This window comes from Ischnura elegans, chromosome 10 (genome assembly GCF_921293095.1).
Source record: "Ischnura elegans chromosome 10, ioIscEleg1.1, whole genome shotgun sequence".
NCBI lineage: Eukaryota > Metazoa > Arthropoda > Insecta > Odonata > Coenagrionidae > Ischnura > Ischnura elegans.
Genome location: NC_060255.1, coordinates 27,034,012 through 27,304,735, shown reverse-complemented (window position 1 = coordinate 27,304,735; position 270,724 = coordinate 27,034,012). Strand labels below are relative to the sequence as shown.

General features: G+C 37.3%; 7 protein-coding genes and 2 long non-coding RNA genes across 20 annotated transcripts; 6 read left to right on the top strand and 3 right to left on the bottom strand.

Moving 5' to 3' along the window:
* The first annotated feature begins 10,197 nt into the window (after window positions 1–10,197).
* LOC124166761 (glycerol kinase-like) lies at window positions 10,198–60,980 on the top strand. Of its 6 annotated transcripts, none has more exons than XM_046544438.1 (12): window positions 10,198–10,286; window positions 31,259–31,348; window positions 35,504–35,762; window positions 38,815–39,032; window positions 39,159–39,268; window positions 42,579–42,681; window positions 42,769–42,879; window positions 45,838–46,094; window positions 46,470–46,675; window positions 50,172–50,318; window positions 51,362–51,448; window positions 59,978–60,980. In XM_046544438.1, the coding sequence occupies exons 2-12, from the start codon at window positions 31,265–31,267 to the stop codon at window positions 60,079–60,081; spliced, it is 1,686 nt and encodes a 561-aa protein (XP_046400394.1). In that variant the 5' UTR covers window positions 10,198–10,286; window positions 31,259–31,264; the 3' UTR covers window positions 60,082–60,980. The 6 variants fall into 6 exon arrangements, with proteins under 6 accessions (XP_046400394.1, XP_046400391.1, XP_046400395.1 ...); XM_046544435.1 differs by lacking the exon at window positions 10,198–10,286 and adding an exon at window positions 13,599–14,078; XM_046544439.1 differs by lacking the exon at window positions 10,198–10,286 and adding an exon at window positions 29,653–29,728.
* Window positions 60,981–72,544: 11,564 nt separating this feature from the next.
* On the bottom strand, window positions 72,545–80,218 carry LOC124167190 (fas apoptotic inhibitory molecule 1). The gene is made up of 4 exons (XM_046545023.1): window positions 79,971–80,218; window positions 79,534–79,756; window positions 75,181–75,230; window positions 72,545–72,891 (listed from the first exon to the last, which is right to left on the bottom strand). The coding sequence occupies exons 1-4, from the start codon at window positions 80,082–80,084 to the stop codon at window positions 72,742–72,744; spliced, it is 537 nt and encodes a 178-aa protein (XP_046400979.1). The 5' UTR covers window positions 80,085–80,218; the 3' UTR covers window positions 72,545–72,741.
* A 9,534-nt stretch (window positions 80,219–89,752) lies between these two features.
* Window positions 89,753–96,747, top strand: LOC124166710. Its single transcript, XR_006866485.1, has 2 exons — window positions 89,753–90,207; window positions 96,326–96,747. It is a non-coding gene; the product is annotated as an uncharacterized LOC124166710 (long non-coding RNA).
* A 318-nt stretch (window positions 96,748–97,065) lies between these two features.
* LOC124166709 lies at window positions 97,066–123,772 on the top strand. Its single transcript, XM_046544363.1, has 4 exons — window positions 97,066–97,365; window positions 114,841–114,934; window positions 117,877–117,985; window positions 123,593–123,772. Exons 1-4 carry the CDS (start codon window positions 97,342–97,344, stop codon window positions 123,681–123,683), a joined length of 318 nt encoding a protein of 105 aa, XP_046400319.1. The 5' UTR covers window positions 97,066–97,341; the 3' UTR covers window positions 123,684–123,772.
* A 17,671-nt stretch (window positions 123,773–141,443) lies between these two features.
* On the top strand, window positions 141,444–169,179 carry LOC124167332 (putative RNA-binding protein EEED8.10). 4 transcript variants are annotated; one of them, XM_046545319.1, is made up of 11 exons: window positions 141,444–141,702; window positions 141,806–141,890; window positions 143,088–143,152; window positions 143,246–143,385; window positions 148,990–149,276; window positions 149,350–149,544; window positions 150,804–151,370; window positions 158,839–159,031; window positions 161,682–161,818; window positions 161,895–162,041; window positions 162,135–162,275. In XM_046545319.1, the coding sequence occupies exons 1-11, from the start codon at window positions 141,691–141,693 to the stop codon at window positions 162,152–162,154; spliced, it is 1,848 nt and encodes a 615-aa protein (XP_046401275.1). In that variant the 5' UTR covers window positions 141,444–141,690; the 3' UTR covers window positions 162,155–162,275. The 4 variants fall into 4 exon arrangements, with proteins under 4 accessions (XP_046401275.1, XP_046401274.1, XP_046401276.1 ...); XM_046545318.1 differs by lacking the exon at window positions 162,135–162,275 and adding an exon at window positions 168,032–169,179 and having other exon boundaries at window positions 141,445–141,693; XM_046545320.1 differs by lacking the exon at window positions 162,135–162,275 and adding an exon at window positions 168,032–169,179 and having other exon boundaries at window positions 141,445–141,702; window positions 148,990–149,192.
* A 3,861-nt stretch (window positions 169,180–173,040) lies between these two features.
* On the bottom strand, window positions 173,041–203,890 carry LOC124167329 (alpha-L-fucosidase-like). Of its 3 annotated transcripts, none has more exons than XM_046545313.1 (10): window positions 203,425–203,890; window positions 196,161–196,299; window positions 195,699–195,805; window positions 195,107–195,264; window positions 193,043–193,244; window positions 189,520–189,660; window positions 189,165–189,327; window positions 188,554–188,692; window positions 186,203–186,389; window positions 173,041–174,680 (listed from the first exon to the last, which is right to left on the bottom strand). In XM_046545313.1, the coding sequence occupies exons 1-9, from the start codon at window positions 203,636–203,638 to the stop codon at window positions 186,225–186,227; spliced, it is 1,428 nt and encodes a 475-aa protein (XP_046401269.1). In that variant the 5' UTR covers window positions 203,639–203,890; the 3' UTR covers window positions 173,041–174,680; window positions 186,203–186,224. The 3 variants fall into 3 exon arrangements, with proteins under 3 accessions (XP_046401269.1, XP_046401270.1, XP_046401268.1); XM_046545314.1 differs by lacking the exon at window positions 173,041–174,680 and adding an exon at window positions 196,402–196,522 and having other exon boundaries at window positions 184,563–186,389; window positions 203,425–203,507; XM_046545312.1 differs by lacking the exon at window positions 173,041–174,680 and having other exon boundaries at window positions 184,563–186,389; window positions 203,425–203,889.
* On the top strand, window positions 176,076–180,516 carry LOC124167331. Its single transcript, XR_006866660.1, has 2 exons — window positions 176,076–176,117; window positions 179,365–180,516. It is a non-coding gene; the product is annotated as an uncharacterized LOC124167331 (long non-coding RNA).
* Window positions 203,891–203,939: 49 nt separating the features above from the next.
* On the top strand, window positions 203,940–245,867 carry LOC124167327 (valine--tRNA ligase). 2 transcript variants are annotated; one of them, XM_046545311.1, is made up of 20 exons: window positions 203,940–204,271; window positions 204,385–204,558; window positions 204,798–204,925; window positions 205,052–205,216; window positions 205,300–205,501; window positions 208,289–208,580; window positions 209,102–209,226; window positions 210,151–210,296; window positions 215,545–215,661; window positions 216,388–216,478; window positions 217,046–217,222; window positions 224,471–224,592; window positions 224,686–224,794; window positions 227,639–227,786; window positions 231,335–231,462; window positions 232,147–232,302; window positions 232,465–232,677; window positions 242,018–242,132; window positions 244,779–244,963; window positions 245,560–245,867. In XM_046545311.1, exons 1-20 carry the CDS (start codon window positions 204,095–204,097, stop codon window positions 245,782–245,784), a joined length of 3,195 nt encoding a protein of 1,064 aa, XP_046401267.1. In that variant the 5' UTR covers window positions 203,940–204,094; the 3' UTR covers window positions 245,785–245,867. The 2 variants fall into 2 exon arrangements, with proteins under 2 accessions (XP_046401267.1, XP_046401266.1); XM_046545310.1 differs by having other exon boundaries at window positions 231,335–231,852.
* Window positions 245,868–249,629: 3,762 nt separating this feature from the next.
* LOC124167330 (brachyurin-like) lies at window positions 249,630–255,649 on the bottom strand. The gene is made up of 7 exons (XM_046545315.1): window positions 255,543–255,649; window positions 254,190–254,295; window positions 253,741–253,891; window positions 252,953–253,119; window positions 252,581–252,667; window positions 250,846–250,979; window positions 249,630–249,857 (listed from the first exon to the last, which is right to left on the bottom strand). Exons 1-7 carry the CDS (start codon window positions 255,639–255,641, stop codon window positions 249,714–249,716), a joined length of 888 nt encoding a protein of 295 aa, XP_046401271.1. The 5' UTR covers window positions 255,642–255,649; the 3' UTR covers window positions 249,630–249,713.
* Between the last annotated feature and the right edge of the window lie 15,075 nt (window positions 255,650–270,724).

The window sequence follows — 270,724 nt, the reverse complement described above, 5'->3', positions numbered from 1 at the left end:
AAGCAACTCGAATGTTGGGACTGGCAATCCGATCGGATTCTCAGTCTCAACATTCAATACCGTGGTGAAAAATCGCGATGCCATTGTGAAATATGCAAACCAGTGCGGCCATTTATCAAAAATGAGAATATATGTGAAGAATTCCAGGTAAGAAGAAATAGAACGAATTGTAAAAGAGTAGTTTTTAGGTGCAAGATCATCAAATGTCCCTGCAAATGGTGTCACCTAAAGGCCTGTTTACATAGTATATTAACCCATACAAGTTAATGTCTAAATTATGAACACGAAAATGCACCGTGTATTCACCCAACTTGTGCGTATGCATGAACAGAAAATAGAACCTGTTCAAATTTGGTTCATGCATTCGTAGTCGGATTTAGGGGCAGGGGACGTGCCCCCCCACCCCCAGATGCTTAAGAAAAATTGACAAAATTAGAATACGGTTATCATAGGAGGATCTATGGGGGGGCACGTGCCCCCCCAGACACTTAAAAAATATGCAAGATTTTTAATACGATCCGGTTATCATTGCGTTCCTTTTGTATAACGTGGTATCATTGTGCCCCCTCCCCTCCAGAACAAAATCCTGGATACGGCATTGCTTGCGCCCCCCAGAAAGAAATCCTGGATCCGCCCCTGATGGTCATCATTACGTTCGCTTTGTTTTGTGTATTACTAAAGGAGGCTTAATCATTTAATTCAATAAGAATAACTTTGATATAAAAATAAAGAGAATTTTTTAAAGTCATTGTTATATCTTGTTTTTAATCTCAATTAAGACAAGATCTTTTGCCTGTCAGGCCCTCTGTGCCCCTCCCAGAAAAAAATTCTGGATCTGCCCCTGCCTACATTCGTGCATGTCCCGTTCTGGTCCACAAAAATCATTCATGCAAGTAGAAATTAACTCGTACGTGTTAATGTATCGTGTAAACAGGCCCAAAGGCCCTTGAGAAAAAGTATGTCCCCACAAGATTGGGAATTGAAGATTCCACGGCATCTATAATGGTTGGTTGGATAGATTAAAAAATAGGTACAGTCTTGTATATAAGATGGTGAGTGGTGAAAGCAAAGATGCTAACATAGAGACAGCAACTCAGTGGAAAGAATCTGAATATATTAGAGTTCTGGAAGGGTTACAGCCCAGAAGATGTTTTCAATGCGGACAAAACAGGATTATTTTTTAATTTTTGCTCCCAGCAAAAACACTGTGCTTCTGAGGGAAACAATGTTATGGAATAATGCTTAGTGAACAATTAAAAAATTAACATTTCCAAAGCCAGTGTATGAATAAAAGTGAAAATTCTCTATTTCCCGCTATTTGCATTTTCCCGCAATTTACACTTTTTTTCTTGGGTCCCTAGAAAAGTGCAAATAAGGGGTTTTACTGTAATTTATTTATCACCGTTGGCAAAATACAAATGCATGGCTATGTCAAGATTTGCATACAAAAAAAGATGCAATATAAAAAAACAAAGACATTAGGAGATGCGTTTACCATAAGCATATATATACAATAAAAATACAGAAAAGGGAAAAAACCGTACAATAATACATTTCAATATCACATGTCTTTATGAGAGTCTTCGAGGTATTCAGAGACACTGTAGTAGCACTTTCTGAATAGAAAATTTTTTACCCTCCATTTAAACCCGGCAGGTGAAGAGAGGGATTTAATTTCCTCAGGGATGTGATTATAAATTGTAGAGGCAGAGTGGTAGGGGCCTTTCAGGCAGAGAGAACTTGAGTACTGTTGGGCGTGTATATTATTTCTAGAGCGGGTAGAGTAATTGTGGTAAGAGGCATTAGCAGGAAATTTGTCCCGGTTGGAGTGTATGAAGCAAGCACATGTCAAGATATATAAAGAAGGGAGTGTGAGGATTTTGGCATTGGAAAAAAGAAGTTTACCTGGGGTACGTATAGAGACTTGAAACATTGCCTTGATGGCTTGCTTTTGTGCAGAGAAGGCTTTACTTGAGGTAGCTGAATTTCCCCAGAACAAAATGCCATAAGATAAGTGGGTGTGTATTTTGGCGAAATACAGCTTTTTCAAAGTATCAAGAGACACAACTGGTGCTAACATCCTGATCATGAAGGTGCCTACAGATACTTTGCTGATTGTTGCTTGAATATGAATTGACCAATCTAGGGTCTCGGAAATGATAAGTCCAAGGAACTTAGAGGTACTTATGCTGTTTCCGTGTGGATTTTTATTATTACTTGGGAAGAGATCTACCTTATTGGATCTCTTATGCAGAAATTGAAGGAAGACTGTTTTTTCTTCATTGAGCATGAGGTTATTTTTGCTGCACCATTGTTGCATTTCGTTGACAGTAATATTCCTGAGATGGATTAGGTTTTGGGGACTGTCGGCTGTGATGATAGCAGATGTATCGTCTGCATAGAGAATTAATTTGCCATGGGATAGGTGGTTTGGAAGGTCATTGATGAACAATAGGAATAGGAGCGGTCCCAGGAGAGACCCTTGGGGTACCCCACAGGAGAGTTTCATTGCACTGGATTTAACAGTAGAGTGACTGATGGAGTAGCAGACAACTTGCATCCTTTCACTCAGATAGGACATGATCCATTTAAGGGGCAAACCAACGATGCCGAACGCACAGAGCTTATTTTTTAGAATGTTGTGGTCAATGAGATCGAAAGCCTTACTTAGGTCAAAGAAGATTCCAAGGGTTAGTAGCTTGTCGTTTAGGCCTAGTAGTATTTCGTTTATGAGCTCAAAGGAGGCTGTTGTAGTGGATTTACCAGTCCGAAAACCATGTTGGTTGTCATGGAGTAGCTTCATTGAAGACAAATATTCATACATACGTGTGAAGAACAATTTTTCCATTAGTTTCGAAAAAACAGAAAGGATGGATATAGGTCTGTAGTTATCTGCATTTTCGCGAGAACCTTTTTTGTGAACAGGTATCACTCGGGAAGATTTGAGATTTGTAGGGAAGCACCCAGAGGAGAAAGATGAGTTTATGATATCAGCCAAGGGTAGTGCAATGGTGTGTGCAACAGCTTTCAACACTGGCATAGGGATGTCATCCAGGCCAGTAGAAAATTTATTACCAAAAGAGTTGATAGTTTTTATAATTTCTGCCTTAGTTGTGGGAAAAAGGAACATAGCTTGATGGAAGTGCTTTTGTGGGGGATTCGGTGTGTTTGCCTTTTTGAGGAGTTTTGTGGCAACATTACAGAAGTGAGTGTTAAACAAGTCAGCAATCGTTTCAGGCTCCGAGACACTGATGCCTCCAAAGTTCATAGAGGGAGGATTTTTGATTTCGACATTTGAGGCAGTGGTAAGATGTTTAATGACATTCCATGTCGATTTAATAATATTGTTTGAGTTATTAATAGTTTGTTCAATTTTATATTTCCTGCTGTTGTTTATGAGGGTTCGGAATTCCTTATGGGCTGATTGGTATGTTTTTCTGAGATTAGGATCAGTGAATTTACTCTTAAGATGAAGTTCCCGGATATTTTTAGATAGAGCAACAATTTCAGGTGAGATAATCTTAAAGTTTCTATTTGCCATACCCAGTTTAACTTTTTTGTGGGGAAAGGAGGCATTGAAATACATGATAAAAACATTGAAAAAAGCACTAAATTTGTCATCACAGTTTGCAGCCGAGATAACATCCTCCCAAGATTCCTGCTCCAGTGAGGTAGCAAAATCCATCATGGAGTTCTTACAGAAAATTCTCTTAGCAACAAGACGATTGGGAGGCTTGGGGATAAGAGTGTCATTATCAACATGCACACAGAGGCCAAAGTGGTCAGACAGGCCAGTATTGATAGTTTCTAATTTTAGCTTAGAGGCTGGGATGTTCGTGATAAAATAATCAAGGAGGGACTGGCAATTTGCAGTAACTCTAGTGGGTTCTGAATTTACAACCTGCAACCCAAAGGAGGAAAGCAAATTCATGAGGTCACTCTTCATAGTGGAATCTTTTAGAAAATCAACATTTAAATCACCGAATATTATTATACCATTCAGTCTTCTGGCCATTAGAGACACAAGAACATCATTTAAAATATTTAAAAAAATGCTAAAATTGCCTCCAGGAGGCCGATAAATGGATAAAATTGCAAGAGTTTGGTTTCTCACTTTAAGTATAGCACCAGAGCACTCACAAATTGATTCCACTGAACAGTCCAAGTTCAGACAGATCATATTTATCTTTGGTTGACAATACAATGCAACACCACCACATTTGTGCTGTTGTCTACAGTAAGAGGAGATTAGGTTTAGACCTTCGATGGCAAATGAAGATATTTCATCCTGGCGTAACCAGTGTTCAGCTAGTGCCAAAACATCAATCCCTAGCTCACTCATCAGTAATTCTAGTTCAAGGTATTTATTCCTAATACACTGAATGTTGACGAAGAAAAACTTCACAGTTCCATATATCTCCCTACATTCACTGTAACCTTTGTGACGACACTTGTTTAGGTCAGAAACTCCTAGTCAGGAGCTGACTGGTGTAGCAGTCAAGTCCTCAGAGGAGTCAGTTTGATTGCTATCACAGCCTGGAAGAAATTGCTCCCCATCTGGTAGAAAATATTGTTTCGCTCATGCCCATGCAAGGTGAACTGGGTGATGTGCATTGGACAGCACTACCTCTCATGCTGGTGGGATATTTTCATTGCTCAAACTAACTTAGTGAGGAACACTATGTAGCTGGAACAGTTAGGTCCACTGGCAATGATCTCTATTGAGAAGAAGATGTATCTGGCTATATAGAAGACTATAGTCTTCACAACTTACAGATTCAATATGTACTAGGATGATTGGTAAACTTTGTAGCAGGAAAGAGCAATGGATGGACTTTATTTTTTTCCTAATGAGTTAGTTGATTCTACAATTCCACATATTTCATCGCGGGGACAAGGAGTGGAGGGCGTAGAGTAGAGAGCAGAGGATGGAAGGGGGGTACATAGATACTGCTGATCTCCTGCCCCAGCCGTCACTGAATGTCAAGTGCATTATGCTTGGGAATTTGTTGCCTTTCCCCCAAAATTTGTTGCAAGGAATCGGAGGTACTGAACTCTTTGCTGCACCATGATTTTGCATTGTGAAGCACTCCACTCTCATATCAGACATTTTTCTTGTCTGTTATTTGTCCATTTTGCCCTTACCATATGCCATAACTTAATTAAAATTTGCTCGTTTTTATGGATTTACATATATCACCTTCCTCCCCTGTTTTCTCCTAGTTTAGCAACAGTTTCATTAGTCTGCCTCCAGACCCACCAAGAGAGAGGAATATGCGGCCAAATTACTCGTAGGGAATGGGCCCTGGGGATTTTTGAAAAACATAGGTTGCACACTGCCCATAGAGTCCACTTTTTACCGACCTGTTGAGAGCCTGTATGTATGCAGGTAATTTGACCCAAAGCTTGCCTTCATTCTCAATAGGCCAGGTAACTTCACACCTAGGGGCCTGGACTGAAAAAAATATTAAAATCAGCATGACATTTTTATTGTATTTCATAAACAACTTAAGTTTCATAACTTGTTCTGTCCCTTTCTGCCCCTTCCTGTCTCGCTGTTCACTCCTTTGAATCCATTCTACCATCTACCTAATTCTAACTCACTCTGACTAGAAATATAGTTGCTGGGGCAAGTTATGTTATTTCGTAGCCTACGTTATATACATATATGAATAACGTAGGCTACGGTTATTTCAATTCAAAATTTTCATTATCTCAGTCATTATGGTGAGCTGAGTGGATTCCTGTAATGCTGTAAAGCATTGGACTTGGCATTAGGGAACAAAAAAACTGCAAATATGTTTGCATTTGAAATTCATTATCTGAGCAACCTCTGCCTTCCCAAGTAATGAAGCATAAGTGGTTTATGAAATTCAATAAAATGTAATATTGATTTTACAGTTTTTTTTCAGTCCAGGCCTCTAAGTGCAAGCTTATCTGGCGTATCTTTAAATCCTCTCCTCGATGGAGCGCTTACCAATGATGACTTCCTAAACTTAAACCTTGTTTGGCTAATTGGAGGTGACAATCAACTGAGGTAATGTGCACCATTAAGCGCTGGTTAGTAGATTGGTACATAAGAGATTGCGGGAAACTTGAATGGGGCGAGCCCTATTGTACGAGCTAGACTATTCTTAACACTTTCAGTGCGGGTGTAAATTTGGAGTTCATGTTCAATGGCGAATCTATTATTTCGCTAATTTCATGTTTATAAGAATTAATACCGTGCAATTATGTTATATAATCATATTTCTATGAAAAAAATTCATAAAAAAATTTCTTGACTTCTTAAGCAGTCATTCGCTATAGCTTATATGAGTGCTTAGGCAACCCGCAGTACAAATAGTTTAGTATTCCATTAGATGTCTTGCTCTAAAGATATTTTTCGCGAAACATTATCGATATCGATCACAAAAAAGTATTTGAGAGCAGCCAATAAATGTTTTTAGGCCAAATTTAATTAAAATAGACTCTAAAGAAAATTTTAGATTTAATAACGAACTTTTATTAAGAGTGTTTCTTGAATGAAAAAATACTCGCAAAATTAAAATTGAAAAACGGAGTATTTAGGAGCCCATTGAAAATTGCAGGGAAATGTTTCCTTAAAAATTTTTAAGCATTAAAAAAGAAGTGATGGATCCGACAACTACTGCTTCCTTAACGAAGCTTGGGGTTCAATTAATGACGACGCGACGGGCCGAAAAGAGAACCCTACGTAGCAGCAAAACGGTGGGGGAATCGAAAGAACCGTCATAGGTCTCGTGACTGTATAAGCAGTCATGAGGCCTATCGTGTAGCAGTCATCATGCGAGCAAAAATAGAACATGTTCTAATTTTCATTGAATGGTCATGCGCATGACGGTTCATTCGCGAATTTTTCCATTATACCCGGCGAATTGCTTTCATTCGCATCATCATTTACCGTGTATAGCGGCCATGAGGTCTTATGTTGTACTTATGAGGAAAGTGCAGTATGGAGATCGAAGGGATATAGGTTTGCAATTTTCATTGTGAACCTACCATAGATTTGACTGTCTAGCAGCACAGCGAGGGAGTAGGGTTCAGTGACGGATTAATGCTTAATCACGGCCGCTTGCCCCCCTCCTAATATCTGGAAATGTCATTGAGAAGATGGTATTCTATAATGTGTCTCTCATATGAAAGTTTGTATTCCTCCATATTAAAAAACTGCGTTTTTAATAAATGATGAATATCCAAAAGCCACTTGTTTACGCATATCGAACCTCAGAAACATGATAGCTGAGATGTATTGCATACCACCAAGGCGCAGAGGAAATTTATGACCCTCCCCGTATGCAACGACCCTTAATCCGCCCGTGGTGGGGTGGTCCGTACCCTAGCCTTCCCTATCTGCTTATGCCCTTCAATTTCATTTTTTTCTACTTTACCCGGCGAAAAGTATAGACTGTAAATATGTTCTCTATTTTCATAGCACCTACGGTGGATATGCGCACGGAATACCTTCCGGACTCTCCAAAATGTTGCTACGCTACAGGGGTGAAACTTTGAGAACTTTGAAGTAATCAATTCTGTACGCTCGGTAGGAGGTTCAACTGTGTAGCTTTACTCTCTTTTAGAATTCTTAAATGATGAATAATTTTCCCTAACTTCTAATTTCCTTTAGAGGACGCATTACTCTCAGGACCTGTCTTTTTTGGACACGCATTAATTGATTAAATCGTATACTATCATCTTGAAAAACTCAGGGTACGTATAATACGTCCTTATCAACAATTTCCTGTAGTTCAATTTCCTTTCTCCGATTTAAAATTGTTATATTTGAGAAACAGGCGAATATTGACGAAGAACTATTTTGTTTTCCCTGAAAGTTTCAATATTATAAAGTAAGTTTTAAACAAGTGATATGTCAACAAAAAATGAGAAAATTCGACCGGTTAAAGGGATTGATCCTATCTTTGCTATCATTATCGTAGGAATGCAGTATATTTTTACCCGTCATCTTGGAAATGGCTACTGATTTTAATACATAATATTGGTTGGAAATGATGAGTATTTTGGTCGGGAGAAGAGAAATGCATTTCCAGAACTGTCTTTTCAACAAATTTTCGCCAAATTATTGATATTTTATTTATGTCAATAGTTTTTGCTGTGCTAGCTGGCTTGATAAGTCCTCTTCAGTGTGCCATTATCGTTCGTTCAGAATTCATTCTTGATATCGGAAATGAATTAATTTTCTCCAATGCTTGGAAATTGTCAAACGCTCGCATTTCACCCACTCCATCTTATTATTTCTAGTACTTCCCCCCTTTACTCGCTTGCTCTTTATATTTTTCGTTATTTCTCGTTTCCCTCTCTCCGCTCCGCCCTCCCGAGCGGATGTAGTACAAAGGTCAAAATAAAAAAAAGGGCATCTCTTCCTTACAGATTTGTGATTCTTTGCCCCGGTACATGATCATAAATTGTTGCGCTAACTTGAAATTTGGATGTGGTCAAGGGCCAACAGAGTGTCGCAGATAGCATTGTCGTAGCCAAATCCTCGTTTGCTCCAGTTTCTCGGCAGACGCGTGGTATTTATCAGGCACTAATGTGATGAATACGCATGGAGCTGTCATGGATACTTAAGCCAAATATTTTCATTACTCTGATTACCGCTTGGTCGTATTGCAGATTGGGGTGATGAGTTTAGTACACCATTGAATTTTGTGTTCTCGTGCGACCGTAATGATTTCAATACTGGGGGTTACGGTTTTTTCTATAGTTACGTTAATACCCACTTGCTTCTCCAATTTTACACTGTTCTCCATTGCCGCCAACATTCTAGGAACATGACAGGGTTGCTAGAAGGTCAGAAGGTGATTTTTTAATGTTTCTATAAATACCCCACCGAAGTAGACAAGGGAAAAAATGTTTTAATTCTCGGTGTGTGGAATTATCCGTGAAAACTTACTGAAGGCTCAATAATAGTAAGTTCTCCCGTGAATAGCAAGTTCTTCAGGTAGAAGTCGCAACTTTCACATCACAAAAAAATATTTTCTCTCGTACAATTAGAAATAAATTCAAATCGAAAGAAAGAAAGGAAAATATTGTGTCTGTTGATTTTCAGGAATTGGAGGTGTCAATGGGGAAATTTCCACACCCTTTAAACCCCTTCTTGAGCCAGAAAATAAAACATGGGGGTCTTTCGTCCGCCTCAAGCCCCTCCTCCTGCATGGCTTCCTATCAGAAATAACGAAATACAGGTGGAGATATCAAATTTTAGACGTAAAAATAATAGCATTCTCACCGTCGTTGTCTTATTTCTTGGACTTCATAATAATGCTACTGAGTAGGTATTTTTACGAAAATATTAATTTTGATTTTTCCGAATCTATATCGACGCTTAGATAGTATGTCGATTAGGAAAAAAACACTCAAAACACAATCAATAATTAGAATATATTTGAAGTTCTTTAATCTCGGTTGAGAATTTCTTATATCAGTGACAGCTAGTGCAATTATAAGCCACGCACTGACCTCGAATACATTAAGAAATATTAAACTTCTCTATTACTTCTGGAAAAATATATATTATGTGTCAGGAAAAAACTTAGCTGTTCGATTGTTGTGTAAAGCTTATCAGGACATATATAGTGTTATTTTACTTAAAAATTCAATTTCGCTTTGATATTTTTTTTCTCGATATTCTGGCTTGGGGTCATTACTTCCCTAAGGATGGAACATTTGAAAGGAAAAGCGAAAAAAGGCCGCATATAAAATATTTTCATTTTCATATTTTCATTAAATTATTGATTCTTACGATGTATATTTTAATATTTTTTCTTGTTGTGCAATTACCTTGTTTCTCATCCCCATGCACAGCCCCCTTCTTGTGGACAATATTTTAAGGACACCAAGAGAACTAGAACTAGATTTAGCTCATATAGATGCTCATCAGATGAACGGAAAAGGTTTATCAATACTGAGGCGCCGAAGAAAGAGAAGCCACGAAGATACTCCCATCTAGTTCGCATGAAATTCCTCCACGAATTTTTGTGAATGGAAATGCGGCGGTTGAGCCCAATCATTCACATCGCGCAGGCGACCAGCAAGATCCGAGCCAGCGGGATTAACGGTGACGAAAAACTGGCTCGACGACTCCGACCGTAAGTCTCCCTGTCATCTTTCGACGCGAGGTCAAAGATACGGAAAAGATGAGATAATGACTACACCATACTCCGGCGGCGGCGTGTATCACGGAGAGTTCCTGTTGGGTCGGCGAGCTAACCGGATACTGCGGTACCTCCATTCTTGAATCAGCCACTTAGGTGAGTGAAAGTATACATTCCAAGCATCAAATGCCTGCTTCGCATTCAGGAGGAAATTCCTTCAATGAATCACTCTGCGGAGCAAAACAAAATAGGGGAGGTAGGGGTGGGAAATGACAGGAAAAAGCCCATTTTCTATCGAATCACGTGGTGGCGGGTTTAACTCCTCGCCGACCAACCTGAAGGTAGCTGATTCGACTCCCACTTGGTCGAGGGGCCTTTATTGAGGTATGGGTGTTTATGGTCGTAATTTTGTTTCATTCTGGTAAACCCTATTGAAAGTTTTTGTGGTATTGTAGAGTTAAGCTATTCCATGGCAATTTCAGCTATTTAAACATCGAATTGGTGGGTAATATGGTATATAAACGTGTATCAATATTACTCTCTCACTAGTTAGATGTTAATGAATAGAAAAAAGAAATTTACACAGGAAAGAATTGTAGCAATGCAATGGTAGGCTGGCGCGTAGTGAAGCTGTTTAACCTATTGAAATTCTCTAAAAATTTGTATGAGCGAGATAGAAAGAGTATGCGTGGAGTAGCATAGGAATTTATGACTAAATTAATGAATAGTTTTGATTTCGGTTAACTTCAAATTGTTCAATTCATAAATATTTTTATTATCTTTTGGCTCATTTTATTCGTAATATTTTATTGGTAATATAATTTCATATTATTCTGAAAATTTGTGAAAAGTAAAAAGAGTGCTTGAGAAACCAATGAGAAGTAAAAAAGGTCATTAAGTCGCTGTGAGTGGCGTAATCACGGTTACTCAACGAATTTGCGGAAGGCGAAGAGGTGTATGCGCGTTCTTGCGATGGATGCAAACAGACTCGTAATCGGGGAGGTCGAGTCATGTCTTAGTCATACTCACAATTAGCACCCATGGGGTGAAAATAGTACATCTTCCCCATAAAACGTTAAATTTCACATTAATATCATTATTTTATCAATCGTATGGTAGGATTTAGGTACCAACGAATTATGTCCTTCGAGTTAAGATAAATGAATGAAAAGGCAAAGAATGTATTTGACTTGAGGATTATTTGTAGGTCTCCGCTAACTCTGATAATATTTGCATGATTGAGTAATTGTATTATTATTGGAGGAATTTTTTTGCCAACAACAGAATTCCTTAAAAAGAAGTGCGTGAATGTGGCAGGGTTGAAATTGGGACAGTGGGGTGGGTATAATTGAAACCGCTCGTTTCCTTGGCCCAGCGCCAGTAATTAGTTTTTTCTTCGCCGTGTTTTCCGTGTAAAATGGAGTGGTCACGCACATCTGTTACTATTACTCGTAGTTGTGAAGGTATTCTTATGGATTAATAACTCAAAATAATTGGTGAACTGTCAGATGGCCGCATATTTCTTTTTATTACTTGCATAGAACTCTAGCACGGAGCTAACCTTCACATATTTAGGATTATGTGTTCATACCTTCGACCTCAGCGACAGAGAAACAACATTTTTTAATTATCCATGAGTGTCATTCCTATCGTGGACTAGGAGAGGGCGCCTTTTCATTATTTAGTTCTTTGATGGTGTCTCCTTCCCAATATCTCGATTGTCTATCCCAAAATGAATTGAAGCTGACGACAGACTTGAATCTATCATTGCTTGCACTCATCGTTATTTAATTCCTAACGGAAGGCTTGAAATTAAATTGAAAATTGAGTGACATAAAAATGTTCATAATTTTTCTTTAATTACTCGTGATGAAGATATGTTTCAACATAATCGTAGACTTAGAACGTAGAACTTTTTACAACCTTTTCTCCAGTAAATTTCATATTCGATGATAAAGACAATTTTTCCTATATCTCTACGGAATCCATTTGGTGGACTCCATCTCCCAGCATCGTATCATCGTGTCTTCAGGTGCAGAAAAACCGTTGCGAGCGACTGGGGTCAGGGGGTCGTACTACCTTAAAATTCTTTGAAAATATGATTTAAAGGGTACCCCCTCCAAGTGAAGCCTCCTCGCGACATGTACCATCTATTCTAAATTTCTCCCTTCGTCAATTTTTTTCATTCTACTCCCCTAAGGAGGGATTATATATCTAATACAATCAGTGGCGCCGACTCCATGGGGCTTGAGGGGGCCCGAGTCCCCTCAATAATTCATTATGGGTGTGAGGAAAAAATGTGTCAGGCTTGTCGATTTTGCCCGGAGTGTCCAGATATCGAGATTCGAGTTATCAGGGTTCTAATGTTGATCATACGACTCTTCTAAAATGCTTAAAAAAACTTAAAACTCACTACTTATAAAGTTTCCCGGGGCTAGATCCCCGGTTTGGCTCCCCCCCAATATTTTTGTAAGTCGGCATCCCTGAATACAATGGTAATCTAGATGTATATATGACAGTTATTCAATACGATTCAAATATTTAAATTCAAACGTTGATGCTCTTTTTGCCATGTAAAAAAGAATATTTTACTCCCCATAGTAATCGCGGCCCATGCCCCAAGGGGTTAAATGCGTTGTTTAAAATTAAGCGGTTTTACTGTATGTACCTATCTATCATATCTTTTGCAGTTTAAAGTTCATTTTATTACAGAAAGGAGATTGTAGAGTAATTTTAGCTGAAAGTCTTATCGTTTGCGAGATGGAACCCAGATTTTTTTGTTGAAGATAAGAAAAAATCAAAGTTGTTTGGAAGGTCGCCCGGATTGGCACGCGAAAAATAGATAAGAATAAAAAATAGCCTATCATTTTTCTCGTTTTGGGGAAGAAATGAGTCTAAGGATGAGTCTAATGAAGTTTCCAACGTGATTCCCATTGATGGTGAATCCCTCCTCATTTTTCTTCATTGCTGTTAGTGACCGCACTATTATGATAATTTCCGTTCTTCTGTGGATATTCCTGCCATAGGAGAACTCAAAATTCACTCGTGTACTTAACTCGTCAACCCATTCTCCATTAATGCATGACCCCACCATTATTACCAGCAGGGAGGGATCCAGGATTTCTTTGTGGGGGGGGGGGGGGCACAAGCAAAGCCGTATCCAGGATTTTGTTCTGGGGAGCACAAGGATAACTCGTAATACAAAATAAACGCAATGATAGCGGGGCCGTATTGAAAATCTTGCATATTTTTTAAGGGTCTTGGGGGGCACGTGCCCCCTCCCCTCTAGATCCGGCTATGATTACCAGGCTAAATCTTCGCTGAAAGAGCGCCAGGAATTGGCATCTCCTACGTTGGGGGCGAGCACGTGTCCACCAGCCGTCTCAAAATTGCAAAGAATATCTGTGACGACTGCCACCATCGATGTCATAATTCTCAGCTAGAGTCGACGCTGCCGCTAGACATGAAAGAAACACTTGGCCAGTCATTCCCGTCTCTTAAGGCATCATAAGCACATGATGGCTTTCTTTTCCATTCAAAATAAGCCCGTGCGTGAAGCCTTACAACCGCCGGAAGATAAACATTTCGTCATTAAGCCCAGCAACCTCGTGTTTCCGCTGATTTCCGAGTAAACAAGGCGGAATTTGCCCGTTGCGTAACTAAAATAGTAATCCCCCATCCTCTTAGCTTGATTACCGTTCGCAATACTGGCGAACGGCGCCATACAAGGAAGTGCTTCCCTCGGCGGGCCTAACCCGTGGTGCTTTCCGCCTTCGATAGCCTCCCACCGCGTTTCTGAATGGTGGAAATGCCCGAGGAAAAACCTCGCGCGTGCGGCCAAAGCTCAGGTGACGGATTTCGACCTAAGGAAATGCATATATACAAGTGCCAATCGAGGAGTCACGAGAAGCTCATTCCCCCTCGACACAACCACCAGGCAAGAGACACGTAAGTCAATATCCTCTCATTTTTCCCCTTATTGTTATAATATTAGCGTGCAATTAGAGGCCGTAGACTAAAGGATTTTTCAAATGATCCAGCCACATGAATGAATTTCATGTTATTATTACGCATTCTCAGGCTTTTTTGTAGAACCACATCACTATATTTGGAAATATCTAATTGACACGTTGAGATATCAGCTTCATGGTACTTACTGGTTATAACACTTTAGCTACATTCTCTTCGATAGAGCTTATTCCTTTCCTTATATATTATTCCGACTCTTGATTTAGATCCAAGTGCAGCTACTTCTGTCATTTTATGCTTTAGGGAAGGGGAAAACACCATCCTCAAGTAAAGGATCTCTTACCAGTGTTCCACAGTAAGTTTTTAATTCACCTAACAAGTTTTCAACCCACTACGATTTATACTCAAGGCTCATATTATTGTTATTGAGTAAATATTTTTCTGATTATTGCCTTGCATTAAGATTGTCCGTAATTTCACTTGTGATTCGTGACGAAATACTACCGAAGGAGCACGACTTTGAGATTTTTTTCATTTTTCGTTCTCCGTTGACCGTGTTATTGCTTGTGAAGAGCTTTAACCTAAGTCGTTATATTAAAAGCTTTTTGTGGAACATTATTGAGTGAAATTGTTTCCAGAAATAATCCTTTGTTTTCAGAAGGATATCTCCAAGGTAGTTCTCCGATCCTCATTACTGAGTCTGTTGTTCCGGAGCATGGTTGCGATAGCGGCGAAGGACGTTTTGATTACTCCTATCTACTTTACTTTGCGCTTGAAAGAATATTGTTAGTGGAAGGTGTTCAAATATTTACTCAGTGTCCCCGTGGGCTAAACCGCTATCATCATCGCGTCAATCTTCTTTGTATTTCATTTTGTGATAATGGACGTGAAAACGGAACAGAATTACTGGCGAATGGCGGCTTTTCTCGGGTTGTCATGACGCTGAAATCTACTCAGTCTCAAAAACCCAAACATTGGTTGAGTGACGATGTTAGGCGGTATTTTAAAAAATCGTCTCGTCAGACTTTCGCTAATTAATGGACATTTCTTCTTATCTTGGTTCATTTTTGCGTGAAAAATATATAGAGATATCAGTATATTATCAATAAAAGACACGTTGAGATATCAGCTTCATGGTACCTACTGGCTATAATATTTTAGCTACATTCTCATCGATAGAGCTTATTCTTTTCCTTACATATTATTCCGACTTTTGATTCAGATCCAAATGCGGCTACTTCCGTCATTTTATGCTTTATGGAAGGGGAAAATACCATCCTCAAGTAAACTTCATTAAAAGTTCATAAAAGAGGCATTTTCCATTTGAAAAATGCTTGATAATATGATAATTAATTGTGATTGGGATTCAGGTAAAATTGTCATCTCTGCATTTTGTCACAGTCACAATAACAGTTTATTACGTTATTATCCGGTGATACATCGACTAATTATGTTTCTTATTTTGTACAATATGAAAGTCCGCAAGTATTTATCCACCGTCCAATAAATACGAAAAATATTTGGATACGTCTATATCTTCGTGAGTCTATCAGAATGTCTGAGGCTCCCTGAGAAATTCTGTTCCGTAAAAGTGCTTGTAGAGTATGACAGGGTGAATTTAAATCGACAATCCCTCTATCGGATGACAGCGCGATTGAAGAATTACGTAACGTTTGTGAATCCTAACTTCTTCGGTTTTAATTTTCGGTCCTCCAATGGAATTATTGATTCATTCTACAGAAAGGCGATAATGAGAATTGCTATTGCGGAAATTATTATTTTAAAATATTTTTTGTCATGCGATTATATTTTTCTGGGACTTGGTATCTATCCATATTTTTCTGTAGCGGACTGAATTGTGGTCATTTCTATTAAAGCTTGATTTCGGAAAAAATAGTAATTTTCGTTGTGGTCACTAATAACTTATATGGCGTGTCTTCCAATTCCTTAATGATATCTCACAAATAACGTAAAATGTTTTATTTTTCAGATTACATGTTGAGATATGTCCTGAATTCAGAAATACATTTGTCACTGTATTCCTGTCAATGGCGCTGCACTGAAAAGGCTACGGTAGATTTTTAACTTCAATTAAGCCTCAATTAAGCCTCAATTTAGCACTTAGCGAGTCAATAAATATTTTACTGATAAGTATCTTTCATCACGATTGCTGGTAATCTTGCTAATGATTTGAAAGGACGGACATGGTTAGGAGCACGACTTTGAGATTAATTTATTTAACTCATTTTTTCCGTGAAAAGGCCAATTTATAAGTTATATAACTTACGAGCAAAAAAAAACCATAAGAAAACGTCACATGGTCGAAATGATTTTCCAAATACTTGGATGATATGCTTATTTCACACATGTCTAAAATATTTCTGATATATATAAATTGTTAAAAAGATGAAAAAGTTAGCAATTATGAATCAAAACGCCAAACTAGTAGCAAAGTAATCTTCGAACCCGGTGTAATTTACCTGATTGCGTCGATGCATTGCGTCTTCCTCCAAACAATCGATAGAAAAGCTCAATTATCCAGACACAAACGCTGAGAATGTAACCATCTTCAAAATCTCAGGTAAATCTACAATATTTTTCGCAGGAATTAAATTCTCTATTCCATTCTAAAATTATCATTATTAAAGTATTTGACAGATTAAGGTAGGTTACCATAGAGTGCTTGAGAAGTATTCCGTGAGCCTCCCCTTCCATCAATCACCTCCCTTTCAATTCACAATAAGACCTACTCCCTTTCATTCTATCTAAAATTCCTATTCTTTTCCTTCCCCTCCCTCGTTTACCCAACACCGTTTTCAACATTCCCTCCCCGCTAAGTACTCGCCTTTTACCTTCTGTTTCCTCCGTATCTCATCTAAAAGCTGCCTCCCCTCACCCACCATGTCCAGCACTTCGTCGTTCCTCCTCCTCTCCGTCCACTTAACCTTCTCCATTCTTCGCCACACCCACATCTCTAATGCCTCGAGTCTTCTCTCGTCCTCCTTTTTAAGTGTCCACGTTTCTGCACCGTAAAGCGCTGCACTTCAGATCCATTCTAAAATAAGTGCATATAATACACCTACTTAAAACCACATGCATGAATTGAATTCATGAAATTTATTCCTAGTGAATACATCACTAAGAACACTTCCATTTTAACTTATCAGTAAAGTGAGTTGGAAGTGTCCATGTCCGCTAGCGACTTATTCCCTTTGCTTACAGCAGCGGTTCCCAAACTGGGGGTCGCGACCCCCAGGGGGGTCGCGGGCCGTTCGGAAAGGGGTCGCGAGATGTATACGAATAATAAAGTGAACTATGTACTTAAACTTAGACAACCATTTTTAGGGGGTCGCGGCTAAAACGTATGGTCTAAAATGGGTCGCAGAAAGAAAAAGTTTGGGAACCGCTGGCTTAGAGGGTCACTTTTAGAGTAATTTCACGCATTTTGTCGCTACAAAGTGGGCGAGTATATTAAAATCAGGCTGAGATTTTCCTTTCGGCTTGCCCTTCCATCTAAGAAAAGCGTATCCGAAATGAGTTGAAATATCGAAATCATGGAATCCGTCATATGGTTTTGTTGTCGTATTCCGTTGCGAATGTTGTATTCAAAGCCTGAATGCCAAAGATGCCTTTCTCGTATGAACAAACCTGTGGCGGGGTCTTGAATTAATTTTATTTCGACTAATGCAGACCGTATGGAGGTCTGCAATTATTCTACGTGGTGGGTCAAATGGTAGGTGAAATGAAAACATGAAGCATATTTCACGATTACATTTAACACACTATGCTTTTCAAATGACAGAATCATTATCTGGGGCCAAAACTTTGTGGTGTCCTATATATGAAGATTTGAGTCGGAACGCGTCGTGTGTTTGATAAAATTGTGGAAAAGTTCTTTGCGTTTCAACCATGGTTACCTTCCTTTACATTAAGAGGACGCATCACTACCGCACCATATGTTTTGCTTTGTCTTTTTTTCGTTTTTCGGGTGCTATTTGTGTAAAACTGAAGCCATCAACTTAAATATTTCAAAATATGCAGACATTTTTCAACATTTGCCAGTATCTCAAATATAAAAAAATTACAACTTAGAAGATTCCGAATGCCGAAAATACTGTCTCATTTGGGTTCGAGTTTGAATCCCGGAGGTGACGGAGATTTTTTCAGAGACTGCCCGATCCTTGCTTGAGTGCATGGAGGGCTCTGCAAGTACGACCCCGCCGTCCATCGGGTGGGACGTTAATGCAAGGAGGTTGTAAGTATACGTTGGGTGGGTGTATTTACAACCTTCTTGCGTTTATGTCCTCGGCGCCTTTCGTTTAGAGCAGGCTAATGCCGACGCCGGATTTCTTTCTACACTGCCTTCCCTACCCACCCTTCATAGTAGGTACAAATGATTTCAGTTTTCGGCTGTAGTATTTCTTCGTCATTTGATACCCATTTTCATTCTCTCAATGACGAATAACAATGGAGGGAAAATTTTGCGCCATAACGTACCATAAAAATTTTACGACGGTGAATTTTTTTTTCATTCTCTGCACTTCTCGTACTATTTTGGTAACGCATCTCCCAGGTGCTGTTATGACTGCGTTTTCATAGACTCGTGTTTGAATATGTGCCCATTATCCTAAAATAACCCCGCGGGTGATCTATGACGCTGATCGTCCTCGTACGATATAGTCGCAGCGAAAATAGCACACTTCAACATGTCCAGCTCGCACAGTCATATATCCTTGGCTGTGCACTGTCTCTTGGAATTGGGGACCGTAGATACCAGACGTGTTTCGTCATTGTGTCCCCGCTTGCCCATTCTGTCGACTAACGCCAGGTGGAGTAGTAACTTTCAATTTAAAGGAGTGGGTGGAACCTTAAGGTTGTTCAAAAATATCGTTCTTCAACTTTGTCATGCCGCCCCCCGATTCGATGAAAAATGGCTAGGAAACTATTTTTACTAAACATCAGCTTATGTGGCCGTTAGAAGCCATGTTATGACCGGACGATGTATAAAAAACATCCGAAAATACCACTCTATTTAAATATATCGGGAAACCGATGATGAGTTTTTGACCATTAGCTATGTATAGTTATCCGATAGGATTCGTAAATTATCATCCGATAAAAAAATCACCGCCCTCCACAATATCACGATATTATCCGATAGAATTCGTTATTACATATTGTTCGTATTATACATAATTCGACATTTAAATAAATCATGATATTTTACAGGGATGCGATTTTTTATCGAGTGATATATCACCATATTTTATCATGACATTCTTATCGGGGCCGATTAAATGATAGATTTCGTCCAATTGTTAGCTACCATAATCGCCAATTATTGATATTAAAAAATCATCTATTCCGATTTTGATTTCTCAATTTGGATCAGCCGTGCCGTGCCGCACCCATTTATATGCGATTTCGTTATTCCCCCTTAAATGAGCGATGGAAGATGGGACTTTCTAGTCCCAATCTCGCCCAACAAAGACGTATTATTATTATTATCATTATTATTATTATTACTACTATTATATTTCAATAGGGTAAGCTCCTCAGATGGCTCATACAGTGGTTTAGTTCTTACAGGTATACAGTCAAATATTATATCATAGGTCTACTTGCATAAGAAATTTGATTGTCATCCATAATAAATGTAGACTCGTTTATTTTACTATCTCTCACGCTTGAATTAATATTACTCGAAGTCATGCGGAACGCAATAGTAATAGGGTAGTTTTCTTCATCAAAGAAAACGAAAGGCTTTGATTGCGATTCGTTACCCACCATTAGTGTATTCATAATATACAAATTATTTGGTTTTAGAAATACCGGTTTAGACGAATGGCAATGGTCCATTTATACCCTCATTTGAAAAAGGCCAGATTGGCGCCCACGCGATGCCACTCCACGTGACGTCACAGAGACCTAGTTTCTACACATAGATAGGAGTTATACATCGTCTGAGATTACCAATGCATCTATGAGGCGCAGAGCTCAGGGAAACATGTCTTAATAATCACTTATTAAAACTGGCTAAGGTCGGAAAGTTTTCTTCGTTTGATAAGGTATTAATAATCCTTATTTAAGCCAAGCGCTACCAGCCAGCAGGGTACTCAGCTACCCGCTAGCAGCCTGCGTCGTATCAGCGCTCAACTCGCCTCTAGGTCACCTCACAGGGCGGCAGCGGGAACCAGAAATACGTCACACGGAGAGATTTCCCGACATTCATACTTACGCGTCGCGTTTTCGCGCGCTAGAAAATTTTCACTTTTCATTTAATCGCGAAAAATAGATATCGTCATTTAAAATTGTAAAAGCGTGAAATACGTACTCCAGGAGTAATAATCTTTCGATTTAGGCAATAACAAAATAATAGGAAACCACTCTATTGCGTGCCTTTCTTTGCGCTTTGGATGACTCTTATTGCTCATCAAAAATAAAATGAGATAGCAAAAAATCTTTTTAACTTCAATGCATTTAGAAGAAGTCCCCCTTTTATTGCATAATTTAACTCTGATAGTTGTTTTGATTCCGAAGAATTTATTTACCGTTAATGGAAAAATAAAAAAGTATAATTACGTGATGAATTTAATTTTTTTTACCCAAATGAGAAAGAAAGTGTTCTTTGCAAGTGCACCATTTTTCTTTGCGGCATTTTCCTCCTTATAGGACTAAAAGAGGCACTACAACATAGCATAAAATTACGTAAAGCACTATATTAGTGGCCATATGTACCTGATATTTTCAAAATTATTTTTCAAGCTATTTTTCATCTATCGGAATGTAGGATGTAGGAGAAATTGAGCACTCTTATTTTGTAGCACTTCCTAAATTAAGGCACAAAAAAGGGGAACAGGATTTGTTTAAATTATCGGCACTGCCGTTATTTCATTTCAATTCTGGTTATCCGTAACTCAAAGAGTATATCGTATAGAAAGTTGTCTATTTAGATTATATCTTTGAAGAGGGAGACCATGATCGATAGAGGTTTAGGTTAACACGCTGAGTACGGATCACGAGAATCTTCCATATTACTGCTACCTCCTTTTGCTTTTTGACAATTTTTTAGCCAGAATTTCACCAATTTATTATTTTTGTATTACTATTTAATAATTAAAGGGTTACTGTCATTAAAAATATAATTTTTCATCATTTTTACCCCTTTAGAATAGCTGCATATATTTTTTATTTAAATAAAGTCATCTTTTCGAAGTTGCTACTTGCACGCAAACGCATCACACCTCTAAAATGGGAGGAGTGAATATTAAAGTGTTCAGGTTTATATACTTGTCGGAACATGAGGGGTACGAGTGATTTAAACATTGCCGTACATAACGTGTTTAATTATTTTCAATAACGGCACCCGATGCTCTTTTTTATTTAAAATGAATGTGACATTGAAAAAATTAGTATGTGCAATAGTACAGGTAGATATAGAGAAAGTACTGCAATAGCTATAGCGTGCGAAAGGCTAAAAAATTTCCTCAATGCGAAAGGAGAGACGTGAGGGCCCTGGGCCCCAGCCCTTACATTCACCACTAGTCCTCCATGTCCCACTATTCACAAATCCCACTATTGCATCAATACCCACTTATCGTTCTATTCCTCTGTATTCGCCTTATCAAGTAATTGTTCCCGGAAAACATTACTTACAAGTGTTGTCGAGCCACGACAGATGGAGATAAATCCTTGACTTTAGCTGTATTTTTTTCAGGTAGGTTTTCAGAATTATTCATTAGTTTTTCCGTGCCTTATCATTACAAGGCAAAGAGCGGCTTCGTGGTGCTGGCAATAAATGTTGACGTAGCTCGTTTCAACGTGGAAAGTATGACGCAACACAAAAGCAAATTCTCAGTAATGCCTCTTGCGATTGTCCGAGCGATCGTCCTAACGATAGTTGGCCGAACAGCATTGTGAATGCATGTCTTGACAATAGTTACTGTAGTCACGAACGTTGCCACTTTACGATGGTTAGGCGCTGGGAGACAGGAAGAGGAAGCGACAAGAAAAAGACGAAAAGTTCCTAAAGCGCCCCTCACTCTATTTTTTTATGGATTTTTCCAAACAAGGAAGAATATGGGCGGAAGAAAAAGTATTCGTTCAATACACGTTGAACAAAATAATATCTTGACCCTGCATACCTCAACAGCTTTGCTAACCGTCAATTTGTCGTTCACTTTAGATGTCAGCACTAGAGGGCAGAACAGGTTTTAACCATCGTTGTGTGAATGCAAGATATTTCCAACGATTGCTGGAACAATCGTAATCTGAACGAGGCATAAGCTTGGAAAGCAATCGCCGCGTGAATTTACACTATGAGCTAATTGAAACCAGAGAATTTTCAGTCTTTTAGCGTTTTTTTTTTCTTCTAGCCTCAGTTATTTAAAATGCGTTGGTAAATTATTAACGTTAAAGTTTATCTTGGTGTAAGTAATTAAAAAATATTATTATTGTGATTCATTGAAATAGGAAGAGGTTGCGCAGGCAATACAATTCTTTGTGAAGTTTCTACACTCAGCGGATCGGCAATATATTTCTCCGCGTGCATTATTGTTTAAATTAAACTCTTTATGATAAATCTCAGTTTCTAATCTAATGCCAGCAATTAGTCCCGGATTTTTAGTTTTTTACTTGACTGTTATAACTTCCTACTTGTTGACTTTGGTGAATTTTTCCCAAATTTATGCAGTTTAGGGGAGTGTGGTAGTCTACTGGGTTGAGCGTTCGGCTGCCTATCGAAGTTCAAATCCCTTTTTAAGTCTTTAGGCATCCCAATTAAAAATCTACGAAGGACGAGGCGGTAGGGCAAGAAACTGGCCCCTCTACCCCGCATTAGTTTACTCGATACACCCGTGGCCTAGTCTGAGGTGAGCTCTATCTCATCATGGAAATCCAACTTTTATTTGTTCTTCGCTTATGTGTAGCGTCATACTTTCCACGAGGAAACGAGCTATGCCAACCTAACCTATTTAGGGGGGGGGAGTGAACCTAAAAATGCATCTTACAAACATTTCGGGGGAAATTGAACCCATTTTATTAGAACCCGCCCGCTCACCACGGCCTTATTTCGCATTCACATGGTAATTTGGGTCACCACTTCAATACTTGGGCATATGTACCTGGAAGAATCCCTGATAAAGTGAGGGATGAAAATTTGATGTAAAATGATGGGTTTGTAAAATATTAATAGCCCAAAGTACGTGCTCTTTGCTTGGTAATAAAATACGCGATGAAAATTTTTAACTACCCTTAGAATTTATTCAACAACCGGTTGATGGTTTGAATCGCATCTTAATGTGACATACGTGTGTGAAACCTAAAGTTTATAATTTAAATATTTCATAAAAAGTATCGTTTCAGTTTCTTACCTTGCGGTAAAAAGTATTCCATTGACACTGTCGCATATCACCACCTCTGCAATTGCCAGTGGCGTAGCCAGGTCCGGGCGTCCGGACCCCCCCCCCCCCTTCCCCGAAATGTAAAATCAAAATTATTTCCTTCATAAAAGAAAACAAAATATTGAAAAAAAATGAATTTACGAAATATTTCTTTAACAAATGAAGTTTTTTCGATTATAAAAGTGTTCAAATTAGTTTAAAACCCATTACTTAGTACCCTGTTTTTCAAAACTTTTCAACCCTGGTTCCGGACCCCCCCGAACGAAATTCCTGGCAACGCCACTAGCAATTGCCACCCGTTTTGAGACCCTGTACAAGAGAATGAAATTGAGGATTTCTCCATGATTATAAGAGAAAAATATACATGGATGGCATGTGTGATAATGATGTCCGCCATGGTAAAAATCCGTATTTATCTTAAGAATTCCCTTTTTCAGGATAACCAGTCGTAGAAATCTGATACTGATTGAGCTTTGACTATTTTCGTTTGTTAATTCTATATTTTTCAAAATTTCACTTTTAGTTGATTTTAGTTCAGGTGGTACAATATCACATTTTTCACTTATCAAACATTATAATACATAAAATGGGCTTATAGTAACAACTATTTCATGTTTTTCGTTGGTTATGTGATACCTTATCACATAAAAATAGTTTCTCCTGCCACTCTGCATCGCTTTGCCCACTTTTAATAACTCCGAGAGGAAGAGCATAAACCTACGCACATCCTATCGTTGCCTATTTGGCAGCGTGATTTGAAAACAAAGCGATATATGTGTGCAACCGTAACTGAGAGCTTTTGGAGATTGCTCAAGTTAACTTTGCCTGTGCGCTCTCGTGAGCCAACTTTATGAATCACATTTTAACTAGAGGAGCTTTAAATTTGTGCTTAAGGGAGCGTGATCATGAGGTGACGGATTTCTCGATGTGAGAAGTGAGAGGTCGGTACCCTTAAAAATATGAGAATATTAATTTTAATCCCAGCGATTGCTTGCGTTTTCACGCATTGCCTATCTTCAGTTGAGAATCTGCAGTAAGCGGTGACAATTGATCGTACTCAAGGGTACAAACTTGGTGCAGAAATAGCATAAGAATGCTTATATTTAGAAATATACCTCACTGTGGTAGCATACAATCTTGAGAGAAAACCTCTTGATTTTTCTTCTCGTATTTTCAATTCATTAGTAAAAATCAATAATATTCAATTTCTCTTGGTACAGCAAATTCTCTTTCGCTAGGAGTGGCCCGCGTCGACATACAATAATTTCTTCTCGCAAATATTTATTTCTTTCTATGGTTTTTCCGTGAGAAACAGGATAAAATTGCTATCTTAGTAATCTTAAATACTAGTATTCTCTAATCTTCAATTTAAATAATTAAACAAATTGTTTTTTTATAAATCCAGCGCAATGAAGCAGATTAACGTATTTACACTAAAAATACGCATTATGAACAATCTCACGTGTGATTAGAGGGAGAACGGAGGGGGTCGAGCCAAACCTCACGATATCTGACTAAGGGAGAAGAGGTGGTCCAAAAATGGCCAAAATCATCTTACGTAATTAATTAATTGACGCCCCCTTACCCACGGAAGCGTCATCGAGCTCCCATCGCGGCGCTGGCGCTTCCTTTCCTTTTCCCTTCCCGTTCTCCAACCCTTCCCCCTCTCTAGCAGTGCACGAGCGCTAAAAGTATTGGACTAACGCTCGGACTCGAAAGGGGTAACCACCGCGGGCCCGTCCTGAGTACCCCATTCGATTGTGAATCATACATGCGCCTTTTCTAGGACGAAGTAATAATATTGTTTTACACTGAGACCGTTGTCGCCCATATCTTCTATATTATTTCTACTGTATAGATACCTTTTTCTCAACTTATACGCAACCAAACTCTACAAATGAGGTACCAAAATGCACAGAATTTATCAGAGAACATGCGACGGCATATCTTACTTCCTAAATATTGCTATTGTTTCCTAAAATTGGTTTTTAAATGATTTATAAAAAAAACAAAAACCAGTAAATATTCCTGACGTTAACGGCGCACAAACTGATACATTTGTTCATTTGCAACAATATCTCGCATTCTTTAAGTAACTTTTATCAAAATGTGGCTGATTCCACATTCAAGTCTCCTGTTGATACATAAGTATGAGTCATCATGTGCGTTTAACAGAGGATAGTGTAATTACTTCCAATGTTGTGTTTAAAGAGGTCCTCTGACCTCAATTTGCGCATGAACATTTCAATTAAATTTGTACATAAGACCCTGCCTTTTTTTCTACATTTTAAAATTAGAAACGCGCCTATCCCTCTGTGGACCTGCATTGAAAAGAGCGGGGGAAGTCCGCTGGGAGCGGGCGCATCACGCTCGTAGTATCCTTACTGTCATAATTTATGCTTACAAGTAAAGTCCCTCAAGTGTCACCAGCAGATCTCATTATAATTTAGCTAGGTGATATAAAATGGGTTTACATGATGTGTAATTTTTAATCAGCCGCCAAGGCTCATTAGTTTTCAAGATATTAACGATGGAAAGTATCAGGAAAACGCTTATATTTATGCAACCTACTACACGACACCGACAGTGTTCTTCGCTTTAGCAACGAAGCATAAGGGCCCGTCGTTGTCCTCCGGGTTGCATAGATTTAGGAGTTTTCCTGTCCCTTTCCGTCGCTAATACCTCGAAAATCATTGACCGCTGGCGGCTGAAACAAAAACTAAGGCTCATGGGTATGCATTTCCTATCACCTGGCAAAATTAGGACGAGATCTGGTAGTGACACATTGAGGGACTTCCCCAGTTAGCATCGTAATAACTATAGTTGTATTTTTGAGCTCTGGACAGCCCATAACGCAATGGGAGGCAGGGGCGTTGCCAGGAATTTCGTTTTGGGGCGGGGAGTCCAAAACTACGGGAAAATATTTGGAAATCAAGGTGCTAAGTAAAGTTTTAAACTAATTTTAGCACTTTTCATTATCGATAAAACTTCATTTTTCAAATAAATCTTTTGGAAATACATGCTTTATTTAATAGCTTGTTTTCTTTTATGATGAAGTAAAGTAATTGTGTTTTTAAATTTCGGGGGGGGGGGGATTTCCAGACTCCCCGACCCTCTCGCTACGCCACTGGCTAAAGGTAATACATATGCTCCCTAAACGTACGTATCGATTTTCCATTGATATCAGAATGAAGTACTACCAATTATTAAAAAAAAATATTACTTCACCTTATTAAAGATTAAATAAGTTATTTTCTCTTTCTTGGAGATTTTAGAGATGACATTAAGTACGAACGTTGCAATAATCACATGAAGTGCCCAAAAAAGGGTCATATGTTAGTCACGAGCGTCTCCAGGATTACCTAAGTACTCGTCGACTCTAATTTAACAATGACGAATGTTATTGAACCGTCATTGAATTCGATGGATTGAGAGAAAAGGCAAAAAATTGTCTCGTAAGCAGATTCATCAAGATTCTAATGCGCTGCGATGTTCTTCGAGTTTTGCTGATTAAAATGAATATCGCGTTCAAAGGCGAATAACTCTTGCGTTGCAAACGAGTTTCTTGAGCAACCCAGTAACTTTTTTTCGAATTTTGCCGCAGTAGGCACTGGAAGACTTAGTAAGGAGGTAGCTCACACTAGCCCTGAGTTATCTTACCTGGAATACTGAATGGTGAGTTGTGTAACCGAAAGGCCTGTACGCTTGCTCAGCTTCCTGTTGAAAAAGCAGTAGTAGGGAATCATCACACGATTATAACATGAATTACTTTCTGTAAAGCAATTGTAACCGGTTTTGAAGCGGACAAAATGGATTTAAAATAGCCATTACATGCGAAATGGAATAACTCTGGGGAAAATTACTAATATGTTCGGAAGAGAAATTGATGAGTGGAAAAAGATGATAGATGATGGCTAAAAGGGGAGAATTGCACCAAATCATGAGGAAAATACTTTAATTAAAAGGACTTTCGTGAAACTTTTTCGGGAAGGGAAGGAATTAAAGTTAGCAATTCAATATGTGATTAATTCTTTAATTCGTAAAATTCTTTTAAGAACGTAATTTTCTTGTACTCTCGCTAACTTTTAGTGATAAACTTGTCGTAAGTTAATGAAAAAATCGTTATTTTTATGCAGTCGATTGAGAAAATTAAAGGAATTTCAAGCCAATTATGGAAATTGTTGGGAACGTAAATTTAACTCTTGTTATGGGTTTCTCGAACTCAATGAAGAAATTTTTAAGTGCAGGATAATTTTCTTTGGAATTTTTAAACTTAATTTTAATTTAGATATGATTTCAATCTTCTTAAAAATTAATGAACTTTTCTCATCGACATGAGTAAGTGAAATTATTTCATAATCGACTCCAGTGTCGTTGCAAGAGAAAGAATTATAACAATAATAATTCGTAAAAAAATAGATCTTATTTGAAAAAAACAGCTATTTCCCGCTTACTCATTTGTGTACAATTAAGCTGGTACCTACATAAATCGTTATTGGTCACTGAAGAGAGCCTTTTCAAATCGATGTGGTTATTGTGATCAATTTTCTCATGACTTTGATATTACTCACGGTGATAATTTCTTTTCGTATAATTGCTCAAAATATGCATCCTAATGGTAATCCGTTCTCCGAAGACTGACTCATAGAATCTTTAATTCAGTTCGTAGATAGCAATTGATTACACCACATCAGTCATTATCTGACCTATGCTTTAAGGTCAACGGGAAAATATTCTTGAAGGCATGAGAAGTATAACAGCCTACGTTCAGTACCCCATGCTAATGAAAGCCCAAGCGATGGAACTGATTTCTTCGAGTGAGTCATATTTGAGTGAGTCAGTTATTACAGTCAGCACCGAGTGAAGTGCGAAGGTTGGCATACTGCTGTACTTGACCTTTGTTTTTAAAGTTGCAGAGAACTTTAATCGAGCGCATAAGTAGTAGGAAGAGGAGCAGCCCTGTTGATATCCTGATACGACACATTCTGTTGATGATAACTTATCTGCATCCCCCCTTAAGTTCCCAGATTTCGACGGTAGACGCTAGGACATGCTAACCAAACTAATTGGTACTATCGCAATCGATCAAGGCTATTTCCAAAAATATATTTAGCGTGAGGAGATAATGTATTTGGAGAGAATTTACTTTGGGGGGTTGCACTCTGTTTATTCATCTTCTGGCTGTTCCTCACATGAATTAACATTATCTGTCTGTTTCGAACCCGGAGAGGACTTTTGATCTGATTTCATCTTGAACTTATTTGAGCAGCTGTTGTAATTAGAATGAACATCGATCCTTTCATTAGAATAACAAATCCTTCGCCGTAACCAGTATTGTAAGATTACGGCATGCAACAAATTTTCATGCACTAATACTGGCAAAAGCCGAAATTATCGTGTTAAATAATTATTTTTTTAATAAAGAAAGAAATGAATTTAAAGTCTCAATGAAAAGTATCTCATCGTGATTAACAAATCTACTTGTCTATATTTGAATTATTTAATTTCAGATAACTTTCATTCTGTCACATGCATAAGCTTGCTTAAACCCATTGCATGAGCTTGCATAAGCCCATTAAAATCCTATGCGCTAAAGTGCACAACATTCATAGTTTCCTGTAATCCATGAGGTAAGCTCGTGGCCGTCTCATATACTCGTTAAATATTTATTGCGACTTATTTTCAGTCGAGGGTGGGCTTAGTATGTACTTCCTGTTTTAGTTTGCGTCAGAATAATGGAGAATGTATGTGAATGCCTGAGTTGAACTGGAAAAGTGTATCTGAAATGCACTCCCGTGTAAAAAAATATCAATAAAGGTGAAGCAGTTAAATTTACCAATACGTATCACAGGTCAGGAGATCTTTTCAATACATGAATTTAATAGAGAACGTGGCGTTGATGCTCGTCAAAACTATGCAAAATTGAGATTATAAAAAAACCTAAGAGTGACCTGGGAAGACCATAATGCTCAAAATAATTGGAGGACTAAAATGTTGAGTTATATGTCTAAAATTCAAAAAGTTGTAGGAAATATTATTTCCCAATAAAATTTTGAATTTTAGAAATACAGCTGTACTTATACCTTTCAAAGACTTATCTTGAGCGATTGTTGCCATAACATAATTTATGATATTCTGTATAACTGTCAATACTGCATTACACTCAACGTTAAATTCCGCCACACGGCACCCCAAAATTACATATTTACCTAATAATATAAGCTTCAGGTAAGCTTCGCGTTATTTTATGCCGATTTAATGTTTTTTTAAGAAAATATAACTCGGACTAAACTTGAGAGTGCAACACTCAATCGTATTAAAACGATCCGACTATCGTGTAAAAGTAACTAAAAAGTTTTAAATAATGATGATAATCCACTAACTTCTTATTTGATTATTTTTTAATTTAAAAGCATATTTTACGAATAATTGTTGTAAATATTCTTAAATTTCGGAATAGGTTTACTTATCCCGTCTTATCGTATTTCGAATTTGGCGCCATGTTGCCGTTCCAAATTTGGGTCGTTTGGAATCAACATGGCTGGTGTACATTAACGTTGCGCTTTACTGGCTTTACTGTCCTAAATTCGAAATGTTCGAAATCTTTGAGATGGTGACCTTTAACAAGAGGTAGTGCACGTGTGTGACTAAAAAGAGGTTTGAGACGGGAAAGGTCATTCCCTTTGTTTTTCTGGCGGCTGTGATGTGAGACCTGCGGATAGGTATTTGATCTTCATCCAAATCTGGTACGAATATCCTGATTTATTCGCACTCTTTGTCTTTTCTTTCAATGTGTTAGTGTTTCACTTTCATGTATACTCTTTTAGCCATAAATAATCATCCTACGTGCATTCGTTGGTATAATTAATCATGCCGGGGAGTATATGTGGAAATGTAGTTACGACAGACCAGCACTATTGACCCTTGAAGTTGCGTGTCTGCTTAGGCATGTTCAGTCGACGTTCCGGTGTGTTTTGATTGCCAGCTATTTCAGGACTCCTTCGCCAGGTTTTTGTTTATAAATTATACATTATTAATTAATCTGTTTTGTGAAAAAAAAGTATTAGTATTTTCATAATTTCATTGCCGGATTGTTTGTAAACATGGGAGTTGTTTCATAAGGATAACCATTGCAGCAGTAATGGGTATTTTGCATTTTAAAGCTGTACGTTGGAGATTGTAATAGGTCTCACGCAGGCCGTGACTAGTATATTTCCATCTATAGATAATGGCATCTTGATTTATAATTTCATTAAACTGTGCTTAACAGCAATTCGTGGTAGTACTCAGATAGTGTTAGAAGAGGGTGTGTCAAAGATAAAGCTGTAGTGGGTGATGTGTGGAGATAATGAAAGATGTGATTATACGGATTATGGTATCAAGATATCTTTAATCTTGTTAGTTCTAGGCTTACTCCATCGTGGAAGACGACTTTTGAAAAGATTTAGTCGGGAGTGATAATAAATACTTACTGACAGTGTAATTATCGTTCATAGCTTTCCTATTTTCTATTTCAGGTAGATAATGGCTTTGTATATTGCTATAGAACAGCATTTTTAATTGATAGTATACCTTGAAAAATAGTTATTATGAGAATAGCCTTTCTCTCTCTAGTTTCATCTCGTGGAGATATACCTACTATATCAAAACTAATCTGTACGATTATGTCGGTGATGTTTTTATGCACTGAATGTGGTGCATTTTAATTTTTGCAGCTTTTATCATTGCTTTACAATTAATGGACTTTCTCTTCTTTAGTTAGCGATGGCTGAGAAACCAGTTGGTGGGAAACAGTTTGGTCCATTGGTCGGAGCAATTGACCAAGGAACAAGCAGTACCCGCTTCTTGGTAAGTGAACAGGCTTTTGAATGCCCTTTTCTCCCTGAGGTATCATTTTGAAAAATGAAAAAGTTAGAGCTTCATACGGCTTACTATGTGTTGCATAAATTGTATGTTTTACCATAGATCAATGTCCATCAGTCTCCATGTGGGTTAAGCCTAATTAGGCCAATTCCCAGTTTTCACAGCCATTAAAAGTCCTTTTGTATTTCAAAATATCGTTTCCCCTGCATGATGATGTAATTTAGTTTCAAGCCCTTGATTGAAAGTTGTTGAAATTTAAGTGACCATTCAGGAATTGACTAGTGTGTTATGCGGTCTATTTAACTCCGAACTACATTCAAAATGGTCTTTGGCCCTTTAACATCAACCATTATAGAATAATTCCATCTCAATTTGAATTTAATGTCGGTCTATCATTTAAAATAAGGTGAAATTAGTACCTTTGGCTTCTAGAGGTTATTGAAGTACTTAATATTTTTAATTTTTGGTTGTTTGTTTAGTGTTATGGCAGGAGTAGAAATTTGCTGAAAACATGTGGTGCACATAATTACATTCTATGTACATAACAAATAATGTATAACTATTTTGATATTATTTTATTTTTGTGTTAGTTATATTTAGATAATGTAACTTACAAGAAAATCTGGCATTTGCTACTACGTAGGTATTTCACATTCAAGTAAATGGGGAAATGGTGTAAATCTTATTGAGACATTGGAATTATGGAAGACTATTACGGAAAAAGCAGCAATTCTAAGGGTGGTTTCACAGGGGTAATTTTCTGTTAAGGAAAGTGTTCATTATCCTGATAGATTTGATTTTGCATTTAATATGTATGCTCTAGTTCCTGAAGTAATATTCTGTATCTCTTAAGATTTTTTTCTTCCTGCTGTGATTTCCTAACAGTCAAACTTTTATCTCCTTGAAGTCCCAAGTCAAATATCCAAGGTAAAATTGATAAAATCTTTATCAATGACATTGTTGGACGTGTGTAGTGATTAGTGAATAGCATTTCGATAGGTAAGCGATGATGAAATCATCATTTGTTATTTGTATGACATGCAAGGAATTTTCTTAACAAATTCTATTTACTTGATTTTAACCTTGCCTTTATTTTACTTCCCTTGCTTTGAACTTACATTTATTTAAGCTTTTTGAAGGTATAGCATTGCATGAAGACCTCTTCCTGCAGTTTATTTTGTCATGTTTTTTTTGTATGTAAATTTTCAGAAATGTATGAACTAATTACCTTCTTTCTCATCTCTTTCATTTCTTCCTACTGGATGGGCCATCTAATTTACTGGAACCATTGGTGACACACCAATTTCAGTTTGGCCCCCTTTAGTTATTCAAATGAGAATTTTTCTGCTCAAGTGCCCTTGTCTTTCAAAATTTTAAGTGAGCGTTGTATTTGGCAATTCAAAAAGTTAGATAATTATGTATTAGTTGATATTGAAAGTACATATAGTGAATAAGTATGTAATATAAGCCTCACGGTTAGGAAAAAAATATTAGGTCACTGATTCTATTTACTTACATTTTTATGTTTATTGCATTCATTTGAAAATTAATGTGTTGGGTTATCAGCTTTAATATGATTACATTGATTTTGGATGCTACCAGTCACAATATAAATACTAAGTTCATATTCATAATTTGAATTTTCATCAGAAAAAGATTATTTCTGTAGCCCTTGATGCTTGATTATTGTTTGTGGAAAAAATTATGGAATTGTGTCTTGTACTTTGACTATCACCACATTATTGTGTGCCTTACAAACTTGCCATTTTCTATCATGATAGAAAAAAGTCATATCACTTCGAGATTTGAGCTGCCAACCACAAAAACTGGTGCAGAGAGCGCTGGAAATTGTAATTATTATGGATCGGGAATCTTCCAGAATGTACCTACTCAGTACTAGGATGCATACTCAACATTTTATCTTATAAGGGGAATACACGACCTTCGCATCGCCGATAGAGCTCAAATTTTGCGATTCGGTAGTTTATGGGTACAAATGTAATATGCCGAAGCAAGACGATGCACTTCTCGTAAAATTCCGAGAAAAAAGCAATTAAAAATTGTAAAAAATGAAGGTACGCTATATAAACTGTTTTGAACGCCAATGTTTAACAAGTAGGCGACAGCCCAGTGGATACGGTGTCCGACTGTGGAGGTGAAGGTACTGAGATCGATGCTCGCTCAGGGAACTTTTTTTGTGTTAATTTTTAAGAATTTTACTGTTTAAATTTTTAAAGTTCGTTTTCTTAACTTCGTTACTACTATGGAATATATTTTTAAAAGAGTTTTTTTAAATATTTAAATCAGGAATGCATCAGCTTGGGATTAGGGAAAAAAAAGGTCTCATAAATATTTGTCGTCAGTTTTCCCGATTTTGAGCACGTTACAAACACATTTTTAAATCTTTCGGTCAAATCATCGACATTTCTTTTCACTATTTGTCCAAATTTACCACCAGGTTCTTGAAGGCACAAAAACACCTTGGGTAATAGCTTTCCGGATAGAGTCATGCCATACTGGGCTGTGTACGTGTTTTTTCCGTCAAAAATTATGGACAGTCGTTGCGGTTGTGGAAAAAATGCCTTTTCTGCTTGTTCGTGGTGCCGCAAATCACTTTGCTTTGCATGTCTTTATGATGAGTTCCATCCTGAAAATTGCAAATAAAGGATTAACTGGAGTGGTGAGGCAGTGTACTGGCCTTCCACATCCAAATCTCGGTAAAGAATTAAGGGGCATTCCTAAATTCAATCCCTGCGTGTAATGTGGATTGCACTAGTTGTGCAGTACACCGTCCGTCGGATGGGACGTTAAGCCGTGGTCCCCTTGGCGCCTTTCGTTAAGAGCAGGCTAATGCCGACGCCGGGTTTCTATCCACCCTTCATCCTCAGTTCCTAATCCCAAGCTGATGCATTCCTGATTTAAATATTTAAAAAAACTCTTTTAAAAATATATTCCATAGTAGTAACGAAGTTAAGAAAACGAACTTTAAAAATTTAAACAGTAAAATTCTTAAAAATTAACACAAAAAAAGTTCCCTGAGCGAGCATCGATCTCGGTACCTTCACCTCCACAGTCGGGCACCGTATCCACTGGGCTGTCGCCTACTTGTTAAACATTGGCGTTCAAAACAGTTTATATAGCGTACATTCTACCCATAAACTACCGAATCGCAAAATTTGAGCTCGATCGGCGATGCGAAGGTCGTGTATTCCCCTTGTTAGTATTGCACCTCTAAATTCATGTAACTCAATTATTAATGGTTAATGACCAATTTGCATTATAGAAATGTTCAGGAGTGGATCCAGGATTTCATTCTGGGAGGCACAAGCAAGGTCGTATCCAGGATTTTGTTCTGGGGGGGGGGGTACCTCGTAATACAGTACAAATGCAATGATAATGAGACCGTATTAAAAACCTTACACATTTTCTAGGGGTCTGGGCCCCCCCCCCCCCCCCCCCTAGATTCGCCTATGGAGATGCTGGTGCATGCCACATTAAATATTGAGGGTGCCACTGCTATCGAAATTTTGCTGTTGGCACTTATCTGTTGCCACAAATCCTATTCCTTAATTCATTGAATTAAGGAATTGTCGACTAGTCTTCAGGCAAATAACTTTTAACTAATATAACGTTGCATAAAATATCTCTAGATTTTTGCTAACCTTGAGACAAACTAATGTTGCTGTGTATCTGTTGTGTTGTTTGTAAAAAGTGCATTTTTTGCAAAATTTTGGAAAGTATCCTTCATTGCCTTTGTAGTTCTTTAAGTTTGCATCAATTCCAGCATACATGTGATACTCAATGAAATACATAGTTTCACTTAATTATATTATCTACTGTATGCTATTTCTAATGCAATCAGATGTATAGTTAAGCTTTTTGAAATCAGTATGAAATTACTATAGCTTAATGCTTCCCAAAGAATCCCATACCGTATATTAGGTGATCATGGGAGAGTTTATTTCTCGAGGAATGTTATTACATTTACCCAGTGTGACTCAGATGACAGTTCTGTGTACATGATGCATGTTTTTTCTGAATTGGTTTCCTTGATGGTGTTATTGCATCAACTTTAGCCATTATGGGTTGTTATGTTGGAAATCTCTTTTTTATGAACTTCCAAACTTCAATTTTTTTCAGGTTTTCTCTGCTAAAAATGCCGAGGTTATTACATTCCATCAAATACAAGCAGCCCAAAAGTATCCCCGAGAAGGATGGGTGGAAATGGATCCTATGGAACTACTGTCAGCTGTGGAGGAGTGTATAAAAAAGGCATGTGAGAACATGGAACACTTATCAGTTAATCCATCGGACATTGTTGCTGTTGGTATTTCAAATCAGAGGGAAACAACTGTCGCGTGGGACTCAATCACTGGGAAACCTCTTTATAATGCAATAGGTAAGGTATCGTATGTACTTGTTTATTTTTATTTTATGTTTTATTTTCTTGGGTATTGTGCTATGTTACTCTTGCTTAAGATCTAATTTAAGGAACTAATCGAAATTTTTAACTGTGGACTAAATCTTTCATTAATATGAGTTTGAGGGAACACATTAACCAAGTCACAATTTGGATCCTTTTATGCTAGGAATACAATGGAGCACAGCAGTAGGGTGATGTGTACAAATCATTATAAGTAATTTCTCAGTAGAGATTCAAAGAACTATAATGAGTGAAGGGTTACGTTTCCCCAAAAAAAGATGAGGATTGCTGAAAGACATGGTACTAGTATTATTAAAATGCTGACTATTGCAGAAAGTTTTGCATTCTAGAATTTTATTTTATAGAATGATTAGGGAGAGATAAAATACATTCTGCTGTCAGGCACTGAAGGATAAAATTGAAAGCCTAAATTGCAGACAAAAGTTTAACACAATGCAAGCTAGGTTTAATGAGTGCCTATAATCCCCTGCAAGTTGCTTGTTATGTGTGTAGATATAGGTAAAGCCCCTCATCTGTTTTTTAATTGTCACCACAGTGCTTCTTGTGGCTAGATAGTATTTTCATAATTAAAATTTCAAAACTTTTATTCCATAACACTAATTGACCATGAGTCATAAATAGGCCTGCTGTAACTTTTTTTTTTTTTTTTTTTAAGTTTTACGGATTCAGGTGTTCTATGGTGGAAGTTCGACACATTACATAGCACTTTAGCTTTAGACACGTTGCGAAAGCTGGTAGCACTTTTCTACAATATTGTGGAAAGCTTTTATTTAAATCTGCCGTAACTTTATTCACAGACGAAAAAATTCAGAAAAGTGCACATCATCTTATTCTCTTGGTGTTCTTGAGGCTAGAAACTTTCATAAACAATAAGATGTTTTGTAATGATTTTAAATTATCATCAGTTTTACCGTGGGTTAATCAGGGTTCCCACTCAACCGTGAAAACCTTAAAACCGTGAATAAGCCGTGAATTTCGTCTACCGTGAAAAAACCTGGAAATAGCCGTGAATTTCGTCATAAAACCTTAGAAATCTCTCAAACTTGATTGTGGATCTACGATAGAAAGATTAAAAGAAAACTCGATGTTTCGATCATGTTTCAAGGCCGAGTCACGTGCAGATCCTGTCCGCGCATTTTTCTGCACTCGTGTATTCGAAGCGCAATTATTAATTGGTCTGTGTGCCATAACAGCACATTGACCTTAAGCCTGCGATTGGAAGACATTAACCCTGGCAAAAAATCAGGCACTTCTTCAATTCCCTGCCACCCTGCTCTCTTCATTTTCCCACTCACGCCCTTTAGCCGGACCTGAATTTTGTTAACTTTAGGTTACGTCAAAACAGATAGCACTTTCTTTGCTGCGTTTGCATTCAAGGCATCTGTTGCGTTCGTTACATTTTTAGTTAACGTGCGGCCGATGATAGTTACGTGATCAATATTTCTGCCTAAAATGCCTTATCTACAAACCGTGAATTTGATGACATTTATACCGTGAAAACCTGGAAAAAACCGTGAATTTTATAATGTAGTTAGAGTGGGAACCCTGGTTAATGCCTATTTTTAGTTGCTGTGCTGTTAAACTAGGTTGGACATGTGAAAAAGCTGAAATGGAGTGAATCGAGGAGCATCAATTTAAACTGCAGCTGATACACTGAGTTTTCAAAGCTATGCATGGCATTTGAGTCTTTTATCCTAAAAAATCTCTCTTCAGAAGGATTTCATTTTAAGTTTCAGTATGACAGCGAGAAAAAACCAAAAACTAAGGCTCCATAAATTTCTAATGCCGTCTGCTTCAGTGGCACTCACTGGGAAATATGATGAAACTAGGGAATAAGTTATTTTTAACTAAGAAATGACACTTCAAACATGATTGTCTGTATTAATTTCTCAATTGTTGTGTGACATTGTGGTTTCAAAAGTACTTAGCAAGCAGAAATTCCTATTCTACAGAAATTGAAGAACTGTCGAGGTCAAAATGGCTGCAATTTAAATTTTTGCTAGTATTTAATTGAAATCTGGTCTCTGGTTTCCAATAAAAAATAAAAAAATCTTAATCAATCTTCAAAACGATAGAACTGTAAATAATTATGATCACCACATTTTAAACGAGCCATAAAATTGGCCACCCTGTTAGTTATCTTCCAGAGATTTTGGGCAAAACAGAGGGGACTAAGACTCTATTCAGAGATATGCCGTAATCATTTTTCAAAATTATTTTTCTTCTCTTGTGGAGTGCCAACAAAAGGGGCCATGTTCTTAGTTCCGTGCAAATATGGTGATTATTCCTTGTCCTGAAATACATTTTTCTCATTCCTCTATATCATTTTCATCTCTCTTCTATCATAATAGGTTATACTATTATTTTACATTAATAAATGAATGCTTTTTTCTACATAACAAGGTTAGAATATTTATACTTGTGACTGAAAAACTGAGAATATTTCATTTATGTTTGATGGGGTAATTGGAAGAGGATTGGGAAATGGCTATTGATTCAGTGGGACCATCATGGTAGAGTTGATTAAGCTACATCTCAGAAGTAGGAAACCATTCAAGGTTTTAATCAGAAGCCATGTAAAATCCTCAGTTCCTACTGGCAGTGGTCCCTGTGCCTTTTGAAGAAGAACAAACCTCTCCCAGAAGAGCATGTCTTAGTCAGGGAGAAGAACAAACCTCTCCCAGAAGAGCATGTCTTAGTCAGGGAGATCTAGAGTTGTTTATTTTTATCTTTGATAAAATCAACAAAATGTCATAGTTCTGGAGTAATTGTAGTATTCTTTCAGTGTGAGGAATGAATGAAATGGGATACAATTTTGTGATTAATTGCCAGTGATTGATTTATAACAGTTTTACTGTATTTAGCTTTTGTGGACACTACCCAATAAATTCAATATTGCCTTTGGGCATTCTGAATTGCAATGAATGTAATTATCACTACTTGTGGATCTCGTTTTGACATGGATAATTGGAGTTCACTGTATTATTTTTACTATTTTAAATTTCAGTTTGGCAAGATAACAGAACTGCATCAACAGTGGATCAACTTCTTGCTGGAGTACCTCAAGGGAATAAAGAATATCTGAAACCTATATGTGGGCTTCCCTTATCTACTTATTTCAGTGCTTTGAAAATGCGATGGCTGCTGGATAATGTTCCAGCTGTGAAGACTGCTGCAGCAAATAAAACCTTATTATTTGGAACTATTGACAGCTGGATTATTTGGGTGAGTCGCAATGAAATTTTAAATGTTCTTGTTTTTACTTATGCTATCATATGTCTGCTTTGATGAGGTAATGAATAAGTACGTATATTTGTTGCTGATGAAGTGCGCCCATTTCTTTTTCTTCAGAATTTAACTGGTGGAAGTCAGGGTGGTCTTCATTTAACTGATGTCACAAATGCATCTCGCACCATGCTAATGAATATTAAGAGTCTCGAGTGGGATCCGTATCTCTGCAAGTAAGTCAATTGCATTACTAGATATATGCTCATACTCTGAATAGAAAAAATTGGAAGTTAATTTGCTATGATTTCGGCCCTTGCTTCTGACTGAAGTACTGTATGCAGGATTCACTTGTTGTTTTCCTGATATGTTTCAATTGCATTTGATGGCATTGCTATAAACTATTAATGACAGAAGCTAAGGAAAAATGAAAAACATTCATGCCTTCATCCCCAATCTCCAAGAGTAGCTAAAGGCTTTGAGTGTAGGCTGCAACAGAGCATAGCAATGGGGTCAAATTTTAGGGTATTTGTTTTCATGTAGGCATCAGGTTCTTATGTTTCATGTTGGCAGCAGAAGTGAAGGATAGAATAGTATTACAGTTGAGGATCTCAAATCCGGAACATTTGAAAATTCCTTTGCGTAGTGTTTCGTCTTTCCTCCTTGTGGCATCACTCTGCAATCCTTGTTCTGGGACGAGTAGGAATTTAGTACGTACTATGAACATATGCTGATAACCCAAGGAGGAACACATAGAGATCTCAAATATTGAGCACAAGAGCCTGAATGCAATTACAAATTAATTAATTAACAAAATATAGAAGCATTTGCACAGATTTTCTGTCCGACTAAGTAAAGTATCGGTAGATATCGCAACATCTGCTAGCGAATGCTATCAATGAAAGCAATTGAGCGTGAAAAAAAAGATGTATTCATTGCTCGTTCGTATCCAGTATTATGCCCGCATAGTTTATGCTGCAGAAGCTATGGTCATGATTTGACATTTATTGCATTAAAATTCTCAAAAACAAGTGCACCACTTTTTCCTGGTGCTGAAGGCCAGAAATCCAGAAACCCTTTGGTCCCAAGCTTTCCAGATTTAAGGTCCGCAGCTGTAGTTTTCTACAAGTTTGCCTCCTTATCCCATTTGCATCCACAAGCGTACTGGTATATGGCCTGAAGCTGGCCACAAATACCACAAGCGTACGAGTACGGAGAATACTTAGTGATATTTTTGTGTGCTGAGAATAGCTACTAATACTAATAGTTGGGGTCTTATAGAATAGTTAGAACTTATAGAACGCGATTAAAACAAACAACAGGTGGCCTCGTTGGTGGTTAGAGCGTGAGAATGAACCAACCTTCCAAACTTAGCTAAGAATGGAATTTGGATAGTGCGGGAATTGTTTAAGAGTAGTCAACAATTAATGTCTTATTTAAGCCAACACTACAAATGTGCTCAAATTCTTTAAAAGTCGGTGGTGTTTTGGATCAATTTAAATGCCAGGGGATGGATGCAAATGAGTTAAAATAGTATAGATCACCCTTAAAAATATCAACTTCCCATTGTTGGACCTTGGGAGCACAGAGAATCTTGTATCAATGCACTATAAAACCCACTTCCTGCCACTCACTCATAAAAATGCTTGAGGTGAACAAGATAAAATATGACAATAAGTCATTTAATCTCTAAAATTGCCTGAAACCCTGGGAAAAGTTATCGAAAAAGTAAGTTTTCTATCTATGACAGTGTTGCCAAATGCCTCTGCTCTTTTGATTCTGATTTTTATTGCCCTCACAGTTCCTCCAATATTAACTGCCTACCTTATTGTGAGATACAGTAGACTCTCGTTATTACGAAGTTCACGGGACCCAAAAACCGACAGTTCGTAGTAACGAAGTTTGTATGAATGTTTCTTTTAGGAATCATCGAAAGGAAAAAAACATACTTTTTCAAGTATTCTTGTCTTTTCAATCTCCCCCACTTATAATTTTCAGAGTCAAGTGTATAATATACGCGGTTAAATTATGTGCAAGTCCTCGGTGTACAAGGAGATGTGTTCCGAGACCTTGCTTCTAAGTTGATAAACCTATACAAGGCATCGAGGAGAGTGGTTATCCTGCAGAATGCAACTCTGCATCACAGCCTTGCATTAACTCACGATTGTGATGAACTGATCTAGCTTGCTACGTAGCCGAAGCCGAAAAAAAACCACTGTCCGTGGGAAGACAGAATGGGCGAAATGCTGGACAGTTCCTGACTTCACACCGTATTAAATGATACTTTGTTCAGATTATCCCCAAAGTGGGAGCTCCTTTACACCACATCGTGTCGCATCGGCTAACTCCGAAGGTGCCAAATTTGAAATTTCGGGCGTGCTTGAATTTTTCGAATGTTCATATCTCTGAAAGTTTGTCAATCCAATGAGCGTAGGAAGGGGGCTAACTTTACATCCAATTTACGAGCGTTAATAAGTGGGTCACCATAATTCTACAGGAATCAAGCGTATTATATGATCTCGTGTGCATATTGAAGTATCTCCTACTGAAGAAAGAACCAAAGTTGATGCTCTTGGGCACAGTACAAGAAGATAACTTAAACGTAGATCAATGATGATAACATAGCGTAGTGTATATCCACCCAAATGCCATTGCTTTTTCGTGGAACTTCGTAATAAAGTTCATTTTGTAACCGTCAGGACCGGAACTAAGGTTCTTAATTTCGTAATAACAAAAATTTTGTAATAACGTTTCTTTTACCATAGATTGGATAGGCCTTTTCGTCAGGACCAGTTTATTACTTCGTAATAACGAGAACTTCATAATGAAGTTGTTCATATTAACGAGAGTCTACTGGATAACCCTTCTGCCGTTATTTATTTCCTCAGACATTCCTCAATAAGTTTCTTAATGCATATTTGTCATGGTTTGACTCTTGTTCTTTAGTAGTGTTTCTGTAGTAAACATTGATACTTTTATCATGGTACATAGTTATATTGTCACACATGTTGTTATCCTGTTGTCAAGCCTATTTTCCTCCATTGTACTTCATACAATAGAGTTGCTTTTAGAGACCTGGTACATGCTTGGCAAATCAATTATTTGACATGTTGCAACTCGGAGATTGTTTTATGTGGGGTTTCCCATATGCTATAATTCCATAGAGGAAAAATTGTTTGTCTTGACTGCGATTCAAATGCAGGGGATCCAGTTTGGAATCTTTATCATTCCTTGTTCTCATTCTGAATGTTACAACCTTGTGACAAATCTTTGTTTTTTCCCTCTGTTACTGGCTGAAACCATTTGATAAAATATGTATCTTTTTTTTAGGGAATTTGTGGTGTTTAACCTTGAGTTTCTTGATAAGCGTATTCTCAGTTTAATGCCAATTATTTGTATTGCTGATGGTGAGCCAATTAAAATCAGTTAAAGTTATTGGGTCTCAGGTCCCAATGTTTTCTTTAAATGTTAGTGCAACTTAAATACAATTGGCATCATGTCATAATTTTAATTTTCAAATTGTCCTTATGGTTTATTTCTTTCCAGATTCTTTGATGTTCCAGTGGAGTTCCTGCCTAAAATTAGGAGTTCATCTGAAATATATGGGTATATAATGAGTGGATATCTGAAAGGAGTTCCTATATCTGGGGTAATTAATTAGAGAATTCTGCAGTTGGCTGGTCATTATGCTTTTTGAATATCTACATCTTTAGTAATATTTTGGTCTTCATTTCAGTGTCTAGGGGACCAGCAGGCTGCATTGCTTGGTCAGTTATGCTTTAGCCAAGGACAAGCGAAAAATACCTATGGAACTGGATGTTTTCTTCTTTATAATACTGGGAAGTCGGTAAGTTTTTGTATGCCTGAATTTGTAGTCCAATATACCTTTCCAATCTTAATGTTTTAAAATGCACTAGGAGGCTGAAGCAATAATTGTTGGACATTCATTATCATTTGGTGTATGGTGTTCATCAGATTTTTTTAGGTAGTGTACATAAATGCATTTAGAGGTTATAAAGGGTGTGCGAGGCTCTTATAGTTATGGAATACTAATGCTTGTTGAATGTGAACTTCTGCTGAGCATTCTTCATGGACCATGCCAAATGATCCACACAACTCTCCTCCAAACATGTCGGTAACTCTTCTCCTTCTCTCTTGCAAAGATAATCACGGTTGTGAGTGCAGAGATAATCAAGAGTTTTAATCCCTCCATGCATTCCAGGAACTATTTTGTCTTCTGCTGTCTCACTCGCAAGTGAATTCTTGAGTATATAATTAATGTAGCAAAGTGAAATATTCAGGAAATTAAGTCTTTGGACATGTAAACTTAGATTTCAGTAGTATGTGAGATGCACTAGTGACATCTCCTTATCTGATTTCAGGTGTTTCACTTATCTCTTTGGACATAGTTTTTATTTTAAATATACATATCGTAATGATTTATCTCTTAGTGCTGTGCATCATTATATTTTATTGTATATGTATATATTTTTTTTACTCATGGAAGTTCTCAATATGGTGGAAGCTCATGTTAGTGAGTACGGCACATAGCAAGGTTTAGTGTTATTACAAGGGATTGATAGTACATCACCGAAAGACCTATGATTTAAATGTTAAAAAAATATGGATATTGCCAGGTCAAGAAGTCCCTGTATTGGTATGACCTTGGTATTATAAGGTGTATCTCTTCAGAGTGGTGCACAGCTAGTTAAGTTGAAAGTAAACAAGGGCACCCATTTTAATGGTGACAGAAAAAAATGACGACTCCAAACACAGGTGTAAACTGTTTATATTGCCAGCTATTAAACGTCTAAGCATCATGAGTACAATATATGTTTCTGCAGGGATTAAATTGCTAGGAACGACTCCACTGAATGACTACCTGAGTTGCAGGCTTGGAGTCTTTATGAAAGATCTGCAACATTGAGGCCATTTTAGCTTGGTGTGGGGAGAAGAGTCAGCTCTTAGTGCTGCCTGTCATTGATCAGGGCATAGTCGAGACCTAGCTAAGGCCGCGCTCCTCATGAATCAGCACTGGGGTGGAGCTGGACAGATATCTCACCAGAAACTAATATTTTCTAGCATTAATATTCAACTACTAGTTAGAATGCTAGTTGTGCCATATCTATGTTAAGAATAATCCGAGGATACCTTAGTATCGAAAACTTGTCTATGCCATGCTGCTGTCTCTAAATCATTCCGTCACTTGGAAATTAATTTTGTTTTCCTCTTCTAATTTCTTGAAAGAAATTCTTGTTCATCAATCATTAATTCATGCTGTATGAATTCCAGTGTGTGGTCTTAAGTGCAAATAATACATAGAGATGCTCAGGAGATTCGCTCACTGAATACTTTTAACCTTTCCTGGCATATTTTTCTTGATATGGCAGTGTTTTGTGGTTCATTTTCTATATTATGAATGCTCAAAGCAATAGGGGGAGAAGCACCCTGACACTTAAATGACCTAAGAGAGCAACAGTGTGGGTACAGGGCAGAGTTGTGCTAGGTTTGAATGGGGTAGAGCAGTAGGAAAACGGGTACATAATTGGAAAACCTAATTGCCATCAGTCTGCACCTTACCCGTACCACCAATCGTATCTTCACCTTCAATTGATTTATTTTTTCTCCATCATATGTCTTTTTGCTCCAATTTGAATTCAGCGTATCTAATTAATGTAATTTAATGAAACCGCATTAGTATCATCCTTGGAAATCAAGTCTTTGAGTCTGTATGCTAAAATTAAAACGAAGCAGAAATGGGAAAGTGATGTCTTCACTTACTGTTTTAAGAAGGTGATTCAATGCCAGATTATATTGACCATTCTAAGTCTTGAAGGTCGAAAAGAAAAGTTGTCAAACGCTGACATGATGACATTGACTGACCAAGAGCGAAGGCAGCCTTGCCCACCAAATTTCTTACTTTTTGAGTAACTTATCTTGTACTCTATGTGATCTTTGAAGAAAATCCAGGCTGATCATGGCTTTAAGCTTGTATCCAATAACTGGAAATCCATTGCTGCATGATGGCATGCTCGTGCTTTACTTCCCTTCATGTGACCTTATGTGTTTTGTCTCTAACTGTTGTGGATGGTGTGACTGTGCCGCACGCTCATGAATCAGCATTCTGGTATGACTACATCTTGAGCAACTTAGTGTGTTTCAAGTGTTTGGTCCAGGTTCTAGAATATGGTTTCGGCCGTAGCTATTTGAGACATCTTAAAAGTCCTGGACAATCCCAGATCCATTATCCAATCACGACAAATCACAGATGCCTGGTTTTTGGAGATGGTTGCTAATAATCGTTTCGCAATATTTCATTAGCAAAATTATTCACAAACACCCAAATTAAGGCAAAGTCAGTCTTTCTAAATTTATTCCTCTGTGAAATAATGCTGGTGCGAAAGAAAACCACTAATTAAAAAAGAATGTGTGCATGGATGGGCATAAACCTTCGGATTAGGATATAAAGAGTGCCCCAGTGTATAAGAGGGCTCAGTGACAGCAATCTATCAGAGATTATGGGTACTTGTTAATCCGAGCTTCCACTTTAACTAAGATTAAAAATTTCAATTTATGGGCTGAATGGGATTCAACTGAAAATTTAAATTTCAGCCCTATCTGGTTTTTTAATTTAAATAAGTTCATTTTCTTGTGTATAATAGCGTTTTAGTGATAAGATTGGTTGAAACTTAGCTAATCAGTTATATTTTTGAGAGTCTTATAAGGCCTTTTAAATGGGCTTCTTATTCAGCGTGTGTAGCCTAAAAATTTTTAACATATCTTATACTCTCTCTGATCTCCGAAGATAATCCAGTCTGATCATGGCCTCCTGACTACGGTTGCATATCAGTTTGGTCGTAACCAGCCTCCCATGTATGCATTGGAAGGGTCCGTTGCTGTCGCGGGAGCTGTGATCAACTGGCTCAGGGACCAAATTGGCTTCTTAGGAAATGACTCTGAAATAGAAAGGCTTGCAGCATCTGCACCAAACTCTGGGGATGTATATTTTGTTCCAGCTTTTTCTGGTTTGTTTGCTCCTTACTGGAGGACAGATGCTCGGGGGTAAGATATACTTTTTATTTTTCCATCATTCAATTTTAGTTTGGGTGTATTTTTCTTTATTTTCTGTATTAGACCTAGTTTTTTAGAGTAATTGTTGATCTTTGTTTAAATTGTGAATTTATGTTGGGAAAATGGGATGGTTTGTACAGATTTTCAAATTTAATTCATTAATTTTATGCTGTTTACCCATGAAAAAACTAAAATCAGTATTATTTACTGCATCCATAATTGTTGTACATTCTCATCCTTTCTATTCATAAACATATTTCACACTTAATAAACTGAGATTGAGTTAATGATTTTTCATATTTTTAAATTGATTTATGATATTTTTTGCATGCTGTGCACTAACCAAGCTCAATATTTCATTTATAGGGTTCTGTGTGGACTCACTCAGCACACAAGTAAAGCTCAGGTAGCTCGTGCTGCATTAGAATCAATATGCTTCCAAACGCGTGACATTTTGGAAGCTATGAATATAGATAGTGGAATGCCTCTCCAAAAGTTGCAGGTCAACGGTGGCATGACAAATAATTCTCTGCTTATGCAATTGCAATCTGATTTAATTGGAATTCCTGTGGGTAGGTATACTTTTGAAATCCTATTAACTGGCTTATTTTTGGATGACTGTTGGACTCAGTGTATTTTTTAATTGTGCCTTCTGTCAATTCATTTAATGAAGATACCTTTTTTACTTTTATTTAATTAATCTAAATCTATCATGTTCGTTGTTACATGAGGCTTGATTTACTACAGTAAAACCTCTAAAAATTTCTCGTAATTCAGGAAAAATTCAAGTCCCATCGTATAATTTTCCCACATCCATCGTTTGACGAAAATGAGATGATGTGTTTACAATGTGTTATTTATGGCTTATAAAGACAGACACAGTTTGAATCTTCCCCAGGAGATTGAACTACCATTGGGAGAATCTGAGTGCGGTGGGATAGTAACATTAGTGCATTTCCCAAGATCCTCTATCCCCCCTCCTTTCAGCACTCGCTTCCCCCCCTCTGACACTTTCCTCTTCTCTGAAATCAAACAAAAGGTCCCAGCTCGTGCAGAAATCGTATTACCTTAAAAAAGAGCTTAAAATTTTATACCAGAGGTGAAAACTTTACCCCATGATTGCTTACTGATGACTCATTTACTATCATCAATTTCTATTGTGCAGCACCATTATTCTACCACATATAGTTGAAAATTAGCTAAGAAAGATATAAAAATTTTGGGTTTATCAGAACAATGTTGCTTAAATACATGCCTCGAAAAAAAATTTGTGGGAGAAGCATGAGCAGAAGAAAAAAAATGATGAAAATCGCATCTGAGTTAGTGGAAATCACCCTAGAATTGGAGAAAATCACGATCAACGCAAAATTTGCATATTGGTGGGAAAATCCCAGAATTCGAGTTATCGCATTTGCGACTTTTGCATGTCCCTAATAATAATCTTTCGATTTACGCAATTAAAAAAGATAGGAAACCACCCTATTGTGCTGTTTAGACTTGTAACTTGACATTTTCCTTTGAAGATAATGATTTATGGCCTGTATGGTCTCGTAAAGGAAAAAAACCTTAGAGGCATGGGCTGATGGAAGGCTAAGGGTTGTTTTGTGAAATATATGCAGTATTTATTATCATACGGTGATGAGATTCCCCTGATTGTTGTTCAATCTCTTGGGAAGATTTACACTATGTGCCTGTCATGTTTTGCCTTAAAATTTTCCACGACTGAAGTTCTGTTGCGGTACTCTTAAAAGAGCTTTTTAATAAAATTGTTCGTGAACCCGACAACCATCACAGTGCTTCGGCTTATGCGAAGAGAGGATTGGAATTCTTTCTACTCCCTCTTATCGGATGCTGCATTCACGAAAGCATTGATTTAAAACTTCAGATTCAGATTGAATTTCTTCAACAAATTTGGATCCGAAGTACAAGGTGAAGGGCATTATCAGTGGACATTTGGATCCAAGGTATCTGATGCAATCATCCCTAGTAAGCATCATAAGGTTAGGACTACAAGTGAATACCTAATTATCTCCAAGGACTGTACATATCGTGTAAATTTAGCTAAAAATGCCGCATAAATTTTTAGTATTGAAAGTGGAAAGTTTGATTACTGTCAAAAGTCCAGGGATATGTCTGCAACACATGTCTGTAGGATTAAAAAAATGCAGAAAATTTTTTTTTCTTTAGCTCCGATGCTTTTAATAGGGATGTACTCTTACACATCTATTTACGGTTATCTCTCATCTTTGTGATGTTCAGTTGCAATGAATTTTCAATGATTACAAGAATTTTCTTCTTATCTCTGTCTCTGCCTTCACCTCGACCATTGGAAAATTACATCATACAGCAGACTCCCGATTATCCAGCTGTGGTATATCCGTGTTGTGGATTATCCATGCATGATTTTCACTCTCGCTCAATATTTTCCGCGATTTTTATAAAAAATAAAATCGAACACAACATCACTGGAATCACTGCATTTTTATTCTGGGATACACTGGGCTTATTATTTCCATTAGATTCCCCTTTGTTAAACAGAAGTGATTGCGCACTAGCTGCATTTGCGCAAGCTCTGTTTTCCAAGCCTCGCAGTGTGCGATCGCGCTCCGTGATCATGGCTACACATCCCGCAGCAGTTGCAACCTGGGCAACTTGTGCAAGACACGACTACGTGGCATGATGGCATGGTGCCTGAAAGTTTTTTCAGATGTCGCGCAGTGGTTTTGAAGCATTTTTCCACTTTTCTGTATCCGTGATGACGCAGCCGTCGATGCATGGTTTTCGAAACCAGTACTTACATGGAGCCATAATAATATGAGTACAACCTTGTTTCCGCCGCTAAAAAGATCGTGGACTGGTGAAGAAAGCTCTCAATGAGTCCGGGAAGCACTCCAAAATAACTGAATAACTGTATAAATAATAATATATTGTTTGTTTGACGTAAATTATGAATATGGTAAGACATTAAAGTGAAAGTTTGGATTATCCGTGTTTCCCCATCATTACCCCGGATAATCAGGAGTGTGCTGGACTGATTTTCTGACTCTGAATAAAAGCTGTGGGCAGTACTGGTGTGTCCTCTTTGATGTCACTGATGGTGTTCTCCATGATTACTGTAGAAAATAATGGGGAATTGACCACAACACTGTCTCTCTCCTGTCCTCACTTTAGCTTCTTTACAGTTGTCCCTAGATTTAATCATTGCTGATTGGTTTTCATAAAAATTATAGATTATTCCTCTTGCTATACAGAATAGCCCAATATCTTTCATAATTCTAAGCATAACCTTCTGAGATGAAGAGCCCTCTCTAAGTCTACAAATGGAATGAAAGGCAGTTTTTGTTCTTTTCTATTCTCTTTTTATGAGCAGCCCAAATGCCATTACATATTATGTATTTCTCTTGAGCACTTGCTTTTCTTGAATCCGAATAGGTCCTTTGCAGGTACATAGCACTATCGTCCTATTCTTCAATGGATGATCCCTGTCCACATCTTCAAGTATTGTTTCTTCAGGATTATGATACTAAGATCTTCACACTTCTCTGCTGTCTTCTTTTTGGGAATAGGAATGATGATGTTTATCTCTAAGTCCGTGATGTATCTCCTATCGAGCACATGACGCAGATGGATTTTCAGAGTTGAGTTTTTTTCTTCTCCCCTGCATTTTTCATAGGTTCTGCAGTAGTATCATAATTTCCAGATGCTTTATTCATCCACTAGTCCTTAAATACTGCTTGATATCCAGGTCAATTTAAGCTCCTATATCATCCTTCTATTTGAGTTTCCTCTGGTGTTCCTTTTCACGTACCGTTGTTTCCATTGTATAAATTTGATGATATTCCTCTCTCTTGTTCTCAATCTCTTCACTTCTCCTTTACATTCAGGCAGATGATGTCCATTCTGGTTCAAGTCATCGAATCTTACTCTCCAGTCCTCGAATTGGTTCCTCACTCATTTATAGGCAGATTCCACATTTCCATGTTGAAGGTTATGTTGTAAAATTTAGTTTTCGTGATCATATTTTAAAATTATATGTTTTAATGAACTGATTTCTTCACTCTTTCATAGTGAGACAAGTGTTAGCCGAAGTTACATCTCTGGGAGCTGCTATTGCTGCAGGTTCAGCTGAAGGAATTAATGTGTGGAGCATAGAAGACTTCAAGAAGCACCAAGGATCAGCTAGTGAGATGTTTGTTCCTGCAATTTCAACTGATGGTGAGTGAAATGAGGTTACCATTCCTTTCTAGCATCAGTGTACTTTATAATTTATTATTCGGAGGATAGTTATATATCTCCCTGGAAAGTAATTGGCGCATTAATTCTTGGCTTATACAAGTTTCTTAACTACGAGTGTGATGCGCCCGCTCCCAGCGGGCTTCCCCCGCTCTTTTCAATGCAGGTCCACAGAGGGATAGGCGCGTTTCTAATTTTAAAATGTAGAAAAAAAAGGCAGGGTCTTATGTACAAATTTAATTGCAATGTTCATGTTCAAATTGAGGTCAGAGGACCTCTTTAAACACAACATTGGAAGTAATTACACTATCCTCTGTTAATACTTGTTTAGCGTTTTCCTTAATATTTACAAAAATATTTTGAAAAGATCTTACCCTAGAGAATGCTACATAAAGTTGGCCATGAGAGAATACAGGGTCAGGCAGGAATAAGCCAGCTCTTTGCAAAGTCTGACCCTGAGCCTTGTTAATAGTCATCGCACAGGAAACCTTAATGGGAAATTGTCTGCGAGTCAAATTAAAAGGCATGGTGGGATCTGACGGCGTTAACTGTATTCTTGGGATGAGGACAATCTTGCCGGATTCGATTATTATTTTTTTTATCGATTATTTTTTAAATTATTTTTTAATACCAATTTTAGGAAACAATAGCAATATTTATGAAGTGAGATATGCTGTCGCATGTTCTCTAATAAATTCTGTGCATTTTGGTACCTCATTTGTAGAGTTTGGTTGCGTATAAGTTGAGAAAAAAGTATCTATACAGTAGAAATAATATAGAGGATCAAATGAGAAAAGTAATTATTCTTTGTTGAGGGGACAGTTACAACCTACCCAATATTTGACTGGTGAGTTGATCCTTCCTCTGATCTATTTTTCTGAGAAAGAATGCTTAGTTTGAAAGATTTAGAGTATTTTTGTTTCTTCGATTTCAAATTAGCCAAGTTCTGTATGCATACTTTGGAAATTCAATTTTGTCAATACATATTTACAAAAATAATCTAGTTATTATTTTTACTTTTACAGAAAGGGATGTTCGATACAACAAGTGGAAAATGGCTGTTGAAAGAAGTTTGGGATGGGCAGCTCCAAAAAAGTCTCCCAAGATGACAGGTACTAACAGCCTGGAATAATATATAATATTTGAAACATTGGAATCTCGTTAACTTATGAATAATAACATCATGTAGCTTGGTTTTAAAATTGTCAAATTCTATCGTCATGTATCGGGTATGGTGATTCTGTTGTTGTTAAATCGCTTTGATGCCTTCAAATATTTGTTCGAAAGCAGTTTGTGGATGGGTGTAGGTTATTATTTATTTTACAAAAGTTTAGTTTTCTAGTGCTAATTTGGCTTTTAATGGTTAAATTTTTTCTTGGGTTAAAGGAAGTTTTAATTACTGTTGATTATCTTGGCTAAATTATTCTGGAATATTTTATGTCCAGGTTTTATTTATATGGTAGTTTCATTGCTAACGCATGTCAAGTCGCTAGTAAGATTTTTATCGTTTGATCACCTTACACTTATATAACGCTTCAGTGAAAGTTTTACCAATTTTTACCCTTGTTGAAGATCAACTATAGACAGAAAAATTACTAGTGAAAGGAATACATTTTGAAACTAGAAAGACTGCATTTTTATGTGAAGAGCTAAAGAATTGTATTTACATCACAGAGTGAATACTGAGATCAAGGAGTGCATGTGTGTGTATGAAAGCTCATGAGTGATAGCCATTTTGGTGGGACCTATGTGAAGGATAGTGCCTATTTGTGATTAACCTCTGCGATTTTTGCCCTGATCCTCCCTGTTCATAGATGGTTTCACTGATATCACTTTGTAATTATAACTATTACCATTACATTAGTACCATAACTTTACCTATCAAAATGGCTGTGTAAATGTGCTGAATCATTATTTTTTTTGTTTTTTCTTGCCAATAAGTTCTCTATTCTCTTGCATAATTTTGCTTCAATTAGCTTGCCTATGCCACTAGAAATGCTTAGATCAGCTTCAAGCTTTCACATGTTTCATACCTAAAAAACACAAACATGATTTGAGAATTGAATTTTCCCAAAATTGCCTTATGAGCAAGTTAGGTTGAAGTTGAATTGTTGTACTTAATAATAGTGATCAATTTTAGAGATTTTCACTGGAAATCTTTGGAACAATGCAGATGCTATTTGGGTAATATGTGGGTTTACCTGGAAATTACTCACAATTGATCCTTGTACTGATTGTAGTGATACATTTTCACAGGAATTTTTTAGGCTCTGAGTTTACAGAGTTTCTCCCACCTTCCTTCGATAGAGTTGTCATTACTATATATTTTGTGAAATGGTATTTTAAGGTAGTTTTTTACAAATATATTTATGTATACATATGTTAAATGTTTGTGGTGAATGTTGTTTGCCTGCTGTTTTACGAGCCATGAAATGAAACGTAACAACTGAGTAATTTTAATTTAAAGATTTTGTTAAGGGTGAATATAGAAGTGCAATTTGTTTAGCATCAATTGTTAAATTCAGGGGTGTAGATGAACATAATAATTTGTGTGCTGAAATTTCTCCCCAGATAATGAATTGAGTCATTTTATTGTTTTTGATGTGTTACGCGTTGTAAAACATTGTTGATTTTAGCAGTTCCCTTATCTTAAGAATGTTTTTTGCGTATGCATCATTATTGTTTCAATGCTAAATTCATTATTGTTCCCTTCATTGCTCATTTTCTGGATGAAATCTATTGTAACAAGAGAACAGTATTAAAATATTTTAGTAGTTATTTTTTATGAAAATGATAATAAATACTCATTTCAAGTTGGTGTGTATTCTTTGGCATTATTTTAGTTGTAATAATTTCCGTTGATGGTTGAGAGATAAACTTTATGATAAATTAGATGGAGTTTGAGATGAAGATTATAGCCGTGAAGTGTTCATGACTTTTCCATTCCTATGAAAACTATAACCTTGTGGAATTCATTTGTTATTTGTAAGTACTATCACTATGCCTCCATTTCAGTGTGAGTGTTATGTCCTACAAATTAGCCAGTTTGATACCGTACTTTCTAGTGCTCATTTTTCTGTAACATCGATTCTCTTCTACCATTCTGGGTGGAACCAAGCTGTGGTGAATATGGAGTTCAAAAATTCATCCAGGGTGATTGCATTGTTGCCTTACTCCTCAGGGAAATAAGTTTATGTCACTCTTTGTGATCTTTTGCTATTCCCTTTGAAAATATCCTCCTCTTTGTGAAATCATGTCTTCTTAAAATCTGCTGCATTATGCTTGAGAATGTCTTCATTATACCTTTTTGAGATGAATGTCTGTGCCTTTTGCTATTGGGACGTATGTTGTGATAAAAATTAATTAGTACCTATGATAACATTGATTGTGGCAACAATAAAATAGTACCTAAGTGGATTTTTCAGTGTTGAATGTGAGTACATGTTTATATAGTATTCATCCATATGATTTTGGAATATATGTTTGAACTTCATTTTTGCTTGTCTAGTCGCAACCTTGTGCATTGCTATAGATCGTTCACAAGTGACAAAATTCTTGTTTAGTCTTGAATATTAATGTTTTGATGTATTTAAAAAGGGCTGTCTGAACTCTATGGAATGTTTGTAATAGTCAATAGATAGTCTTCCGTCTATGCATCTCCTCATCATTTCATGAATGTCAGGGGCAGACCCAGACATGACATCTTGAATGTTTTGGGAGCAGATCCTTGATTATTGTCTCATTTACTCCTGTCTGTTTAGTGAAAATACTATCTTATTAATATTTATAGTTGAAAAGAATTTTTTTAGAAGTAGAAAATATATACTCAAATTGGACATTCATTTTTCAACTGTGCATACATTTACAGCAAATAATTCTGTGACCTTAGGCATTACTGGTTAGGGTGTAATTGCACCTACTTGGATCTGTGCCTTATTAAGCTGTGTGTTTGTTCTCATCATTGAAGTACTAATAAATTGCCCCATATCTTTATAAATAGCATTTGTGTAATGATGACAATGTTTAATGGCTCTTAGGTGCAAAGGTCAATCCTAAAAGTGTTCAAATTCTGATTTATCACATGTTGTGAATTGTATGATTTGTCGACAAATTGATATTTTTGGCCTTTTGTCTCTATATGTATAGTGATTTAATTGTGGATCATCTCCTCTAGATGTTTATTAGAGGCCATACAATTCTGTAATTACTTAGCTACGAAGGATACATCAAGCCATCTTTGGATTTCTCACTCCATATTGTATCAGGAGTGTCTAAAATGTATTACTAATTTTGTGGATGTCTGCTTGCAGTTTAGGAAACATGAAGAAAACATGTGTTGTTGATACTTTGGCTTTCCCTTAAAATTGGTTTTGAAGTATTCCATCAATTTTCTTTGATCAAAGCTTTATTGGTTTAAGAGGAATACTTGTCATAGAGAAGACTCCAGTGGAAGGCTACAAGTAGAGTTATATTTTATCTTCCAAAAATATATTTTGGAGTCTTTCGTCACAGGTGGAGGTATACTGTTGTGGTGAGAAGTGTAGGATGCAATGAATTGTTTATCAGCTTTTTAAAATTTACTATTATTTAAAGTGTATGGCATTCTCATAGTGAAAAATCTTGAGGTCTGCTGCTTATCATGAAAGCAAGGTCAGGGTTAGACCCATTGAAAAGCAATTGCTGGGGTGCTAATAATTCATTAATAAAAAAGCTCTATCATTAAGTGCTGTGCTGTATTGGTCATCATTTTAGAAAATATTTGGGCTTGTTATGGATATATTTTACTCCTAATTTTTTTAATATATACTCTGAGCAACCGCTTATCTCTGCTCAAACCAGTTTATTTGTGTGCTCCATTGTGTATGTGCCATTTGAGCTTTGTTATTGAAATTAAATTCCTATTTTAAATCCATCATATTCATGGTCCTAAGTATCTTTCTATTTCTTTCTGGGTACATTTTGTCACCCCTCTTATTGCCCTTCCATGGTGACATTTCCCTCAAGTACTCTACAACCATTGTTACATTAAAGGAGTTTTTTGTCATTCAAGGATGAGTTGTTTGTCTTAGCATCAGGTAAAATTTAATTGTATCAAATTATAAACATTGGACGAGTTTATTTTATGTCACCCTGGTCTGCCCTGGATTTTGAATTCATCAGTAATTGATAATTGTATGTTCAATTTTGCTTAAATAATTTCATCTCTTTGTAGAAATTTGCCATGATGAATACATTTCTGGTGTACTCCGAAAATATTTACCTATTAATACATACCAGAAAGCAAATTCTTTTTGAAGTCTTAATGTGTGTTCAAAATTTGTTAAATTGTAAATTTCTCGTAAAACTGTGTTTTAATAAAAGATTGAACTACCTTTGCATTTTCCTTTTTCATAACTAAGTGTGTTTGAGAATGAAAGTGCACTAGTATAATGATTTTATTGAATTCATTATCCACTTAATGTTATCGTGTACCTTATATTTGTTTGTTGTATATTGACTAGCTGCTATTTTCATTTCAGTTTTTTGTCATTGTGTATGCGTTATTGTTACAGATGCTGGGGTTGCAAAAATACTTCAATTTTAAAGTTGTATTTTTGATAAAGCATATTATTTGGAATTCTTTTATTTAGTCTGAAAACCTGCTGTAACAGCGTAACCTTTATGGTAGGTTGATTTTTTTCCAATTGCTTAGTGGAGATTGTGAACAATGGTGCAGTTTTTCTAATGCAAATGATTTAAGGGTTGTTTCGTCCTATACCTTGTGCTAAATTATCAGCATCATTGTGTGTCCGTTTAGTGTTATTATACGTGAATTGTTGTGGCTGTATAATGTTATTTGTAATGTATATCCTGTTGTGGAGGTGAAAGATTTTGTCCTTAGTGTTTGCTAAATGTGAACAAGAATATATTTACAATCAAGGTTATTCCATTCATTGTACCATTTTCCTTGGGATTTCAAAGTTTTCATCTTATCTTAATTACTCTGTTGTGCTCACTTCCAAGTATGTACTTGGCAAACTTTTTTCTCATTAAAGAACATCAGAAAAAACGTTCTGTCGTAAGATAACAAGCATTGGGCTTTGGAAATGCATATTTCATATCACCTTATTGACCATTGCATAGGGTTAATCAAATTGTCATTTAATTCCTGTCACTTTAGTCTGCTTTAACTGTATGGAGTAATTTTTTTCAACTCCATCAGTCTGTAATGAAGGAACCATATTGTTGAAGTTGACAAGGATCGAAATTTTTTTCTTCTATAGTTGCATGTACAGAATCCTGATTGAAGCAAGAAATTTTCTTGAATGTAAAGGTTGTTTGTTCTATATTTCTGAAATATTTTAATGTCGTGCTACTATGGTTGTGATGGTTAATCTCATCTGAGGTTTTTAATGGATATTGAGGTATGGGTAAAGAGTGCTGAAAATCTATGTTAACAAGAGGGATGCTAGGAAAGCGTGGAAGGAGTATTAACAGAACAGAGTTCATGGGATGAATGAAAACGGATAGACCTAATGGTTCCATGTGGAATGGAGGACAGGCTTCTATGGTTCTATTTCAAATGTTTCACTAAAACCTTCCTTAACTGGCAGAAACATTTGAATGATTGAGTCATTCTGGAACCTCTGAACTTGTATTGAAAAGTAATTTTATAATCTATATAGAACATACTCATCATCAATTTAAGAGCTTAAAATGGTTTCATCATGAAAGAAAACATTTTTGTTAGACTTTCAATGTAATTCCTTTTATTTTATTATTATTGACTGACCCTTGAGAAAGCAAGGTTTCCGCATATTTTTCAGAAATTTCCTTTAATTGTATTTATTGAAAAAATAAAATTTATCTGCCCGTATGGAAATCTTTGGCTGTTTGTGTATCATTTGTTTGTTGTTATTCTAAAATAAATGTCTTCAAATGACAAAAATATTGTGCATGGCTACCACAATTTCAGAGTCATGTTAGGAAATAAATTATAGATTTCATAAGTTTTTATTTATTTGAAAATTTACGCTGTGGTTATCCAAAAGCAACATCACAGTTGAATAAAAGTTGTCCTGTGGTTGAGACTATTACTGGGACTTGTGTCGGTAAGACATAATATATGTATGTATTCTCTTTCAAGTTGAGATTGCATTCATTTTGAGTTGACCTCAAATATTATGAAATAATTGGAATTCTAGAGGGTAGGTTAGTAAAAAAAATGCAGCTCCCTGGAATTCCCATTCATAATACTGTTGCCTTAAATTAGTATAAAATGTCAAACTTTTATTGTTGATCTTGATTCTTGGTGTCGTTATCCAGTTGTGACTTACTGTGACAAAAGTCCCTCACAGAATGTCTGCATTAGGTAAATTAGTTCTATATTAGGTGAGAGTAAAATTTACCCAATCAAAGAATTCATCAACATTTGTTGCATTCATATTATTAACATTGTTGACAAGTAAAACTTCACGTCAAATAGGAATGTAGTGTCAGATTATGAAGAGACTAATAGAAACTGAATGTGTAAATGAATTTTTTGTACGAGGATACTTGATCTGTTGAAATTAAGCTAGATCATGAATGGAAATTATTGCAGAGTTAAAATGCACTTTACATTCTTCTTCCCTAACTTTAACGTATAAATTTTGCAAAAGAGAGATGTCATGTCAATTGCAGGTTGTCAAGTCCTAAGTGCATCCTTTCAAAGAATACTTCTTATGGTCCATTGTTATTCAGTGAGGAAGTTTTTATCATGGTTTTCCATCGTGAACTAGTAAGGTACAATATGATGACACATTGTACTGCTTTTTTTTTTTTAGAGTGTAGAAACATTTTCCTGACTTGGTTGAGACTTACTGTAAACTCATCTGTTTTAAGTATTCTCAGAGAAGAGGTTGTTGGGGAATATGTATAGTGAAAGATGAGATTTGGTGTCTCCTCAAATTTCCTCTCTCATCTACTGGAGTTTTAAAACCATTTGTACCACCATTTTATTTTGGGTTATCTTAGGGAATTATATTACTATAAGTATGATTTTTTTGGAGGATTAGATACATCAGTAGTCTTGCACCAATATTCTGCCGCCTCATCCTGATTTATAGGTTTTACTTAATCTTTCCAAACATTTTTTTGACCTTTTTTGTTCATTTACAATTATTTTAAAAAATATATGTTATCAGACTGAGGTGCATTTTTATTTAACTGAAGTTTAATTGTGGCTTAATCGAAACATAGAATGCTATATCAAGAATGCTTCATCACTCCTCTCAGATGTTTAGTTTCCCTTTATTTGAGAAGTTATTGTGTCATTAGGCCTAAGAAATAATTTGTGTTATCCTCCTTGCAATCTTTTTCTGTCCAGAATAATAAAATGACTGGTTGAGCCTAAATTTTGTCATATCAAATGCCTTTATAGGGCTTAGCCCATTCAGGCCTGAGTATGTATTGTTTGTGCTCTTGCCTGCTCATCAGTGATATGCAGTGTGTATCCAAATGCCCTCAGCCTTTTGCTCTATCACAGTGCACATGGTGAACCAAGAAAGTGGTGAAAGTTGAGGTTGGTGTGAGCTCATCTTAGAGGACCTGCTGACCTATGTAATTTTTTCATCTTTTTTTTTGTTCCTGAAGAAAAGATGGATGCAAGGAAGTCTGTTTTTTAAATGTTGATTTTTTGTAAAAATTGTATGTATTTTAGTTGTAATCCTATAGCATTTTATCTAATTTTAATTAGTTCCTCTTCCTCCTCAGAGGTTAGATGATAGAAGGGACAGTCGCCTCTTATCATGATTCTGTAAACCAATGATTGTAATTAGACAAGTGTTTCATATCATTAAATCCTTAATTGGGGATAGAAGTGGCAAATTGGTATTGTACATGTGCTTAGCTCATGTGTAGGCTGTTTCAAGTATTCATTTATAGTTTATTATTCTTGGTATCTCAATTTTGTGCACTGTAAAGGTATTTACTTGGCATTTATAATGCTGTCAAAGTATATTTGGTCACTGTTCTTAATTTCCATGTGTCTATACATTTTACGTTGCTGCCTGGTAGCTCCCTTTCAGCTAAAGGTAAAGAGCCCAAATATAATTACAAAATAACTACTAAATTAATTATAGAGGAGGATGCTGTCATTGTCATCAATACTACATAATGGAAAAATAAAAAAATTCAATCCAAGATCAATGTTGTTTTAATTTTTAGAGTTAGCTACCATAGAAGTAACTGGGGGAAATACGCTTAATTTCTTGACCTGCTGAAATGCTTATCTATGAGGTACACAATATACATATGCATGTTAAATGACTTTTTCTTGCATTTTTACTATGAAAAAATAATGCTCATAATTTTCTTTCATTCTCATTGGCTACTTTGCATGCTTCATGGCATTAGTCAGGCTTTATAGTTGGCTTAGGTGAGCAATATTGGTTGTGCTTGCTCCAAGTGCCAAGTTTTCAATCTTGTTTACGTTCACATATGGGTATGTTAAATATTCTTTAGAATGGAAGGAAACCATATTTGGTAATGTGTTCATTGTAAAAATATCAGTGATGTGATATTAATTTTTATTGTTTATTTTACAAAATGAAATTTGAAGCAATGATTTCTGTAAATTTTGCATATGTTTATTTTTGATGAAAACATCTTTTGATCTACAGATGAGCGGTATCGACTTCTTGCCTCTATACCATTCAGCCTGTACTTCATCTCAACTTTTGGCCTCATAGTCCTAGCTGCTGAACTGGCAAAACATAATAGATAGCATTGGCCTTACATTTGGTGGGATTCTTTAATACCATGGCATGAAGAACAGGAGCATTGCTGGCAGCATTTTGAGCTGATTGGAGAATGTTAGATGGAAAGTGCACATGGGCTGCTTAGGTAAACTTGGCAACTTTTATTGAATTGTACTTACACTTGTTGAGTTGCACCATATGGCTCTCTGAACCACAAGAATGCTCAAGCAGTACTCATTCCAACTTTGTTAAAACAGCCATTGTGTACTAAGTTATTTTCATCATTATGTGATATGAAGACTACCGATCTATGAGTGTATGTGATGTAGGATATTGAAGATATTAGTCAATTGTATAAAGTATTTATTATAGTATTGTAATTGTTGGCTTGTTTTGTGTCAGTATTTATTGTTTTGCATGGGAAATTTTAATCATGAAATCAACAATATATGTTAGGATACCATTGGCAATTGGTCTTTGTTTTGCCATTTTTAACTTCAATCTTCATGAATTCAATAGATTTTTGAAGTTTCCTTGAGAGATTACTTGAAACAGTGATTGTTGTTGGTCTTTGTTTAAGAAAAGTTTTACTTGAAAATGCTGGCGATAACTGGCCATAGAAGATATTTTTAGATGTATTGTTATGTATTCATAGCTCTGCATTTAAAATGGGGTATTCATGATTTGTTCTCAGACTAGTCCTGGTGAGTGACTTAGTGTGTACGTAGTGACTCTTTTGGAAATTGGGTTAACGCCTGTACCACTTACAGAAAGAAAAAATAAGTGGAGCCTTTTCAGACTTCTTAAACTAGCCGTAAAAAGAGCACATATAGTATGAATATTATTTTTAGTGTTCACCCGTTGTTCAAATCCTCAAAAGTTGACATGTAGCGTAATATGCTCTTAATTAAATGAAAAGCTGGGATCACAAAGTTTTTTTTTCAACCTCAAAGGTAATGAGTTATGAAACCTTCATATCTATTGTAAGTACCTACGTAGTAATCAGTGCAACCAACAGAATGTTTTCATGTCATGTTATGCATTTCTTTTGGTGATGCAGTGGCATTATCAATCCCATTTTTAAGGTGCAACGTATCCTTTTTTGTTTATTCTTCTGTTCTGTATTCATTGATTCTAAGTGCAGGTGGGATATTTTCCTCTTTATGTAGTATTAAAATAATGGGTAATTTTTTTTGGGGGAAATTAAGGGTAATTTTTGGAAATGTTTTGAAATGTAATTTTTGTGTGTCATACGGCATTGACCATCTTTTCAGATGACATTATTTTAGGATATTATAGCAACTGCATCTTCGTTACGATTTGAATATTTCCTATTTTGGTTACAATGGTTATGTATATTTAGCTGAGTGAAGACTTGGCTGTAAGATGCATTTTTATTATGTGTCGAAGACAAAGGTGCTTCACTGCATGGTTTAGTTATGTTATAATTGTGGGTATTATGATTGGTATGACAAAGTAAAATAATACAATTGGCTGTTATTTCTTAAACGACATGCATATGATAAAGCTATTTCATTTGCTGATTTTTCATAACAATTGCTTTGCTGCCATTTCACTTTGCTGAATGTCAAATAATTAGTGATTAATACCTGTGGTAATAGTTGTTTTTCTTATATTAGAGAATTCTTTGAATGAATTATTAAAATCTCTGCTCTCTCATTGGGAGTGGTGAGTAAATATTTTTCCGTGAATTATTCTGATTAAGTTTGTTTATTTAGATCACTTTTTTTCAACCATGACTGTTGATAAAAAAATTTACTTCTTATTTGTGTATTCAGAGGCTGGTTTTATAACATTAATGGCAGATTAGGAGGACAAATGAAAATTTATAATTCAAGCTAAGTATGTAGTGTGGTTTTCCCAACCCCTTCACCACACCCAGTAGCTTGGTATGTTTGTAGATATTACCCCTTCCCACCCAGGCATTGGTTTTGCCCTATCCTTGCCCACAACTTGATTCATCAGTGTATCGGAATGATCATTTCAAATATGCACAATTGTTAACTTTCAACTATGAAATTGATCTATGTTGAACCTAAATTTATTAAGATTATTTATGCATGATTCTTTGTTAACTCCTCTGCCATTGGTGGATTCAGATGTACTTAGCCGATGATAGGTACATGTCAGGTTGATGTTTCTTGTGAAATCAGCTAGCACTAAGCCAATACACATCTTAAATGTTTTAACATTTTGAAAAAGCCTATGAAAAAACTGATAAGCTGACATGGTTTGTGATTAATTAGAGGTATAAATCTCTCATTTACATTTATTTCATCTCATTTGTTTTATAATGTTGATTATATGCTTTCTGTTAGTGTTTGAAATTGTGTTTAAACAAAAAGTGGCAATAGGGTGGTTTCCTATTATTTTTTTACTGCCTAAATCGAAAGATTATTACTCCTGGAATACGTATTTCACGCTTTTAGATTTTTAAATGACTATATCTATTTTTCGCGATTAAATGAAAAGTGAAAATTTTCAAGCGCGCAAAAACGCGACGCGTAAGTATGAATGCCGGGAAATCTCTCCGTGTGCCGTATTTCTGGTTCCCCCTGCCGCTCTGTAAGGTGACCTTGAGGCGAGCTTAGCGCTGATACGACGCAGGCTGCTGGCGGGTAGCTGAGTACCCTGCTGGCTGGTAGCGCTTGGCTTAAATAAGGATTATTAATACATTATCAAACGAAAGAAACTTTCCGACCTTAGCCAGTTTTAATAAGTGACTAGGTCCCTGTGACGTCACGTGGAGTGGAATCCCATGGGCGCCAATCTGGCCCTTTTCAAATGAGTATAAAAATGGACCATTGCCATTTGTCTAAACCGGTATTTCTGAAACCAAATGAATTGTATATTATGAATACAGTAATGGTGGGTAACGAATCGCAATCAATGCCTTTCGTTTTCTTTGATGAAGGAAACTAGCCTATTGCCAAATGGTCATCGTATTGACTTGGCAACATGATTGAGTTAGCATGAGATGTACAGGATATATAGGGTTGGTCCCTTATGTTAAGCACTATGGTCATACTTTTATCTTATTCTTTTTAATATTTTAATTGTTTCTTATGCCTTTGCGTACTTAAGTATAAAAGTTTCATTGCATGGTAACCTTTCAAGTTGAAATGTTGCTCCCAACTGACAATATTAAATTGACCTTTTTAGTTGAAAATGACAAGATAAGTCACCTTAGAGCCAGTTATTGATAAGATTTGTATTCCTGTGAGATCACATGCCGGCTGAATGGAGTACATTTATAACTAAAAGTTTAAGAAAAATGATCTCTTGTTCATGAATATTTCTTTCTTCTTCTTAGAATGTAAATTTACTCTTTTACTTTCTGCCAAAAAGGTTTTTTGTCGTAGAAAATGTTCCTTGAGGAATATTATTCTTCATTTTTGTAAATAATAAGTTTTCATGTCTCAGTTTTTTTCATACAGTGGTAAGTTTGATTAATAGCATTTTGCAAATCAATGGCATTTTGTTGCATAGTCTCTATTTGAATTGTTCTTCACCGTATTATTTGTAAACTTTTCATTCTAATTCTCATTTTGTGTGACAAAAGGCAAGATTTTATAATTTTTTTTAGTGATCAACCAAAACACTTTCAGAGCAGTTTTTTTTCTATTGGCAGTGCTTCATGCTTCAGGAGTTGGAATTGCATTTTTTTACTTTAACTCTGTGATATTGAAAAAAATAACTTATGAAATAGAATCTTTGGATTTTTTTTTACCTCTAGCATCACATTGCATGTGTTGAGAAAATTATTGTTGAAGAAGTAGGCCTTATTTCGCTTAGTATTAATTCTATGCTATTTGTAATAGATCCCTTGTGACCAGATATCACTGATTCCTACTACTGAAGTTTTTGAAACCCTTAGAGGCTGCTCATTATTGTAGCACATCAATTCTATATTTCCTAGAGTAATTAAGGAAACATAATTTGTGATGAAGTTCTCCTCTTTGATGCTTCATTTTCTCGTGTTAAATGAAGTACATAGTATTTGGTTGATAAATGAAATAATTTATTGATTAGAGATACGTGCTTAACTTCCCTCCTATTTTCTGTTTTAAATTGATAAAAAATGGTTGATTATACTGTTTGAGGTATTAATAATTGCACCCATGAGGGTTATTTTCTGAAAGTTACGAGGTATTGCAACTGTAGATATTGTACTAAAAGAAACTTAAATGGAGCTTACTCGAAGGTTACTTCTGTACAAAAACCACCATGTTGTTCACTTTATTTTCCTAATATTCCTAGCTGTTAATCCCTCTTGCTACCTGAGGCCCAATGAATCATTGTTAATTAATTATGCAAAGTGTCTCATGCCGACATAACTGCTCATTTTATATTAAAATGATGATTTTAATTACCTTTTAGGAGCCATTGAATGCATGATATTATACTGTAATGTATTAGTCATTGAAAAACTTCCAGTAGTCAACTAAATGAATTTATGGGGTAACAAAATTAAGTATGGATGGATTTTGGTTTTCTTGCAGTTTTTTTTTTGCCATGAGTTTTGGATATCCCAAATCTTGGCAGGTTCTTCAAATATATATTCATTAGTCAATAGTACTTGCTCCAGATAAACTTCATGTCACACCATTAATTATAGAACTCCTTTTGTCAATGATAATTCTGTATTAAAACCATCATTTCTTGGAAGAGATTGAAAAACATGATACATAACATTTCTTAACTTTTGGTAAATTTGTATGTGGTGGCTGTTTTGAGTATTTATGTATTTGTTATTTTTTTACCTGAGGATAGCAATTCCAATGCAGAGTAATATCTTCAAAAGCTACTTCCCTGTTATTTAAATTTATTCATTGCCAACTACAGATAAAAGGTCAAAGTGTACTCTACAATAACTCGTCAATGCATATAGTGTCTTTTGACTTCATTGGAGGTATTGAAAAAACTTTCGTTCATTGTTTTACATTTGCCCTTCTGCAACATAACACGATTGAGTTACATTTTGGCTGTCATTGTGATCAGAAATTCACCCCATGAAGGTATATCTCCTGTCAGGCGTATCTTTTCCAAGGCAGTTACATTTTCTGGACAGAAAATGCATTTTCTCTAGTTTGTGTTTTGTTTAACACTTAATGAGTCTACGTAGTATTCCAACGAGAACTTCCCTGTGTTAATGCAAATTTCTGTGGAAGAGATTGTGCTACCACAGCAATAAGTCATTCAAAAACTTTTTTTCCTCTGCTAATATTTGCTTTTGAGAAGTGCAAAACATGATCTGAATTAAACAGCATGGGGAAATTACCTGACAACGGGAGAGCATTGATTGGTCGTTGAAAAATTATGACTGTGATCTCATTTGCACTTGCAAATATATAATAGAGATGTGTTTAAAAAATGATGTCACTTATATTGGGCAAAGAAAATGTTTCAACGTGGCACAAATTTGAAAGTCAGTAATAGCACAGTGCTAATACTATGAATCATGCAAAAATTAGCTATGAGTGATTTCACATCATTACTACATACCATCCCCTAGGAACGGAGGTTGTTATTAATGTTAGTTTCCTATAATGCAGATACACGGGGAAGCCTTGTCCCTTATGATAGTGTTAAAACTGAAATCTATTGTATGTTTTGTAGACTGCATGGAAATGGCTTTGGAAGTCTTCACCTACCTACGTGGAATTCGATGATATTGTTAGTAGTTCACTTAAGATTTACTTCTTTAGCACCCTATGTTCTTATAATTTAAATACCTAATACATTGGCCATTTGTGAACCTGCTTAAGAGTGTCATTATACTCTGTTAGTGATGAAATGCGTTGAAGACAGGTTAACAATGATGTCATTAGTATTGAAGCTATAACTGATGACACATTTCAACATAATGTCCTGTCTATTTAGGGAGTGCACAAAACCCTGTTGGGCAGGTTTGGAGATCATCATCAGGTAATTGTTTGTTGTTAAAAAATTGGATATTAGAAATATATTAACTCAAGTATGAGATATTAAAATAGCATTTATGGGAAGACATTATCATATGTATTTTGATTTTGTGCTTTGACTGCCATTGTCTTTATAGCCTGAACAGAACACATTTTCTTATTACAAGGCTAAATTATTTTCACAGCTCATCAGGAAGTTGTCAACATGTTAAGACTATCTTATGTCTGAGAACACCAATTTTGAAAGACTTGGCTAAAATCATGATGTGCCAATATTTTATAGCTTTATGGTATGGAAATTTCCATTGTTGGGTATTGACACTAGACTTAGCATTGTTGAATATTGCATTTTAGTATGTACGTGCATTCTACTTTAGGTGGTGTCGTACCTGATAACCAATGTATTATTTTCTTATAGTAAATGCAAAGCCAATGCCAAATAGTCATTAGTTTATTGTTGGGAAAGTGAACTACTTTGTTGACTTCACTAGTCTAATAATTATTTAGAGTGATATATTTATTGTCCTTGCCTTTTTTGATATTATTCATTTGGTAAGCCTCAAATTGTTTAAATGATGAAATAGATTTCTGAATAGCTTTGAACGTAGGTTTTCGCAGCGAGAGGCATCGTTGCTAACGGCTTCCGGGTGCAGCTGCGTGTTGCTCTTGGTCGTGCAAGCTTTCGCGACGCTTTTGCAAGCGTCCTGCAACGGTCGCGAAAGCTTGCACGACAAAGCGCAACACGCAGCTGCACCCGGAAGCCGTTAGCTACGATAGAATTCTGAAAGTGATTTCTATTTGGAAAAAAAGTAAATTTAGTGTGAATATAAACTTCCTAAGTTATTTCCTCTTTTTATGATCATATTGCGCCATTGCTTTGATTAGGTTCTCACACTTTGGCCAAAGGTGAGTGTACATGGGTGAACTCCTATTTGGAGTATTTATCTTCATTAAACTGCATGTATGTGAATTCTGGCAAAAAGGAAGAATTGACTTATCTACAATATTGCAAAACTAGACATTGTTGCATCATAAATGAACTGCTCCTGGAGTTGAGCTGAATTTTTTTCTCTCGACTCATGTGGTTGCTTTCAGAACCATGTCGCTCTTATGGCGTGATGTGTGTTGGCCAAATTATTAATTTTTTGCACATATAGTATGCATTTATTAGCTTAATTTCATTAAATTCGTGATCATTGGATTATTTTCATTTTTCATTAATTTTCAAAAACAAACAATGGTGAACGCTTCAATTAATTCAGTATCAACCAACTCAATTTTTTGCAGCACAGTGCCAGTTTCCAAGCCTAGAAGGTGTTTGTATTTTATTATGAAGATTAATAACTCAAACAATGTTTCCTGAAATGATTTTTATGTATTTTTAAGTGACTTCATTTTTTATAATCAGTGGTATTACTCATTGATCAATGAGTTTTCTTATTGTAATGGTGATACAAAAGTTATTGGAAGCTATTAATTTTACCTATTTATACTACTAATAATAACTTATTTTCCATTGTTTGCAATATGGTCATTACATAGTTCATTTAATTCTGTGGTTATCCTTATTGATCTCTACATTTTTTGGTTGTTTTGTGTATTGCTTTTGTTGTGCAGGTAAACGATATATGATTGTTTTCTCATTATCTTTATAACCTGTTCATTATGGCACAAGAGCAAATCACTACTTTGTTTCAAATAAAGACTTCAAAATGTATGAACATCTTTTCACTCCATTGGATTTAAGTTATTTGTTTCCTGTGAATGATAGTGGTGATTGTATGGCAACAAGTTTCTTCAGTCTACTTCTCAAGATATCATGAAAATATTTTTGTGCACCCAGCACCAAAGATTTTTCCCTCCTCCCATTATATTAGGAACTAGCTGCGAAAGCCATCTGAAAATTCAGACACCATAACCTCCTCTCATTCAAGTAAATATATTTGCATTTGTGTCTGAAGAGTGAGTAGTGTGCACTTTTAACTCAAAGCCATCTGGTCCAGCTTACAGGATTGGGTTGGGAATTAGACATATGAGTGCCCCCTTCTTGGACTTCAGTGCCCTGAGTAACCTTTGAGCATGCCAGGGATGTTTTGTTTGTTATGTTAAACTGTCCAGTATGGTAGACTTATGTTGATAGATCTCCCCTTATGACAGCAGTCGAGCTATTGTGTCCGGCAGAGACAAAGGTAGTAGCCGTGACATCTTTGCGAGATGAGTCATTTTATGGGGGTGAATTTCAGTGAAGGGGGGCAGGGTTCATTGGAAGGAGCTTCAACTTGGCTCTCACTTTTTAGTCCATTTCCTGCAAAATTATTATCTTTAACATTTCTTCAATGGCTAAATAATAATTTGAAGGGTACTTCTTTTGCATATTAATAACATACATACCATTAAATTGGTGAATGAAAACAGGTAAGTTGGCATAAACAAATATTAATGTTTTTACAGAACTGAGAATATATGGTTAAGTAACATCAGCAATTTACTTAAGTAATTAGAGTAAAATTTAGTGAAAACTATTTTGAATTAATTATTCTTAAAAATCGTGTTGCATATATGCATGAAGTAGTTTTTTTTTTGTTAATTCTGTTTTGTGGCACATTAGGTTTCCTGATTCAAATTTTTATCTTATGGTGAGATGTTTTCATCTAAATTTAAAGCTGACTGAACTGTAGATTTTATCTCATTTCTATGATTTATATTCATGACTAGCTGACCCAGCGAACTTTGTACCGCCTAACAATCAATGAACTTACAGTTTAGTTACACCATTTATAAATCATTAGAGGCTGTATCGTTTATAATCATGTTTAATTTATTATAATAAAATAAGGATACAAATTCAATGAAACTACGTAAATGAGTATCAAAATAGCTTAAGAAATTTTGGGCATTGTGGTTTTATAAAGCAGTCAATGAAATAAAAATTATACGCATTCAGTTGTTTGCTATTTGTGTTATTAACCGTAAAAAAATGTTTTTAGGTCCAAGTCTGTTGGGTAAACTTGGCCGGTTCACGGGCCAGGTTAACACAACGCCAGACCGACGCTTGACTGATGCTCAAAATCGCGTAAGAAAAGCCCCTATGAAGCAGCATTCGTATCAAATGACTTTAGGCGCGCCAGTTATAGTATCTCTGTTTGGAAAAAATGCACTGCGTAAACGCACCACGGTGTGCCCAACACATTTGGGTTTAATGTCTTGCGTCAAGCACCTTCTGATAAACAACAGTTTTTGTTTTGTTATCAGGCGCAAGATAAAGTGGATGAAGCTAAATAAATATAGTGAAGCGAAGCAATGACGCAGCGAGGGGGGTTTTGGGGGTTAAAACCCCTCCAAGAGCTCAGAGAATTTTTTTATAAAAACTTTTGTTACTAATATTAGGAGAACAGATGAGTAACAAACAAAAAGTATTTAACTATTCACACAGCCGCAAAACGCACTATTTTGAACCATTTACCTTAAAAAATGTCTGGGGGAGGGCCCCCACACCTCTCGCTTACCTTAGCGAGTTTTCTATACCCTACATACCCGTAGTATTAGCTGCGCCTAAAACCCCCCTTAATTCTTAGCTGCGCCCTTGAAGCGAAGGTAGGAGTACAGCGGATGGTTTACCGACTTGTAAACATACCACGTTTAATTGACCATGAGAAAATCACGGGTTTTCATTAGTACATGAGCACAAACATCACAAAAACTGAAAGACTGATCATGCAATTTGTTAATCGTTATCACGAATTGGAAATTGAATACATTTAAGGTCAAAAGGGCATATAAGTTGGGATCATGTTATCTTCGGAATGAGAACTTCCTCATCTTTGAATTTTCCTTTTAGTAAAGTCGCGTGAATCACATTCATTATCAATTTTTTTAAATCACCAAACGCGTTCCGTTGGATAGTTTTGGTTGGTTTAGGTTTCGAAAGATCATGAACACTGAGCCTACATTTAGCTGTAAATTGTGCCTTGGTAAGCCAGGTACGTCCAAGGACTTAAAATATTCAGATAGATAGTTGGTCATTTCGTCTTCGTTTGTTACTCAGTTAAAAGATTTGAATTCATGCAGAGTACCTACTATTTGATCCTGATGTACCTAGTTTGAGTCATCCACATCTTCGTTCTAGGCCGTCAAAACTGTTCGCTCAATCAACCATTTTTGATTTTTGTGATGATCAATCATATTCTGGAACACTTTGTTGATGAGCTCACCTTCCGATGAAACTAATTTGCAAACATTCCGAGGAAGTGAAATCAAACTCCTCGATTCCTCTACAGCAGCGGTTCCCAAAGTGGGGGTCGCGAAGGGGGTCGCAGGCCGTTCAGAAAGGGGTCGCGAGATACTAATAATATGGTGAACAACGTACTTAAACTTGGACGACCATTTTTAGGGGGTCGCGGCTAAAAAGAATGAGCTAAAATGGGTCGCGGAAAGAAAAAGTTTGGGAACCGCTGCTCTACAGGAACACAGACATTACCGATTGTCAACAATTGCTTGGAGATATGTTTACAAACACGGTAGTGAAGAGTCAACTCGAGCTGGCCTTGCAATTAGCTAGAATTAAATTTTTAATATACAATTTCAATATTTTGAATATATTTAGTAATTAAAATATTATATTGTTACGAAATTCAGTAATTAAATTGGTAAAAATAAAACAAATAATTTAATTTGTAATTTTGACCGACTTATCAATCGTTGTTGCGTTACTAACTTCTAAAAACATATCACTAAGGAAGAGAATAATTTTTTTGTGAAATTATGCTTTCTTTAATGTCCTATATGTTATCCGGGGCTGAGACGAATACAAAGAACCTAATATCATTAAAATCGGTGCAGCCGTTCTCGAGTTGTAAGTGCTCTAACTAACACGATTTTCAACTTTCTTTTATATGTATAGATGATTGTCTGATTTGTATCCATCACCAAATACTTGCCAACCATGTCTTTTTCGCCTTTGTCTCTTGTACATAAGTTGTTTTATTTTGCATATACTGGAATTAGTTGTATATTGTACAGTTTTTAACAATGAAATTTCAACTGGATTTAAAATTGATATTCGTATGTTAACAAAAAAAATTCAAATATGTATCAATTGAGACAGTTGGATTTTTTTCCCTTGCAACTTTATCTATATTTTTAAATAGTTTGAAATGTGTCAAAGCAGCTGTTGGAATTTAAACTTTTCTGCATAAAATGGCTAAAGATTTCTTCCTCAGAATCTGCATTTGGTAAATGCAAATTAATTCATATCTTTAATGCTGAAATATTTATTAACCTGTAGGAGCTAGATTTAGGTGTCTAATAGTTGACCTTTACTGCATATGTACTACTGAAGATTTTAAAAATATTTGTATTTCTAGGCCTATGAAATTGTCACTAGCTTTAAAGATAAAGTTCGCAAAAATGGTGAGATAAATGTATGATACTATTGGATTATTCAATATCGATTTGAACAGATGATTGCCCTTAGCGGTAACAGATTTTGGCCATGTTCGAGACGACATAATTTGTGAAAATGTTACAATACCTCATGGATGGTTGCCTGTCTCTCTGAATATCTCACTTTAATATTTTCAGAGTTTCATCAAATGATCACACTTAAGAGTCATAATTGATGATTTCTTGTTGAATTGAAAGGAAATCACCCAGAGGCCTAGTGTGTAAAATCCTTGACTGCCAATCTGTGGTTTGAGGGTTCAAGTCTCACATGGATAGGTTTCCCATTCAGGACATGGGATTTTTTGGAAGGCCTTTGTTTAATTGTCATAAACCCCATCATAAAAGGTCCAAATGTGGCTGTTTTCGGAGGTGTTTATAAAAATGAACATGTCATAAAGGAATATAAAAAATCTTTCTTGCTAGTTTTTCTTGAAATAGGTAGAATTTTTACTTGCATTTGAGGATAGGCATTAGCACCATTCAGAAAGAAACTGTCCAGCTTCAATTTTGCTCACCTGGCTCAGTGGCAGATACATATGGGGGGTGCACCCCCGCCCCCCCCCACTTGTGAGGCCGCCCAAATTGCCTAACATTTCAGAACAACAGTTGTAACTTTTTTATATCATAAGATGGCATTGTCGTGTGTATGGGTATTATGAGTTTAAATAAAACTTTCTGAAACTCTTCATATGACTTAATTATTAGTCATTACTACAAAAGTAAAGGTAGCTCAAAATATCTTTTGTGCCTCCCCCCCTTGAGTTTTTTCTGTATCCGCTACTGACCTGGCTTCATTTTATGTGGCAGCAATACATTCAAGTCGACTTGAATGCATTGCTGCTGCTGAAGATCTTCTCAAAGAGGGGTGTGCATATACACCTTTACTGTTCCTGCTCAAATTTTAAGTACTTACAGGTTAGTCTCCTCTGTGCTTGGGATATGGGCTAACAATTAGTGGAATGCATGAGGATGAGCATGAACAAGAATGCTACTCTAAATAACTGTTGCACACAATTCAGATTTGCCTTATAATCAGCAGCTCTCAGCAGTATTTTTTAATGCATTTGGTACTACTATGTAAATAATATATTTTATCATGGAATTTCCTGTAGGAAAATGTAAACTTGGCTATAGCCACAGTTTTCACTTTCAGTTTATTTCAAAGTACTATGCATGATTGGTGTATAGGTACTCTTTTATCACAAAACATTCAGAAGTTGAAGTTCAAAATAAACTTTACATTTAATATAAGTAATACACACGTTTTTATTTTTTTTTGCCATTGATACCAATTTCAAGTTATTCTGTGAACTCTGGAATCAGGCAGTCATTTAATATGAGGTTGTAAATTATTCCTTCTCTGCGTCTCCCACTGCTTACAGCTTTGATGTGCGCTGGATTTCTTCCCAACATGAAGTGCATTTCCGAGCCGTCATCCACAAATTCACTCTGTTAGAAAGTGAAAGGAAATGTATCTTTAGTAAATTATCCTGGCAGAATGTGAGAGTGTGTCTTTTTGTGAACAACTTAAAGTTATTTCTGTTCACTGTAGTTTATATGAAAATTTGTCAAAGGAATTATTCTCTTTCAAATTTTTTGGTGAGGTCCAAATTTAGGAGGAGTTAGAGAATTTAATTTCCTCTTAAGTATCCTGTTTGTTCATTTAAGTATACCGGAACTAGCCACGGTGGTAACTTTTACGGAGTCACCCACAATGCACAAATAGTGCGAAAAATCCACAGAGGAAAAATCATTCAAATGATTTTTTCTCTGTGGATTTTTCACACTGTTTGTTCATGTTTTAATTTAGTCCTTTTGTAGGCAATATTAGTGAAGCTTCAATTATGATTTTTGAGGAGGCTTGTATTAGCATTGTTAAACTCCCCATGGGTTTAAAGTAATAGGTCTCCGTTTGATTTCAAATCAAATTGAATGTGGAAAGGATTTTCAATGTCTCTGTGCATTTCTTTTTTTTAATGGATAAATTGTGATAAAGTGGGTGCATTGATTAGAATATGAACCGGTGAGTCCTTTTATCTGCTAATGATGTCATGTTGTTTTCAGTGAACTCACAAAAAGTTAAATGCATATACTTTTGGATTACGTCTTTGTTGCAATAATCTATTGGTTTGTAAATGAGTTTCATCTGTGTTTGCATAATAATTTCACCATTGTGTCATAATGATGCTGAAACAGACGAGACTCAAAAACCTACCTCCTAGTTACCTGGTAAAAGCTAGCACTCAAGATTGCACTTGTTAATCCAATGAAAACACTGACTGGTAGGTAATAACAACCTAGTATATGTTACCTCACAAGTGAATGGAAATGCTACTACAAGGCAGTATTTTGATGCTTGTATCAATATAGTTCTAAGAGTAAAGCTAAACTTAAAACCCTGATGGTTGAAGGTAAATGAGAATAGTTAGAAAATGGATTGACTATCAAGGTTAAACCTTAAAGGAGTTATCCACTAGTCATGTAAGATGAAGAAATGCCATAGTGGAAAATTCATTTGTCCCCTGTGGTCAAACCAGAATCCCCAAAGTCACTCTTATCTTACGATTGATGATACTTTCCAACTAGTGTCGTAGTTTTCTGTTAGTTTGAATTTAGTTAGTTATAGTTTTAACATTTCAGTTTTTGAGGTTAATATAAAATTAATTTTTGATTTGATACCAATTAAGTTTGATAGATATCTAACATTTTACAATCCTTGTTACTTGAAAAATATAGAGGAAAAAATAATTAGAAACTTCACTCTTACAAATGTCACCTATTTTAATTTTGCACCCTTGCATTGATTCCCTGTAGGCCATATTTTTTTATTTATTCATGGAAAACGTAAAAAAGTGACCATTAAACGTCCCCCAACCTTCATACACCCCCTCTATGACTACACAACTTTTAACCATATTTTTCCTTCATTGACTTTACTATTGAGGTTGCTTTTGCTGCAGCTATGTGGGGCCAGGGTGCCAAGTTAAAAAGTCTGCCCCAACAAGTGCACTCTAAAATTATGCCTCTGCACCGACTAGGTTGTGAAATTCTTCTAAACAAAGGGTTGTTTACATATAACTAGTTTTACACAATTTTCCAAAAAAAAAAGGAATGTTATTTTCAAAGTTCTTTTGTACATTTGCTTTTTTCCTTTCAGATTAAAAACACAACGGCTGCATCATTTTAAGGTGCGTGTTAGGCATAGGGAATGAGAAATTAAACAAGTTATTTATGACTCCTTACATTTCTGTGAATGTGATTAGTAATAACTTCTACTGGATGTGTGTTAAATTCTCCTGAAGAGTGGTACATTTGTAATTATGTAATTATCCAGGTGCTCGAGAAGCCGGGGTGGACCGCGGGGGATAGTTCTATAATTATAGCACTCTATATACTGAGTGCATCACTACAACCAATGATGTGCGGGCCTCACTGATGTGTCGTACCCCTCCTCGGAAGGCCTTTGTTAATCATCCTTAGAAGTATACTTCTTTCAAAGCACGGGTGAATGCACGGTGGTAGATTTCAAGGGGTCTACCTGGGACAACCCGCCAACAGAAACCTAACTTGTTTCTATTTAAGGACGCTTTGTCACAAATGTAATGGACAATACTACAGAAGTGTGCTTCTGATTATTTTTTTTAATTAATCAGAAGGTTTTTGTGGAAGAGAGTGGCTTTTGATGTAATGCTAATGGTGAAGATTTTTCCATTAATTTTACGGTCATGGTATCCGTACTTCTGTCTCCAGTCTTTGTCCGTTGGCCCAAACATCCAGGGTGTCCTTCTCTGGAAAAGGAAAGAAGTTTGAACATGGATTAAGTACATCAATAATTTCCGCTGGATAATTATCAATATCTAATCTAGGCACCGGTTAAGACAAAATTTGAATTACGATACTAATTATTTAAACAGTAGCACGAGGAAATAGCTTAGGATCGAATTGCTGATAATGAACAGCATAAGCTGGTTGCTAAATAAGCACATGCCCTCTTAGGTGTAAATAGGCTATTGATTTTAGAAAAAAATTATTGACTCTAACCCGTAATAAATTAAACCTACTACATTAACTATTTTAAGCTTTTCTTTTTCCTTGCCCTGCGAAGTTTTACAACATATTAATCTGTTTGGAGAATTTTTATTTCCAAAAAAGATACTTCTAATGAATACCAAGCAGGTGAGATCGAAAAGTGGTCAAAGTTTTGGCAACAGCTGTAACTTTTAAATTCAGTGCAGAGAGGTAACTTCATGATTATGACTGGATTGATGTGACTCAGTTACGTCCTCTCCCGGTGGAATAACCGAGAAAGATTCGTTCAGACCTTAATTATATCTCTCTCTGCTCAAACAATTGCATAACAGCCTAAGGAACTCCGATTCGTGCAAGAAGTTTCTACGAAACGCAAAAAAAAAGTACTCACACTCACGGATGCCGACTTACAAAAAATATTGGAAATTTTATAAGTAGTGAGATTTAAGTTTTTTAACCATTTTAGAAGAGTCATATGATCAATATTAGAACCCTGATAACTCGAATCTCGATATCTGGACACTCCGAGGAAAATCGACAAGCCTGACACGTTTTTTCCTCACACCCATAATCAATTTTTGAGGGAGCTCGGGCCCCCTCAAGCCTCATCGAGCGGACGCCAATGCTCAAACTCCAACAATTCCTAGCATATAAAGCCATACTTACGTATACATTAAGGACAATTGTTACGAGTCTCGCGCTCAAATAATGATTTTAGATGCGAAGTCCACCCCGGAAAAAAGTCTATTTTCACGGAAATTTCTTTCGCATACAAAATCACTTTCGAATAATCTCTTTTTTACAACTTCAATATTAAAAATTATGTATAATTCTTAGAAGTGAGCCGCTATGAGCTTCCGCTCTTGGGAACTTTAGTTAGTATAGGAAATTAATGGATGGTAAAAATAACTCGATAAGACACTGGATTTACGGATAACGATTGGGTTACGAGGCTAGAATATGGAAGAAGTGGAATCTTTCGTTTGCATAGATTGTAGTATGTTCTAGAGTGAAAGAATCATAGTAATCATTACGCGCATGATAGCAATTGCAGGAAAAGCACTTCATTGAAATATATTGGTCCTTTCTGCTCTCCGAGGTGCATAAACACGAGATATGAATTTCGATCAATTGCAGGAAATTATACCTCTCTCTATCCCTTGTACTATCCTTTTTTATATTATTTTTTTCCTGCCTCTCTCGTTATCATGCTGCATTTATTTTTGTATCAATCTAAATGTCGAAGATTGGACCATACGCAACGTACGCAAGAAATACGGGGGCCTTCTTTAGGGCAGTGCTACAGACAGTTCTGGGAGATTGAGTCGATTGTTGAACTGTTCTTCGTGGGATATTGCCTTAATTTAGGTTATGAGGCAGATAAAAATAGAAGGCAAGGTCAGTACAGAAAAGTTCTCGGATGTCCCGTCTTATTGATGTTGATACGCCGAGAAAACGATAAATTCTCTAATGACCAAGAATGAGTACATTATGAAAATTTAGAGGCATTTGAGGAAAAAAGGGCTGGAGGCATGGCGATAGGCTAGTAATGGAAGTTGGTGATGCAATAATTTTTTAAAAATCATTTAATTGACATGGTTATAAGGTCGGTTGCCGAGTCGGGAAGGGTGGGATTTCACCTTCCGTCGGGCGCAATGGGTATCACAGGCACAGCAGTAGTTTTTTTTCATTTCTCCGTGCCACTATGCGGCATAGACCCTTGACGCTCATAATATCTGTTTGTCTTGACACGCTTCATGCAGCCTTTCCGCTTTTTGAATTTATGCCGACAGATCTGTGGCGGATTATTTAGTATAATAAAGTACAATAATAGCATAAGCAGTAAAATTACTTGGCATAACAAAGAGCAATGGTCTTATAGAATTCACATGTAAAAACATACTGCATGTAATAATACCCAATCAGGGGCGCAGATAGGAATTAAGACTGGGGGGTCTAGGTGTAGCCAACACCGGGGTGTTTGGGGTATGGTATACCCACCAGGATAAGCGTTAGGTACGAGATTAATAAATTGCGGAATTTCATAGATAAATGGTTCAAAATGGTGAGTTTTATGGCTTTCTGAGGGATATTTTATTAATTATTACAATATTCTATTAGTAAAATCAATCAAATTAAGTAAAATGGGTTAAACTTAAACATTTCTCTAAGCTCTGGGGGGGGTCGTATCCCCCAAAACACCCCCCTCGCTGCGCCACTGCACCCAATGTCCTACATAGCACGTTAAATCACACCTTGCTGAATCGGCTTGGGGCCGTGTGACGGCGTGTAAAAGGGTCTACGCATACCACGTAAGTTATCATTGAAGTGCTAGGCCAAACCAATAGTGCTTTAAACATAAAAGTTATGCCGCTGAGCCATGCGAAGAGTTAATAATATTTTCACATGTGTGCATATCAGGCAGGGACTCTGCGCCTGAATTCAGCAGTTCAAGTACCCATTGGTATTAGGAAGGTCGTGGGAAATGAAGGGGGCGCGGAATACCCGAACTCATGGCTCCGGATCCGTGCCATGAGGGAGAGAGGCTAACATATTTGCAGCCTTATCTGCTTATTAGATTCGAAAGAAAGGAAAGTTATTTTTCATGGAAATCATGAATTTTATTTGTGAAATATCTCTCTCATGAGTGCGTGTATGTGCGTGAACAAAAAGTGCTGAACCCACATGAATGTATAGTGATCCGGAAATAGAAGATTTCCATCTCCAAAAAATATGCATAAATGTGTTTTTGAGTGTTGTTTTAGAATAGCCAGCCTTGTTAAACTATGCCTCGGTATTTGTACCTTTCACTTTCGAGAACGGCTAAACCTTCCTCTTCCCATTCTTCTTTGTCGGAAACATCCTAGTTTCACCTTCCCTAAATTATTGCACGGCACGGTGGAGACGCTATTGTCACTCACAGACTCAGTTACCATTAGACTCAGTCATCAGTCGACCACTAACTCGTCTCTTATTGTCAGTGGTCAGTCACAATGTACGTAGTCGTCAGTGGGAGTCGAAGCGAGGGCCTTACGTCCCGTCCTATAGAAGAGCCTCGCTATCCACCCGTGCCATCACCAGCAGCTCCTTCCCGAGACAGTGGCAATACCTTAACTTGAGGCTATTCTTGACGCATAAGCTCATAATGGCTTGATGTTTGTTCATTTATTTAGGAATTTTTTTAATTTTAAAGTTTATTTGGGAATTTAAATGGAAGTAAAAATTGGTAAAAACTTTTAATAATTGTGTTTTATTATTCGCTTCTCGAAATCAAGGTCAACCCAAGCTCTAACGTGCGACCCGCAGTTCCGGGCCGCGACGTTACATGAATAAACCCGCTCATTTCTCACCCTTGATTTTTTATTTATTTAATCACATTTGATTTTTTATGTATTTAATCATAGTATGAACTTTATGGGTTTGTGTATCCTTGGGTTTCGGTGGAACGCCCTCTTTTTCGGCAGTTAAAAAGTCTCCAACAGCCTTTTTACTAGAAAAATTATTGCACTCGTTCCTCGGTGTATTCCGAATCTCTAGGTCAAATGCTTGGAAAAGTGTTCACAGGATACGGATTTGTATAACATATTACTTACAATCATAATGATGTTGAAATGTAATTACTTCGATCGATATTTCTGCTCTTTTTACGGCCAATGTTTGAATAGTGGCTCGTGTTACGAAATGTATGGATATTATTGTGTCTATTACAATTTTGTAATTTACAGCTACCTAATCGTTATCATTCCTTGCTGCAACAATTATTACGGTTGGTTCGCACGGTACTTTTACTATTATTATACTACTATTTATAGCACTGGATATATATAGATTTCGTATTTTCCAGTGCAACCACTGTCCAATTTAACGCGTAGCCACAAATGTCAACATACGTAGTGCCTCTGCTATTATTCTATCTATTTAACATTCCTTTAATGTAATTAGTGCAAAAAATAAGTGCGAAAACGCTTCCGTGTTCACAGTGCGCTGGTGCTTTTCAATAATTTTAACTCATAAAATGATTTCTCCATGCAGAATAGATACCCTACGCACAAAAACGCTCACCTAAGACCACGCGATACATGTCGTCTTCCAACTCCAACACCCACGTCTTGTTGGCCTTCGATTGCTTCTCTGTGAATTTTTCAAATTCGACCCCGTTCACCTCGAGGGTGTAGCTGTATGTGAAGGCCGTCGCAGGGTCGATCCTGATCTCAAACTTCGTCCCACCGATGTCGAACATCTCCGATCCCACCAGTTTGAACATCCATTCTCTCTTGATTATGTCCTGGTCGATTCCGTAGATCGAGATTTGCAATGCAGATGGTATTGGAATTCAGTGGAAAACAAAAGAAGAAACATTCGTCAATGGAAGCGAACATCGCATGATGCACGAAAGAGGAGGTGTACGCGAAATAACCGGTTCCATTTGAAGGAATTTTGGTGCAGGTATTCAATTCGTTATTATAGAGCTCAAAAAAATCGGACCATGGACTTCACACCTTCCCATCAACGCGGACGCATCTCTTGCCCGTGACAGTCCCGTGCTCGAATTCAATTCTATGCAGAAATCCGTTGAGCGGGATCTCCCAGTATGCCACCAGGTCAGTGGACATAGCGTAGTAACCCTCCAATAGACTCCCTCGATTCTTTTAACCTGGATAGGTACGGCAAAACTCCTCGCATTGTCGCGTACTGTGGCGTTCAAATGGTCATTACGGCTATCAAGCTTCCCCACATGGTGACCACAACAGACTGCACGGTTTCCTGGAAACCAGACCTTAGGCGGGAGTTCCTCCCATCCTCCGCGAAAAACCAAGTGATCGATATTTGCGTCACGCGACGTTGTTTATCAAGTCGATATCCCCGATTCAAATGGAGTCTCTCTGCTCCCTTGATAACGTTGCACGTGTGCCATTTTCTGAGTACTCACGTGAAATTCGTCCCTCAGCAATCATCAAATCTGTATTAGCACATATTTCTTGTCGCCTAGAACCACTTTTCAATTGATTCACAATATATGGAACAATTTTTTCCCATTGTGTATGTTTTTGGGTTAGAGTAAATTATGTGAAATAGGTTATTTAAATCAATTTTTTCTGCATGAAAATGAAATAAAAAGTGCACAAAATTACTATGCAACGAATCTGTAATTATTTTGACACTGAATCACGAACTAGCGATCACGGTGGCCCGCGTGTCTTTCATCGCTGCTATTCGTTTCGTACCTGGTTCCTCATTTGATGTTTGATTTCTCTACATGCTGAATAGTTGAGGCGCGTGAAATTCACACCACAAGTCGTCGGAGGATCGACTCCATGTTATCACTCCCTGTATTTTCTCTCAGTTTTTCCAAGTCTAGCGCATCGCTTCGATTTTTCCTGGGACTGTGGGTGGGAAACTAACATTGATCTTTCTCCCCCACCACATTCCCATCCACAACTTTTCGCAGACCGGTTTAATTGACTGAAATAATGTTTGACAATCATTATTATTGTTAATTTCCAATAAGCTTATAAGTTACTATGTCGATGGATAATAAGGTTAATATTTAGTAAATATGAATTAACTTATTTTAAATGACGCAATTTTTTGGGAGCGGAGGTCGATACTTTACACCTCAACTGCAACTTAATTAACTTGCACAATGTGACGAATGTGCGAATCTATCTATTGTAGTTACTTTCGGTTTTTTCACTTCAAATTCTTGCGCTCTTTGTGAAAAAATATTAAGGCTAGAAGACAGCTAAGAATGGTATAAATTAGATGAAGGGAGTGTATACTATACTATAGTAGGCATGGTAGATAGAGTGGGTAGGCTGATGGAAGGTTCCTAGGTATAAATCTCCACTAAAGCTTTCATTCACCTAAAACAAATCCTCGAAGTGCGAATTGGCCCAGGGAGAGGAATTGGCCTTCCCACGTGGAGTGTATGAAGATCGCGCACCCGTGTGTGAATCTTGGGGAGCCCAAACCATATGTCGGGTGGCCTTTTTCTGGGGTACAAAATCTTGGAATCTCGCTGTTTCTTGGTCCAAAAGAAACGATGTATGAAGAGGGATATTTTTCCTGACGGAGAGGAGTAGGATATCGTTTTCCCCCGACCAATTAAGGACATAAGAAGGCACGTAGCTAAGAGGACGGACTTTAAAGTTTTTGGAGGGTATCAATTGGGGGGATCATAACCATCCTCCCCCTTCCCTCCGCCCCCAACGCCGAAATATTTTTCCTTGTGCCGACCCGCTATACTACCCGCTGTACATATACTGAAGAGACGACTATCTCATAGAAAATTATTATCTGAAGCTCCAATTTTCAATAAAGCCAAATTTCATATTTTTTATGTTTTTACCGATGAATTTTATTTTCAACCATATGTAAACGAGATATATATAGCTGATTTATTAACAGGTATGGTTTTCCGATGCTTGCGAATTGACAACAAAATATCAGCGTAAGAAACTCGCACACCAAAGATGCTCACCCCGAAGCAAATTGCTGGCTACATGCCTAGACTTAAATTTATGCTAGGTGTGAGACTCACAATTGTCATTTTTAAAACATCACAAACGCGCACCTCTTCATTTCAATTCAATTTTATCGTTTTTTTTTTAACAGCTGTTTTATTACTATAGCATGATATACCTGCAGGTGTCCTAACAACCCTACCACACGCCTATTGAGGCGGCTGGCAGTGAAAAGATGTAAATTTGAATGACTGATAAAATAAAGTTTTTAATTTTAAAAATTTTCAGCGGAGAGGTGGACGAGTACACATAATCCGTGTCCCTCCTCTGTCAGTACACATAGGTATATATGCCTATATAGAGTCCAGTCCAGATATCCTATTGAAGGCGGTAGTTGAAATATAGCGCAATATTGAAACATGATACGTTTCTAGGACCGGCTCGGGAAATCGGAGAGGAAAATAAGTTGGCGTGAAATTGGAATGATATAGATTCTGATGTCAGGGGCACAGCTAGGAATTAAGGCTGGGGGGGGGGGGGGGGGGTTTAGGTGCAACTAACACCGAGGTGTGTGGGGGTATGGAATATCCACCAGGATAAGCGGTAGGTGCGAGATTAATAAATTGCGGAGTTTTAAAGATAAATTGGTTCAAAATGGTGAGTTTTACGGCTTTCTGATGGATATTTTATTCATCCTTACATTATTCTATTAGTAATAACAATCCAGTTAAGTAAAATGGATTAAACTTAAAAATTACTATGAGCTCTGTGTGGTGGGGGGGGGGGTTTATCCCCCAAAACCCTCCCTCGCTGCGCCACTGTCTGATGTGGTCGCTAAACCCCTCCCCATCGTCGACGGTGGCGAGCGATCGCTATTATAACTGATCCCCCCTATGGGGAATTCTCCTAATGGGGGATCAGTTTTAAGTGCACTTTCCCCCGGGATTTATTGATGCATTCTTTATATTCTCTAAGCAAATAACTTTAGCTGAATATTTCTCTTTGCGAGAGATTTAGGTATATAATGCGTCATGCCCTCATTGTAGCATGGACGATTATTGACGATGAGAGAAAATTAAATTGCAAGAAGAAACTTTTAGTGATGTCTCTTTGACCGGCTACTTCTAATTAGCAAAATCACCGAACGTAATTATAAAATTATTGATCTTCTCTAATAGGTAAATTGTGTTTCAAACACAATATAATATCTGCAATAAACCCCTGACACTGTGTATACCCTTGATCGGGATCAAGTGAGAGTTCGAGTACTCTTTCATTCGAGAAAAATGAACTGGGCCTATATATATATATATATGTATATATATATGTATATAAGGGCCTTGGGTATGAATCTTCATGGTAGCTCGGGAACGACTCACGAACGGGTCATCGTGACACGGGAGTGAGACGTGGGAAATCATTACGATGTTCAGTTGAGTAAACGAGCGTAGATGTTGTTAAGTCGTCGCGGCGTTTGAGATTATTTTTGTACCCGTAGTTGACTGGAGTAGATAATTGAAAATATTTACCCGTTAAAAGAGTGAGTACCTATGACGCCTGGCTTCCAATGGTAAACCCCATAAGGCCGGCTGGGGGCACGATTTCGCCATTAGGAACACGGAAATCAACTCGCTCGTAACCCTTTTTTTAGGGATTCAACGTCGTTCAGGAGACTTTATATTAAGTTGTTGAAATATTTGTTCGATATAGAAGAATTAATAAATGAAAAAAATTAACTGGCAATTTTCCGGAAAAAAACACGACTCTGTCGTCTCCACCATATTTAATTGATTGGCATTAAATAGTTCTTTACGTAGGTTGAAGCTGATAAAGATAGCTCCATAAGGTTTCTTCTTCATTAATTATCAATTTGTTAATTGGATAAATATATTTACACCGATGGAAATGTTTCTTCGAAAAAAAATGGAATTTTGATTGCCAAAAAAAAATCGCTAGGCCTCATCGTTCCTAGCAGAATGTGTCTCTATTTTTACTGTTTACATATCTAGGAGAGGCTTCAATTTTTACGATAGCACTAACATATTAGTGATCATGTCGCATTAATCTTCTTTTTGTTATAATAAATTAGTTATTGTTTCGATTTTAATATTCCGGCCATTATTATATTATTAAGGACAACCAACTTAAAGAGTGACTTAATATATAGTATGACTTTTCCCTATCCATGAATGCCTCCATTGGTAAGGTTTCCAATAACAACAACGGACAGAGATTAAATTGAAAGTGAATTTAAACCAATATTCGCCCTTTTTTAGGGAGGGAAATACTTTGCGCATCTATTAGGGAGGTAAAATACTTTGCGCATAATTTAGCCGCTCCCTCAGCTCTTAACGCTGAATCGGGTGCTCCCGGGCCGTAGTTTTGGTCAGCTAATAGGTCCTGCACCTCGTCTTGCCCTACATCTTTATCGCAACTTTACCAGCCAGGGACGAGAAGTAGGTTACCTGGAGAAAAACTTGCAGGCCGTAAGTGATTCTCACGTACTTCCAAAATAGTGTAAATAGGGCCAATTTGTAGCACTATCATATACATGTTGATGCCACAATTTGCTTGAAGAAAGTACGCACTAGAAAAATAGCTGATAAATACCTCAAGATAAGCCTTTCCTATATTTAAAAATAAACACCGTGGTGCGTGCGCGATTAAGGATTACCATTACATAGGTTATTCCTAGGATTGTACTTAGTAGATCAGCTAGTCTCACATTCTGTCCCTTTCCAACAAAATTACTGTATTAAAAAAACACTGAATGTATAATACTGAAGCCTAAAGTTTAAAAGTAAAATTCTTCACTTAATTTATATCTTTTTCTATCTTTAAGAAAAGTTTCCGTCACTGCTCATTTACGAAACGAAAAAGGGTAAAATTGTTCTGAAAAACTTTACTGGAGAAATTAACTTGGTAGGAAATGGCGACAAGTTGATGACAAATAGGCAGCATACTACATAGACGGACAGCATAATCGCTGCAAAATATCATTCATAATTTTCTTTTTAATCAGATAAAATTGATCTATTGAAGAAATTACGTATATGGAACCTTAGATTATTACGATAGTTCTCATTCCAAAGGTTAATAATGTTGAGCAGTTACGGACCTGTAAAGGAAACCATATTGCACTAGGAATTACATTCACCAGTGATTCTGATTGGAGTCCCTTCAAGAAAACGCAATTAATTCGTCCTACCGCGCTAACTACGCATGATTCCCGTCGCACGGTCATTTAAATTATAAATTGTTGCAAAAATGCTCAAATTCAACAGCTGGTACCCTCTTAACATAAATTTCAAAAATAAAAAAAACTTTAAAATAAAATACGGCAGTGCGGAGGATAAAACATTTTCGGCCACGGGATGGACTTGAACGCGGGCCCCTCCTATCACCAACCCGATTGTGTATCCACTGAGCTATTTCTACCTCAAGGTCATCAAGCGGTAATTTTGATTATTTATTGTTATTGTAACACTGAGCTCCTTCATGTGCTTCTCCTAAGGCTTCTTACTTGAACGAATTTGATCAAAATAATCACTTTCTCGGTATATTAGTCTTTTATTCGTTTATATGATTATAACTTGAGCACGGAGGCTTTCGCATACTCTATTTTTCGGCTGGTTAGTATATACAATAGGAATATAATGATGTTGTCGCCTGTGACTTCGGTATGGTATCGTCTTTTTAAGTTATTATTATTTGTTATTATGTTTCAAACTCGGTATTTGTATTTCTAATCAAGCAAGCATATACATTCATTACAAACAGAAATTCTGTTAGGATTTAAGCAATCCTTCTTACTCGACTTGAAAGGTTTTATGAAATGAGCTGCAGTTCCACTGATGCCTTAAACATAAAACGTATTGCCAACAAACACATTTCCTAATACAATGTAACCTACTTAATGCAAGTAGATAATTCAATTAATAATTCTAAGTAAGTATCCTACATTATCCCGAATTCATCAGTGTATATGTAAATGATTGCATCTAAATAAGATAACTTAATCATCAACGAAATAGCAGCTTAGAGTTATTATTCGCATTCACACTAATTCAGCAGTAGAACATATTATCAAACAATACCTGTTGAAATCCGACAATCATTTAAAATGGGACTTTTAGCTGGAATTAAGTTTTCCTCGTCATACTTTGAATAAGTGGAAAGGAATACATCTTTACCGATTGACCGACGTCGGAGAACTCTGTTATTACTTACGCAACGATTAATGCCGATCAGCTAATTCATATTTTACGTGTTTGCTCAGATATTTATATGATGAAACACTGGGAATTTCAAAGCTGCCTCGTATCATATGTCGTAGATATTGTATTAAAACATCAACCCGAGTCGATAATGTAAAAAAAAGTCTGCCATGTTCACAGTGAACGACTCGTGATTTCCAGCTCTCTGAAAAAATAATATCACTTAAGGGTATTGGATATTTAAGTCTGCCATTTAAGGTTCACTGAAAGTCTTACCATTTATAAGACAAATGTTCACAGAAGGAAATTATAGGAAACACTCAATAAATTAATATTGCAGGTCATAAACACTAGGCCACACGACGAGTGAATGTGCAAAACAAAATTTACGGATCATGCAATATTTGCTATTTAAACTACGAAGGAAATGAAACTGGTTGAAATAGTGTTTGGATTGTTGAGTCCGAGGAATTGTCATGACAATGAATTCCTTCAAAAGGAGGGTCATTCAAAGAAAGTTATCGAAAATCCTAGTCACTGAGTGGATATGTTACAAACATCGAATCCGCAATCATCTGACAAGCAAAAAATATGTAATAAATTTACTACATCTCCTACCATCACCTTCTAAATACTTCCTTAAAGCAATGCAGATTTTTTTCTATGCTAGAATAATTTATCAATTATATTTATCGCTTCCCCAAAGTGCAGTGCGATAGATACTAACAGTACTAACGAAAAATATCAGTTGAAAGACGATTTGCGCGTTTTAAATGACGTTTTATGCAACAATGGTACAACCGGTATTCGCGCTATGTAAACGGGAAATTATGATCATACCATTATGATGTAAACGGGAAAGTATAAGTGTCACCATGGTCGACACCTTTGTAGTGTAAAGGATAGGCATGCTCTATTAAGACCGTGCTCTATACTCAGATCCTTACTCTGAGGCTCTATACAAATTGCGCAGATGCGATGGCACGGGAAATTGTCTTCGAAAGGCTTCGACGAAATTACAAAAGAGGCATTAAACAATAATTCCCTTCATTAAAACCCAACCCAACAGATGGGTTTTCAAAGAATTAAATTAAATGCTACTAAGAGAAACTGATTCTTCAAATTGAAATAGTGTATCAAAACATTTCTTTCTTTTCACATAATTATATTTTCCATGAAACACAAATGCGTATCGTGTTAGGTTTAAACCCTAATTAGGTCACATGTATGCCCACGAAGAGTAGCTATTCGTTGAGGCTGTCGAGAGGCCGGCAGAAAACTATTCCGAGAAGAATAAATTAACTACATCTTCAAAATAATATCACTTCTGTGATATTAGCATGCATTACATTGTTAAGTCGGCCATTTAAGGTAACATCGAAACTCTCAACTTTTATACGATACAAGTTCACAGAAGCAAATTAAAGGAAAAATACTGGACAAAGAGTGTTTGGATGGTTTAGTCCGTGAAGCTGTCATGAAAATGAATTCCTTCAAAAGGAGAGTCATTCAAACAAAATTATCAAATATCCTAGTCACTGTGTGTATATATTACAAGCATAAAATATATCATCATTTTCACATAGATGCCTTCCATGTTCCAGGCCGCAAGCGAGTAGGTGTGCAAGAGATACACCGAAGCACCTAGAAAGCAGCGAAGTTAATGCGCGCATGTGCTGCCACCTGACGAGAAATATCTGACTTATTCGTACGAGTGCTGCCATCTATTATTCAAAATCAACACTGGAAAACGGAAAATTGTCTTCCAAGGGACTCGACGTCATTGCAAGAGACACATTAAAATAGAATTTGCCTTTATTACAACCCAACCCAACCCAACCCAACCCAACCCAACCCAACCCAACCCAACCCAACCCAACCCAACCCAACCCAACCCAACCCAACCCAACCCAACCCAACCCAACCCAACCCAACCCAACCCAACCCAACCCAACCCAACCCAACCCAACCCAACCCAACCCAACCCAACCCAACCCAACCCAACCCAACCCAACCCAACCCAACCCAACCCAACCCAACCCAACCCAACCCAACCCAACCCAACCCAACCCAACCCAACCCAACCCAACCCAACCCAACCCAACCCAACCCAACCCAACCCAACCCAACCCAACCCAACCCAACCCAACCCAACCCAACCCAACCCAACCCAACCCAACCCAACCCAACCCAACCCAACCCAACCCAACCCAACCCAACCCAACCCAACCCAACCCAACCCAACCCAACCCAACCCAACCCAACCCAACCCAACCCAACCCAACCCAACCCAACCCAACCCAACCCAACCCAACCCAACCCAACCCAACCCAACCCAACCCAACCCAACCCAACCCAACCCAACCCAACCCAACCCAACCCAACCCAACCCAACCCAACCCAACCCAACCCAACCCAACCCAACCCAACCCAACCCAACCCAACCCAACCCAACCCAACCCAACCCAACCCAACCCAACCCAACCCAACCCAACCCAACCCAACCCAACCCAACCCAACCCAACCCAACCCAACCCAACCCAACCCAACCCAACCCAACCCAACCCAACCCAACCCAACCCAACCCAACCCAACCCAACCCAACCCAACCCAACCCAACCCAACCCAACCCAACCCAACCCAACCCAACCCAACCCAACCCAACCCAACCCAACCCAACCCAACCCAACCCAACCCAACCCAACCCAACCCAACCCAACCCAACCCAACCCAACCCAACCCAACCCAACCCAACCCAACCCAACCCAACCCAACCCAACCCAACCCAACCCAACCCAACCCAACCCAACCCAACCCAACCCAACCCAACCCAACCCAACCCAACCCAACCCAACCCAACCCAACCCAACCCAACCCAACCCAACCCAACCCAACCCAACCCAACCCAACCCAACCCAACCCAACCCAACCCAACCCAACCCAACCCAACCCAACCCAACCCAACCCAACCCAACCCAACCCAACCCAACCCAACCCAACCCAACCCAACCCAACCCAACCCAACCCAACCCAACCCAACCCAACCCAACCCAACCCAACCCAACCCAACCCAACCCAACCCAACCCAACCCAACCCAACCCAACCCCACCCCACCCCACCCCACCCCACCCCTTACCGACCATATGAAAACCGAGCAATCCGTCGTTAGTGGACAGCGCCCCTTTGGCAACATTGTAAACTGAAAACAAATGAGGTTTGTAATGCCCGCTTTTATGTCCCCTCGCGCCACCCCCGGCGACATTATTTTATTTTTATTTTATTTTATTCTAAAACCACCGGATACAGCTCTCATTGGCCATTTTACACCGGGGTGTCCAACATATGTAACAGTAAACGTACACAAACAACCATGCCCTGGACCGGGGAAACCTACCCAGGCGGGACTCGAACCCGCGACCTCTTGTTTGGCAGGCGAAGACGTAACCCCGCCGCCACCGAGGCCGGCAAATTACCCAACTAAATTAGTGGGTAGGAATTAAAAACAAATGAGTACTGAAACTCATCTTAACCCCTGGCGGCGACTTTTTAAACTTAAACGACAAATGAAATATGAGAGTCTTAACCCCTGGCGGCGACTTTTTAAACTTAAACGACAAATGAAATATGAGAATCGTTTTTATTGCGCTTTAAGTGAAAAATATATTTACGACACCCAAGTACGTAACGAAGCGAATGCTATATTCCAAAGGACGTGGATACGTAGAACCATCGTGGAACTGAGACAGTTAACACTCATCTATCAATTTTGATTTATTAAATGCGTTTAATGATAATAAATTCTGCAGAATCTTTCGACGGCTTCTTTTTTATCAATTTTTTTTTTTGAAGTATGTATCATTTCTTCAAATATTTTTTTTGAAATTACTAGCAGTATTTAAAATTAGGGTATTTTTTGTAGATTAAGCAGTAGAAATACTTCCATTAAATAGACATTCTTATGCATCTGGTAGATATTTAATGATACTTGCCATTCCATGTAAGATTCTTCCATGGCCACTCCAAGAAACGAGTTCCAGCCGACAGAAATTCCTAGGTGGGTTTCAAATCTTTTCTTTCATTTTGAACTCCGCTATTAATCCGGGATATCCTAGTAAATTGGTAATTTTACAAAGAGATTTCATGTGAGCATCGATCGGTGGACGAATTAGTGTTCGTTTCTCGAAGAAATTCTTCGCGCGAGTGTATTTGGAGGTTGATTTTAATATTGTTTGTGTTATTGCTTCAATAATTAATAGTTTTAATTATTTCTCAATAAATTCTTACCACAGACTTATATGCTTTTGACATTCTCGCTCACCAACGCTAATGCAGTACACGGCGCATATCCTGGTTTGTTGTTACGAAAAGAACTTGATTTTTCGAGGGTATTAAATGAATTATTTTTGTACTTATAGTATATTGTGGAAGAATGTGGAACACTATGGATGAATAAATGACTACTTAGAAGGAAGAAAAACATGACCCGTGACTGGGTTAGCATTTTACATTGACGCTTGTTAATCTACCTACACAGCACAATAACTCGCGTAAATAATGTATTTACCAAGGAAATTGATGTGTACTACCTATACGTAATGTATTTTTTAACGTATTATTGCTGTATTACAGCGTTGTTATATGTAGGGATTTTCATTATGTATATTGGTGTATCCATACCGGTATAATGCATAAACCTGTGAGTTAATATTAGCGACCAAAAATATTCATGTAACATGTAGGAGAGTATACTGCCGAGGAAGATTATATTTGTGGATTAATATTCACTCTAAAAACTAATAATTGCCTATTTGCGCATTATCGGTTTTAATGAGTCAACTCATAAGATCATCATTGAGCGAAGTAGTGATATCCTTGAAACTAGTACGTTGTGTACGAGTGAAGTTCGTTAAGTTTCACGAATTTTTAGGGATTTATGTGGTGTTAGTTGTTGAAAAGGATAGTGAATTTTCCTTTTTTCTTGAATTTCATTCGCTGGGCTTAAGAGACATGTGTTTGTGAGGTATTTTTGTGAAAAACGCCTTTAACCCGGTGTGCGTAGAAAACTCCAGGAGTGGACCCAAAGTTAAAGTTTTCAGCTTTCCAAAATATCTTGAGTTGGAGATCAAGTGGATTCGGCCGATCAGAAGAGACAATTCCACCTCCACGAAAAACAGTAAGGTATGTACTTACCCTTTCACGCTGTAATTATTTGGATGTAACCTCTATACTATCTGATCACCGTGCTCTTCTTTTCTCGCTTGAGTCCTTGAACAAAACCTCTTATAAAATCCCTCATCTTATCCATAAGAGAACTCATTGATGATGAATCAATCATTAACCTTGTAAATTCAATAGCTCTTGAAACCTGGGATGATATTTATGAAGCAGGACATGCAAAAGACAAATTTAAAAAATTCATTGATACCTTCACCATGTATTTTAATGCAGCTTTCCCCAAGAAATACCTTAGATGTAGACCGAAAGACTCCAAAAGAAAGCTCTACTCCCATGACCTAGTAGTTGAGAGTCGACGCCTACGAGAGCTTCATCAGGAAGCTAAATATGTTGATAATTGCCTAATGGCCTCTTACAAACAATCTCTTAAGGTCTTAAAAGAGCGAGTGAGGACACACCGCAAAATCAACAACGAGATGTACATCACTTCCTCGACCAATCCCATAAAATCAGCATGGGATGTTATTAAGTGCAACACCAAATCAGGTCAACATAATGCTATGCATGATAATTTCAATGGTACCCTAACTACAAATCCTGTGATTATTGCTACCAATAACTCAACTTTCAGCAGAAAAACCACTGACTCCCCTCCCCCATACCCCTTACTCACCAAAAGCTCTCCATCCTTTAGGTCCTTTTTTCTTTTTCCCACTTGTCCCAAAGAGGTTCAAAAAGTCATAGAATCCTTTCCAAATACATGGTCCTCAGGTTTTGATGAAATCCCCATTCCAATCATCAAAGCAGCTAACAAATTCATATGCCATCCCTTGGCAGACATCATTAATTCCGCTTTTGACAATTGATATTTTCCCAACTATCTTAATGTTAGCCCACGTTACCCCTATTTACAAAAAGGGCTCCCGGTCAGATCCATACAACTATCGGCCTATATCCATTCTCTCATACTTCTCAAAAATGTTTGAAAAAATCTTATATAATCGTCTTGTAAGTTTTCTGGAACAACAAAAATTGCTTCATGAAAGTCAACGTGGCTTCCGAAACAAAAAATCAACAATCAGTGCCATATTCCAACTACTAAACTATATCCACAAGGCTCTAGATAATAGAAATTCCACTGTTGGCATATTTTATGATCTTAGCAAAGCCTTTGACAGTATTGATCATTAAATTTTGTACTTTAAACTCTCGAGGCTGGGTATCAATGGTAATGCCTTACTCTGGATAAAATCCTTCCTTACTAACCGGCAGCAGCAAGTCAAATTTAACTATCATACTGCGAAAGGTCCCAAAATTACCCTGTCAGAGCCACTAGAAGTTCATCAAGGTGTGCCTCAAGGCTCAATACTTGGACCCCTGTTCTTCCTAATATTTGTAAATGACCTTCCCAACTCAATTACTCTTGGGAAACTGCTCCAATATGCTGATGATACGTCATGTCTGCTACAGTAAAAAAACTCCACTGAACTTGGATACCTCTGCAGAACCGCTGTGTCTGACATGAACGAGTGGTGCAGATCCAATGGTCTCACCATAAATTCCCTGAAATCCTTTCATCTTCAGTTCCATCACAAAAGAAGTCCTCCCTCTTCCAGCCTCCTACTCCGAGTAAGTGATAACCCCATCCTTCGTTCCCAAGCCATTAAGTTTCTTGGGTTAACAATCAATGAAAACCTGGATTGGTCTCACCATGTAAATAATGTTACAAAAAAAATAACAGTTGGCATCTTCCTCATTAGAAGATTAGCTCCAATCGTCACCTTGGACACCTTGAAATTACTTTTTCATGGTAAAATCCAATCCCACATCACCTATGAGATATTATTCTGGGGAAATGACTCTCTCTCCAGAAAGATCTTCTCTCTCCAAAAGCAAGCCCTAAAAGCTATCCTTCGCCTTCCCTCACGTACCCCTGGCAGACCCCTATTCAAAAAACTGTCAATTCTTACTGTTCCATCCCTCTACATTCTAAACTGTGCCCTATTTGTAAAGCAAAACCCAGAAGATTTCCCAGCTCACCACAAAGTACACTCCTACCACACTCGTAATCATAATAACATTCACTTGCCCCATTATTCTCTGTCCTCATCTCAGCACGGTCCACTTCACTCAGCTTCAGTCATCTACAATAGCTTACCACCGAGCATAAAATCCATTACATCCATATCCAATTTTAAAAAATGTCTAAAGGAGCTCCTAATTAAGAAAGCATACTACACCTTAGCAGAATATTTTGATAATGGCTGTGATTGTTGTAAAATGTGACCCTCTATTTTATGCCTTGTATATATTTATGTATGCATGTATACCTGACGATTTCTATGTTGCATAATGTAACCAACAGAAATAAAATTATATTATTATTATATTATGTAATTTCTAGCTAGATGTGGCTTGGGGATGTTGATGAATGTCTCCAATTCTAAAAGTGGTGATTTAAAATATTGTAGCAGCAATTTGACTGAAAATTCTTTTATTTTAATTGTTTCTTGTATTATTTCGTTCAGTAAACGTGTGGTTGAAGGAGTTACTGGGAATTATAATTTAGCAGCCAAGTTTATAGAATCGAATATTGTTTCTTAGCTTGCCCTTTGGTGTGTTATGCGTCTGAAACTCAGTACTCAGTTAAAAACGCTTATTTAACTATTCATTCATAACCTAGAGTTGAAAAGCTGCTTGAATTATTTACGCCCTAAGTTATATAATCGGGTATTTTCAATGAAACTTATTGAGTCATTGTATTTTTGGCGTAGTACCTTTTTACAATTACACCACCGTTACCCACCTCTCTTGCCTCTTCTGCAAACTTGCTCCATAGTCCAGAGTCTAGTGCTTTTTCAATTTTTATTCATCCTTGTACGGAATCGGATTTACAAGCTATAATTTCAACCCTAGCTAACAAAAACTTTTCGGGCCCTGATCACATCCCAGGGAGAATATTATATCTCTCTTATAGATGCATAAAGGAACCTCTTCTATTTCTGATTAATGAATCCCTTACTCAAGGGATTTTCCCATCTTCTCTCAAGCATTCCATTATTAACCCTTTATATAAAAATAAAGGCTGCCCCAATAATTTGGATAACTATAGGCCAATTGCTAAACAAAATGTCTTATCTAAAGTATTTGAAAAAGTATTCTACAACCAATTAATGTCTTTCCTGGATAAATATGCCTTAATCTCCTCAAATCAACACGGCTTCCGTAAAAATCGCTCTACTACATCTCCTCTATTCCATGCCACTGACTTTATTTTGTCATCACTTGACAACAATCAAAAAACTGTAGGAATCTTTTATGATTTCTCCAAGGCATTCGATTTTGTGGATCACTCTCGCCTACTTCGTAAACTTAATTATTTTGGAGTGAGAGGCATTGCCAATAAATGGCTTCAGTCATACCTCAGCAATCGGACACAGGCTGTCTCACTGTCTGTAAATGGCAGTATATACTCTTCCAAAAGTACTTCTACCACCGTAGGAGTTCCTCAGGGTTCAATCTTAGGCCCAATCTTATTTTTAATCTACAATGATTTAGCTCATTCCCTCAGTAATATTCCAGGTTCTAAAGTCATATTATATGCTGATGATACGAATATTTTACTTTCTTCTCCAACTCAAAATGACATTATTATGAGCTCTAAAAATGCAAATGATAGTATTTTAAGCTGGTGTACAGCTAACAAATTGATTTTAAACACACAAAAGACACACACTGTTCAATTTTGTGGTAATAGCAATGTTCTCGAGAGCATCCTAATTAGATTGGATAAAAAGTCTATTGAGAATGTGTCCCACACAAAATTCCTTGGTGCATACTTATGTGGTAATATGTCCTATGAGATGAATATTGACTTCTTAGCCAACAAACTAAGTTCAATCTGCTATCTATTAAGACACCTTAGGAACTGTTGATTTAAATATTCTTCTTACATTGTATTAAGGTATCTTTTATTCTCGAATGTCATACAATATAATTTTTTGGGGCTCATCCCCTCATGCCTCCAAGGTGTTCACATTACAAAAACGTGCAATTAGAATCATTGCAAAAAAACCTTTTGATGCTCCCTCCAAGCCTATTTTTAAAGCACTTAACATTCTTCCACTCCCGTGTGTATATTTATTTTCAATTTTAATTTTTGTTCGTTATAATCTTGATTTGTTTATGCTCAATTGTGATGTTCACAAATATGAAACCAGGAATTGTAATAACCTTCATTATCATTCCATTAGGACTAACAGATCAAAGCTGGGCCCTCGCGAGCTGGGCCTCAGAATTTATAACAAACTTCCTGCGCATTTGAAATCAATTCAGTCAATGGAGTCATTCAAAAGGAAGTTAAAATCTTTTCTTCATGAGAAGAATTATTATTCTGTTAATGAATACCTATTTCATTCCTCCTATTAAGCATTAATATCCTGTGAACATACAATTATTTATAATCTATTATATGTATATATATGCATTTTTTTCCTTTTATGACGTGTCTTATATCTTTTGCTGTAAGGTCTCTAGACAAAATAAATTATTATTATTATTATTACTACGGGGAAAAGCACATACATTTTAAGGTATTCTTGTTTTCAAATTAATTTGAGCTTATGTATCATTTCGCAAGACCAACAATACTCACTTAATAAGTTGCATGGAAAGCAATGATGAGAAATTCATTGAGTCTCGTCAGAAACTTGTATATGTTATTAGTGTGTATGAACCGCCGTGAATGGAAATATGCGTTTTTCTATTACAATCGTGAGTGGTGCAATGAACCAGAATTTAACTGTGTCCGGCTTTCATCATCTCAAATTATCTTATGCTTATATCTAGTTTTATATAAAAAATCATTGAGGTATGTATAGTTATCTCCTATATTTGCCAGCCAAGTCATTAGATATATTTCTCGTTCAGAAATGCCTTAAATTGAAAATGAAATGACTAAGTAATTTAGTTGCTATTTTCTTATTTATTAATTTTAGGTGTGTGAGCTGCACTTCACATTGAGTGATGTCAGAAAAGAATCTGTGGCCTTGCACGAGAAGATGGGGAGATAATTCGTGTTGAATTAAAGGTGCCGAGACTGGGGGAAGGCGCCATTTCTTCAGTTGCCAAACTATCATTCAGAAGACAGAAAGACAGTGGAATAAGTTCCATATATATTACAATGGTGGATGTGGATTTGTTTTTTTTTTTAAGTGGATGATGTGACAATGTGGCAATAGACATTCGTTGGAGAAACTATTGAAGATAGTTAGTATGGCTTCTGCCAATGCACTTAAAATAATTTTTGATCATAAGAGAAAGACAGTATTTGTTTCAGCAAAGTAGTTCATGGTAACAAGAGAGAATTGCTACTATTATTGTGATTGAATAATGACAATATAAAATATCTGTATTTTAATTCTGTGTTTTTTTCTTTCCTGCCACTAAAATTCATTGTGGTGATGTCTTCATGCATGGTAAGAGCTGAGATGTGATTTAAGAGATATCATATTCTTTATACATATTTTTATGCTGGTGATTTGGCAGGACTTTCAAATTTTTATTAGATTGATACATCTACTGAAGTGACATTGAAACTTACAGTAGTTATAACTACCGTTGTGTGCACAGAGAATCATTTAAGCCTTTTCTGGCGACATCGTTATTGGACGACGGTAATCTTCACTTGAAATACAGTTGTTTGTCTGTGTACCAATGAAATTATCTTTATTTTAAGGTGTTTATCCGGTTTTGCCTGGCTGAGGATGTGGTACATGAAACCTCCTACCTCGATGAGAAGTCAGGAAAACTAATGACCGGCCAAAAATGAAATATTACAGCCACATGCCAAGGGCCTTCCCCGTGGTGCCACATCCCAAGGGTCTTCCCCGATGTCCTTTACTTTTCCACTTCGAAGTAGACCAGGGAGGCGCCATCACTGAGGGAACAACTTCTTGAAAGTGCTGTTGTGGAAGATGCTTTAGCTGAGAGTTTGAAAACTAACGGAGCATATATGATGCTGTGGGAAAGACTTTCGGTAACGTAATTTCTATTGTGAAGTTAATAATACTCTTTATTTGCCTGGAGATCATTTCACAAAACAATTAGTTATGTACTATGGGGGAAAAAAGTATCCCGACAAAGTTTGTGCCGCCACTACCGCTCCGCGGGATAGTGGGTTCCTTTCCAGTGGGCTGTTATTCTTTGGTCAGTGAGGGAAATTCAAACAAGGCAAACCATTTCTTATCTTCGTCGTCCAAATACGCGACCGACTACCGAGTCTCCCGCAACCCAGAGCATGACTGGCGATGAACTCCGTAGAATTTGAGGCGCATTCGACGGCACCATGTGCGCGCATTGGAAACGCTCCTCTGAATTTTCCTTCGCATATCTCTTCGAAACGACAAAAATCACTATGGGCCATAGCAAGCTTTCCCTTAACGTAAACAAGGCAGTCAACGAGAATATTCGATGGGCCACGCATTTTAATGCAGTTGGTTTTGAAGAAGTTTTAGCTTTTCTGGAAGGACTGCCGTGCACATTGCCAGAACGCGTCGGAGAAGACCTCCACCTGAGAAGTGACCGGCTAGCTCTTAGGTTTACGACCGGAGATGTTGATGCTGACAATAATACATCAAACTGCTGCTGAGATTTCGAATTTAATAAAAGGAGAGACATTGTCCCAAGTGAAGTGTGAATTCATTGGAGTGTATTTTTCGTCCACATTAATTTAGATATTTTATTTGACCCTTATATATTGTCAAAAGTAATTTGACACCAACATAGCATGCAGTTTTAATTTTACAAAATTGGTTTCCCAATACATTAAAAAGAAAGTGAGGTATCAAATTGCAGAAAATAAAGTTTTTTTTACCACTGGCTAGGAAAAAATAATATGTTAATTTTGTTTTGCGATTTATGGAATTTAACTCGAAAAATTGTGTGTCTATTAAATTTGTAGCAATCATGTGCATATCATTGAGGAAATTTTCAACCGCAATTGACGCACTAAAACCTTTTAAAGTGATAATTGTCTAAGGCGTATTTTTCAGATTCTTTCTATCACAGTTAGTTTCTTTAGGACAGCTTAATGTATATTTTTGCTTTTAAGAAAGTAGTAATTTAATTCATTTATGTATCGTGAGAAAGTGAGTGTGTATGAGAAAGTGTAAATAAAACTTTCCTGCCAAAACATGTTGTCCTACGATGTAATGCGTTCCTATTCTGTCAAGCTATGGTTAAAATTGTACTATCTTATCGTTTTGTTCAAAGCAATGCTGCATCAGCTGCAACTTCACATCAGCATGTGACCAGCTGTAGGAGCGAGAAGATGTTTGATTTCTCTGAAGGTAGTAGAAGATAGACTTTTGTTGCTCGCAAGAAATTACAGCTTATTACAACGTAATCGCTGAGAAGTGGCTTAGCTTTAATCAGAATTTAGGCATAGATAGTGCGTGAACCATCCTAATGACTTTTATTACGCATACGGTGAAATTACTTTTAAGGCTCAAAGGTGGAAAATTACTCCCTTTTTCAGACAGGACTATAAACTTTATTTTGACTGCCTGTTGGGTGGCCAAGATAAAGAATGGGATCCCCATGTGTTGTGTACCACCAATGTAGAGCTTCTTACTGGTTGGTCGAAGGGACTACGTCATAAGGAATTTGCCGTCCCCATAATTTGGCAGATCATTGTTCAGACTGTTATTTTTGTTGAAAAAATGAAAGGAATTACAGCGAAGTCAAAACACACTGTAAAAAATCCAGACGACTTTGAATCAGCGATACTACCGTTCCCTCACTCCGAAAACTTACAAGTGCCGAAACCAATGGAGTATGTTAATCCTAGAAAATATTCAGAAAGTAATCAAGAACATCATAATGAAGGATTCGGAAACTCGAAGGACCCAAATTTTGGACCGAGTAAATCTGCTGTACCTCGTTTTATGATGCAAAGTTCTAGTACAATTTTTGAAGTAAATGGTAGATCAGATCTAGCAAGGGAGTCAGATGTTACAGAACCGAAGTAAGGAACAAAAGAATAGATGTAACCACATCGGGAATCTGCGAGGACATAGATACGAATTCCCCATTTGGTGGGTTTTTTGGGGTTGTACATAATGAAGCGCACCTTGCCCTTGAAACCCACAACAGACTCATCAATGGCTATCTCGCGCCCTGGACAGAATTTCTCTCTGAACTTCATATCTAAATAATTCAAAAACGAGCTGACCTTCTCTTTTCTGGTTCTTGTATCATTTATCCCCGCTTTTTCATTTTTTAGATGTAGCATCCAAAATATTTGCAAAAACCTTTCCCTTGTGAAGATTTGCACGAAAAAATGGTACATAAGAGACAAACTCTAACGACCAATAATCCTGTATATTTGGTTGATGAATAATGCCCATGTTCAATATAATGCCGAGAAATGCCTTTATTTCCTTAGCGGTGACGTCAGTCCAACTATTCCAAGTTGATCTCTCGGCTAGTATCCTATTGTGAAGTTTACTCTTAGCATAGATATTTGTTTCACAGGCTATGCTTTCTATCAAGGCGTCTGTAAAAAACAACTGAAAAAATTCAATGGGCTTCACACAGTCACCGGGAACCTGTGGACCAACGCACACTTGTCCAGTGGAGAAGGGATACCTTTTCGGAGATTGATCATTCACACTGACATCAATCCATTTTGGCGTTAGTTTTTCACTTTGAATGTCAACGTCATCGCTTTCGGACTCATCTACACTGTCACTAGAATAAACAATTCTTTGTAGTTTTTTACATTTTTTATGTGCAACTTGGGTGTCACTTTCACTGTCACCTTTTGTCAGTTCCTGCTGATGAAATCGGCAATTCCTCCTTTTTGCAGGTTTACTAGGACCGGCTACAGGTTCAACTTGTGTAGATTTATGACTGTTGGATAATCCACCTTCATCACTAGAACTACTTCCGGATATATCTTCACTTCCAAAGTAAAACTCACTGTCACTGCTTTCACAAAGAATTTCATCAACAAATTTGCTGAACTTTTCCACGGCCAACAGGGCAACGTTGACTTCTGGGATATGAACTACAAACGACTACCTCCGTGAAGGATTCAGTTCCCATTTATAAGGTGTCATAAAGGGAGTGTGTTGAAATAGTAACGAAACAAATGTGAAAAATGTATACAAAATAATCAAGTAATGGAAATGAGTCATTCAAGCAGCGAGCGTATCGTATTCGGTGTGCTCTCGGAATAATATGCAGGCAAACAAAAAGTATCTATTTCAGCTCTGCTCTGGGGGGCACGTAATAAAAAAATCTGATTCAGCAAAGCTCGCCGTCACTCCGAATAACGATTACCTTTTGCACTTTGTGTCAGTATCAAACCTTATGTACACATGTGGCTTGCTCAGAAATATATGATAGTAAGAGATACGATACAATTGATGTATGAATAAAAAATACAACAAAATAAAAGAAGGCACACATCCCGATACATGATTATGGTATAAGTAACATTAGAATTATGCACTACAACAAATATGCTTATTTTTCGGGCTATTTCCGGGCGATTTGAAGGATAAAGAGAACGATCAGCGTGTGTACGAAAATTAGAACCGAGGCCCTCCATGGCCAAGAGTCCTCATGGCTGATGGTGTAAAGAAAATATGATATTCTTAAAAATATTACGATTTATACTCTAAACTTATTGCCCAATCAAGGTGTACATTATCAAAAATGTATTAACATTTATATACAAATAAAATGAGAACGTAACAAATTAAAGTAATGGAAAATAGCGCGTGTCGAGTGTCACTCGACACGCGAGTTGGTAGTGAGCTAGGCATTGTCGAGTGTCACTCGACACCCGAGTGGAAAAGGTTAATAACCCAGAGCTGCTTCTGTGGAAGAAATAAAATTTCAAGATGACATAATAAAACTACGAAATAAATTGAGTGGCCCTCCTAGGCGAGCTGAAGAAATGCATCCAACCAGGAGTGGGCTGTGTTTCCATTACTAGTATTATTAGATACGTATTTGAAATACGTGCGTAATTTGTACTTGTTATTTCAAGTACACGAACTGAATATATATTGTATTTCAAATACCGATTTTTGTCGTATCCATATTGTAAAATAAAAATACATTTGTAAAATAATTTTGAAGCAGATCTGATGACACTGCTGTAACATCATGATTCAGAGATTACCGTGAAGACGGGCTACTTGAACCCAAATTTTGAAACCTTTAACATTATTTTCAAAAATGGGCATAACATATTGTTTTCTTTGGCATACTCAATTTATATGTTTAAAGTATATTTAATTATCAATACTTTAACACAGAAAATGAATTGTTTGTGACATAGTAAATACTTTTATTTTTAAATTTTATTTGGGCTCAAGTTAACCTTAATATTGGGTTACCTGACCCCACACCGTAATTCCCATAGTAACAACCATTTGAAGGCAGTTTGGGTTCAAATAGAGCAATAGTGATTAAAATAAATAATTTATAATTATCCCGTAAGCTTCAAAAGGTATATTTAAAGATAAATTATTATAAAAAACGTGATTTAAAAATATTAATTTCAAAAATGCACTTGAAACATCAGTTTAAGCAACACTGTAAAGACATTGCACAATACAAAAGTAGATTTGCGTATAGCAATGTTTAGAATCCAGTGAAAGAAAATAAACTTCTTTTTATTGACTTCGGGGGTTCAATTTTCATGACCACATCCCCAAATTTGTACGACAAGACACCTTGTTTTTTAGCAACTTCCAGGATTAGATCTTGGGCTCCATGTAGCCGACTCTCACATATTCTGCTCCTATAGCAAGGATGATTCTTAGATATTCTTTCTCGTTCCATATTTTACCAGAACTAAATTGGCTATTTCTAGATCATCTTTCCTTTCAAATTCTGGTGTCGATGATGATTTGGCTTTGAGAGAACACATAGGCACGTGTCCTATATGCTCATCATCACTATTTTAGAGGCTGATTTCGCTGTCGCCTCCTAATCTTAAGTAAGGAAGGTAAAGTGGAAGATACAGTGTTTCATCATTTTTTTTAGGTTCAAGTGTTAATCAGTTTGAGCATTTTCACTTTAGGGTATAAGATGACACCAGAACATAAAGTGAGAACAATAATCTTTTACTGTGGAAATCGCCGTAGATGAGGAAGACGAGAAAGTAATAAGCGCAATTTGTCAAAACTGTGCTGCATTTTCCAGTATGCATGCATTCTTTAAACCTGTCAGTTATTCAGGATAAATATTTCACATGACTGATGGTGCGATTAACATATATAATGCTATGAAAAAAATTAATTGTACTGTGATACATGGGTTTTTCCAAAACCGGGACAAATAGTCCTCTGGCACCACGTAAACATATTGTTTACTGAACTCTGATGTCACGCTCAGCCAACATGGCAACGGGTCGTTTGGAACGCAAGATTACTGTATGATTTTCAAAGTGGAATTTTAACAATAATACGGAGGTTAGAGAAGAACTGCTTTCACTTTAATTTTCAGCACGAAGGATATTTTTTAATCGCATAATCATCCATTTTCAGTGGAATTCCCCAAAAAATTGTATCGAAAACCTAGCGACTTCCATCGGAGAGAGATGATTATAATTCATTTATGTCAAATCGAGGACAGGGTTCCCACTTTAACGACACTATAAAATTCACGGTTTTTTCCAGGTTTTCATGGTCTAAATGTCATCAGATTCACGGTTTTCAGATTAGGCATTTTAGGCAGAAATATTGATCACGTGACTATCATCGGCCGCACGTTAACTACAAATGTAACAAACACAACAGATGCTTTGAATGCAAATGCAGCAATGATAGTGGTATCTCTTATAACGTCACCTATCGTTAGCAAAATTCATATTCGGGTAAAGGGTGTGAGTGGGAAAATGGAGAGAGTAGGTTGACAGGGAAGTGAAGAAGTGCCTGATTTTTTGCCAGGGTTAATGCCTTCCAATCGCAGGATTAAGGTTAATGTGCTGTCATGGCACACGGACCAATTAACAGGTGCGCTTTCGAATACACGTGAGCAGGCAAATGCGTGGATAGTATCTGCACGTGAATCGGCCTATTTTTCTTACAACTTCATGAGAAATAATGCACTTAATACTGTCAGTCCTTTTTTGTAGGAAGGATAATGTGCATGATTGAGACTTAAAATGTGTATTTCTATGCATTTTTTATTATAATGTTTCATGGGTGGGATCATATTTGGACAAGTCTTGAAAAAGGTTCACTGCACAGTGCCATAGAGGACTTAAAATAGTATTTCTACATTATGGTTTCTGCTGAGCTGGATCAAACTCTTCATAATGATTCTACATATGCCTGTATTTATTGAGATGAATAGAACTTATCTGAAAAGTACCTATCCATTTGGTTTCATTGAAAATCTTCATGAAAGTTTCTAAAACACATTACATAATTCAGCCTTTTCCCTCCTGTGTTCTTACCTTACCAAGTATTTAATGTGCCTATTTAAGATTGTTTGAGGAGAGTTAGGAATTTTTTTCACTGATTATTAGCTGCTTTAATTGTTGAAATTTCTACCCCTGATGCTGCTTAAAACAAAGATATAAAAATTGAGTGGAAAAAAATGTTGCTGTTTGTGTCAATTATTTAAGATTGTTTTAGGATAAATTTTCATTTACTCTGCAATCACTGGGTACTTGAAAAGTTGAAATGTATTCTCTCTATCAGTGTAAAAATTAGAGGTATAAAGAACATTTTTTATTGCTCATCAGTTCATATTTTAGGTGGTTTTAGGACTACATGTTTGGAATTTATTCACTGAATGTCTAACTGCTTGAAAAATTGAATAACTATTTCTCCTCATAAACAAGGGCATACCCAGGATCATAACTAGGGGGGGCAAGCCAAGTTGTGACAATTGAAAAAATAGTTTCGCATTTCCTTTTTATGTTCAAATGGCTGGTGTCCTAACACCCCCTGCCACATGCCTTTTAGGTGGCTTTGGGGGTAGTTTGTAGATGTAGATATACTCCAATTTGTATTTGGTCATCTTCCATGTCATCCAACCACCTTTTTCGCAGTCCCCTCTGGACTCTTGACTAAATGTCCTCTGTAGTGCCTTATTTTCTGGTATTCCTTTCAGATAACTGAGCCTCCTGAATTTGGCACGCTTGATTTCATTTACCTGAATATTTTTGTCATTCACTCTGTATCTGTAGCTCTGCGTGATTGTGGATACCCATGAGTTGTTTTCATAGCAAGGTCTGTAGATTTTTTGTATGAACTTCCTCTCCATTCCGTTGGGTAGTGTTTCATCCCGGCTTTTCATGACCCAGTTATTGCCGGAACATAACCATGGGTTGAGGAACTGAGTGGTTAAATCCTGGGGTGGATTTAGGGGGGAGGTCAGAGGGGTCATGACCCTCCCAAAATTTTATAATGGTTATTAGTTTAAAAGTTGTTTTATCCTTGTCAATGAGTGAAGGGAGTTTACATGCAAATGCATGGCTACAAATCCCAAACATGAAAAAAGTTTGAGTTGTGTTTATCGTAGAGCATAGCACTCCCTAATGTAAAAACCCCCCTCTCTCCCCGACGTAGGGGGAGAGGACCAATTAGATCGGTATGGACATGTTCAAATCTCCTTCCTGGCAGAGTAAAATCAGAAAGGGATGAGGAGACGTGCCTTGTTATTTTTGATCACTGGCAGGGGATGCGTGAACGAGCCCACTGACGGCAATCTTTGTTCATTGATGGCCACACAAAACGAGTAGTCACTAATTTGGTGGTGGCTCTCACTCCAGGGTGTGCAAGGTTATGAATTGAATTGAATGCTTGGCGATGGAAAGCTGGTGTGACATATGTTCGAACGTTTGAGGTTGACGTATCACACATTAACTGCACACTGCACCCGGGGATTGGCACTTTCTTCAGGAGTAATGATGACTGGGAGTTGAGAAGGGAGGCTAGTTCCTCGTCCGTCTCCTGGGAACGGCCTAGTGCTTCAAAATCAATAGCATGAGTGACTTCTTCAATTCGGGAAAAAGGCGTCCGCAACAACATTATCGGCCCCCGCTACATGACGGATATCCGTTGAAAATCGGCCTATCAAGTCAAGGTAGCGGAATTGCCGGGGTGAGCACTTATCAGACTTTTGATGGAATGCATATATTAAGGGCTTGTGGTCAGTGAATATCGTGAAAGTTCGGCCTTCTAACATGTGTTTGAAGTAGTGAATTCCACGGTAAATTGCTAATAGCTCCCTATCAATTGGGCTATAATTCTTCTCTGCGGAATTGAGTTTTTTAGAGAAGTAGCCCAATGGTTTCCAGCCGGCGTCAGTTTTTTGCTGGAGAACTGCCCCTAGGGTCAGAGCCGGCCTTAGGGCGGGGCGACCGGGGCGACTGCCCCGGGCCCCGCGCTTCGGTGGGCCCCGCGTTCGTGAAAAAAATTAAAATATACGATAGTTTGAAAACGCAATTTCAACTATTACTGTATTGTTAAGTCCGTGCTAGACAAAAAATAATAATATGAAAAAGGAATAATAATACAGTAATTTAAAGTATAAAGCGCAGTTTTTATGTTTATTTTACGTTATAATTTTATGAATGAATATAATTATAAATTTTATTTGTATTATACTATTTTGAACTCAACTGCGTGATGGTATCATAACGGCGTAATTGCGAAGTCTGAATTTGGGAGGGGAACGCATACTTAGCCAGAGAGTGGTAGGGATTCAAAATGCTCGAGTTTGTAGATGGGGTATAGAGTTTAATATTTTAAGTGAAGGGCCCCGCACTGAAGGTTCGCCCCTAGCCCCGCACCTGCTAGCGCCGTCTCTGCCTAGGGTAAAATCCGAGGCGTCGCGAATACATTCCATCCACCCAGGGAGCAGCCGCAGACTGTGCGGCACAGTAAAAACATCGATTTTATTTTGTTTGTTGCGAACGGTTGTAGATTATTTCTGTGGATGGAGACTCTAAAAGGCTTGATGCAATTACGATGTAAATATCTGAGAGCAACTCAGTGTCCTTCTTTTTATATAGCCACACACGGGCAAAAATATTACTGAAATTAGCGTCCGCCATTTTGTAATGCTTCGACAATAAATATTACAAGAGGGTGAAGAAATCAGGTTACAACAAAAGGAAAATAAATGTAGTAACAATATATCATAGCTTTTATTCAATAAATTTGCTTAAAATGATTCACTGTCCAACATCCGTCGAGTACGGCAATTCCCGTGGCCAGCAGCAAGCTCCGGGCGGTGCCGCACGTTCGAAAAATCGATCTTAATTTCGGCGTCGCAGGTGGTCGCAGCTGTACTTCCGATTATCGTAATCTATATACTTTGTTGTATATGTGGTGTAAATATCTCGAGGTAACTCGGTTTTCCTTTTTTTTAAAATCCTACATAAACACAAAAATTCGGCGAAAAACAGGGTCCGCCATTTTGTATCGTATTGATCACAAATACAACAACTAAGTCGTGAAAGTTGATGGTAATCAATGCTAACAAACCGTTTAACAATTTTATAAATTTTTGTTGCTATTGAATTACTACTAAAGGTGTGACATTAATTTAAACATGCTGAATTTCGAAAAAAATTCAAAGCGGGCAATTTGCGCCAAGTTTGTTCAACTTTGAGGCTATATATTATATATAAAAAATTAACCAATGAAAAAAATTTTGCGTCAAAAAATGCACTAATGTGTTGGCAACAACTGTGCAAATTTTCAACTTCCACACTCAAAAAAACCATTTTCGAGGTGTTGTCCAGCTTTTTTCGATTTCAGCCCACTGTGCGTCGGTAAAAAGGCCTAGGGGGAGGGAGGGAACAGGGTGGGCGAGGAGGGCAAAGTTGGAGAGGGCGTCTTTACACTTTTGGAACGAGAGGCGCAATTCAGGCGTCCATGTAATCTCGTCATTGCCTCGCACTCCACCACGCAATAAATCATTGAGTGGCGCCTGTAATGACGCCGCGTTGGGTAGAAAACGTCTGTAAAAGTTTACCATACCCAAAAATTGGCATAGTTGCTTAATTGTAACAGGCTCCGGAAATTCATAGATGGCACTAACCTTGTCTTTTAATAGCTTTGTGCCGTCAACACTGACACTATAACCTAAAAGTGTCACTTGAGATACACCGAAAACACACTTAGAAGGATTAATAACAAACCGTAATCACTAAGCCCAAGGAAAAGTTCGCTCGTGCTCATCCTCGTCTTTAGAGGCGACCAAAATATCGCCCAGGTAGGCGTAAGTGAAATCGAGGCCTCTGAGCACCTCGTCAATGAATCACTGAAAAGTCTGCGCCGCATTGTGGAGTCCATACGACATGAATGGAAATTCAAAAAGTCCAAAAGGTGTAGTGATGGCGGTTTTGGGGATGTCTTCCTGGTTCACAGGAATTTGATTATATGCCCTTACTAAGTCTATTGTGGAAAAAACTCGGGTACCACTCAGGGAAGAGGAAAAGTCTTCTATGCGTGTGACGGGGTAGCAATCTGGTACTGTGCGCGCGTTCAAGGCATGGTAGTCACCGCAGGGGCGCCACTCGTTATCTTTTTTCGGTACGAGGTGGGAGGGCCGACGACCAGCTGCTGTCCGAACGGCGGGCGGTACCTATCCGCACCATTAACTTGAATTCGCTCTTGGCTGCTTCGAGTTTATCCGAGGCCAGGCGTCGAGGTTTACAGGATACGGGTTGGTCGGGGGTGGTGCGTATGAAATGCACCGTGGAGTGCTTTGTCTTCCCCGGGGTTCCTGCCGGGCGGGTAATATTATAGTGAAATTTGAAGTAATAGGTTCTATTTCATCTGTTTCTGGGGCCATGTCTCAGGAGTTCCGAGTTCCTGAGGGTTGAAAATCCGCATTGTGGAAAGATTTTCGGATGAGAAAGTAAAAGAAATATGATATTTTGCACTCGTCCGACCGCACCTTGAATATGCAGCGATCGTAAGGGATCCGGTGCAGAAAGACTTAATTCGCGAACTGAACAAAATACAAAGGAAGGCTGCGCGGTTCGTCAAAAACTGATACGGGCGTAGAGACAGCGTTATCCAGATGTTAAGTGAATTAGGCTAGGAGCCGCTGGAGACTCGGAGGCTGCGCGCTAGGCTTTGGTTGCGTGAACATTTGAGAATGGATATATTTAAGAGTGACACGGAGAACATAAAGTTAGAGCCGCACTATTCCAGGTCCGACAGGAGCGATAAATTAAGAGAGATGTTTTGCGGAAAGGATAGATATGGGAATTCGTTTTTCCCCCGAACTATAAAGGACTTAAATAAACACTAGTCCCAACCTCGTTAGAGCATTTCATTTTTTTAGCTGTAAACGGCAGGTGTCCTAACACCCCCTGCCACACGCCTTTTAGGCGGCTTACGGGGTATTATGTAGATGTAGATGAACCCTATCCTGGAGCCGGTCTCACTCGCTGGCTTCTCTCCTCGACCCCCCGAGTGGAGGCTCCCTCCCTAAAACTGTACGCTCTGACTCTAATTTTAACCTACGGCGGTCAGTAGCCACGTTATTAGCAAAGCTAACAAAAGTGTTGATTTTTATCGACAGAAACACGGTTTAAAGACGTACTTGATCGTACAATTGGCGAGAATAAGATGCAAACAATCATTTTTTGTTGAATTTTGTAGCTGCGGAAGTTAAATTAGCAATCGGAACGCACAGTTTCCGGGAGGGTCGAAGAGAGAGGTCAGCGAGGGTAAGCGACTGGAGGAAATGATGCGAAGTAATGACCCTATCCTTCATGCACCGTCGTACTACGTCGTAGACGTGATCATGAGAAGAAAATAAAAGAAATAGACTGCAAAACAGGCAGGCTTAACCTCTTGCGCTCTAATGACGAGTCTAGCTCGTCATGAACTTTCGATGCAAAACCGCTCAATGACGACTGTACCTACGGCATAGACTCTTTATGCTTATGCAGCGGACTCCCAATTATCCGGCTGTGGTTTATCCGGGTTGCGGATTATCCGTGCACGATTTTCACTCTCGCTCAATTTTTTCCGCGATCTTCGTAAAAAAATTGGATGCCAAATCATCGGAATTATGGCATTAATGCTAAGATACACCAGTCTCATTATTTCCGTTAGAATCCCCTTCATAAAACGGAAACGATCACGCACTAGCTGCATTCACGGAAGTACCGTGTTCCTGTTTTCCAAGCCTCGCAATGCGCGACCCCTCTCCTACACGTCCCGCAGCAGTTGCGACCCGGCCAACTTGTGCGAGACGCGACTACGTTGTGTGGTGCCTGACATTGTAGTTTCTGACGTCAAGCAGTAGTTTTGAAGCATTCGTGCAAACCACTTTTCAATATTCGTGATCACACAGCACGGATGTGTGGTTTTCAAAACCAGGCCTTACATGGAGCATTAATAACACGAGCACAACCATGTTATCGCCACTAAAAAGATCGCGAACTGACAAAGAAAGCTCTCAATGAGTCTGGTAAGCACTCTTAAATAACAGAATAATTGCATAGATAATAATATGTTGTTTGTTTTATGTAAATTATGAACATTACAAGGCATTTAAGTGAAGGTTTGGATTATCCGTGTTTTCCGATTATGTATTAACTTACGAAGTTTATTTTGGAAACGGGCTAAGACCCTTGTTTTTCTTTTTTCTCATCACTGAGCAACAGAGGGCGACATAAATGGTGGTTAGGCCGGCTGCTGCTAAAATTCCATGGGTGTTGGAAACAACTATCTTACGCTTACTTAACAGTTGCTATTCGCTCCTAACTACAAATTTATTCCATTAAATTCTAATAATAAACTTTGCAATTCATTATTTGATTACGTTTTCTAAACTGGTCGGGAATTTCTTAAGCGATCGTTGATATTAAAGTACAAGAAATGGGAAGTTTATGGTGGTATAAGTATTTAACGATCTTTCACAGCATAAATCGATATCAAAAAGCCTTTTCTGAGAATTCTACCGTGAATAACCACCGAGTACGTTTAAATGAGGCCACTAAAGACAAAAAAGGGCGGACGAAACAAAAGCAAACTTAATATCGTGACTTATGAAAAAGGTTTGAAATTACAGAACTCAATTTTGCGAAGTGCCAATTTTCCGGTCCGACTGACTTTGTGTAATCGAGAGTGTACTGTATTCGTGCTCTCTCTCCCCATCATTAGCCCGGATAATCGGTAGTGTACTGGAGTAGCTGTTTGTTTTGTCGCGCTCCATTCAGCCTTTTGTGTTTTGAATTTATGCCCACAGATCAATGGTGGATTGTTTGGCATAAATTATTATTCCATTATTAAGCTAAAGCAAAATACAGTAGACTCCCGATTATCTGGGCTAACTAAGGGGAGAGACGGCACAATTAATCGGAATACACAAACTTTCTCTTAACCCTTTCACTGCTGTTCAATCTCCGAAAACCTTCTCCTCACATGCGGCGAAAAGGTTAAAATGCGTTTCGTGGGTCCATGAAGCAGGTACCTCCACGATGGGTGTGGTACACCCTCCAAAGGGTCGCTAATCCACGACCCTCGACGAGCTCACCCACGCAGGACCGTCTCCTCGACCCTACCAGCGGGGGGCTGACTTCCCGAAAAGTGACCGTTCTGACTTCGTTTTGAAATTATATCAATCAATCCGATCATCAAAAATTATTGTTTTCATCGCACTTCTCCCAATCAGGCAATCAAGTACGTCTTTGAAACGTGTTTCTGCAATGAAAAATAACGATTTCGTTAACTTTGCTAAAATCGTGGCTGGATAACCGGAAAATGGCCATTTCAGCAAAGTTAACAAAATCGGTATTTTTCATCACAGAAACACGGTCCAAAGACGTACTTGATTGCCTGATTGGGAGAAGTGCGATGAAAACAATTTTTCGATGATCGGATTGATTGATATAATTTCAAAATGGAGTCAGAACGGTCACTTTTCGGGAGGTAAGCCCCACGCTGGTAGGGTCGATGAGACGGTCCTGCTTGGGTGAGCTGGTCGAGGATTCCGGGTTCCGGTTTAGCAACCTTTCGGAGTGCTTCGGCGAAAGTGCTGTCCGCATGGCAGGGACGAAGAAAAAGTACGTCCACAGCAGTGAAAGGGTTAAAAGTCTTGCAATGCTTATAATTTTCCTAAAACATACAACATATTATTATTTATGCAGTTATTCTGTTATTTAAGAGTGCTTCCCGGACTCAATGAGAGCTTTCTTCCCCAGTTCGCAATCTTTTAGCGGAGCGCGGTCGTGCACTGTAAGGCTTGGAAAACGGGAACATGGTGCTCCCGTGAATGCAGCTAGCGCACGATTGCTTCCATTTTACGAAGGGAGATTCCAATGGAATTAATAATCCTGGTTTATCCTAGCATTAATGCAGTAATTCTGATGATTTTGTGTCCGATTTTATTTTTTTAATAAAGATCGCAGAAAAATTGAGCGAGAGTAAAAATCATGCACTGATAATCTGCAACCCGGATAAACCACAGCCAGATAATCAGGAGTCTGCTGTAAAAGCATTACATGTTAGCTAAACAGGGTAGCAAAATAAAAAAGCACTGTTCTTATAGAATTCACATGCTAATATACTTTACATATAATAATACTTAATAGCCTAAAGAGCATGTTTAATCACACCTTGCTGGATCTGTCCGGGGCCATATGACGGTGTGTGAAGGGGTCTATGCATAGCCTGCAAGACATCACTAAAGTGTTAGACTACTCTTATAATGACGCTTTAAACTTATAGATGTACCACTGAGCTGTGCTGAGATTTAATAATGTTTTTTTGATCTGTGCCTGTCAGACACACTGCCTGAACTCAGCAATTCCAATATTGCCCCTGACGAAAGGTCAAAGCATGCTGACTTGAAAGGTAGTATGGACTGTGGTTTGGTGAATGGTATTTTTGTGTAATCTAATTGTGTGAAAAATATGTACGCGACATGCCTTTTCTCATAATTGAACTCTTGACGCTGTGTTAATGAGAAATGAGAATTGTTAATAAATGAGAAATGTTATCCAGCACATTGTGAAAGGTGACATTATTTGTATTGCACGTGACGTTACTCCTCACTGTCTATTTCAGATCTATCCCGTCTTAAATTAGTTCCTTTGTCTATGCTCCCATAGTAATGAAAAATGTTCAGTTCATTTATTATCCCCTTGAACATTAACATATACATGTCGATGGCTAAGTTTTAACTACACGTATCTCAAAAATAGCAACTTTTTAGGAGAGAAAAAAAACTATTAATTTTTTTTTACTTGTACACTGAAATTAAAAACCAAAAGTTCATAAAACTGATAAAGAAGCATTCATTTGCAAATGTTTTTTGCTTGTATTTTATTTTTTTTGTAATGTTATTACACTTTGTTTAACCCTTAGGTGCACGCTAAGCGGGGATTTTGCCGCATTTTTCAAAAATTTGAAATAGCGCGTTTACTGTGAATGGATCACTTGTGGCATACTTTGTTATTCTATTTCTGTACTTTTCCCTCCACGAAGAACATATGTTTGCGTCAATGTGACCACCAACTATTGCGTTACAATCTTACAAAGTGAGAACGACGACAACTTCGGGTGATTTGCCGCTAGATGGCGTTCACACGATACTAAGGAACTACTGATAATCTGTCGTTACCGTGGAAACTTGGAAGCATAATCCTTTTTGCAATACTATGTTAATATGTTGTCTCGTATTTATTATATTTTTGTAAGCATTTGCATTATCATTTCTTTACTATTATTATTTGTATAATTTATGTCAACCTCAAACCACATGTAGTAATTTAAAAATTTCGTCTTCATACTCAAATATGCATTACATTTATGTAAAAATGCACTACATACACTTAACCAGTGACCGAAAAATAAGTGATGCACGTTTATTATAATGTATTATGCATTGGAACATGAAGACCAAGGGTCGGCACTTTTTGTATCTACCTGCGGGAAAAGTACATAATGCGGCAAAGGCATTATAACATTAATTTGCATGAAGGAAAACTGTTATCTCATGTGTACTCGAGAATCAGAGATTGCATCATTACTTCTCGTATAGAAATAATATCTTTATTTGGAATTAAATGCACTCTCTCTGTAAATAAAAGTTGAGGGAGATGCTAGAAGAGCTTTTAAAACAGATGGAACAGGCCTGATGATTTACAGAACAGCGTTCGGGATAGCAACGGGAATTCATGAATTCGAATGGGAAAACAACAGCAAAGCATTACTATTTAAGTCTTGATTTAGCCATTTATTTGCTAGAAAATGGTCTAACTTTGTTAGGTACCCTGAAAAAATCCTTAAACCCACAGAGAGTTTCTACCCTGAAAAATTCGATAGGCTGCAACTTAATTTCTTGGTTTCCGGGATACCTGCACTCTTGTCTCGTACTGCACTAAACGAAACAAATGTGAAATTCTTTTGAAGTGCTTTCTACGTTGCCCTGCAAAGAGGACATCGAAACGAACTGCAAAAACCTGAAATGATCCTGAACTACAACTCAACCAAGGGAGGTGTCGATTCTGTGAACCGGAAGTGTGTAAATTACTCCCCTTCAAGACGAACACGAAGGTGGCCTCTATCACAATTTCTCCGGTTTATTTATATAGCTACTCTTAGCGGCCACGTGATTTCTGTAGCTAAGAATTTCGAAAAAAAATCCATCGAAGATCAAGAATGGAGTTCATGGAAGCTCTCGCATTTAGCCTTGCAGATAAACATTTTAAGTCCAGGGTGAAAAAAGGTAATCTTCCAATAGACACATAGGCTTTTCTAGCGATGAGACTTGGGAAAATTCCTGAATTATCTGCTTCTGCATATGAACGTCAATGTAGGGCTGGTCATTGTTTTACACGTGGAAAATATAAAAATTATAATACGGTAAATAAACGAATGTTTTCTAATAATATTCAATAATCATTCCATCTGCGTCAAAAAATGTCACAAATGTCATTTCAGTGATGGCCAATAAGGATGAAAAAATTGAAAAATTAATTTTGCTTGTAAAGTTTGTTATTTAAAAAATTTTAATTATTGCATTGATGATTTAGCATATACATTTCCTTTTTTGTGTGTTTTTTTGACTTTATTCCAGATTTCCTTTTGTCTAGATTGCCGTCTGCAATTCCTTTAGAAAAATTAGTCGAAGTATTTTTCAAGAAATTTGCATATAATTATGTGATATTTTAGTTTATAAATGAATGGGAAAAATATTTTAAGTGCTTTTATTTATTAGAAGTTACCCAAATACGTTAAAATACCCTCAAATTTGAATTTATACTTGGGAAAATCAAAAATGTAAAAGTGCGGCAAAAACCCCGCTAGCGTGCACTGGCGCTATACTTGCAGGCGCGTGCACCTAAGGGTTAAGATACCTGTGTTTCAAACCGGCCGCATTTGAGATAGGTGTTGTTAAAACTTAACCATCGATATACATTTGTGGCTTGAAAAATTTTAGCTTTGAAGTTCTGGTTTTATCATAAATGTTTTATTATTTTTTTTTAATGTTTTATATGTAGGTACAAGAAAACTTGGATTCGTATGTGACTGACACTTTGTTTGGTGGTGACAAAGGAGCTAGTCGACTGCCTGGCCTTGTGGAAGCTGTTAGAAGTATGTATAATCCAAGGCTTTGCCACTTTTTAAAGGATATGAAATCTTCATAGATTCTCTCTTAAATGTAATACGGGAAATGCTCTTTGACAAAAAAGACTTAAATTGATGCAAAGTATTTTATAAATGCAATCATTGAACATAACATGGCAATGGGACGCAACTTTATTTTACAGAGGTTGAAAATTATTGTTTGGCTTAAAATTTGTTTCAAAAATCAGTTGTAGAGTATATGTATAAGTTGAAAATTCATGCTTCTTAGATACATATAGCAATGATAGATGCATTATTTAAAAAAATATGATTTACGGCTCCGATAAGTGTTTAACTGTAGTTGAGTGTATGTTATGATACCCATTTTTTATATGATTGAGAGAAAATCAATTTTTCATGAGGTTATCTATACATTGAAACTTTGAATTTATTTATGTTGAATTTGCAAAATGTGTGTATTCAGCCAGTGGGCTGTAATATATGTATGTAATGTGTAGCAGAAATGTTGACAGCACAATATTTTCAACTGTGTCTAATGCCTATTCAGTTCCCATAAAGCTTTCCATCAGCCTCTTTATCATTATCCATAAATTTTAATTACTGTATTTTTCCAAATATAGTCCCCCCCCGAATTTTGAGGCTTCAGTTTTGGGAAAAAATAAGAAAAAAGGCATAGGAATACAGTCCCCCCCCTTTACTTTGACCACAGGCATTTTTGGAAAAAAAAGGGGGGGACTATAATCAGATACATATATACGGTATTGAATGCCATTATCATGCTTTATTTTTGTGGCTGTTGTCTTAAGCCCTATATTTTTCTCATCATCATCACTGGTCAACAATCCTAGGATTGGTTTGACGCAGCTCTCCACTCAGTTCTCCTATCAGCTAATATTTTCACTCCTACTTCTCTTTCACATCTCTCTTTACTTGTTCCATATATTTTGTTCGAGGTCTTCCTTTTCCATTCTTGCCTTCCACCTGTCCTTCGACGATTGTCTTCATCAGGCCATCATGTCTCAAGATGTGGCCTATAAGGTTGTTCCGTCTTCTTGTTAAGGTTTTCATGAGGCTTCTCTTCTCTCCTACCCTTCTTAGGACTTCCTCGTTACTAACTCGGTCGATCCATTTGATTTTCATCGTTCTTCTGTAGCACCACATTTCAAAGGCCTCTATCCTTGCTTTCTCCGCTGCGGTCATTGTCCATGCCTCACTTCCGTATAGGAGCATACTCCAGATGTAGGTTCTTATAAATTGTTTCTTTACATCCATATTTAAGTTTCCCGCTGTAAGCAGGTCTCTCTTTTGGTGGAATGCTCTCTTCGCCTGGGCTATTCTGCTGATAATTTCTTTCTTGCTTCTCCCGTCACTAGTTATCTTGCTTCCCAAATAACAGAATTCATCCACTTCTGTCAGTTTTTGCCTCCCTATTTTAATGTTGGTCTTGACTTCTTCTCTTCTGCTGCATACTAAGATCTTGGTTTTCTTCGTGCTTATTTTCAGTTGATATCTACTCATTACCCTACCCATATTAACCAGAATATTTTTCAAATCCTTCTCTGTTTCTGCTATAACGGCTATGTCATCGGCAAATCTTAGCATGCTTATTTTTTCTCCATGGATATTCACTCCCAATGCCTTTTCTTTGATTTCCTTAATGGCTTTTTCAATGTAAACGTTGAAAATTAAGGGTGACAATGTACAGCCTTGTCGCACTCCTTTCTTAATTCTTGCTTCTTCACAGCTGGGCCCTGATTTTATCACGGCTACTTGGTTTTTGTATAAACTGTGGATGATTCTTCTGTCATTATAAAGAACCCCAATTTCCTTTAGGATTCCAAGCATTGTGCTCCAATCCACGTTATCAAATGCTTTCTCTAAGTCCACAAACGCAACGAATGTTGGCTTGTTCTTTTCCATTCTCTTTTCTATGAGCAGTCTTAGGGCCAATATTGCTTCCCTTGTGCCTTTGTTTTTTCTGAATCCAAATTGGTCCTCATCCAAGTACTCTTCTGCTTTTCATTCTATTCTTCTATAGATGATCCTCGTCAGTATCTTTGATGCATGTGTAGTAAGGCTTATGGTCCTAAAATCTTCGCACTTCTCCGCTCGTTTCTTCTTAGGAATAGGGATTATAATGTTCCTCTCGAAATCCTTTGGTATCTCACCTGTCGTATACATTTCACTAATGATTTTGTATAGCTGGTTCAACGTCTTCTCTCCTGAATTTTTGATTAGTTCTGCAGGAATGTCATCAATGCCAGACGCTTTATTTATCCTGAGGTCTCTTACAGCCGCATCAAATTCCGATCTTAAAATTGGGGCTCCCATGTCATCGGCATCCAAGCTTCCCTCTCGTTTTCGATAGCATTCGTTCTGAGGCGACTTCCTTTGTACAAATCTTCCAGATATTCCTTCCATCTCTTCCCTTTTTCTTCGTTTTCAATCAATAGTTCTCCGTTTTTGTCCCTAAGGGTATTACATCTTACGCCCCTTTCCTTAAAGTGGTTCCTCACTATCCTATAAGCGGCCTCTACTTTTCCATGTTTAAGATTGTTTTGCACGTCTTCGCAAATGCTTTTCATCCACGTTTCTCTAGCCTTCCGCGCTTTACGACATATTTCGTTCCTTATCCTCTTGTAACGATTCTGTCCTTCCTCTGTTTTTGCAGCCTTGTATTGTATTCAATGAGATCTAATACTTCCTGCGTGATCCATGGTTTTTTCATAACGACTCTTCTTTTACCAAGAACTTCCTCAGCTGCCGCCTGCAGACCACTTCTAATGGTTTTCCAACTCTCTTCCATTGGTTTGTTGGTCGGATCCTCCCCTATTTTATTTTCTACAGCCTCTTTAAACGCCAGTTGATGCTGAACCTCCCTCAATTTTTCAACCTGCCATAATATTTTTCTGTGGAAAGTAAATTAGCCAAAAAATTGGTATTTTCAGAGATACGTTCCATGGCCAAGGCAGTTGAGCCACCACCTCGTGACCGCATCAGACCCCTGGAAAAGAAGTTGGAAAGGTGCCGTACTGCAATCAGGGAGGAAGAAGCAAGGTAAACGGCCCTTTTCAGGATCACAGAGTTACCTCTTAGCTGTGAATACCGTAAAACCATGAAAAAGCAGTGAATTTTGTCATGAAATCTTAAAAATCTCTCAAACTTGATTGTAAATCTATGATTGACAGATCAAAAAAAAATCATAATGTTGACTATGTTTCAAGGTAAGGCCCTCGCAGACTTAGTCTACATATTTATCTCCACATGTATATTTGAAGCTCAGTAATTGGTCGGTGCACCATGACGACTCGTTGACCTTTCGCGCCGGGCTCCTTCACGGAAAGTTGGTTTTGCCTGTACGAAGGCTTTGAGCATTTCTTTTTCGCCCTGTACGGAGTTGTTTCTCGGCAAGGAATTGTCCAGGTAGTCGCTTCGTCCACTTAATGACCTTGCCTAGCGAGGTGCCGGACACTTTCCTCAGCAACTGGGCAAATATAATCCTCAACCCTTTTCCCGAAGGCAGCCCATCACAGCGTACTTTTGCGGTCAGCTTATTGTTACTAGTGCGATTTTAATTTTTTTTATTGTTACTATTGCAGCAAGTGTCAGTTCATCTATGTATACCTTTCATTTTGCAATGCCTCTAGAACTTTTAAACGAAGTTCTACGGTTATTTTTATGGTTTTCAGCAAAAGGGCATTATATCTTTATAGGACTTTGACTTTCTTGGACAGACGTAACTTCCTCCATGACTGTCAGCACGGATTTCTAAAAGGTAGATCATGCAAAACACAGCTCATGCTCTTTCTTCACGACGTTATAAAATCTGGTGAATCGAAACGACAAGTTAACGCACTATTTCTAGATTTTAAGAAGGCTTTCGACACTGTACCTCACAACATACTTTTATACAAATTACAGTCATGCGGATTAAACAAAACAGTTGTAAACTGGATACGCGACTTTCTCAGTGATCGTAAACAAAAAGTAGTTCTTGACGGAATTAGCTCTGATGTTGTAAAAGTTACATCAGGTGTTCCACAAGAAAGCATAATCGGCCCCCTGTTGTTCATTATGTACATTAATGATCTTTGCTCCCGCATTAGCAGTAAAATACATTTACATATTTGCTGACGACGCTGTCATCTATCGCAAAATTAGTGATCACTCTGACTATGAAATTCTATCATCTGACTTAAACAACGTTCATTTGTGGAGCCAAGAGTGGGGACTCGAACTTAATCTGAGCAAATGCATGGCGGTACATTTCTTGCGGAATTCATCCAACTCTAACCATGTTTATGCAGTGGATGGTGTTAACATAAAGGCAACAGACAAAGTGAAGTACCTGGGAGTTACGATAACCTCGAATCTCACGTGGGGAACACACATAAAGAATATTTGCGGCATAGCCCTGAAGAAATTAGGATTTGTTAAGCATATTGTGGGAAGATTTTCGGATGAGAAAGTTAAAGAAAGGTGCTATTTTGCTCTCGTCCGACCGTACCTTGAATATGCAGCGAGCGTATGGGATCCGGTGCAGAAAGACTTAATCTGCGAACTGAATAAAATACAGTAAAACCTCTTTACATCGTAATGGAGGGGACCAAAATTTGGGCAATTTGATGTATGGAGGGTCACTATAGAGAGGTTTTTACCATTTTTTATACCATTTTTTCATATCCTTTGGAAATGAAATGCACTACTGTACATATTTTAATCCATTATAAATATATGTGTTTAAACACACATGCACGCATCAGTGAACAAATATTTATTCTTTAATAATTACAGAAAGTGAGCGGTATTGCATGATTTTTACCATGATTTGAGAGAAAGCGATGTGAGCTCTCTGAATTCAACAGTCACTTACCTTTTTTTTTACTTACTGTAAGGTATACTCTCATATTGAACAAAATGGCCACAACTAATGATTAACGTGAAAATTACAGCATAATAAGGTATATAAGAAAAAAAAGAGAAACATTTATTGCTGAAAATGTCATTCCATGTACATAATCGCGGCTGCATTAATGGTCTCTTGTTGTCTCGGTACAATTTGCGGAGGTAGTTAGGCCGTCTCGGGGGTATCTCCTTGGTATGATAAGAGGAGGAATTACGATATAAAGAGGTTCACTACAAAGAGGTTTGCCTATAAATTTACTTGTAAATCAGACGGGACCGTAAGGGTGGTATGATGTATGGAGGTTTATGATGTAAAGAGGTTCACTACATAGAGATTTTACTGAGATAGATATGGGAATTCGTTTTTCCCCCGAACCATAAAGGACTTTAATAAACGCTAGTCCCAACCTTATTAGAGCACTTCATTTTCTTTTTAGTTGTAAACGGCTGGTGTCCTAACACCCCCTGCCACACGCCTTTTAGGTGGCTTGCGGGGTATTATGTAGATGTAGATATTATAGACCAACAAATACTTTAAAGGGAATGAAATCTTTAAATGTACCTAGCATACTTTTAGGTATTTACGATTTATGATATTAACATATTTTCTATCCATGATGCCCAAATCCACACTCTCCTCATTCACGTCTGCTTTCCACGAGCATTCTGAAAACACGAGAAGGAAACATTTCGAATTTTTCCTGAAAAATTCATATAAAACTACTTGAATCTTACGAATTTGTAGTTTGAAACGGCTAAATTATATTTATAAAGCAATTTCACTTAGATAAATATAAATTCATATTACGCACGAAATAAGAAAGAGAAGAGAATCATATTTTATTACATTACGAGGGCTTTTATTCATAGGAGTTCAATCGGATATTTCACCAAATTTCACCGCAAATGTACACATAGAATGTGGCTAACAGAGTAACGTATATCTTTAGCTGTAAATCATAACAATATCGCTCCTCTAACATCTAACCTTAGCGTCTCCAAAATTTGTTCTAGATGATGATGAACTCCGTTAATATGAACGTTAGAGTTCCGTTTAAAATTTGGAACCGATCAGCAGAACATCCAGAATGTAATTCTTGGCATTGATTTTCAATAAATGCAACATGTACGTTTTTAGCTCTTCTAACGAATAAACAAATAGGTGACCATGAGCACCTTCCTTGAGTGAGACATCAAGTTGCGGAATGGGCCGAGATAATCCCCACACGGACGATAAGAAAGGGTCGGACCTCTCGTGCCTAGGGACCCTAATGGTGCTTGGGACCCACTTGGCATGCTTGACCGCAAAGCTGTGAAAACACAGCCTTCATCCTTTAGCATCGAAAAATTCAAGCCATGAAAACATGGCTTTCGGCCTTTAGCGTCAGAAAATTCAAGCCGTGGAAACACGGCCTTCGTAGGGAAAAGGTTAAGGCTGTGAATGGAAGACCGGTAACTGAAGTTTTCAAATATGTACCCTGGCAAAAAATCAGACACTTCTTCACTTCCCTGCCACCTTGCTATTTATCCATTCACTACTGTTAGCTGGCCCTGAATTTTGTTAACAATAGGTGACGTCATAACAGATAGGACTTACATTGCTGCACACGACATCTTTCACGTATGTTAATTTTTCGCTAATGTGCGGCTGGTGATTGTGGCATGGTCAATATTTTTGCCTAAAATGACGAATCAACAGGCCATGACTTTGACGACATTTAGATTATGAAGACCTGAAAAAAACATGAATTTCATAATTTAGTTGGAGCCTTGTATTTGTTTTTATGATTGGCAAATAAGAATGATTTCAGGAACCTCCTCCTGGAAGTTTATCATGGACTTTTTCAAAGATGAAAAAACTCTGGGAGCTCTAAGGATACTGAAAATGGTTACAGAAAATCATGTTGCTTGTTTATCAGCTTAATTGTTGCACCTTCGGCTTGCCAACATAAATAAAACGTCGTAGATTTAAAATGGATTGTATTTTAGTATTTCATATCGTTGTTACAGCTCTTTTGGAATCGTTCGTACATTCATGGAGTAGGCACCGTACTCCGACCGTCGCCCTGTTGTGACGTTTGCTTGTCCCATCGTCCCTTCCAATCCCTTCACACACTATTGTCTCTTCTCCCTTCCCCTTCTGAGGCACCCATAACAATACAACCCCCTGCCCGGGCACCTTAAATGCGGTCCATCCCCTTCTGGGGTACCACTCAGTCACTCATGTCTCTCCAGGCATCTGTGCGCCATCTTTCGCCCCAAAGACCAACCATTTCATAGCCGTAACATTAATCATAAACAGTGGAACTTGGTTATAACGGCATCGGCTGTAATGTCAACTCGAGTTTAACGTCACATTTTATACAGACCAGCCAAAATTGAACATTTAATGTTGTACGAAAACCCATTTATGTCATCAACAAATATTGCGACGATCGGGTATAGCGTCAAAAATTGTGCGATTCTTAGGTTGCAAAAGTGGTACTGTGATTGTATTATTTCCCAAAGTTCATAGAAACCATGTGTAGAAACATCAAAAGCAAAAACAGGTCACAAGCTGGAAGTTGAGCTGGTGACGAGATGCAACTCTTTTGTTTAATTGGTGTCTGGACATATTCCAGTGTACGAGTATATTTCAATAAACAGTGTTGTGTATAGCAGAACATTTGCGTTTTTACTTTGTCCTTTCACTCCGATTTAACGCTGCTTTTTTTATAACGTCACTCGGATATAACGTTAAAAATCTTCTGGTCCCTTTGATGACGTTATAACCAAGTTCCACTTTACGTATTTACCTATTTTATGCTTCAGGGAAAGTAGGGAATATGACATTTATTATCTATTATTATTTAGCTTTATGGCTAGTAATTGAACATAATATATACCTAGGAAATCATCACCAGTTAATATGTGTGAACCAAATAATTTTACCTGTATTTTGCCCTGATGGTACTGGGACTGAGAGAAATTGTTTTTCTGGGGAGGAACATACTAACCAAGTTCCAGTGTATTTAAAGCTATCTTATAAACGTGCTGTAATGCTTATGCCTGCCAATTCTGAAATGTCTTTGAGTACAATTTTCAAAGCACATCAGGCTCTTGCCCTCACAGTTGTTAAAGTGAGGTGTGATTTATTTTATGCATGGTAGATTATTAATGCTCCTGGTGATATGCTGAGCATAGCCTTATTCAGACTTGGATTTTTATTGCTCTTCCAAAATGTGGACTTTTGACATGTATTTCCAAAATGTGGTCTTACATCTTATGAGGCAATTAAACGAAGTTACGCCGCAAACCATTCAAGTGGTCTTACATATTTGAATGTGGAATGGTAGTATGTTAAACAAGTCATAATTGCATCCTAGCCTAGTAGTAGCTGTGTATGTTACATGTTTTGTAGGGTTCTAGACTTATTTGTTAGCACATCATTAATGTGAAAGTCATCCTTTTTGAAGTATGCCAGAACTTCAACTTTGGAAATGCTTTTGATCATTAGTAGGAGTCAGAAATTTTTTTTTATGATTGTAAAACATACCCATTTGTATCATGGAGTCTAGAGGGAAAAACACTGTGGCGGATTCTTCTACTTAGCACAGTATGTATTTGAACGCAAGTAGGATGTTTCAAAATTTTAATGCATTCAAAGTATTTTTGCTTAATATCTCCTTATTCCTTGTCCTACAGATTGAAAAGTAAAGGCCTCATTTTAAATAAGTGAGCATGTATTAAAGTCAATCCATGGGACTTTCTTTTTTCCAGAAAGGGTCGTGGGAAGAAAGGTGAAGATTTTGTAGATGAAGATGATATGTTAAGGGCAGCTGTTGATGAGAGAAGTGGAAGGTTATCGTGATCTGCTGAAATCCTGAAGAAGATTGTCTCTGATGTGCCTATGAACTTGGCTGTAGCCAATTATCTTACAACTTTATGAGAAATAATGCACTCAATACTGTTATTCCTTTTTTCTAGGAAGGATAATGTGCGTAATTGAGACTTGTTATAGGGAGTTATGGCAGTGGTAATAAGATTCACACAGCGTTAGTTCAACAAGATATATTCGGATATAAACGGATACAACTCAATTGCACATTAGGCGCGAACACATACAGAGAGACCACTAGCGTGCACCGGAAGTGCGCGCGCACACAATCGACAATCATCCAATACAATCGATAGTATCGAACAATCGATACAGGATTATAGCAGACAGACATAAAGAAACTATTGAGCACACCCTTCAACACTCCCCTTTGCTCATAGTTGCAGGCCCAATTCTTTAGTGAACTTCTGAGTCTTTATACGGTTTAATCCTTTGGTTAAAATGTCAGCTACATTTTCAGAGCTTGGGATGTGCACATAAACTATTAAACCCTTGGATACACAGTCTTTGACATAAAAGTAACGCACTTGGACATGCTTTGAACTTTCAGCAACAACCTCGTCTTTGGACCATGAAATGGCTCCCAGGTTATCACAAAAAATCTTACATGGTTGAGGACAGTAAAAGGATTGCCCTAATTCCTTCAACAAGGATGATACCCATACAACCTCTCTAGCTGCTTCCTGCATTGCAACAAATTCTGCCTCACATGTTGATTGAGACACAATCTTTTGCTTCCTTGACAACCAAGACACAGCACTGCCAGCCAGTATAAAGACATACCCACTCCTGGATTTTCTGTCCACTGTGCAACCTGCGAAGTCTGAATCACAAAACACCCTTAAAGTTTTCCCAGTCTTTCGATAAACAAGTTTCAACTCTTTCGTTTTGAGCAAATACTTAAACACACGCTTCACAGCTCTCCAATCAGACAAAGTAGGATTTACACACTTTTGACTTAGTTTACCTATGGCACATGCAACATCTGGACGGCTTACCGTGGCAACATACATTATATGACCAATGGCTTGCTCATACAATTTTTTATCAAAGGGTTCATCACAATCAATATCAAAACCAGCTTCACACTCCTTAGCTAAAGGTGTTGACACCCCAGTCTCGTTCATGATATCAAATAACTCTAACATTTGACTCACTTGGGCAGATTGGTCGAACACAACCGTCTCACTGTCAGGCATAGTTAGATGAACAGAAAGAAATTGGGTGTCAGAGCCCAACATTTTGACATCCAACTTTTCTTTAATCTCGCCCTTAAAACCTTCAATCATAGACTTTTTCCCAACAATCAAAAAATCGTCAACATACACAGCCACAATGAGATCCTTAGTTTCATTTACATATACACATGAATCACTCAAACAAGGTTTCAAGTCCATACCCTTCAAAATATTGTTTATGTGTTTGAACCACATTCTCCCTGCTTGCTTCAACCCATAGAGACTTTTCTTTAGTTTGCACACATATTGGTTCCTATTCTTTCCCTCAATTTCGAAAAATTCAGGTTGCTCCATATATATGTCCTCATCTAAGACACTGTTCAGGTAAGCGCACTCAACATCAATGTGTTCATAACACCATTCATTCTCAGCACAGAGAGCAAGTAAAATCCTCAATGTTCTGCGTTTTACAATTGGACTGAAGGTTTCAGTGAAGTCCACCCCAGGTCTCTGCCAGAATCCCCTTGCTACAAGTCTAGCCTTAGGTCTGTTTGAGTCCCTTTTAATACTTAGAACCCACTTACAATCGATCACATTTGTATTTAACGGTCTCTTGACAATGTCCCAGACATCCTTTTTGTAAAGGTTCTCTAATTCAGCCTCCATAGCTAATCTCCATTTTCCAGATTCATTTCCCCTTAAGGCATCATTTACAGAAATGGACACACACAGATCTTGAGCCCTACAAATCATTGCAATGTTCCCACAACAAGAATGAGTCTTTTCTTTTCGAAGTCTGGAAGACCTCCTAGGGGCAAGTACATTTTCAACTCCCAAGTTAACCCCATCGTCAAGTACCCCCTCATGATTTTCATCTCCATTCATCAAGTTCTCCAAGAAAAAATCACCGTCTCCTTCCTCATACTCACCATCACTCTGGACTTCAGGCTCATCCGGGTCAAAGGTCCCTTCATCATCCACATGCCATATCCAATCATTACATCTCCTTGGAATGTGAGTGATTTCACACACCTCTTTACACGGGAACACCCTCTCCTCAAAACGTACATGACATGATATAATGACACTCCTACTTTTGGCAAATAGATTCTGTACCCCTTCACTTCTCTATCATATCCCACAAAAATACCTTCATCTGCCCTACTGCCAAACTTATTTCCAGTTGGGCTCACCAGATACCAGACCTTACAACCAAACACCCGCAATCTAGAAAGCTCCCCTTGGATGTCAGCCTTCTCTCCTTTCCATAATTACAAGGGAATTTTGTTCTCAATTGCAGACGATGGACACAAATTTCTGATATGACATGCTGAACTTATTGCTTCAGCCCACAAGAAAACAGGAAGCCCTGCTTGAATAAGCAAACACCTTGCCATTTCCACTAGTGTTCTATTGGCACGTTCAGACACACCATTTTGCTCGGGGTTTCTAGGCACACTTTTCCGATGCAGAATACCCTCAGCCTTCAAATAATTCTCAAACTCAACACTTGTGTATTCGCCACCATTGTCTGATTGAAAAGCACTTATTTTCACCTGATGCTGAGCCTCAACCTCTCTCTGGTATTCTCTAAAGCATTTAAATACTTCACTTTTTTTTCTTGATTATCCTGAAATTTGTGAATCGAGAGAAATCATCAATGAAAGTCACAAAATAATGACTTCCCCCCAACGATTGACACTGTGCCCTGCCACTTACGTCACTGTGGACAATTTCTAAAGGGCGTTCACAATTGTGATGAGCAACTTTCGGAAATGGCAACTTAGTCATTTTATCCTTCACACAGACTTCACATAACTCATCGTCCCTTTTGGAATCCTCTTTCTTGAGATCAAGACCTGGGATTCTGTTCATAGCACCTTCATGGCGATGTCCTAATCTCTCGTGCCACAACGTACTCTTGAAAGCTTTGGCCTGAAATACTTCAATTTCTGTGCCACCATTGCACTCATCGTTGACAGAAACGTTTGCGACGTAGTTCTCATCTGGCTCAGTCTCTAAATAATACACATCATTCTCCACTAAGGCATTGAACAACACATCACCGTCATCATGCTCTCCAATCGCTTCATTTAATCTGAACACGGTCTGTACACCTTTCTTCGCCAGCTGACTGACAGACACAAGATTCACGTCCAACTCAGGTACCCACAGAGCATTTGATAGTGACAAGCTCCAGCCCCCACAAGAGTTTGCTAACTTGATGACAATAGTTCCCTTCCCCTTCACGGCCAGACGTCCCTTTCCAGTCTTTACTTCTCCGGTGGCAGGTTGGAAATCGAAGAAGCGGTGACGGTCTGGCGTCATGTGGTTCGAAGCACATGAATCTAGGTAACTAACACACTTTCTTTGGGAGCAAGCCAAAGCAAACGCAGATATGAGTCCTTTAAACTTCGGCTTGTCCCCTCCTTTCTCGTGTCTCTCCCGTGACTCCTCGCCTTTTCCTTTTCTTTCCTCCGACTTGTCTCCCCTTGGCGCACCACACTGGTAGGAAATGTGGCCCCACTTACCACACCTGTAACACTTCTGATCGCCAGTGCTTCTCTGCTTTCCGTTGTTGGCTGCTCTCGTCCGGCTGAACTTCCGCGCTGCCAACGCACTGCCATGTTCAGAGGACTCCGCAGCATTAATCCTTCTCTCCTCAAGCAGAAGGTCTGACTTCACCGCCCTCGACGTCAGTCTCTCATTGATCTTTGTTATTCTCACATACGTAGAATACTGTGGATCTTTCACGAGTCCCGCCAATATAAAAGAGGCCACAACATGGTCTTGGAATACGATGCCATTTTTGGTTAATTTACCGCAGAGCTCCTGTATCCTCCCAGTGTACGCTGAGATGTCCATCGCCTCTGTCTTCTCAATGCTACCCAGCTCTCGGAGACACATAGCTATATCCATGGATGTAGCCCTCCTATGAATCTCTTCTAAGGTGTCCCAACACTCCTTGGCTGACCTCAAATGGCTGATGTCTGTGAGGTACTCCGGGCGCACATGCCGGAAAATGTATGCGCGAGCCTTGTTGTCCTTGCGCATATTTTCTGGTCTCTTCAACTCGTCTGCACTCAGCCCCGGGTTGATTGCGTCCCAGCAGTTCAGAAAAATCATCGACGCCTCCGACATGGTCCTCCAATATTCGTAATTATCCTTGCTCAGGATTGGATTCATTTGCCTATCCGAATCCAGCAACTCATCTTGATCCGCCATGGTCTCGCCTTTTCTATTATGTCCAATTTACCGAATCACTAACGTCTATCGCCACACAGCACGATCCCTGGGCCCATAACCTGTTATAGGGAGTTATGGCAGTGGTAATAAGATTCACACAGCGTTAGTTCAACAAGATATATTCGGATATAAACGGATACAACTCAATTGCACATTAGGCGCGAACACACACAGAGAGACGCACTAGCGTGCACCGGAAGTGCGCGTGCACACAATCGACAATCATCCAATACAATCGATAGTATCGAACAATCGATACAGGATCATAGCAGACAGACATAAAGAAACTATTGAGCACACCCTTCAACAAGACTGAAAATGTGTATTTCTATACATTTTTTATGGTAATGTTTCATGGGTGGGATCATCTTTGGACGAGTCTTGAAAAATGTTCACTGCACAGTGCCATGGAAGATGAAAAATAGGATTTTTTCACTATGGTTTATGCTGAGCTGGATCAAACTCTTCATAATGATTCTGCCTATGCCTGTATTTATTGAGATGAATAGAACTTATCTGAAAAGTATCCATTTGGTTTCATTGAAAATCTTCGTGAAAGTTACACATTACGTACATAATTCAGCCCTCTCCCTCCTGTGTCCTTACCTTACCAAGTATTTAATGTACCTATTTAAGATTGTTTGAGGAGAGTTAGGAATTTTTTTCACTGATTGATTGGCTGCTTTAATTGTTGAAATTTCTACCCCTGATGCTGCTTAAAACAAAGATATAAAAATTGAGTGGAAAAAAATTTTGCTGTTCGTGTCAATTATTTTAGATTGTTTTGGGATAAATTTTCATTTACTCTGCAATCACTGGGTGCTTGAAAAGTTGAAATGTATTCTTTCGACCAATGTAAAAATTAGAGATATAAAGAACACTATGAGAAAATTTTTTATTTCTCATCTGTTCATATTTTAGGTGGTTTTGGGACTGCATGTTTGGAATTTATTCACTGAATGTCTAGCTGCTTGAAAAATTGAATAACTATTTCTCCTCATAAACAAGGGCATACCCAGGATCATAACAAGGGGGGGGCAAGCCAAGTTCTGACATTTGAAAAAATAGTTTTATTTTTCTTACATATCTTATACTAATACATATCATTTTTTGTGGTTTTAAAGAAAATTTGTCGAACACCTTAATTTCAATTCAGTACTGATTTTTCTTGAAGACTTTTGAGATTTTTGCTTCTAGGGGGGGCAGCTGCCCCTTGCTGGGTATGCCCATGCTCATAACCCAAGTAACATTGACCGTTGGGCCTCGGTTGGGGAACCGTAGTCACGGTTGGCTCATTGTGGGTGGATATGCCTACCAAATTCCGCTGTTGGCCCAACGCAAATATTGTTCGTCGGCCCAACGAAACGGTTTATGCTGTTGGCCCAACGGAAATCCCCAACGATGGCCCTACGAAATAGATTATCATTGGGCCACCGTTGGGACATCATACCATTTCCTCAATTTCCGCCATGAGAGCTGCAAACAAAATCCGACAAGATCTTCAACGTAGAGATGGGTGAAATTCCATTGTAATCGATTTATCGTATCAAATGGTTATCGGATCAGTAGCATCTATTCATTAAAAAATAGGGATGGCATAATCGCTTGCTTTGACAGTCAGTGCTATCGACTATGTGCAGGCAGAATAATTATTTTAAGTTAATTTTTTAAGAATATATTATAAGATAATTTTTGGAAATTATGTAGGTAAAACTCTTTTTTAAGTAATGTTCTGCTAATTTTCTGGTGTTTTCAGCATGGTATTTGACATAAATGGTTCCAAGAAGCGGAGGCTTCTTTAATGCGACTTGTTAGTATATATATCCCGGAGGGCACATGAAAAATTGTAGACTTATAAGATCTGTCTGTTTCGAGTCTAAACTTAACCGATGGAAGTTCGATATGGGCCGTGAATAAGCACGATGTATACCTCGATTGCATACGTTGCAGGATACGGTTCACATGTTTCCCTAGCAACCTAACAACCAAGACTTGTTTGGTTGTAAGGGCTTTGTCTTTGTGATAGCTGTTAAATAAAATAAGTCGAGTGCTTCTAACAAAAATAAGGCATTGACCTCATTTGGTAAGTCTTACAAAACTGGCATTCCTAAAATCATGTTACCTTAAACAGATAGTTTCATGGAATTTTAAACTTTTCATCATTAATTTAGATAGATCGATATGTATATTTTTTCAGATTGTGGCATATCTAGTATAAGTGGAAGTTTTAATGAAAACAGTGTTTCAATGGACAAAGTGAGTGATTTAGTCCTCTCTGAAGAGAATGAGATTGAATTTGTATGAGTAAACCTAAATAACAACTGCACAATTATTATTTTATGGAAAATACATCAACTATTATACTCAATCAGTGTTTCTGGGATTCCTATTAATATCCCTAAATCTTGCACTTATTAATCCAATTAAGTAAAATGGACTAAACTTAACAATTTCGTTACCGAAGACCAGAAAATAGGAATTGTGAAGGCAATTGAATCAAATAATTCTCAGGGGTGTACATCTTGCAGTGTGACATGTTTGAAATTAAGGAGGATTTCTTTGAATTACCTCTTAGAAGTGGTACCATTGGTATATTTGTAGTAAAAAAATTAGTACCTGGATGCAAATTGCAGTCCACCCAGATTTTATATAATTGTGTTTTGTTACCCTACAAAGAAGATGGACAGTTTTTGTGTGTGCCATATTGTAATATGGAAAGGTGCTGTTGAAATTTTCCTAATTTTGTCCTAATTTGTGAAAATAAAAGTTGGGGACCTTCTGAACTGATATTGATTTTTTGTTTTCCACTTTTAACCACTGTAACCTTACTTTGTCCTATAGCATTGATTGTTAATGTATTTAATTTCATTTTTATTTATAGGGAGTTAAAGGTAAAGATTCTATCTACCGGTATCATATCAAGTGAGAAGGTAAATTAATTTAACTCTCATTCTATAAAAATGAGAAATGCCAGTAAAATATAGCTTTTGTTGGGAAACGGATGGCAGAATTTAAAAGGGCCAACGGTGTATCGTTGGAGAGGGGTTGGCCTCTGGTTGGGAATACGAAGGCCCGACTGTAATGCTCTGTTGGCCCATCGTTGGTTGGGATACGGTTGGCGAGGTGGCCAAATCATACCATGGGCCAACCGCTGTGTCCCACCATCTGCCAACAGAGGGCCAACCAAAAATGTTACTTGGGAAAGCCTTAAATACTTAGGGAGTATTTTTTGCTGCTCATGTGAGCTTAATTCACATTGCTTAAGAAGAATATGGAATTTATTCAGCAATAGGGTGGTTTCCTTCATCGAAGAAAACGAAAGGCATTGATTGCGATTCGTTACCCACCATTAGGGTATTCATAGTACACAAATTATTTGGTTTTAGAAATACCGGTTTAGACGAATGGCAAGGGCCAAATTTTATCCTCATTTGAAAAAGGCAAGATTGGTGCCCATGCGATGCCACTCCACGTGACGTCACAGGGACCTAGTTTCTACACGAGAGGATAGGAGTTATACATCGTCTGAGGTTTCCAATGCATACAAGAGGCACAGAGCTCAGGGGAACATGTCTTAATAATAACCTATTAAAACTGGCTAAGGTCGGAAAGTTTTCTTCGTTTGATAAGGTATTAATAAACCTTTTTTAAGCCAAGCGCTACCAGATAGCATGGTACTCAGCTACCCGCTAGCATCCTGCGTCGTATCAGCGCTCAGAGCCTCTCCAAGGTCACCTCACAAGGTGGGAGGGGGAACCAGAAATGCTTCACATGGACTTTTTTCCCATCCTTCCTACTTAGGTTTGCAAAATTTGTGCTCACCGCAACAGTTAATGTCCACTACATGCTGCACTCCAGGTCACCATATTTCATTCAAGACTGCTAATTAGAAACATATTGAGCATAAACAGAAGGTATAGAGACAAAAAACAAGAGTTTGGGTTTTACTTCTGTTTATTTTCCTTACTGGTCTATACAATACAATGGAAAAAAGAAAAATGTGATTACATGAAAGGAAAAGCAAAATATGTAGTACAAAAAATAAATGAGATGTTGAAGTAACAGTAGACATTATCAAATAAAAAAACCCATGGCAATGTGGCATCAAGCACACATGATATCATACCAGGTGAATTGCAAATAGGAATGGCATATCATCCACAATAAATTGGCTGCAAAAACTATCTTTAAAAACCTGATATTATCCATACAAAACAGAAACTGAATTGATTATTCCTTGATTAACTCAAGAATGGCACAGAGGCAACAAATCAAGTGCTACACAAAAACACTAGGATCATACAGAAGATTTGGAGAATAAATGGAAGGAATAAATAAACAGGTCATGGTTACAAAATTAGAGACTCTTGGTTGTATCTACCAATATAAAACATTTTAACAAAGGATTTGAAAGATTCAAAATTAATCCAAGCAGGAATCTTGGCAACAAAATAATATATATAAAACAACAGGTATTTACTTGTGGCATGGTACAATAGGTGAGGGTCAATGTTGGCTACCCCTCAAAATCCCAAATTGGCTAGCCCACGAAACTTAATATGGCCTGCATTGGTTACATTGATCACCACATCATTAAAATAATCTGAATATATAGTTTACTCCATGAAACTCAATTTTGGCTACCCTTTAATAATTCCAATGGTAAATGAAAGAATTCACTGATATTTTAAGCCTCAGCAATAGTTTTCACCCTAACATATTTTAAATAATAATTGTTGGTCTATATTTTTTACCAAGAGGAAAATATTTAACAATTTCATCCATCCTTTCCAACCTTAACCAGAAAAACTTTGATGCTCATTAATGATATATGTTAGGCATCTCTGAATAAAGAGGACTATATATAGCTAGCCTCAGTGGCGCCGGGGTAAAGTCCCCGACTGCTAACCTAGAAGTCGCGGGTATGAATCCCGCCTGGGTGATTTGACCACCATCCAGGACATGGATGTATGTGATTGTCAAACAAGTTAATCGTAAGAGAGGACTATCTAGACCTAAATTCACCTGTGAAATAAAGACGACATTGTTATTATTATTATATTTATCTTGTTGTTAGTGAGTTCTTATTGCTTTCAGTGGTTGCATTCCTCTGCAAGCAACCAAATCAAGAATGCAACAGTGCATATCTTGCGTAACCCCAGATACTTCTTCTATGTCAAGGGAATTTAAGTTCATATTGGGTCAAGATGTAGAGACACCAATGATATAAGATAAAACAACAGAGCTCCAATAGTAAATAGTACTAATACAAATATAGTAAATGGTAAGTTCCGATTGTAAAAAGTACTTTGCACATTAATCTGCAGCAAAATTAATAATTAATGCTAAAATAAATTTTAATGCAAAACATATATCTTATTCTAAAAATAATCCAAATCAGCATGGGAATTTATCAACAACTACCCCGGTTAATCACAGTAAAAAATTTCTAATAACCCTGTCCTTCTTGAAATGGACCTTATTTGAAAGTTGTCTTAGCCCTAGTAGAAAAAATTGTGTTCTTTTGGTGTTCTTTATATGTTCATTCAGTGTTCAAGTGTTCTTTTATGTTCACCAATTTCTTGGTGTGTTCTTTTGATGTTCATCTCAGTGAACACAAAATGAACATTTTTCTTTATGTTCATTTTGTGTTCCCTTTGAGTTCATTTTATGTTCACCATGGTGAACACAAATTGAACATTTTTTTATATGTTCATTTTATGTTCACTATGTTGAACACAAAATGAACATTTTTCTTTATGTTCATTTTGTGTTCCCTTTGAGTTCATTTTATGTTCACCATGGTGAACACAATATGAACATTTTTTTATGTGTTCATTTTATGTTCACCATGGTGAACACAAATTGAACATTTTTTTATATGTTCATTTTATGTTCACTATGTTGAACACAAAATGAACATTTTTCTTTATGTTCATTTTGTGTTCCCTTTGAGTTCATTTTATGTTCACCATGGTGAACACAATATGAACATTTTTTTATGTGTTCATTTTATGTTCACCATGGTGAACACAAATTGAACATTTTTTATATGTTCATTTTATGTTCACTATGTTGAACACAAAATGAACATTTTTCTTTGTTGTTCTTTAAAATAAACCAGTATAAAAATTCTCATTCCTTGGAGGTGATTGTGGATAACTGCAGTTCATGTGTCATGACAAGTAGCTTTACATAAAACAAGTAATACAGATGATTTTGGAGACTTTGTCTACCAAAAATGAGTTTGAATTTCGCCATCTTGAAATCCACAAAACTGTATTTTTTTAGCAGTTTTCCATAATATTTCTAGAAATTTAAAATAATGAATTACCGGGAAAATTATCCCAAAATGAAGGCATATCATCAAAAAATGGACATTGAACGATCCGAGAATGCAATCAAGGAACACCTGAAAACACTCTCAATATGTACTTTATTGCATACTAAACAGGGATAAGGCCTGAGCATTTGGCTTCTACTATTAAGTTCGTTTCTAATAAAAAAAAGCTGAAAATAAAATGATTTGAAACTTATCCAAACACTGACATCTGATTCGCAAAGATGTGAAAGTGTTCATGGTAATGATGGGACTTCCGTGAAAGCTTTTTCTTTGTTGTTCAACAAAATGTTCTTTTTATGTTCATTTTGTGTTCTTTTGATGTTCAAAAAAGTGTTCATTTTGTGTTCAAATTATGTTCACAGACGAGTGTTCATTTTGTGTTCTTTTTATGTTCTTTCTGTCACAAAACACATAAAAAGAACAAAGTGAACATTCGGTGAACATAGAAGGAACACAATTTGAACATTAAATGAACATAAAAAGAACACTGAATGAACACACTTTTTTCTACTAGGGAGCCCAATGATATAGCTAACCATTTCAAACATCATTTTCTTATCTTCCTTGAAATGACATTTCATCCAAATCTTGCTCCCCAACTACCTAGAGGACAATACCCAGTCATCTCAGCTTCTAATAACATTTACCTATGTCCAATATGTGAAAAGGGAAGTTAAATTAAGTGGAGTCCCAATTTGGCTCTATAAAAGGACTTTCTGGTGAGCTTGCTGTATACATATTTATTGACTCTGTTCTTGATGGCATAGATGATAATGCAAATATAATTAGCATCTGTTATATCTTAGAAAAGTTTTTGACTCTGTTGACCATGTTAACTCCAGTGCTATGGACTAAGAAGTATTGTAACAGAATTAATTAATGATAATGAGTATGTAATATGTAACTACATATTTCTTGTGGAAAAATGAAGAAATGGTCGTCCTCGTACCTGGAGGTTATCAGAGGGGTTCCCCAAAGGCTCCATCCTGGGGCCACAGCTATTTCTGTTTTACATTAATGACCTACCAAACCCGAAGGATCGAAGTGAAGGTCAGGGTTTTTGGAGTGGATCGGAGTGAAGGTCAGGGTCAGTAGTAAGGACTCACCTTTGTTAAGCATTCCCATGACGTCAAAACCCTGACCTTCACTCCGATCCACTTGATGTATGTTTTCGTCCTTCACTCACTTGTTCATCAAAAAGTTTCCCCTCCCACTCCCCCACACCAATTCCATGTGTCCTCACCTCCTACCGTGGCCTGGGTATACATACCGAGAGTGTACTGAATTTTTCGCCTTGATAATGACACTTACGTTTGAAACCATGGTCGGTGCTGAGTGCCTCGCAGAAGAAGAAGAATAAAAGAAGTCACAAGAAGGTTTTCTCCGTTGTCTCCAGACAGGCCTACATATATGAGGTTGGTATGTCAGTGTATTGAAGTTTGAATTACGTCTGGCATGTGATTTGGACAACATTGATGGCTTCCGGGATGAGGGTGAGAAACTGGGGGGAGATGGATTTATCACTGAAGAGGGTAGAACTTTGCAATCTACCTTATGAATTGACGCATTTAGCACAGAAAAACGATTTGAGAGTGGTATTGGACTACAAGGGGCTTCCTGCTTCTCTGCTTTATAACTATGCCTCTTACGCACAAACTGCCAAGAAAACAAACTTGAATCAGAGGAATTATTTTCTGAGGGGAAAACATTTTGCGGAGAAACTGAAGGGTCGAAATATAGGGAATTGTTATGTGGTTCAGGAGTGGCCATATTCATCTGATTTGACATAAGAGAATTATAACAGTGGTTGGTATTCTTAGAGGAAGTAGTATCAACCATAGGAGAAGAAGACATTGCAAAATATGTGGAGATAGGCCTGTGCAGAAGAGTAAACGGTTTGGTGGCGGTAATGGGAGAAAAAGGAGATGTACAGGCAGAGGACTTGGACAAAGGAGGTAGAAGAGGAAGAGATGAAGGAGGCTGCCGTTGGCCTCGAAGAGTTTTAGGAGAGACATGAGAATTTAAATCAGACGGCTTAGGCAGAAGAGATGGAGTTGAAAGAGGCTGCCGTTGGCCTCGAAGAGTTTTAGGAGAGACATGAGAATCTAAATCAGACGGCTTATGCAGAAGAGGAAGAGATGGAGTTGAAAGAGGCTGCCGTTGGCCTCGAAGAGTTTTAGGAGAGACATGAGAATTTAAATCAGACGGCTTAGGCAGAAGAGGAAGAGATGGAGTTGAAAGAGGCTGCCGTTGGCCTCGAAGATACGTTGACTGAGAGGCCATAGAAATTTTAATGGATGGCCAAACAGGAAGAGGAGGTACAGCAGTAGAACAGGCGAGAGCAGAATTCTGAAGTGGTGGCCATTGAACCACACTATATTCAGGAAGAGAAATACACTGGGTAGGGGGAGGCTGGTTTTTACTGGAGACAGAATTCATAAGAATCGGCCAGATTGGTGGTAATGGAACTGGATGGTCAGTTGTAGGAGGTTTGCTAATTTCAGGGGCATGCTTCAAGGTTAATTTTTCTTTCTTTATCACCCCAGAGACATACTTTTCTACACTACCCAACAGGCAGCAAATACCCTTAGGAGTGAGGTGTAGACCATCCCTAGACAGCAACTCCTCCTCAGGATGATCTGAAGCCAATAGGAATTGTGGCCAATTACTGCAGAAGAAAATGCCAGCCTCCCTAATGAGTGAAAAATATACAATTTTAGGCCTAATGACAATTTTATTTTTCATGATACTAAGTAATCTATGCAGTCAAAAAAATAAATGTAAAACGTAAGACCAAGACATGTCTTCCAGATGATACTATAGGTAGCAAAATTGTTGAGGTATTTTCTTAATAACATTGTTGCACTGCTTTTTTAAGCCACTGTAAAATGGCAAGAAGTAAAAGTAATATTACCTCCCACTGTACTTCCTTAGCAACTCATTTAAATGTTGAGTACGACAATTTATCTCCTGTATTTTTTCCATCATCACCTTGGGCTGTTTGAGAAACCTGTTCAACCCACGGAATAGAACACTTGATATGTGAATTCGTATCCGTGGGTTGACTAGCCTTATTTTTTCTACCAGTCTTTCAATATGATGCAGGACCTGATGAGGAGTTTCCCCTGTTTCAGATAAAGATAATACAGGAACATATCAATAACCTATGCATTCCTAAACTTATTTTAGCTATCATCAACAAACTGTGAAAACATATTGCTCCAAATCCATTGGTATAACGGTTGCGCTTATACTCTGCAGGAATGGCCATCAGGTTCACTCTGCATCATTCCATAAATCCTCATAAGTATTGGGTATTTGATACTAAGAAACATTATTTTGACAATCTAGAAACACCTTTGCATGAGGAGTATCAGTAGCTATCAAGAGTATGGGCATAAAGTAAAACACAATTATGTCAAGTAACACACCAAGTGATGTAAAGCATTAGCAAACTGAGATAGATTTTACACTTATTGGAATTCAACTCACCCCCAATCAGGTTATTTGTTCCGAGATGTAGAACAACATCACGGAACTCCCTCGTGGCCTCAATCATACTCCCTGCCACCTCATTCACCTTCATCCCAGACAAGGAAATGATGTCGAATTTAATGACAGGGAAATGGTGAGAATAGTGGGGTGCATATTTCCACTGGGAAGCCCCGATGACTAGCACCCGATGTGGCATTTCCAACCTGAAATTTCAACTAGTCCAAAAGAAATATAAGTTAGCACATTATTGTACCAAAATTTAGCCATGATCTCCACCACCCTCCAGATGAAACCCCTGCAGCGAGCACCACATCACCTGGCAGATGAAGATGTATTAAGAAACCATCCAAGCAAAACATAACATCCTAGCATAATGAAATACTGACAACACCATAAGCATTCTACCGACACATTCCAGGGAAATAGCAATTACTGGAAAACTTGGCAATCAACAATATGAAGTCCACTGTCGAAACTCATTGACCTTGAATTAAATGGAATCAACATAAGAACATTAACAGTGGTATATCTATAGAGTGGGCTATAGAGGTTATATGGCAATATGAATTTGAATTGACATAATGCAATGGAAACAATTTCATCTCTCTCCAGACCCTCACACGAGAATCGTACTCACAATTATTAGGAGATGGGACGCGAAGTAAAGACAAGGAAAAACTCACCAATTTCTTGTAAACAAAAATCAATTGTCAAGGAGTGATGACACAAGGAATCAAACTGAAGTTCATTAAAATTGCACAGCAATGAAAATGAAAGCGAACGCTACCGTAAAATTTATGTCCAATACAAGCATATTAAAAATGAAAGTACAAAAGAAATACGCAGGGTAGGTGAAATGATTAGCAAATTAATCTGGGATGCAAACTTAAATACATGTCCGACAGTAGGATATAAGACGTAAAAGAAAACTTACGAGAGCTACAATTAATTTAATATAAAATACATCATTCAGGAGAAGAAATACAATTCATTGACGTACATTACACCAATGATTAATCGCAATTGTATAGAATTTACCTCTAAACGGAGAAGATACCAACTGAAGGCCGCGTGAGGATAATGAGAAATGAACGAAATCTGTAAGTAAAAAATGCGAGATTATAACAATTATAATGCGTTCAACCAGAAATAGCCGCTAATAAAGGGATGAATTTCATGGCGGCATGTGTGACGGTTTTGACAAATTCGCGATAACTGCCAGCAAATGAAAATAAGATTCTAAAAACGCCAATTCTAAAACAAAAACTGTAAATTTTAATCGTAAATTAAGGATTAACAGGTGAAAATGAACCAACGACGGCAAAACTTTAGACACGCGGCCGGAAAGAGAAAATGAACGTGAACTTGGTCATTATTGACTAAAGAAGCTGCATCATCCCCAGAAAGTCACTTAATACAGTACCTGAAACAGTGAATGTAAATAATGTAGCCGTTAACACGTAATAACAAAATGAGGAAACCGCACAACACTATGGTTAAGTTAACCGTGGCGCCGGGAGAGCTGGGGAGAGCAATGGGTGCATTCAGGGGGAGTGATCGCTCCCTGATCAGTGAGCGGACTGTGACGTCAGCGCTCACTGAGCGATCACATCCCTCCCATGGTGAATGCTCAGTGAGCGCTTTGGTGGGGAACTTGAAATGCAAAACATTCAATATGGCGCCCAGCGCTTGTGTTTACTTTCGTGTAGCGGCTGCGAAATATCCTTTAATTCCTGTGATAAGTTCATACCTTGTGACTTTGTCCCGAATATATATCACTCTTAATGTACGGGCCTTAAGGATTTATCGCTAACAGTTCTTTGCGAGTCGCGTGATATTTATTGGAAATGCCTTTTGTGTCAATCGTCCAAATATTTCGTTGGGAATCTGGCGCCTGACAGTGAAGTCTTGAAAAAAGAGGTTTTTGCACTAAAATGGACGTCTTTCCCATGTTTAGAAAGCAATAGTTTCACATTTGCTAATTCCGTGAAATCCGCTTCTCTTATAGTTTCTTGAATGAGATTTAATAATTGATCAAGGACAGCAGTAGACGTTATTATCACAACAAACTGTTTGTGAACATCGGGTGACTAATGATGAAGTTATATCTCAGCATTACGGGACGTAGTGTGGCGGATGTTTTGAGGAAGTGCTGGTAAACCGATCAAATTAAAAAAAAATGCTGGTTTTATCGTACTAACCAAATCTGACATTACTTTTGAAGTGAGCTATGTGCCACATGAGCTTCTAATTGAGGAATGGACTTTGAATGTGCTCGGGTTAATGTTCATGTTCCTGCTGATGACAAACAAATTTTTGTTATATCTTCTTGTCGTTCGCCAGCGAGTAGTTTTAAGGGTTTTAAAAATCGCTGAACAACTTGCTTGATGCCAACTTTTTATTGACATAATAGATTTAGCCTCTAACATTCAACATTTCTAGTTCTGTCTACTTTATGTATGCCACTCACTTTGTCAAAGGTCACATGAAAGGTTGTACTCTTAACCCTGATATCACTGTAATATATGTTTCTCTACCAGAAGACCAATATTTATAAAGGTAAAGGACGCAAATTTGACCGTGGGACATCGGCTTTATGTACGATCATTCTCGCGTGTGTTATAGAAATTCACCGCTTTACACGATGCAATTTTGATTTTAACTTCATACAGACTTCAGCTATTGCGCAATGACGTCCCCCGTGTAAAACGGCCTGAAGGCAATGTTGAAGCCATGGTCCTTAATTACTTAGTTAACCCGGGAGAAAAATTACTCACGCCTTATTTTTTGACTAAGCGGACAAGTAATACCCCGCGATTTACGTATATAGATATATTTCAATTTATCTGAAGCGTATGAAATATAAATAAAGAATTAAAAACACATTTCAACTCGAAAATCCATTTTTCAGCGAAGGCTACATCTGAACTTTACCTGGCTTACGACAAAATTCCACCGCAGAATAATATTTTGGCCACCTAATTTAGTAAATAAATACGTAACAAAAGGCCTTCTGCCAATCGCATTTAATATGCCTACATTACGTATAAGTCATCCAGCGTTCGATACGTTACAATGTATAATTAATACGGCTGCTCGACTCGACAGTTCTTCGGCACTATTTTGAACTCGCGCCGCCGCTCACTGGCCGGTGAGCGAGGTGATCATACTCGGAGTACGCTCACAAATATGGCGGCCGCTCACTAGTGATCGGATGGTGAGCGGTCGCATCCAGGGGGAGAGCGGTGGTTCGCTCACCTTCCGCTCAGTGAGCGGAGCTCCCCCTGGATGCACCCAATCCACCCAATGAGCGGCAATGAGCAATGATGAGGAGTTACGAAATAGTACCACAGTGGCGCTGCCTTCCGAAGAAGGGGCATTTCCCGCATGTAGTTACTCATTTGTTTTTTTAATTCCAAATATCACCGCAGCGGCGCTGTCTGATGTACATGCAATATGTATACCTTACCTCCATGCCTCCATTCTCTAAAATTCGAAAGGATATCGAGAAATCCATGGCTCCATAGGCCCATAGTGAAATCGGAGGCTCGGAGGGATGGATGTTGATGTAAATGACAACATTTGGACGAGGCAAAGTTTGTAGTGTAGGCGAAGGAAATGATAAATTAACTGCTTAGTTTTTTCATGAAGTTTTTGAAGTGTTTTATGTAAGAATAAACGGGCTAAATTGTTGGCGTTAGTATCAATTTAGGGGAAAATGGTACGTTCAGTAAGTTGTGTTGCCCTATTTGCTTTGGAACTTTTAAACTCGAGCTTCATTCCGTCTATCTAATATGGGTAAATACAAGTGTATACATTTTTTACTCATTTAGATTGAAGCAGAGGACGGGGGGACTCCCTGTGACAATAGCGATAACGAAATAGAATTGGACATCGGTTTCTGGAATAAAGTGTCATGTAAGCAAATTTCATCTGTCGCATAGTGATATAGAATTTTAGTTTTTGTATTTATTTCCTAGTGATTGTTTCTCTTTCATATTCTTTTAACTACTTCTGTGTTACTAATCTTCAAAAGTGAGCTTGACGAGATGAACTGGAAGTGAAATTAGATTTTTGTTCATAATTGTGAAGGTTTGCTTACGTTCATCTTCCGGAATGTGCTGGTTTTTTAGGATATACATAAATATACCTTCCATCGGAGTGTGGTGGAAAGTGAGCATGCAAAAAATTATTTATGAACAGAGATGGTCTTCACTTATCAACCATTAGTTGTTCATGGTTAAATAAAAACACAGTACTATTCCACAACCTTATATTTTTGCAGTCTACTAGTTTCAACGTTACAACGTCATTATCAAGACTAACCATTAGTTGTTAACGGTGTTCACAAGGGTTGAATCAATGCATGCATGCTGGAATTTCCTTCTGTTTTCTGCATACTTTCTATGTTTACTATTACGTTTTATATTTCAATTCTTTCTTCAGATAAGAACAGATATTGAAAGGATACACATTACTGCAATTGATCGTGAACGTGTTCAAAGTGGATATGGCTAATTTGCTCACAAGGGTACAATATTCGTATGCATAAATATTTTTGGGTTTAATTCTGTAGTGTTATTGGTATTTTCTCCGTAATTTTCCGATTTTAAATTCTAATGGCTAATTGTGTGAATTTGGAACGTTTGTTATATTGAACAACACTAATACATATTTCTCAACACCTTTTGTAAAATTTGTTGCAAAGATATCCCATGGTGTAATATTCTGTGATATATTGAAATATTTTCTGGTGGACTTCAAACTTATCTTGGAGAATGACGTTGGTATCCAATGACACCTTGATTTAGGCCGGTAGAAGCAGTAATGAGTTTAAAATGACCCATGTCTGATAACTTATGATATATTTTGTCATGAGACCGGCAATTGACACCCGATTTTTGACTCTTAGTAAAATCAGATTAATTGCTACAGGAAATTTTTTTGGACCAGGGTAATTTCTTCCCGTAGCAATGAATGATACTTCCACTACCATTCGCACTATAGAATTGAAATATTTCAGTAACATTACTATTTACAATACTTATTTAAATTGAATTATGTAGCAATGATGTTATTACCATTATTCTTGACCTGATGTATTGTTTTTGTCAGTGAAAGAGGAACACGAGAACTCTGTGCCTGTCCGAAAAATATACGTGTCCAATATTCATGGAAATGTAAGTTCTCCTTATCTTGATCTATTTTTACTCTTACTCAGATGATGTATTATAATAGTGTGTTTAATAATGATTGACCTTTTCTCTTGATAGACCAAGCCAGCAGATCTTAAAGAATTTTTTAGTAAATTTGGACCTGTTACAGATGCGTACGTTAGAAGTGGGAGGAGAACATCGAAAAGGAATCAGTATTATGCATTTGTAACTTTTGAAACCGCTGAAGCAGCTGAAAGGCAAGTTCATGTTTGTCAAGGATCTTTTGTGTTAATGCTAGTCTTATCTTTTCTATGCTAAACAGTAATGGAAAATTTTCAAACATTTTTCATGCTTACACTTTCTTAAGGCATGGTACACGGAATTGCGCAATCTAACGTACGTGCGAAGACGCAATTAAAATTGAGTCGTGTAAAGCGGTGAATTGCTAGAACACATGCGTGGATGCGAGACGGCAAAATAGCCTCTGTTCTAATTTCGTTCATGCATTCGCGCAATTCCACACCATTTTAGAAATTAATGCAGCTCTAACTTGCACAATTCCGTGCCCCGTGTAAAACGGCCTTTATATGCGAAGTTGGAAATTATATAAGAATGTAAAACAAGGGGTAAGCAGTGGCCAATTTTATAGTGAGATGGATAGGGTGTAGGTGGAATGGGAAGGGGCTAAGAGTAGTAGAAGGAATATGTGGTAGACGAGTATGTGACAGCATCAATAGGCTTAGGTGATTGAACATAGGAAGTTTATTTGATTTGTCTCTCCTCAGATCAGGGTGAGTGTGCATGAATCATTTGACATTGATTCATGTGTTGAGTTACCAAGCACTCATTAGTGTATCATGTATTAATGATTTACTAGCAACGTGGAGCACAGTAAGTTTCTTATCTAAATCTGATATGGCAATGTATTAAGAATAATTTTCTTAATGATATGGATACCTGGTAAATTAGCCCAGGAAATGACCTTCTGCAATACTTATTTGATTTCCTAGTACGTAAAGTGAGATGTCTTAAGATCATTCGTGACTGGGTGATATTTGTGATCTCATTTTAGCTTCCGATCTTGAAAAATGCTGCCCCCTTCACTTGCAAATGACCCCTTAGAGGCAAAATCTATATGTCTGGGTCCTTTCTTGCTCAGGACCTTGTATGGATGCGGGTGTGTGTGAGCTTATGAACCTGTCCTGGGGCAGAGCTCATTTGCCTTGCCACATCAACTTAAACTTCAGGCTTTGAAAATTTTTGTCCCAAAGATATTAAATTTTTTTGATCAGGAATGGAGTGTGTGAACGTTGATATGTGTAATAGGGTGGGCCGAAACAAGGTATTTTTTTCTGATCAAATTTGCCCTATACGGGAAAGTTGCGAAATTATATAAGGATCTCGCACACAAAATTTTTTTCAAATCGGATGATATTAACCACTGCCGCCTGAGCTCTAAATTTTAAAATTTTGCAAAAAATCAGGCTGATTTCAGAATCTAACTGTTATGAAGACTAATTTAATGCAAATATGGGATAATGGGTAATAATAAAGAGTGGATTCATGTTTATAATTTACAAAAATGAAATTTGAAGTTTATTTGACAAAATATGTGGTTCAAACAATGCCCATGAATAAACAGCAAAATTAGAGTATAGACCACCCGCACAACACAACTCATTTTGGCTTAGGTAGATCATCATTTCGAAAATTCCATTTTGGGGGCTAAATTGCTGATGAAATAATATTTATTTCGATTGAATTATTTTAAATTAACTTCAATCTTAATGATGGATAATGTACCTGTAGAGCTATTTTCAACAAGAAATTCAGCCAAGGCTGAGGAAGAGCAGAACCTGAACAACAAGCATTTCACTAAGTAGCTCTCTGCTAGTTTCGTGAATAAACTACTCAGAACTCACCACATCTTACCAGTATTTTTGATGCAGAAATCTTCGAAAACTTTAGTTCGAAGGTGAAAATGGTAAAAACACCGCTGTTTCTTTTAAATTATAAAATTTTTATCATCATTACTCAAAAATCCTAACATTGGTTTGACGCAGCTCTCCACTTCTCTCTCCTATCCACTAACCTTTTTATAGCGACGTATTTCTTCTCTTTTACATCCTTTATAACCTGTCCTATGTAACTCATTCGAGGCCGTTCCTTGCCGTATTTCCCTTCCTCTTGTCCTTCAACAACTGTCTTCATCAGGCCATCGTGCCTCAAAATGTGGCCAGCTAAGTTGTCCCGTCTTCTGCTTAAGGTTTTTAGAAGACTTCTCTTTTCTCCCACTCTTCTTAGCACTTCCTCGTTACTTACATGGTCAATCCATTTTATCTTCATCATTCTTCTGTGGCACCTCATTTAGAATGCTCATCTCAGATAATTTATAGTTGGAGTAGCTGCGACACCTTGTGATAATAATGTGGTGGTTTCCTCTTGCCTTCCACATCCCAGTACTACAGCCGTTAAAGTAAATGTTACCATGCCTGAAGTGCAATGAGTGTCGCTGCACTGACCACCGTGGTCTCCACCTTCACTCATATGAAGAAGAGCTGCTGCCCTCTCCCCCGGGTGATGTGAGGCTTGATTGTTGGTGGCCTCTCATCACCAAGTCACGGCAACTTCACAGGTTTAATGTATCATTTAGATGGCCTATCTTACCCAGGGATAGACCCATACAACCTTGGAATACCGCTGCTTTTTGTCCACGACTGCTTATTCAACAAGTAAACTCGCTTATATTGCAGCTAACCTCAATATCTAGAGGTTGACCCACCATCCGCAACACAGTGGACACACTCGGTGGCTTAAAGCTCATCCGCGAGTATTTTTGATCAGTTCTCTAAAATGTGATATATATGAGTCTATGTGTTTGGACCTCTCGGATACAATGCAATTCTCACCTGCGGCAATGGCTTCCTGGTTGTCTTCATGGATGGTAATATTTTTTGCTACAAGATGTTTGAGTCCAATGTCTTCAAGTAGTCCACAGACACAGGTGATCTCCTTTGACACTTCGCTTAAGGTCATGTACTCTGCTTCCATGGTAGAAATATGTCTACTTCTTACTCCTCCAGCTAACTGCTCCACCATTTTTCTTGTAGAATAATTTCAATTTTTTAAAAATTCGTTTCAGATATCTGTAAGGATGTTGTACTCCAATACAGTCCATTCTTGATAGGTTTTGGTTCTTCTAAAAAAATTTGTGGACAACATGAACTACGTCAAATCTCAGTTGTTGGACAAGTTGTAATAGAGAGCCAGTGTCTTCTCTGTATAATTTTGGGTGAATGAGCAGACAGCATGTTGCTTTTCTTGATCCTGTGGCTATGAAAGTTGGTTCATAACTTCCGTAGTCTTTTCCAAGTGGAAATGCTTCAGCCTATCCTCAATGTACATTTCTTGATCCAGGTACACAGCTCCATTATAATATCTGCAATCCTCATGGAAAGAATATTCTTCACCAATCTCAAGCCCTTAACAGAGTATGCTCTTCCAAACCCCTTCTTAAAGCTTCTTATGGCCACTTTTGTTCCAGTGAGATAACAATCATCCATGTAGACTCCTTATATGAAAGATCTGTTGATTTTTCAAGCAGGGATCTTCTCAAATTCATCTACCCTAATCTTCTCAAATTCATGCGTTCCATAGTCTTGTTAAGGTCCTCATTCAATTTTTGCCAGATTGATGTAGACCATAAATGCTTCTCTGTAGTTTGCATATGTAAGAGTTAGGATTCTTCACTTCCAAATGAGGTGGTTGTTCCATGAACACCTCTTCTCTAAGTTTTCAATTCAAATTAGCTGCATTAACATCTACATTGTGTATTTCCCAAATTTCTTGTCTTTCTCGTAATTTTTTAGGTTTTGCCTCAACTCCGCAACTTCCTTCTTTGCAATGCAAAGAGGTTCAACCAGAGAACTGTTCCCATTTCGCACATCCCATTCATGCCTTTTCATCCTCTTGCTTTGCTGCTTCTGATTTTCCAGCTTTTCCTTAAGACTTCCAAATTCAGAGAGATTATTAAGGGTGATATTATTATAATCATAGCTTCAATTTTTTGATTTTTTTGCTCTTCAACTTTTGTTAGCTCCATTCGATGAGTAAGTGATAACTCATCTCGCAAGGCCGTAAGATCTCTTTCAGCCTTGTGCTCAATTTCCTTAGCCTCCCTGAGGAATTTTTCTTGCAACTCTACAATTTCTTCACTATGTTTCACGCATAATGTTCGCAACTGTTCATGGTTATCTTTTTCCTTTTCTTCTAACTGCTCCTTCAGTTTCTGTATGTCTTTCATTCCTCCTCTTCTTGGTGATTCTCCTGAGACAGCGTAAGAGCCACCATATTTTCAGCCTCAAGTTCTTGCAAGTTATTTTGATGCTCATAGAGAAGATGATTCATCATCTGCTGGAGGAACTTCAATTTGGATTGAAGAGCCTCTTCCTATTGTTGTATGCCACTATCTTTATTTCGTAGTTCGGCCTTAGTTTCTTCCAATTCCTTTCTTGTAATATCCCAGAAAGATATTTACTTATCTCCTTAAATGTGAAAGAAGTTTCACTCTTCTCTTTATATCTCCTATTCTTCCCTCAACCAATAGCAATGAGCCGCAAGTTGCTCACAGTTTATTTCTGTGGTAGCTACCCCATCAGCTGTTTTTAGTTCCTCTTGAGGCATTAGGTGGTTTTTGCTGCACCGCAGAACCTAGTGCTCTTAACTGTTGTGTTCACACCTGCCATAAGAGCCTTTGCCTCAATGGTTTTGAATGATGCTACCTTTACTGTACCTTTCCTTTTTTGTGGTCTTTATTATTCAAATTCACTGTCACTTGCATTACTTGAGCTAGAGTTTGATTCCTTGTCTGCAGATATTGCTGTTCTTTTTGGTGGTCATTGGTACTTCCTACCCTTTTTCTGATACATACATCTTTCCTTCCTCTAAGTATGGGTATTTGCAAGCAATGTGCCCGCGTTCTTTGTATGCAAATGATACATCCTGTACAATTCTCCTTTCATTAAATGAAGCATTATCATAGTTTCTCCTGGAATAATTCCTCCAGCCTCCCCTCAAATTGTTATTTTGACCTCCCCTGGAATCACTTCTCCAGCCTCTCCTGCTTCCGAAATCGATACTTCTCTCAAATCTCGAAGCTGGAGCAGTGACGTTACCAGAATCATTATCAATTTTATTCAAAGACTTGTAGCTCTCCCTTCTAGCATCATAGGCCATTAACCTAGCCATAACTTCCTCCAAATCTATTTCTTCCCCTTGGTTTATTGGTGTGATTAGAACTTCATAATTTTTTATCGGGAGACCACTAATGATAAATATTACGATTATTTTATCTTCGAAATTAGCATTTGATACCTTTTATCTTCTGTTTAGATCAAAACGTAATATACGTTTATAAAAATGAGGAATACCGTATTTCTCTGAATATAGTCCTCCTCTGAATATAGCCCCCCCCCCCCTAATTTTGAGGCTTCAGTTTCAGGACAAGTTAAAAAAAATCATTCGAATATAGTCCCCCCCTTTCCTTTTACCACAGGCATTTTTGGAAAAAAAGGGGAGACTATATTCAGACATATACGGTATGTGCCTCAGTTGAATGGTGTACATTATGTTTCTGCCCATGTACATTTGGTTTGACAAGTCGGTGGCCAAGTTACGTATTGTCTTCAGAGGATGATGGATATGTGAAAGTCTTGAATAGACTTTTGAGACTTGATTGCATTTGCTGCGATAGAAAGAGGAATTTATTCTCTGTATATTTTTCTCTGTCAGATAAATCTTGCTTTGTCAACTTCGAGAGAGTTTCATGTAAATTACCTAATTTTAGAATAATATTCTTGCAGGGCAATGGGTGCTCGTCGTTGCCACTTGAAATTACGTGACAGAGTCCTTAATGTGAATGCTGCTAATATTAAGCATCAACCTGACAAAAAACGTGAGCCTGAGACATCTGTGAAGGGAAAGTATAGGTCGCCAGTGTTGAGGAGTGGCACCTTGGAGGAATTCGAGCCAGAAGATGATGGTTACCTCAAGGGAACAAGGCCATGTAAAATAAATGATCTCAATGATGATTGTTTAGGGTTTATATTTTCATATTTTACTTTGAATGAAAAAATAGCTTATGAAAAAGGTATGTTAAATTCCGTGGATATGTTGCTATAGGTTTATTAATTATACACTAAAAAGTTGTTTTGGTTGAACAGTTTGCAAGAGATGGAGATTGACTCTTCTTGACCAGTGGAGCAGAGTCACAAGCCTAGATTTTGATAAACTGCCTGACCTAGGAACAATTAATGATGATGTTTTGGGAAAAGTTCTTCAGAGATGTGGTGGGTCACTCTTTCGGCTGGACCTTCCTATATCTCACAATCTCAGTGGTGATGCTCTTCATTTAATTGGTGAGTTGCGTTATTTCACAAGAATCAGGCATTTCCCTTAGAGGATTTTTATTTGGGGTATCAGTTATAAGATCTACTAATTTTTGTTTATTAAATTTGATTGTTCTGACTCTGGTTTTCATGAGATTAATGTGTTTTAATAAAAAAAATAGGATTATATCAATTTTTTCTTGCTTCTATCAAAACTTTTTAATGTCTGAAGTCTTTTATTTAATGCTATTTGGTTTAAAATTGACTTGTTTTTCTATAGTAAATTGGTCTCAATGCCAAGGGAATCAGAAAACTGTGAAATTCAAGCACTTTTTTGTGGAAATGCGCCCTGTTTTTCTGATAAAGTTGCCAAAATCATCCATAATACCTCAACCTTATCAGTCGCACATTTTTTTCTCTACGTTGATGAAAATTATTCTTTTTGCTATTATATCTAAACTATGATCCCATGAACACCCTAACTAAAAGATTGGCTATTTTTACGATGTAAATGTTATGGTCTTTGTCTATAAATATGGACAACAATTCACATCGGAAGGTTAAAACCTCTAAAACTCATGTCCATTTTAATGGAGACTATGACTGAACGGGTTAAGTCAGGTACAAATTGACATGAACGATTGTCTGTGACTGCAGGATGACAATTTGTCAACATTGGTGTTTTTCGGTATAAAAGTTGTTATAAATTAAGAAGTTTTACATAAGAAATTATCGTCAGCTTTGATTTTTTTGCTGAATATCGACGAAGAAAAAATAGCTTATTCTGCAGCCCTCTGTGAGATCTATCTGCTTAATTTCTTTCATGAAGGAAACCACTGTATTCCCTCTAGAATTTAAAATCTAGTGCTTAGAGGTATTTATAATTTTTGGATTTTATTTAGTGGAGGGTTGGTCCAAAATAAAAGAATCACCTTCGCCTGAGTTCTTCTCCTTAATTGAGCATTCTTAAGGCTTGAGGCCAATATATGGTATCCAAGTGACATACCGTACTGGACACCATATATTTTCACCTCTAAAGCTTAAAAGAAAGGAGTGAAGCATTGGAAAAGATTATCACTGGAAGTGTATTGAAGGAAATTTATTCCATAAATCAGTGGTTCAAGGATTTTATATAAAAGAATGCCTATCTAAAGTTGAAAAGAAAGCTTTGAAATTTTTATTTTCTTAAAATATTGCTTATGGAAGATTATTTCATATGCTATTTATATGATTTCCCTAAACATGTTTAAAATCAGTAGCTATAACCATTTTTTCTTACTCTTTTTCAGCCAGTCTGTGTAAAAATCTTGAGCATCTAAGTGCACATGCACTGAGAGTGACAACTTCTGCTTGCAAGCTGTTCACCCTTAGGTGCAAGCATGTGAAATCATTGGTTTTAAGAGAGCCAATCAGTATAAGAGACCAAGATATTCTAATGATGTTCCAAAGATTTCAGTTGGAATCTTTCTGTTTGACTCAACGTACAATCGACGGAGTGTCTTTAGTGAATTTACCTCCCTCCTTAAAACATCTTGACTTGACTTCATGCAATGATGTGAACATGTCCCACTTAATCATTGGCCTATCTAACACCCCTGGTTTGCGTTCCCTCAAATTTGATTACTGTTCTAGCCTTTCGAAAAGTGATTTTGAAGCTGTGTGCTCAAAACTGCCCTTGCTTGAAGAACTCAGTGTGGTCAACTACTTTCCAAACTTAAACAGGAATGCTTTGGATCGAGTGTTACTTCTGAAACATTTACGGAAATTGGACTTCAGCATGAATGTTTTGGTAGACGATCGGCTGATTTCTTCAATATCTCTTGAGTGCAAAAAGTTGGAAGTTCTTGATGTGTCTGGTGAGTACATACAATGTTCATATAATATCAATTCCTCTTTCTTCCTCGTTAATTTTACTCCTTCATATGTATTTACTAGTGATGGGTCAATTCCAAAATTTTAAGGGTTCCAATCATGATTCTGATTCTGACATTTCGATTCCGATTCTGACATTTTGATTCCGATTCTGTCATTTCGATTCCGATTCTATCAATACCGATTCCATCGATTCTGACGCCATAGGCTACAAGAAAAATATCACTTAAAGCCAGGCAACAAGACAACCACTTAAAAAATTATTACTCTGTGAAAGAATTAGTTGACGAAAGCATCTTTCATATCATCACTATGTAATTAAACTATAATACCTAACTAAATTTCAAAACAGAACATACCTGAAAAGTGGTGTTACCTCATAGGCATTACTTTAGAATATTAGCACTCACGTTTAAATTTAAAATAAAAGTATCTCCTTTAATATCTATCTTTTATTGTAAATATCTTATCATTATCAGTAATGTCTCACAAATTTAATCTTCTTTTACGGATTTTAAATTTTTGCTCACAAAGCAAAGCATCTTCACTCCGTCAGGATCAAGCCTGTTGCATTTTACATCACATATTTTTCCTGCCACACTAAAAAGTCTTTCACTGAACACAGTGGATGGCTGTATGGCAAGAAACTTTTTCGCTACTACTTTCAGCCTTGGGTAAGAGATGAAAGTCTTCCAGTATTTCCCAGGGAAGGAATTTGCTGGTGCATTCATCTCTGATAAATAAGCTTCCACTTCAGCTTCAACAGTGTTTGCTACGGTGACTTATGGTACTTTTCCAAATGCATCATTGTATCTTGACCATATACCTGTCACAGGCTCCCTAGTCTGCATTTGCCCCTCTGGAAGTGGTGTGCCACTTAGAATCAATACAGTGGAACCTCATTCTATCATTTTTCAGGAGGATGGACGAAAAAAACAATAAATGCGGGAAAACGATCATTGCAGGAATGCTTGGCTAGGTTGCCTATGTCCCAGGAAACACAGCATTTTGGCTTGTACCGTATATCTCCGAATATAGTCCCCCCCCGATTATAGTCCCCCCCCCCCCCCCAATTTTGAGACCTCAGTTTTGGGAAAAATTTTAAAATGTAAAGGAAGGCAATTTTTCTGTGGTTTGCAAGTTAAGATTCTAGATTCGATAAAAACTATTATTTTCTGTGAAGATTAAGAACAAATCTGTTCACATATTTTCCATCACAACAAAATAACTATACCTAAAACATGTTGTGATCCATTGCATGTATCAGTAATTTATAGTTCCTTAACCAGATGTAATGAAGAAATGAGAAATTTTTTTAAGTATCCAAGGCTATTGTATTTTTTAAACCTTAACAAATTATTAATATTTTTGATTTCCAAATGACTACAGACAATGTCAATATATAAGCTTTAACTTAAAGCCCATAAACAGTATTGCATTTGGCCCTGAAACTTCCTTAGATCCAGTGTAACACACCCATCAAGTCATCACAAATCCAAGTGACCTGAAGAATTTAGGAAATCTAAATAAAATTGTGTTAAATAAATTATAAATATTATAAAAATATTGCTATCAAATGCCTGCTAAGCAAAACAATTAAACTACAGGACTTACAAATATCAAAGTAATAAAATTAAGAAATAAACTTTTTCCAACAAACATTAAAACTGAAAAAAAATTATATCAATTTTCAATGCCTCGTCGCGAATCATTGCATAAGTTACACAAAGAGCTTCTGCTCTGCATTTGCGCACAAATTCGACGATATTTTTCCTCTAATTCTTTGAATCTGCCGCATCGAAGCCCCCCGAAATGACTTCCGCGATGTATTAGCGCTTTGCAAGTGCTGTAAATACTATGATTTACGGCGTATTCTGCAACGGCTATTTTTAAATTGGCATCGAAACTCCATCTTTGAAGGCCTCTAATCTGCGGCAGGATTGATCCTCATCTTTCTACTTGATCCATCACCTCACTGTTGAACGTAAAATTATTTTTAATAAAGAAAATATCGCGGAAATAATTGCGAAACGTTATGCGACGTAATTTATCGATCCTATTTACCCTGACGAATTGAAGATATTACTCAATAAATTGATTACACTTTCGATGCTGAGTCGCTGTATTTCGATCAAATGCAGTAATGCCGGCGCTTCTGGTTTAAAGTCGTCGATTATTGCGCCTTTTCAGAAACAAATGCATCACCTATTGGGCATTCTTGTTCTGTGAAGGCGGTAAAGGCAGTGGTTGTAAACACGAACCGCACGGACGTATAGTAGCTACGGACGCAATGAAATGCTAAATCGTCACGAAAGGTTCACTTTATCTGTTTATTTTTCGCAATTATTTAAATCGTGTAGTTATTAAATGAGCGACGGGTACATATACTATTGATTCAATTCTAGTGTTCGATTAATGTAATGATAGTGTGTGTTTAGTTTTCATTTTAATTATTTACTGTTTTGCGTCATTAAGTGATCAGTGTCGATTGAATTATTCTAACAATACTTTTCCAAGAAAAATTAGCGGCTACCCGATGGATACCGTGAAAACGCATATTCGATATGCTATTTGAATCGGAATAATCGTATCTGTACAACATTTGTGGTAAAAATTATCTTAATTTCCGGTAAAACGTGGCAGTATTTACTAATATCTCCGATTATAATCCTCATAAATATACTCAAATAGAAAGACTATGAGAACATTAGCCATTATGCCGTTATTTATTACTTTATGGTCACCTTTAGTATGCTAAATTGGATTACACTCGATTATAGTCCCCCCCCTTACTTTTCCGCGGCCATTTTTGGAAAAAAAGGGGGGACTATATTCGGAGATATACGGTAATTATGATATTCGTTAAAGGATTCAAACAAGATTTTAGCTGGTTACAGAAATACTAGTACTTGATCGAGACACTTAGGTCATATTGTTGATTCGAATAATATCGCTTTCAAATATCCTAAAGGATCATGCCACCTCACTAAAAAAGGTTTGCTCTCCACTCAGCATTCACACTGCTCAGTGGCGTAGCCAGGAGGGGGTCCAAGGGGTCCGGACCCCCCACCCCCAAAATATAAAAACACTATTATTTTCCTTCATAAAAGAAAACAAAATATTGAAAAATCATGAATTTACAAAATATTTCTTTAACAAATGAAGTTTTCTCGATTATTACAAGTGTTAAAATTAGTTTAAAATCCATTACTTAGTACCATCTTTTTCAAAAATTTTCCCCCCTGGTTTTGGACCTGGACAAAATTCCTGGCTACGCTACTGGCACTGCTATTATAAATTTCTGTCGGATGTAAAAATTCTTATCCATCAAACGCCATTTCCAGTACACATATTCATGAGAGCAATGTGCATGTTATGCCTAAATCAACTGCTTTCGTCGGCGCAGTGATTGGTCATGAGATGGATCACGAAGGCCAAAAATAATCTATTATTTGAAATGTTCCTGTCTAATAAACATATTTATCATATAATTTAGGCAATGTGTAAAGCATGAACAATGTTGTGTTAATCGTCAGCGGCATGCCCACCTGACCCTCGGCTTCATCTCCCTATTTGTTTTCTCCAGGTAGCTCGCTCTACCCCCACCCCTACCAACATGTGCTAGCGGAAAACCCAAGGCGTTCTGCAATATTCACGTGCTTCTAGCCAGGAATCTTTTCTCCATCTTCAATTATTTTCAGTCCATCTTTTAAAGTTCTCACTTTTTTCTTCGGAAGGGCCATGGTCCAAAGACAGATAAAAATAAAACTAATAAAAATGAAACCTGAATTTATTGAACTCACACGAAAAACACTCGCTAGGTTGAAGTCAACTCATCCTGGAAAGTACGGAACCACTCGTACTGTTCGGAACTGATGCTATTGCTTACAGGGCACACAGAGCGTACTGCAGAGGGTGAAGCATGACCATATGATAGTGCCATGAACTTTTTTGTCCTAAAGATAATGTTACTTACCCATTTTTTTTTTCGGTCGTACATAAATTTGTGGTTTGAAGTACTACTGAAATCGGAATCGATTTTCACCTCGGCAAGTACTCTTTTTCGATTCCGGTTCTTGGCCTAGAATCAAGGAATCGATCCGACCCATCACTAGTATTTACTAAAACTGTCTGCACTGCAAGTTCCCTTGTTAATTTCATGGAGCTAGATTTAACTAGTGAGGAGATGTTACTATGTACAATGATAGCAGACCATTTGTTGCCTATCACTTAGGTATGACATAATCCAATCCTGGACTGAATCAGTGATACCTAGAGCATGTATCTTATTTTTCAGAATACTATGGTCAATCAAATTGAAGCTCTTGGTCATATCTAAGAAGATTCCATCAGTAAGGAGTTAATCATTTAGGCCATGTAGGATGTTCTTTATCTGCTCGAAAGAAGCAGAGGTTGTAGACTTGTCAGTCCTAAAGCTATGCTGATTTTCATGAAGAGCATTACATGAAGTTAAAATTCCAGAATAATCCAGCGAAACACTTGTAGAACAATTTTTCAAACAGCTTTGAAAAAACAGATAATATTGATATAGGTCTGTAGAAATCGTCTTCCATGTTAGAGGCTTTTTTGCACTCAGGAATAATGCAGGAATCTTTTATAGTGGAAGGAACTGATCTAAAGAAAAGCAAGAGTTTACTATGTCTGCCAAACGTGTAGAAATGACATTAGATGCAGCTTTTAGTATGGGCATGAGGATTTTATCAAGTCCTGCCAAGTAAAAGTTATGTATTAAAGGAATTTATTGCCTTTACGATCTCCGAAGGGTTAGTGTGCAAGAGGAACATTGAATGAAGTGAGGAGTGACTATGTTTATGAAGTGAGGAGTGACTACGATGGATGAAGAGGTATTTGCAGCAAGTTGTGAGGCAATATTGTGGAAGTAAGAGTTGAGCATATTAGCAATTTTCTCAGGCTCAGTGAAATTTTGGCCATTTAAGCTCATAGATGTTGGGAGAGTTTTATAGGATGAGGCTTTCATTAAGTTACTAATAACATTCCAAGATGACTTAATTTCGTTAGCAGAGTTCTTGATGTAATTTTCCATGCTTAACTTTTAAGTGGAGCAAGGGTTTTGAACTCTTTTCTGGCTATCTGATAGGTATGGCATAGATTAGGATCGTTGAATTTGTATTTGAACTCGGGTGAGTAGATTGTAGATTAATAACCTGCTTTCCTTGGCTTGTTTTTCCAGCGTGGCAATGCAGAGTTAAAGTGTATTGACAAAAATATTTTAAAAAGGAGTGAATTTATTATCACATTCAGAAGCATTAAATACATTGTCCCATTGTTATTTAGCCGGGGCAGTCACATAATCAACCTTTGAGTTTTCAGAAAAGATTCTTTGAATAGAGTAGATTGGAGGGTATTTATTGGTGGATTTACCAAAATCCATAGTCACCTTGAGGCCAAAGTGATCAGATAGACCAGTATCCAGAGTCTCATTTTGTAGTTTTGATTTGGGAATGTCAGTAATAAAGTAATCAATTAGGGACTCATTTTCATTTATGGGTTGTTCTTGTAGGATCAGTGTTGATCACGTGAAGACTAAAAGGAGTGAGCAAGTTTATGAAAGCGGACTTGAAGTCGGAACTAATCGCTGGGAAAAAATTTCTATGCATATTTTGGGTCACTTGGGTTGCATACTTCTACAGGATGTTTAGGTGACTGGTAGAGGTTCAGTTGGATGATTTGTTTATCCGGGTTTCATGGGGTAACGGATATAAAAAGCACATAAAATGAAGTATTAATCCTCCACCTATCAAAATAACTAACTAAGGCTAATATCTCATGGGTATTTAAGACATCGTAGGCTGTCAACTATAGGTATGCACAGGAAAAAATGGAGTTTATGCCATTATGATATTTTTTGGATAAAGCATGCTGAAAGTGGAGGTTTGAGAAATTTCCTCCCAATCATTTTCAGTTCTCTACCTCCGTGCTGATTTTCAGCTCTACTGTAAGTGGTCGGGAATTTCTTTCCTCCAGTGAGTGAGTCAGTTGGTCATGTGAAGGGCTTTATATGTTATGAGTAGGGGTGGTTGGATCAGATATCTCTGATCCAAATATCCGCGGATATTGCCACTAAGCAGATATATCGGATCCAAAGTTGTGGAAGACATTGGATCTGGATCTGAAATGTTAAATTATAGCTTCAGTGAACGCAATGCCCTATAAGAGTGGAAAGAGCTGCGATTTTCTCTCTGAATGTGGCGTCGCACTGCGGTGCTTGTCTTACTCATTAACTGTTTTGTTTAAAAGCTCTCACAAGGGTTGCGTAGCAGAATTTCAGCTGTGGAAAATGAAAAAAGAAAAAATATGACTGGCATATAGTGTGACTCTTCCCAAGAGATTGAACAATCATCGGGGGAATCTCAGAGTCATAGGATGATAACCACGTGAAAAGTAACTATGACGCAGATTTCAGAAAACCACCCTTGGCCCTCCATCAGCCCATGCCTCTTATGTTTATTTTTGTTTCCGAGATCACACAGACCATAAATCATTATCTGCGAAGGAAAATATCAAATTACATGAGAACAATCGAATCATGTTTCATCTCTACCCCGTCTTACCCGATGTCCCGACGAGAGTAAACTCCATTCTAGGTGATTAGTGGGCAAAGCATACTTCGAAAAACATGTGGAAGAATTAGTAGCTGGATCTTTTGCCCATTGTCATAATGCGACAGATATGATAATTTCCCCAGTATAGGAGCATACAGCTTTTAAAATTCCTGGTTGTATGAGAGCATAATGAGGGCAAAATTTTGGTCTTCAATTAGTTTCTGAACTGGCCACTTTCAGATGACAGTGAGCTTTGCATCAATTTTTTCCACCACTTAACTTAAATTGCATTTAGGTTAGTATAAAACTGCACTCAGCACATTTTTATCTCTTGCAAACTTGAATATTCCTAAATAGCCTGGAAAATTGTGAAATAATAGTGGAAAATCTGTAAGATGTAGGTAATATCACCTCAATATTTTAGTGTTCAGTGAGTGCAAGTTGATTTTATATCTGTTGACAGTAAGAAAATGCATCCCTTTATTGCCATTGGGCCAATATATCAGCACCCAATGGGTCTACAAAAAGTAATATGGACCAATCTTGACCACATTTTGTAGTAATAAAAATAATGATAATGCTGTTACTTTTTCCTTTTTAGAATTGTGCAACCCCTATCACCCTTCTATGGTTTCAAACCCCAAGAGAATATTCAAAATAGGAAAGATAACAGTGTGTAATAAACAAAATTAAGTACTGAAAATAATTAAAGATTTGAAATCTTGCTAACTTCCTGAAAACAGCCTCGGCAATCCTTTGTTATCCCACTCAAAATGGTCTGGCCCCTAAAGAGTTAATGTAAATGTATTTCTGCATCACAAAACTATATTTACTGAGTTTATTGATTTGTTCTTGGTTCCTTCCCCAGGTTGTTGTGCGTTAGCAGGAGTCACGGATGTTGGTATTAAGGCCATTGCTCAAAATTCCAGGGTAATTGATCTGTCTATGGGATATCTCTCAGGTGTCACAGATGCTTCATTATTTTCCCTGGCAGAAGCTGGTAAGCTTAAAAGGCTACAGTGCATAGGCTGCCCTGGAATAGGAGATGAAGGTACCTCAAGGTATGGTCATTTAATTTGTCTCACATGTTACTAATTTTTATCATTATGAAAGCTGATATTTAGGAGAAATATTCCTTACTCTTTCATCCTAATTCTATACCAGCATGTGTGGTCTATAAGTCATAAGTCTGATTTAGAAAATTTCGAGGCTTGTAATTATTGGTGATATTTAATACAGTCACTTGCCTATCCTATACCTGTGGCCTTCTTGACTCCCGAATACATAGTTAACATGATAGGAGAAACCTAGGTAAAGTGCAATAGTTTACCCCCTGATTTTCAGCTTTACTTCACCTAGTAATATAAAGCACTTCCGACTCGGTTCCTATTTTTCATGAGCCTGGAATCACCACATGCTAGTGTCTTTCCTCTTCCTATTTTGATCAAACTCTCCTCCCTCCCTATTCTCTGCATTACTCACTTCTTCCCATGCTTATTTGTTAATGACCCCTCTGTCTTGTTCCAGAAAAGGCTGATGTCAACTTAGCTTTGTACTCTTGATCATAAACTCCAGATTTTGAGTGTAAATTGCCAAGATTCAGGTTTGATGTGAAAGTCTTAACATTTTGAGGCTGACAAACAATTTCAACATTCCATTGTTTTCAAATTTAAAATACATGTGTGGAACACTGTAAAGTTTTATTTTGAACTCTGTGTCTATTCCAACTAGCAAACTTGCTGACCATTGCTTTTATACCACCTCACCGTAACCCATGTTTTCTCCGTGTTTGTGGGCATACGTTAATTACGTGAGGCGTTTAGGTTGGGGAGGGGGTCAAGCCAATTCTCACCCAATCTCATGTAGGGGAGAGGAGGGGTCCTGGCAAGTATCACGTAATTTTTTTCCGAAAGAAACAGCATAAAATTATGATTTTGTTATCTTAAATACTGGTCTTAACTAATCTTAAATAAAAATAATTTAACTATCAATTAAAAATTCTATGCAATGAAGCATAGATTAAACTCTTTCTAGCCCAGAGCTACATCTGGGAGAAATTAAATGTCAAGACTTCTCATTTTAAATAAGTGAACATTTTCTGATAAATCATAATTATTGTGGCAGCTAAATACTTTGCCGTTAGACTTTACAGCACAAAAGAACCCATAGTTTAAATCTTTCCTGGCTGAATAGAGCTGAAAATGTATGCATTTTTGATGTTGCTTATGTTTTTACGCGTTACGAAGCAATATTGGGTCAATGTATTTATGCACTCTAAAAATTTGCATTTGGAACGATATCACGTGAGGTTAGAGGGAGGTGGAGGGGGGTCCAGCCAAATCTCACGATATCTCACTAAGGGGGAAGGAGTAGCCTGAAAATCATCAAAATCATCTCATGTAATTAATGGATGCCCTCTCTCTAATCCTATTCTCATCCATTTATATTAACAGGAATGTAAGTTTCCCATAAGGCAATCTTGGTGTGAATGAATGGTTGAGTTGTCAAAATAAAAAGAGTAGAGGTGGGGAGTAATTGATAGATGTGTGTAACGCACAGGACAATTGAGGCATAAGTAGGTCATAATAAAGGTGCATGAAGAATGCACTTGAAATCTTTCATGGGCTGCTTCTGACCTCATCTGTGTTGGAAGTGGTTCTGGAATTGATGAAGGAGCAGAGGAGAAACAAGCATTGTAGGAAAGAAGAATAGTTCAGGGTTCATATTGGTCAGCTAAGGTGTTTGTTGCTGTCTTGGCTGGATGGCAAGAACTGGTACTTTAGTGGAGTTCTCTATCTTCTGAATTTTTGTCACATTGGTTGTCAGAGGTTGATGGTAGATTTGCTGGGATTCCACTGCACATCTTCAGGTCTAAGTACCATTATCAGAATTTTGGCTGCATTTATACAGCCCTAAGTCTCTTGCTGCTGCACTGTTATTGGCTGGTTTCTGGAAAATTTTCTTCTGAGCATTTGTGAGATGGTATCAGTCTTCCCTATTAAAGTCTGTTGGGATTTTTTCAAATTTTCTTTTCTTCACCGTTATCTTCTCTTTGAGCATTCAAAGGGTCAGTATCGCTTATCTCTCTAAGGGTGGACCCTTGCCACAACCCATGGTAGCAGAAATTTTCCTGCAAATAAAACTTTGCTACCTCGCTTTTCCTCTTGATAAAAAAAGTTGTAATAGGCAGAGTTTGGTAGGATTACAAGTGTAAAGTATGAGTGGGCAAAGCCTCGAGGATGTAGTGCATTGCGTGATTTTTCAAGTTTAATAATAATACATTTATTCTCTAAAAGACCATGCATAACATGTAAAGTATTTGATTTGTAAAGTTTGATATAGTTATATTTCATTTACATATACATATTTTGAATTAAAGTTTGTAAAATTTGATGTAGATATACATATTTGCAAAGTGAACTAAATTTTTATTCTTTTCTTGAAAATTAAGTTTTTTATTTCATTGTCTTCTGGGAAAGATTCACCTTTTGATTATATTTGTTCTACTGTGATGTGCTTTAAAATTCTCATTTTATTTATGTTAATTACGTCTGTATTCATTAACTTACCTCAAAGTTGTCTGCATGAAATTCGTGTAAAGAAATTTTTATGTTTTATTACGTGCACATATTCCCATGTCTGTTGTTTAGCAAAATATTTTAAACCCTTTTATGACTGTTTCACAATTGTTTTTCTATGAATACTTTGCAGGCTTATTTCTCTCTGCTTGGAACTTGAGTATTTAGATTTAAGTGGATGTTCCAATATCTCTAAGGATACATCTGACATGGCTGTGAAAACATTAAGTTTGAGACCAGATGCCAAGAGGCTGCATCTGATTCTTGGAGGTAAATATGTTATTTTCAATGCTCTAATCACCTATTACACAGAGTGGTTATATCAGTCCCTGCTTATCTTTTTTAGGAACAAAAGTTACAGATAGTGAAATCCCTGTACCAAACAGCTCTCTGAAGGTTTCTTTGGTGGATAATTGCGTTGAAAGGTTCAAACCAGATTTCAACCACGATGGTTTGTTTGGTTCCGAGGAAGATGAGGAGGACTATGACTTTGGTAAGTGAACTCATCTTTATCTATTTTTTTGTGAAACCCTTAAGTGAGAGAGAGGATTGCAGTGTTTCACCACTTTGGGAAAATTATTTACAGTGACTTCCAGAGATGATTAGCTTCAATAGCTGGGAATATTTATCAACTTTTAAAAAAGCTGTATGGCAGTAAAGATTTTTCATCTTATTGATGTACATAATTTTAATGAAAATTTTGAAATATAATATTCAATTTATTGGATATTTTTTAGTTAATACCATCGGAAACCATTTTCCTCAACACTTTTAGCATGCTGAACATATTTAATCATTACTCTCACGATGTGATTTTCCTAATGTGATCTTTACATACTCCTTTAATGAGGCCTCATGTTTTAGAATAACATAATTATTCTAATTATCATCAACGATTTCAAGGTAGGTTTGAAAGGAAGCCTAATGGTCATCCTTTTACCTAGCATTATTTCTCCTCATTTCCACAGCATCCATGCCTACTTCTTGAATGATTAATATCTTTTCTATCACTTCTTCCTATGGTTCCACTTTGACGTGATATACTGTGTTGCGATCCACATCAGTATCTTAACTCTTTGCATTCAGAATTAGGCAGCTTGTATACCAGTAATCCACATGAAATATAATTGTCAGATACCGTGAATGGAAAATTATGCTGGTCGAGTGTCACTTAACTTACAATATGATAGTGAGCTTGGCAATGTTGAGTGTCACTTGACACCTGAGTGGAAAAGGTTAACTGGCCCTTTACTTGAACTGTTTCATGATGTTCAAGCCAAGGCAACCAATAGGGGAGATAAGTCATAGATATTGAAAAGTAACTTCAAAATGCCACAGTGGTCCTGAAATCTCAGAGAACATGAAAATTCTCAAAAATTGACAAACCAGTAGCAGCATCCTTCCCCTCTGATTCATGTCCTTTTTTTACGAATTTCATGGTATTAAGTGGATGAAATGCTATTATCAGGTTATTTGAAGAAGAAATATGGGTACTTGCAAATTTGTGTTGTGAGTTGCCTCCTGCATATGGTGATAAACCTAAGGAGCACTGTATTAAATAAAAATTAATTATAAGTAATTAATTAAAAATGTAAAAAATGGCATATTGAGGTTTCATGCCATAATTCATCATAATTATTTGCCTTAAAATATGATGTCGCTAACTGGAAAAGTAAATATGGTGGACTCTAGATTATCCGACTGCGGTTTATCGGTGGTGTGGATAATTTCCACTCTCACTCAATATTTCCACGATCTTTATAAAAAATAAAACTGAATGAAAAATCATTGGAATTACTGCATTTTAATGCTAAGATACATCAGCCTTGTTATTTCCATTAGAATCCCGATTGTATAACGGAAGTAGTCTCGCACTAGCTGCATTCACGGGAGCTCCGTGTTCATGTTTTCCAAGCCTCGCAGTGTGCGACCGCACTCCGTGATCACGGATAAACCTCCCTCAGCAGTTGCAACCCAGGCAACTTGTGCGAGACCCGACTACGTGGCCTGGTATGTGAAAGTGTAGTTTCCGATGTTGCACAGTGGTTATGAAGCATTCGTGCAAACCACTTTTCAGTATCCGTGATCACGTGGTTTTCAAAACCGGGTCTTATATGGAGTAGTAATAATAAGAGTGCAACCATGTTATCGCCGCCAAAAAGATTTCGAACTGGCGAAGAAAGCTCTCAGTCAATCCGGCAAGCACTCTTAAATAACAGAATACAGTCATCCCCCGAGTTACGTATGTCTCGACTTACGCAAATCCGTACTTACGTAAGCGATAACCGTATTTCAAATGATTACGTTAATTTACGAATTCGAGCGCGAAGAAGTAGATATTCGCTCGTACAACCCATGGTAGAAAAATATCAAATTTTTATCTAGTTTTTTACATGCTAAAAATAACAAAGTGACCCATTTTTGTCATTCCTCGAAGGAATTTTCATTTATTTCTGTAGAAAAATCGCTTATAAATCCCAAGTCAGCAATCAACATGAAAATTCGCTGTTCTAGCGATGGATGTGGTTGCGCTCATTCCTGTACGATACAACTTGTTATACAGTATGCACACCCGAACTCCGACTTTCAACTATTTAAAAATTGTACCCTTAAGTTTGGACATTTCCATCAGTGGAATTAAAAGAAAATGAAGTTCAAGGAGAAATCTTTATTGTGGAAAAGAATTGTTTAGTACCCACGTAACGGCGTTGAAATTTTGAGTGTTGGCAATGAACGCCGCGAAAAAGTTAAGAAAAAGTTGATACATGATATTAATTGCGTAATTGTTTACATGTTTCTGGCGGAAAATTTTATTAAGCTGCATTTTCTCATATTGTGTGCAACTGTAAATGAATATTGCGTCATTGAAAGATTTTCCCCACTAACTTTGTTGCATGTTAATGACGGAGTTGGCTGAATAAAAGCTCACTTTTAATTAGCTTCGTGCTTTGGAAATACTCTTCGATGTTTCCAGCGAAGTAAATATTCAAATGATGATATTTTCACGTTATTTTATTGAGATATGAGAGAATGAAAGTATGTTTCCGTGCGTGAAAGAATGAGTTTATGTGCGTGTGAATGTATCTAAGAATATAGTAATATACTGGCATTTTTTTGTGTGTTGAAAGCTCGTAATCCTAGACACTCCTACTATGTGTATTAACTGTGGCAGTGAAACCACCAGATTCATCGATCAACGTAATGCATAAAAGGCAGAAGATATAATGATTAAAGGTAGGTAGACAATGCATTCTTTGGGCCCTTAGATCGCAGTATAACATAATTAATGAATTTAAGTATTCAGTTTAGTAATGTAGCGTTGAGATACCGTACTTTCCCGAATCCATGCGATCAGTCAACTCTGGGAATAATATTACGCATTTTGATTGGCAATGCTCGAGATGCAACTCTCAAACTATATTAATGTTTATCGATTTTGTATCTAATAACGTATGAATATGCGGTAGAGTTCATGAATATCGCAGTGAATTCAATGAAACTTCACCGAGAATTTACCGCGCATTTCTCCGCGCCGATCGCAATCTCTGAGGCACTAACTCAAAGGTTCGACTTACGTAAATTTCGACTTACGCAGAGTCTGCCGGAACGCATCTCTTACGTAACTCGGGGGATGCCTGTAACAGCATAAATAATAATATGTTGCTTGCTTTACGTAAATCATGAACATAACAAGACATGAAAGTGAACGTTTGGTTTATCCATGTTTTCTGATTATTCGTGCCATCTCTCCCCATCATTAGCCTGGGTAATCGGGATTTGCGCTGTATGTAACATCATTTTTGTTTAAATTACGAAAGCTGGAATGAAAAATTCTGATAGATGTTATAAATCAAAACATGAACCACATCCTTATCAACCAAAACTTGCCAAATTATATTTACTGATGTTAGTTGATAAGTTTTGCCAGACATTACTAAGCATTTTAGGGAAAATTGGCTAAATGAGATACATGATTGTCCACAGACACTCATAGTTTTTAATATTTAGATAAAGGGAGCCACTTATGAAATTTGGAGTTAGTTTTTATGTATAGTGGTATGGTATGGAAATGGACAGCAGAAGGGAACCCAAAAGCAATAAATGCTTGATTATCCTGGTGGGGAGAGGCAGCACGAATAATTGAAAAATGCAAATAATGCAAGCTTTCACTTATATTTCCTATGACGTTAATCATTTATGCTAGTCATACAATATATAATTATTATTTTTGAATGCAGTATATAATTTCAGATTTTTTTAAGGACTCATTGAGAGCTTTCTTCACCCAGCTTCAGATCTTTTTAGAAGCAATAAATGAAAGTATCTCCTGGCACTAATGCATGTTTTGAACAGAGCCCTTTGCAATAGCTATGTTGCTGATAGAAATGATGGAAGGGATTGTCAAATACCGTATAAGCGTGTGTAAGAGGCACACCCCTATTTTGAGCATCGAAGCTATAAAGAAAAAAACATTAGCGGCATTTTTTTATCCTATCGTGCGGTGTTGCAGATGTATGCCTGGAATTTCGACAATTATCTAAATTTCCTCTTTCATTGCTAATTGAAAGAGGAAATTATGATAACTGCGACGGTAATAGCAGCATAAGAGGAAGTAGAAAGAGTTCTGATCCTCTCTTCGCATACGCCGTTGCTCTACAATGCTGGTCCTACTCACGAACAATTTTGTTTAAAAGCTCTCGCAGGAGTATTGTAATAGAATTGCAGCCGTGGAAAATTTTAAGGCAACACACAAAAGGCAAATAGCATGAACCTTCCCAAGAGATTGGACAACAATTGGGGCAATCTCAGCGTCGTAGGATAATAACCTCGTCGCAGATTTAACGGAACCACTCTCAGCCCTCCATCAGCCAATGCCTCTGTGGTTTTTTCCCTTTCCGAGACCCCAGAGGAAAATATTAATTTACAGGCGAATAATGGAAACGTGTTTCATCCCCACCCCATCTCATCAACTGACCTTTTTCGGTCTCAGGTTCAATTCTCCTAGTTTCTGGAGGCCCAAATGCTTGGTGAGTCACCTACTGAGCTCGAAGATATCTCGATATCTTTCAGCAATTGTATGACACGCACGAGGTTCTAAAAAGAATGAGACCTAACGCGACGTATATCTGACAGTATTTAAGTTTTTTAAGCTCTAAATGATTGACACAAAGATTTATAGTTAAACTAGTTAAACAAGGATACTAATATTCAACATAGTCCAAACAGCACAATTTTGGAAGAAACAAGCGTAGCATAAGCACATTCAAACAAGACAAGACGGACTGGAAACTTCAGGCAACGCAAACTGCGCATATCACATTGCTGAGCCTTCGCCCCTTCGCTTTGAAGGCAACAACGTCACAAGCAAGATCGGACGTGTTCTTCCCTTGCTCCTTCACTCATAGCCTCGTAGCTTCAAATGCGGAGGGGAGGGAGTGCACTCCTTCCCCTCGACCACTCCTCCAGCGCTCTTCACTTAAAATCATTTCCGATTTCTTCTATCCACCATTTAGTCCATATAATGAACATACACATTTGAATTTTTTAAACGGTAGGTTTTGACACCAATATAATTTACAGTTGCAAAAATCCTCATATTAACGTCTGAAGATGATTTTTGAAAAATCAGGTCCTCAGCGTAATGGAAAATGCTAGGCAATACAGATGTTTACTATTAACCAGGTATGTCCTTCAAAACTACGCGTTTATTGACGTTTGATAAGCGTTTACTATATGCAGTATAAATGCTGCGGGATGCCCACTCGTAGCAGTAAATTTAGCGCGCCCTCAGGAGCGAAAAACCCAGTGCGATCTTTTCCATGTTCACCTCTGGGGTACCGACGTGACGGCGCGATGCTTACAAGAAAAGCAAACAGGAGCATTTTAAAAATACGTCACTAAGGGAGAAACTCACCTGCCTGCCGCTTGTTTTTGACCCAGGGGGTCAGATGACTGACTAACGCTAAAAACCAAGGCCACTCAGTTCCCCTTGTACTTGCGACTGGTGAAGGGGAGGGGGGGAAGATAAGAAGTTTGTGTGAGAGGCGCTCCCCCATTTTCGGCTGCAATTTCTGGGAATTAAGGTGCGCCTCTTACACGCGCTTGTAAGGTAATTAATTACTCAATGTTTCTCTAGCCCTTTTTAAAGACCCGAGTCCTTACGGAAGTATTGCGATAGGAGTCAGAAAAACAAAGTTGCAGAGGCTGGCCATAGACATATGTAGTTTTGAGTATCAAAACTAGGAAATGTGGTGAGAAGAGTTACCCAGGAGAATGTAATGTCCATTTCTATTATTTGAACTTTTATCTTATTTATTTTTAAGGCTGGGTTGGTTTCACTGTTCCCAGGATTTGAGTGGCTACCTTAGTCATTAATGTTGTCATAAACATTAACAAAAATAAAATTGTGTATGATCATGATATGGAAATATTTTTTTAAATTAGTGCTGTTAGTAATGAGAAAATCCTTTTATTTTTGCACAGATCCTGATGAAGACATAGACGATGAATATGGATTTGACTATGGATTTGACTCAGATTCTGATGGCAGTGATTATTTAAACAATTTTGTTTGAGAAATGATTTATTCTTACCAGAAAAGTGTTTTCTTCTAGTTATATGATGCCCTCCGGTGCTAATATCATGGCACTTTGGAAGGCTTTCTTATATTTTTATGTGGTTACATGTCATTCCGTCACAGCCATCACTTTAGGATGATCTTGTATGTTTTTGGATTCATATTTCAAGAAAATGTTCCAGCATTTAAGATATATCAGGTTTTGTGATCTGAAGATTAAGCACAGATTAAGGAAAGTCTGTTTCAAAAATTTTGTTTGTCAAGTTTTTAATGAGTCCAATAAGTATGCTAATTGACTCAGTTGAAAAATATGTATTATCTCTGCATTTCATGATTGGAATCTGGTTGTTAATTCATGGTGAAATGTCCTATAGAATGTATTGCTTAAGTTTTTTAATTGCCATTATTTTCTTAGGTAGTAATTCTTGTGGTTTGTACTTGAATTATGCCTACTTCTACCATCTTGTTTATAAACTCCAGGATAGCAAAATCTATTTTGTTTCTGTGAAGTTGTTGCATAGTGAAATATTAAAACAAGGGAACACTTTAACTTTTATGGAAAATCTGGAAGTCAATTCCAATGCCATTTGAATTGTTAATTATTGGTGGTGACCCAGTTTAAAGGTTGAATTCATTGGGCTCACCATTACTCATTTTAACTATTTCTGAAAGTCGAATAACTTTGTCCATGAGTGTGAGAGAAAAGATTGCAGTTCCATTAAAAAAGTTTTAAAATACATACAATCAAAAACCGTCACTCAGTGGAATGATTACATAATTATCTAAATGTCTTATTTCCGCCTTGAAATCTGTTTTATAAAGTTTGCTTTGTAGAGAATAATGTTGGACTTCAGTGAATTTATTATTTTATTATCCAATCGAACTACAAGCTGCTATTTCATTTTAGCTTCTTATGGAGGATATTTCATCTGCTAATTACAACCCACAAATTAATAATCTCCTTTCTACCTTTAATTATGCTAACCAATGTGAGGTATCAAAAGTTATATGATATCATTGTTATCTCATTAAGAATAAAATCTGTGTGACATTTTCCCATTTTTTACAAGTTTTTTCCTCTTCTAATTATTTTTTTCACTTGAAGCTAATTATAATAATCATTCTCTCAGCAGAGGAAGGGAAAAAAGTATAATGTCAAATACTTCCAGTTTACTGAATAACTCGAGAAATTTCAAGTTTCAAGGAGCCAAAGAATGAGTTTTTCATGCCGCTAAGTAAGGCATCATGAAGTACCCGAATGAAATTCCTTTGAAAGCTTGTTAACTGTATTATAATTAAAAAATTGTGCTGAATTATGAAACTCTCATGTCAATCAAATGTGAAGAAAGATCATCAGAGAGCATAGCATCTGTTCAACTTAAAATAATCTCTCACTGTAATGATGAAGTAGTGTCTACTGAATTATTGACTTGAGTAAATTTCCATTAAATGGAACACATCATCAAGCACCTAACCGTAAATATTTCCTTTGAAAGTAAGGTCATTTTCAGTAATCCTGCTGGAGAAATGAACCTTTGTGCATATCTTTTTGGCAGCTAATCTTCCTTTTAACATTTGATGTGGATCCTTTGACAATTTTTTGAGAGAAAATAGGCTCAGTTGTGATTTTCTTGCTATGTGGTATGGAACCACATTTTTAATCAAACTAAAATTTATTCTAACATTATGCTACAGAAATATTAAATAAGCTCCTGAAAACACAAAAATCTGTGACAGTGATGGCTCATGAATGACCAAATCAGAGAAATTTGAAAATTGATAGTTTCACTTATTTGTTAATGGTCAATTCATGAATTTTAGTGAATTACTGCCATTTTAAAATATATTTGATAGAAAAGGTTTTCTGTGTTTTTCCTTAGTACATCACGTTTTTTAGATAAATATTTGGTGTGGTTTTAGAGAATTCATTCACGTATGTATACTGTGTGAGGCATGAATCCCAATTTCCTTTTACATGGAAAAGCTATTGATTGAGAGCTTAGTGTTTGGGAATGGATTGAATTTGATTATATTGACTGTGGGAACTATGGTATAATCTTGGTTTTATGTATATGTATTGACTTGTACATTCATTTTTGTTGGTCTCCGTGAGACGGTGAGTATAAGTTATTTTCTCAGCTGATGATCATGAGTCTGGACCTACCTGCATTTTGGCGGGAAGTTTAATGCGATATTCGTGCATTAACTTTGTGATGTTCCCATCTGTTTTTTGTCGTCAGACTTGGTTGGAATGGTTATTCCTCGTGTTATCCATTTTGATGCTAACAAGGAAAAAGGAAAAGTTTGATTCCTTCTTCTTAACTGCATATTTGTAGATCAGTGAGTAAGGATTGGAATTTTTTAAATGGAAAATTTATCTGTTAAAAATTGTGCTCCAAGTCACCCAGTATTACAGTTTTCACGTAATTCTGGTAATAAAAAAGATGTTTTGCTTCGTGAACTGAAATATGATTTTTAATCATTTGTGAATAATTGCTCTTATAATATTTGATTAAAAGTTATCTAGTAGTTCAGGAACAGGGTTCTAATGTGTGTTCGAAAAAATGATAAATGTATTATCTTGTAATTTAGTGTCATCTCATGAAAAGTTAGCATTATTTTCCACCTCATTCAACATAATCATTTAAATTTTTCTTTTTATTTATAATTTTTATTTTTATGCAGAAATATTCTTTTAATGACCAATTAATGGGTGGAAAGTTAAACTGCATAGATGAAAAATTTATTATGTAATGCACTGAACTTACTCAGTGAAAAAAAAATTTACCATTTAATTGGAATATCAAATTTGTCAACACGAACTGGAAAGGAATATATTTTTTTAGGCAATTCCGTAAAACATTTTGAAGTGGCAAACTTCTGTTAAGCTTACTTTAGGGAGTGCTATAGCTGAGGCTTTTCATGTAATATTGAAATTCAAACCTTACCTGAACTCATTTTAGAAGGAAAAGTGGAAGGTGATGAAGAAGAACTATCTGCCTTGAAATACTATCAAGAGAGCTCTTATTCTCCACATGTGACACCAAATGACATGAGCTTGGTAGATGCTACAAGTGCAGGAAATATCTCAAATCTCGGTGAAAAGCATTGTGATCCATCTTACTCTGAAAATGCGACAGCATGGGGGAAGTGAATATTATGCGACTTAGGAGTCATAAACAAGGTAACATTCTGCTGTCACTTAATACTAATCATCAATTAGTGAAGGTAGATTGAAACAAAAAAGGAGAAGGAAAATTTTTTATTGTTTTATACTCCTTCCACGACATGATGCCTTTCTTGTTTCTTACACTATCTGGCTTTTGATGATGCTGCAGTGCAGCAAAACATGTTGGTTTTGATGAGTTATAACGATTAGCTGTTATCTACTTATAATTATAAATTATGAGTAGATAATTACATTAATCTACTTGAAATTATAAGTAAATTTTCATTTTGGTGACTCTCATATTTTTGAGGATGCATAGGCACAGGCCCATTTTACATCTATACCCAATTCTGGCCTGAAAATGCTGGTGGGATTCCTTGCAGAATTGTCAAGGATGCGACCCACCATGTCCCTTAATATTGTATCTGTCATCTTACCTTTCAATAAGACCTCAAGCCCCAACACACTTTCTTGTATTGTTTCCTATTGGCTCGTACCTTTCCAGTATGCGTTGCTATACTCTGCCACTGCTGTTGCTACTTACTGTTGATTTATTTGAGGTCGGAACGAGTTTCATCTACTAGTGGTCTTCATCAACAGCTTTTTCTATCTTTAACTTGGATCAATTGTGTAGTAAACATATCACCACTTTATCTTTAAAAAAGGCATTTTAAAACTCTGAGTTGTCAGTGATAAAAAAAAACTGTCATAAGAATTATGCCGCATAGTTTAGAGATAAGATTATTCTTCAAGGATGAGTGGAACCATGGATTTTTATTCCAAATCGTACAGCGGTAGTAGTACTCGGCCATGAATCCCTTTGTGAAATTATGCAGCCTGAAATATGCTAGGGCTTGCAGGCTTCTAGTGTTAACTCTTAGCCAATCCTACTTGTACAAAATCCCCTCTGTCTACTAGATGTTTAGGAATATCTCCTTTGTTAGTCCATTTATCATAAGCTATTGCCTGCAATCACTGACGCCCCTCAATTATAGCATGTATGTGCCTCAGATTTTTCTATTGGCATAAGTGTTACAAACTAAAGATAGCTGTGGACCATTCACTTTTCAGCTACTAACAATATACCACATTTCACCATAAGCCAACCCTACCAATATAAAAACCACGTTTCAGAAGAGTGAACTGTATCTCAGACTCTTTCCCTTTGTTTACTTTAAGTGAGTATTAATTTGTTGGTGCATTGGTTTCAGCCGAGCTAGAGGATAAGTTATACATAAACCCTTTCTCTTCTGGGGTTAAAAAGCAAAAACATGTATCCATAAAAATTTTTCTCGCTTGCCATATATTCGTGGAATAACATGGCATTGATATAGATAATAGATGTAGTCAGTCTACAATAATAACTACAGTAAATTGTTGGTAAACCTCTTGGTGTTTGTTAACAGTACAGAACAGGTGTTAACACCTCTTGGTCCGGCACCCTTTACACTAGACTAGCCATTGGGGCCGGTCATATTATATGCCATAGGCCTCAATATATGTTCAAACTATTATAACGTCGATAAAAAAGACGTCAATAAGAAAAACTTTCACAAAAACAAACAGTAAAGCTACCTGAAGACGCACAAACCAGAACTAGGTCGAAATAGTTCCAAATAAATCCGTAGAGGTCAGCAGGAGACTGCACTGCATGAAAACGTAAAAACGCGTGATCGGCACATAAGCGCTGGCGGCGGAAACACGTAAAAACACGTGTGCGGACCATAATGTGTTAAGAAGGATTTGTTATAGGTGAATTCATCTTTAATGTATACCAGCTACAAGAGTATTAAGGAGTACATTTAAGTAATTTATACAGCTTTGATATGCATTACTTCAGCTTCATACATCACTCAGTCCCTTAGATCTCTCAGGTCACTTAGATCTCTTGAAGAACGAAAGACATATTTCAAAACCTTTATTATGACACATTTATAGACACTTTTCAAAATGCTTTGTAATACATGTTGGTAGTTAATATACATCCTTATTCTACTTCTGCCTAGTAGTATAAAATTCATTTCACTGCATGCAAACACAGTGGACCCTACGCATCACAAAGTTGAGGGAGACTGAAGTTTACTTCGGTATTACCGAACTTCATTATTTAGCACTAGTGAACATTGAATTGAACTTCAAACAAAGTTTGATGAAATAATATGTATTGTGGCAATTACTTTATAGCCTCGCACAGGAAAGGATAAGAATGCCTGAAAGCCTCTAGAAAATGAGTTGCCATTCAAATCAATCAAGAAAACTGCTACCTTTATCCATTTTATAGCCTGCCACCTCCCTAACTTATAAAGAATTAATCTCCAGAGATGGTCAAATGACTGTACCGATTTATCTATCTTTTCAGTAGTTAAGATAGTAAAGAGGGAAGGGATTATTTTATTGTTTAGCATTCATGATATTTGTCTGTTATTATTTCTAAATCTTTCCCGGTCTTCTGAATGTTCACCGGAGATATTTCCAGGACAAGGCACCCACTGGAGAGATGAGTCTGTCTCTCTGCTTGGGCAAGGCTTGAAGTTGTGGTCAAACTTAGGGGGGTATGCAGATTCTTTTAAATACACAATATGATTCAGTCTTACATAATTAAGTTATATAATTGAAGTTTTTCTTATTATTTCTAGGTTTCCACCTCATTGTTTTAAGTCTGGTGATGACTGTTTTGCCAGCATTTTCAGGTCAGAAGAGGAGTTTTATGAGAAATAGGCCAGAATATTAACTCTAAAGTGGTGGTAGTAGTGGTTGTTTTTCAGTTCCACCTCTTTGGCATATATATACAGGCCCATTTTGCATCTATACCCAATTCTGACCTGAAGATGCTGGTGGGATTCCTAGCAGAACTGTCGTCATAAGACTCGTAACAATGTGGTGGAAACCTGGAAATCATCAGAGCATTTGCTAGTCATGGCAAAGGCAAGTAATTAAATAATCAGTTGCCTATCAATGTGAATCTCAGCTGACAGGAATAAGTGATGCTCTTATAGTCAGGCTCACCAAGAACATCTCAAAATATTGGCAAATGGTGCTATCCATGGCACATTATTTATAACTGATGAACTTATGAGCCCTCCCCAATCATGTTCTAATAGGGGTGGGTACCTGAAGACTGCTTGCATGCACAGTATTACTATCAGACATAGCCCATTATGTTCAGTCTCTGGAAAATGATGGAGCTGAGACCAACTTTGTTTGTGAGAGGGATAGCTTTTAGTCTGCCTTTGATAAAAGCAGGATTTTTACATGGTGAAAAGTCCTTTTATGACAGGGTACGGCTTTCACTTTGTTAAGAGTAGGACTTTGTTATAAGCGGGTTCGTTGTAAGTGAAGTCCGCTGTTTTTCCAGTAAATGATAATGATGTAAAATTAGAGGTGACCATAAATGCATGATTAGAAATCATCCGCCTTGTTATTTCCATTAGAATCCCGATTGTATAACGGAAGTAGTCTCGCACTAGCTGCATTCACGGGAGCTCCGTGTTCATGTTTTCCAAGCCTCGCAGTGTGCGACCGCACTCCGTGATCTCGGATAAACCTCCCTCAGCAGTTGCAACCCAGGCAACTTGTGCGAGACCCGACTACATGGCCTGGTGTGTGAAAGTGTAGTTTCCGATGTTGCACAGTGGTTATGAAGCATTCGTGCAAACCACTTTTCAGTATCCGTGATCACGTGGTTTTCAAAACCGGGTCTTATATGGAGTAGTAATAATAAGAGTGCAACCATGTTATCGCCGCCAAAAAGATTTCGAACTGGCGAAGAAAGCTCTCAGTCAATCCGGCAAGCACTCTTAAATAACAGAATACAGGCATCCCCCGAGTTACGTATGTCTCGACTTACGTAAATCCGTACTTACGTTAGCGATAACCGTATTTCAAATGATTACGTTAATTTACGAATTCGAGCGCGAAGAAGTAGATATTCGCTCGTACAACCTATGGTAGAAAAATATCGAATTTTTATCTAGTTTTTTACGTGCTAAAAATAACAAAGTGACCCATTTTTGTCATTCCTCGAAGGAATTTTCATTAATTTCTGTAGAAAAATCGCTTATAAATCCCAAGTCAGCAATCAACGTGAAAATTCGCGGTTCTAGCGATGGATGTGGTTGCGCTCATTCCTGTACGATACAACTTGTTATACAGTATGCACACCCGAACTCCGACTTTCAACTATTTAAAAATTGTACCCTTAAGTTTGGACATTTCCATCAGTGGAATTAAAAGAAAATGAAATTCAAGGAGAAATCTTTATCGTGGAAAAGAATTGTTTAGTAACCACGTAACAGTGTTGAAATTTTGAGTGTTGGCAATGAACGCCGCGAAAAAGTTAAGAAAAAGTTGACACACGATATTAATTGCGTAATTGTTTACATGTTTCTGGCGGAAAATTTTATTAAGCTGCATTTTCTCATATTGTGTGCAACTGTAAATGAATATTGCGTCATTGAAAGATTTTCCCCACTAACTTTGTTGCATGTTAATGACGGAGTTGGCTGAATAAAAGCTCACTTTTAATTAGCTTCGTGCTTTGGAAATACTCTTCGATGTTTCCAGCGAAGTAAATATTCAAATGATGATATTTTCACGTTATTTTATTGAGATATGAGAGAATGAAATTATGTTTCCGTGCGTGAAAGATTGAGTTTATGTGCGTGTGAATGTATCTAAGAATATAGTAAAATAGTGGCATTTTTTTGTGTGTTAAAAGCTCGTAATCCTAGACACTCCTACTACGTGTATTAACTGTGGCAGTGAAACCACCAGATTCATCGATCAACGTAATGTATAAAAGGCAGAAGATATGATGACTAAAGGTAGGTAGACGATGCATTCTTTGGGCCCTTAGATCGCAGTATAACATAATTAATCAATTTAAGTATTCAGTTTAGTAATGTAGCGTTGAGATACCGTACTTTCCCGAATCCATGCGATCGGTCAACTCTGGGAATAATATTACGCATTTTGATTGGCAATGCTCAAGATGCAACTCTCAAACTATATTAATGTTTATCAATTTTGTATCTAATAACGTATGAATACGCGGTAGAGTTCATGAATATCGCAGTGAATTCAATGAAACTTCACCGAGAATTTACCGCGCATTTCTCCGCGCCGATCGCAATCTCTGAGGCACTAACTCAAAGGTTCGACTTACGTAAATTTCGACTTACGCAGAGTCTGCCGGAACTCATCTCTTACGTAACTCGGGGGATGCCTGTAACTGCATAAATAATAATATGTTGCTTGCTTTACGTAAATCATGAACATAACAAGACATGAAAGTGAACGTTTGGTTTATCCATGTTTTCTGATTATTCGTGCCATCTCTCCCCATCATTAGCCTGGGTAATCGGGATTTGCGCTGTATGTAACATCATTTTTGTTTAAATTACGAAAGCTGGAATGAAAAATTCTGATAGATGTTATAAATCAAAACATGAACCACATCCTTATCAACCAAAACTTGCCAACTTATATTTACTGATGTTAGTTGATAAGTTTTGCCAGACATTACTAAGCATTTTAGGGAAAATTGGCTAAATGAGATACATGATTGTCCACAGACACTCATAGTTTTTAATATTTAGATAAAGGGAGCCACTTATGAAATTTGGAGTTAGTTTTTATGTATAGTGGTATGGTATGGAAATGGACAGCAGAAGGGAACCCAAAAGCAATAAATGCTTGATTATCCTGGTGGGGAGAGGCAGCACAAATAATTGAAAAATGCAAATAATGCAAGCTTTCACTTCTATTTCCTATGACGTTAATCATTTATGCTAGTCATACAATATATAATTATTATTTTTGAATGCAGTCTATAATTTCAGATTTTTTTTAGGACTCATTGAGAGCTTTCTTCACCCAGCTTCAGATCTTTTTAGAAGCAATAAATGAAAGTATCTCCTGGCACTAATGCATGTTTTGAACAGAGCCCTTTGCAATAGCTATGTTGCTGATAGAAATGATGGAAGGGATTGTCAAATACCGTATAAGCGTGTGTAAGAGGCGCACCCCTATTTTGAGCATCGAAGCTATAAAGAAAAAAACATTAGCGGCATTTTTTTATCCTATCGTGCGTTGTTGCAGATGTATGCCTGGAATTTCGACAATTATCTAAATTTCCTCTTTCAATGCTAATTGAAAGAGGAAATTATGATAACTGCGACGGTAATAGCAGCATAAGAGGAAGTAGAAAGAGTTCTGATCCTCTCTTTGCATACGCCGTTGCTCTACGATGCTGGTCCTACTCACGAACAATTTTGTTTAAAAGCTCTCGCAGGAGTATTGTAATAGAATTGCAGACGTGGAAAATTTTAAGGCAACACAAGAAAGGCAAATAGCATGAACCTTCCCAAGAGATTGGACAACAATTGGGGCAATCTCAGCGTCGTAGGATAATAACCTCGTCGCAGATTTTACGGAACCACTCTCGGCCCTCCATCAGCCAATGCCTCTGTGGTTTTTTCCCTTTCCGAGACCCCAGAGGAAAATATTAATTTACAGGCGAATAATGGAAACGTGTTTCATCCCCACCCCATCTCACCAACTGACCTTTTTCGGTCTCAGGTTCAATTCTCCTAGTTTCTGGAGCCCAAATGCTTGGTGAGTCACCTACTGAGCTTGAAGATATCTCGATATCTTTCAGCAATGGTATGACACGCACGAGGTTCTAAAAAGAATGAGACCTAACGCGACGTATAACTGACAGTATTTAAGTTTTTTACGCTCTAAATGATCGACACAAAGATTTATAGTTAAACTAGTTAAACAAGGATACTAATATTCAACATAGTCCAAACAGCACAATTTCGGAAGAAACAAGCGTAGCATAAGCACATTCAAACAAGACAAGACGGACTGGAAACTTCAGGCAACGCAAACTGCGTATATCACATTGCTGAGCCTTCGCCCCTTCGCTTTGAAGGCAACAACGTCACAAGCAAGATCGGACGTGTTCTTCCCTTGCTCCTTCACTCATAGCCTCGTAGCTTCAAATGCGGAGGGGAGGGAGCGCGCTCCTTCCCCTCGACCACTCCTCCAGCGCTCTTCACTTAAAATCATTTCCGATTTCTTCTATCCACCATTAGTCCAACAATGAACATACACATTTGAATTTTTTAAACCGTAGGTTTTGACACCAATATAATTTACAGTTGCAAAAATCCTCATATTAACGTCTGAAGATGATTTTTGAAAAATCAGGTCCTCAGCGTAATGGAAATTGCTAGGCAATACAGATGTTTACTATTAACCAGGTATGTCCTTCAAAACTACGTGTTAATTGACGTTTGATAAGCGTTTACTATATGCAGTATAAATGCTGCGGGATGCCCACTCATAGCAGTAAATTTAGCGCGCCCTCAGGAGCGAAAAACCCCGTGTGATCTTTTCCATGTTCACCTCTGGGGTACCGACGTGACGGCGCGAAGCTTACAAGAAAAGCAAACAGGAGCATTTTAAAAATACGTCACTAAGGGAGAAACTCACCTGCCTGCCGCTTGTTTTTGACCCAGGGGGTCAGATGACTGACTAACGCTAAAAACCAAGGCCACTCAGTTCCCCTTGTACTTGCGACCGGTGAAGGGGAGGGGGGGAAGATAAGAAGTTTGTGTGAGAGTCGCTCCCCCATTTTCGGCTGCAATTTCTGGGAATAAAGGTGCGCCTCTTACACGCGCTTGTAAGGTAATTAATTACTCAATGTTTCTCTAGCCCTTTTTAAAGACCCGAGTCCTTACGGAAGTATTGCGATAGGAGTCAGAAAAGCAAAGTTGCAGAGGCTGGCCATAGACATATGTAGTTTTGAGTATCAAAACTAGGAAATGTGGTGAGAAGAGTTACCCAGGAGAATGTAATGTCCATTTCTATTATTTGAACTTTTATCTTATTTATTTTTAAGGCTGGGTTGGTTTCACTGTTCCCAGGATTTGAGTGGCTACCTTAGTCATTAATGTTGTCATAAACATTAACAAAAATAAAATTGTGTATGATCATGATATGGAAATATTTTTTTTTAATTAGTGCTGTTAGTAATGAGAAAATCCTTTTATTTTTGCACAGATCCTGATGAAGACATAGACGATGAATATGGTTTTGACTATGGATTTGACTCAGATTCTGATGGCAGTGATTATTTAAACAATTTTGTTTGAGAAATGATTTATTCTTACCAGAAAAGTGTTTTCTTCTAGTTATATGATGCCCTCCGGTGCTAATATCATGGCACTTTGGAAGGCTTTCTTATATTTTTATGTGGTTACATGTCATTCCGTCACAGCCATCACTTTAGGATGATCTTGTATGTTTTTGGATTCATATTTCAAGAAAATGTTCCAGCATTTAAGATATATCAGGTTTTGTGATCTGAAGATTAAGCACAGATTAAGGAAAGTCTGTTTCAAAAATTTTGTTTGTCAAGTTTTTAATGAGTCCAATAAGTATGCTAATTGACTCAGTTGAAAAATATGTATTATCTCTGCATTTCATGATTGGAATCTGGTTGTTAATTCATGGTGAAATGTCCTATAGAATGTATTGCTTAAGTTTTTTAATTGCCATTATTTTCTTAGGTAGTAATTCTTGTGGTTTGTACTTGAATTATGCCTACTTCTACCAGCTTGTTTATGAACTCCAGGATAGCAAAATCTATTTTGTTTCTGTGAAGTTGTTGCATAGTGAAATATTAAAACAAGGGAACACTTTAACTTTTATGGAAAATCTGGAAGTCAATTCCAATGCCATTTGACTTGTTAATTATTGGTGGTGACCCAGTTTAAAGGTTGAATTCATTGGGCTTACCATTACTCATTTTAACTATTTCTGAAAGTCGAATAACTTTGTCCATGAGTGTGAGAGAAAACATTGCAGTTCCATTAAAAAAGTTTTAAAATACATACATACAATCAAAAACCGTCACTCTGTGGAATGATTACATAATTATCTAAATGTCTTATTTCCGCCTTGAAATCTGTTTTATAAAGTTTGCTTTGTAGAGAATAATGTTGGACTTCAGTGAATTTATTATTTTATTATCCAATCAAACTACAAGCTGCTATTTCATTTTAGCTTCTTATGGAGGATATTTCATCTGCTAATTACAACCCACAAATTAATAATCTCCTTTCTACCTTTAATTATGCTAACCAATGTGAGGTATCAAAAGTTATATGATATCATTGTTATCTCATTAAGAATAAAATCTGTGTGACATTTTCCCATTTTTTACAAGTTTTTTCCTCTTCTAATTATTTTTTTCACTTGAAGCTAATTATAATAATCATTCTCTCAGCAGAGGAAGGGAAAAAAGAATAATATCAAATACTTCCAGTTTACTGAATAACTTGAGAAATTTCAAGTTTCAAGGAGCCAAAGAATGAGTTTTTCATGCCGCTAAGTAAGGCATCATGAAGTACCCGAATGAAATTCCTTTGAAAGCTTGTTAACTGTACTATAATTAAAAAATTGTGCTGAATTATGAAACTGTCATGTCAATCAAATGTGAAGAAAGAGCATCAGAGAGCATAGCATCTGTTCAACTTAAAATAATCTCTCACTGTAATGATGAAGAAGTGTCTACGGAATTATTGACTTGAGTAAATTTCCATTAAATGGAACACATCATCAAGCACCTAACCGTAAATATTTCCTTTGAAAATAAGGTCATTTTCAGTAATCCTGCAGGAGAAATGAACCTTGGTGCATATCTTTTTGGCAGCTAATCTTCCTTTTAACATTTGATGTGGATCCTTTGACAATTTTTGAGAGAAAATAGGCTCAGTTATGTGGTTTTCTTGCTATGTGGTAAGGAACCACATTTTTAATCAAACTAAAATTTATTCTAACATTATGCTACAGAAATATTAAATAAGCTCCTGAAAACACAAAAATCTGTGACAGTGATGGCTCATGAATGACCAAATCAGAGAAATTTGAAAATTGATAGTTTCACTTATTTGTTAATGGTCAATTCATGAATTTTAGTGAATTACTGCCATTTTAAAATATATTTGATAGAAAAGGTTTTCTGTGTTTTTCATTAGTACATCACGTTTTTTAGATAAATATTTGGTGTGGTTTTAGAGAATTCATTCACGTATGTATACTGTGTGAGGCATGAATCCCAATTTCCTTTTACATGGAATAGCTATTGATTGAGAGCTTAGTGTTTGGGAATGGATTGAATTTGATTATATTGACTGTGGGAACTATGGTATAAGATTGGTTTTATGTATATTGACTTGTACATTCATTTTTGTTGGTCTCCGTGAGACGGTGAGTATAAGTTATTTCCTCAGCTGATGGTCATGAGTCTGGACCTACATGCATTTTGGTGGGAAGTTTAATGCAATATTCGTGCATTAACTTTGTGATGTTCCCATCAGTTTTTTTGTCATCAGACTTGGTTGGAATGTTTATTCCTCGTGTTATCCATTTTGATGCTAACAAGGAAAAGTTTGATTCCTTCTTCTTAACTGCATATTTGTAGATCAGTGAGTAAGGATTGGAATTTTTTAAATGGAAAATTTATCTGTTAAAAATTGTGCTCCAAGTCACCCAGTATTACAGTTTTCACGTAATTCTGGTAATAAAAAAGATGTTTTGCTTTGTGAGCTGAAATTTGATTTTTAATCATTTGTGAATAAATTCTTTTATAATATTTGATTAAAAGTTATCTAGTAGTTCAGGAACAGGGTTCTAATGTGTGTTCGAAAAAATGGTAAATGTATTATCTTGTAATTTAGTGTCATCTCTTGAAAAGTTTCAAAGCATTTTTCCACCTCATTCAACATAATCATTTAAATTTTTCTTTATGATTTTTATTTTTATGCAGAAATTTTTTTTAATGACCAATTAATGGGTGGAAAGTTAAACTGCATAGGTGAAAAATTTATTATGTGTAATGCACTGAACTTATTCAGCAAAAAAAATTACCATTTAATCGCAATACATATCTAGTTTAAAATTAATTGTTTGAGGCGTAACTTGGTGAAAGCGATTCATAATTAAATTAAGAAAGAAGAACTTTGTACTTTCACATTAATATTTATTCACGACCATGGTTTCAACGTTGACGTCTAACGTTGAAACCATGGTCGTGAATAAATATTAATGTGAAAGTACAAAGTTCTTCTTTCTTAATTTAATCATATCTAGTTTGTCAACACGAACTGGAAAGGTATGGATTATTTTAAGGCAATTCCGTAAAACATTTTGAACTGACAAACCTATGTTAAGATTACTTTAGAGAGTGCTATAATTGAGGCTTTTCATGTAATATTGAAATTCAAACCTTACCTGAACTCATTTTAGAAGGAAAATTGGAAGGTGATGAAGAAGAACTATCTGCCTTGAAATACTATCAAGAGAGCTCTTATTCTCCACATGTGACACCAAATGACATGAGCTTGGTAGATGCTACAAGTGCAGGAAATATCTCAAATCTCGGTGAAAAGCATTGTGATCCATCTTACTCTGAAAATGCGACAGGATGGGGGAAGTGAATATTATGTGACTTAGGAGTCGTAAATAAGGTAACATCCTGCTGTCATTTCATACTAATCATCAATTAGTGAAGGTAGATTGAAACAGAAAGGAGAAGGAAATTTTTTTATTGTTTTATACTCCTTCCACGACATGATGCCTTTCTTGTTTCTTACACTATCTGGCTTTCGATGATGCTGCAGTGCAGCAAAACATGTTGGTTTTGATGAATTATAACGTTTAGCTATTATCTACTTATAATTATAAATTATGAGTAGATAATTGCATTAATCTACTTGAAATTATAAGTAAATTTTCATTTTGGTGACTCTCATATTTTTGAGGATGCATAGGCACAGGCCCATTTTACATCTATACCCAATTCTGGCCTGAAAATGCTGGTGGGATTCCTTGCAGAACTGTCAAGGATGCGACCCACCATGTCCCTTAATATTGTATCTGTCATCTTACCTTTCAATAAGACCTCAAGCCCCAACACTTTCTTGTATTGTTTCCTATTGGCTCGTATCTTACCAGTATGTGTTGCTATACTCTGCCACTGCTGTTGCAACTTACTGTTGATTTATTTGAGGTCTGAACGAGTTTCATCTACTAGTGGTCTTCATCAACAGCTTTTTCTATCTTTAACTTGGATCAATTGTGTAGTAAACATATCACCACTTTATCTTTAAAAAAGGTATTTTAAAACTCTGAGTTGCCAGTGATAAAAAAGAACTGTCATAAGAATTATGCTGCATAGTTTAGAGATAAGATTATTCTTCAAGGATGAGTGGAACCATGGATTTTTATTCCAAATCCTACAGCTGTAGTAGTACTCGGCCATGAATCCCTTTGTGAAATTATGCAGCCTGAAATATGCTAGGGCTTGCAGGCTTCTAGTGTTAACTCTTAGCCAATCCTACTTGTACAAAATCCCCTCTGTCTACTAGATGTTTAGGAATATCTCCTTTGTTAGTCCATTTATCATAAGCTATTGCCTGCAATCACTGACGCCCCTCAATTATAGCATTTATGTGCCTCAGATTTTTCTATTGGCATAAGTGTTACAAACTAAAGATAGCTGTGGACCATTCACTTTCCAACGACTAACAATATACCACATTTCACCATAAGCCAACCCTACCAATATAAAAACCACGTTTCAGAAGAGTGAACTGTATCTCAGACTCTTTCCCTTTGTTTACTTTAAGTGAGTATTAATTTGTTGGTGCATTGGTTTCAGCCGAGCTAGAGGATAGGTTATACATAAACCCTTTCTCTTCTGGGGTTAAAAAGCAAAAACATGTATCCATAAAAATTTTTCTCGCTTGCCATATATTCGTGGAATAACATGGCATTGATATAGATAATAGATGTAGTCAGTCTACAATAATAACTACAGTAAATTGTTGGTAAACCTCTTGGTGTTTGTTAACAGTACAGAACAGGTGTGAACACCTCTTGGTCCGGCACCCTTTACACTAGACTAGCCATTGGGGCCGGTCATATTATATGCCATAGGCCTCAATATATGTTCAAACTATTATAACGTCGATAAAAAAGACGTCAATAAGAAAAACTTTCACAAAAACAAACAGTAAAGCTACCTGAAGACGCACAAACCAGAACTAGGTCGAAATAGTTCCAAATAAATCCGTAGAGGTCAGCAGGAGACTGCACTGCATGAAAACGTAAAAACGCGTGATCGGCACATAAGCGCTGGCGGCGGAAACACGTAAAAACACGTGTGCGGACCATAATGTGTTAAGAAGGATTTGTTATAGGTGAATTCATCTTTAATGTATACCAGCTACAAGAGTATTAAGGAGTACATTTAAGTAATTTATACAGCTTTGATATGCATTACTTCAGCTTCATACATCACTCAGTCCCTTAGATCTCTCAGGTCACTTAGATCTCTTGAAGAACGAAAGACATATTTCAAAACCTTTATTATGACACATTTATAGACACTTTTCAAAATGCTTTGTAATACATGTTGGTAGTTAATATACATCCTTATTCTACTTCTGCCTAGTAGTATAAAATTCATTTCACTGCATGCAAACACAGTGGACCCTACGCATCACAAAGTTGAGGGAGACTGAAGTTTACTTCGGTATTACCGAACTTCATTATTTAGCACTAGTGAACATTGAATTGAACTTCAAACAAAGTTTGATGAAATAATATGTATTGTGGCAATTACTTTATAGCCTCGCACAGGAAAGGATAAGAATGCCTGAAAGCCTCTAGAAAATGAGTTGCCATTCAAATCAATCAAGAAAACTGCTACCTTTATCCATTTTATAGCCTGCCACCTCCCTAACTTATAAAGAATTAATCTCCAGAGATGGTCAAATGACTGTACCGATTTATCTATCTTTTCAGTAGTTAAGATAGTAAAGAGGGAAGGGATTATTTTATTGTTTAGCATTCATGATATTTGTCTGTTATTATTTCTAAATCTTTCCCGGTCTTCTGAATGTTCACCGGAGATATTTCCAGGACAAGGCACCCACTGGAGAGATGAGTCTGTCTCTCTGCTTGGGCAAGGCTTGAAGTTGTGGTCAAACTTAGGGGGGTATGCAGATTCTTTTAAATACACAATATGATTCAGTCTTACATAATTAAGTTATATAATTGAAGTTTTTCTTATTATTTCTAGGTTTCCACCTCATTGTTTTAAGTCTGGTGATGACTGTTTTGCCAGCATTTTCAGGTCAGAAGAGGAGTTTTATGAGAAATAGGCCAGAATATTAACTCTAAAGTGGTGGTAGTAGTGGTTGTTTTTCAGTTCCACCACTTTGGCATATATATACAGGCCCATTTTGCATCTATACCCAATTCTGACCTGAAGATGCTGGTGGGATTCCTAGCAGAACTGTCGTCATAAGACTCATAACAATGTGGTGGAAACCTGGAAATCATGAGAGCATTTGCTAGTCATGGCAAAGGCAAGTAATTAAATAATCAGTTGCCTATCAATGTGAATCTCAGCTGACAGGAATAAGTGATGCTCTTATAGTCAGGCTCACCAAGAACATCTCAAAATATTGGCAAATGGTGCTATCCATGGCACATTATTTATAACTGATGAACTTATGAGCCCTCCCCAATCATGTTCTAATAGGGGTGGGTACCTGAAGACTGCTTGCATGCACAGTATTACTATCAGACATAGCCCATTATGTTCAGTCTCTGGAAAATGATGGAGCTGAGACCAACTTTGTTTGTGAGAGGGATAGCTTTTAGTCTGCCTTTGATAAAAGCAGGACTTTTACATGGTGAAGAGTCCTTTTATGACAGGGTACGGCTTTCACTTTGTTAAGAGTGGGACTTTGTTATAAGCGGGTTCGTTGTAAGTGAAGTCCGCTGTTTTTCCAGTAAATGATAATGATGTAAAATTAGAGGTGACCATAAATGCATGATTAGAAAACTCATACTAAATTAGTGAAAAATTCTTTTCTTTTAATAACTTCTTGGGAATGAGATGAGTAGCTATTATTTAAAGATGCCAGTCTCAAAACCCAAGCCCATTGACCAACTTCATTCTGTGGAGGAAGTGATACAGTCAACCCAGAGTTATTTGGTCCTACTTCAATCTGTAAAAAATATAGCCACACATTATGATTTTAAAGATCAACATAGCAAAAAAACTCCCCTGTCAATTTCTGAAACAACAATGCCTGTTCGTTGTCCGTTTGAAGTCTGTTGATAGCCTGCTGGAGATTAGTGAACAGAGTATAAACAGCCAACGAACAATCTCGGGCCACTCACAAGTAGGAACAACTTACGAACAGCCTACCAACAGTTTGTACTCTGTTTGCAGCTTGTTCCTTAACAGGCAGGCAACAAGCATTTCGGGAACAATAGTGAACAAGCTTTTAACAGGCAGGGGCCGGTTGGTAGTATGTTTCACCGAACAGGGAATGAACAGACAACTGCAGTGAACAAACACTAAACACCCTATCGATTTACGTAAAAATGATGCCTGTTCGCTGTCAGTTTGGAACCTTTTGGAGATTTTGAGAACAGATTATGAACAACGTACGAACAATTGTTTTAAGTTTCGGAATTTGGACAACAATTTGGATTAATCCAAATTTAATTGAGTACAAGGAAGTTTGATTGAATCCAAAGAAAATATCATCTACTTAAACAGTAATTATATACGGTTGAATTCATTATCACGATTACCATCAACCACGGATGACGGTTATTGAAGTGAGCACGCAAATTATATTAGCTATCTGCTCGGCTTACGCACGTTAAATACTTTACTTCGCCAATTACAGGCAGGGGCCGTATGTTTCAGCCAAAGAGTATGTACTCTGTGGTTTCAGCGGACTGGGAACGAACAGACAACAGTGAACGAACAGACAACAGTGAACGGACAGTCAACAGGCAAGGGCCGGTTCATAGTCCGTTTCACGGTACAGGGGGTACAGGGTGCGAACAGAAAACAGTGAACAGCTAGTGAACAGGTTCTCAACAAGGACGGAAAGATAGCGTGGTGCTGCTACCTACCTATAGAAGATAGCAAACGCAAACAATGACGCCAATAACCGATACCGTTATCCGGACAGTTTACGAGCACATGGTCGACTGTGTTATGGTGAAGTTGTTGGTTGCGGAGAAAACAGTTATTTATTTTATTATTATTTAACCTGTGCTAAATGCCCGCAGTGACGAATTCGTGCATCCATTCAGTGATAGTGAAAGTCGTGAAGTGATATTTGTTCTTGAGTGTGTTTATTTAATAATTTATTGTGTCTCTTAAGTTTTTGAGCAAGTACTGAGATTTGTATTGTGCGTTACGTCGCCAATAAGAACCAACAAACATTGTCAGAGTGTCTTTCTTGTAGGTTTGTTTGTGAGAAGTGAAATCATCGTGTTCATAAATATTCTTTAAAGGCGTGTTTCTCTTTTAAAATCACACGTATTATATTGACATAGTGCAGAATCCGAGTTGTATTAATTTAAGGAAGTACATATTTCTTTGATGAAGGCATGTGAAATATTTGTTGATGTAGTGGTTGTTCTGTTAATGATGACAAAGCTTGCTTTTCTGCAACTATTCAAGATTTTTATAACTAATGGAATATGTGGAAAAGCACAATAAAAGTTTTTCTTACAATCATTCAAATGAATTTCAACTTTTAATTCTATTTTAACATAAATTATCTCTTGTCTATTATGTCCAACTTAGCAACAGCGAACAGTTAAGGAACAAAGTATGCGCATAGGGAGAGAACAGACAAATAACCATCTTCCCACATTGTCACAGACAAGGAACAGACAAGGCGTTCCAATTTACATTCTACGAACAGTCGCCTGCCTGTTCTCTCTTGGTCAAGGAACAGGGAACAAACAACCTAAGAAAACAGGCAATGAACTGACAGCGCACAGTCCCCTGCCTGTTCATTGTCTGTGGTCCAACAGGTAAGGAACAGAGAATGCCGCTTTCTTAACAGGGAGGGAACAGACAAGTAACCCTTTTCTCACAGACAAGGAACAGACAAGGCGTTCCAATTTACATTCTACGAACAGTCGCCTGCCTGTTCTCTCTTGGTCAGGGAACAGGGAACGAACAGCCAACTGACAGACAATGAACAGACTTTATTGTTACAGAAATCGACAGGGTCGTAACCATCAATAAAATGTAATCCTAATTATTTCAGAGCAGCAGCAGATTTGACCATGAATTTTGAGGTCAAGGAAGATTTCTAAGAGATTAAGAATGTCTTGGCTATCTTAAATAAATACCTGTAATTCTTTATCATATCCCAGCATTGTAGCTTTTGTTCCAGCATTTCCACTCACTGCTCCTAAATATAGAGTTCTGCTGTGAGGCCATTCCAAAAGAAATGCGTACACTAATCCTGACTGGGCATTCTTTGTATACCTGAAGGAAAATAGTAAAAATGTCACTTTGCTATCGATAGTAAGTACTAGCTACTATAGGGAATGAAGGGTATTGAGTCAAGATTTTTGTTAAGGAAAAAAATGTTTCAGATCAGATACATCAGATTAAAAGCATTAGCTGAATTAAGCTGAAATCTCCAGGTAGGTCATTGGTTTTCATGGGCTTTAATACCAATTATCAGAAAATAGAACATATTGTGGACCTTCACTTTACAATGTGCACAAGGTTGTACCCAGCTCACTTAATTGTGAGTCAGTGAAGATTGCTAACAAAATACTCCTGTTAGGCGAGCTACTGCAATTTACCATTGGGAGTGTGGTTATTCCAAATGCCTGCTAATCACTGCTCAGTTGGGATAGGCCACTAAACTTGTGACATGCTATTAAAATAAGTCAGCAGATCATATTTACCTCTCTTTCAAATATGTAGTATGTACTCTATTTTAACTCACCACACACTGGGATTACTTGTGTCATTTTGGAAAAGCCAAGGTTTTGAGCCATACACTGCCTCGCCATTTATCTGAAGCCACGAACCCATTTGTTCAAGACGTTCCTGTCCTATTGGAGGGATGGTGCCATAGGGCGTTGGACCAATATTGACCAACAGATTCCCTATTTTGAAAGAAGAATAATTTTTAAATTTGATTCACACAAGTTCCTTGGTCATCAATCTTGCTAATAATTATTCTTATATAAAGTGTTTGTCCCATAATGTTCAAACGTTAACTCAAATTATTCACAGAATGTTTGTGCCACCAGCAGTCCTTGAAGTCGATATCAAGTATTTTCAACATTTTTCATTACCTCCACAGCTTACAGTGGTCACCAATGTCTTAATGAGCTCCTCAATACTCAAGTAGTCATTTAAAGTTGCATTTCTTCGGTATCCCCATGAATCTTTGTCAAGGGTCATAGCATTTTCCCATTTATGTGTCTCTAAGGTACCTGGTGAAAAAGGAAGAAAGAACTGTACAGAATGCTCATGGTTGTACATCATGATTCCACGGATACCTGGTATACAAGTATCTATGGAATATTGGCAAACACACATTAATCTGGTCGATAAGTTAGACAAACAGTGTGAAGAATCTGGCTTGACAATGGTTTGCACAAAAACTAGAGTTATATGGTTTTGCAAAGTATTGGGAGAAAAGAATGAGAGGAGTGACAAAAAAGTAGATCATCTACTTACTGGTGAATCAAATGAAAGTTTCCACTTTATTACGATTACGTGTTATTTAATTAAAAGACAATGAAACAGTTCCACCATATCAACCTAAGTACCTTAACATGTAAAATTAGGAAGACAAAAATTTAAGCAGGTGGAGCAGTTCAACTATTTTGGCAACACCTTTAAGGACAACAGAGTAACAGCTGTAAAAGAATTGCATAAGCAAAGGATGCATACATGCATGGATCTGCGTACATATATACTGAGACGATCAATACATAGGAGAGTAAAGAAAAGACTGGTGTGGAGTTGGATCAAGAATGTTACTGATTTACAGTACAGAATCATTGGCCATTAGAAGGAGGACTAGAAAAGACTTGGATATTCAAGGTGTGGGGATAGGGTATACGTAGAGGAAGTAATGAGTGACATAGGGATTTTCAAATCATACGACAATGAATCGTATTTCATCTGGAGGGGAAATGGGAGGAAGAGAATAGGAATGAAAAGGAATAGAATTAATATTTTATGAATTAGAGAGGCAAGTTGAATGTAGGGAGGTGACATTTGTAGTGATTGGCAAATGCTCCACGTAAACTTATGTTCACCAGTGGAACACAATTAATTACTTTATATATCTAATGGATTTAAGTACAGGTTCTCATGTGTTAACCTTTCCTATTATTAGTTTACCCTTCCCTTAATAAATGGAAATGGGAGTGTGAGTCAAGCACAATTTTCACAACAGAAATCAACTCTTGAAGCTTGTACATGGTGGAAGGGCTCCATAATAGCAATGAAAAGTAGTTTTAATCAATAACATAGTGTTTATTGAAAACACATTCTGTGATCAAATCCAAGAGCTGTTGTAAAGTGAGTGTCATCATTGCTAGCAAGGATGTCCTATTTATCAATTCACCTAGGTAGGTTCATCATTACCTTTGTAACACCTAATTTTGAGTGGTTTGTTTTGGTTGTTGGTGTGACGAAATAAAAGCAATAATAAGCAGCAGAGGTGGAGTGAGGTAATTGTTGGGATTGTTGACGGCGCGGGAGGAGATGAAAAGGGGGGACTCGGATTGTGATAGTTATGGCGGACGGGTGTTTCCCTGCTCCCGAGTTTGTATTATTTTAAAGTGAAATAAAATGTTTGAAAGTAACGTGAAAACGAAGTGAAATTAATTGAAATGTTACATTTTGGCGCCGCAACGTGTAGGGCACGACTTCTCGAGAGGATCGAGACCACGGAACGCCTGAGGAACGAGTCGCGTCGTAGAGAGCGGGAATTCAAGATGGCGGGAGTGAAAAAATTTTACGAACTGAAAAAGGTAGATTTACAAAGTTTGTTGAGGGATCGGGGATCGACGACCCAAGGAGCGAAATTTGAGCTGCAGGAGCGTTTAAAACCGCTTTTGATAAAAGAAGGGGTAGATATAGAGACACATGAGTTTGAGATGGAGACGCAGGACCAAGGATACAGTGACCTACGGGTGCTACTAAGACAGATGCTAGAAGAACAGAAGAGTCGAAATAGAAAATGGGAAGAAGAACGGGAGAGTCGAGATAGAAAATGGGAAGAAGAACGGGAGAGTCGAGATAGAAAATGGGAAGCAGAACGGGAGAGTCGAGAAAGAAAATGGGAAGCAGAATTGGAGAGGCGAGATAGCAAACAAGAAGAAAGAGACAAAAAGTTGGAGGAGACAATGAAAAGCATCAACCAAGGGCTAGCGGCGTTTCGGCGAGAATGTGAGGGGAGAAAGGAAAAACAAGCGGAGGAAGTGCCCGGGAAGATGGCGGACGAGATAGGACAAGAATCCACCACAAAGGCAGCTGGGCTAGATGAGGAAGCAGTCCAACGCATCGTGCGTGAGAAAGACGCGAGACCCGGCGTCACAATGACATCCGCGGTACAGTTGAAGGTACCGACGTTCGATGGGAGGCATACATCAGGACCCCGTGAGGAGCGTGCGTGGAGGACGTCGGGAGGCGCGTTCCAGCACAGCCAGCAGCACGGATGGGACTCGAGGAAGTCGCAGCAGCGGGAGTGGCAGGCGTCGAGCCAGCAGAGAGAGGGACGACGAGACAATGACTTTCTCGGCGATGGATACTTTCACCGGCCGGGCGAGAGATCAGCTGATCAGCGGCCTGCACTAAACAATGTAGCGGAGGCGCGCCAACCGGAGCGACAGCACCTTGTCAATTCCATGATGGCGGAAGGAAGCAGTCACATAACCGAGCTTGGATCGGCGGGAGAAGGTGACTCTGAGAGGATCGCGAGAATATTTAGGATACGTGAAGGTAACGTAAGAAGGGACGAAGGTCGGGTGGAGAGAAGAAGGAGGAAGGAGAAAAGGAGGAGAGTAAAATTTAAAATGGGGCAATTAGATAGGTGGCGAGAGTGGTTATACCCTGGAGAGACGGTGGAAGGGTGATGTGACAGGAGAAAAGTGAGGGTAAATACATGTGTAATAATTTGATATGGATGATTGCAGGAGTGTTTGTTGATTGTTTATTAAGTGCATGGTTGGTATTTATATGCTTGGAATGAATGATGACAGTGATGAATGAATGAGTAAAGTGAACGGAGAAGGGGAGTGATAAGTAAGAGAAGTGTGACAGATGGAATAATGAAATGCCGGTGTGTGAAGTCGAGTGAACTGTGTTTGTGTGATGGAAAGGGGGAAGTTCAAAACTGAAGGCGTTGGGGCCACGCCCGTAACCCATAATACTTTGTTTTTGAAGGCTTTGAAAAAGAAAATTGCATGTCATTCCATTTTCTTTTCCAATGGGGCAAATGTAACACCTAATTTTGAGTGGTTTGTTTTGGTTGTTGGTGTGACGAAATAAAAGCAATAATAAGCAGCAGAGGTGGAGTGAGGTAATTGTTGGGATTGTTGACGGCGCGGGAGGAGATGAAAAGGGGGGACTCGGATTGTGATAGTTATGGCGGACGGGTGTTTCCCTGCTCCCGAGTTTGTATTATTTTAAAGTGAAATAAAATGTTTGAAAGTAACGTGAAAACGAAGTGAAATTAATTGAAACGTTACACCTTTGATAACAGAAATTTAATTTAATTAATGTTTCTTGTTTTACTTTGCCTTATATGTTTGCCTTGCAAGTAGTTACGTAATTAGAAAGGCCAAGTTTAGCACTAACCAGGGTTATATCTGTCACGACAAGAGTAATAGCCTCCATGTTTGCAACTAGTGCCCTGACCCCATCGATCATTGGTTACCACTGTGTTCCTCACAGGACTTTCATTGTAAAGCCATGCAAGAAATGGTAAAGACAAAAAATATTTATCAGTCGCCTCCCAATCTCCATCAGACCAGAGAACTTCAGGTTGATAGGTGGATACCTAGAGAAAGAGTACAGAAATATTTCAATATTTAAGCACCTATATTTTTCAAAATTCAGAAAGTTTACACAAAAAGGGCAAAATAATTAATAAAAGAAGGAAAAGATCTGTAACATACTTTCTGAAAAATTGTATCAAAAAGTTTGGTTACTGAGTTCAGTGGTATAAATTTGGTATTTATGCTTATCAACTACGTCACAAGAAGAAGAAAATTGAATGGAATTGGATGGAAAGTAAATATTTGTTAAATTAAGCTTAAGTAATGATTATGTAATGTAGTGAGTCTACACTGGAATGAAAACACATATAAGCTATATCTTGAAGGCACTGCAAAAAAGGATGGATCGGAAAGATGTGCAGGGTCGTAGTAGTTATGTATTTAGGGTTAAAGATAAGAGGCATCAGAGATATAATAAAACTTAAAATTAGTGTGTAAAAACTGATCTTTGGATAAATTGAAGATAATGCTGGGGACTGGTATAAAGAAGAATTTTCAGCCAGAAATGAGGTGCATTGATGTGTATGTATTGCATAATACAAAATGAAGTAGAAAGTATGAAGAGCTTAAAAAGAAATGTAAAAATAAATCCAGCTGAAAGAATTGATAGCCTTGTGAAAAACTTCACCTTGCTTTGAAAATAGAATCTGACTCTCCATGTCAACTCACAGATCAGTTTGCTGTTCAGGATCCTCAATTCTCTTCGTAATTTCATGAAGGTTCACGTAGCTTTGTGTTTTTCCTTTTCTGTCCATCACGGCAATTCTGAGGAGATATGGCTTCGAAGAAGGGTCAACTATGACTGAATTTAACACCAAAGCAAAAGCTAACAGTAGTGGTAAATGTGGACATTTCAAATCTTGCTTTGTGGAATGACTGCATTCATCATTATTCAGTAAAACATTCACTTAGACCCATATAACAAAAATAGACCTTCAGTTTTTTGTAAGACCGTACCAATGTCTGTGGTATCCAAGGTCCTTCATGCTTTGACTTTGGTTTCTGAATGCTGTGTAACCCAAGAAAATGGAAATGTCTTCTTGTCAATGGGATTAGGACCAGGTCAATGTGTTAGTATGTGAGCATCAATTCTGAATCCAATGGAAATAGTTGCGGAGATTAAAGGCCAGAGGTTTTATTTCTCATTCAGATGACCTTGCTACTCGGCAAGTAATATAAATTTCATCAGTGTTCAGAAAAGAGATTTGACATCCTCCGCCAAAGTTATGACAAAACAGCCTTTCAGGCTTGAAAAACAATAAGGAACTGTCCAATGAACTAGGGAGCCATGGGGTGGTAAAAAGTCTTGATGAATTACATTTTTGTCGTGATCTGTTTGTCGCAAACTGCTGACTTGATTATTATATTTTAAAATTAAAATAGCATATCAATAAAACAACCAAATGTGTACAGTCCAGCCAGCGAGAATTGTCAGATGACAGTTCAAAATTGGGGCGGAGAACCCTGCGCCAGAACGGTTTTCAGCGAATTGCTGTCCCTCAAACGCACCTCATACCCTCGCCTAATCATACAACATTGTCACATGCATATGAAGCACTGAAACAAGCCTGAACCACCAAAACAAGCCCTTTCTTCAAATCATCAAAACAAGGGATTCTTCCCTTGGGTCCTTCACGCTCCTCGTCTGTTCTGGCTCCTTTCTTCCGGGAAGCCTTTTGTTTACATACGTGACGTGGGCTTTTCCCTTTCTTACATAGCAACCATGCCCCCTACCCCGTACTTGACCCTTCTGCCAGTCATTGGACAACTCTCGGCGGCCAGACTGTAACATAATTCCCTTCAACATAATAAATAGAGAAAATATCACAAAGAGAAAATTGTATGCATAGGGTACAAGACATACCATTTCAATTAATTCAGGAAACATCTTTTTTATTACATATTCGTGCGTTGAAAAGTTACTTTTTTTGTCTTTCCCATAGAGAGGATTGTACCATTCAAACAATGAATAGTAGGCTCCAAACTTCAAACCAGCCTGTCTCACAGCTAGTGAAAGCTCACCTTAAATAAAGAGAGTAAAAAAAACATTTTTCAGAATTGCTATGTTACTCTTGAATCATTTTGGCTTCAAATACTTCAAAATTTACACGAAAAATGTCAGGGATTTCATTCAGAGACTGATTCCTCGATTGATAACAAAAAGGACCAAAGCCTTCCTTCACCTTCTTTACAACCAATGAATAATACAGAGAATAGTCAGTAAAAGAACGTTGTGCAACTCTAGGGGATAATGAAAGTTTAACAACCGCTAAAGCAGAGTTGGTTCTCGTTAAAGATGAAGTCACCTCTCTTCACTTACACTTTAGTTGTAGGCCAAAGCAATGCTTACACATAGTTGCTAATGGTAGTCCCCTCATGGGTGAACGTATGGAAGGGGTACAGACCATCCTGAAAATGATCTATGTAAGCCACTGAAATGTCAACTCCAGACTTACCCATTAAGTCTCTCTTGGGCCCAACATCCATTGCATTCCAATTATAGGAGTATGTTGATGGCCACATAGCATACCCCTCATGATGTTTGCTTGTCAAAACGATATACCTGTAAATCGGTAATCATTTTGTGAAAATCATAACATGATAAAAATTATAGCCGGAGTATGTGAAAATTCCTCACAGGAAAAATCATTTAATTGACTGGGATTCAAACTCAGATCCCCAGGATTTGTACCAGGAGCTCTACCAATTAAGCTACTTGGGTCAAAATTTGGTCAAGGCAAATGATTTTTCCAGTACAGAATATTTGCACCCTGTGAGCACTTGCAGGTTACTCTGTTTAGGCAGGGATGTAGGCTGCTGGATAGTCTGGGGTTGTTTCTTTGAATAATTTAGACTATGCTCCTAATGAAATATGTAGTAGGTATCAGAAAAAACCACTTGAAAATTAAAATACTTACTTAGCACCCGATTTTTTAAAAATTGTAGCCCATTCTCTTGGATTAAATAAATCTGCTCTGAAGTCCCGAGCAAAGTCTGCATATGTGAAACTTGGAGGATAATACTTCTTCATGTACTCCACAGCTTCCTTATCACCCTCTGGACCAAGATTATTAAAATAAAAAGAATGAACATCCACATTAATTGCCAAAAGAAAAAATTCATACTATCAAGAGAAATATGTGTACTTTGTACATATACCTTTTGATTGTATGCATAAGGATTTTCATTCTCTCATAAACTTGAAAATAGTGAAGTTTTCTGGTATAATTTTGTTGAGTCTTTGATTTCCGATTCTATATTTTTGAAAATTTTGATAATCCTATTGATACAAGAAACAAATCCAATAAATAATATAACTTCCCACTTTTCTGGTTATAAGCCCAATGCCTAGCTCTTCAGTGGAATCTTAAGTCACTAGATCAATAGGAAAACTATTAAAATATTCATTGAGCCAGAAACAGTGAATCCCCATTTTGATGACAGAGAATGTTGCTTTATTTCAGTGCTATCTCATGAACAGTGTTGAAGTAGAGATGTGGTCATAAGTGTATCCCTCCCAAATGAATCCCTGTAAATGTGCCCCAACCATGAATTAATCCCCTCTCCAACCCCTGGAAACTGTCTTGCATGGGGAAAAATTTACCTTGATACAAAGTTCGTTTTCCATGCAGATGATCATATGGTAATCTAATCATCAGGATAACTTCAACACACGAGCTTTTCGAACACCGCACATTTAAATTTGATCATGCCTTTTATATACTTCCATCTCTTTAAAATTCCTAGACCCTAAGTGTAGTTTCCTGGGCATATGTATCCTCCTCTCCAGAAAATAATTTGGAAGTCTTTACTTTCATTTGATCTTCTTTCTCATGCATGATATTCTGAATTAAGGGTAAAATTCAGATAAATAATCTACTTTGGAGTGGAAAAATTTTAATTTTTTATTTTAAATGAAATAAAAATGATCCAAAGGGCTGAAGTTACTAATTTATAAAATTAATGGAGTCAGACACCATTAAAAATTATGCTGGTTAATTGCTGAAGTCGATCCAGAATCAGACAGTAATGGCTAATCTCTTTAAAATTCCTAGACCCTAAGTGAAGTTTCCTGGGCATATGTATCCTCCTCTCCAGAAAATAATTTGGAAGTCATTACTTTCATGTTATCTTCTTTCTCATGCATGATATTCTGTATGATCTTAGGTTTTCCCGGCGTATCAGTTGCAGAAAAGTTTCTCGGGTTTTCCACCGGTTGATGTCATCCATGTCTCCCATGATATTCTGAATTAAGGGTAAAATTCAGATAATCTACTTTGGAGTGGAAAAATTTTAATTTTTTATTTTAAATGAAATAAAAATGATCCAAAGGGCTGAAGTTACTAATTTATTAAATTAATGGAGTCAGACACCATTAAAAATTATGCTGGTTCATTGCTGGAGTCGATCCAGAATCAGACAGTAATGGCTAAAGGAAATACATATTTATAAAACACACACTCTTTACCCTACACTATAAAATTCAAGGGTGGGGGAGTAGGGTTACTAGTGCACACAGTTTATGTGTTAGGGGATTTCAGATAGATGGAACTACCAGTCATTCGTGGCCCCTTTTATGATCCTCAATCCTCCACTTCAGGATTCTCGATGTTTGCCTGATATATTCTCCTCAATAACACCTGACTTCACAGATGCTGCTCTTGAATTTTCAGTCACATGGTCCTTTACTTTTCATAGAAGGCAGTAGTTTTTGTGATGCAGTTGTTTTCAGTGATACTACCATGTTTTAATCAGGCTCTTGGGATCTTTTCAGGTGTTGTGGTGGCATAATCAGGATATCGATCTCCCCATTCTTTGCTGTCTCCTCTGGTTTTCTTGTGTCCCGCACTAGGGTCATTTCTATGTTTCTTGGCTTCTGGAATACTATGTCCCAGTGCTCCATTGCCTTATTGGAGATAAAAATGGAGTACATCCAAAAATGGGAGCCATTAATTATTCTCGTTCTCGTCAGTGAATTAGATATATTTCTTGGCAGATATATGTTTTAGCTGTTCAGGTATTATCCATGTATCTCAAAATTGATGGGCTTTAAAGTCTGCTGAGATTTTTCTTTGAGGATCTCCACAAAAAAGGTTGGCCATGGCAAGTGACAATGGTGAGACCATGGTTATTCCTTTTTGTTGTTTTCATTTTTTGGCATTCTACACGAAACAATTGCTATGGCAGCAGCAGAGGTGTCTTGCTGTGACATCACACACTGACTCTCCTGCGATGTCATGTTTTTTCAGCTTCCAAAAAGATGTAATTTTGAAAGAGTGAAATCGCCGCATTGCATTATTTCACATCGATAGATATGTTATAGGCATTTACCTTCTCCATGAAAAAAATATTGTGCAAGGATTTCATGTTGAACCCAACTGCTAGATTGGTCCAGCAGGCCCTCAACTCTCTGATTAAATCAATTAAATGGTACAAGTTCCTAATGAAGTACCATTTCTCAATAGTATAAGACTGCAATTTCTGGGCAAGATAAATAATCAGGTTACAAGAAAGTGAAAATTTATGACAGCCTGTAGGTCAAAGCAGGACCCTCTTTCTATGGACCTAGGGCTGGCTGTACAGTTGCAGAGGTTTTGGTGCAGCATGGAGGAGTTTTGGGCATTATTTGATTGGGTAATAATTAATTTTTATTTCTAAAAACCAGCTGTAAAAAGTAGGGTGGTATTGGACAATTTTTTCCTGTGGCTATTCGTATAAATCAAAAAAGTAACCTTTCACACTAGTATGCCAGATGAAGTGCATCATCAATTTCACTGGTTTATAATGGGATGCTTTAAGATAATAATGAATATCACCTAGTATGAAATAAACAAGACAGACATATGTTAGATTCTTTAACGCGGAGTTGTAGAAGACACTGGTTTGGTCTGAGTGAAAAATGTAACTTTAACTCAAGACACTTCATTTAATTAACATAAGGTCAGAAGAATATTGATGCAGAGAGTAAACATAAATACATTTGGTTGCTAACCAACGAACATCTGAAAATAACAACATACAGAAGAGCCAATGGTGAGTTACGGGGGAGCACTGAAGACAACAAACTCTCGTGTTATTCCTCAAACTTCCTTAGTGTATTACTTATCAAAAATATAATTTTCCAAATCAAATTTCCATGGTGCCACTTCAAGAAACAATGGCAATGCATTTAATGCACATTGATTTTTTTGAACGAGATCCTCCATAACTACCTTCTGGGTAGTGGTATTGCATACCCTTATGTATCTCATAAAGTAAGAAATACATTCTCCTCCTGAAAACATCTTTGATCACCCTGAATAGAGCATGCATATAGATCTTGCAAGAGGCCACTAATTTGAGGTTGGGTTTCAGTTATTAGGATAACCCACATATTTACTTTGGATGAAGAAATTTTTGGCTTCCCCTTGCATCAGCCAACATAGGTAGTATTTGTAAGTGTGCCACAAATTAGTTTCCATTCATAAGAATTTAATTTTACCCAAGTACTTTTTTTTACTTGACAATTTTACCATGCACAATCAAGCAACCACTCCCATGGATTTATTGTGGAAAATTGGAATTTGCTCCTACAAATAGGGAACCATAGGGTAGCACAAAGTGCCACAGTGAAACTAAAGCTGAATTTGAACACAAAAGTGTTTGTTCCACGCTCATATACAAAACAAACTGTGAATAAGCTGGTGATATACCTTGAAAGGCTTCAAAAATTTACTGATAGTTTGACTTTTACAACATTATCCATAACTAATACCCTTACTCTTCAGAATATTATAGTCTGTGTACGGTAGGGTGGCGCACGGGCCCGCCAGCTACCCAAGTTGGTCCGCAAGCACCTGGGGGAGCGGAAAGGACCGACTATAAAAACTCTATGGGACCGACACAGGTAGCTGGCAGGACCCTGGGGATCTGCGAGGGCTGGGGAATTGGGGGAAGGACTGGCCATAAAAACTGTATGGGACTGACTCGGGTATCTGGTGTACGGGCCCACCACCTACCTGAGTCGGTACTGAGCCACAAGCACTGGGGGGAGGAAAGGACCAACCATAAAAACTATAAGACTGACTCAGGTAGCTGGTGGGCCCATGCGCCACCCTACAGTATACAGACTATAGTTTCATCTTTTAACAGAAGGTATATCATGTGAAAACAGTTAAGGAGGTAATCCAATTCAGTCACAACAAATGAATGAGTAGGAAAAGATTAAACAGACAAAGATAAAACTATAATTTATTCTTAAATCATTAAAAAATCACACATTTTCAGTCTTTTGTTTACAAAGAATACTAACAATTTCTACCTTGAAACTAATTAATTCAACCAGAAACCATGGCAAGACAGTACTCAAGGGAGAATAAATCAATGAAAATGAATAAATCTGAGAAGGCATATATTTATTTCATTCAAAAGGAGTTTTACTCAATTTGAGATGAAATGGCTGACACTGTTTGGTATAAAGGCAGTTTTACACGGGGCACGGAATTGCGCAGGTTAGAGCTGCATTAATTTATAAAATGGCGTGGAACTGCGCAAATGCATGAACAAAATTAGAAAAGGGGCTATTTTGCCATCTCGCATCCACGCATGTGTTCTTGCAATTCACCGCTTTACACGACGCAATTTTGATTGCGCCTTCGCACGTACGTCAGATTGTGCAATTCCGTGTACTGTGTAAAACGGCCTTAAGGCTTCGAGAAATTCAAGGCCCTTTGGCAAAAATGGCATATTTGACTGCCTCACTGCTTAGGTTTCCACCCCAATCGAATGTTGACTCAGACAACTCTTGAACGTGTATATTCTACATGATTGCAAACCCATGCTGTTAACGTCTATCATGATCAAAGAAAAAAAATTTGGCTTCACTTTGTAGAAAATTTTAATATCTATATTGGAATGAGAAAGCAAGTAAAAGTCCACACTAATGTTAATTAAAAACTGACCAAGGTATCAACATGTAGTGTCATTATCAATGTAAATACAGCTCAACAAGTCTCAGTAGTATGTATATATCATCAGAGAGGACAAAGGTAAATGCAGTGAAGAGATTCAACAGGGATAAAAGGAATTTTTAGCAAAAAGAAAATTAGGGGGGTTGGGGAGAGAGTTCAAACATCAAGTTAAGGAATTCCCCCATCCTAGTTCTGTTACAATTTAATCACTCCTTTACATCAACTATGTATCTCATTGCTTACCTTGATGTTTAAACTTCCCCCCCTTTTCTTTCAATTTAAAAAAATCCTTTTATCCCTCTTCTGTACATATACCCCATTCACCCCTTACCTTGTACTCTCAGCTGTTATATATACCTGAATACCTGAGACTTGTAAGCTGTTTTTACCTCGATAACCACACTGGTGTTGAAACCATGGTTGGTGTTTAATAAACACTTAAGTGTGGAATTTTACCAGATTTTTTTGCATTTCCATATGGATGTTTATTACGATAGTATATTTTGGAAAATTTGTATATAAATACTTTTTTCTGAAGATGAAGGGCAACGATATACTGAGGAGATGCACCTGAGCTAGGCTGTGAGGCTAATGTCCACTGGCACCCACTATCTATATTGCCTTGAATGCATCAACAAACAAGTTTTAACGGACTTAAACCTTACTGAAATGGGTGTGATGAAGTGTCTAGTTCTATGGGGCCACACAAAAATATTAAGTGGCCTGATGCAATAATATCATTCTCACCTTAAAGTATGCCAAGTTTGATTTTTTAGTTCCCATTGATATATTTTTGAAGATAAAAAAAAACTTCCTGATGAAAACTTCCACTTTGACTAAAGGTGGCTCAGTATTTATAGATGTATTGAAACTGCCATTCAATTATTTGAACAGTATGTAACAGGCCAAAAATGCAGCCGAAAAAAAGGCTGTTTTTAAGAAGAAGAAAAGAGTGACCCGTAACAAGGGACTGGAATCAAAATTGAGGAAGAGATTGGTAAAGTGCTATGTGTGGAGAGGGTTTATGTATGGATCTGAGACTTGGACAATGGGGAAGAGAGACAGGGACAGGATTGAGGCATTTGAGATGTGGGTTTGGAGGAAGATGGAGGGAATATGGTGGATAGATCGAGTAAGGAATAGGGTAGATGAGGAAAGAACATTGATGGATAAAATAAATAAAAGGAAAGGTAACAGGCTGGGACATGTAATGAGAGGGAATCGCATTTTGAAGGTAGCTTTGGAGAGAACAGTGGAAGGGATCAGAAGAAGGGGAAGGAGAAGGCTGAAGTTTATTGACATCTTAAAAATAGGAAAATATAGAGACTTCAAAGACATGGCCGGAGACAGGAAAGAATGGAGATAGCATTGGTGCAAGGGACTTGCCAACGGGCAGAACACCAGAAGATGATGTAGTAGGAAAATGGATGCAAAAGTAAGGATGTCAGGAAGAGAATTATATAGCAAAGGATGTGTTCATGAACAGGATAGAGCTTATGAGAGGACCATTACGTAAGTTTAAAGAGAAGGTTAGTGAAGAGTCTGATCTGGATCATAACACTTTATGGCTTTCAAACAAATGGCATAACACAAAGGCTTTCAAGATGTGGGTAGGGAGAAGAGTGGAGGGGACGTGGACAAAGTGGCAGAAAAATTGTGTGAGGAAAGACAGCTTCTACATGAGATACGGAAGAGACAACAGGTTTGAATGGAGAGCATACATAGCAGATAGGGGATGTTGAAGAGAGAGTTAGAGGAAGAGTGCAAGGTATACGGAGTAGAGAAATAAAGATAACAGGATTTATACATGGAATGAAAGGGGCTAGGACTTGCTCCATGTAAATCTACGTTAGCTGGTAGACTACTTTAATAATAATTGCAACTGCCTCGGTCCCTAATGAACCTCAGGTGCATAACTGCGTGTCTAAACAAAAAACTTCAAGAGTAAATTTCAGCAGATATTTCTCACTCATGCTTTCTTTTGCAACGCACTTACAACATAGTTTCACGGCGAGTTCAACACACAATTTTCCACTTTTGGGGCAATCCGGCAGAAATAAGATTTTAATACTTGCGGCCATAGGATGATGGCAAAGGCCCAGAAAATCTGAACAACACCAGCTACAAATTACACGCATGTTAGTATGTATCATAAATATGACTTAACAGTAAGTAAAACTATGGATCATTTACAAGCAAAGGATATTTCACAACCAAAAACAAAAATACACACCCTTCCAATGATTCAAAAACCATTCTCCTAATCCAGGAACAGAGTAAACTCCCCAGTGTAAGAAAATCCCTACTTTGCTCTCATCGTACCACTTCGGTAGGGGTCTGGAATCGATACTCTTCCAATTAGGCTCATACTGGCCGAAAGAAAGAGAATGACTAACTACTACGCATAGGAAAATACTTATTTTAAGAAATGACTTCTGAGAACGCATCTCTATTCAGCCTAGCTAACTGAAACAAGAAATTCGTTCCGGTTGTTTACATGCGAATCAGTTTAGGCAATTATAACACCTCAAGTCCTCCAAAGAGTACTCCGTCGATAACACAAACACTCAAGGCTGCACGGAAAAATGCTCGCTATACACTTGACGTAATAGTCTTAAGTCCACTATACATTCTTATGTTTGTCTGTTTACCATGGCCGGCAAATATCCTCAAGTAACAACAACAATTCTGGCAACATAGGATACTTATGCAATTTTGACAACGTAGCAGCCACTTGCTGTCACGGATTCGCATTTCACTTGTCGATGTGGTGCATGCAGCATGGTACTGACATTAGGAAGGTCAACCAACTTTAGGTCCTGAAAATTCGGTGCTGTATTCACACAGCAGTGACTTATTTATCGTGTGTTGTGGATTACTGTCAAAGGAATATCATCGCTGAAATGTCTTCTGCTGTCGAGCAAAATGAAAACCCCGTTTCCAGCACTGAAGAGCCGGCAGTTCCGAAAACAGCGAAACAGCTGGAAAAAGAAGCCAAAAAGCAAGCCAAACTTGAAAAGCTTAAGCAAAAACAAGAAAAGTTGAAAGAAACCAAGCCTTCCACTAAGGAAAAAGCAGAGGTATGTTCCAATTTTTCCCGAACTTTGATCTATAATGCCTCAATACTGTCTGAGGTGAGAGCGAAAACTTGTCATTAAATTACTCTTCATTGATACCTCGTACATCAATCCAGAAAAAGGAAGGAAAAAAAGAGGTAAAGGAGTCCGCGTTGTATACCATTGATACGCCCGCTGGAGAGAAAAAAGATACATCTTGCCCAATGCCTGATGCATACAGCCCTAGGTATGTTGAAGCAGCTTGGTACAGCTGGTGGGAAAAGCAGCAGTTCTTTAAGCCAGAGTATGGGGTAAGAGCAAGCGTTTTTGACGGTAGCATATTTGGATGCATGGAGTGGATTTAATGTATATAGATGAACAAATATAGTGATCGCCTCTCTATATCATAAACAAATAATTGTCCGGTGTAGGATTTCCGAACCATAAAATTTGTGAAGTTCAAATGCAATGCAATCTAATAATTGACGGATTTTTTTGGAGTGACCGTACTGTTCAAATAATAGTGAAATGGATCATTCATTTATTACAGGGAAGAAATATATTGGAGCCGAACCCTAAAGGAAAATTTGTTATTGTGATACCTCCCCCTAATGTGACGGGTTCTCTTCATTTGGGGCATGCTCTAGCATGTACTGTGGAAGATGCGTTGACTAGATGGTGAGTAGAATTTTGAGATATCAGCTTTTTTGCAAGAGTTGAATTTCAGCTACAGCAATGCTTCTGAGAAAATGAGGGAATTTCCTGTTATCAATGTGTTAATTTTCATATTTTTGATTTATGTAGGAATAGGATGAAGGGTAAAACAACTCTTTGGGTCCCTGGTTGTGATCATGCTGGAATAGCCACACAGGTTGTGGTAGAGAAACGGCTGTGGAAAGAAGAGGGTAAATCAAGGCTTGATATTGGCCGAGAGAAGTTCGTTGAAAAAGTTTGGGAGTGGAGGAGAGAGTACGTAGTAATTTGTGTTAGGATGGCTGTATGGAGATGTGTGATTATTTTTAGTTGTTTTCATAAGCCATTAAAATTTTCAGCAAAGGACATAGAATCTACGACCAACTAAGAAAAATGGGCTGCTCTGTGGACTGGGACCGGGAATCTTTCACCATGGATCCGAAGCTGAGTGAAGCTGTCACAGAAGCTTTTCTTAGGCTACATAGTGAAGGAGTCATTTATCGAAGTGAGCGACTTGTCAATTGGTCCTGCACTTTGAAATCTGCCATTTCTGATATTGAGGTTTGTATTGTGTATTTTTCTATCTCTGCTATGCATATATCTCATAAGTAACTGATAAGTTTTGAAGGCATTTGTTTCTACTCTCATGGGATGTAAGCCTTTCCAATCTACATCCACTGTCTCGAGCAATGGCATCACTGGCTGGGTCCTGGCTCTGCTTTCCGTTTACCCAGCTAGCACAGATTTAAGTTATACATGTCTGCTGTGGCGAAACCTATCCGTACTAGTGATGAGCGGAACTGTGATTTTCGGATCACTTCGTTACCTGTGACTGCTACTCATCAGTAACGGTGATTCTTAACTGTGATTGCGATCACCGAGGTGAATCACTCTTTAAAGTCATCGGTGATTTGTGGCGCTGCTATTCCTGCTACTTTGTCCAATTCCAAGGAATGAGCTCTCCTCAATAGGAACAAATAAACTTATAGAAAATTGTAAAATTAGGCAAAATATTTTTTTGAGGGAATAGTTCTAATTCCGAGTTTATATTACAATAATTAAGTAAATTTGAAGTGGTAAAAGAATTGATAAGGGCCAATCATTTTTTATACATATTTATAATCAAACCATCATAATTCAAAGCTTTAGCTGTATATTTCTCACAGAATGTCTTATTTATCATACAAGATGAATAAGACATCCTTATTTAACTATTGGTAGCATCATGGTAGCTGCCGAAGCTAACTTCACCGTATTCACAGTCGCAGTGATTTAGAGTATTTGGTGATTTAGTCACCAGCAGTGATCGGCTACTTCTCTTCAATCACAGGTTGCGATATATCGCATATCATTTGGTAACAGCCAGAGCTATCTTCACCGATTCCAGTGATAGAATCACCGATCACAGTGATTTCGAATATTGAATCACCGACAGTGACTGCTACTTTTCAGTAACGGTGATTCAATCACAGTTAGCGATATATCGCTCATCACTAATCCGTACGCAGAGATAAAGAATGAAGAATCCATACTGTATTTGGGGATAAATGGAAGATGAATTTCTGTATTTTTAGAGATAGACCTATCCTTAACACCATAGTAATCAGTAGGTGGTAGCTGCCTCTTGTAGGGTGGGCAGACAACAGTTGCTGTGTCATCCGTTGAGATTAATGAGAACTAGGTGAAAATAATGTAGTAACATGTATTGCACATAGCATCAAATATGTCAGAGATATCTCTCCATGGAAGAAGATGAAGAGTAGGCTTCTGTAAAAAAACAGTAAAAAGAAGTTGTGAAAAAAAATCGTCGCAAAAATGAGAATCAAACGAGGAACACCGGATGGGCAGTCGACCATTTTAACCACTGGAATACAACTTGCTAATGATGAAGAGGCTATGCAAACAAATTTGCCCTGAAATTGATATTGACATTGGCAATCACTATTACCTCACCTTTGTTCCACAATCACAGCTCTTGCAATGATTCCTTCCTCTATGTGTTCCTCCCATAATATCCACGTAATCCGGGATGTTTTGATTTAAATACCAAGCATGTTAATATGCCAGTATGCACTGGCATAGCCCCCATCAAACCCAGGGACACAACATTAATGCTCAGGTTGCATTATTACATAAAGTATTACTGCATAGACAAAAAATCTATGGTTTTTACATGTATACACCACTGAAATCAAGGATTCACATAGGTAAATTTAAAGCAACTAATGGTACTGTGACAGCCCTTCTCTCCCAAATGCTTGAAATAGTGGAAAAAAGGGATATTGAAAATATCTGATAAGCTCATCCCCAAAATATCTGATTTAAGGATAAGTTCAAATCTGCACTAGCTAGGTAGACTCGGAAAACTTAATTAGTCATTTGTAGGCCTTCTTCAGTTAAGTGTCAGCAATGGGCAATGAAATTTTATCATGCAACATAACAAACATCAGCTTTGATTCCATAAGGGTTGTAAAGGACTGACATCGAAGCACTTACGAAGGGTAGTTGGTCACCTTTCAATTCCCATTTCAGGGAGAGCAAAGGCATTTTAAACGGTCAACTTTGCAAGACGTTCTTACCCAATTGTGGCTATAATCTAGGCTTGTGTCTATCAGCTTTTGGGCAAATACATATCTAACGCACATACCACTAGAGTTGTCTTCTGCTTTCATATGCATTTTTTTAGTACACTTGGTGATTTTGTGATAGGGATGAGGCGCCAGTTAATTCTGTAAAAAACACTGCATGAAACAAGTGATATTGTACACAATTATGCACACAAGTGCAAAATTATAAACTCCAAGGATGAAATTTGCCATGAAAAAGTATTTGGCTGAACTGGGATTTGAACCTAGGCATCTTCCGTGCAGGTGACTGCATACAAAGTTGCTTGTTTCAGGCAGTGCTTTGAAATGAGTCATTGCCAAATAGTGAGAAAGTAGGGTTTATATCTCTGACTGTGGCTTAGTAAGCACGGCATCCTTCCCATGTGCTACAGTGTGGACTTGTGATGACAACATGTTGTTCAGTAAAACCCTTCCTGAAATTTGATCTGGGAAGATGGCTTGGTGATGTATCTGGCTAACAAGCCTGACCATAATCAGGAGATAAAGGTTAAAGTCCCAGTAAAGCTAAATTATTTTTTCATGGTGAGCTTCATCCTTGGTGTATATGTAATCTTGTTAAAGCTTGATTTATGCTGCCAATTTTTTTGGCACCTTTTACGGGGTTTGTTCTCAATGTAGCCTCCTTAACGAGTGATATTTGAGTATTCAATGTAATTGGTTTACAATGAGAAGTCTAAACAGTTGTATTGTGAATGAAATTGAAAATTTGTTGGCATTTTAGGTTGATAAAATGGAACTTAGTGGCCGCACCCTTATGAGTGTCCCTGGCTACAAGGAAAAGGTGGAGTTTGGAGTGCTTGTGTCCTTTGCGTATAAGGTTGAAGGCGAAGAGGATTCTGAGTTAGTGGTTGCAACCACAAGGGTGGAAACCATGTTAGGAGATACTGCTGTTGCTGTTCACCCCAATGATGAGAGATACAAGAGTTTCCACGGAAAGAGAGTAATTCACCCATTCTGCAATCGCACACTGCCAATTGTTTGTGATGACTTTGTGGAGATGTCCTTTGGTACAGGTAAGATTCTCATTATTGCATGGATGTGTATTATTCACGAATTGATGCATTAATTTCGTTATATAAATGAAAGATTGTAAATTGGTTTAATGCTTTACATTGTTGAATAAATGAAATTAATTTCTCAAATTCCATATGATGGAATAAAGTACGAGTCATCAGTAAAATTAATTAATTAATTGATGGAAATATTGGGTGAAAACTGGTGCAAGCTACCATTAGCGCCTAGTGAAGAAGAAGAAACTTCCATTCCAAGGCTATTTTTTTGTTCCAGTCACACGAATGAAGTCCCTTCCACTGATATATATTTATTTTTTATTTTTGTAAATAAATAATTATTGGTGTTAAGGGACTCCATTCATGTGACTGGAACAAAAAAATAGCCTTGCAATTTGCAAAATTCCACTCATCCCGTACCCACATTAGTGATTTTATGCAAGTCATTATGGCATGTAAAGGGTGATAATTCTTTTGGAAAGTTAGTTTTTTTTAATTACTGCAAATAATATTTCAATTCTCAGGTGCTGTCAAAATAACTCCTGCTCATGACCACAATGATTATGAAGTTGGAAAGCGTCACAATCTGCCAATGATTAATATTTTAGATGATGAAGGGAAAATCATTGGGAAATGTGGAGAGTTTACGGTAAGTGCATGCATCAATTCCTTAAGCTGCTAGGGGAATGAATTCTCATGCTAGATTTTAGATCATTTGTTGACTTACTGATGGGAGGGATATTAAGAGGATTAATCATAGGATAATAGTCATTTTTCATCAATTAAGAGGCAATGCAAAATATGGTGAATTAGGTAAAGGATATGATGATTTTCATACCTGTTATCTAATTTTCCATTCGTTATGTTTCATGTATCCTAAACACCTGAATCTTTGTTTTACATTCTTGTAGAGATTATTTAATTCAGGGAATAGCCATTATACATTCCAGGTGAAATAGACATTTTGTTTTGCTCGTAGCGATTGCTACGCTGAATAACACACTTGTGAGGTTTCTGCAGTGGAGCATTTATTGCCAATTCAAAGTACAGATTTACTGTTGGCCAAGATGGCTTGCCTATATAGTGGCGGCAAACTTTCTGGAATGCGGTGCCGGAACTTCCTCGAACATTTTGGATATTCTCTGAAAAGGGATAGAAAAAATTCCAGCCGGTGCCGGGAATCGAACGCGGGCTGTCCGATTGGTGGTCGAACACCTATCTACCGGTCCAACTCCGTGTTGTGGCGGATAATGCGCCACAACACGGAGTCTAAAAGTATTCTAAAATGCTAATGTCCTGTAAGTTTTTCTAATCAATTTCACTAATTATAATAATAAGTTTAATATGAAGTTTAATCAAGTCTAAGGATTATAAGAAGCTTTTTCTTTGTCTGTTCTAATTCCAGTTCGGTTCTTGGCATTGGTTCTGGATTTTGATCCTCCATTTTGGTCCTTTGTCTAGTATTTCCTTATCATTTTTAAATTTTATAAACTGTCAATGATTTTTGTTTGGCTTTAGTTGTATAAAATAGTATAATTTAAGTATTTTATGTATAATTTTCTTTACACGGTAGGGAATGCCTCGATTCACTGCCCGGAAGGCTGTCCTTGCAGCATTGAAAGAAAAAAACCTTTACCGTGAAACTAAGGATAACCCAATGGTTGTGCCAATTTGCAGCCGCTCTAAAGATGTTGTGGAACCAATAATTAAACCTCAATGGTGAGTAAGGTTTCAGTTAATGATTGAAAAATATACTTACGTTCGATATGGTAAAAATTGGTGTTAACAGTGCACAGCACAGCTTCCAAGTGTGGCCATTTGAAAATAATAGATTCTTTACAAGAAATTAATGAAATTACAGTAAAACTTCGATTTTATGCACTCTGATTTTACATCAAGTCTCGTTTTTACGCAGCAACACTCAAGTCCGGCCGGAAAGCATAGGGAATTGCGATGGTGAAACTTCGATTTTACATCTTTTCTTGATTTTACGTGGTTTTTCAATTTTGCGCAGCATAACCCCAGCTCCAAAGGGGCCGCTAATCTTGATTTTACGCGGTTGTCTTACGACTTGTTTTGAAAATCCCGACTGGAGCAATATGAAGTTAGGTTATTTATTCGTCTCAATGAGTTGCAAAAATGAATACGGGAACGATTGAAATGACGTCGCGCTGTTGAGTGAGAAACTAAAAACATCGCGAATCTAATTATTGCTTCCCCCTGCACCCTCTCAGTAATATTTCAGACTTCTTTACGAACGCGAATATCACTCTTAGTTCAAATTTGCCGTAGAAGGATATCAAAACGACATACGGCAATCGCCGTGTATGCGTAACTACTTTTGATAAGACAGATGATCACCGGAGATATTAACATTATCACCTTTCGTTTATTATTCGACTTATTTATCGACGCTGTTTATAACATATTTATTGTAATTACAGTAGATGGTCGTTAATCCAGAATTATGAACTACGGAATATCTATCCCTGACGGATGGTTTTCTAGAATTTTGCCAACGCTATGTTTTCTGTCACCCCAGCGAAATACAACGGTGAAATGAGCCGTTAAAAATCCTTCCGTGCCAAAATTTTGGCTTACACGGTGATCCAAAAAAGATAGTCGTACTTCTAGTGTGGACGTAAGTCGATGGTGATTCAACACGATGGTAAAAGCCGCATGCGTTTTCTCATTCCGCGGGCTAATCTAACATCTGCGGGACGAATGGAGGCGAGGGAAAGTTGACTGCGCGGCACGGTTATCAGAGCTGACTCAACTTGTATCTCATTGTCAGTGGGTTTAAATGAAACGTGGTTGGAACTTGAATAGTTAATAGCTGAACTCCGCTAGGTGGAAAGCGTTTATTTTTAACGGAACAGGAGTTAATGCCCTCGGAGAATAACTCGTGTCGTCAGTCATCATGTAATCATTGAAGTCAAATTCTTGGATCTGTGGGCTGGGGATCCATGATATCTGAGGACGATTGCACAATGCGATGCTTGGAAAACAGGAACACGGAACTCCCGTGAAGGCAACGAGCGCACAATCACGCCATCGTGCAGCAGTTGTTATAGGAAACCAGGACTTATGGAAAATTGTCTACGCAGGCAAGTGCCCGACTATGACTCATGCTATTTCTACGTCCACTTCCCTCGCTGCCTTCACTTTTACTATTCCCTTGCTCTCCAGCTTGACCTTGACTCGTTGTGGCGGAAACATGCCCGAGTGCAACAAAATCTCCGGTTCCCATGGGCCGTATTCAATCGCATGGGAGGCCCTGGCAATAATTGCGAATTAGCGATAAGAAATATCCAATTAAAGATCATAAATAAAATTGTTCCTAAATTAAGGTTGTTCAAGCATTGAAGAATCTTTAAAAATTAATCAAGAGTTTTTTCCCGCCGCTGATCATCATCAGTACTGCTAGAGCAGACGTCCAAGAGACTTGAAACATTCCTTGTCAGCAAGTTATTAAAATAATTCCATTTTAGGAAGGGAATTCTAATATAAATAATAAGTCTGGTGTAGCCTAGCATTAAAATGCGATATCCTGGTGCTTTTGCATAATTTTAATATATTTTAAAGATCGATGAAAACATCGAATAAGTGTAAAACTCATGCACAGATAAGCCGCAACATGGATAAACTGCAGCGCAGATAATCGGGAGTCTGCTGTATTGAAGCAAAAGGAAAAAGAATAACACTTCAGCGCAATTAGTGAATCTGTCTAAAAATCTGTGGTAGGGAACGTGTTCGTTGTTCTGTATTATGTTTCAAATTCGCGACGCTCCACGCATGCTCGCTAAGGTGCAAAGCCCATCCCTCCCAACAGTATTTTAGAGGCTGGAAAAAGGGTATCAGAAAGGAAATAAATTTCAGAATATTGGTGAAAATTAAGCTATAGCACTGCTGCCAATAATTGATTAATATTTCGATGAATTTTCATCCTTTCTTTAAATTACTGGCAATGAAATCAGCAATTCAGCTCCTATAATTCAGTATAAATTTGGGGAGTGTTTTGATTTTTTCAAGGTCAACGTTCAAAGTTACTGACCTTTGAACATAAAATTCGTGCTAACTGACCTTGCTGCACATAATTTTAAAGCTCTCTTTGTTCCTTTTCAAAATGACATTTTAACTCTGGATCTATGTTGTAAATAGAGTTATAATCATGTACAGGTTTGTCCCAAAAGTGATTTTCACATTTTAATTGACAAATTTATTGATTCAGTTCATACAACAGCCTAAAATTCTTTAATATAATCAATTTCCTATGTAAATACACCTCTACCAGTGGGTCTTCGTTACTCAAAAGGCACCCTGGAACTTGTGTGTGAGAATGCTCTGGAGAAGCCTCGTTGAGGTAGCCTTGATGTTGTGGTGGTGTTGAAATGTGCACCTCTCAACTCCATTTTGTGGCTGGGAAACTAAAGGAAGTCAGGTGGTGACAATGCCAGATGGATGTGACTGCGGTAATGTTACGGTTTGCTACTCGGTCAGGTAGTGGGTGACAACAAAGATGGTGTGTGCCTGGGCATCATCATGGTGGAGTTACCACGAATTCCTCTTAAAGACCTTAAATGAATCTCTCATTGAGCCTCTCAGTATAATAATCAATACTTGTCTTCAATCTGGTGTCTTTCCGCATCATCTTAAATACTCCAAAGTAACTCCTGTATACAAAAAAGGCCCTAAAGAAGATCCTAACTCATATCGCCCTATTTCTGTCATACCAATCATTGGTAAAGTCTTTGAGGTAATTATTAAATCTCAGCTATATGACTATTTAGAGTGTAATGGTTTCTTCAGTTCATCTCAGTATGGTTTCCGTAAAGGTAAAACCACCACAAAAGCTCTACAATTTATCACCAATATTATCCACAACTCTTTTGAAGATCAATCATCAGTGGCTTTAACCCTATGTGATCTCACCAAGGCTTTTGATTGTGTCTCTCACTCCATATTACTTGAAAAATTAAAATACTATGGTATCTCAGGAGTTGAGTTGTCTCTTTTCCGATCATATCTAGTTAATCGTCAACAATTTGTTGAAATGGAGGGAGTGCAGTCCTCCTCCCTCCCTACCCAATACGGTGTTCCCCAGGGGTCTGTCCTGGGACCCATTTTATTCTTAGTAATGATCAATGATCTACCATGCAGTATACCTTCAAAATCCATTCTTTATGCTGATGATACGACCTTAATAGATGTCTGCAAAACTACTACCTATGCTGCTCAAAGTGCAGACAATCATCTAGTATTGGCCAATGATTGGTTTAGATTCAATGGCTTTATACTTAACATAGAAAAAACTCAAAAGCTTATCTGTAACCTGAAGCCTGCCAACAAAGTCAAGCCCACAAAGTTACTTGGGTTTTATCTGGACTCTAAACTCAGTTGGAGCTATCACACCACTGAGGTTAATAAAAAGCTTTCCAAAGCTCTCTTTATTTTAAGAAAGCTAAGTCCGATAGTCCCTTCTGATTATATGCAATCTATATATTATGCTTTTTTTAACAGCCACATAGATTACGGCCTAGAAATATGGGGTAGTGCCCCTGATATAAAATCAGTGTTTCTTTTGCAAAAAAAGGCAGTTAGAATACTAACTAATTCTCCATCTCGTGAACACTGTCGCCCACTATTTATTAGATTGAACATTTTAACTATTTACAGTATGTACGTGTACAGAGTTTTACTATATATGAAAGAAAACCTTGATCTTTTCCCTATAAGAAGTACAACTCATAACCATAGCCTAAGAAATAAGAATTCCTTATCACTAAATCAGTGCAGATTAACCAAATCCCAATTCTCCATACATAATTTAGGTATCAAGCTATTTAACCATCTCCCTATCTCAGCCAGAATGGCTAGCTTGACCAAATTCAAGAGTGTGATTCACTCATGGCTAGCCTCACAGCCATTGTATTCTGTCAGTGAATATTTTACTCTTAACACATGTGATATTGTATTCTAATATATTCATATACTTTCTATTATATTTCCTTTATTTTTATTATTTTTATTAATTGTACACTGCCTATGAACTGCGACTATCTTTTCTTGTACATTCTATATGTATGTGCAATTGAATTTCATCTGTGACGAGGTCTGTGTATCTAATGAATACTATTGACCAATAAAGATTATTATTATTATTATTATTATTATTATTATTATTCTTTATCTTGGATGGGACAGAGGTTACTCTGTGAGTTAATCTCATGAGTGCTGACTGGTATAAAATCGAGCATCTTTGCTCTCCAGGAGGCACGTCGTCATGATGCACGATCTCTTCGACATCAATAAAGACAATGAACATGACCTTCAGTTTCTATTTGTTCTTGAGCCTTCCTGGTCTTTAAAGAGCTGTGGAATTCTGAAGAGTGATTTTTTTTGCATCCAAAATGACCTGTGGTTTTCAATTTTGATAAACTTATGAATGTTAATGCATGTTTTATACAGGATATCACATACCGAGTCTCCTAGATAGGTCCAGGGGATGATTGTAATAGGGTGTCCCCTCTAGCCCCATGACATGCAGATTGCTAGAAACCATGAACCTCCCACCGCCTACCTCAACGAGTCCAGTCTTACAGTTGTGTTAAAAAAAAAGTGACTCATAACTTTTGGTGCAAACCTTGCTTCTGTAGGTAGGCATGCTCAAATTTCCCAGATCTGAAGTACTGCAAATTTTTTATTTATTATCGTTTAACTCTGCAATTTTGTACATACATATGATCTATTATGTACATTTTTACGCTGTTATTTACTGTCCTACTATTTCTTCACTACCTGTCCATATTTTTCCTGGTTATTAAAGCAGAATGACACAGCACTGGTAAATCACCTTTGTCCATATCCACTGAAATGCATTCTCTTAAAATACATACTCTAATGGGAAAATCTGAATTTTGTTCGCAAATGTTTTAAGAGTCATTAAAAAAGGCATATTATCTTCAAGGTATGTTAAATGTGAGGAAATGGCTGCAAATGCAAAGAAGGCAGTGGAGACAGGGGAGTTAAAAATTATTCCAGAACATCATAAGAAGACATGGTATCATTGGATGGACAACATTCGGTTAGTGTGTATTACATATTATATTTCAATCATGAAAGACCTCTCATCCTTGAATAGTTTTTTAATTTGATCTTCATTAGGTTCTGCCCTTGCTTGTTCAGTGACCTTATATGTATTCTTCATGAATGGTCTCCTTTGTGTTTTGGTAATATAAAATGATTTAATTTTCTGTTGGTCTTGGATATCTACTTTAGAGGTTCATACTGTCATTAAATTTCTGTATTTTTTCCATTTACCTGCATGTTCCTTGTGGAAAAATTATTTTTACAGTTATTCTTCTGCAAACTATGACAGCTACATCAGTGATGTACATACTTACCATTAACCTCCAGTTTACCAAATAAGAGGAGGGAAACCTTTTGACACGAAATTATTTTGTTTAACCCACCTATACTAAGCAATTTTTTTTTCAAATTCACTATCAATATAACTTGTTGCATTTAAAGTTGTAGTTAGCTTAGTTTCGAATCTCCACTAGGTTGTTTATCATATGCATTTTCAAAATAACCTTCCCTTTACATTGTTATTAGTTAGGGCAAAGAAAAGTTAACATTTTGCTGTTGTACACTTTTAGGATATTTAAAAATTAATTTTGAATAATGATTAAACTTTACTTTTATCCATTAAATTTCTTTTTGGAATTATGGTATTGTAATTAACTCACTTGCATGTTATTAATTAATACATAAAAAATTAACAAATATATCTTGTTCTGATGAAATTTAGAGACTGGTGCATTTCAAGACAGCTATGGTGGGGACATCGGATTCCAGCTTACTTCATTGAAATCGATGATCCTCTTGTACCTCGTGGAAATGTAAGACTCATAAATCTTTAGTATTTCATACTGAAATTAGAAATTTTAGAGAAGTTGTCAGCTTAAAGCTCTAACTGCATATGCTGACTAAAAGTGCTTTTAATAAAAATACTTATTATTATTGTAATTCCTTTACAAACATATGTATGTACTGTTTCCATAATGTATGTATACCTGTTTTTTTGTGTTACATTGTGGGGTTTTATTTAACAAATTAGCAACATCTGAGGTCAGGTGTTTGGATTAGTGATATTTATGTTGTAGATAATGTAGACTTCCATTCTTTTGAGTGGCTTAAGCCAGTGAGTTATTAAGTTCAATACAGTTGTTCTTATTACATTTAAATAGATAGCTTGTCATATATTCACCCATGTTACCATTCTTTTCTCTGTAGTCACCTCACTGTTTATAAACTTCAAAATATCGGTAGAATTCTTACGAGTGATAAAATTTTTTCCATCCCAATCGATTGTGATAAACTTATATGCAAACTCTTTCTCATGGAAGGTTTGTTGTTGGCGTTTTTTTCTTTTTACTACAAAAATTGCTATGCCTGTCTATTTTCAGGTTCTTGACAACAGGTACTGGGTTAGCGGGCGTTCACATGATGATGCCTTAATGCGGGCATCTCACCAACTGCGGACCACTATACCTCAAATTAAACTGAGGCAGGATGAGGATGTGTTGGACACATGGTTTTCATCTGCTCTCTTCCCATTTTCTGTATTTGGCTGGCCGAACAAGGTATGATATGTTACAACTGTTTTATGTTTGTCTTTGAAATAGTACGAAGGTTCAGTACAGCAGACTCTCATTATTATGAAGTTCATGGGACAGAAAAACTTAGGGTTCATAAAAATGTTTCTTTTAGGAATCATTGAAAAAGGAAAACATTCGTTGCCAAAATTCCATGTCTCATCAATCTCCTACACCTATACCAACTACGGAATAGCTTCAGTCTCGTGCATGATACACGCAATTAAATAATGCGCAAAAATTTAGGAAAAACAAGTCTGTTTATTTGTTTTAATTAATAAAGGAATGTGGGTGAATGTCATTGATCCCAGCACTTCCTCTATCGTAACATATCATTTAAAAAACTAACTAATGTGCAACTGTAATTAAACTGTAGAACCATCGCATCTAACTGGGATAGCTCGATGGAAATCAAACTGAGGAAAGAAGCATCTGAAGTGTTAATAGCTTTTTATCATTTAAATGAAATTAAGCATTTATGGGCTGTGTTGGCTTTTTTGCCACTAGAAAGGTAAATTTCTCACAAAATAATGTCTTAAAATATTCTTGTTTGGCTTTGAATTCATCTGCTTAAAAGGGGATCCCAGGGAAAACATAATTTTTGACTGCCTAACCCTTGCCTTCTGAATTCATCCAGCAGTTTCCTGTTGTCTTCCCAATGTCAAGACCATCTGGCATCTAACACATCCACGTGTGAAACACAAACTATGTACTTCGCTATTGCATGACCTAATGTATCCTCCTGAATGATGCAGTAAGTCCTTGACATACAAACAAGATGAGTTCCAAGACCTTGTTCGTACGTTAATAAACCTATGCAAGTCATTGAAAAGTGTGGTTATCCTGCAGAATGCAACACTGCATTACAATAAAATATGATAGCACTTTTCCTCAATATTTTAATGCATATGACGCGTTTCGGCTCACAGGGCAGCTGAGAAAGGAGTCGTCCTCAAAAGAAGGAATCCTCGAAGGGTAACCTTCGGGGACTCCTCTCCCCCGCCTCTTTCCTGCTTTACTACTCACTCCCGGGTCATTCCACGTCAAATCACCCAAAAATTTTCAAAATGACACCCACCGACTCGGATTTTAATGAAATTTTTGTCACTAGCTACTATCACCTATCTAATAACCCATGTAAAATATTTCCACTCTCACTCTCATAGTTTGCAAGATATGAGGAGTCAAAGTTTGAGATGTTTGCTCAGAAGTGGCGCTATTGGGAGTCAAATTCCAGAGTGCAGGGCACAGGGTAAAAATTCATAACTCAGAAACCACATAATATATTTGAATGAAATTTTGACCCCTTGTCTATCCAAGTGCATAGCTTCCATAGTAATGTCTTTTATTCCCCTTGCATTGTTATGCTAGCCAAAATGATGTCAACAGTTGTTAATTAACCAATTTTTTTAGCTCAAAAACATTACTTCATATTTTCTGAATTATCACCAAAAGGCAGAGCAGTTAACTCATCCAATTTTTTTTTAAATTGAAGGTTAATGTGTGCTCCAATATACTGTGAAATAAAAATGGTGGTGTTTTGACTGCCACTATGAGTATTTCAGGTTTTACTTTTTTTTCTGCCCCCGTGAGAGGGATTTTGGACACGTACTGTAAGATAATAAGTATAAGTGTATCCATACCTTCATGAGGATATATTTGAAATATTGGTCAGTAAATCTAAGACCAAACATGTAGTCTAGTGAATGTGGCTCTTGTTCATACAATTTTTTTTAATAACAATACTTGGCTTGTGGCAGCTGAGGGGAAAAGAGTCCAAATGGCTCAGAAATGTGAAATGATGCTTTTTCCTGGAATTTACCCATTTTTCAAGTGTTTAGCATATGGAAAAATTGGTATCAACATACATTAGACTCTTACTGTGCATTAAGAGGATAAATGGAAATACTAATTTAAATAAAATTATTTAAATAATACACTTCAATGTGTTTAAGGCATCTCCCGAACATCTCTGGAGGCTCTCTCGGGCAACTAAACGCTTTACGATACCACCGATTCCATCACATGGGGATTTTGCATGGCTTATAGCAAAGAATGTCCATGATGCCATTAAAGAGAAATCCTGGTAATGCTTGCAAAGATTGAGATATTTTTTGCAGTTCTTGTACCGTCCTGATTGTGAACTTCAACATTAAAAAAGTTTAGTGTCTCCACTGTGCATCAAAATGAGCAAATTTTTGAACTGTGCAGCATTGGAAAAGTTACCGCATCTGATTGCCTCAAAAAAACCTACACACCAGTGGTGCAACTGAACAAAATTGAGATCATGAGTATACTTGAAAAACAGCTGTTATCTCTCAGAAGTGGTGTACCTGGGGAAGTCCTATCCAATGTCTGCGAACATCACAGAATATACTATTTGAAAAAGTATGAAACCTACCAAATATATTGTCTTCATCCTTTTAAGAGCCACAAGAAGAAAATATCAAAATCACTGAGAAATTTAAGTCTTGAATTTGCAGAAAAGGCCTGTAAAATCCCAACTCTTCGGAAATTAGTGCCAGGAATGAAAATATGCCAGCCATGTAGGGAGGAAGTACAGTAACACTCCAGGTTTGGAAATGAGCTTTCTGGTGTTGAAGAAGTAGATAGTGACAGCAATGATAGTATTTTGAATTTTGAAACAACATTATCCCCAGAAAAATCAACTGAGCTACTTAACAGAACGCTGCAAGATAGAGAGGAGTCACCTTTAAAATTTCATGGCATATCATCTCACAGAAGGTCAACCTACGCTAAAAGGAAAGTAGACAGTGGCGCCGACTCCATGGGGCCTGAGGGGGCCCGAGCCCCCACAAAGATTCATTTGGGGGGGTGGAGCCCCCTCAATAATTCAAGAAAATAATTAGGTTATATTATGCTTCGTGAAATCACAAAAATATATTGGTAATTTTTATTTCCCATGTTTGACGATAGTTACCTTTTAAAATAAATTCAACAATGTGTTAAAACAAATAATTATAAGGTTAAGCAGGTTAACTGAATCAAGTGGTGTGAATTAGATAGTGTTTCGGTGCTGCGACACACTTTGAATTTAACGTCTTCCCGGGGCAAGACCTCCGACATGGGCCCCCCCAATATTTTTTATAAGTCGGCACCCCTGAAAGTAGAGTCAGCATGCAGTAATTTTAAAAGGAAAGTTAAAAGAGTTCTTGATAAAGAATTATCTCCAGAAAAGGATAACCCAAAACTGCCAAAAGAACTACTTCAGAAAGTTCATGATATGGATGTGCTCATAGACTTAATCAAACAAAAAGTTGACACATCAAGCACTCATCAAGGAAAGTATCATTGGTACCAACTTTATGGAGCAGGAAGAAAGTAATGGAAGAGTTTCATGTGAGTGAGTACACTGCCCGCCAAGCAAGAGAACTTTGCAGTGACAATGGAAAATTGGCTGCACCTGAATTGAGAAAAGGGAAGGCAAATATAAAACATTACAATTAGTTAGGACTTTCTATAAAAGTGATGAGTACTCCAGAATGATGCCTGGAAAGAAAGATTCCATTAGTATCTCCAAAAATGTACACGTTCAGAAGAGATTATTACTTGCTAACTTGAAGGAATTGTATTCCACTTTTAAATTTGACTTCCCCAGAATTAAATTAGGCTTTTCTAAATTCTGCAACCTAGGTCCAAAATGGTTTGTGGTAGCAGGATCTCCTGGAACGCATTCAGTGTGTGTTTGCACAATTCATTAAAATGTCAACTTACTGCTTAATGCCTGTAATATAGAGGAAACAAGCCAGGACCTAGTTGGTTATTTAGTGTGCTCTAGAAAAAATAGGGACTGTATACTACAACATTGCTCTCAGTGTCCTTCACGTGAAAAATTGAAAAGCTTACTGCTGAAAAAGCTTGAAGAATGTGACCCCGGAGATGAAGTTTCATACAGTCAGTGGGTTTCCCGTGACAGATCTCAACTGGTGAACTTCACTGTGACATTTGATGAGTACCGATTAACTTTAATTGAAAGAGTGGAAAAACTGGTGCCCCATTCATTTATTACGAAGGTACAGGCAAACTACCTTAAGCAAATGAAAGAAAATCTTGGACCCCATGAAGCAGTTGTTCTCTTTGACTTCAATGAGAACTATTCATATGTTATCCAAGATGAGGCACAAGGGTATCACTGGACAAGTGATAGTTGCACGGTACACCCTGTTGTGATTTATACTCGAGATCACCTGACGAAACAGCTTATTATTTCCAGTTTATGCATCTTGTCAGATGATTTGTAGCATGATGTAGCTTTTGCTTATGGAACCCAAAGAATAATATTTTGCTTTGTGAAGGAAAATTTTGCTTTAGTCAAAAAATTGAGTTACTCTAGTGATGGTTGTGCAGGACGGTACAAGAACTGCAAAAAATATCTCAATCTTTGCAAGCATTACCAGGATTTCTCTTTAATGGCATCATGGACATTCTTTGCTATAAGCCATGTAAAATCCCCATGTGATGGAATCGGTGGTATCGTAAAGCGTTTAGTTGCCCAAGAGAGCCTCCAGAGATGTTCGGGAGATGCCTTAAACACATTGAAGTGTATTATTTAAATAATTTTATTTAAATTAGTATTTCCATTTATCCTCTTAATGCACAGTAAGAGTCTAATGTATGTTGATACCAATTTTTCCATATGCTAAACACTTGAAAAATGGGTAAATTCCAGGAAAAAGCATCATTTCACATTTCTGAGCCATTTGGACTCTTTTCCCCTCAGCTGCCACAAGCCAAGTATTGTTATTAAAAAAAATTGTATGAACAAGAGCCACATTCACTAGACTACATGTTTGGTCTTAGATTTACTGACCAATATTTCAAATATATCCTCATGAAGGTATGGATACACTTATACTTATTATCTTACAGTACGTGTCCAAAATCCCTCTCACGGGGGCAGAAAAAAAAGTAAAACCTGAAATACTCATAGTGGCAGTCAAAACACCACCATTTTTATTTCACAGTATATTGGAGCACACATTAACCTTCAATTTAAAAAAAAATTGGATGAGTTAACTGCTCTGCCTTTTGGTGATAATTCAGAAAATATGAAGTAATGTTTTTGAGCTAAAAAAATTGGTTAATTAACAACTGTTGACATCATTTTGGCTAGCATAACAATGCAAGGGGAATAAAAGACATTACTATGGAAGCTATGCACTTGGATAGACAAGGGGTCAAAATTTCATTCAAATATATTATGTGGTTTCTGAGTTATGAATTTTTACCCTGTGCCCTGCACTCTGGAATTTGACTCCCAATAGCGCCACTTCTGAGCAAACATCTCAAACTTTGACTCCTCATATCTTGCAAACTATGAGAGTGAGAGTGGAAATATTTTACATGGGTTATTAGATAGGTGATAGTAGCTAGTGACAAAAATTTCATTAAAATCCGAGTCGGTGGGTGCCATGCCTGGGTGAACTAACATGGAATGACCCTCCCGCTTCTCCATTTCTAACGACTCCCGGCCTCTCTTTTTACCCCCCCCCCCTCTTTCTGTGGTTCTTCCCTCGTGTCGTTATTCTACAGTTATACCTAGAGTCCTCCTTCCACCTTAGGTTTTTCCCGTATCTCTTTAGTTGTATCTTTTCTCACTCTCTACACTCAGTACACCTGTTTCCCACCCCTTCTTCTCCCCAATATTTTGGTGCTAAAAAGTGTAACAAATTTTTCGCTAGTATAGTTAAGTACAGAGCCCCTTATCGTCGTAATATGCCCACTGATACTGCTTTGCCTACTTTCTCTATATCTAATATTCCAAATTTAATTCTCAAATCCGATTTAAAACTAATAAAATAAATAATAGCATTCTAAACTCTGCCATAGACTGTCCAGATCTCGTCTCCAATCTAACTTTTAAAGTTCCATGCAGACCCACTCGAACGCATTCGCTCCTCGATTTGCCCTTTCCCAGATTGTCCCTGACCAAACGTTCCCTCCTCTTCTGCCTCTCTTCCTACATAAACTCTCTTCCAGACCACATTGACCAGTTCTCTTTGCCTAACCACACTTATACAAACCGCGCTCTTTCCTATCTTAATGGGAACTGTTAAGGTCAATATGATTAGATTCAATACATTGTTATTTATTTAAATTTATTATGTTTAATTATTGTGTTTGTATTCTTTATGTTTGTTATATTGTGCCACTGTAAACTGGCAATTAGGCTGCATGTGGACAACTTGATAAATAAACAAAAAACATGTAACATCCTCCTGCGCCCTTTTCTCAAAGGTATAAAGGTGATGTTTAAATGTAAGACAGTGTCTTGTACCGGATGATGGCTCTGTAAGCCGAAACGCGTCGTACACATTAAAATATCGTGCTAAAGTGGCACTTTCGCACAATATTTTAATGTGTATGACCATCTAATATCTAAATATGTTGAACTTCCACCATATAACGCCTGCATCTGATGAACTTACTGCATTACAATTTTGCGTCTACTCACGATTGTGATGAACTGATCATGTGATGCTAGTGGAATTGAAAAAAATTTTCTGTCAGCGGGAAGGAAGAATGGGCAAAATGCTGATGAGTTCCTGGCTTTAAAAGGATTTATTGATACTTTGTTCAGACTTTGACCAAAGTGCGAGTTCCTCTACACCTCATACCCTTGCATCGGCCATCTCCAAAGGCACCAAATTTGAAATTTGCAGCATACTTGATATTTTCAAATGATTGTTATAAGGTTGTTCGTATTAATGAGAGTCTACTGTATTGCTTCAGCACCTTAATTTTTATCTGTTCTGCCACTCTCACCTCAGCATATTTCTCATTCAGATGTTCCTGGAAAGTTTTAAATTTTTCGCTCAGTGTAACATTTAACGTAATTGCTCAAGTTCTGAGGAAGGTTCTGGACTTTGAAAAAATTATAATTTTTTTCTCATTGTCATTTTCTGGAGTCACTTATTAAAAAGACAAGCAGAAATAATTTATGCTATCTAAAGTATTGCTATGCAAATAATACAGATGCCTTTATTTCAGTGTACCTATGTCAAGTGAATGTCAATGTGAATTGAATCAAACCTACTGAATGATTTGAATCTAACCCTTAAAGTGAACCCCAGGGAAAAGAACTGTCCCCCTACCTTGAATGTGTGAAATTCTTGCACTTGTCTAGGGTGAGGTTTACCCTCACCTATCCAGCTATTCCCTCAGTTTGGATCACTGAATGAAATTGAGCCTCAATGTATTTCAAATTTCTTTTAGACAGAGGACTTGGAGGCATTCTTTCCTACCACTCTCTTGGAGACTGGACATGACATCATTTTCTTTTGGGTGGCACGAATGGTGTTCTTTGGCCAGAAGCTGTTGGGTAAACTACCTTTCAAGTGAGTTTCACTATCTCCCTGGTATAGGTACTATTTGTAATGGGCATGACATATCGGTAAGGATATATTTACAATCTGTAAATAATTTTTCAGGGAGGTGTTTTTACATGCACTAGTTCGTGATGCTCATGGAAGGAAAATGAGTAAATCATTGGGTAATGTGATAGATCCAATGGATGTCATCCATGGAATAACATTGGAGGTGAGTTATCTCTATATATATGTTTGTTATATTATTATATTGTTGTGTACATACAGTGCAACCTCGATAAAACGACACTCCACGGGGCTCAAATAAACACTCGCTATAGCGAATTGTCGCTTTACCGGAGGTGGAGCAAATAATAGCCAATATACCTATTGTAAACAGTTACACAGGAACAGGAGTGGTACAGCCACAGAGAAATTTATATCCGATCAACGTAAGCATAAATCCAGACGAAAGGCAATATTTTTTGCATCACTAAATTTCCTTATTTAAAAAACAATTAACTACTCAAACAATTTGTAAGCGCTGTGGTGAATAAAAATCATGCACAGCATTGCTTTGTCAATCATTATGCCAATGTACAACCAACGAAGCCATTTCTCTATGTACTTAATTAGTGCATGTACGTGATCATTCTATTATTTTAGCATTTTCCACTGAAAATTCAAAAAATAACTGATTAAACTGAATTTGCGGTTGTTTAATGCCTCAAATAGTTCCATTGGTTTATGTTAATTGTTCCTGCACGTTAAGCGGCAGTGAGGTGAAATCACGTATTGCATTTGTTTATGCAGACGAAAATGGTGGAAGGTTGTAAAACGATCCTGCCTTGGAAGACTTTATCTACCATATAATGTAACGTTTTCATTATCTAAGGTAAAAAGTTTGCTAAGCATGCAAAATTATATGACTAAATTGCCGTTGTTAAAAAAGTCTCTTTCTGAATGTTACGCTCGCGACGTATTTGAAATAATAGACTGACAATAAGTTTACCACGGCACTGCAATAAAAATTGTTTGAATTAAAACTGATAATGTGAGAAAAGTAACGTAATATTATTTCACGAAAAAATATCATGCCGGTATTATGCTGATGTCACTTAAATAAAACAAAAGCAAGATGCAGAAACTGCGACAAATATAACTCACATGGGTATTATTTTCGGCAAAGAAACGGAAAGGCATACGCATCTGATGGACCCTTAGGCCAAAAAATCTTAAGAGTTTAAATTTATTGATTTAAAATTCTCAGTAATGACTGAGAAACATGAAAAAGGAATGCAGAATTTTTAAAATAAATAAACTGAAAGCGCAGCATCAACTCTTCACATATGCCATCTGTGGCGGCGCCGAATGCATGGCGCCAAACGAGAGTCAGTTGTTCTGAGAGTTCTTCCAGCGGCCGCTCGGGTGTCGGAAGAGAGAGCGCCACTACGACTCCAACCACTGACGCGAATAGTTCACCATTGTGAATAGTACATTGTGATCGTGACTATTACTTGTAACCGCAACAGAGAATAAATACGTCCATCCGAACAATTCACGCTGAGTATCATTGTATCGTACACCCTACACTATCGCTAAAGCGCACTACTTACCTCTAGAAGCATCATTGCAAGAAATACCTCGTACTGCAAGGGTTTTGTCGGGGAGTAGGATGTAAAAGAGTACCATTTCGTCTATGTTATACCACGCGGGGAATACTTCTTAAGATACTTAGGATCGGTATGTTTTCTTCCACGACTTCGGGTTAACACCGCAGGCATCGCCAGCAATTATGACAGGAGATAACGCTGTGGTGCTTTGAATCAGTATAACCAACCTTCCGTACTCTTGACCTTCTCGATTCACAATTTATCCCTGAAATACTCTGCATTAGGCTTACGCATAGACACTTTCTATGACGTTCTCGCAGATTGAAGAGGGCAAAACCACCCGAACAAAGCTCCTTCTAACTCTTCATGGTCAGCATTCCTTGGGCGCTTTTGTTTTTTTATTGCGAAGAGCGATTAGGAAGATAAATTAATTACGCCACTCTCATATTACTCTATCATTTTTATTTTCTTGCTTAGACGTGTTTGGTGTTTTTGGCAATGGTGTCTGCCATCAAATGCTTTCTATTCACGCAACTCACGGATGGGTACGCTGCCAACTGCTTTCTGCCGCCCGAGGAACAAAAGAAGATCAATCATTCGCAAATGTTAATTCCGCAATATTTTCACCAAAATGAACTACTTATTTACCGAACGCCTGTTTACTGCATGAATTTGAGACTGCACACTCCATGTTAACCTCATTTCTAACAGATCGCAAGAAATTACAGAGATTAGGGACTCTTGGAGAAGGTTCTCCGTCGATAGAAACCCTCGCTATGGCGAGTGGAGGCTCCTAAAGGGCCTCGTAAAAACGAATTTTTTAAACATGCTCATTATAGGGTCTATTGACGGTGCCTCGGCTAACTCTCGTAATAGCGGGGGTGTCGCAATAGCCCGTACTCGCTTTAACGAGGTTCCACTGTATATTGTTATTTTGCTATATTATTTGTTGTGGAATTGAATGTATGTTCTTTACCTGTTCGGTACCTAAATATCTGGGACAATTTTACCCCTGACATATATTAATGTTGTTACAGCAGAATTTTCTCATTTTCAATTTGCCAGTTTGTTATACTTGCTGGGTATGAGTGACACTAGTTTTTTTATTCTGTACATTTTGAAATCATTATTTGGTTCTTTGTTGGCAATGGTTGAAACGTTCTCAACCATCATTAGCGTATTTACGTATTTTGAATGTTCATATACTCTAATTGCACTGGGCAAGGACATGCAGATAGGACAAAACGAAACCTTACTCTTGTATTTTTGTATTGGAAGCTGTTAATCGGTTTCAACTTCCAAGTTTTTCTATGCTTAAATTGTTTTTTTTTTATTAATATGAAACTGCTTTTATGATGTGTGTGATGGTATGCAAAATAGACTACATGTTTTAAAGTTATCTAGACTTGAAACCTTTTGACATTGTCAACTTCAAATGTGGAATGTGACTTTTCCTTTTGTAGGATCTGCATCAGCAGTTGTATGCAGGGAATTTAGATGCTAAAGAAATTGAAAAAGCAAAACAAGGCCAGAAAGAGGATTATCCAAATGGAATCCCTGAATGTGGAACTGATGCTTTGAGGTTTGCTCTCTGTGCATATATGTCTCAGGGTAAGAAATTAATACAATTTAAAAAATTGAAATTATTCAACATCAAAAGTATGTCAAAGCAGGCATTATCTAAACCTTAAAGAATTTATTTGATTTGGTGTCGGTGAAAGAAATTCATCCAAGTTAAAGGGTTAAGAAATATTTTGCCCATTTTTTCTCACCCTTATATACTAGCATTATGGTAAAGTACTTCATTGGCCAGAAGTTTTTACTTTTGGAATCACTGTGAGTACTACTTTGCAATGAAAAATACCATTTTTACACATTCCATTTACCCATGTTTGTGTTCTTTCATTACCATCTAATACACAAACTGAAGTATAGGAAGTCACTCTTTATGTTCAGACTGTTGCTGTACACAGGAATTTTTAAGAATAATTTATGGATTTAATGGGTCTACTTCAATCCAGGAAGTCCTCTGCTTATGAATGTCAGGCTTACGAACTTTCAAAGAGTTCAAGATTGCCCGAAATTTCAAATTTGTTGCCTTTGGAGTTGGCCTATGTGGCATGGTGTGACTTGCACTTTGGACCAAATGGGTACATAACAAATTCTTTGCTGTGACAAATGTTAAACATATTATCATATTATATAGATATATGCTACTGGGGCAGGCATTTGCAAATGTTTCTTGATATTGAGAATCACAATGAATGACTGGTAGAGTGTCATGAAACTAATGGCCACTGGAGAATCATGTATAGTACACTCCCGATTATCTGGGCTAATGGTAGGGAGGGGCAGTACGAATAATCAGAAAACACGGATAACTTTACTTTGATTTCTTGTAATTTTCAAAATTTACATAAATCAAACAATATGTTATTACCTACACACATTGTCTATAATTTTAGATTGCTTTGAGGAATTGTTAAGAGCTTTCCCTCCCCGACCGTGATCTTTTTTGCGGTGATAACGTTATTGTATTCGTATTCCTACTGCTACAAGTAATACTGTGACTTCGAGGTCATGGATTCAGTAAAGTGGTTTGGCCGAATGCTTCGAAACCACTACGTGAGATCGGAAACTACACTGACAGGCACCATGCCAAGTCTTGCACAAGTTGCCCAGGATGCAACTGCTGCGGGACGCAGATGTGTGGTCACCAAGCCTGATCCCGCACTGCAATGCTTGGAAAAGAGGAGCACGAACTCCCGTGAAGGCAACGGGTGCGCAATAATTGTGCATTTGCGATATAAATGTACAGTTAAAGAGCGTTGTTAACATTTCTCTGAACTTACAAATGATTAACCATTGAAGAATCTTCTAAAATTAATCAAAAGTTTTTTCCCGTTGCTCATCATCATCTACAATGCTAGAGCAGGCGACCAAGTAAACTTACCATATTCCATGTCAGCAAGTAAATAAAATAATTCCACTTCAAGAAGAGGACTCTAGTGGAAATAATTAGCCTGGTGTAGCATGGTATTAAAAAAATGCAAATATGTTGGTTCTTTGGCATCCGATTTTATTTTTTATAAAGATTGCAGAAAACTTCGAAAGACCATGAACTCATGCAGAGATAACCGTCAACCCGGATAAACCGCAGCCGGATAATTGGGAGTCTGCTGTATTAATATTTGAGTGGTCACTGTGTATAATATTAGTATGCTACTGTTTAAAGTGAATAATTTCTGCAGGTGAAGGTTAACTTGCTCAGTTTAGTGGAAGAGAATGTTACTCTGGGCAGTGATTTCCTGCCCTTCTCACGTTTATTTTTTGTAGCAACAATTTGCAACGTTGAGTGCATTAATGCTGTGCTGCATTTTGACCAGATGTTTGACCTATTTTGCTGTTTTTTTGATGCCTATAAAAGATGGCGAAGTACCCATTGAGCATTATTGTGTAATTATACATCAATGAAAATCAGCACTAGAATTTCTGTGAGTAAAATATTTTGAGAGGTCCATCTTTTGCAAGGATAAATCAGCAGTCAATATTTCCAATTTTTTTCTTTGTTGCGCATGGAATAAAATTATCTTAATTATGTTCCGTATTATAAAACAGATCCTTTTCACTGGAAATGAATGCATTGCATGCATTCATTTTGTATCACTTTCCATGTCAAGTACACGAAACTCGTGAATTTGCTACTCTTTCTGTTGTAACTGGTAAAGGTTGTTGTTTGCATTGCAGCACCTAAGCACAGCAGATGGGAATAAAAAAAGATGTTTGCACTCCTCAGGGATGAGAAAATCTGCTTTTGATGTTTTTGAGGGCTATTACTATTTTTCAATTACCTCATCCTACCTAGTTATCAAATCATTCTCTAAAACAGATATGCTCAAGAAAATTTCTGCTCTAAGTGAGCAATTGGCGGCAAAAACAGTCTGCTAAACCATTTTCCATTGGTGTACAGAACATCCTCAATTTTTGAGAGCAAGCCCATATTTTATAAACTAAAATCTATCTATATTTTCTACCAACCATGTCCCTGTACCGGGAATTACATAATAGATTATCAAATGCCATAAAATTCAGAAATGAAGTATCCACTCTAAGGGTTTAGACATGCTGTGAAATATATTATGAAATTATTCATAGGATAAAGTTAGGATACAATTATTTCTTTGTGAACAAAAGCGGTTCTGTGGCTTGAGTACATGAATAAATTAAAACAGAAGGTTGTAAGATATAGCTGTCATGATTGGTGATTTGAATAACTATCATGATTCATACATTATTGATTTTTATAAAAAAGAATTGTAAATATTAATGGAGGTCGAGCAGGAATTATTGTTAATTAATTTCTCTTAGGATGATGCACACCCTCAGAGAAATTAATTATCATTATGTTTTAATTAAAAAGTTCTCGGATATCCTCTCAAACAAAATGAAAAAATATGCATCGTTAGAAGGTTGGGCAGAAAAATAAAGAAAAAAGCTCATTCTTAAAATGAGCTTTCTTCATTTCGAACAACGAAGGAAGACAGTAGAGTAACATTACTACCAGGTTTTTTAACATGTTAGTTACATTTGATGTGTATGTCAGTGTACTTGATCATGTTTTGGTCTTTGTCACACATTTATATTTCCATGAGTCCTCCTAATGGGTTTTTCACCTTGCTTAGCCATACCTTGTTAGTATTTTCTGAAGCCCTTTTTAAACTTTTATTGGTTCACTAGCAAGACTTTAGAGATGAATTCATTAATATGCATTATATCTGTGAAAACTAACCTTCACTTACACTGTATTGTCTTCAATGTACGTAGCTTAAGATAATTTGGATTCATTAATGCCTGCATAATTTATTATTGCATGAGATGTTTTCATGTTGAATGCTGATAAAAGCTTTTGTTTGTTCTTTGATCCTCATATCACTAATTTTTAATGTTAAGCTCTGCCTGTATGATGGCTGTGTGTTAACTGTTTTTGTGTTTTTATGAATTTTCATTCGTCTTAAATTAAATATTATTAATTAGCTATTTACTGCAGTAACTACAGCGCTGAAGTGAAAAATTATTGAGGGTGGCTAGGTGAGGAGGACTCAAGGTTCAGTAAGTTGCTATTTTTCATTTCATTACTATTTTATGTTTTACATTTTCAGGCCGGGATATTAATTTGGACATATTGCGTGTGCAAGGTTACAGGTTTTTTTGTAACAAATTGTGGAATGCAACTAAATTTGCATTGATGTATTTGGACCGTGACATCAAGCCCATTGATGCAGGAAAAGTAAGTGTGCGAACTTTCGACAGTGAGTATTCTTTGGGGGAAGAGGCGCAGAGATTTAAGGTCCCTGTGTCCTTCATTAAAAATTTGGTGTGGACTGATGGTTCTGTTGTTAGTAGAACTCTTGAAGAGATAAATGGTTATTTGGCTGAGTGCAGTTATTTGGAGGGATATTCTCTCTCTCACTTGGACTTGCTCACTTATGAAGCACTCAGGTGTAAATGTGGTGGTGGCCGTGAGAGTATTGGTGATTTAGTCTTGCAAGAGGATGAGTATTTGCATCTACGTAGGTGGATGAAGCATGTCAACGCACTTAGAGACAATTTCAAGTCAACTGGCATGGGAAGAATGCCAAAGGAGGTCAGCATGTTTGCTCAGAGCAGGCCTCCTCAGGTGCGCTGTGAATTATTTGTTCAATTATTTTGCTTTTATGTAATGTGGCTTAGGATAAATTGGTGTACTTTTTTAATTTAATTTTGCTGGATTTTTTTATTATTTTAAAGATAAATGTTGTGAAGTATTTGTAGTTATATGTGTGTTGATAAAGCTTAAGTCACAATCCCACAATAATCCTTGAACCATTCAAAGTACACTATTTTCTTGACACTTTTTTTCACTCTCCTTCTCTAAATAAAGTAATGCCTCATTGGTATCTTCGTTAATACATGTATCTTCGTCTTGATTCAGGAAGTTGAGAGTGAATCTCCGATGAACATTTGGATCCGCAGTCGCCTGGCAGCAGCTGTTAAGGCTTGTAATGAAGGCTTTGAGACGTATGACCTACCTATGGCTACAACTGCATGCTACAATTTTTGGCTTTATGAGCTCTGCGATGTATACTTGGTAAGTCAAATATGGACTGTTTCTGAATCAGTCTTACTCAACTTTTTCATGAGATTTCTGGAATTATTTGTCATGAGTTATAGTTACTCAAGCTCTTATGAATAAGTAATAAGCCCATTTTTATAGGACATTTTTACTTTACTGTATAACTTTTTGCTACAGGAGTGTCTGAAACCCATTTTGCAAGGGAACAAAGAATCACCTGTTGCTCAAGCTGCCCAGAGTACTCTAGTGCTATGCCTTGAAGTCGGTCTTCTGCTCTTAGCTCCATTCATGCCATACATTACGGAGGAGCTGTTTCAAAGGCTTCCAGATGTTACTGGAACTTCTAGGCCAATTTCAATATGTGTAGCACCATATCCTGAGGCTGAAGAGGTTTGTACCGCAAATTTTAATGTCTTGCTTTTCAATATTAATTTTTCCTAGTTACATATAAAGTATATCGATGGCTTAGTTATTCTCTAAGTATTTTTGGTTTTTAATTTCAATTAAAATTATATGCAATTAAAAAAATTAATCGTTTTTTTGCTCTCCTGAAAAGTTGCTATTTTTGAGATACATGTTGTTAGAACTTAGCCATCGATATGGTGATAAGGAGGAAAATGGTGTAGTTTAGCCTATGATTGTACATGATCCAGAAACTTTTGAAATTCTTGAATTTTTAGGCCTTCCTGATGTTCAAAATGGAAATTGCATTTCTTTAAGATCTACTCTGTGTTTTACATTTTATGTCATCCAGACTGTTATGAAGTTCTTTGCAGGAATGTGTTATTGTAGAAGTTTGTTACAATTAATGCTGAAGATGCCTAGGAAACTCCTCCTCAATCAATCGCTCCTAATATTGTAAACTCACTACAGGCAATATCTACCAAAAATTTCTTGTTTTTTCCAGTTATCACAACTTAAAAAGTAGAAAATTTTGTTTTGAAGAAGTTAATTCATCAATTTTTTAATGTTGATATAAGAAATACTCCCGACTATCTGGCTGCAGTTTATCCATGTGGCGTATCTGTGCATGAGGGCTACCTGCCTCGCCAATTCTGTAATTGGCCCTAATCATTTTAGATAACTTAGGAAGCTGGAGTCACGTATTGGGGAAAACTTAACGAAACACCAACTTTTTTAAATCAGTTATTTTATATACAAGAATTGCCATGAGAAAAATTCCCCTGGACCGGGAATTGAACCACGGACCTTTGGCTTAACACCTAGTACCAAGAGCCTCGGTATAATTGCCATGAGAATTAAAGAACCTGGATAGCGTAGTGGTCTGCGCAGTGGCCCGGAAAGCCAAAGGTCCGTGGTTCGATTCCCGGTCCAGGGGAATTTTTTCTCGTGGCATTTCTTGTATATTTCACCGCCGTTCACGCGGCAGGGTTTGAAATATTACACAGCTTTTTTATGTTCATGGGATAAAAAATTAGCAATCTGCTTAATATTTTAAAAGATTGTGGCAAAACCTAATGTCAATCTGAAATTATGAGATTATTTTTGGTTTTGGTAAACTACTATGAACATGATCAACAAACTTAAATGATGCCAGAAATAAGTCGTGGTTTGGGCTCATCATTTTATAAATATCATGTAGATTTAAAATTTTGCAATGTTGGTTTTTACTTTTGTGAACTCTTGAAAATTATACCTCAATTGCTGTTCTTTAGTTTTTGGGTTTCATTCTTCACCATATTTAAAATGATGCTATGTAACACTGATATAGAAAAAAGATTTATTTAAAGTTAGCGCTAGAAATAGGAGCACCATTAATGGAAATAGATAATAGCACGGAAAGGAGAAAGAAAAAAACTAGAGATGGGTCGAATAGCAGATTTCTCGAACTCGAATATCGAATTTGAATATTTAATAATTGCTCGAATATTCGAATACCTCGAATACTAAATGATGAATGCGGTAATGTTTGACTAAATGCAGCAGGAAACCCAAGATTTTGGCAAGTAATTGTGATTTCCTTTAAAGCGTTCGTACAGGAATTTAGCTGATTTATGGAATATTTTAATTTTATGGAAACAATTTGGGCATATAGTTGATTCAACTAACATCTCTCTCAAATATCCTAAGGGGACACACCACCTCGTAAAAAAATGATTTCATGTCATCTCGGCATTTACACTGCTATGATGGATATCTGTCTGATGTATACATTCTAATCTACCAAACGCCATTTCAGCGACATGCCCAGCTGATACTCAGCTTCATCCAACTTCTTATTTTCAACAAGTAGCTCGCTTTACACCCACTCCTGCTGTCAAGTGCTAGCGGACAATCTTAGGCATTTTGCAAAATACACGCGCTTCTCCACCGGATTTTCTTCAATTATTTTCAGTCCATCTTTGGAAGTTCTCACGCGATAGCAGATGAATTTGAATTGGTAGCAGGGAGAAACCAAGTATACTGAGAAAATATCCCTTCGTCTGTGACTGTGACAATAGAGATTTATAGCATAACTCATTAATTGTAACTTGATATATATTTTTGGAAAAAATACAGCATCAACTTCGGAGAAGCTCAGCTGCAAGGATATCAAGTTTCACCAGAATGCTACGTCTCCGTCGTATTTCTTCGTCTTTCCGACATTTATTTTCTTGCGTAAAATGCTTAAATAAAGTCAGAAATACGTCGTGTTTGGTCTTATTCTTTTTTAAATAACGCGCACATTTCTAATATTTCAATCCAATAAAGGTGTAATATCAATTGCCGAAAGTCATTGTTAGACAACTTTTGGGCTAGTTGATGACTCATGCAGCAGTTGACCTCCAGAAACGGGGAACTTCGAAGCAGTTAAGCAGAAATAGGTCAGTGGGTGAGAAAAGGGGGGGGGGGCGAGAGACACGTTTTTATTGTTCTCGTGTAACTTGATATTTTTTTCGAAGCTTAGGTCTTCGTAATACCATCTCTGCGCGAGCTGGGACCTTTTGTTTGATTTCTGAGAAGAGGAAATCTTCACAAAGGTTGAGGCGAATGCTGAATGGAGAGGGGGATAGCGGATCGTGGGAAATGCGCCAATGTTGCTATCCCACGGCACTGGATGGATGCCGGAAAATGGTCAGTGGGGGAGAAAGAGGGAAGGGTGAAACACGATTCCATTATTTTCCTCTAAATTGATATCTTATTTTGAAGCTTTTGCTTTGTGTCCTTCGTAATACGAACCCTGCGCGAGCTGGGGCCTTTTGTTTGATTTCTAAGAGGATGAAAGTGTCTGAGTAGGGGCCGAGGGCTGATGGATGGAGGGGGTAGCGGGTTTTGGGAATCGGGCTACGTAGTTACTATCCCAAGGCACTGAGGTTCTCCTGATGGGGGACACCAGGGATTTTCGGATTTTTTCACCCGATCAATTTTGGTTCCCCACGTCGGACTCTTTTCACTGCTCTAACCCGCAAATTTGATCTAGTTCGTCAACTTGTCAAAAACGGCGCTGCATACACTTAAAAACCAGAGTTCTCTACATTTTTCGAAGTCAACCACCAACGACGTGCGTGCGACAGTGTATGACGAAAAATTCAAAGTATTCGAGGTATTCGAGACTGTACCTTTAGCATAACTATTCGAGACCTCGAATATCGAATACTTTCTAGTATTCGAGTATTCGCGGACACTATTCGCACATCTCTAAAAAAACAAATACACCCATGTCTCGTATAGCGCAAGGGATGCGTTCCTTGGGGTCTTTGCGCTATACGAATTTGCGTTATACGAGAGCGTTTTAACATTGGGAAGATAGGGATGCGTTCCTGGTAGCATAAGTCTTGGGTATTGAATTTCCTCTAAAACATCTATATTCCCATAAAAAGCCTTAGAAAACATTATTTATATAAATGTTTATAGTTTAAAACATCTTTAAAGAGAGTATGCACGCATTCAAAGACTTTTATTCACGTTAAAAAAAATTCTTACGTGCTTTTGAAATTCCCTCCTGTCGTGCGGGTGGGCTAACAACTGCTATCTCAGGGGATCGTAATGCGTTGCCGGCAGTTGACGATTTTTCAAACTAGTCTAAAAACAACTATTGTGTCACCCAGGCCCTTTTGTCGCTCATCGAAATGACAGTAAAATGCTACTTTGAATGCCATTTCATCGCTAGCGGAGTTTATGAATGATAAATCATTTTAATTTGAAGTCCTCCGAGTCATTAGCAGTTACGTGAAACAGTCTTTAAATGCCTTGAAACCTGACCTGGGCTTCCCTTCCCTGAAAATGAATGAACGAGAATGCATTCTTTTCCAAAAGAATATCGTCTCGTCAGCACTAAAAACTAGTTGAGGGGGAAAGGAGCCACTTTCAATCACAGCTTGGAGTTCATCAGAAAATGTTGTGGTGGCTGCGCTATCAACACTTGCAGATTCACCTGATATCGCCGCACTGAAAATACGTCTGCTTGCCTTTTAAATTCTGGAACCAACCGGAGCTTTCACTAAATGTCTCGGAGCGATTACCACTCTCGTCTTTTTGTACTGATTCACTATGAAGTTTCCGTATTTGTAGACCGCTTGGTTGAAGTTGGTGCGGCTGAGGTCACTGATGTTTTAACTTCGTCTTTACTCAGAATAAGGCATCGTGCGTTTAAACTTCCGCGCAATATCGCTTTGACGCTCTCCATTTTCAAAGCAATTGACCTCTTTCAATTCCTCTTCTAGGTTTATGGTTTTTCTTGATTTTTCTACACGCATTCCTATTTTTTGCCATATTTTCTTGGTTTTTAGTCTGTATGGCTCTATCTAAATCACCTTCTACTGCTGAACTGTATTCCTGAGACGCATAAGGCGTAGGACTGCGGGGAGGGAACGAAGCCATTGTGTTTGAGACTCTATAGCGGACCCTTTTTTGCGTTGATGCTATTCATGCGCAACTCGGCCACCGCTCCATTTCTCCCCCGTGAATACCGATGACCTTGAAGGCTTCAGCGTACTGGAAGTCAATCGCCCGATAACCTGTGACGGCAAAAATACGTCTCAAACCGTATTGCTTTTAAAAATCTCATTTCCACCAGCCCAACTCTTAATTAACGATCTAAATTATTTATTATCATTCTCTTAAGGAGACGAGATAAATTACTTCGGCAGGCCGGCTATCTGGACCCAATGACGAGTAATACTTTTGGCCATTGCGCAGCAATGGATTTCGATTAATATATAAACAAAAAAGAAGATTTGAGGCAAGCAATAATATTAATATGCGTAAAATGATAGAAATTTCGTGTGTACTTAGCGCAAGTTCACGTTTTATCACGAGAGCGTTTAAAATTTTTGATTAGGCTACACTGCGTTGCAATGTTTCCCCGAGGAACGAATTTGCGCTATATCGAAATTGCGCTAATCGAAATTGCGCTATACGAGACATGGGTGTAATGATCATATTAAATTCTTCTCGGGTTTCTTTCTGGGTAAGGTGCTCCATCTACCTCTCTGCTCAATCGAAGACTTTTCCATTGTCATCAATGCCATTGATACCAAGGGGGTGTGAGGTGCAAAATAATTTAAAGTATTATGCTGCTTGTTGTTGAAGAGATGCCAGTCACGTAGTCACCCCCAGCATCTTTAAATTTTCGCCTTAGCAAGCACCCTCTCATGCCCCTTCTTAATTGAGTATTGAGCGACTATTCTTCCTTTTCATCTTTCAAAATAGGATTGAGGTTTACAATCATACCTCGCACCTCTTGAGCCTCAGTGAGGGATTTCACAAAGAGTAGGAGATTCTGTATGAATGGGGACAACTCAGGGTATTTGGATGATGTCGTTATATAAAAAAAATTTAACCTATAGATACATTGTATATGCGTGATAACATTAAAATAATGTTAAATTTATAATATAAATGATGAAAAATAAATTATTTCAAAGGAAAGAACTGGTAGAAAATGGAAACCACAGAAATATTCGTATTTACGTTCTCCGCCAAAACTCAGCAGTGTTAGCACCTAGCGGTACCACATGATGCCACCAAAATGTTTTGCATCGTAACATCCCAAATATTAGGCTCGGATCGAATAATCATGCTTCACATGAAATGTACCTGTTATAACAATCATAATTACATGACAACATCTTCGTATTAAGAGTACATTAGGCATAAGTAAAGGAAATCGAAATGCTTGCAATAAAAATTCCATTTTTTTGGGCTTAAATGCATTAAATACAGCTTTAAAAAGCAAACTTTTAGGAAAAATATAATTAAAAACATTCTTATTAATTTCAAACTCTCAAAACAGAAATAAATTACGGTACATGACATAAATTGTACTACCAGCTGGTACTTGTACTACCATATGGTACAGCTAGGCGTTAACTGGTTAAATAACCAACGAAAGCGTTAACCCATTAGTGCATAGCGTCCGATATATCTGACGCGTGTATTTAATTTTTTTCTGGGCTCCAGTTGGCATGCGATACTCTTTGATACTATATTAAGTTCAAATGGATGTCTGTCTTCACCGCTCCGCTAATATTTTAGTTGCCTTCTTGAATTTTTCGGCTTGAGAAGCATTTATGTGAGACATGGCATAGAAAAAATTTTCAGTCCCTTACGGGGTAAGTAAATTATTTTTTAGTGAAGTATTTTGCTCAATATGTTGATAACTTTTACCTTATTTTTGTTCTAAAGGTTGATATTTTTATTTCCTATTTTCTCAACTTTTGATGTACTATTTTGTTATTTTTATCAACAATTAAAAGTGACCGTCCGATATATTGGACGCCATGCACGGGGGTCAGTTCTGGTAACTAATCTAAATATGGCTGCTCTTATATATTACAACCTCAAATTTTTGTTTTAGTATTGTATGTATGATTATAAAAGTAAATTAATTTTATTTAACGGTGATGTACTAGCATATTGTAAGTAACTATCCATAAAAAATTATCAGCCTTGGCAATAAATAAACAAACACCCAATGAAACCTCTGTAGGTGAATAATTATGCAAACTTACATTTGCAGACTCAGTTGCATATATGTATGCTAACTATAAAAATGTGAACCTAGATTTGGAGAAGGAGGAAGTTATGGCATTTCTCGGTGATATGGTAACGTCGAGCCAAGATAAATCTTTTGTATATATAAAAGAGGATGTCTGTTTATCTGTCCGCTACCCATTTCCATACGACTGCATGGATTGCGGCCAATGTCTGTACAGAGGTGCATCTCATGCTCCCAAACCCTGTAGTGCTACTTTTAGTTGCGTCCCATGCGTCCTTTGTATAATTTTCTGCATTACCGAACCCTGCAAGTGCACTTAGCGCCACCTACTACCCATTCCCCACCATCTGCTTACTCTCCGACCTTCCAATAATATCCCCAATCTCTGCCATGTTTATATAACTTACAGTTCCAATACTGCCTTTTCTTGCAACTTCACCGTTCTAAAGCAAATGGCCCACGAAGGTCCTTGCTGACCTTTTAACCCTGTATTCCGACAAATCGTGTTTCTTCTAACGTTCTTTCATATTTTCCCATTGAAATATCAGTATGACCATGAATTCCAAGATTTAAGTTTCCCTGTCTCTGGGTACTATCCTTCCCGAGCAACGCCGGGTGACCGGTTAGTATCCTAATAAACGCATGTATTGGTCCAAAGAGTATCATGTGCCCATGCATTTACCAAAAAGCATTTGCTGTGACCGATTTCAAACTATATTACGACATTTACTCTTGAATGACAGCTCAAAAAGTGAAGGAAGTGATCGTCTGTTCAAAATCAGACTATTTTTGACGATGTTTGAAACTGCCTGCCAATTTTTGGGCGCCCTGGAAGAAAATCAGTCTAGAGTCCAGTCGAGTTGTTGAGAGCATGATACCCTAGTATCGGAAACATTATGCAAACCAGTGTATTAGGGAAAGCCAATTCATTTGGCTTTAAAAATTGGGCCTTATATACCAGTTCTAATATTTCAAGTGTACTCCGGTAAAGATGCCCACAAACCTCGGCAATTTGGTCTAAGTGGAGATGTTTTTGTGCCCCTTTTAAATGCTGCTAATGTAGCAAAAGATATAGGATAGGAGTATTTTTTATTATTCACTTTGGTGAAACTCATTGGGTACCTTGCTTCTACAAATATCTGTGCAAGTGGTTCAATACAGGGGAATAGAGTAGAAAATTGTCCTCTCAAGATAAAGTTAATGATGAAGAAGGAAGAAAGAAGTGCCTATTGCTTTAAAAGTTATGATAATGCTCTACTTGTCAGGTGAAAAGATTATCGTGTGGTCACTATTGCAACAAACTATGAAAAATTTTCCGTCGTTGCTACAAAAAGATGGTCAAGAGAGAAGAAAAGCAAGATTTCTGTAGCTCAGCCAACAGTTTTCTCATCTCATAGCCTAGGGATGGGTGGAGTTGATCAAATGGACCAGTTTATTGCTTCATATAGATCCAGAATAAGATAGAATAAATAGTGTTGGTTAAAGTTAGCCCATTTTTTCGATGCTGCTGTCCTAAATGCGTGGCTTCCTTATTGAAAAATAACAGAACAGAAGAAAGTCTCTTATGAAATATCGAAGGTCACTTGGTTTGATTATGCTAAAAATGCTTGAAAATTATCTATCCAAGGAAATCAAACTCATTTTACTACTAATTCTGTTATATTTGATCGCCTAAACCTTTGGCCACAATTTATGGTTACCTCTAGACGAAGAGTAGACTGTAAAGGGAGAGCAAAATCCTTTTGTAATAAATGCAACGTTGGCCTTCATCCAAAATGTTTCTACGAATATCATGTAAAAGTGTCAAAATATATAATGCTTCTTGTTTATATGCTCTTTATGTATAGTCTTTTATCATCAAATCACTGTCATAGTTATTGTACTCATTTATGAAGTAATTTTAGCAAAACTTCCATACGAATGCACTACAGCAACCCACACTACTGCCCCCTGTGCATGATGTCCGATATATCGGACGGGCTGTATTATGTAAACTATTGATTGTAAAAATTTAAAAATTGCATAAATTATTTAAAATGATCCTTAATAGCCAGAATAATAACTTTTTAAATAAATATTTAACAAGAACAACCTTATGCACTAATGGGTTTAACATTGCCACGAATGACCGAAAAAGGGTGGTGGGAACAAAAGCAAACATGTTTTTGCAGCTTATTAAAAAGGCTTGATATTACAAAACTTGATATTACGAAGTATGTACCAATTTTTCAGTCCTGCTGACTTCGTATTATTGAGAGTATACTGTAATACTATGTAATTGCTGCATTCAAATTCTCAGGGTGGTAAGTCAACACAGATAATTATTTTGAAGTCCGATATATAAAACACTGAACTTATGTATCTTAAGTGAGGGGCATCTTCTCTCAGAAATAGTGGGGTGAGAGAGAAAGATTCCGTAGGGGGGTTAGAGCACAGGCTCAGGTGAAGAGGTGGGAACGAGGAGATGTCATTTCTATGTATATGTGGATAGGTTTTGTACAATCTTTTCGTGTGTATGGCTTTAATTTCTTTGAATAAGTGAACAAAATGTCTATTTTTACCCTTCTTTGAATAAAAAGGCACTTTTGGATGGGAAGTCCAAATGTATGGATAAATATAAGAATGCCAGTAGAAGTTACAGTAACTTATCCTCAGGTTTTATTGAGTGTCATTGTCTTCCTATTGTCACAAAAGAAGGCCTGTAGACTTATCTACCGTCATCAAATATGCAATATTGTCAGTATAAGATGTTTCTATTAGTATATTACCGCCGCATTAATTTCAATCCAGTGCCCCTGGCAGAATGCTGAGGTGGAATCTGAAGTGGAGTTTGTTCAGAAAGTGGTGCATGTTGTGAGGTCAGCACGAGCAGACTACAACCTTCCAACCAAAGTCAAAACTGAAGGTAAGTCATCGTACTTGAATTGTGTAATGAAGAACTTATGTCATTGCATTGAATCACTGTCATGAATGCATTTAGTACTTATTGTCCTCTGGTTATTAGGTATAGTCCTATGAAGAGTCAATGAGGGATGGACCTATCCTCGTTCTGTCTACCATAGAATTTCAAATTTATGAATCTTTACATTACTAAGTGGCACATTTGGGGAAATTATTCAAAAGAAGCTTGGATTTGCTAAAAATCAATTTTATTGAATTACAAAGTAAATTGCCTGTACATAGGAGTGATTTCACCTTTGACGAAGTCCAATGAGTTTTTAGTTGTCCATAGCAATGGAGGAAGGTTCTATTCAGAAAATTGAAAAGAACATGTCAACATTTTCAACTTGAACTTGGAAACTTGTTGTCATCTTCCCTTCCTTTATGAATCTTTACATTACTAAGTGGTACATTTGGGGAAATTATTCAAAAGAAGTGGATTTGCTAAAAATCAATTTTATTGAATTACAAAGTAAATTGCCTGTACATAGGAGTGATTTCACCTTTGACGAAGTCCAATGATTTTTTAGTTGTCCATAGCAATGTAGGAAGGTTCTATTCAGAAAATTGAAAAGAACATGTCAACATTTTCAACTTGAACTTGGAAACTTGTTGTCATCTTTCCCTCCTCCCTTCATCTAACACCTAAAAACGGATTGGCTTCTTCTCTTCTATTCATTAACAACTTCACATTGCCCAGCCACATAATTTTTGTGGGCATGATGTCTCCGCTTTGGGAAATCCCGCCTTTTTGATGAGCATTGAATTTGTTGTATTGAACCTCTGCATTTTTATTGGGACTGGATGGCAATATGCCTGATATTTCATGGTGTTGCAAAATTGGGCTGCTGTTTTTGAGGAAATGTGTGTCATATTATTAAAGGGTGACATTCATTCTTTGCACAGGTAGGTAGCGGCTGCATTGCTGCCCCACTACTGTCTTAAGTTCCCCCTTGCCAAGTTGCATAGGTACTCCAGGCACAGCCTTTGTCATTATACCCTTGGCCAGGATTTAACAACTTTGAGCACAGCCTTCTGGAGCAATAAAGGGGGGGTCTCTTTTCTTACCCATGTTTCCTCACCACTTCCCCTAGTCAGGGAGTCAAGTTCAATGGCCACCATAATGTCTAGGACTTTAGATTGTAATGGCCTATCCTCTTCCTTGACAATTAAGGGGATTTTAATTCTTATGTTTACTGTATCACTTCTTTTAGTAAACAAGGCAATATTTCTAAGCACCCTAATCTCTATAGACATAATGGTACAGGTGCTACATACTTCTTAAGTAAATAAATTGGGTTGATCCTGGAATTTTCTGCTAACTTGGATGTCTAGTTCTCAGCAGTACCTTATGCAACTCTTTTATAGTGAGCTGGGCATTTTGAACCTTCGATATTCTGGATACAAAATTATGTAATTTGAATCAGTTGCGGTAGGAGAAATGTTTCTTGCCAGATTTTTGCAAGATGAACGTCAAGCCACTAGGCCCAGACCAGATGCAAAAATTTGAAGCTCGTAATTAATTTGGCTACTTGCAAAATGAAGTTCTTCTGTGGTATCATAGGACTTCTGTCGGCCATAGTGATAGCATGGGGAGGGGTGAGTGGTAAGGAAGAGTGGAAAATGGCTTTGGTATTGGTATAGGGTAAGGATGAACGGATCCAGCTATTTTTTGGATCCAGATCGGATTGGATCCTTGATTTCAGGTGTCGGATGTTCGGATATTTTTGGATCTGGACTTTGGATTTGGATTTGGACTTTTTTAATTGCCTGATGTAAAATGAAGTAATTATTCATGTTTTTTCAGGATACATGCAATAAATGGAATGCTATTTTGATTGTCATACACATTTTAATATTTTCAAATTTTCCACACGTTTCTCCTGAATTCTGTCACTTTCTCATAGCATACTGACTTGAGTTTCAGTGGTGGATGCTTCAGTAGTGGTGAGTTGGAGTTTGCATTTCCTTGCGATAGTCACATGCCACAGGCTTATATTGAGTTCTTTCTATCCAAATAAACTGAAGTATCTCCTGCTGAAGAAAGAACCCTAATTGATGCTCTTTGGCAAAGTTCATGAGGAAAACTCAAACATAGCGCGATGATTATAAAGTAGCATAGGGTATATCCGACCAAAATGCCTTTGATTATTCGGGGAATTTTGTAATAAAGTTCTTTTTGTAACTGCTGGGACCGGGTCTGATGTTTCTAATTTCGTAATAACGTTTCTTTTGCTATAGATTGGATTGACCTTTTTGTCGGGACCAATGATTTGTTTTGTAATAACAAGAACTTCGTTATAAGTTTGTTCGTATTAACGAGAGTCTACTGCAATATCGTGGTCAATGCTCTGATGGTTAAAAATTAGGTAAATCATTGGTATCTAAAGTAGGACCCTCTATGAAACATTTATTGTTGTATAAAGAACATAGTCACTATATTTGTTTGGATTTTTCCTCATTTTTATTCAAATTATGGCTATGAAAAGTAATTGGAGTGATATTTTTTATAGTAATCTCGAGCCTCTTTCGTGTCTCAAGTCCTTTCATAAGCAAAGTGAATGAAGTTTGCACCTTACATCTAGTGTAACAGTATTTTTATTCTTTACAGCAAGCATTTGTTGCTTAGATGATGCAACTGCCTCTACAGTTGAAAAGTACTCACAAGATATTGCTACATTAGCATACTGTAGCAAGATTGCCATTGTGAGAAGTTCAGATGGAGATAAACCATCTACAAGTGGTTGTGCTATTCTCACCGTTTCTGGGGAGTGTGAAGTACATTTAATGCTCAAGGTAAGAAACGTTATAAAAATTAGTAATTGTGGAGTAGAGTCAACCGTTGTATTTGTTAGAATTTTTTTTCTTGTAACCTTCAATGAACACAGGAGGAACTGTGCCAATTTTAGAATCACGGTATAGTAGACCCTCACTTTAAGATATTAATGTCTCAGAGGATCAATCACAAAGTGAATACCATTGTATGGTGAATCTGTATTATATATGGACAAGATATCAGTTTAAAGACCACCAGTGAATGCAAATTTTGTTATGTGAAAAATGGGTTTCATAATCAAATTAAGATTCAAATTACATATTTGATGACATATTGAGCAAAAGGCAACAACAGCTGCAAAAAAATTTTGAAAAGCACTTACAAAATCTGCTCAGATTGGGTGCCGAATCTATCGTAAGTTAAACCGATCAGGAAGTGGGGCTCTACTGTACTATGAATGAAATGAATGAATTGTGTTCTTGCATGAAATGTATAATTTTGGTGATGGTAGTAACTATTAATTTGTCAGTTTTTTCATTCATTTTTTTCTTCCAACTCTTGAGCAATTCATGTTTATTTACTCTTTTTCTTGTATTGCTCAATTTTCTGACGTCAGGGCCTTGTGGATCCGGCAAAGGAAAGAGAGAAGTTGTCAAAGAAGAGAGAGAAGCTGGATCAACAAGTTTCACGCCTGGTGACTGCGGCAAATGCTCCTGATTATGAATCCAAGGTCCCAGAGGAGGTTAGGGTGGCAAATGAAGAGAAACTGTCACAACTGCAAGGCGAGCTGGCTCGCTTGAATATTGCGGAAGAAGCTCTTCAAAGCATGGAACAAACGTAAAAGAGTTTATGTAAAATGATGAAAAAGTAAGTGTAATGAACTCTGAAAAGTTAAGTTAACATGAATAAAATTATTTATCTGGATTGAAAAATTGATTATAGTCCTCAATACATAAATATACATGGGATATAATTATCATGACAAGTTGTCCGTAGCTGAGTGTCAGGTCACAACTTAGGTTTTGATTTATATTTGAAGTTCTGGTGCAAAAAGAGCATAAAATGTCTAGTGGTGTTTATTTTATGTTGTTTGAATTCATTTGTTTTCTTTCCTAGAGCCTCTAATTTGGTGTCTTCTTGCCAAACGTTACATCCAATTCTAGATAATCTCAGAAATGTAAAGAAACCATTCAGCCTGTTCTTCAGTTATTTGAAATTCATACTTTACTCTTACAACTCATGTTTTCTCAAAAGTCTACCCTGTTCTACCCTGTTATTCCACCCAGGTCCTCATTTTTGTTTATTTTGGATCCTTTCAAAAATCGCAATTCGTGAACCCCCATTTTTTCGCACCACTAGTAACCTATGTTGTGACAGCTATTTATGAACTGCTATCACAATCCCAACCATGTGTATAGAACCATGATAAAAAAGCTCCGATTCATAAAACCTTCATTTTTATTAATTTACGAAGTATGGTGCTGGCCTACGATAGTGATATCACCTTTATAAGTACATAGATAGTTCATTGATCGTCCACTATGGTGGGTCGAAAAGTATCTTTTTTTCAGGATCAAATTTGCCCTGTGCAGGAAAGTTGCCAACTTATATCAGGGTCTCAGATCCAAATTTTTTTCGAAATCAGGTATTGTTAACCGGAACCGCTAAGCTCAAAAGTTAAACATTTTGTGAAAATTCTGACCGAATCTCTAGACAAACACCTACAGAGATTAAATCACTACAACTAAGCTCCTATTATCAGTAAGCAATGATGAATTTAACATTCAAGATTATTTTGACGAAGTTTAAAGTTTATCTAAAGAATTTCTGGGTTTAAAATGGATGAGAATGAAATTGATAGATTTGACTTTTGGTGGCTAATAATATCAGATTTTTTTAAAATTTCAGAGCTGCTCTCAACAAGATTCTATACACACTCAGAACCTTGAAATCAATGGGATCCTTGGTGTGGAATGGTCAGCCCCGAATCTTTTGTGATTGTCCTTCATCTTGGTTTCTATGGTTTTGCATGTTCCCAAATTGTCACTTTCCTGCACTATACATGCTTGGAACCGTGATATCTGTGGGATCCTTGGCATGGAATTGTCTATTAGGTCTAATAGATCAAGTAGACTTAATAACAATTTTAATTAAATTCACTAATTCTTGATTTACTTTGTGGTATTCCATTATAAGCGCCTGCAGATGATGATAATTCATTGAAACCCAGGTTGCGCTCTGATAAAAAATAAGTGGTACATTTAAATAATCAGGTATGACTGATATCCAGGAAAACTTATTTAATTAAAATTTTGATATCACCTGAGCTACACTGGATGCCCCTGCTATAGAATTGAAAAGATCAAGTTGCCTGAATGACTTCGTGGACAGGACTAAAAAAATGCAAGGTTGCATGTGGTGAATCATGATGAATGAATCAGGTATGTTTTATGATTGTCACACTGAAATGGATTCAAATCCTAATGATTTCAATATTTAGTTTCTCAAGGTAGTGGACGAAATAAAGAAAAATTTTATGCTCACCAAAAACTCTTTCCCGTGTATGAGTGGAGTTGAAAATAGAATTATAGAACATGAAATAGAACTTCTAGATCAGAATAGAACTTATGTTTGAATGGAACTAATACTGAACAAAATGGTTAAAATCAATAGAAACCTGAGACACTCCTCCAGTTGTGGCATATTTGGCTGCTCCAATAACGCAATGAAAGAAATGATTGAATTTATTGCTATACCACAAGTACTCTTGGAGGCTGAAATACTCTCCAATGTCATGCATCCCCAACATAACTGGCAAAAATCTTATTTGCCAATTTCAACCCCTGTCTGAGCACCTGACTTTGATTATGCTACTCTTGACATTTGCATGGTGGTGACAGCTAGATTTTCTTATAGACTTTTGATCTCCAATTAGCTGCTTCACTTTCTTCGTCCTGGCGGTCAAATGAATTTCCCGGCTTCTTCAATGAGCCCTTCTTCTGGCCTTTCTTTGCGGCCACTCGAGTCTGTACTATATTTATTATTATTTATAGTACTGCAGGTTCATTTCCCAAAATGTATAAACCATAATCCAAATCATTCTGTTCTACCACTTCTTCCTAAATACTCAATCAAACTCTCCCATCACTTCTACTTCTGCTATAGGATGAGAGCGATATTGCACTTCTAAAGCTTGCTGCATCCTCGCAGTTTCTCCCATATAGATGTGTGTCAACATATGTCTGGGCCACTACATCAATAGCGGTGTGCATTTCCAATCCATCACACTCACGGTTTAAGTTGGTTTGGGAAAGTTTTATTTTCTTCATTTCTAACTGAAATCTTGTCTGTCTTTCAGCATCTTCTTGTTCGGATCTTCTCTTCTGTCTCCCGTTCCCGTCTTCTCTCTTCCACCTCCCATTCCAATCTCATCTTCTGTCTCCCATTCCTGTTCCAATCTTTTCTCTTCTGTCAAAAACTTCAGCATTTCTTTTAAATTTCTCATCATAATCTTTACTTTTATTATCATTTGGCTATACTCTACAACTCTAGCTTCCCTCCCCTCGTTAGCTCCTATATCATATGCAGTTTTGTACAAAATATCTTTTGGAACCATGGCCAAATATGACATAATTTAAGTTTTATTTACAAATCTATCAGCCAAATAACTTACTAATATGTGGAAGTTAGAAATAGCACCCAGTATGCTCAACCATCTAGCAAAAAGGGTACTCACCTATTCCCCAGCAAAATGCCTCACCGATGCCATCATCTGTAGCCTGTCCACTGCTTTTGTAACTCGACTTCCAGACGTATACAGAAACGAAAACATGACATCACAGCTCCAACTTTTTCACTCTATGTTGCACCTTTCTGCAGCAATCTTTTTAATCAGCAAATTCTGCCTCCAGTCAGTTACCTCTTACTGGTAACCGTAGATACAATTAGTCCATTTCCAATGCCATTAGTCCATGTTGCTCTTCAATTCTGATTCACGGTACTCAATCAAACCCTGCATCATTTCCTATTCCATTGACTATTTCTTTCAAACCCATGATGAACATCCCATCCAAATTGCCGGAAAAGTTCTAGGTTCACTTCTACATCATTAACGTCAGACGTTTGTTTTCTCCAAATCCTCTTCATTATCTTCAAGATTCAGTTTTCTTTTTGTCTCCCTACTTTGAGCAACTTTTCCTTTCTCTCTCTCCTCAACAATCCTCCCTCTCCTTCCATCAACAACTCCCTGACAACATTAACGTCAGTATTAAAATATTAAACATTACAGGTTTTTTAATATGCTCATTCTTTAATAACAATTTTCTTATTGAAAATTAAAAAATGCATTGCTTCTGTTTTACCCTGCTTCATTCGTGCCCTCGTATTAACGAGCACTAATCTAGAAAGTCTAATTTCATGCAAGAGGATAAGTGGTGCTACTCGATTTATTACGAAACATTTTTGACCCATTTGACCCCTTACCCTCAAAACCCCCCTTAAATGTTTTCCTGGTGTCCCCTTTGGCACATGTCCTTCTCATTTATTAATTTATAATATTATAAATCCCAATTGAGTACATACTACGTTATACCTGGATATTTGTGCGAACTTGAATGCTCATAAAATAGGTTTTCATTACTATGAATCATATTAAGGATTCTAGGTTTGGAATAAAATATTCTGAAGTTAAATGAATATTATTTATTTGATGTGGCAGCAGAAGCATTTCTCTTACTGCTGAGTAGCTGGTTTTCAAAGTAAAATGGAGAGTTAATTGTTTGCCGTTTGGGAAATCCAGTCCATAACATATGATATCCTTGTGAAGGCTGGAGGTGTAGACAAGCAGCTCTGGCCTCCAAATGACACAATACCAATTTGCGACCCACCAATAACAAGAGGACCACCACTGTCACCCTGTGAATTAAAAAGTCCAACTGTTAATATCTTATGAAGATGTGATTACACAATTGATATAGGTTTATTTGTTGTTGTAAATTGGTAGGTTATCCCAAAGATCGTTCATAGATAAATCATTTTTGTGGGCATTAAAATTATTTCCATGAATTCTGTGCTAGTTTAAAATTTCAAGATGTCATTTTAGCCTTTGTTAATACAGTTTTTAAGTTAGGATGGATGAGGATTTTCCTTTACTTTCAGTCACTCTAATATGTGCAATAATTTATCTATGTGAACGACAAATAATATTCATAGCGCTATTCATGATTGATGAATGACAATCAAGAGAAACATCGCATTTCTGCTTTCAGATGCATAGATGTTGCATGATTTGGAGAAATGAGCCATAACGAGACAATTGACAACTTATTGAATGAAAACCATAAATTTCATTCAATAAGTTACCAATTCTGTCTGTAGAGTGCATCGTTTTTATGAGAATGGCTATAGTTATTACAGCATGGTCTCCATAGGCATTTGTACCATAAATCTGCCTCAATTTTTGAAAATAAATTCAAATTTAAGGCTAGATTGATTGATGTAATTCTTCATGTGGTTATGACTATTTTGAATGTTACAGTATTAAAAAAACAGGTTGTCAGTAGATAGGTGCTCCTGGGCTTGTGGCCTCATCAGCAGATGTTTTGCTGGCAGTCACTGTGATGGGCCACTAAAATTTCAGGAGGGAGGTGATGGGGGGTAAAAGCCGGCAAAACCCTTGATGGCTACATTCCTGCATTGTGCGTATTTTTATGCTTGAATATCATGACATTTGCCCAATTCATGTTGAAGTTGAAAGTGTCCAGAAAACATTTTGTTGAAACCATTTTATCAAGTGAAATTTGAAACCCAAGTAGCCTTTGCTACTCTGCTAATGAAAATACTCATTAAATATTTTGTGAATGCAATTTTTGAGGTGATTCATCTCACTTGGGTAATGTCTTACCTGGCAAGTGGTTCCCTCGCTGGAAGAGCAGCAGATGTTGCCATCATACAGAAAGCCTCCATAATATTGAGCACAGTCATTGTTGTCAATTGTCTGAAGGTTGGTGTACTTCAGAGTTTGGCTGATACTTCCACCTATAAGGTTTTAAGGTAAAATTCACACATATTAGTATGGTTCTGAAGTGAATGCAAAAGTTATTTCTAAAAGTTATCCTGATTGAGATAAGTTAAGAGTATGGTATGTGATATTTTTTGTAATTTGTAGCATGTTAAAAGTGAGAAATATGGTTGAGGTACCGAAAGATCTTTCTAAAGACTAAAATTTTATTATTCTACTAAAAAAAAAAAACTCTTGAAGTGTTGGGTAGCCCAGGAAAAGGAATTTATCCCCTTGCATCGTATGAGCAAATTTGTATGCTTATGGCTTAATCTGGGGGTGAGCTACACCCTTACCTATGCTAATCAAATCCAAGCTTTTGGGTTGAAGCATAGTGCGAGAGATGTAAAATATCTTTGCACTGGTAGCAAAGCTTATTACATACATAGTGGTTATGTTATGAAGCTATGGTATGAATTTAAGGAGGACAAGCAATACCTCTGAACCTTGCTGATGAAGGACTGGGTTTCCAGTATGGCTTTAAAAAGTATTAGTATATGGGCACAGAGTAGATATATACAGAGGGGACATTAGGTGGCTGTACCATAGGTTTCTCTGTAATGAAAAATCGCACGGCGGCCATATTGAAAATAAGTAAAATTATGCGGTAAATTCAAACCAAATAGTGCTAACGACTTACCATCCACCGAAAAGAGAGGGTTTTAAATTCAAAGTAGCCTAATTATTTCTTTACTAATAAAGGTAGAGCAAGGAACGCCAAATCGCACACACAAATCCGGGAGTTATTATGTAAATAACTGACAGTCTTGTTTTCTAAATCCGACCGACGACATCGAATCACCCATTCCTTGGACCTGCGCCAACACCACAAGTTCTTATTAAACTTTTTCGACAATTTCATTTCGCATGCAAAATAATACTCGAATATAAGTGTAGTTTCTTCGATCAGCAATGTAACTCAGAAAAAATATGAAATTACTTACCTAACAGGGTCTTTAGAGAAACTGAAGAAACTCAACTTTGCTTCCGTCATGCCCGCATTGTTTTTGCAGTGACTGGCTGAACACCTAGCAAAACCTTTTCTTCTCGTCTTATTTTCTACTTCCTTCATTCTCCACGTTTCTTGAAAACACTAGCACACTATGTGAAAGCATTGAGGAGTGGAGGAATTTAAAAAAATGTGCGACAACACTCCACGCCAAGTGCGAATGATAGCAACGATAGCAACCAAATAGCAACTCAAGCCACGTTTCCTTATTTAGAACATGGTGAAATGCGCAATGAGCTGATTACCACCTTCAGCCGTTTTGTCCTCTCTGTATATCCCTACTCTGTGATATGGGTAAAGTACTTGCATATAGGTTTTGGATTTTTATCATAGTGATAATACACTTCCTTTATAATAATGAGTTAGGTAACATCAATCAAATCAATTTTATGATTTAGAAAGTAATAACAATAGTATATAAACTGAAAAAGAACCAATGCCACTGAAATGCGTAAAATGATTGATTGAAGTTTTCACCTTATTTCGCCATTAGTAGTGGGAGTCTTGGATTTCTTACTGTATATGAGGCAACTCCTAGCTAATCTGAAATTTTGTACATTTTGCACTTACTGTCACTAGTTTTTCCCCATCCACTCACGACTGCCATTTGACCTGCTCCTACGATGGAACTTGAGAGAGAAATTGGGCTGATTGTAGCTGTAAGAAAAATATCATGCATTGCATTAATGTTTGTCTCGGTAATTTTTACCAGCCTGAGCTTGGCCAGTGACTATTACATGTAGCCGTAAGCTTGTATGAATAATAAGTGATCATATATTAGTGATACACACAAATTAAGTGAGAAATGCCTGAGTAAGTCAGGAAATAAGCTAAATAATTTCTGCAGATTTATGGTAATTTACTCTGTATCATTTTCATAGAGTTACAAGGTCTTAAAGTAATGGGTAGACAAACTTGAAAGCAACATAATTTGAAACTTACGTGACATGGGGATTTGCTGAGGTACCCTGATGAGAGAGACATCATATTGGAGGGTCTGCATGCTGAAGTAAGGATGAGTGTATCCTTGGTTGGATTGCATAACAACTTGTGAAGGATCTCCTTGTTGGATGGACAAGGACCCAAGGATGATAACGAAACTGTAAGCCCTGTGAATCATTTAGAATGCAGAAAAATTGTTAAGATTGGTCCATTTGGGACTTAGGATGTGCTATTAATCCCCAACTCAATGATAAAATTATTTTATCTAAATTTACAGTAGCATCATGGTTTGGGGAGGATAGTAGTTGTCAGCTTGGCTATATCTTGTTAGGTATTCGTAAAATTAACCCTTTCATTATTACCCTTGTATTAGATAAAGAACCCTTCCAGTGAGATGAGATTTTATGCTCATTTTTGAGAAATCACGATTTAAAAAAAAAGTGTTTTTCCCCATCTTAACCCAAAAGAGTTAATCTAAAATTTTGCTCTCGCTGTGGTCTCTAAAATACAGATTAATAAATGGATTTAGATTGAATTTTTAGGGATAGAACTCGCTAATTTTATTTTAATGTATTTTAGGTTGAGTTTTCACTCGTGAATTTTAAAATTCTGACAAAAATCAAGTATCCTTCTAAACTTAGTGTAATCTCACTCAATTCTTTCTCTTATAAATGATCTTAATGATCTTTTGTGTCACACTATGACTATGAAAATCCAGTGATTAGGGAAAAGTATACATACTTCGTTTAACAGTTAAAAAATTCAGAGAAAGGCTTCAAAATATTTACCCAGAACCGCAGTGTCCAGCTGTTAGGATCCAATTTGATGAGATGATTGAACCACCACAGAATTCTTGGTTGTCAATGAAGAGAGCTGCTTGGTAGGGAAACTGTCCTTCCTGAGCATACTGTCCTCCAACGATACGTGAGCCGCTATTTTCTGCAAAATAAAATTAGTGGAGATGTACAGATTTCCGTTGAGCCAATGATTCACTTAGTCTGGAATTCGTTTCGTATGAAAGTGATGGCAAAAAATTTCACTTTCAATTTGATTATGATCTATCAATGACCTGCATTAATTTTCTCAGCATTACGTATTATATAGGTATTATTTCTGCAACTCTAACGTATCATCTCTGAATAGCTAATGTTAGAATTTTCATGTGGTGTTGGTTAGATCTATTCATTTCATATAGGCTTCTAATTGATGGAAATGTATGTATTTCTGTGTTACTTACTCTCAGTCAGGTAGTTCTTAGCCTTCAATGATGCTTTCCACGGAAGACTATCTGGCAGTGTATCTATTTTTGGTCGGACTCCAGACAATCTTGGCACAGTTGCTGCCTGGAATGAGGAAGAGGAAATAAAAATATTTATTGTTTACTCAGATCTAGTAGTTCACGCTGATGTACAATCATATCTGATCATGATGAAATGTGGTGCATTATGTTAGGAGCTAGTGTCATTTATGAGTAACTTTTAGAGAAGGTTGGCTACAACCTATCACATCCAATCAATGAAGGATAATTTTATTTTCCCATATTAATTGTACATTGTTTCACTTGCAACAGTCTCCTTTGTGCCTAAGTATATGAATCGTAGCTAGTTCGTACAATTGGCATGGTTCTTTCTTCCTTCAAAACATATGAAAGCATCCTATTTTGATCGATAACTCAAAATAGTACTTAATCCATTGGAGTGAAAGGTAAAAAAATGAACTGATTTAAAATGCTAGACAGCCAACTTGAGTTTGACTGTCACTCCCTCCCATGATCCTATTGGCTGGGACAGACTTGTTTCTTTTGAAAAGTCTTTCTTCCTACAAATTTGAACCCATCTATAATTACACCAATTTCTGATTAAGAGGGAATACATGTATGTTTCTATCAGTTCTCAATATTTTCTACATTGTTCTGAATGTTTTAAATTGATTCAATTGAAACTATGAATGTGGTACAAAGCAGCTTAAAATGATTTAGAATGACTTACAGAGGCTATAGGAACTTAGGGTTTTAAAATGACTGAAAGTTAATCAGACTTATCATGTGAGTGCAGGGGCACTGCTAGGAATTAAGGCTGGGGGAGGTTTAGGTGCATTTAATACTGGGGTGTGTGGGGGTATGGAATACCCACCAGGATAAGGATTAGGTGCGAGATTAATAAACTGCGGAAGTTTAAGAAAAATGGTGAGTTTTACGACTTTCTGAGGGATATTTTATTAATTCGTACACCATTCTATTAGTAATATCAATCCAATGAAGTAAAATGGATTAAACTTAAAAAATTCTTCGAATTCTCTTTATCCCCAAAACCCCCCTCCCTGCGCCACTGCGTGAGTGGGAACCAAAGTATTTTCATTGATCCAAGAACATGTTGCCGCAATATTTTCATTGTATGGATTCTGAAAGTAGAGGGTGTTAATTTCTCTATTCTTACAGCATTTTAAGCCCAACAATATCCATTCACTAGAGTGAGAGAATAGACATCAATGGATGGATATTTAGGTTCATGAGAATTATATCTGATCGATGTTAGTTTTTTCACTTTGAAAGAAGTATAAGGAAAATTTGTGATCTTGTATAAGTGCTTACCTCTACTGCAACAAAGGCTGCAAGAGCCAGGAAGATGTGGAGTCGTACCATTTTGCCTTCTAACTTTCGAGACAGAAGCACCTGAAGAGAGTTTCTCATGGATTACATATATATACCCTCTCCAAGCAAGATATCTTGAGCTTGACAAAGGGGATTGGATTGAAAGAGATAATTTTTAGATTGTGTGTTGTTATCTAACCTGCTTGAAAACTACCTTCTCTGTATCAGTCATTATAAATAAGCATCCTTGATGGAAAGATGGCAATACTGATAATTATTTTATAGCTAGGAATTATCATTAATGGTTGAGTCTTCACCTTGTTTGCTGACAGGGATGTCCTTGATTTGCTGAATTCTCTGATGGAGCGAAGAACTCTGGAAACTTTGTCTTGTGCTTAGATTTTTTTACCTTTATTCGATGATTTTGAAGTTGACATAATCCTTTCTGAAAAATAGTTGGTTCTTTTGAAAGCTCAGTATGATAAAGAGATAAAACTCAGTATGCTACAATTATGACCTTTAATCTTTATCCTTGTAGGTACACAAATCCTTCAGTTTCTGTGTGAATTGTAATATGTCCATTTTCTGCATATCCTTATTTATCCACTCTCTCAATGTTCTTCTATCTCTTTATGTGCGCTTTCTGTGCATGCAGTGGCGCAGCGAGGGGGGAGTTCTAGGGGATAAAACCCCCCCCAGAGCTCAGAGAAATTTTTAAGTTAAATCTATTTTACTTAATTGGATTAGTATTGCATATAGAATAGTGTGAGTACTAGCAAAAATATCCCCAGAAGGCCGTAAAACTTAGCATTTTGAACCATTTATCTTAATTTTTTTCTGGCAGAGGGCCCCCGCACCTCCCGATTACCCTGGAGGGTATACCACACCTCCAGGCACCCCAGTATTAGTTTTGCCTGAAACCCCCCCTAGCCTTAATTTCTAGCTGCGCCCTTGCGTGCATGTATTTCCATCTAATTCTTTTGGCCTACTAATTACTGAGTTGGTTGCAGTAAACCTCGGTGGAGTTAAGAATCCTGATGCCTGGTGCATTCAATTTTTAATGGATGGAACTGGTGCATGGCGTAACCAGGGTCACCCTGGGGGAGATATATTGAAATTTGCATATTTATGCGAAAAGGTATGTTTTGGCTCCTTTTCGCGCGAAATTTTGACCAAAACTTAAGAAAAATCCTCATCATCATTTGTAAGCAGTCGTTGAGATTGGTTTGACGCAGCTCTGTATCCCTATTGGCTTGAAATTTCTTGCGACGGTTTCGTAAGAAAAAACAATCATTCAGGAGTGAATTACCGTAAAAATTCGCTTAGAGCTCCCGAATTCGACGTGTTGTCCCGATTACGTATTTCCCTTCACCCAGATGGTTTTTCTCTCCCCGCATTGTGATGAAGCATAAAAAAAATCGAAATGATACACCACTAGCGATAGAATGCAGAGCGCAGCGGATGTATGACGATGTCTTGTTATTCAGTTCCAACTACAACTAATATGATTAACATGATGGAACTTCCTACTCGAGTTAATAAGTGCATCATAGTGGCTGCTATAGTATTAATCTCTTTTAATCGAGCGCAATTCTGACGTGTGCTGACCTGACCCGAATGCTTTGCTTTACGTAATGTATGGTAAAAAAATCTCGATAGCAAAGAAATTAGTTGTAGTTAGCAGTCAGTTCATGCAGAGAGGTCAGCTGTAATTCCACAAAATACAGAGATATTTTCGTGTTGCAAACAGTCGTACCAATCAATAACTCCACGTTTTGTTTTGTTATCGTCGTGTTATTAAAATCGCGATCGTTGATTTCCCAGATCCTATCTATGGTGTCCCGCAAAGCGGCGCGGCTTCATCGGGGCCCTGAAAGGCCCACATTAGACGAGCCGCGACGTCTACCTTGGGGGAAGTGCGTCACACCAGCTGCTATATCATGCTGAAAATAGCGGGCGACGCGCGCAGAGGATTTGGGTTCGATCCCTTTCCAAGCGTTCGTCAGAGCGGCCCCCTACTGCTGCGCAGGGGACTTAATTTATCCGTTCATCATATTTTTGTTCTCTAAATGCTTTGATGAGTTAAGATTTCTCGGGTTTTGCACCGGGTCAGGTCCTCCATGTCTCCTTCCAACGTATCGATAGGCAACTCGCCCATCGTCTTCAGAGATTCTGGAATCGAATTGAATTCCTTGGAGGAGTTAGTTATCGAAACGTTGTCAGGAGACATTTAGGTCCTGACCCGGAGCAAAACCCGAGAAATTTTTACTTCCATTGTTCGCCGGAAAGGAATCAAACATTATATCTTTGATGAGTTCTCTGATTAGTTTGAAAATAATTCTTGTGTCGTTGACTTGTTATGTGTATTAAAATGCTACGAAAAAGATGAAATGGCCTACTAAAATGAGATTGAAAAACGTCCGTGAAATAAGCAAACGACAATTTGTGAAACGTATGGCAACACTATCTCGTACAAAATTTTACTTTACGTGCGCCTGAGAGGTGATTAAAAATGCAGAAGTTTCAAAATGCTCTCGGAATTTTTGTGATCTTAGTTTCAAGCCAGTCAAGATGAAGCACAAAATTTTGCTCGATTGGACGAAACTTGGAACCCCCTCCCGAATGTATCCCACAGTTGACTCAAAATCGAAGTAAGATGCTGCACAATTAACAATGGAAAAAACGATTTCCGTACACAGCGCCCGGGATCAGCTTAGACCCCGCTGCACAACAGCGGTAGGTATGAACTCTCGTTATGTGTGCGTGTGCCAAAAACGTCGTGTGAACGAATATAACAGAAAAAAGGTTGCACCAAGAGGATTAAGAGTTAAGCGTGGAATCCTATGAGGTATGTTTTTTCCTTTCAGCATGTCCAGGGATGCCGACTTACAAAAAATATTGGGGGGGCCCAAACCGGGGATCTTGCCCCGGGAAATTTTATAAGTAGTGAGTTTTAAGTGTTTTAAGCATTTTAGAAGAGTCATATGATCAACATTGGAACCCTGATAATTCGAATCTCGATATCTGGACACTTCGGGGAAAATCGACAAGCCTGGCACATTTTTTCCTCACACCCACAACGAACTTTTGAGGCAAGGTTCTTAGACTGTACTCTAAGAACCTTGCTTTTGAGGGAGCTCGGGCCCCCTCAGGCCCCATGGAGTCGGCGCCACTGAACGTGTCTAGAGATGTGCCTACCCGACAGGAGTAGGTGGATGTGAGGTAACAAATGGTAATGAGAAAACGACGCCAAGGACGCGTCGGACGCAACCAAAAGTAGCAGTACGAGGTTTTGGATAGTTAGTGACACCTATGCACTAACTTTGCCTTAGGGAAACGCATAGCGGATAAACAAACATACATCCTCTTTTATATAATTATGTAAACAAAAAGCGATTTTATTGGTAGAGTTACGCGCGTTTGCCTATTCCACGGGAGTATTTTCATGGGCGCCGGGAGATACAAGTGCATCCACTTTCCCCCCTGTCTCACGAAAGATTTTGAGAAATGATTGAATCGACTTCTTTTGTAATAGGGTGGTTTCTTATTATTTTTTACTGCCTAAATCGAAAGATTATTACTCCTGGCGTACGCTTTTAGATTTTTAAAATGACGGTATCTATCTTTCGCGATTAAATGAAAAGGGGAACTTTTCAAGCGCGCGAAAACGCAACGGCTATAAGTATGAATGCTGGGAAAAGCCCGTAAGACGCGTCATCGCGTCATTCTGGTTCTAGCTGCTGTCGTGTGAGGCCACTTGGATGCGAGGCTGTGAACGCCGATACGATGCAGGCCGTTAGCAGGTAGAAGAGTACCCTGCTACCAGGTAGCGCTTGGCTTAAATATGGATTATTAATACCCTATCATGCGAAGGAAACTTTCCGACCATAGGCAATTTTATAGGTGATTATTAAGAAATGTTTTTCTGACCTCTGTGCCACATGCATGCATTGGTAATGTCAGACGATGTAAAACTCCTGACTGTTCGAGTAACATCTGGGCCCCTGTGACGTCACGCGGAGTGGAATCGCATGGGCCCCAACATGGCCATTTTCAAATGAGTTTAAAATTGACCATTAACATTCGTCTAAACTGAGATTCCTAAAACCAAACAATTTGTATATGTATTATGAGTACACTGATTTTGGGTAACGAATCGCGATCAGTGCCTTTTGTTTTCTTTGATGAAGGAAACTACCCTATTTGAATAAGGAAAGTGTATTGAGAAAAATGGAACATGACAAATAAGAACAGCTAAAAAGACCCCTTTTTTTACAAAACTGATATTGTTTTGCTGTTTAAACATGAGCTATCGCAACACAGTGGCGTAGCCTGGAATTTCGTTGGGGGGTGGTCCAAAACTAGGGCGGAAATATTTTGAGAAACAGGGTACTAATTGTAAGTATAGGGTTTTAAACTAATTTTAACACTTTTCATAATTGAAAAGCTTTCATTGGTTGAAGAAATATTTTGTAAATTCATGTTTTATCAATATTTTCTTTTCTTTTATGAAGGAAAATAAATGTGTTTTTATATTTCGGGGGGTCCGGACCCCCCTGCTGGCTACTCCACTGTCGCCACACCTGGCGACATAACGCCCCAGCGGCGGCACAATCCACTACCCTGGTAATTTTTCTATCGGCGCTCATGGTATGTTAGCTCATTGAGTGGAAGTTCTACTCGGGAAATAATTCTACTGTGTTTCAGCTGTCATATGACACAAATTACGTTTTCTTCCGATGAAGGAGTTCGTCAGAAGTAGGTTTCAAATGGCATTATTAGAGTTTCCCCACTTTGCAGAGGCGTGCGGTTGGGTGGATGAATGCTCCTCTCGGGCGATGATACAATAGTTTGATGGTTTAATTTCATTTAAATTTGCTATTTATATTAAACGCTCGGTCATGGCGACTTGGGCAGATTTTTATTTTCTAACCAGGGCCAGCTCAAGGCAAAATACTTACCTGGGAAAACTGCTATTATTTCGCCCTCCTACCGGGGGCGGTTTGGTGTGGAATACCCCCCAATTGTACGGGGGGGTCCGGGGAATCTTCTGCGGGAATTAAAAGCAAAACTTTAAAATAAGGAGTTTTTAGTTTTTGCAAAAGTATGTATACCATCACCTTTTTTTGCATACATTACAGTGTACGTTTTTCGTTACAAAGAGTTATGAGAAAGTATTTGTCGGGGCTAAATGAAGTAGTTTAACATATTACATATTGAATTTTACATAGTGACTTATATTTCGAAAAACCAAACCTAGTACTAGGGACTGTGCTATATGATAATAATGGGACTGTGATATATGATTGATTTATAAATATATAATACCTATGGAACTGTACGACCTTTTTTTCGCGAAGTCTTTGATTTAAGTGTTTATGTTAATTTTTTACAGTATTGCAGTATGTCAATTTTTATTTAGTAGATGTGAGAGAGATTCCTGTTAGACTGGATTATTACGCAAAACACTTTCTCAGCACATTCAGTGGCGATCGCACAACATATATGTACACACACATACATACACACACATACATACATATGTAGTGTATTTTCATTAGCTTAAACTTTTAAAGTTTATAAAAATAAATTTACACCAGAAAGATTTGTACAAGATGTTAAATTTATAGAATTCGAAAACCAAATTTGTTTTTAATGTTTGAGCGTTTGGTCGCCCAGCGATTGCAATTGCAGTTAGGTCCCGCCTGATTGTAACTGCATTGTCAATCAAAAAAATGGTTGGAATCCTGGCTTATATGTCCCGTTTCGACTTTTAAAAATCCGAAACTAACTCCGGCGCTTCACTAAGTTCTCAAATTAACTTAAGCATAGTTTCAGCGTTAAAATAGCAGTTTTTGCGCTCCAGCATTGTTTTTGACCAATTTGTCAATTCAGTCTTGTATTGGACGTGCGCAAAAAATTGTCTTGGAATTATTGTCTTATATATCCAAGGAGTGCCGTGAATTTTCTTATTGAAATATCTTTAACTTTTTATTCACTCTAATGCTCAAATATTTTTGGGTTTGTATTTCTTCTATAGGTTTAAATACAGTCTCCATTTATTTTGGTACTTATGTCCTTATGCTTGTAGTCTACTGAAAGAATGTTTGAATTGAATTATTCGACTTTTTCGAGAAGTAGGAACTCTTAAGTGTCTTTAGCCAATTTTTTTAATTCTCTTCATCTTTGTCTGATTTTACGATATCCGAATGTGGGATCCTGATAAATAAGAGTTGCGTAATCAAAAAAACCCATTTTGTCAAAATTTGGTTTCTAGTTTTTTTTTAGATTTGAAACAGAGCAATTAACAGCATCCGAAGTGAAATAAAATTTGGGTGTGTTGATTTATCCCCTCCTAGCAACAAAATTATCTGCGTTCGCCAATTTGGTGTATCTCAATGTTCCATGCTAAATGCTTTATATCTTTGATCTTTTTTTACCCATTTGTGATATGAAATCTTTTTTTAGCTCCACCGATTAGTGTTACGTTATCTCTGGTAGAATTCACACTCAAGCCGACAATATGTATCAATATCGCACATCGATAAAGACTAAATAATGCCGAGCATCCATGCCCCACTCTGAAATTCTCTGATGAGGTCTAAAATGTTTCATCACAATGCACCCACGTTGGGGAAAACCAGCCACGGTTCTCATACCTGAGGTGAGGGTCGGTCGGGGGTGTTTGCGGCCCTCGGTTGGGGCTCATGATGGCCCTCTACCGGGATATTCGTAGAAAATAGTGGGAAATTGCATAATAGGAAATGGATTTTGACGCTATTCTTGCTCATAAAAATTTACAAAAAGTAGCGATTTCGTGAGAAAAAAACACTATATAAAGTTAGACTTTCATAGAATATAAAATTTAATAATGTATAAATGGTTCTACTATCTATTTAGTGAATATATTCCCAGAAGATGCTCTGAAATCTTAAAAAAAACTCTAAAATAACCATTTCAAACAAAATATTGATAAATCATGAATTTACAAAATATTTCTTTAACAGATGAAGTTTTTTCCATCATGAAAAGTTAAAAAAAAAATTAGTTTAAAACCTTCTCATTATTAACTTTTTTTAAATTTGCCCCCCTGGTTTTGGACGCCCCCGCTCCCCGAACGAAATTCCTGGCTACGCCATGGCGCGCCACAGGCTGAAGATATGGATAAGATCACCAAAAGTCAGAATGGGCATCTCTTTTCATGATCGCTATGAATCTGGCCGGATGAAAAACAGGATTCTACCTTTATTTCTAGCGCAATATCCATAATATGGACTTATAAGTTCATAAGCACTTCCTTCTTTCTCTGGTCAATACGGTTTTTATCTTTAAGGCGTGTAATCCGCCTTAAGATGATTATATCTTATCATTATGACATGTGATTTATTGTTTTTGTTCAATTTCTCGACTCAAGGCTCAGACATGTTAAGCCAATGCTCATTCGTACAAATTTCTGGCATTTTACTTGCACTACGCAATGATTGTGATTAATGAAATTTTTTAACATAGCCAACCTCTTAAAATGGGATTTCGAGATGTTTTTATCCATTTGGCGAAGGAAAAATTAGCGATAGAACCCTGTATGGACGAGGTAACTTCAAGCTCATCGTTGTCAGTTATTCACAATTGCCATTATTTGATATGAGAGGCAGTTGTAAATCCGCATTTATTTCGTCTGTAGTTCAACGTTTAGGATTGTTGGAGTTATTTTGTTTTAGGATTGATGGAGTTATTTTGTGAGCCGGCTAATTAATTTGAAGAGACGAAATTCTTTTTCGAGTTTTAGCACAATCTCGATATTTCATGGATACTGTAATGCCAATACATCATTAGAGTTCTTTTCAGATTCCACTTGACAGAAGTAGATCATTAGAAGTTCGACGTCCTATTTAACGACAGAATCATGTGCTGCTTTTTCATTTTTAAATTGTCGTTCAGTTTTGAGAGTAGGTATCAACGTGTTTTTATAAAATTGAAAAGCTTCGAAGGAAGTAAATCTCTATCATGTCGCAAATGATAAGCTCGAACTTTGTCTCAAAACTTTCGTTGTTTTAATTTCAGATTAGTTTTTCCTAATTAGGAAATATTAGTGTGCAATAGTGAACATGGCGAAATTCCGTGTATGAAGAAACTTTTCGCGTGGAATTTTCGGTGATTCTCAATGCCATTGCTAAATTCATATTTTTATCTCAGAGAAAACAGGTGTCTTTCGTCCAAATATTTATTCGCAGTTACTAGTTTACGTAGGTGAAACTGTTACTCAATATATTGACTCGGGAGATAACTTATCACAAAGCTCATATATACACTCTCACCTAGCTATTTCAGTTCTTGTCAAAGTCGACCGAAATCACAAAAATCTTTGATAAATAAATATTTTCTGTTTACAATACAAACGGATTTTGCCATTGAAAATATCAGATCATTGCATCGCTTTGATAGAATTAAAATAGTGTTTTTGTTGGAAAATGCTGCTTTAGCGAATTCAACGCAATCTTGAATGCTGCTCTTAAATGTCCCGCTCCGGAAAAGGGTTATTTTTTTTAAATATTCCTAATATATGTATTATTCAAAAGACACAGTTTTTAATTTTAATATTTTAATATTCTGTTATATACATCATATTTTAAATTTTGATACCTATGGTACCCTTTTTATACTCTTAAAATTTTAAGTTCTTAAAATACTTTTTAAAATCGTGTTGAAATACTCTGCAAAACGCTCTCTTGTGAATTTATTGTATTAGTAAAAATATATTTTTAGTTTTAAAAATCTTGCATGATACCTTAAAAGCAAAGTCCAAACAAGTAATATTGGTATCACTTCATAGCAAATAATTTGTCTTAGAAGGCGAAATTCGATATAATTTATGTTAATTTAATGATATGTACTGTCTGAACTAAGAGTATTTATATCGCCTTGAAATTATAGCATCAAACAACCTTATGTGTTCTTACTTGCTTTTCATTTTAAGATCAGGATTTATTTTTTCATCAGACTTACGCTTCGCAGCCTAGAACGTTGTTATGCATCTTTTTAATGGCTTGGGGGCTTTACAGTGCGTGTTTGGAGAAATTAATTTAACCGCGAAACATGTTTTGAAGCAAGCAATAAATGGGCACTTTGGCACAAAAGTTTCTCGAGGTGGCAATTGTTATTATTTTCAATTGTATATACTATGGAACATAGAACGCTAAGTAATCCACAAATATCGATTTAATTTATGTTTATGTATCCGTGGGGCATTTTTTTCTAATCTTTATGCACGAGTTCAGATATAGTTTGGTGTCCAGTAATAGGCATTTCCCTTGGCTTGAACATTTTCTTCGGATTTACGTTCGTTTGATGGCGATACTACTACTACCATTAACGTTCTTTTTTGCATTGTAGAACGTAACAATACATCGTATTCTGACTTTTGTTGAGTGGAATAAAATCTTAGGAATCTGATATTTCCCCCATCAACGCCGGCTTCGATTCGGTTCTCCGCGCTCCGCGTATTTCGTGTTCGGCCGCCAGGGATGCTGAGACGATTCTGCTACTCGCGTAATTGGTCGTTTGATATTCAAGTGATACTGGATCGGGACCAAGGTTATATATTATTTTTGCCATTGTATTTCAAATATAACTGAAATATTACATTACTTATTGTTTAGTAAACACTGATACTATATGCTGCCTATTTTACTTAAATTTACATCTTAATTATTTTATTCTTAGGATCCATTTGGGGTCGAAAGGAGAAAATGGTAATGAGATAAAAAAATTAATAGGTAAGGCATATTCTGAGGCCTAGCGCATGTCTCAAGAACGAAGAACGTGATGGCAGGAATGGTGGAAAAGCCCCTTGAAGAAGGAAATTATTAGATGTAGTCAAACGAGATTCGAAAAAAATAATTGTATTTCGATATGAAGGAATTTGTAGGAGATACCCTGAAATGAGAGTTTGTTATCACGTAGAAATTTCTGTTTTCTATCCACACAATGTATGCAGAAAACATTCATTCTCGTCTTCTTCTATTAATCAAGAAAAAATATTTTAACAGACAGAATTTTTTACCCCTTGATATAGGCATCACACCGTACACACTTAAACCCCTTGCATGTATGCCTCTAGGACTGCAAAAAGAGTTAAAATATATTCGCTGCGGTAGTCCATTCCATGAAGGTAAAATGAGGAAAAATCTTTAATGCGAAAACTTTTGCTCGTTGATACGGACGATTATCATAAAATACCGTGTGAAAAACCTCTTACCGGGGTAAGGGTGATAATGAAGGGGTGAGGACGTTTAAAAGTCTCTCATATGAACGCTTTCTTTGAATAACTCCTAAAATGTGTCACAAAGAGAGACAATGCCCCAACACATAACTAAATCGGATAAATTTAGCCACAAAACATCTCCTCATGATTTTTCCGTAGAATGAATAGTATGCGCGCCTCGTTGAATAGAAAATTCGCATTATTGAACACTTGGAATTTCAATTATATTCAGTCAACGTTTAAGTCTAAAATTTAAACCAGTTCAAAAACAGGCTCTTATTTGAAGGTTTTAGTCTTCTAATAGCGGTGAGAGCACTCGTTGTGTATTATTTCTAATCCAGGACAAGAAATATGATTCGTTCTCTGCAAAATTTCTCCAATACGTGTGAATTGCGGGTGAAACCGTTAAGATTTACCCCTATGTAATCGGTGATTATTTTCCATAATGTGCGCATCATTTTTCTAAGGTCGGATTAAACCTTAGAATTGCAACGCTGTGTGCCAGAGCACATCGTCTGGTGGCGTTATACATCAGGGTGCTTAAACTAACTTGCCCTTCAAGCCACCACCGAGGATATAAATGTTCCGGATGTTTAGTTTGGGAAAGGATTTCCGAGGTTAGAAATTCACACCTCCCTTACGAGGAGACGTCCCGAGGGTGATATTCAAGATCTAAATGCCGATGTTTTTCTCTGAAACTTTACAGGTTATGTAGAAAAAGTGTCACGGCTTTTCCCCATTACTTTCCGAATGAGAACTATTTTCTACAATTTTACGTCTCTTCGTGTTGCCTGAGAATGCTGTTGAGCTCATGACTGTTTAGTGACAGTAAATGCGATAACTCAACCTCAGGAAAATTGGCCTTTGCCAAGTATAAATTCCGTCTTGTGTTTAACACTCTTTTTTAATTCCCAATTTAGACCTGAGAAAATTCTACAATTGAATCCTTGGCTTCCTTTTATAGCTTATTTATAAATTTTGCATCAAATATTCACGTATTTCTTGTGTGATAATTTCGGGTCCCAATAGGAACTATTAAATCAGCTTCATTTTTCGGAGCTCCTCATCACTCAAAAAGTCAAAATAAATATAAGTGGTTGGGATGGAGATTTTCAATAATTTTCTCCGTTTTTTACTTTTGGTGTGTTCTGCATGTATTGTTTTTAAGTCCGTGCGAGCTAAACTCAACCGGAATTTCAGGCTATTTACAATATAGATATCGCTCTCTATTGATAAGTGGAAGTTATATCTTGTTTTGGAGATCTTTAAAATTTTAGAAATTTCATACAGCTTCCGATTAGAAGATTACCTACGCATGGAGAATAAAGGTCAGGTTTTCTCATAGCGTAGGTAGTAATAAGCAGACATTGAATTACTCTGAGATCAATTGGTAATCATACAATTCCATAATGTTCTCTCGTTTCCATGTAGGTATGCCATGTTTAAAAACCCTATCAGGTATTTGCGTATTCCAGTGGCGTAACTAGGAATATGCTTTGGGGGAGATGAGATGGCCTGTGCTGGTGACCCCCACACCAGGCAAGTTGTTCGGGAAAATTTTTGAAAAATGACATGCCTGGACATACATTTTACATCATTTTGGCAATAAAAATTTAACTTTAAGCAGAAGAAGTTATTCAAGTTCAAAACTAGAAAATAGTTTTAAATAACTTTTTTATTTCTCAGAGGCTTTGTGGCGGATCTATCCCCCACATACCCCCATAGCCACTGGCGTCTCCATTACCTTACAGTCAGGGCTGGACAGTATTTCAAATACAAGTATTTTAAAATACTTATTTGAAGTACATTTGTAATTTGTATTTCATATACACGATCTGAATGTATCTTGTATTCCAAGTACAGATTTTTGGTAGATTCCCATTCTAAAATAAAAAATACATTTATAAAATACTTTTTAAGTAGCTCTGATAACACTTCTATAACATAATGCTTCAGATTACTTCGTTTTCGGTAGAAGCGATTTCTTCATGTTTGCAACTATCCATAATTTGCCAAGACAGGTTATGTTTTTTTTTAAGATCTCTTAGTTTCCATACAAATTTATTTTGTATTTTAGCAGGTATTTAAAAAAACTATTTCGTATTTCAAATACATTTGGAGCGGTAATTTGTATTTCAATTACTCATCGAACAGTATTTTTCCCAGCCCTGCTTGTAATACCATTTTTCTCAATTGAGTTGTTGCGACTTAATTAACCTCTCCTCTCAACTCTGTTAATACATCTGTCATTCTAACTTGTGTTCGCCTTATTTACCATATTTCTACCGTTAAGTTTAATCTTTGAGTGAATATATTTTGGTTGGCGTTGTTATTGCTTAAATCGAGAATATTATTCGATTTTTTTTATTTTTGAGAAATCACCAATTTTGAGTCGGTGACGACTAATTTACATTCTCTCCTCATGTATATTAAATAACGCTTACAGATTTTATACGACCTCTATGTGTTAGTATGGAAATCATGAAACTGACATTATTGGTTAAATAGCACATTTTTGCCGCGTGTTTGAGTGATGAACACTCGAAGTTGCATAATATTTAACAGCTTCCTTTCTTTAGTAGTGGAGCCTCGTCCTCTCTTCTCTCTCAGATCTTAATCTCTTTGTACAGTGTGCTCGTAAGTGAAGGTGAAGGTTCGATGACTTCACCAATGGGTGCAAAAAATTTGGCCTCTAGAATTGGCAGCTATCAAATTGAAGTGCTCTTGAATCAACGGGCAATCGCGGAAATTCCCGCTTTTTTGGGATCTTTTATCTTCCCATCCGAGATACCAAAAGCACAGGGATTAGATAATCGCTGATATAGATTATTAATTGCCTAAATTGGAGATCCAAAAGTATTTATCAGTGTATTACTTGTCTATTATTTCTTATGATGGTGCTATCAGGTGATCTAGTGCTTGTCGTTATATTTGTAATATTGTCATTATTTCGAAATTAAATGTAACATCAACCATTGCGGTCTATCGGCTGGCTGAAAATTCTTTTGTTTTTTTTTCAATGGATGCCAAACATAAAAATTACTTTTCATCACGAGCAGTCATGAATCGGACATAAAGAAATTAACCCCTTGCATTAAATGATTAGACGGTGATTTTATGTATTAAGGTTAAGATTTTAGCTCCTTGAAGGGGAGGGTAGTGTTGCTTCGACTGCCATCAAGCGGTAGTAATTATAAAGTAAAAACTACTTATTAAAACAATTAACCCTCTTTATTTTGAACAAATTTTTGTCTAGGATTACGATCCAGTGATGGTAAACGACTTGTCATAGGGCTGGATTCCTCATCTATCTACTGATGGAACAACACAACAGGGGCGCAGCTAGGAATTAAGGCTGGGGGGGGGGGGGTTTAGGGCAACTAATTGTGTGCTGGTGCCGCAGTGTGTGTGGAGGATGGAATACCCACCAGGATAAGCGGTAGGTGCGAGATTAATAAATTGCGGAATTTTAAGATAAATGGTTCAAAATGGTGAGTTTTACGGCTTTATGAGGGATATTTTATTCATCCTTACACTATTCTTTTCGTAATATTAATCCAATTAAGTAAAATGGATTAAACTCAAAAATTTCTATAATCTCTGGGGGGGGGGTGGGTTTATCCCTCAAAACTTATCTGGACCTGCGCACTGCAAAACAATATGGGACATAGATATCTTTTTTCATTTCTTTTATTTCGTAAGGTGAGAAACGTTCTATTTCAAAAGTCCTAATATAAAAATAAATATCTGGAATTGAACATGAGTTGTTGCAAGTATGGTATGGAAATTTGCAAGGATGCCTCTCTTATATTTTACCATTCATACAAACCGTAACTCATGTTCTTAATCTCTATTGCTTATTTGATTTTTAATTATATATGTTCACTCTTTGAGTCCAGATAAGTTTTCTAAATATCTCCCTGGATTGGTTCCTCGCTCTTCTTCTGGCAGCATCACCTTTATCATCTGCAAGGTTGTGTAGCACATGGTCGTAGATATTCTTCATCCATTTTTTTATTAGCTCTCCTTCCCCTTCGACTCACTTCTTTCGTAAACTATCGAAGGATGCTAGTGAAAAAGGACCATTGTCGCGGGTCTTCGAAAGAAAAAATTAATGCAATAGGGTGGTTTCCTATTATATTTTTATTGCCTTAACCGAATGCCTACTTAGCGCGCGAAAACGCGACGGCTAAGTAGGAATGATGGGAAAAGTCCGTGTGACGTATTTCTGGTTCAAGATGTCGGCGTATGAGGTGACCTTGGAGCGAGGCTTGAGCGCTGATACGACGCAGGCTGCTAGCAGATAGCAGAGTACTCTGGTAGCAGGTAGCGCTTGGCTTAAATAAGGATTATTATTCCCCTATCAAACGAAGGAAACTTTCCGAACTTAGGTATTTTTAATTTGTGATTATTAAGAGATGTTTCCCTGAGCTCTGTGCCACATGCATGCATTGGTAACCTCAGACGATGTAAAACTCCTGACTACTCGTATAACATCTGGGCTCCTGTGACGTCACGTGGAGTGGCATCCCATGCCGCCAATCTGACCTTTTTCAAATGAGGTTAAAATTGACCGTTGCCATTCGTCTAAACTGGGACTTCTAAAACCAAATAATTTGTATATTATGAATACACTAATGGTGGGTAAAGAATCGCAATCAGTGCATTTCGTTTTCTTTGATGAAGGAAACTACCCTATTGACTTTTGTGTAGGTACACGATGTGATACCTTCATTCAGGTGCTCGTGATTCTCACTTATCTACGTCATTGCTACTTCGATTGTTGAAGATCGTTAATCATACCGTAAGTGAGAAAATTATATGATTGCATATATTGCATTGATGCGAATGACGAATGTGATACAAGGGATTATAGGGGTTTTATTTTTAAATGAGAGACTTTTTATCGAAACTCATATTA

What these genes read in the sequence shown, in the direction of transcription:
- LOC124167329 (XM_046545313.1), bottom strand. Translation starts at nt 203,638, where the DNA reads ATGCGTTCTCAGAAGTCATTTCTTAAAATAAGTATTTTCCTATGCGTA. An exon ending in TTCCTGAATTAATTGAAATG is followed by an intron (nt 193,245 to 195,106) that starts GTATGTCTTGTA and finishes CTCTTTCTCTAG; the next exon opens with GTATCCACCTATCAACCTGA. An exon ending in GACCACTGTAAGCTGTGGAG is followed by an intron (nt 189,328 to 189,519) that starts GTAATGAAAAAT and finishes CTTTCAAAATAG; the next exon opens with GGAATCTGTTGGTCAATATT.
- LOC124166761 (XM_046544438.1), top strand. Translation starts at nt 31,265, where the DNA reads ATGGCTGAGAAACCAGTTGGTGGGAAACAGTTTGGTCCATTGGTCGGA. An exon ending in ACCTCTTTATAATGCAATAG is followed by an intron (nt 35,763 to 38,814) that starts GTAAGGTATCGT and finishes TTTAAATTTCAG; the next exon opens with TTTGGCAAGATAACAGAACT. An exon ending in TTTATAATACTGGGAAGTCG is followed by an intron (nt 42,880 to 45,837) that starts GTAAGTTTTTGT and finishes TGATCTCCGAAG; the next exon opens with ATAATCCAGTCTGATCATGG.
- LOC124167332 (XM_046545317.1), top strand. An exon ending in AAAAATAGCTTATGAAAAAG is followed by an intron (nt 149,277 to 149,349) that starts GTATGTTAAATT and finishes TTGGTTGAACAG; the next exon opens with TTTGCAAGAGATGGAGATTG. An exon ending in TGATGCTCTTCATTTAATTG is followed by an intron (nt 149,545 to 150,803) that starts GTGAGTTGCGTT and finishes ACTCTTTTTCAG; the next exon opens with CCAGTCTGTGTAAAAATCTT.
- LOC124166709 (XM_046544363.1), top strand. Translation starts at nt 97,342, where the DNA reads ATGATGCTGTGGGAAAGACTTTCG. An exon ending in CCTTGTGGAAGCTGTTAGAA is followed by an intron (nt 114,935 to 117,876) that starts GTATGTATAATC and finishes TGGTATTTTCAG; the next exon opens with AGATACGTTCCATGGCCAAG. An exon ending in ATCAGGGAGGAAGAAGCAAG is followed by an intron (nt 117,986 to 123,592) that starts GTAAACGGCCCT and finishes TCTTTTTTCCAG; the next exon opens with AAAGGGTCGTGGGAAGAAAG.
- LOC124167190 (XM_046545023.1), bottom strand. Translation starts at nt 80,084, where the DNA reads ATGTCCACTGACCTGGTGGCATACTGGGAGATCCCGCTCAACGGATTT. An exon ending in GCGTCCGCGTTGATGGGAAG is followed by an intron (nt 79,757 to 79,970) that starts GTGTGAAGTCCA and finishes GGAATCGACCAG; the next exon opens with GACATAATCAAGAGAGAATG. An exon ending in GACAAAGACTGGAGACAGAA is followed by an intron (nt 72,892 to 75,180) that starts GTACGGATACCA and finishes ACTTTCTAACAG; the next exon opens with AGTGAATTTGTGGATGACGG.
- LOC124167327 (XM_046545310.1), top strand. Translation starts at nt 204,095, where the DNA reads ATGTCTTCTGCTGTCGAGCAAAATGAAAACCCCGTTTCCAGCACTGAA. An exon ending in GGAGATGTCCTTTGGTACAG is followed by an intron (nt 208,581 to 209,101) that starts GTAAGATTCTCA and finishes TTCAATTCTCAG; the next exon opens with GTGCTGTCAAAATAACTCCT. An exon ending in GGAAATGTGGAGAGTTTACG is followed by an intron (nt 209,227 to 210,150) that starts GTAAGTGCATGC and finishes TTTACACGGTAG; the next exon opens with GGAATGCCTCGATTCACTGC.
- LOC124167330 (XM_046545315.1), bottom strand. Translation starts at nt 255,641, where the DNA reads ATGAGAAACTCTCTTCAGGTGCTTCTGTCTCGAAAGTTAGAAGGCAAA. An exon ending in TCAGCAAATCCCCATGTCAC is followed by an intron (nt 252,668 to 252,952) that starts GTAAGTTTCAAA and finishes TTTTTCTTACAG; the next exon opens with CTACAATCAGCCCAATTTCT. An exon ending in ATGGGGAAAAACTAGTGACA is followed by an intron (nt 250,980 to 252,580) that starts GTAAGTGCAAAA and finishes AAAACCTTATAG; the next exon opens with GTGGAAGTATCAGCCAAACT.